The sequence below is a fragment of the Xiphophorus couchianus genome, chromosome 12 (assembly GCF_001444195.1).
Source record: "Xiphophorus couchianus chromosome 12, X_couchianus-1.0, whole genome shotgun sequence".
Taxonomy (NCBI): Eukaryota; Metazoa; Chordata; class Actinopteri; order Cyprinodontiformes; family Poeciliidae; genus Xiphophorus; species Xiphophorus couchianus.
Window position 1 is genome coordinate 30645168 of NC_040239.1, and position 245355 is coordinate 30890522.

At 40.6% G+C, this 245355-nt stretch overlaps 3 protein-coding genes and 1 long non-coding RNA gene across 14 annotated transcripts; 1 reads left to right on the forward strand and 3 right to left on the reverse strand.

Annotated features, from left to right (window-relative positions):
* Positions 1 to 97444: 97444 nt before the first annotated feature.
* tet3 (tet methylcytosine dioxygenase 3) lies at positions 97445 to 148023 on the reverse strand. Of its 5 annotated transcripts, XM_028032775.1 has the most exons (12): positions 147842 to 148023; positions 147210 to 147749; positions 134678 to 134737; positions 114136 to 117004; positions 112356 to 112446; positions 108822 to 108915; positions 107507 to 107715; positions 106463 to 106613; positions 106275 to 106364; positions 105899 to 106036; positions 103886 to 104231; positions 97445 to 103649 (listed from the first exon to the last, which is right to left on the reverse strand). In XM_028032775.1, the coding sequence occupies exons 2-12, from the start codon at positions 147573 to 147575 to the stop codon at positions 101764 to 101766; spliced, it is 6300 nt and encodes a 2099-aa protein (XP_027888576.1). In that variant the 5' UTR covers positions 147576 to 147749; positions 147842 to 148023; the 3' UTR covers positions 97445 to 101763. The 5 variants fall into 5 exon arrangements, with proteins under 5 accessions (XP_027888576.1, XP_027888577.1, XP_027888579.1 ...); XM_028032776.1 differs by lacking the exons at positions 147210 to 147749; positions 147842 to 148023 and adding an exon at positions 135366 to 135635; XM_028032778.1 differs by lacking the exons at positions 134678 to 134737; positions 147210 to 147749; positions 147842 to 148023 and adding an exon at positions 128418 to 128555.
* A 5131-nt stretch (positions 148024 to 153154) lies between these two features.
* ap3m2 (adaptor related protein complex 3 subunit mu 2) lies at positions 153155 to 161122 on the reverse strand. The gene is made up of 9 exons (XM_028034605.1): positions 160982 to 161122; positions 157825 to 158111; positions 157562 to 157733; positions 157005 to 157142; positions 156841 to 156926; positions 156599 to 156732; positions 155614 to 155821; positions 155290 to 155434; positions 153155 to 154070 (listed from the first exon to the last, which is right to left on the reverse strand). Exons 2-9 carry the CDS (start codon positions 158095 to 158097, stop codon positions 153970 to 153972), a joined length of 1257 nt encoding a protein of 418 aa, XP_027890406.1. The 5' UTR covers positions 158098 to 158111; positions 160982 to 161122; the 3' UTR covers positions 153155 to 153969.
* Positions 161123 to 183632: 22510 nt separating this feature from the next.
* Positions 183633 to 243501, forward strand: nsmfb (NMDA receptor synaptonuclear signaling and neuronal migration factor b). Of its 7 annotated transcripts, none has more exons than XM_028034421.1 (17): positions 183633 to 184065; positions 184182 to 184301; positions 200312 to 200373; positions 202627 to 203397; positions 204581 to 204653; positions 207473 to 207478; positions 210473 to 210541; positions 220424 to 220476; positions 222647 to 222736; positions 225246 to 225373; positions 226635 to 226718; positions 227554 to 227587; positions 227819 to 227889; positions 229137 to 229216; positions 230042 to 230144; positions 236188 to 236263; positions 238289 to 243501. In XM_028034421.1, exons 2-17 carry the CDS (start codon positions 184231 to 184233, stop codon positions 238384 to 238386), a joined length of 1869 nt encoding a protein of 622 aa, XP_027890222.1. In that variant the 5' UTR covers positions 183633 to 184065; positions 184182 to 184230; the 3' UTR covers positions 238387 to 243501. The 7 variants fall into 7 exon arrangements, with proteins under 7 accessions (XP_027890222.1, XP_027890221.1, XP_027890224.1 ...); XM_028034423.1 differs by having other exon boundaries at positions 183634 to 184065; positions 184230 to 184301; XM_028034420.1 differs by lacking the exon at positions 222647 to 222736 and having other exon boundaries at positions 183633 to 184301.
* LOC114154925 (uncharacterized) lies at positions 204947 to 207462 on the reverse strand. The gene is made up of 2 exons (XR_003597650.1): positions 206110 to 207462; positions 204947 to 206019 (listed from the first exon to the last, which is right to left on the reverse strand). It is a non-coding gene; the product is annotated as an uncharacterized LOC114154925 (long non-coding RNA).
* Positions 243502 to 245355: the final 1854 nt, after the last annotated feature.

A 245355-nucleotide genomic window follows, 5' to 3' on the forward strand; every position in this document is an offset into this window, starting at 1 on the left:
CCCCCCCTGACCCGGAGAAGGCACTCTACCCTTTTCCGGCTCAAGACCATGGCCTCGGATTTGGAGGCACTGATCCCCATCCCGGCCGCTTCACACTCGGCTGCGAACCGCTCCAGCGAGAGCTGCAGATCACGATCTGATGAAGCCAAAAGGACCACATCGTCTGCGAAAAGCAGAGATGAGATCCTAAGGCCACCAAATCGGATCCCCTCAACACCTTGGCTGCGCCTAGAAATTCTGTCCATAAAATTGATGAACAGAATCGGTGACAAAGGGCAGCCCTGGCGGAGTCCAACTCTCACCGGAAACGAGCCCGACTTACTGCCGGCAATGCGGACCAGACTCTGACACCGGTCATACAGGGACCTGACAGCCCGTATCAAAGGGCCCGGTACCCCATACTCCCGGAGAACCCCCCACAGGGCTCCCCGAGGGACACGGTCGAACGCCTTCTCCAAGTCCACAAAACACATGTAGACTGGTTGGGCGAACTCCCATGCACCCTCCAGGACCCTGCCGAGGGTGTAGAGCTGGTCCAGTGTTCCACGACCAGGACGAAAACCACACTGCTCTTCCTGAATCCGAGGTTCGACTATCCGACGGACCCTCCTCTCCAGGACCCCTGAATAGACCTTGCCAGGGAGGCTTAAGAGTGTGACCCCTCTATAATTGGAGCACACCCTCCGGTCCCCCTTTTTGAACAGAGGGACCACCACCCCAGTCTGCCAATCCAGGGGAACTGCCCCCGATGTCCATGCGATATTGCAGAGTCGCGTCAACCAACACAACCCTACAACATCCAGAGCCTTAAGGAACTCCGGGCGGATCTCATCCACCCCCGGGGCCTTGCCACCGAGGAGCTTTTTAACCACCTCGGCGACCTCGTCCCCAGAGATTGGAGAGCCCAACCCAGAGTCCCCAGGCTCCGCTTCCTCAGTGGAAGGCATGTTGGTGGGATTGAGGAGGTCTTCGAAGTACTCTGCCCACCGACCCACAACGTCCCGAGTAGAGGTCAGCAGCACACCATCCCCACTACAAACAGTGTTGGTGCTGCACCACTTCCCCCCCCTGAGACGCCGGATGGTGGACCAGAATCGCCTCGAAGCCGTGCGGAAGTCTTTCTCCATGTCCTCTCCAAACTCCTCCCACGCCCGAGGTTTTGCCTCAGCAACCGCCCGAGCCGCATGCCGCTTCGCCCGCCGGCACCCATCAGCTGCTTCCGGAGTCCCACAGGCCAAAAAGGCCCGATAGGACTCCTTCTTCAGCCTGACGGCATCCCTCACCGAAGGTGTCCACCAACGGGTTCGAGGGTTGCCGCCGCGACAGGCACCGACAACCTTGCGGCCACAGTTCCGATCGGCCGCCTCGACAATGGAGGCACGGAACACGGTCCACTCAGACTCCATGTCCCCCACCTCCCCCGGGACGTGTTCGAAGTTTTGCCGGAGATGGGAGTTAAAGCTCCGTCTCACAGGGGATTCCGCCAGACGTTCCCAGCAGACCCTCACAACACGTTTGGGCCTGCCAGGTCTGACCGGCAGACCTGTTAATATTTCTCATCCAAAAAAGATTTTAGGAGGAAAAAAAGGTTTTCTAACAGAGTGTATTAATTAAATGTTACAAACTTGGATTTCTGTCAATTGAATAATAAACACTGACAAGGGTAGTGAACATTATGTCTCTGTCTCTATTCTGTCCTGATGGAGTCTCTCCTCCTGCTCGTTGATCCAGATTCTCAGGAAACTGATCCAGATGTGAGAACAAGTCATGAGTTTTGATGCGCATGTTGCTCCATAGTTCAGAAAGTTGACCTGATCGAGCAAAACCAATGTGATTGTTGGATTCAGCTCATCAAAAAGACCCTAATATAGTTGAAAACCCCAGACAATGTTTTGGCTGTTCCCCAGTCTTATTACACTTATAACAATAGGATTTTCCTTGTTACAAGGGGAACAACCTGGCAGTGGAACTTTTTCAGCAAAATTAAGGAATTACTGACTTAAAAAGTGCTTTTATTTTTTATTTTTTTAGGCTAAAAGATTTCTTGTAAGTTTTGTCTTATTTCAAATGCACTAAGATATTTGCACTTGAAACTAGACCAGAAATAAGTGGTAAAAAAAAAAAAAAACGAATTGTGTTTTTCCAGTGTCTCTTCATCACAATTATAATATATAATAAAACAGTAAATGCCTGGAGTGCTGCATCGGTCGGCTGTAAGCCTGCAGGTTGAGGTCTCACTGCAGCAGCTGGGGTCATGGGGATCAAGATGCTAGAGGTCACACAGAAAGTTGGAAGCCAGGAAGGGAAAGACAGCAGAGATGAGAATGTGGATTCAATGCAGTGGATGTTCAAACTTTTTGAACCGTGTACCAAAATCAGTTAATTTAGAAGACAGATAAAAATTGTGGTCCTCTGCCTTCTCCCAGCACTAACTAGAAACAACCAATCACAGCAAGGAGGCGGGTCTTTGTGCTGTCAGTCATAATCTCGTGTGGTGTTGCCCATCCACCTCCCAGCTCTCTGCTACTGCTAAATCTTTTTCCCATCAGAAGATCCTATTGTGAATGCTAAAGCTAGTTAGCATAACCACTGACGATGTCAGATAAACGGTTTTCCTGTAACAGTACGTTGTTTCTCCAGCATTAGCACATTAAGTACATAAGTTTGATTGACAGCGCTAAGTCCCGCCTCCTGGCTCTGATTGGTTGTTTTTGGTCGGGAGCGGTGTCTTCCTTCAGGAAGAAGGTTGATCTTTTCACAGATTATCCATCTCATATTACAACATCATGACATGGTGACAGTTTTGACAAATATGCAAAAATCATATTCTTTACAAAAGTTGAATACTTTTATCAAGAATATTTTAATGAAACTGAGTTGGTCATAGTTTTTACCTGTAAGGTGTTACCGTGTGATAAATCACCAGAACTGCTACAGAGCTGACTGTTATTATGTTTAGCATTTCTTCCCACAGCATGTCACTGAACTTAGCTGTAGCTTTAGAGGAACTCGGCATTATAAGTCTGATAGTTTTGACACATGAGCCTCAAAATTTTGAATATGCTGTCATAGTGGTGACATCAGGATACATTTACTACAATGTCACATGCAAGGTGACTGTCACCCGTGGCTGGAGTTTGGTCAGTTGTCATGTTCTGCCTTCTTATTCACTGACAGAAATCAGCCACAGTTTCTGTCAGTCGCTTGTTTTTGTGATCACAGGAAACAAAGGTAAAGAAAGTTGTCGTGTAAATAAACTTGGTTCATCCTTTTAGATAAAGTTAAGCAATTGCAAGCTGACTTCCTGTTTTAATGTTTCTACTCGATGGTACAAGAAAATATAAAACACGGCAACTAACACGGCAGCAGGACGTGAGGAGTGTGACTGACAGACGGACCAGGGTTGGTAAACTGGACTAACAAATGGAGACAGAAAGACAGGAGCTATAAATACACAGAGGGGCTGACAAGGCTGGTGTAACCCAAGTGAAATGTTGAGTTCCATTTTTTGGTTCGCTACTATTGCCCTCCAAAATCTCGCGGTAGTTGCAATTCTCGCGAGATTTACTAAACAGCCAATCATTGTTGTGCGTCTGAGTCACATGTACCACCGTCAGCTCATTTGTTGGGTATATTAGCTGGAGCAAAAAAGCATGGAGGATTAGAACAAGTTTGGGAGAGCAGAGCTGCAGGTCGGTTAAGCACAACATTCTGTTTTTCTTTAATCTTGTATGATGCTGATAAAATTGTACTAACTTTAGGAGTCTCCGGTCGTAAGCTGAGGGATAAGGGAAACACAAAACCGCTTGTATGCCTTATGAACTGCGGAATTGGTGAGTCATTTTATGAAGACTTGGCGTTAATTGATATCAATTCGGATGCTCTATTGCGACTCTGAACAAACAAATTGAAGAACAATGAGATGCCTTAAATATTAAAAGTATTTGCTTATCTAGATGATTTTTGCATTGTTTGTTGTTTGTATGGAGCATATTTATTGACTTTTTATGAATAAGATTTATCTAGAAAATTTGTACTTGGAAATGCATTGATTAGGATTATTCATAGTGCAATGAGTGCCGATTATATTTTTTGTGTGCACACTGGAATGTTTATTATATATATATATATATTTGAGACTGGTCCTGCTTTATTGTACAGGCCAGGTTCGATGGCGAGCTGAAGAATCAGGTCCAAGAGCCTAAAGGATTTCACCTGTGGTGTTAAGATTTGGTTTCCCACCAGGCTGGTGGGAGGCTTCCTGCAGCCCATGAACAAAATTGTTTCCACTTTGATCTGACTTTTGTCAGCATATGAACTGTAACAGGCGCTTTAAACTCACCTGACCCTGTTGAACCGCCTCAGTTTTCAGGAGTTTTATGAACTGAATGGTGTGGCTTGTTACTGGAACTGTGGAACTGATTTGTTTTTTTTTGTTAATTTAATTTGTTTTCTTGTGTATTTTCTTTTATTTCAATATGGCCATTTAAATGTTTTTTTTTCCTTTCTTATTGTAATGTAAATAATTAATCACTGTGAATACAAGGCACTCATATCTGCAACTTCTAGTCTGTCTACTCTTTCCTGAGCCGTATCTAGACTTCTGAGAACTAGCCCATTGACTTTGTTGGTCATGATCTATTTTTAATTATCTAGAAATATACTATGGGTTACTATTGCACTTGGGTTAGATTAATGTAGCATATCTAGAAATATAGTATACTAGTTACACAGATATGCTACATTAATCTAACCCAAGTGCAATAGTAACCCATAGTATATTTCTAAATAATTAAAAATACATCATGACCAACAAAGTCAATGGGCTAGTTCTCAGAAGCCCATTGCCCATCTCGCGAGAATTGCAACTACCGCGAGATTTTGGAGGGCAATAGTAGCGAACCAAAAAATGGAACTCAACATTTCACTTGGGTTACACCCTCCCCCCTCAAATCCATGCAACACCGATGCATGTTAAATTATCTGAACATTAGAACATATAGGAGCATCAGAGACAGGTTCAGCAAAGGTCTCCCCATAAGCAGTAGCTAAGCTATGCAAAAGAGTTTGCACTACCGAAATTAATGGATTACCCAAAGAAGCATACTGAAAGCGCTTAATTGGTTTTGGTTGTCGACTAGTTCGACGAATGGGCTGTTCAACTTCTAACCCATTATTGGTTTCAGGAATAGCTATAGGTGATTCAGGGGAATTTGGTGATAACCTAATTGGCTTTGGTAATGTCTCTACTGGGCCATGGGACTCCAACACTTCAGATGACCTCAGCTCCGGAACCTGTACGGGCTTAAGTGAACTTCCTGGGTCCATCTGATCTTTTGGAGGAACTTTCTCCAGGGCCGGGAGTGGATCCACGTTATCAGACAGTAGAGACAACTTGTCAATATCAGATGAGGGAATCCGCCTCTCTGTGTCAGCTTCTAGAACCCTGCTCATGGACTGGGTAGGGATTGTTCCCTCAACACTGATCTTCACAGGTGACAAAACTGAGAACCGAGGCACACTCCACTCCTCATCTTCCTCATCCAGGTTCTCCTCTAGGTCCTCTATTGGTACCTGGAAACTGCGGGTATGAGGTCTACAGGCAGGTGTAGAAATTGGCTGGTCAACTTCTTTAATCTGGGGAAGAAACCCACAAGGGAGAAGAAGGTCACGGTGCAGGGTTCGGGTCCCACCAGAGGGATCCGCTTCTGGTCTTACAATATACACAGGAAGATCACCCATACGACCAACCACCACATAGATATTGGTCTCCCACTTATCCTCCAGTTTATGTTTTCCTCTGAGCCTCACATTTCTGACCAATACTCGATCACCTTCTTCAAGACTGGCTGGTTTCACTCTTTGATCAAAACGAGTCTTGTTTTTCCTTGCCATCTTCTCTGCATTTTTAGAAGCTAGCTGAAAACTCTCTTTTAGCCGAGAATGCAGATTCTGCACATATTGAGAATGTGATTGAGATGATGGACTTCTGACAGGTAAGTTGAAGGCTATGTCGACAGGAAGCCTTGGACAGCGACCGAACATCAATTCATATGGAGTAAAGCCTGTAACCTCATTTCGGGTGCAATTATATGCATGGACGAGTGGTTTGACATACTCTTTCCACCTAGTTTTCTGCTCTGGCTCCAATGTACCCAACATGCTGAGCAAAGTTCTATTGAACCTTTCAACAGGGTTCCCACGAGGATGGTATGGCGTGGTGTGTGACTTTTTAATGCCAGCAATGTTGCAGAGCTCTTTAATGAGGTGAGACTCGAAATCAGGCCCTTGGTCTGTGTGCAGGCGTTCAGGAAACCCATAATGCACAACAAAATTCTCCCATAGACATTTTGCAACAGTCTTTGCTTTTTGATTGGCTGTTGGAAAAGCCATAGCATACTTAGTAAAATGGTCCGTGAGGACAAGAATGTTTTTAGTGTTGCTTTTATCAGGTTCAATCGATAGAAAATCCATGCACAGAAGCTCAAGTGGCCGGCTGGTCTGGATACTCACTAATGGTGCAGCTCGTTCTGGCAAAGCCTTCCGGCGAATGCAGCGATTGCAGGTTTTAATCTTGTTTTCAACATCTACAGCCATGCGTGGCCAGAAAAATCGAGATCTTACCAGATCAAGTGTTCTTTCAATCCCCATGTGACCTATGTCATCATGAAGACTTAAAAGGACATCAGGACGACATTCCTCTGGCAGCACAAGCTGAAACGTTAAAACCTCACCATCCTGCCTTCTTCTATATAGAAGGTCATTTTTTATTTCAAGGCGATTCCATTCTCTCATCACCAGAGGGAGGTCAGGAAGCTCAGCCTTAGCAGTTGGAGGGATCTTTTCTCCTGTTTCAAGCTGATGAATAACTTCTCTCAAAACAGGATCAGCTCTCTGTTTCTCCCTGATGTCATGAAGGGACAGTGATGGAAGGACTGACAACCCTTGAAACTCATCAACATACAAATCAGGAAGAACTGTAGGGGTCATACTCATCGTTTCCACCAGAGTAATGTTTGAATATGCCATCGTTCTCTACGTGACTAGCATGTGCCGTGGGTTCACCAAAGGTCAGCCTATTCCCTATTATTATTATTTTTTATGTTTCTAATAGATTCATAGAGCTGCAGTGGCGTTGAAGAGGCCCAAGGCTTCCTGCTGATCACATATTCAAACGTTCACTCCTGCTAATTATCACTCAGGTGATAATTGCTCCACAATCCACAGATAATCACAGAACAATACAACAGTTTGGAAATGAAAAAAAATGGACAGTGCTAACAAATGAATGACTAAATACATTTGTGTTTCTGAAATAAAAAAACCAACTGAAACTACTTTCAAACTCGACCACTGAAGTATAGTTTAAACAGGTTTTAAGTGCTAAGAAATTGAAAAATGTTGCAACGATTCAGTGTTTAGACTTCATACAGAAATCAGTCACAATCACAACATATTATGTTATGATTGTAAATACAATCGCAACATAGTTAGTTGTAAATACAACTAAACAGTTGTATTTACTGTTTAGTTGCTCTGCAACATCTATGCTGATAACCAACAATATAACTTGTTGCTTTGTCTATATATTCATAGCATCAGACATGTTTCTGTATCGGATGTGTTTCTGGTTATAAGAACAATTTGAGGCTAAGAATATAATTATACTTATGTGTTTATGGAATCAAGAAGAGTAAACTTTGGTCCTTTGAAGAGATGATGCATACTGTATGTTGTTAATGAAAACACTGCTTCAGTTTTTCCTTTTTATTTATCATACATGCTAGTCATTTAGTCTTTGTGATTATTACCAGTAGGAATGTCGGAGTAACTTTTTTTTTTTGCAGACTGAGTATATATATAAAAATCAATTAAAAATAATAAAAGTAATTTTTTCTTTTTACAAGTACAGTTTTCCTAATCATGCTGCTTGCAAGCATTTCTATTGAAGTGTGAACTTTAGCACATCTCTATGATGGCAGATTTTCATACTGTTGTTCACTAAGTTCTTCTTGTTTCTGGATTATTTGCTGCAACGTTAGTTGTTCTCTTTGAATCCTGTGTTGTCAAATTCTTTATCAGTTCTCAAGTGTTGAATGATTCTTTTTTTCATCCCTCCTCTTCACAGCGTAGCTTACCAAAGCAGAGGAAACTTATTACTTTGAATTATCTCCAAACTACGGACATTTTTTGCTTTCTCCTAGTATCTAGCTTCTCTTTTCTTCTTCTTCTGTTTATTTTTTTGGAAGATCAGCAAATAATGCGTTGGTGTGTTACCACCACCAGCTGTTGTCTAGCCTTTAAATTGCAGTTCAACTCAGCCCAGAAGGAAAATCAAGCACAAAAGAGGCATCTGTTCGTGGTATTTCTCATTTTCTTTTAAACATATTGACATTCCTCTCATTTTCACTTAGATAAGTTTCAACTTAAGAGTTGAATTATCTTGTCGTGTCCCATGATTCAGTCTGCTGCTGTTGTTCTAGAGCCATGTGGTACCGCTGGTGATGGCTGCTGACGCGCTGAATTAAAAAGATTGTTTTTCTATCCTTTTTCGAGACAGTTTACATGGGCTGAGTCGAAGAAAATGCCGGCCCATGTGGAGCGAAAGATCCAGCCAGAAATATTCACAAGCATGTGTTAGCACGCGGATTGTCTGTTCTCATGGCAAAGCCTGCTTCACGCAGAGAGAAACCTCCTGTGCAAAATACCCCCTACTGCGGCTCTAAAGACCCAGGCAATGCAAATACAAAGAGCCGTCAGAAATGCTCCATCTCCAAAGGCCTGCGCTGTTTTGATCTAGTTTCTTTGTGGGGTGGATTTCTCACAGGCTTCCTAATCCTTGTAGCAATGCGACGGCCTATTCTGCAGTAATCTGCAAACGACTGCAGAATTAATTGTCTATTTCTGACAAAGACCTAAGACTCTCATGTTTTGTGGTCCTACAAAAGTGTCGAATGTTATATCTAAATAACAGGACGTCGTTCAAAGATGTTATCCAATCAGTGCTTTCTTATGACCAGCCATCTTGTCACTAGCAAAGCCTCTTTGACGTGGTTGTTGATTTTTTTTTTTCCTACGCCATTTTTAGGGAACAAAGTCCAACATCAAAGTACTTTGTATCGAGTTAAGTTCATATAAAAAGTAATATTTTTAGAAATGTTCTCATAAATTATAATAAACGTGTTTGAAAAATCGGTGCAAATATGTACATAAAACAGTATGGCATTAAAAGCTTAAAGAATGTACAAATATGTAGTTTAAAAACAGCATATACATCCATGGTTTATTATTCTCATTCAGAGCCATATTACTAGGTGGAAAGAATTTAAAGCGCTAGTGTCTTGTTACTCTCCTACATCAGATGGGTGTAGGTGAGCTACACTTAAGTTACTTAGGCTGTAATTTAAGTGTAGGATGTACTATATTGCCAAAACCAAATTGGCATTAGTAAATTCTATATCATGTTTAAGATGAGTATTTTAGATCAGCGGTCCGTGTTTCTTTCCTTGCAGCTGGCCTTCTCTCATTTTAATGCTGACATCTTTTCTGGAAATGTTGACACTAAAGATCTATTGGATCACTTCATAGCTCCACCGACTTCGCTCCTTTTATTAGGTCATAGATCAGTTAATATACATTTTATTTTCTCATGTCAATAATGTGCCAGTAGAAATAATCAATAATGTTTAAACAACAACAAAAAATTAGTCAATGAAGATGTGTGTGAAAAAGGTTAGCAGACAGAAAGAGTTAAGAGGAAAAATAGCAACATGGAGGTAATCAGAAGGGTTGGTGTTTTTAGTGATCATTTCCATAAAATGTGCTGAAATTTAACTCTTCATGTCGGTGTTACTAGAAAGAAGTTGGAGCCGATAGCAGGAGAACGCTTCACCTCAGTGGCGCATTTATGTTCGTTCTTAGATGTAAGTGGACAGATCATCTGATTACACATCACCATGGCGCTCTAGCAAAGACATTTAAACAAGTTTATCTCAGCCAAGTAACAAAAATGTATGTTTTACGACTCACCACAACCTGGCTGAACAAACGATTACCGTCTGAACAGCAAAATAACCGCAAACAAGTTGCTTTGTTTTTCTCGTAAATGCAGACCACAGCTCATTCGCTGCTCCCTCCTTTTTCACGCTGTACAGGCAGAACATCAGACACCTTGTCTGTGTCTGGTGTTTGACAAATTGTCTTCAGTGCTACCTTTTTTTTTTTGTAGCAGTACTAGTATTTACTGTTGGGTTTAAAAGCCCATTATTCATGACCTGCATTGCACCAAAACAGCTGACATCCAGGATTAATGACTGCCTGACAAAGTTACCAGCACATGTATTAGATAAAACCTTCCCAGAGGAGAAGCAAGCAGTAATTTAAAAGCATCTCAGAGGAGGGAGCCCTTGACATAACACACACGCCTTGCTTTAAACACGGCTTGGGTTGTTTTATATTATTCATTGTTGCTCATTTTCCAGACCTACTTGTGGTTATAATTAGGCCCTGCTGTGTTCAAAATGTCTCCTTAATACAGGACTCTCCACTCTTATTTACACCCAATGTAAAGATGTAAAAAAAAGAAGGAAAAAAAGCCTTTAAATAAAGACATTTTGTAGTGCAGCAACAACCTCACGTTTAAAAAAAAACAACTGAAAAATTGCGCCTTTAATTCCAATTCATTTATTTACTGAGGGTAAATAATAGATGACTTTTAAATTAAATCAATTGTAACAGACTTAATTTCTAATAATAATAATAATAATTTAAATATTCTTAGGTTTAGAATTTTGAGATGATCAAAAATAATTTTAAAAAAAGTTTTTTTAAATTGTGTTTAAAATTGTAATCCATTTCTTTGTGTTTCACTGGGGTACGTAAATGATGCGACACAAAGGCCCGTTTCTCGCAGTGACCCTTATGAACGACAAAGGCGATTCGTGCGTCGACGTTTACCCGTCAGAAAATGGCTGTAACATAATTACTCACATGTCCAAATCAACATTCTTCCCTTCCCTCTAGATTCTGTGAAGACGGAAAAGTCACATCATCAAAACATGGCGTCCCATGAATGTTAATGCACCTAAAAATGCAACTCACACAGGTGCACACACGAACACATGTTGTAAAACACCGAGTCCAGTCGTGACTTTGAAAACGCCGTTACGTTCAAAGTGTGGTGAAGGAGATCAAGTTCACAGTCTTCAGCTGTGTCAGGTTTGGTCAAATGTCATCATCTTTTTCCTAAAATAATGGATCTGGAAACGAAACTTCAAGCCTTTATACACGTCTGCCTCAATTGACGGCCAGTCCAATTAGTTGGAAAACAGCCCCGGCTGCTGTCAGCTGGAGCAGCTTCATGCTTCCGGTGTGCAGACAGAGGGTCGGCATAGCGTAGCACGTCACAAGTCACAGCTTCACGAAAGTCACCAGTCAGATTCCTCGGGAATAAAACAATCTCCTCTTATCTTCCTGATATCGTTGAAAGGGAAAACTGAGTGATGTACAGTCCTATTCATGAAATAATTTACTGTATATTAACACTTTATGTAAATACATAGTGTAAATAATACTTACATAGGTCAACTATGCAAATAGGGCCGATTCTTATATGAGAATGCTTCTTTGATTGACCTGCAACCAGATGGTTGATCATGGGAGAAAATTGTGGAGCTCGTTGAACCTGCACTGCACGCCGTAAATAAACCATAAAGGTTTTTTTGAAAGCATTTGCAGCTTGTTTAAAAACTTTCATCATGAATATAAAGCAGCTGGTAGAGCAGGACTTCAACCCCGCAGCACGGCTCCATTTTGGTGCAGGCGAAGTAAACTCTTCTGAGCAGATGATGGCCTTGTGAATGACGGAATGATTATGTGTGACAGGCATCACCCCAACATGTGCACAATAAAATAAATATACATGAAGTGGACCACATGCTACTCCAAAGCAGAACATAACTTCTCCCCTCAGGTAGATGCTTACAGGCTCCAGGCTGGGATACAGAAGCTCGAGCAGGAAACAAATGAATAAACAGCATGAGTTTGAACAAATATTGTTAGAGCCTAGTTTTATACATTCATATAAATGGGACATTGTTGTGAAATCAACTTTTTTGAGCTTTACATCATGTTATAATGTTCTTCACTCATCACAAATATGCCTGTGGTGTCGTCTTCTTTCATACATGTTTGAAAAATCCTTTAATCTCCCTTGGCAACCATTCAGCTGTGAAAAACGCCTGGGCGCACCAAGCCACTTTCTGTTTCACAGAGCAGCCCTCCTCCATGATTCCACCACGCGGCTCCTTCAGACTAGCCAGCAGCAATTAGCAAACAGCTGGTGGAACCGAGCACCTGCTGACCTCATTATAGGAGCTACTTCTCAGTAGCAGAAATGTTGTAGAGGAGCCATGTTGTGATGACTTCCTGAAAGCAGAGTTTGCAGAAAAAGGACGCAGACCTATTCTCAAGGTGTTAAATTATAAATAAAATGTCTTATAAGTCATATTTGATATATGTAGCACTTTTACAACAACCAAAGTTAATATGGTTTCCTGACTGTGCTGTGAAATGGCACCATGTGCCTGGAAAACACATAATGCTGTAACCTTTAATTTAAAACCTTCAGGCAAACCATTCCACCGCGTTACCCCAGCAACAGAGATACACACACTTCTTTAATGTGGCGTTTGTACTCGCTTGTTTTTAAGTTAAACCTCCACTGAACAGTGAAGACACGGAGAAAAACTTGCAGCTTCTCACACAGATGCTTCACAGCAGGAGAATTTCTGCTGGAGATGGAGGCTCGCATCCAAACACAGGGTAAAGTTTCAGCGTTGTTCCCTCTGAACATTCGCCGCTTGCTGCTTCCCTGACGCTCTGCTGCTTTCCACTTGGCCGCGGTTTGTCTGAACTGACAGGCCGTACTCCCTGATCACTGTTGCAGTGCAAATATCAACACCAGCCGCAGATTGATGAGCGAGTATAAAGCAGCGCGCAGGTCAAAATGATCGATCTAGAGCTTCGTGCATTTAGTTGACATTTCCAGTCAAGACACGAAGGAGGGCGGGAGGCTTTGGTTGCCAACAGAAGGCCTGCAGCTCCGTCCTCACTGCACCTGCATTCCTCCACTAACCAGGGCTATAATAGGAAAGGAGCCATGGGTGTTGATTATTATAATTGAGGCTTTGTAATAATACATTCACATCAATTATCAAGCTTTGTAATAACAATAAGAAAAAAGGTAATAGCAACGGACTAAACACAATGAGATTTTGGATTCTGTACACAGCAGTGGAGTATTATTGCAAATATCAAGAGATAAAGATTTACACCTTCCTCCAGTGTGATGCTAAAAGGCACACGTCTCTGAAATTGGTCAAATTTGTTTTGTTTTTAACCCTGCTAGTTTTGCTGAATATTTTTTACTTTGTTTTTAAAGTTTCACCAGGATTTTTCAGTCAGTCCTTGATGCCCCCCCCCCCCCCCCCTCTCCCCCAGACAAAGTGTGTTTCTAGTCACAAAACCGTTGTCCAGAAGATTTCACATCTCTCCGCATGCAGATGGTGCTCACAATCACCCTGCTGCCAATGTCGTCTGCGTCCTGGCAGCAACCGGACTCTGTAGCACCACGCTCTAAAGCAGAGGGTTTAGAGCTGGCTGGTCACTTTTCAACTTCAACTTTTTAGCACTGGGACTGAACCTCATGCTTCGAGATTCTTGTGAGTCTGTCATGCAGTAGCAATTTTCTTAGTGTTTCCCTTCAGACCATTCTGAACCAAAAATGGTGATGACTGAAGATATTTGCGTGGAGTCAAAGGGAACAATGTGTCTTTATGCACAATTTGTACGTTGATTTCAGTCTTTAGATCCAGTTAAAGCCATAAACACACACACACACACCAAGCTGCTTTTTGGCAATATGTTGTTATTGGTCTGGAAAACGAGCCATTTCAAAAACCTCCCGATTATTAAAGGGGCAGCATTATGTGCTTCTCAGGCACATAGTGTCATATTATAGCACAATCACTATGTATCACATATGATTATTTTATTTTGTAATTTAATTACTTGAAATTGGGCCTCTGTGTCTTTAAAATCGACAACTCTTTCTGAAACTCCGCCTTCAGGACGTTGTCACAGCATGGCTTCCCTATTAACCCTTTAACGACGTTTACCAGCATTTCACTGAGCAGTAGATTCTACCATCAGCGGTATGAGAATGGTTGCTACGGGAGATTCAGGGATTTCTCAAACATGCATGAAACAATCAAGGCAACGCTCCAGGAATGTTTTTAATAAGGGAATAACTTTATAACATGATATAGGTCGATTTTACATGACACTGCCCCTTTAAATCACCTCCGTTCCCTAGAAACCCACTCACCTTTCCTCAGCTAGTTTCACTGCTGTACAATTTCTTCTGGAAAATACGAGTGTTTTCTTGCTGACTGCCATAAACAGCATGTGGCCGTGTCACAAACTAATGTTACACCAGCATAATTATAAACATAATTATAGAGAAGCTGTTAGAACCTGTAAGACCAAACAAGATAAGCCTCAGTTTGACCCTCTTAACGCTGCGCTTTTTTCTGAAACACTTTAATCAGCTTAGACAAACAAAATAAAAGTGTTACAGAAAAACAATAAGGGAAGCCTAGATTAGAAAGATTAGTGGAGGTTCCTGGTTGAGCTTTATTCTGATTGTGATCCCTGCATCAAATCAAATCAAATTTTTTATTTGTATAGCACATTTCAGCAGCAAGGCATTTCAAAGTGCTTTACATCATATCAAACACAGAAACACAATGCAACATAGAATCAACAATCAAAACACGACATTAAGTCAAGTTCCATCAATAAATTTGTAATTGATTACATTTCAAATTCAATCCTAAACAGGTGGGTTTTTAGTCTAGATTTAAAGGAAGTCAGTGTTTCAGCTGTTTTACAGTTTTCTGGAAGTTTGTTCCAAATTTGTGGTGCATAGAAGCTGAAAGCTGCTTCTCCTCGTTTGGTTCTGGTTCTGGGGATGCAGAACAGAACCAGAACCAGAGGACCTGAGAGGTCTGGAAGGTTGATACAACAACAGCAGATCTTTAATGTATTGTGGTGCTAAGCCGTTCAGTGATTTATAAACTAACAACAGTATTTTAAAGTGTATTTGTTGAGCTACACGGAGCCAGTGGAGGGACTTTAAAACTGGTGTTATGTGCTCTATCTTCCTGGTTTTAGTGAGAACTCGAGCAGCAGCATTCTGGATCAGCTGCAGCTGTTTGATTGATTTGTTGGACAGACCTGTGAAGACGCTGTTGCAATAATCAATACGACTGAAGATGAAAGCATGGATGAGTTTCTAGATCTGGCTGAGACATTAGTCCTTTAATCCTGGAAATGTTCTTCAGGTGATAGAAGGCCGACTTTGTAACTGTCTTTATGTGGCTCTGGAGGTCAGAGTCCATCACTACTCCCAGGTTTCGGGGCTGATCGCTGGTTTTTAGTTGTAATAACTGAAGCTGTGCATTGACTCTAGATCTATAACTCTAGATCGTTCCTCTTTAGGTCCAAAAATAATAACTTCAGTTTTGTTTTTGTTCAGAAAGTTTTGGCACATTCACAAATTTTCTGTTCTAAGCATCAGATATGCTTAGAACATATGGCGCATCTTCCCCTTAGTTTGACAGGAAAGGAAAAGAACAATCCTCCATCACGGGGGGGGAATGGCTGTTCAAACAATACTCTAATCTACAAATCAGCTCACTGTGTTGTCTCACAATCAGCCCTCCTTCATGCCCATGGCATCTTCAAAAGGGACAAACGCTGTATCCTAATGTAATCTCTTGGATAATTAGCTGGGATCACTCTCTGAATCATTTTGGAAATTCTGCGCTTTGTCAAATCAATGCAGAATGAATAAATAAACAGAAAGCATCAACTGTGCAAAAAAGAAACATTCTAAAAATATAAATGTTCCACAATCTCCCGCTCCAAACCTCTCACCAGCGCCCCGTGATCAAAACTAATCAGTCGAATCCGTTTAGCAGCCGCAATTCATTATCCTCATGCGAACAAAACACATAGAGCGCCTGGAAAAAGTGTTTCTCCTGCCTTTCTGGCGTTGCCACGTTTCAGATCTGGAAACAAATTAGAAAAAGTTAACCTCATAAAATATCAAGAGTGGTTTTCAAATGATGATTTTATTTATTAAGGGAAATAAAACCCCATCCATACCAACCTGGACCAGTGAGAGAACCCATCAGGGCAGCTGGTGATTAATATTTTAGTAATCTTAGTATTCTATCAAATAATTCATCTGTTATCCAAGGAATGGGGTGAACAAGGCATTCCAAACCTTTTTTCTTCCCGAGACCCCCGGCTCTACACCAGCTGCATCCTGAGCAACTTTTCTGCATCCAAACTCAGCCAACCATCTAGAGCCCTCTTAGCCATTTATTATTCATATGTGAGCAATTGTATTCAAGACGTTTTCTTTCAATGAAAAGCTCACACTGGGGCATTCGGTGGCTCAGTTGGCAGAGTGTGCAGAGGCTGTAGTCTTTGTTTGGGTTCGACTCCTGATCTTGGGACATTTGTTGCATGTGTTCCCCTCTCTTTCTCTCTCCACCCTATTTTCCGTCTCTCTGGTGTTTAATAAACTCTACTAGTGCCTAAAAAAATAATTCCAATAAAAAGCTAACCATCACCGTGATCTTGGATGGCCAGGAAAGAGTTGTTAGCGTTTCCACTGACCATATGAATGCGCAATTTGGCATTTCCAAAATAAATGTACTTAATGGAAACTCTGCAACTTCGAGGAAGACCTCGTTTATTGATAAAACATTTTGGTGCTAGGTTTTTCTTCATCGCATCAAAATTGGTTTGTTTCGCAAATCTGCAATGGAAACACTTTTTTCCGCATCACATGAGACACATAAACAGGATGTTACCACTGGAGAAAACCACGAAGAAGAAGACGACAGGAAGTGGTTGGAGGATGACGGCTCAGCATGTTTTTTAATGACTTATCATGTGAACACACTCATTCACATGTCATTTTAATTTAATTTCTTATTTAACTGAAGCACAGTTATTGCGAAATTGTGTTTTTTTGGCATTAGCAGAATAACGTTTTGCGCTCATTTGTGTTGGAGACGCAGCAACTGTCATGCCACAAATGACTGTTTTGAGTTGCTGACTAAAATGGTAATGTAATACTTAGCCAGTTCCAGTGTTATGGCACCAGATGCTCACATCTGACAAATGTTACTGGTCAAAATACAGGTTTGACTATATTTGTGGGCAATTTTGTGATTATATTAACACGTCTTATTCTTTTCTGCACATATTTTCAAGTCTTCTTTCTTTTGGCTCAGATTGAGCCAAAAGAAAGATATATGTATATATGTATATAGCCTTCCCAACTACTGATTTTTTTTTATTTTAACAAGTATAACCCATATATGGTTGCTGGACAGACTTCAAATTATCTGGACAAAGATACTGTCATGAAGTGGGGGTGAAGATGGTGAGGATAAAGCGGAGGATTCAGGTGGCTGAATGGTGAAAAAAGGACAAAAATCCAGGCAGCACAGAGGAGCAAAAGCTAGGAGCTAGTCTCTGGTAGCAACTTATAACCAGTAATAAACCAACAGCAGACACGTGACAACTAGACAGTTTAGACAAGGACCTGACAGTGAACAAGAAACACAGGTGGGTATAAATACACAGGGGGTAATCAAGGGATCAATAAAGGGTAGACGGGACAACACAGAGACTCAACTGACACAGAATCCTAAATAAACACATAGAAAAACTCAAATCCTTACAGATGTCGATGTTTCCTAATAACTTGTTTATTTATGGCCAAATACACAGCTCTCTCAAAACAGTGAATTAATGATGCTGGCATCACTGATCCCTTTCCAGAACCTGCCAGCAGCATATGCCCCCTTTTTTTGGTCACTGTTGCAATTATGCAAAAACATGCTGTCCAATTAACTTTGTGTTAGCAGCTTCTTGAGTGAGGCAGAATCTACATACCTGAAATCTGGAAAGGAATCAAAAGAAAGTCTGGTCTCCATTCCTGCCCAGTGTCGCTTGTGAGTGCGTATGAAGCGTTAGTTATTTGTGTGCACATACAAACGTATTGGCACGGTTACTGATTTGCCTACAGGTTCACCAGAGAAATCCTCTGCATTTGGTTCCGAGACAAGAAAAGTGATGAGAAGTTTTAAGGTTGTGGAGTTTATTTTGATGGGTACAGTCTGTGAACTGGTAGTTGTGATTTCCAGTACAAATGTGCTCAAATCTTAGTCTACGTCCTGCTGATGTCGAAACCACAAAAATATCGCAGTTGCTGTGTTTTGGTGAAATATGAAATCACGTTCAAATAAGCCTCTCTTCAAAATGTCATTAAACGTCATGGCAGATGGAAACAGTTGCATGAGAAATATTCATAATGTAGCCATGAGGCTAGTGCTCATCATGTATCAGCCAATCAGAGGAGATGTTGACATCTTATTCAGGTGTTGGAGAGACAAGCCCATTATAGTTGGGAGTGGCTGCCTATGTGGTGTTTTGGGGAAACTGTAGTCGGCCATTTTACAGCACACTTTCAAATGATACATTTTTATGAAATGCGCGATGCTATGAACTGCACAGTCTGAAAGACCAACAAACCTTCATCTTCCTACTACGTCCTGTCGTCTTCTTCATCCTTGGGAGGTAAAAAAAAGTGTTTCTATTCCAGTTTGCAAAATACATCTACATCATCTTTTTTCCTTTTTTTTTTTTTTTTTTTTTTACCAAAATACGTGGTTGTTTTTGTTGGATTTTGTTCCCCAGAATTGTTGGGTAATTTCTCAAGACCCAGAACACACAGAAGAGACTATACATCCAGCCTGATGATACTTTGGGATCCACCAGGATAAGCCGGTAGATCTGGTCCAAACCCTTATGGACCTGCTGCTTCCTGATTTCTGGTGAGCAAAAGACAATGGATGGACATGTGCAGCGTCACACATCGCACTATTTCTCAGAAGCTTTTTCTTCCTCCTCCTTGTTTCTGAAGCACTCTGACTAGGCCTGTCGCGATAAACGATAAATCGATTAATCGTATGATAAATTAAAACTATCGACGTCATTTCAATTATCGGCATTATCGTCTCTTCCGACCTTTTTCTCTTTCTGTTGATGACACCGAATGAAAAAAAGGCTCAACTCCGGTGCTCTCCACTGACCCTCCTTCCTCATTTCCTTAGTGTAAAGCCCAGCGCACACTACACGACCTTAGAGCTGTCGGCCGATTGTCGGCCCATTTTCAAAACCTGACAGACCACACATTAGCCGACAGAAATCCTAGGTATAACGGTTCGATTGGGTTCGGTCCTGCCGTGTGGTGTCCAACAATGGGCACAAAATAATGGCTACAAGTTCAGTTAACTAATTTTAAAACCAGGCATTAATCAATGCTTTACTACAATCTACCTGCAATGCATGTGGCTAGTGTCAGCGTAAAGTCCTGACTGAATGAAAATCATTAGAACCTGTTTACGTCACGTTAACGAAGAACAGCTGAAAAGTTACCGGGTTTATCAACTGCGGTAGCAATTTCGCTCCAACTCCTCCCCTTGTCATTTCTATATTTTTTGCATGTTGAATAAACATTAATGTTGTTTTGTCCGCTGGACTTCGGGTTGCGCCGTATCAGCTGTTTGGGATTCCCCTCTGTAATTTCCCCTCAGAAAACACGGAGGAGAATCCGCGCTTTCTTATTGGCTACCTGTCACATTCAACAAACTGCATTAAGCTCCCAGTGGGGAAAAAACCACTGATTTGGATCGGAGCGGCAACAACGATCTACCGTAACACACCACATAATCTTAGAAAGACCAACGTTTTAAGATTGTTGTATGGGGAAAAATAGGAGCAAAAAATCATGTAGTGTGAACTATTGCATCAGGTAGTCGATGTGCCTATCTTCTCTATTTAAATCTAATTATTACTGAAGGGCAACATAATATACAGACTTCATAATCTGCACTCTTTTGGTTGAATGCAGTATTTATTTCCACTTTGGCTTTATGTTGTTTAGTTTTTATCAAGTACATTTTTTGTTAATGGAGACTGAGAATCCATTTTGTTTTTGGTTGTTTTGTTTATCAGTTCCAGTGTTAAATATTCTTTTGAAAATAAAGTGTATTTATCTTTGGCAGGAAATCACATGCATTATTACGTCATTTCTATTAAATCAATGTAAAAAGGTCTTCAGACAATATTATCGTTTATCGCAATAATTTTTTGAGACAATTAATCGCTCAGCAAAATTTGCTATCGTGACAGGCCTAACTCTGACCGTCCAACAAAAAGCCTGTTTTCTCCGTTCTTGTCACGAATGCAGCCAGCTGCTTTGCCAGGCAATCCGGAAAACAACTTGGCAAAAACCTTCAGTTCACATTTAACGCCAGACAATTGTTAATTATACAATTAACTGTTACATTTCTCTCTCTCTCCCTCCCCACTGACAGGAGTCCTTGGCAGTGATTCCAAATGTTTGCTGCAGATTGCAGACGGATTCAGGGGGGCACTTACTTTGTCACATGTTGTCAGTTTGGCTTGAATAGCCCCCCCCCCCGTGAAATAAAATCGTCACAGGAATAATTCCCGCCATTGAAAAGCAAAAAAGAAGAAATCTGAAGGGGCAAATACTTTTTGACATAACTGCATAGTGAAATATATTTTTCTAATGTATTCATTTATTTTCTATGCTTTGGTTTGTTTGACACCTATTTATAAGAGGTTTATCTAAAGTGAAATAAGTGGAGCTAGATGACAGTAGAATGATGTAAACACAAATCCAGTAAATTATATAAAGTGATTTTTTTTCTCTAAATAAAAAGTTAATCTTGCAGCGATTCTGTTTGCCTGCTATGTTTCCTCGTTCTTTTATTGAGTCTTTCCTATCCAGACAAGTCTAGTACTCATCGATGAAGTCTGACTTGTTAGTTGGGGATTAACACTTTGTCGTTACTGGGGGGCAGAGAAGTGGAACAGGTTCCGACAGGTTAGAAGATTATTTCTACCCCCCCCAAAAAAGTCCCTCCAACACTGGATGTGTTTGTATTTCTGATCAGCAGTTACTGCTGATGTTCTTGTTGCTCACGACCAGCTAGTAACAGAAAAGGCTTCCTTTCAATAAGAAATATTGTGATTTTTTTGTTCATAGCGCCAAGAGATACTATTACAGTCCTACATGGGTCTGTCACAATAACACATTTTTGCTGGATGATAAAGTGTCGCAGAAGTCAGTGCAATAAATGATGATATTGTTGTTTTGAGACCATTATTTGTCTAGTAATATGACGGTAATGGCATAATAATGCAAGGACACATTCTCAAAGATCAACAAACTTTAAATTTTAACGGATATTTAATCCTGGAACTGGAAGACATTTTAAATATTCAAAGTCAAAAAAACAAAACAACAGAAACAACAAACAAAATTAATTATAAATTCTTTGGAAACAAATTTGTCCTTCAAAAAAAAAAAAAAAAAAAAAAAGGGTCTAATTGAGACCAACGCACCAAACTGAAGACGTCTGTCATTCAGTTTTTTTGGTAGAAAGAGAAAATGAACGATTTATTGGATTTGTTTTAATTTCTCACGTGTTTTATTACATATTATGACAGGTCTACTCCTACACACCATGCATGTAGCAGCACTGCTGTCAAAAGTATTTACTCTTTGGATGAGGATTAGAGTTTTCTAATGAGATAGTTTTTGTTTTTTTTACTTTTATTTTTGATTAGTGACGTCAGTAAAGTGTTAGGAACATGTTAGTCTAATTTAACAACTATTTTCAGAGATGGGTATTCTGACGAGGTGCTATTTCCAGTCCAGTAATTAGATTTAAGATACTTATCCAAGTCGCTTTGCGTTACTATTTTTGCTATTTTTCTTAGCGAAACAATATATTGTTGCTCTCCTCTTGCATCTCGAGGAAACGCTGGTCACTCTGCCACTGCTGGTCGTGATGCTCTCCACAGGTGAGTGGAGTTCTTAACATGCTGCTGTTTGGCTGCTGACCTGCATCTTCCACAGAGACGGCAGCAATTCCTCCGAATGCATCGCTGCCTCCTGGCTCTATTTCTGATTGTATAATAAATAAACGCTCCTGATTTATATCCTCAATCATTCTCATTAGAAGGTTTTCTGACCAAATTGAGTTAGATTTATTTATGTTGTCAAATTATTCAGGAATCTCGGAGTCATTTTAATTTAACCGGGTTCACGCCGTGGGATTAATACGTGACGACCACTCGTTTGTTTACGCTGCGACGTCTTGGACAGAAAGACATGCGAGATTTATTGTACTTATCTATCCTCTGCTTATGAACTATTTAAATCACTGTTTGTGCTTTTCCTCTCACACTGACTGCTGTTATTTAAATCAGTAACGTAGTTCTGTACAGTTGGCAGCAAAATATCTGGTTATTATTATTGACAGCAGCAAACGATGCAACTCCCAGAATCATCCTATGTTTTCATATGGGTGTGAAACAATAGGTTTGATCACAAATAACTAATAATAAGTGTCAAATGCCATTCTTAAAGAAACGAGTAATTGAGATCAAAATTATACTGTACCAGCTGATTATCAGAAAATACAAGCCAAACAGGGTTTTTTTTGTTTTGTTTCTGTGAATTATTGTTTTATGAACATCTTCCTGGTGAGGTGTGATATTATAAACCAATAGATGGAGTGAATTCACATGGCGGACTTCACAATGCAAAGGAGGAAAAATAAAATGTTTTGATAAAATAATATTTCAAAAATCAGTTGCTGAATCAGAAATGCAAAAACCTTTTGCACAACTGGTTCTCAATGTTCTTTTTCATTAGCCATCACAGTGATTAAACAGAGTGATAGGCTATCAAGATGGCGGCTTAAAGCAGACACAGACTCACAATGGGTCCAAGTGGGAGGCGTTATTTTGTAGTAATTAGCTCTATAGTGGCTATTTAGCCATCTGTTTAAGTCCCACATGTACCACTAATAATAATTTATATAAATATTAATGAGCACTGGTGGAGGGTTAGTCACTGCACTAATAAAGAAAATTATGTTGTAATCAAAGTAGTGCTAGTTGCCGTCACAGCATCAAAACAGCTCTTAGCGTTAGCATGAGTAGCTCAGATAACAGGGACACATTTGACATGTTTACAAGAAAAGTGAGGACATGTTTGATATGAGTTAGTGACCTAATGCAGAATTTTACATCAGGATGTTGACACTTAAGCAGTTCAGCGAAGCAACACAAATTGAAATAAAAAAAACATTTAAATTGTTTTATTCTGAGTTAATTTTTTCTGCCTAAACCCAACTAACAGTGTTTTCGCCAGTGAAATTCTTTTGTGTCCCATTATATTTTTCATAGACTCTGAAATACCTAATAGAAGCATGTTTACTTTGTCTCCACCTCCAGAGGAGAAATGATTTTTTCCTCTGGTAAAGCTGGACGTTCTTGTTTCAGCAGTCTGTAACCTTCCACGTGACAAATGCGGCTCGTCCTTTTGTTGCTTCAGCTTGGAAAGCCTGAAGTTGGCACTGTTGTTTTGTTGTTTTTTTTTGACATTTGAAAAGGCCTTCTGTTCTCCAAATCTATAATCTAAATCTCTCCCTGAGACTGCTGGGCTCTCCTCTCCGTGTAAACTGGTGCGCACGGTTCTCCTTGTGCTGCAGCTCCGTCTTATGAGATTTCACAGCAGGACTTTCCCTTCAACAACATTTCAGTGGAGAGTGTTTCTATAATTATGCCGGGGAACATGTAATAATAATCTCAGCTGAAAGCGAAGTGGGGTGAAGGTGTGGAGTCAAACATTGATTGTGATTGGATGCAAGAGGTGAGCATTTATTTTCCCACTGTAAATAAAGAATAAATGCACAGGGAGGGCAACATTCAGACTGATGTTTGCGATTCTTGGTTTTGTATGAATAACGAGCCGCAGTTCTTCACAGGAGCTATCGATTCAACATGGAACGCTAAGATTTTGTTTCATAGCAGCTGAAAATCCCAGCGATCCTGCTTTTGGGAAAATAGACTCCAATCCGTTCAACAAACATCAAAGATAGTTGAAAAGTAAAAATAGTATGAAGAAGCCACTTTGGCATCTTCACACTATTTTTGTGTCGCGGCTCAACAGTCCATTAGTGACGCCTGGAATGGGACTCATTTTAACCAACACACACACCGACACACACTCACGTTTTCTATATTGACATGGACTTTATATGGACTTCCATTCATTTTCGTTAATTCCGAAATTTTGTGGAAGAAAGCTAGAATACCAGGTATATATATGTATTGGGGATAACATGCACATCTTTTTATAGAACAAAAGCATAGTCAAAGTCTCAATCCCTAAATAACTGACATAAATGACACTACAAGAAGGCAATGAACTGAAAGGTAAAGTATGCTTCCATGTCTTTATTCCTACAGGATCTGATTCAGCATTTCTTCTGCATGCCATTTCAGATTAAATGTAACATTCTACATAACACATTCCAGAAACAAAGCAATTTACAATAGAAAAAGATGAACCAGGCAAACACTCACACTACAAAACCTGGAGAGAAAAATATCTGAGGGCACATTTTCCTGATCGTCACTTCAGCTGAAAAGACTCTGCTGATTTCTTCCGCTGCATGTAACACAGGACTGATTCCTAGAGAGCCTAACATTGTCATTTTCTCACAGGAATGAACGCAGGCTGTCAGAAAAGAACGGAGAACCGGAGACTTTCCCTTCCTTAATGACCTATTCAGCCTGTCAGCAAGACCCACATCGCCGTGGAGACCAGCTAGCCATTAAACGGCGGCGTGACAATAGGAAAACTTCAGAGCCATGACGAAGCCTTGCAGGAAGTTCATTCTTCCAACTATACAAAGGATCCACTCCTGCCTCGTCCTCTTTCACCTCATGCTGCAGTTCCTTCACTTCTGACACGTGAGGGAAACTTTGCATGTCTCTGAACACAACAACGTGGATCTTCCACCGCAGGGCTGCGTTGTACGTTCAAAAGGAGGTCACACGTCAGTTTGAAAGAAAAACAAATGCGGATCATCACGAGGGCCAAAACACTATAGGCCTATAAAACACTGCTTTCACAAGTGTTCACCGTTAATGTAACTGGTTCACTGCCATGTTACAGCATAACGCAGAAAGAAATACATTTTCATAAATGATTATCTAAAGTAATTCTGTTAGTTCATTAAAAAGTATTCAATTTGTAATCAATGCTGAAAGATTTCAAGCTCCGTTTTTAATCAGGCTGTATTTTGTGTTGTCATGGTTGCTAGGAGACAGGGCCCGGTAGAAGCCGCTCACTTCCGTTCTCCACGGTCAACAATGAATGCCGACCTGGTGGGTGTAAGTTTATTTTATTTTATTTTTTTGCTGGGCTGTTCAGTTTGATTAGTTTGAAAAACATCAAACTTGTAAAGACGAAAGAGGAAACAAAGCGATCGATAAAACACCAGAGAATTGGCAGAATCCCATATTTCACTGAGTGAACGGTTCAGGTCTCCTTAACTGTTGAAGTTGTGTTGCATCTTTTGGCACCAGACGTTTGTTTTATTTCATTTATTTATTTATTTTTATCTTTAAAAGAAAAGCACTCTATTTATCAAGACATAAAAAGTTATTAAGTTCTAATATTTTAAGCTTAAATTTCTTAAAGACTTCATGGCCAAACATTAGAGCACGTCTCAGACAACAGAGAGCATTTTCTTTTGGCTGGAGGTCGATGAGAGACGTTACAATGACTACATGTTGTAGACGTGTTGTTCATGAAAACACGGCAATGCGCTCCGATGAGGTGGTTTTCCAGTTGTGTGTTTCAATGGAAACAGTTTTTTTTGCATCACACGAGTCATGTGACCAGCAACCGGATGTTACCACTGGCAAAAGCGTCAAATAAGACGGCAGGAAGTGGCAGGCGGATGATGGCGAGTCATGATTTTCACGACTTATCATATGAAGAAACTTATTCACATGATTTTAGCTGAATATCTTGTTCAATGAAATCACCGTAATTGTGAAATTGTGTTCTTTCTTTTTTTTTTTACATTAGCGGAATAGCGACAAAGTTTTGCGCACATTTGTAATGGGAACACAGCTAGCGTGAGACTCCTACCATCAGTTGGCCGGACCTCTGTTGAATTAGGTCAGTTAATCCACTTGGGTTTTTTTATATATGTTTTTTGTCATTATTTTGTAGAAACCCACTTTCACTTCGACATTACATCGTTTTTCTGTTTTTGTATTTTTGATCAAAAAAGTCAATTTTGTTGCTCATAACAGATTTGAAAAAGCAATGCAAAGTGTAAAACATCCAAGAAGGTGAGTACTTTTTATAGGCACAGGAAAAAGTTAGCTTACTGTTTTAAAGTTCAGAATACAACTTTTGTTATCACATGGGATTTGAATTGTGTTTTGGATTTGTTGAGGAAAAATGATTATTTTTAGTGCTTAATACAGTTAATCTTACGGCATGTGTAAAAGGTATATTGAACATTATTATTTTGAACAAATTTCTTAATTTTGAACAGGTTTGTGTTAAGGATTTAAAACTAAACTATTGATGGGTAAGTATTCAAAGTACAGTAACCAAATGCAGATCAAAGGGGATCTCTCAATGGGGCTCCTGCTGTGTTGTCAGAGAACAGGAGGCCATAAAATTAGCATCTCCTGCAGGGCACTATCACTTGAGCCTAGAGGAGAGAAGTCTGTTTGGTTCACAGAAGATCAAAAGTCTTCCAGAACCAACATCTGGGATGGTGTAAAACTGAATACAACATAGAATGTTGAAACCACTAACATTTAATTTCTAAGACATTTTTCTAAGTATTAATAGCATGTTTTTTAATGAAGATTGTATTATCTAATTGTAGAACTACTAATCTAGTAAATGATGAATGTATTTGAAAATTGTACTATCTGTGACAATATCAGAATCAAATGGAAATTGTTTGAATGAAAATGTTTTGTTTAGTATTAGAAAATTGCTCAGGATTTATGCTAAATGGGGTTTTGTGAAGATAACCTTTCCTTGAACCAAATTACTGGATTTAAGTTTCTCCTGAGAATTTATGTAAGGAGATAACGGGAGAGACTCCGGATTCCACAGGTATCTGTGAAATCTTATCTCATGTTTTTCTTTACCCAAATGACTGTAGAACCCAGGAGGCCAGGATGCAGCTGTTGGCTCTTTTGTTGAACCAGAGAGCAAATGGCCTTTGATCTTTGGCGTAAATTAGGGGGAGTTCTAAGTTTCTCTGAGTGTCCAAGGTAGCTTCCAGTTGGTCAACCAGAAGTACGCCTTAATTGAATATATTAAAAAGGAAAGACACACCTTCAGTATAAGAGTTCGTGCACAGGAGTAAAAATTCAGAGAGCTGCCACTATTTTGCTTTTTTTGCATCAGCTCTCTCCAAAGACGCGTCTTTGCCTTTTCTTTGTTTTTTCTTTCTCTATTTTTCTTGTCTCAGGTAATGAATGTATATCTCTGTTCCTCTGCAGTTTTGTTGTTAATTCATACGTTGCTTTGTCTGGGATTAAACTCTGTAATTCTGTGACGTCAACACGCATTGTTGTTTTTCTTTGTGGCCGCACGTCGCCCGCTGAGAGGACCTGGGAGTTTGAGGAAGAGAGCGAGCCAAACTTTTTTCCAAAGTTAATTTATAAATTATTCTTCCTTAATAGATTAAAACTGGCCATGGAGGATTTTATCACGGCGATCATGAAAAACTAACCTAAAAAAACTAAATTCCTAACCAGGAATGAATTTTGATTCAGAATTTAATTATCTGCCCATCAAATTTTCTCTGATGAAATATTCACAAGGACCCGCAGATGATTCAAAGCTGTATTTACACGAAGAAGAAATCTGTGTGTTTACTGCAAAATACATTCTTCCCAACGCGACGTCCGCACGGCTACGTCTGCGGTCTCTGGGCTGGTTGATATTCAGAGAAGTGGAGTTGAAGCAAGTGTCTGCCTGAAGGCACTCGAGAGCAGACAGACTAATACTGGCTCTGCCTCAGGGAATCAGAAATGTCAAAATCAGGAGGAAAAAAAAAAGTCAAGCGTGACCGAACTGTCTAATTTTCACTTTAAATATTGAAGTGAATCAAATAGATGTTGGATTTTTTTATATATATAAACAAAAAAGAGATTCTCAAAGCAATCCTGGTGTGCCAAAAACCCAGACATCAGTATGAGGAGTGTCTGTCTGAGTAATAACTGTTTGGTTTTATTTCATATTCATGATGGGCTGCCATCGCCTCTCGACAAATAGCTTATCCTAATCGGCACCGGATAAAGTGCAGAAACTGGCTAGGTGTCCGTACCGCTTGGAGTCGGCATGGACACATACCACGCACCCTGATAAAAATATTCATAACCCTGGAGCTTTTTGCATTTTGTCACGATACAACTACGAACTTCTGCTCCTTCCTTTAGTGTTCAAGCAACAAGAAGAACCAAGTACACATGAAGTTGGCTTTCACAGTTTTAAACAGTAAAAATAGTAAAAAAGTAGTAAAGATTTTAAAAGTCTGGAATGCATTTGTATTTACTTTCCATGAGCCTAAACGTTTGAGAACCACTTTCCTTCATTTGCAGCTAAAACTCCTTCATAATTCCCTTTGGCTCAGAATCATTCGTGCTCCCTGGCAGATATAGGCTTAGAGTCATCTTAGTAAAGTTACCAACACAAAGTTAATATTTCTGTTTTGTACTGGCCCAACTGAAGCCTGACAGAGTGGAGGGAGATAAACATTAGAGTGTTGGCAAGAAGGTCCTTCCAACTCCTAAGACGACACGATTTAGCTGTCATGTCGCAAGGAAAACATTGGGCAAAAATATGGTCAGTATTCATAAGATGTGTGTGATTGTGATGTACTGATTGCCGATAGAGCAGCCTCTCCCTGTGTTAATCGAGGAAAGCATAAAAATATGAACATTGATGGTTCTTTTGGTGCCTATTTTTTTCTTCAAATCACAAAGAAATTCATTGGTTAAACCAAAAGTAACTTTGAATCTACATCTAGCAGGGTTACAGAGATTTTGAGCCCAACAGTCAATCAAATTTATCTGTGAATTATTATTTCAGCAACAAGGCAGTTCAAAGTGTGTTACATCATGAACACACCGTACAGCAGTAGTTTGTCGAGTGTCAACATCAAAATCATCAATACTCTTCAAATATGCTGATCCATTAGTGATGAAATCAGCTCTAAACAGCTGGGATTCCAGCCGTGATTTAAAGGAAGTCAGTGTTTCGTGTTGTTTTGTGGTTTTCTGGAAGTTTGCTCTGGATTTGTGGAGTAAAACTCCAAAACAGTTGGGTCCTACCGTACTTTCTGATTTGGAAACGCACATTTTTGTCCAATTTTTTCTTTCTCCCTGGTGGAGAGTAGTATCCCCACATCATGATGCTGGTAGCATCATGATGTCATACTTCCATGTCTTTATTCCTCTACAGGATCTGATTCAGCATTTCTTCTGCATGTCATTTCAGATTAAATGTAACATTCTACATAACACATGGCAAGTCCTTGGCTTGCCCCAATTTTGTTTTTAGAAATAGGTTCAGTTATTCCACTGCTACTGTAACATCCTGATTTAATAGACTGATTATCTGATCTCACCCTCTTCCGAAAGCTTCTTGTTCTTTCCATTACGGCTGTGACAGCTCTGGGTATTGCTTCCTCACCTCATCCACTTTTCTGTCGTTTTCATCACCGTTGCTGAATTTCAGTCTCGTTAACCAACTTTTCTGCGTTTTCTATGTTGCTCCTTACCCAAACTATATTGTCCACTGTGTCATTTTTTTATTTTGTTGAATTCCACACAATTTCTCTATCAAAGCCATAACTTTCTATCCCAGATAACTTCGTAAATTATTAATTACAAGAATCAATAAACTCAGAATGAATATGACAATAAAGGGAATTAAACGTTGTGTAAAACTAGACATTTCAGAGTAAATTGCAATTGTTAAAGATAAAGCGAGATGCACGAGCTCAGCCAAAGATAATTACTGTTTTGGGATGCTCTTTTGTGCCTGTGATTCTGTGTTCTGTGAAAGCTACTCAAATATTTTCAATTGTCAAATAATAAAGAAACACCTGCTTTTCAAAAACTTTATAGACGCATTACAGTGTGACATCCCGGCCCCCAGCTTCCCTGCTGGAGGGCAAAAAGCTGCTTGCTGATGATGACCGCCATTTTCAGCTTTCAAGTTGTCAGCATAACTCTCTAAAGGGGTTACATATAAAAGAAAAAGGGACAGAGTGCTTTGCTAGTAGTTGTAAACACTATGACAAGTAGATGAGGTCAGGAAAGGTTTTTTTTTTTTTTTTAAGTAGCGAAGAAGGGGGGAATACTGTAGGTCAGCTATGCTAGCTTGACTTTGCCAACCTTAACATGTAGGTGTGCTGCAGAATTTGGTGTTTTTTGGTTTAGTTAAAAAAGAAATAGAAAAGCGACCCACACACCAACTCTGACAGATCGTCAGTAGAGCAGGTGTTTAAATTAGCTGATCATCCTCAGCGGTGTTAGATTAGCTGTACAGCGGTGGATAATCTACCAAAGCAATCACTTGCAAAATAAACATCAAGCCAGAAAACATAAAACTGTTGTGGACTGAATGTCCTGTTCTAAGTGTGGGAAATGTTTGAGTGTCTTTTGGGGTTGAAGCCTGATACATTTGTGGCCTTGTGGTCAGTTGCTATGGCAACGAGTCTGCGTGTAGCATAGCGGAGACAAAGCATGAGAAAAAGAAGAATACGAGTGGTTTTGAGATGTTTTTTTTCTGCATTGTTTTCCCTTTGCTGCGGCGCACTGCACTGAATTAAAAATACCTACATCTACTTAGCATAAAGCAGTTCATCTACTATATGCTAAAATATGCCTGTGAAGTGCTTACCCTCAGCAAGCAGAGTTTATCATACTCATATTTATGTTGCACTTTGGTTAAATGTAAATTATTCAACCACACCCAATGCGCATTGTGCCCTGAGTTACACTGTAAGAATTATGAGGGCAGCTCAGCTTAAAAACGTCAGATCAATTACTGTCTTAGTGAGTGAACTCAACTTCAAAATGAGCTTTGCTTCAACTTAGAAAGGAAAGTAATGAAAGTTTCCCAATTGATAATAATTTATTGCTTAAACTTGATACTATGAGTAGAAATGACTCACTATGGGACATTATTCCTTCAAAAAAAATAAATAAATAAAATACAAAGATTTCTCTCATCCAGCAAACTTGAAATTGTGTCTTTTGAACTCACATAGTTGCGTTATGCTAGCTGCCTGATTAATCAGTGTTTGTTGTTTGAACTTGATACTCAACTCAAAAATAATTGTGTAATTATTAATGGATATTGCATATTGCCATGCAAATGTGCAATACAGATAGACTTGACTTGAGCGGATACAGAATATGGATGGATGGACCATCAGAGTGTGTACATGCGTTGTTTGTCCTGTGTATCCTGTCCACAGTGTACCCCACCTCTCCTCCAACGAAAAGGTCCATCGTCTTTTTTTACCTGTCACGTTTTTCCTTGTAAATTTTACCAATTTTTCTTACTCTGCCCCCTGCTGGACACTTCTTGTATTTGTAAATTATTTTGCTGCCTCCGCAGTTGTAGACTACAGACTGCAATCTGGTTAACATTTTAGTGACTTGAAAGAGGAAAGGCCACTCTAGCATAAATACAGACTACTTAAGTTGCTGTGCCTCATATTATGTCTCCTTCAGCTCTTTTGTTGTTTCAAATTTTACAATGGCCGCCTGCCGAAGCCCCCTGACTGCCCCGTTGCTCTGAGATTGTTCTCAGAGCAATTTTAACACAGCTATGCTTTTCAGTTTACAACACTATTGTCTCTAATACAAGGAAAAAATTCATTTGATTTGTTTAGATTAGACATTTACAGCCTTAAGTACCTGTAGGCGCACACACACTAGGGATTTACCAATGTGGTGAAATAAACAAGCAGCAGTGTTTCACGGTGTGTTCACACCGCTTTAAACAAACCAGAGTTCATTTCTCCCAGTTGGTCTGTCTAACCCAGGGTAAAAAATGCCCTTAATCTCGCTTTTACCATTGGTTAGAGTGACAGTCAGTCACATAGTGCATCCAGCCAATCACTGCATCTGGAGTGGTTATTCAGGCCCAGTAAGGTGTGAGGGGGAGAGTTGGAGACAAAGGTCCTACAGGTTTGTGCTTCCAAACAATCAGTTCATCCCTTTGTTTGTTATGCACTTTTAAGACTCACAATATAAAAATCATTTATATCTGAATACCCAGTGAGCTTGGAGCCAGGACGTTATCATGCGCTGAACTATAAATGGAATTGGTGCGTAGTGAACACAATGTTGTTTTGTTTGTATAGCATGCTGGTGGTGGCAGCCAATGCTAATTGTTTGGCAGGCAGAGCTTGCGGCCATGGCCTGGAGATAGTGGACAGCCTGCCTGCTCCAACAGTCTGCTGCACAGCAGGGCATTCTTTGAAGATATTTCATTACACAGACATGCAGGGGGAAACAATGTTTTATGTTTTGTGCAAACTTGTACAGCAGTGGAAATTCTGCTGCATTCTTTGGCTAATGGTGGGTGAGCAAGGAGCTCAGTACCGCAGGAGGTTAAGAAACTAGGAGTTGTTTTGATTTTCTTTCAACCCTTCTCTCATCAAACATGTTGGGGAAATCCTGGTAGCCTGTCACTTGACAATCCAAACATGTCACCTGAAGCGAGTTGTTTTCACCACATGTCAAAGTGTGAATGGCTATAACACCGAGTTGAAGCTGCCCTGTTGCTATGAGGAAGACAGAACCAGAACCTCGTCTGTTTAGGGAGGGTCTCCGACGCTTAACGAACATCCACCCATCCATTTTCCCCTTGTCCCTTAGAGGGGTTGGAAGGACCTATCTCAAGCTAACATTCCTGTCGAGAGGCGGGGTGGACAGGTCGCCTGTCTGCCGCAGGGCTGCTTAACGAACACGGCTTCCTCTATTAAATCTCAAGTCTTTTCTGTTTTAAATGTGAACACTGCCATCTCTTGTTCTTGTGACGTACACAGATGAACTGCTGAGTCCAGAGCTAATGAGTTTGGCCTCCCATGTTGGGTCATCCTTTTGTGTAGCTGCTGTTTTTATCTGTAGTTCAGAGATCTGAACAGCATTGGGCTGCATAAGACGCGCTGTGTTTGTCCTCGGGGATGAACTCGTCTCTGTCTGAGAGCGATGCTAGCTTCAAAATGACATATTTTACTTCGAAAATTTCCCTCAATCTGGATGTCTTGTCAAATGTCCGGGTGGTCTTTACAGTTTCTAATTTTTGTCATTTTCCAAGCTCCCAAATGTCTTGGGGCTGATCGGATACAAAGTATACCCAATTCCTCCCTCCCTTCATTCCTTCTTTCCTTCCTTCCTTCGAGCTCGGAGAAAATTGACTTTAAAATACTGTTGTTAGTTTATAAGTCTCTAAACGTTCTGGCATCAAAATACATAAAAGATCTGATGTTGTGTCAACCTTTCGGAACCAAACATGGAGAAGCAGTGTTCAGCTTCTAGGCACCACAAATCTGGAACAAACTTCCAGAAAACAGCAAAACAGCCGAAACACTGAGATCTATTAAATCAAGGCTAAAAACCCAACTTGTAAAGCACATAAAACTCTTATTGCTGGGATGAGATTGTAAATAAACTTGATTTCCAATGACTTTTGATGTTAGACAATTAACCATTTTCCTGAATACCAGAGACTTCAACATAGCTGTTATTTATTTTTTTTCTAAGAATTTTTCATATAAACTATATTTGGATTTTAGACCACACTTTGATCATTTTAACATCCCTTTGTGCCTGTCAGCTTGGTTTTTTTTTTCATAGCTCTAGCATTAGCATTAACATGGATGACATCGGAATAAATGACCCATTTCTCCTTGAACATTGTAAAACCCTCCACGAAACACGATGAACTCCATGAAGGCGTTCCTGTTCTGCTTTGAATAGGCGGCCTGAACTCCCCGGCTGCTGCAAGCGGTGCTTGCTGTAATGGCGTCACACACGGCTACATCACAAGCAGTTTACTCCCATTTCCCGGCCGAGCCAAGCGAATCCCTGTCAACCGCTGCCTTACAAGAGTAATGTGTTACATCTGTGTGTGCGAGGTCGGACTTTTCTTCGCCTGCAGCAAATGCGAACCATGCAGGAAGCCATCCTCCACAGAGTAAAATGTTGTTATCCTTCATTTTAGCCACCTATTAATTTCAGCAGCAGTTAAAAATGTATGAAAATGTATGCAAAGCAAACAGCAGTGTAGGCCACGTGAATGTTACCTTTATGTTTGTGTTAAATCTGACTTTTCCCCCCCCACAGTAATTTGTATTTTATGTCAGTTGTGCAATGATAACAAAAAACAGCATTGTTAATATAAAATCTCTTCAACAAACCTTTTTTTTCCCCTCTGAAACATTTTTTATTCAACTTGCATCATTTTCTAAACTTGTGTCAAGCACAAGCCAAGAATATCTAAACACACTGGCATATTCAGGACGAGTAAAACACCAAGTATTTAACCCAACTCAAAGAAATGGATTTTAATTCAAAAATAAACACTACTCAGGATAAGTGCACTCTACATAATAGAGATCTTACAATATGAACATTGTGTGCCTGCATTGTTTTAGTCATTTAAAGATGTTTCATGAGTTCATCCTTCTCTCACCAACACATTGTGTTTTCTGTATTGCATTTCGACCTGAACATGCAATGTACCCAAATACGCAAGTCCAGACTGCATTTTGCATCAAGATTCTCTGGTAAAACGGTGGCAACAAGTTGAACAAACAAACCAGACCCTTCTGACGGATCAACCATCCAAAGGAATCTTTGCTGACGCTCGCTGCATTTATGCTCTTTGGTTGTTGGAATATCCCCTCTGCACTTGAATTGCCTTCTGCTGCCGTCTAATGCAATGACATTTTTATTGTCTCCACTGACTATGGTTTTAAATGTTAATGTCATTAAAAGTTTAACACTAATTAGATATTACTACACAGTAACAAAGTTAGTAGCAGGACCAAAAAGGTCCTGGGTTAAAATCACAACCTGAGGTCTTTCTGCATGGAGTTCTCCCGGTGCATGCTCAGGTTATCTCCAGGTACTCTAGCTTCCTCCCACAGTTTGAAAACATGAATGTTGGGTCTGCTGAACATGTTAAGCATTTTCAGCAGGTGTGGCTCACTTTCACACTGCACTGTGTTGAACAATCCAAACCCTTTAGCCCCCCACCTCCAGACGAGACACTGAGGCCACCTCCACCCAGAGACGATTCTAGGTGTATCCTCAAAAGTTTTTTTGTTGTTGAGACTGTCCGTCCGCACGGGTTCGGTTTGTTGAGAGTCCAGAAACGATCATTTTTGAAACCAGGTTCAAGAGTGAATGGTTTTCAGAACGCTGGTTTCATGTTTCTGTGTGGCCGTACGAGCAGCGCCATTTTTAAAAAAAGAGGATGTTGAAGCTCCGTCTCTCTCTCATGCGCCTCACTCTCAGAAATAACTAACATGGCGCAGGAAGGACGCTATACTCCACTTCCTGCTTTTGGAGCACTCTCCCGTCCCTTTAACATTCTCATGCGGGCTCGAACTGCGCCAGAGTTCACCTTAACTGATCAGAAACTCGGGTATTTAGGCGGACCAGAGTTCATTTTATTGATCTGCATCAGTTGGATTGTGTATTCACAAATCCCCAAATGAACCGGAATTTCTAGGCAAACAAACTGAAGTTTGATTAAAGTGGACTAAACAGGGCTGGTGTGCATGCAGTGCAGGGGTGTGCGTGGGTGTGTGGGGGCATGTGTGTGTGTATAGTTGTTTCCTCTGCATGTCCTTGTGATGCCCTGGTGATCTGTGCAGGGTGAACCCCGGATCTCGCCCAATGATCACCAGCGATAGGCACCGACCCCCTGAACCCTTGCAAGCTTAAGTGGGGTAGAGACCATAGATGGATGGGTGGATATTGCTACTACATTTTACCAAGGCAATCAGAAAAACAAGTAAGCATTTCCTCAGGGCATTATACATTCAATTACTGAAGATAAGGGAAAAGGAACAAAGCAAAACAAATGTGTCAAAGTTAGGACACAGAGCTGCAATGCATTGAATGTGTTCTATTGGCAATTCCACAGACTCCCTGCTTTCCTTCCCTGCTGGCAAGATGCAGAAGGTGTCCCACTAAAGAAAACTTAAAAACATTCATTTCCCATTAACCGGTTCAAGTGCTTAAAAAGAATCCTTGGAACAGCAAGAGATAATGAATGTCCTTCAAGAAGTTCTGCTGTCGCTGCTTCATTGCATGCATCTTTGTAGATGAAATGTGCACAAACCATTTTGAGCTTTCTCATCTGTGCTGGACGTGTTGTAACTTCGGTTTGGTAGGCGGGATCAGGTGATGTGCTTTTTTTATGCCACTGATGAGTGGCATAAAAAAGTAGATTCCTCTTTAACTTGGAGACAAGTTGAAGAGGAATGCGTTTGGTGTTCCCATATCCTTGATCTGGCCACACAGTGGCGCAGTTGGTAGCAACGAGAAGGTCCTGGGTTCGATTCCAGGCCCGGGGTCTTTCTGCACGGACTTTGCATAGTGGGATCAAAACTTCCTTTAACTCTGAAGAAGTCAAATGGATTGTTTGAGAAAAGCTCTTCAGATGTATTTTTTTTTAGATCCAAAGTCCAAACTACCCTCCACATGTAATGAATTAGCGAACCTGCAAGTGTAACTCATGAAGACAAATGATTGATTTCAGCTTGCCCTACTTTCCAATGCTGAGAAACTGAAACTTATTTTTCTTTGATCTCTTGAGGTCCTCAAAACATTATAAAATGTTAACAAAGGGGTAAAAAGTATTAAGAGATTATTTCTTCTCCACGCATCAATTAGGTCCATCTTTGCCAAAAATGAGACACGAAAATGAAGGACTGAAAATGTATGCATGACGTCTGATTTTACTTCCTGTGCTTTAAATAAATGTCCTCATTATGGACCATATTTTCATGAATGTGCATTAATGAATTTCTGGCCTTTCTTGTCAGTACGGCTGCACAATATTAGGAGAACCTATGATGTGCGATAACAGTTCTTAATATTGTGATGATGACGTATGTCTGGCAAGATATGAACTAGTCAGTATGCAGCGTTAATGTCTTTCTGCTCTGGGTTCATAACAAAATAAAATAAAATCGAATATGTCATTTGCTTTCCAACATAACAGTTTTATAATAATACTGTTATTATTATAAAACGGTATAATAATAACTGTTGTTATTATATATAATAATATATATCGTTATATATGATTAATAACAATATATATAATAATTATACTATTATATAATAATAATAACTATTATTATTATATAATTATTATAATATTATTATTAAGAAAAAGGAAGGAGAGGAGAGCAGGATTTTAACTAACCATCGTTTTATTATTTTTGTTGTGCAGGACCAGGAACCAGTGACTCCAGTGAGCAGCCTCCAGTATGGAGACGCCTCCACAGTTTGGCGCAACATGAGCCATCCCGTTCTTCCAAACAGACTCCAGGACCTGTCATGGATGGTGGCTCATGGGATCCTCCCGGTCAGAGCCGTTATTCACTCCCGCAGCATGTCGACAACGTTCATCTGCCCCCGACCCGGTTGTGGCGCGCCGGAGTCAGTGAGGCACCTGCTGTGGGAGAGCAGCGCTGCTGTGGACCTGTGGGCGAAGGCCGACTCCTTGCAATTCCCACACTTGCCAACAAGGGAGGTCCTCTATCCTCAGCTAGTGCTGAACGGGGTGAGCCACCGGAAAACAGTGAAAAAAGACTTCGCGGAGATGTGGCTCATCCTAGCCACCATCAACAACGTCATATGGACCTCCAGAAACTTGCTGGTAAGCAGGGGCAGGCAGATGCCCCCTGTGACTGTGATCCGAATGATGGCAGCAAGAAGAAGAACATCCAGCCACAAAGAAGAATCGCCTGGGCCTCCTTGGACGAAGGAGCCGGCGTTCCACGGACAGAGGACCCAGCAGCGGCGGCCTGGCTCTCCGGGTGAGGCAGGAGGTCAGGAGCTGCAGGGCGGGGATCCCCTCTGAGCAGCAGCGCTGCTTGGAAGAACGGGACGGCTCCGAACTTTGTAAGGAGTCACCCGGTCCTGCTCAATTTTTAAACATACAGAGATTTTGTTTTAAAATCCTTGTTCTTATCTTCTGTTAGTTTAATTTTATTGAGGAATTGTATTTATTAAAAGAAAAGCCAAAAACTTCTGTATAACTGTGCAATGCCATGTTTAAAAATGTTTTTTGTTTTTTTTAGGTGGACCAGGGTTCACTGTTTTGGTCCTCATCAGAGTTTGGTTACACATTCACACCTCCCTAAACGAACCGAACCGCCTCGACAAATGAACTGGAGTCGCATTAAAACAAACTAAGCAGGGCTGGCGTACACACATCCGCACAGACTGATTTTTGTGAGGAATTGAAAAACCTCTACAACAGCAGAAACTTAAACATGGACTCCAGCACAGGTCAGCACTACCTGTTTGAATACTAGCATTTTTGCCAATAGCCACATCACAGCTCTGTCCCCTGGAATACATATGTAATGTCCAACGGCAGACTGCTCTGTCTGCTTTCACTAACGAACATGTTATATGTGCTTCATATTTTGAATGAGTGAATGAATGAATGAATGAATGAACTGATGTCAATGTACAGTGAAACCATGCAACAGAATAAATGAGAGTTCCTCTCCTATGAGGATCAGTCGGCAAAAATAAAAACTATCAGACACATAATGGTGCTGATCAAATACATTAGGAATTTTTACCTTTTTGTAGTTTTTTCTGTTTTAAAACTCACAGACTAAAGCTGACCAAAGTCAACCTAAATCTAATAAATCATAAGGACGATTTTTAAGGAAAGTGGAATTTGTCAGAATGTTGTCAATATTATAGAGAGAAGATGTTAATATTTACAGTTCCCATCCTTTAAGACCTCCTTTGACCTGCTCAAACATTTATCCTGTAATCAGTCATTCCTGAATTGAAACTGAAACAGTTTCTTATTGTTGATTTCAACTGTAGTTCAAATCGATTTATTTATTTAGAGCAAATTCACAACAAATATAGTCAGCTTCCTAAAATATTATGTAACTTTTTGCCAAAAGTGATTGTTGTTTTTTTTGTTTGTTTGTCTTTTTCAAAAATCACTTTTGGCAACAACAAAAAAAGACTCAGGCCATTAATTTAGGAAAGTGATGAGATATTGAGTCTCAGTAAGGAGTAAAGTGCATTTGCTGAATATCAATGATCATGAAATGAAAAATGCTGACATTTCCATTTCTGTTTTAGTAGCAAAACAAAAACCTGAGTCTGATCCTAACCGCTGTGTTTTATTTAGACACAATCAAGGAAGAGCTGCTGCCATCTGGCAAGCCCGGAAGGTGAAAAGAAAGAAAGTGGCGAAGCAAATCGACCTGGCAGAAACCGTTTTAGCTTTGGGGCGCTACGGCCGAGCAGACTTTGGGCGCAGGCCCAGGTGAGAAACGAGCACCGCACATCGACGAGCAAGAAGCGGAGAAAGAGAAAAATCAAAGCAAAAGTTGTGTCTGCTCTCGTCACACACTGCCTGTCTGAGCGTAACCGAGTCACCAATGTGTCAAACTTGTCATTTTGTAAACAAAAAGTGCAGGATAAGACTCGCTGCCCCTGGAAATGTCAACGCCGCACCTGGCTCACATCCTGGGAATATCAGGAACATATTTCTAAACACGTTCCAGTTTTGCGATGCCAGCCAAGAAAATGGAGGATTGCAGGTGTTGAGGGTGGTGGTGGTGGTGGGGGTAAAATTGGGAGAGACTTTGTTACTGAGTGATCAAAGACAAAAGGAGTGGCAGACACCCACCGCAGTCGCAGCATGCACACTGCAGGTAACGGTGAACATGACAGGAACGATCCAAAATAGCAAAGTAGATAATACCTCGGTTGGCATTATCCAGAGAAGTTTAGCGAGGTTGGATCCCTCGGCGGAGGAGGTGGGAGAGGAGCTCCGGGGAGGCTTCAGAACGATTAAGAAGGCTAAACGGTTGCTGCTGTGAGCTCAGCTTGATGCAAGATTCCTGAATGAGTCGTCACATTCTGTGGCTTTTTACATTCTCTCCAAAGGGAGCATTGTACTTATAAAGCCGTGGCATCACAGGTATTCAGATTTTTGGCAGTGCAGCTATAAAACCTTTCTTACAGACTTCCTTAGAGTGCCGGAAAACAGCTGGATATTTCTTAAACATGACCACAGGTTTATGGTTTTATTTTCTTTTTTAAAACTGATGTTGACATCTCAAGGGGAAAACAAATATTTAAAAGCATCATAGCATCCAGCAAATGGGGGAAATACCTAAAAGTTTCGATTGGCAGCATTCCTCTTTTAGTTGAATAGTGTTAGTACACATATTTTTGTCCAATATTCAAACTTTTTATTCTTCGATTTCAAGGAAAGTATGTATAATACTGACTCTGTCCATGGTGCTGAAATCTGACCTTGAGTCAGAAGGGAGCCAAGCAGTTCCTCGTTTTTGTTATACGAGTTTTGGAACAAAGAATGTTTTAGATGACAGGCGCTTTTAAAAATGTGCAGGAAAACTTTGTTTCCTGTGTCATTTTTTATTCAGATGGAAGGGGAGAAAAGTTCTGGTTGTGTAGAGAAACTAGATAACGATTGAGATTTATAAATGAACGAAACAGAGGAGACTAAACCTAAACATATAATGTTCTGAATGTTTTTTTTTTGACAAGCTTTAGTCTTTCTGGTCATTAAAATTCAGACTGTAGCGTACTATAAGTAACTCAAAAAAAATATTTAAAAAACTATTCTTAAATTATGTTTCCATTTCTTCGGATCAAAACGTTTCCAAACCAAGCTGACACTATATGAAAAAATATAATGGCCTGCTAAAACTATCTGGTTGCTCCTGTCTTGGCAGTGACATCAACCATGAAGTGTTGGACAAACTTAGTCCCACAGTTTGTAGTAGGATTGCTTGAATTCAGCCATTTTTCTGCATACGGCAGCAAAGCAAGCATAGACAATGATAATGACTGATAGCTCCTCTGCTAAACTGATGCAACACAGCAGGCAAATTTCTGTTAGACGGGGAATTATGGGATGGTGAAAACCACATCACTTTTCTCCGCTCTACTGTTTCCTCTCTAATAAACACACAACATCAGAGCGAGTCATTCACTTGTTGAGGAGGAAACGATGAACTGACGTGAAAGATCCAGGTGAGAGAACCTTGTTAAATGCTTGAACCTAATAACCAACGATCAGGGGAAAAAAGTGCGATGCAGACATTTCTCTCCTCCTCCCTGCATTTGCATTCCAGCTCCACAGCCGCAGCCAGTTCAAACTTCCTCGTGATGTGGCGATGTTTAACGTTCCACTTCGACAATCAGCAGTTGCTCGTATGCAGTCCATAGAAATTGTTTAAGATGCAACGTTTGATCAGCGGCAGCTGCTTAAAAATATTTAATGATTCTCTGAAAGCTCTAAGCGTTTTTCACGCGTTTGTCCTGCATCCTGACACAAAGCAGACAGGCTTAAAATCCGTTCTTTTTTCGATGAAGTCACCCCTGATATAAAGGCTACAGGCAATACCGATAACCTATCCTCCAAATGCCAGAGCGGGCTCAGCGGACACAATCCAACATTAGAAGAAGGCAGCTTGTGTCCATTCAAAACGTCTTCCTTTTCCTTAGACTGTCTCAGTGACCTGTGGTGAGGTCAATGAATCGTGAAGCTTTCACTTCTCTGGAGTCGGATCTACAAATATATGAAATCCAAAGTGGCAGCCCATGTTTCAATTTTGACCAAAATTAAGACGCAGTTTGTTGTTTTAATCAAGTCAGTACTCAGGGTTTCCCCCGGTGTATTATAAACCTGGCGGGCCATCAGAGAGGACACAGTTAGGAGGGGAGGGCCAAAGTGGGTGGGACTTGCTGGGTGGGGAGAGGAACCCGTGATGACTGCTTACAATTCTATTTGTTTCTAGAAAAATCTAGATTTTACTAGATTGGTTGATGTTTTTAAGTTGATGTTTTTAGATCAACTTTAAAAACATTATTTTAAAGTTTTTACTTAAACTTTAAAGTCATGATCTTACGTATTTGTCTAAGCGCCTACACCAACACCTCTGTCACTTTGTTGTAAATTTGTCCTTCTTTGCCTTCATTTTTAAAAGCTTGGCAGCTTTAATGGAGTTGATCGCCATAAGAAGGAGAGTCAAACCTGGACTTGTATTATTTTTTGGTGTACTTTTGCAATTGTTTTCTGCTTTTTCAATGCGTAGAAGAACCCCTGTTGCCCAAAAAGAATATGGGGCTCAGTGGTGCCCCCTATCAGTGCTGTGTGATAGTTTTTGCCTCAACCTGCCAATTTCGACTGAACAGAAAGACAAATTACGTCACCTAAATTCATCATTTATATTAAACAGACTAGAACATCAACATACGTAGCACGTGTGTACTCAATCGTGTCATGTATCAACTGCCTAATTCATTCACTGCGTGCGAAACAGCGCCACCAGAGGCGAGGTACGGCACTGCACTGCTTCACCCTGGACTTCTTGGACGTATTTGAACAAATAATGCAAAAAAAGTCAGCGATTTTTACCCATACAAATGTTGAAATCATACAGAAAACAACATAGAACAGTCAAAGGGAGAAATTATTATTATTATTTTAGGTACTGCTTCACATAAACACATACAGACTAATAAACATTGGACATGGCTGACTACCAACACACTTGCATAAATCTACAAGAACGATCTGAGAGCTGCTGTTGGATCTGTCAGGATTTTACGCTCATGTCCAAATCGAGGCTTGTAGTAAGCATGAAAAATGATTATCGATCCGTCTTTCTGCCCAGTCCTTGTTTCAGAAACAGGAATCACTCCGTGGACTCACATTTACTGAGGTATTCAATATTCACTCAACTTTGGGAGCTGTTAGCTTACCTATAAAATCCTCCACGGCTCTTTTGGGGCAATTTATCCCAAACGGTTCTCTTTCTCCTCCAAAACAAGAAACTCTGAACAAGTCAAGTGGTCCCGATGTCTGAGAAGAAGCCTCTTTAAACGGAAACATGTGCTTGATTCTTTCCAAAAATAAAATCGTTAAGAATCCTGAAAATACTCAGGTGGACCGAAACCATTCAAACACAACAGTGCCACGCAATTACACGCCGACAGGCAGCTGAATGCAAACAGCTTACTGGTTAAAAAAATTACGATTCAGTCAGCAGTGCAAGAACCTGCAGCGTGTCGTCAAGTCCAACCTGTTGGAAATCATGGACCGAGTCCCGTGGATTTCTAAACATCTGTTATAAGAAAAAAATAAATCCCCGCTGTGCGTTAATCCTGCTTTGTTTGTCCTAAAGGGACATAACGCGATATTTGCCAGGCGGTAAAGTGTTTGTTAAATGTACAGAGGGAAAATCGCTGTTTAAAATAATAATAATAATAAAAGGGGGGGGGGGGGGGGGGGGGGGGGGCAGGACTGTGATTATTGTATAAAAGCGGCTATTTAGTCAACTCATAACTCATAAAACAAACCACTATAAAATAAAAACATAGAGAAAGTTGTGTTCCCAAAAGTTACAAAAATGTTTCCTGTTTTCGTTGTTATTCTCAGCTTAATTTAAATCAAATGACAGCCTCTTGTTGTTGTTGTTGTTACTTTTAAATTTAGAATAGTAAAGCATTTCCCTCCCCTTTTCTACTTCTAGTTCCACATTTTACTGGAAAATGTTTTTGCTAAAAAAATACATATATGTAACAATAACAAAAAATATATATAAACGGGTTTCGACTCAACAAAACAACAACAAAACCTGAGTGAGAGCAGACGCTAAAAACTACATTAATCTTCGTTAACCGCAGGTAAATTAGTGGGAACAGTTTACCTGTCCGGGGCTCCAGAGACGAACAAATACAGTGAGAAGAGCTTCACTCTGTCAGCAGGGGGCGGGAATAATCTGCCGAAAGAAAACCTTGACGAATGTCCTTTTAAGAAGCTGTTGGTTGGTAATTCATGAAGGAGTCTGGGATGCTGTGAGGCGGTGCGCCGCCTCGGAGAAACTCCTCTGAGACTGACTGAGAGCTGAGAGAGAGAGAGACAGAGAGAGAGAGAAAGAGAGAGAGAGAGAGAGAGAAAGAGAGAGAGAGAAAGAGAGAGAGAGAGAGAGAGAGAGAGAGAGAGAGCGAGAGAGAGAGAGAGAGAGAGAGAGGACAGCAGCGCTCACACAGAGAGCCGCGATTAAAGAACAGTTCCATTTCTCACAACGTAAATCCACCGATTCACCGAGCAAAAGGCAACAAGAGGCTATTTGAACCACTTGTGAAGGGCGGACTAACTTCGAACCTTTCTAATCGATTAATAAAAAACGAATCTTAGCTTTTGTTTTCTAATTAAATCGCTCATGTCGAACATTTTGAATCGATTTAACATTTTTCAGGGAACGGTTCCCTGGGTGGTGTTGTAATAATATTTTTTTTGCGCAAAATATTATCATAACAAGAATTATTAAGAAAAAGAGTAACAAACATTACATGTTGACCATCATCAAAATCATCAGTACATGTTGAATATGTTGGTCAATCATGGTTCAAGAGCAGCTCCAAACAGCTGTGGTTTAAGCCTCGATTTAAAGGAACTCAGTGTTTCGGCTGTTTTGCAGTTTTCTGGAAGTTTGCTCCAGATTTGTGGTGCATAGAAGCTGAATGCTGCTTCAGAACTTGTTTGGTTCAGGTTCTGAGGATGCACAGCAGACCCAGAATCAGAACCAGAGGACCCGAGAGGTCTGGAAAGTTGATTCAACAAGAACAACAGTAACAACATCTCTGTAATGTATTAGTCCTATGATGTGATTCATGATGCTTTGGATGAACTGGGTTATTGACTCCGGTCACTTGCTAAGTAAATATGGAATGAAACACTTAACAATATCAACTTTTACACTTTAAATGGGACAACACAATTATAGTTACATTTCATTAATCAAAGACTAAGAAGATAGTCTGAAAAAGTGATTATTGCGTATTTGGCTTCTTTGTCAACTGCACTGCTATTGACGAAGAACAGGGCTGAGAATATGATTTGCTTTCCAAGACTACATTAGTTGTTTCTCTATTTTAACACTGTGATGTTCCGATAATTGTTACCTGCAAAGCATCCACTGCATTCTGCACTTCACGCACCGCTGCTGGCAGATTGTGCCTGGTTCTTTTCAGCCCGTCCACCAGTCCAGGGTGGGCTCCGAGGTTAGAGACCTTTTCCTCATCTCCTGGTATGTGGAGGACGTGTTTTGGGGGGTTTAAACATGAGCTCATTACTCTGTAAAGGGTTGAGCAGCATGACCATGGAGCGCTGAGATCAGAACCGAAGACATCGAACTCAAACTTCCACCATGTTGGCTATAAAACAATGTTCTTAAACCCGTGAGCCGCATAGCTGAAATTAGATGTTAGTTTTGAGTTGTACATCTTTTTTATGAGTTTTATTTTTTTGTGCCTGATGTGGCTTTAAGGTCATCTGCTTCAGAACAGGATGAGTGACTTATTGTTCAAGCTCAGGGCTTTCTGTCTTTCTAAATCGTCAAACTTTCAGTCGTACTGCATCCCAAATGACTGTTGGTGTATGTTTAGCACCTACATGTAAAGCAACGCTAAGCAACGGGCCACTATTTCAATCACGAGTGTGAAAAACATCGTGTTGCACTTTCGTGACAGAAAAGGTTCGATGCTTTTCAAACTGAGGTTCTTTGCGGTTATTAACAGTTATAAAACACTTATGTGTAAAATTAAACAAACAAAACAAAACAAGATGCCATGTCACCATTATGATGTTCCAAATAAAAGCAAATTTTTGGGAGTGGTGTAAGTTAACAGTTCATCAGATGCGCTCCATCGGTTTTAGCTGACTTTAGCAGTTAAAATAGCTCAAAGGGAAAACGTCAATGTCTTCTGTCACATGTTTGATGGGGCTCAGGACAAGACCCTTAACATAAAGTTATGATATGATTTTAATTGACCTCCTGCTGGAGTCGCCTATAGCCTCATGTTCTGACAGCGGACCATCAAAGGGACACAGAAAACGACTTTAATCCTCAGATATTTGACCATTAGCCAAAAACCCACAAAATGAAGAAATGAAACTCCACCTCATAACCAGACAAGCTTCCTGAAAAGATAGCGATTAAAATGATCCATGTGGTGAAACAGACTCTTCTTTTTCCTCCTCTGAAGAAGTCTTACTCATTATTTATCGATGGATGCAGAAGTGCAGCACGCTTCATACTCTCCGACCTGCCATGTACCGTTCCTTTACCGTCATGTTCATAATGTAATATCTCCACCTGCACGACAGAATCGTTGCTTTGTAAATAATTGAATGCAAAGTGAACTTCAAACGGTCAGGACCGGTGCACTGAGGCTGAGATTAAAGTTTTGGTGTAACATCTGCATTGTCTCATGCAGTTTTGCTGAGGCAGACCAAGCCTCAATAGGAAAGACAAGAATGGGAAAAGCAAAATGGAGGCTAGGGGGTCACTGAGGATATTTGTGCACATTTCAAAGCAGCTTTCCAAGTCTTACAAGCCTTCAAGTTGGCTGAGGGGAACAATATTGGGAGATTTCGGCTGTGAGGATTTTACATGTAGAATCTGTGGAATGAGAATCTTTTGCACTGAGGTTGGAGTGGTTTAGAAATGGTGTTTTTTTTAACACAATGCTTATTATTTTATAATACCACAATAATGAAAATGTACTACTTCCCTTTCATCCTTTATTTTGTAACTTGAAACTTGTAACTGGCTTACTTCGTTCATCAGAGATGTTCCTGGTTCTGAAGGATGACTAAAGTAAGCGGTTGTGTCTGAGCACAGATAAGTTAGGTTGGGAGAAACAATGTGAATATTGTTTTGGATCATCTGTTTCACCGTCTTGTTGTGTTTTGCAGGAACGCTCCAACTTTCCAAAACATAGATTTTGTCTATTCGTGATGCAGTCGGTCAAACCACTGGCTCTCGTAAATGTATGAAATCATTTATGCTTCTTGAAGTACATGTTGGACTTGCCTCTGTCAGAGAGGGCTGCAGAGGCTACAATCCAGTTTCTTGCCACCATGAGCGTGTGAATGTGTGTGAATGACTCATGAATGTAGTGTGAAGCACTTTGGAGTCCTCTGGACTTGATAAAGCGTATCAAACCCCCTTTTTGAAATAAACAAACAATGCTTAGCCTGGTGGGAGGAGCAAGTAAAGCCTGGTGGCCCGCCAGGCTCATAATATGCTTGTGGAAACCCCACAAAACACCTAAAGGTTAAAAGTTTGATACATGTGAGACTTAAATAAAAAGTACCAGTATTGGTATTGTATCGGTATCGGTGATACTGCCCCTGTATTTACTTGGTAAAGCAGAATATGCAGTATCGCACACCTCTGTTACTAACAAGCCCTTTGAAAATCATTCATCACATTTAACAGCTAAGCACATTTTTGTCTTGGTTTATCACATGAAACCTCATTGACATTTGTAGTCTGAATCATTACAATTCTTCCATATTTGTACAATTAAAATACTTTTGGAAAGCAACTAAATGTGTCCAGAACGGCGAATTCATATGGTGATTTTATGACGTGCTCATGTGTTGATCCCTTTTCAAGTGTGGTTTGAAAACCAGTGATGTCATGATAACATCCCTTGTGTCGGAGCCTCGCTGCTTTGAAGGAGCTTTTGAAGGTAGCCGTCGGAAAACTGAAAATAGGGTTTTGGTTTATCTGAACGCTCAGTTTCAGCGTACTGGCGACAGATTCCTGTCAATTTCCTTTGTTGCCAGGATTTCTGATTACAGTAATCAAAAGCTCACAGAGAGTCTAATTATTGTGATAAGAAATTTAAATAAGAAAAGGAGCAATCAGGCAAAATTTGGAGAAAAAAAAATTGCAACAGGCCTGAAGCTGAAAAAACAAATGAAAATGATAAATGTAAAAGTCACCCCCACATAGTGATATTGCTGGCCTCTGTATAAATCAATCAATCAATCAATCAATCAATCAATCAATCAATCAATCAATGAACTTTATTTGTATCACTAGGCAACTTTGATTATAGTGAGGGAAGTCAGACGGACTCATAATGATTGAATGAAAGCAACCAATCAACCCTTAGTTTTCTTTATGCGGCCTCGCACCACTGGAAGAAAAACTGAAATACAAAATAGCCAGAAACATGGAAACTGTTCCTGCCGTCTATCCAGGGATAGTTTTCCTTGATGAAGAAGCAAACAATCAAGCATTACCAATGAGAGATCTTGAAGCAGTAATCTGCAGATCGTAGAAGCTCACCAAGTGAACATGATTACTGCTTATATGCTACAGTTTATATTTCCATATTCACACTTCTCCAAATGACAAAAATGTTCCAGCTTGGCTTTTGAATAGAGCACATTTTTAGCCTGTTTTGTCAAATTTGATCATGGTTGTTGATCATGTGACTCTTGTGACATCAAAAGTGGTTCCAATGAAGTTTTGCAAAATAAACCAATTTCAGTTTGTCCACAAAACCCCCCAAAAAACAACACATCCTAGCTGCAAACCTTTTTATTGAAAAATTGAGCGTTTCTTCAAAATTGTCGTTTCCATTTAGTTCATTTATTTTTGAAATGTCAAATCACACAATTATAAGGGCATTGGAAACGCAGGTGAAAACAACCAAAAGCTGATTTGGATCTTGAATAGAACTAATACCTGATAAAGAAAAACAAGGAATGGATAATGGCAGGAAAAGAAAACAACTATCAAGGCTTGGAAGAAAGTAGAGACCAGATATGAGTGGACCAGATGGAGGGTAAACAGACTTAAACCAGAACATGGCCAGGAGAGAAGTAAACCTCAATAATTGAAGAGAGCACAGCAATAACCATGGCAAGAAAGTAAACCTTCAAATAAGGCCTGGAAGAAGAACAGAGACACAAAACACGATCAGAACAAGCAGGAGAATATCCCAGAAAACAGACAGGAAAGAAATCCCAGATTAACAGAAAACTTGAAGAGCAAAATTATGAATAAAAACCGATAAAGCAGAGACAACACAATGCACTAGAACAAGACTATGAAAAATAAAACCCATAAGAAAATCACAAAACACCCCAACACCGCACCTTCTGCTCCGTGGTCCGGTTCTGATGCTCATGTTTACCACTGTCGGTATTGGATAGGGGTCAGCAGGGTCACACTAATTGGTCTGCATTGTTTCCTAATGGGCTGTGGCCATTATTGCCATGTCTGTGACCCATCACTTCTCCTTTTCACATGCCAAAAACACTCCCAGCAGTGCTAAATGCTAATGCTAAAGTCAAGTTTGAGGGAGTCGCTGCCTACGAGTCTTAAGTGTGTTCGTCGATTTTGAAAGTTGGTCTCTACTTGACCAAAAGGTTCTGCGTTTTGTTGCAGCTGTTGTCGTTCTTGCTTTAAAAACAGGTTGGTAATAATGTATTTAGGAATCTTTTAGCTGGGAAATTTACATAATTTCTCAGGTGACTGAATCTATGCAGGTAGTTAATTTTCAACCATTTATCAGCACCTGGAGAGAGTGATAATGCCACGACGGAGTGCCGTTGTTCCCGTTTCTCCCTTTCTTTGCGTTTGCTATTATCTCATTCAACAAACAGGAGCCGCTGGCTTAAGCCCATCTGCGGCATTGACCAGGAGAAACTGCTCACACCTCCGCGTCATCCCGCTCCTGTCTGAGCCTGGAAGAAATTCTCAGTTCAGCCTTTTCTGGTGCGTGAAAAGTACCTGGAAGCTGAGCTGTTTGCAGATTTCAGCTTCCCCCCCCCCCCCCCCCTTATTGTGCAGTTCACATTGATCCATCATCCACTCTGGTCTTCCTCTTTTCAGAGAGTTAATTCATGGCCTTTACCGACCGTCAAAGGACAGCGAGGGCTTCTTTGACTGTTTGTCGCAGAGCGACACGTTCCCAATTGGCACACGGCTGACGTTAGGAACAGAAGATGGAACTCTGGCTTCCGTTATTGCCGACCTATCAGAGAGGAGTAAACTGGTAGGAGGGGAGGGGATGTTGGTGAAATGACCAGTCCAGTACGTCGCCATTCATTCTCACTCCTTTTTGGAAACAACCCTGAACAAGCTGTCGTGGTGAGCTCAGATCGCTCAGTCCGTTACCTCCATCTTACCTCTTTACCGTCCTTTTGAGAGGAAACTGATTAGTCGGGTAATGAGGTTATTCAATAGCCTCAATGCCGCTTTATTCATTCGACGACCCCCCAGTCTCGCCCAAGTGGGAACACAGGTGCACGGAACAGCCACACTGACTCAATCAATTCAATTTCGCTTTGGGGGCCAATAAAGTTTTTTTTGACTATTTGAATTGAGAGGAAATGCAGTGCTGGATGAGAATATTGAAGAAAAATGTCCAGTTTTATAGTAAATTTATAAGAGAAACTTTATGGTAACCTCTGACCCCTTTCAGTCTTCAGGCCATCTCGCTCCTGAATGATAAAAATGATTTTTTGTTTTACTTTCTATGGAATAAGGAAAGCTTTAAAAAAAATCAATGCTTCCACCCAGAGACCAGCTATTGTTTTGACAGGAGGTTAAATAATAGTGAGGGTCTCGTAAGCCGACAAAGGAAAAGTGAAAGACCATCATCCACCAGCATCGCACAGATGACACAGCTGACATTTAATTTGCTCTAATGCTCTTGACATTAAACCCTCACCTGTTAATACATTTTTGGAGCGCCTTGAAGAGAAAATTATTTCTCCTGGGAAAAAAAAAGAGAAAAAAAATCCCCAACTTGAATCCTCGCCTGTGCGGCTCAAGAACAGAGAGCAAAGAGAAATGGAGATGCTGATGAAACTATCCCACAGGATTCTTGCTTTATTTTTTATTCATTTGATCTTTTTAAACAGGAAAAATTGTTATTCAGATTAATATTCTTTTTTTGCGTGTTTTATCGGTTTACAAACAGACATGGCATGCATTTACCCTGACAGATATGTTAAAATCCAGAGCAAAACATCTGCAAACAGATGCCTCCAATTCCAAGTAATTCATCATTTTCCTCCAATGAAAATGAGTTTTGAAGTTTTTGTAGTTTTTTTGTTTGTTTGTTTGTTTGTTTGTTCTTGCAGTTGGTTCAAGGCGAATGGAGGATACATATACATACGCATGTATACATATAAACTTAATTTTTCACCATCTCTGTTTGTAACCATGGAACTGAGAGTAATGAACAGTTCAGTGATGAAGGCTCTGAGGCCCTGGACTCTTCAGATAGAAGAAGTCTGAGAGGTACAGTAGCTAAAGGTCAGCTGTAGAAACGTGATGGTTGGAACTGAGAAGAAGAGATAACATTTTGAAAAGTGCTCACAGAATGAAGAGCATGGAGTTGGTAAGAGCTGGGAAGAAGCAGGTTGCATCAGGGGAACATCACCATTCCATTAGAAAGACAAACAAGACCTTAAAAAAAAACCCTACACCCACAAACCCAATCCTACAGTTCTAATAGAAAGTATGTACACCTTTGATATTTTTCCATGATCCATAAAAAATGTCTTGGCAAAAAGTTACACAAAATAATAAAAACACAACAGCAAAAATACTCTTCAATGTCAAAGCACATAACAGATTTCTACAAAAAAAAAAACAATGGCAATATGTCAGTTTAAATTCACTGAGCTAATTCCGCAGAGGTCCAGTCAATTGGTGTTATACGTTATGTTGTAATGTTTAAATGTTTAAAAAACGGGAGGGAGGATAGAGTAACATATATTCTCCAGTCATATAGTATCATTTTATAGCACAATCAAGTCAAATGTCGTTTGGGGATATAGGCGGTACTGAGTATGAGCCAGTGCTCACACATAGGTTGCTATGGGAGATTAAAGGATTTCTCAAAAATACATGAGAATCAAAGCAACACTGCAGGTATGTTTTTGATGAGGGAATAACATGTTAACATGATTTAAAGCTGAAAAAAGTTCGATTTTTACATAATACCACCTCGTTAAAATCGTTACCAGTGGGCCTGCCGTGGTGGCGTAGGGGTTAGCGCGACCCACACAATTATTTCCCACACAGAAAGCAGAACATTCAGTCTGATGTAGTAACATGGTTTTAGGCTTAATGTTTATTTTGTGATTATTAATACGTGATTGCTGTGGTAAGAGGAGAAAACTATAAATATATCGCTGCACTTTTCTGTATGGCTAGCTCCATGGCTAGCTCGCTGTTACTGTCTCTTACTCTGCAGTTGTGGAGTCACAATGTCTGGGATCATGAGCGCCCCCTGCCATGAGGGAAGAGAACTGCCTGCCTCACCTCGAATCTGTTCTCTGCCGTTTCTGATCGCTCCTCAGCACACGAATCATGTTACACACACAGTTGGTGACAAAAAAAAACACTGTACATTATATACATAAGATAAATTATGGAAAATCAGTTCATACATTAAATGTTTTTTAGCCATTTTATTGGCTACATACAGACAAGAGGAGCATGCTCCCATAGAATGGCAGATAGTGCAGTTAGCGAGAGGTTGATCAATCCCAGGAGAGGCTCAGCTCGCTGCTGCCTCAGCAGCTTTGCTTCCGAGCTGGAAAAATGCAAATGGGAAAATGCGAAAATCCAGCGATTTTGAAAAAACTAAAAAAATCAGAATTGGTTAAGCTAAATGAAAAATAAATACTTTATAATACAAACTACAGGGTGAAAATAGCAATACAAATTATTTTATCATATTTTTCCATGATGACAGGTGAGGCAGAGTCTCCCCTGACCACACGCCACTGTAACATACATGGAAAAGCCTTACGAAAACCTTATGTTATAGCAGAGAGTACGATGGTCACTGTAAGAAAGACTTTCAGTATTCAATCATGCTGCATGGACTGATCAGTACATTAGTGCGAGAGAACGCAAAAGAAAAAAATGTATACTCCATGTCCCCATGGCTCTGTAGTTTTCTAACCAAATGAACTGGGTCAGAACTTCATTTCAAACTAAGTATTTAGATGCAAGAAATAAAGTTTTTAGAGTGGAACTGAACAAAAAACTGTAGTGAATTGCTTCCTGCTGCAGGTCTTCTTGATAATTAGAAACTAAGGGACATTTTCATTTAGAAAAAACAAAATACATAAAAATGTATATGATGGCCTTCGCTTGCCTTTGGGTCTTCTTTTCACCAGTTATTGCATCGGATGGTCAAATAAGGTCGGTGGACGCCTCAGTCAGAAAACATCTCCTCAATATTTAGGAGGTTGTTCTGAACATTGCTGAAAGCGACTTGTTTCAATATCTAATGCTCTGCTTGCAGTGTGGCGGTGGGGCCCGTACCTTGAAGCCAGATTGTTGTACGTGACTCAGGAGAGAGCAGGCGTGTTTGCACAATTCATCAGCGAGCCTGCCACAATCAGCAGGAGCCGCGGCAGCAAAACACTCCTCACATTTTGTCTGACCGTAATGGAGCGCTGGAGTGATGGGCTGCCGGGGAAGAAGAAGAAGAAGTTTGATTTATGGAGCCCTTTTTCAGCAACAAGGCGGTTCAAAGTGCTTTCCAACGCAAAAATAAAAAAGTCATAAGACAACATGCTGTCGACAAACGTTACATTTTGACGAGTGCCATCATCAGAATCATCAATAAACATCCAATATATTGGTCATAGTTTCATTTATTATGGTTCAAAAGTAACTCCAAACAACTTGTATGTGGCGGAAATTTGGAATTGGGTGTTTCAAAACGTCTGGGATATTAAACCCATATCAAGACTGGTTTCAGTTTATTGATTTCAGTGAATTTATCATTTGTCTAACCAGGAATAATCCCGCTGAGAGTTCTGACCGAGGCAGCAGAATAATCCAGTGGTTCCACCTTGGAAACACAACAAGTTGAAGCAGAACACACAAAAGAAAACAAAGGAAACGTTTATTGAGAATTCGTATCAAAGCGCCATCATCACCAGAGCTTTCAGCAGCAGGACTCCGACACTCAGTACTCACTAGTTTGTGTTCCTTCTTTTAAAACGATCTACTACGCTAGTAATCTATTTATAGATTTCTCTGTAGCTCGCAGCAAAAGACGGTGCCAATAATGAGTTAACATCTCTTTCCTCTTTCACCACCAACACGTTTGTGTGTGGCGTACATAACCAACCAACAACGACAGCTCCTGGTGAGGAAGTAAAAGAGAAAATAGACGAAAAGGCAAATTAGCTAAACTGTAACATTATTCCAATTTATGATTACGCAGGAGAAAGCCGACCAGCGTCGGTCGGAAACGTTGAGTTCTGAACTAGTCAGATATAAATCTTAGTGCTTTCTAATACACTGAGTCTTTTTTTTTTCAAAAAGGAGAAACTGAAGCAGAATGAATTAAGGTCACTAAGGTTAAGCTTCTGGAAGTTTTTTTTTTTTTTCAAAGGTCTTTCCTTAAAAGATAAGTCTGTGACAAGAGACCAGACAATTTAAATTAAATCTACCGTTTCTGACCAGCTGAGCAGATGAAGATCCATCCAGGATGAAGTCAGAAGCCTGTTAAAAGTAATAAAAAGCTTGTGATCGTGCAAAGGGACTACGGATCAGATATTGAGCCTGCATTTGCATCCGTGAACCTGTGTAGATTTGAGAAAATCCGCCTTTATGTTTGAGAATGTGTTTAATTTTAACCATTAGTGGGTTAGTGAAAATCCAAAACAAACAAAAACTTTTGCAATTAGTACATTTTTAAATGAAAATTACTATAGGTGCACTTTAGTTGCCATATCACGCAATAAAAAGAAAGACTCCAGTCCATCATCACAATAATGTGACATGCAGGCTTATGAGGAGAGTCCATAGAAATGTCTGCCTGCGACTGACTCCTGGCCAAGCAGCCTAATGGACGTGACGTTTTCCCCCTTAATTACTGCATGTGGCATCAGCCAGAAATATGTTATGAATAGGAGGGAAATTAAATGAATTGTCCAGGAGCAGGTGAAAACATATTTGGCCATGGAAGTGCTCTATATAGGGAAGAGTGTAGATCATGTTTCAAATTATTATGGAAGTGATATTTTCTCAGATTTTCTTAAATGGTCAACACAAATGATGGTCCGTATAATTTTCAAGTCATGAACTATTACAGTGTAAATCAAATTTTACTGAACAAAGCTCCCCATGAGAACAGTATATTTTTCAAAAATAAAAAACCCAAAATGCAAAATGTTCCAAATTATTATGCACAGCAGATTTTTTAAACATTTTATGGATTATAAAGTCCATATACTTTGCTGAGGTCATTTTCACACCTTCAGGGACTCTGAAGGGCCGACAAATGATTCTCTCCCCGTGATTTCAGCCCACAGCATGACTCCACCACCTCCTTGCTGATGTCACAGCCGTGTTGCGACGTGGTGACCATCCACCACCAATCCACTACTGTGTCCATCTGGACAGTCCAGAGTTGCACAGCAGTCATCAGTGAACAAGTCTGTTTGAAAATGAATCTTCATGTTCAGCTGGGCCCACTGGTTAGGGGCCCAATAGTAGGTTGATGCACCACAGGCCTCTGGAGGATCCTCCACCTTGAGGTTCCAGAGGCTCCAGCAGCTTCAAATAACTGTTTGCTGCTTTGTAAGAGCATTTTAACAGCTGCTCTCTTAATCTGATGAATTTGTCTAACAGAAACCTTCCTCATTCTGCCTTTATCTGTACAAACCATCTTTGTTCTGAATCAGCCGCAAATCTCTTCACAGTACAATATCGCTTCAGTTTTCATTAAATATCTAATGTTTTCATACCTTGTCATACGGCACTACACTATCTGATGATTTTGGTCAGCAGACAGATCCTTTCTGTTTCCCATATTGCTTGAAACCTGTGGCCTGCTTAATAATGTGGAACATCCTTCTTCAGTAGATTTCCTTTAATTGAGCTCACCAGACAGTTCACTAACTGTCCTGTATTAGCCAAGATATTAAGGTGTCCGGTACAGTACATGCGTTCTCCCATATTTTGACTGCAGTCTGCAATTTGCATTCACAAACACAAGATGGCGCTCCTCTCCATACTTAATATGAGCTGCTAGATTAAGAATTCACATCTACAGACTGGCACAGCTTTCTGAAGCGGTCTTCCAGTCAGAAATCACAGCTAACAACAATTTGTTTTACAAACATATGGAGAAATCTGAAAAAAAGTCTTAAATCTACAAAAGAATCAGTGATGATGTCACTGAAGCTTTTTGCAGTTCATGCCGTTTGTAGATTTCAGTTGGACAACAATTTATCTCAGTTGTTTAAATCAAGTCTGATGGTAAAAATGCTCTTTAGAAAAAAAATACAAGTTGATATTGCATTAGTTTTGAATTCTATGTGAGAAAAAAATGGATTAAATCCATCATGTTTTATGAAAGTAGCAAAATCACGATCAAATCTTGTTGAGCTGGCTGTAACTCGTCCAACTCGTTGGACGATGCGACAGTCGACGCCTCCGGGAGAGCTGTCCTCTATTTCAGAGGTGTTGAGTTGACAAGCCTATTATCCGCTGTTATCGCTAGGCATGATAACTAGCCTGAGTGTACACTAGCTTGATTGACAGCACTACAACCCGCCTCCTCTCTTTGAGTGGTTGTTTCTAGGGAGAAGGCAGAGGAGCTGGATTTATTTATTTATTTTCAGATTATCTGTCTCATATTATTCTGTCTTGACAAGGTGACAGTTTCAGACAAATATGTAAACAGATATATATTTTTATAAAAGTTACAGAGCAGGCTTGACGGCGGCTGTCCTAGGCGGACAATGCTGTGATATCAGGCTTTTTTTTTAAAGAGCTTTATGTTCCGAGTGTTGTGAGTTTTCTCCGTCAACTCAGACATTCCCGGAACATGTTTTATTGGAGAAGTGCTCGTCCACTGAACAAGCTAGAATTTGTTGTTTTCATGTCTTACTGCCGTCGTCAGGCAGACAGCTGGAGGAGAGTCAAACTAGCAGGAATTGTGGCAAAGTGACAGGGAAGATGCTTCAGTCTTCAGCGCGACAGGAAAAAAAAGGTGTGCTTTCATTATTGTCAAGTCTCCAGAGGAACTATTTGTCACAGGAGGTTTTTAGGTTTGAAAGGCAGCAGAAAAAGATAAGAAAGCACATAGGGTATTTTCCACATTGCAAAATGTACACACATTATTTTGAAATCTGCAGCTGTTTGGGGGAACGTTAGAAAATGGCTTCTTATCCTAACCTGAAATAATATTTACTTTGCATCTTGCGGCTGTGGCTACGTTGAAGCGAAGCTCATTGTATTTTCACCTGCTGGAACTCGGTGGGGCAGGATCAACAACAAGGATGAAGCTCTGCTCCATTTTCAAAGTTTCTAAGGTTTTGTTTCTTTGTCCTGACCGATTTCAATGCTGGGCCAGAAATGTTGGTTTCCAGACAAAAACCTTCTCAAGTGAAAATAAATGAAAACCTTACTGCACGATTGTCATTTTTACATGTTTGTCAAGTATTCTATAAATTTAAAACATGATCCACTTAAGTCAATAAAATAGGAATTTGGATTGCGTACAGTTTTTCTTTGAAACAGGCAGCAGTGAAAACATGTCTGCTCTCTTAAAGATCCCTTCAGTTTTTCATTATGTTACTCCTAAATGTGGTTTGATTACACAGATTGTGAACATTTCATCCAATATGAACCATAAGTGAATAGAAAAATCTGTTTTCAAATGAAGATTACAATTTCATAAAAGGGGGGATAAAAAGCTATTCAAACCAATCAGGACCTATTTTATGTAATTATCCTCATAAAATCATACTGTGGAAGCAATTAATTTATTGGACAACTGAGTTCAATTTCATCCTGACTATAAGAAATCTCTTAAATAGACAATTTATCTATCCAACCTTTCTGTTCACCATACATATACATTTATACCTTTGGGTAACTCAGAGTAAAACAATCCGCCTAACAGACATGTTTTTGGACTGTGGGAGGAAGTGAGGAACTCTGGAGAGAGCCCAGACATGAACGGGGAGAGAACATGAACAAGGGCTCAAGCTTCACTCAAAACCTGAAAATCCTAACATGAGGGACAAATTACTTTCCAGGATAACATTGACCAATTACTGAAGACAGTCATATTCAATAAATCAGAAAGATTTTAAATGATCATTTAATTCAGGAACTAACTGACAGGCAGTTTTCAAGCATTTATTTTTGTTAGTTATGATGATTGGAGGTAATAATATTTATGATTAGAATATTACACCAGATCAATAAAAAAAAATGTATTTATATAAGTATGTTTAATGCCTGTTTAAAGCTGCAGTATTTAACTTTTTGAAAAATTTTTATGTTTTTTTTTCACATTCATTAAAGCTGTCACTTTGTTCTGACAGTGCAATATGAAGCTCCTTCTCTTTCTCCCTGAACTCCCTGATAAATGGATCGCTCCACGTCAAAAGCAGCCAGTCAGAGCCAGGGGGAGGGTCTTAATGCAGTTAATCAATAAGTTTGTGAGGCAGGATAAAGTTTATTGCTTCAGATGGGTAAATTGTGGGACATGCTGACAAAAATATTGTAAGGAAGGTTAAACTTTATTAGGCCTTAAGCTTGGTTTTGTATTTTTTATTTTAGTTTTCTGAGCCTAAGTTAGGTCAGGTCAGGTGCTGGTGGACAACGGGTTGATGGACACTCTGGGACGGCTGACAGGCCGCTGCAGCAACCTTTACATAATCCTGCCTACATTGCTAAACAACCAATCAGAGCCAGGAGGCGGGTCTTAGGAGCGTTGTCAATCATGTGTGTCAGCGCCCCTCTCCCAACCTCACCCTCCCTTTTCTCCCTGTTGTGAATGTGAAGGCTAGTTAGCATGGCCACTGATGATGGCAGTTAGATGGTTTCGCTGTAACGGCAAATTGTTTCTCCGTCATTAGCACATTTAGCAGTGCATTGACAAGCTTGATTGACAGCGCTAAACCCCCCCTCCTGCCTGGCTCTGATTGGCTGTTGTTGGTTGGGAGCGGTACACGTCTTCAGACAGCAATAATAGCTCAGGAAGGATGTGGAGGAGATTGACCCTTTCACAGATTCTCTGTCTCATATTAAACCGTCACAACATGGTGACAGTTTTAACAAATATGTAAAAAAAAAATAACAACATATAACTTACATTCTCCAGCTTTAACGCTGAGTTCCTTTTAATTTAAATCAAGATGTTTGCTACAAGTAATTGTTTGCGTCTTTAACACTTACCATCAGTCGTGCAGGTTTTAATGACTTGGTAAGGATTGAAGTGAAGTTTGAAGGTAATGTAGCAATTCACTCCAAGCATGTTATGTCTAACCACAAACCCAGCAACATGGTGCAGGTTCAGCAAGGTGCATGTGTAAGCTGCAGACGCACGGCAGCACACTCACCAGCTCTCAGTGTCTGAATTCAGCAGTTCACCTACATCTCAAGGACAAAACTTTATCCGTGTAGTTGATCACACACATTCTGCATGAAGTAGAAAGAAATAAAGAGGAAATCAACATGATGAATTGTTACATGCGTGCTGAGCAGGAGATGTGGCCTGTAGATGTCCCACATCCGACACTTAATGCAGCCTGGTGTCCCAACCTCACCAGGTGATTTAACAACTTGAAATGCGGGACCCTAGTACTCTCAGTCTGGTCCAATCCTGAAATTGTTCTGGAAAATTATTTAACTAATTGGTGATGTCACAAAATTGTTGCACGTTGTACATCTGCAACAAAGCTGTTACATATATTGGCTACTCCCAACTCAACAGAAGCCTTTTGTTTGACGTGTCAATGTATTATTTAAGTCATTTGAAATGTTAAATTAACAGTAACATCTGCCTTCCTTGTTATTCCAGACAGAAACAATCATCCAGTGACTTCTGAGCATCGTCTCAGCTGCTGGACACGGAGCTGAGAAACAACATCTCATCACTCAGGTGATTCTGCAGGAGGTGAGCTGAAACATGTGACAAAAAACCACAGTAATGCGTCATATCATGGGTTTCTAAGACGACACCGGCTACATGATGGAAAACCACAGCAAGTAGCTTTATGTGGTATTTCTATGTACAGTATATGGCTTTGACATAGTTGCTAAATGACACCAAATAGGCCTGTTGCAATAAAAATAATTAATAAGATCTCAATCATTTGTGATTTTTCATTTTTCTTTCTTCATAGTTTATTTGTTGCTTCTGTTGTTTTGTTTATGCATTTTTGATATTTCAAATGTCCAAAACACTGGAACATTTAACACAGTTCCAGTGTTAAATGCCCATCAGAATTTAAAGTTTATTGATTTTTGAGAACGAGTTCTTGTATTATTATGCCATTGCCATTATATTACTTGAAAATTTTCTCAAAAGAACAATAATATAGTTTATCGCCACAACTTCTGGGACAATGTATCGTCCAGCAAACCCCCGATAATGAAAAAGATGGTCTCTATTAGAGGTGGGTGATATGTTTTTTTTAATTATATTTTGTATTTAGTACTTCTTTTTTAGGTAACTGTATGACTGTTACTGTATGACAGCAATTGTAGCCCCACAAAACACAAATACTGCTCTTTAAAAACATTCCCTCTTGTAATTGGCTTCTTTAGGACACCAGTCACATTACAAGATCTGATTTATGTCACTAAACTTCACACAGTAACTGCATTTAATCACATTTTCAAATTTATTGATACTCTTATTGAACAGAGAGTGGAAAAAAATGCAAACAACAATAATAATAACAAACCCAACAATACAGGCAGTTGTGTTGTTGTTTTTTTTAAACATCATGATTTGGAATTTATCATGGCAAGAAATGTATCGCGTTAAATGGCAAACGATACGATAAATGTCTGAACAGTAAAACGTAACACAATAAGACCAGCACAAAGAAAAGGCAAATTGATGCTACAGTAGAGAAAATAATTCAAAGCCAACATCTAGTTGTCAGGAGTGACGTGGTTCTGTCCTTTCTTTTATTCTTAAGTGAATACATCGAACAAATCCACCTCCACATTGTGACCCTCTGACACTCGTTAGCGCTACTACATCTATGACCTGACCTCTGTGCCCTTATTTTGAGTTCTTTTTATGGAAATAGTGAAATGCTTTCATTGTTCCCATTGAAGAACTGTAGCATAATGTAATTACACCATGGAAGAACCTCTGTGGGTTTACAACTTGTAATTAGTTTGGTTCTCTGGGCGAATTTGACAGTTGATGGGATTTTGTTCTGTTCAGAGATCCAAAAGAACCATTACCTGACCTTTTTCTTACAGTATTGGGTCCATAACTCATATACACTATATTGTACTGCATACGGGAGGAAAATATTGGGAACTCATGTTTAGGTACCGCAATTCAGCACAAACTTGACATTTGAATATTTTTCTGCTTGGATATTTTTAAACCTTTATAATTAGTGGCCACATATATACGTATATATTCCACTAGCTACTCTACCATGAGATATACATTACGTTAAGCTGTATTTCATTCCAAACTATTTGAATGTGTGCTTTTATGCTGAACAAGTGCTCCTGGTTTATTGTTGTTTGTTTATAGATTAAAAACTGCCATTAACTCTTCCGTGGTCCTAGAAAAGAAAAAAAGATTTCACAATGGGACAGCGGGGAAAGAGGGGAATGGGTTGTCCCATCAGACCGTCAGTTTCCGAAACGACACACAACAAAATAAACCTCGCAAAAACCACACGTGACCAGATGGGGGACAGATTAAAAAGCTGTGGGGTCCAACTGACCTGGTTCCTTAAGATCACCGGACGGTTAAATAGCAACGTAAAAATAGTCTCAGTTCTTGTGAACACAGTACATCATGTACTGAACAAAAGCACAACACAACTTAACAATGGAACATTGAAAAAAAAAGAAGTAAAGACAGTAATTGCTCAATTATTTGTGGCTCATTTTTCTTCTTTAAATCTACCAAGTGAAGCTCCACTCACTTGCTTTCAATGTTTTTTTTTCCTTATGTTTTTTTTCTCCAGCACTTTCACAACAGACCAAAAAGGTCCCTTAAAAGGGAGCGTGGAGGGATTTCTTTTCCTCATCCATCCTACAAATAGCGCTTTATTGCAAAAGCTCCTGGTCAGACTCACAAAATAACGTTGCTTTTACCCCTTAGTAATTGAAGTTAATGTAAGGCAAGTTAGTTAGGCTCCCATTGCCTCTTAGTCTTAACTCTGTCTTATTTGTTTGTCCCAGCGACACATTTTTTGGTAAGATTTTTTGCCATTTATCAGGTTCTGCAGATATTAAATCTTCAGTTTAAAATTGATGTTGAGTGCAATCTCAGAGCAGAGTCGAGTATTAAACCTTAAACAGCTGAAAGGGGAAAAAGCTGCCAATCCGTGTGGCTTCAGAGTAAAGATTATCTGAAAGTGTGACGTTAGCTGTGTTTGTCTATTCACCAAATAATTGCGCAATTTGACATTTCAGAAATAAATTCCCCTAAATGGAAACACAGCAATTTAAAAAAAACCTCTGTTTTGTTGATGAAAAGTTTGGGCGTTAGGATGAGGCGTGTTTTTTTTGGGTTTTTTTTGGCCGTGTCGAGATTGGTTTACTTCGCAAAATTTTGACTGAAATATTTTTTTTCACATCACACAAGTGACATGATCAACAACCGAAGGCTGCCACGGGCGCAAACCAACAAAGAAGAAAACGACAGGAAGTGGTGGGAAGATCATGATGTAGCATGTTTTGTTTTCTTTTAAATGACTTATCAGGTGAACAAACTTATTCACACGATGTTAATTGCATTTCTTATTTAACGGAAACGCCACAGTGTTGACAGTTTTGTGCACATTTGTAATGTAACTGTATACCAGCAATAAGTATTAAATAAGGAAGAATCTATGAAATCTAGATTTATACAATAAATTAATACTGAAAATACACCAGAGCTCAGTCTGTTTGCTGTTTGCACATGTATAAAACCAATACGTCGTTATTGTATAACGCATGCAGAAAGTTAGAGTTCACAACTTTAATAAAAGACACATAACCTAGTTTAACAGGTACAGAGGGTAAATTAGGTTGTTTCAAACAACAAAACAACTGCAAAGTGATTTAGATGTGTTGTGTTCTCAAACAAGTATTATTCAATCATAAACATTATGTTTCCAATTGGCTCATGGACTTAGCTTTTTTTTGTTGATATTACACATGAGCTTAATGTAGTGAATAAGAAGCTGCAAGGCCAGGGGCAACTTGTCAGTGCTGCCTATGACATTGTGAGAGCATTCTCGGCAAAACGTATGTTATGGAAAGCCCAGCTTTCTCAGACAAACCATTGCCATTTCCCAGCATACAAGGCACTCCTGGATGCAGGCACACCATTCAGGGGTGAGAAGTATGTGGATGTCATTTTGAAGCTACAGGAGGAATTTGATCACAGATTTGCAGACTTCAAGACGCACAGAGCCACATTTCAAATTTTTTGCGGACCCCTTCTCCTTTGATGTGCAAGATGCCCCTCCTGTGCTTCAAGTGGAGCAAATTGACCTGCAGTGCAACTCTGAACTCAAAGCCAAGTTCAGGGAGTTGAGTGGAAAAGCAGACAAGCTTGGGCAATTTTTGAGAGAATTGCCGCCCAGCTTCCCTGATCTTTCCCGAATGTTCAAGCGGACCATGTGTCTTTTTGGGAGCACATACTTGTGCGAAAAGTTTCTCTCCACCTTGAACTTCAATAAGTCCAAGTACAGGTCCACACTTACTGACGAGCGTCTTCAAGCCCTACTTAGGGTCTCAACTGGCTCCTCCCTTAAGCCAAATGTTGCTCGGCAACGCGAGAGGAAGCGCTGCCAGACCTCTAGCAGTAAGAAGTAGGCAGAAGAAGCCATGTTCATGGTCAGAAAGTTAAAGGTTAAAGTTAAAGGTTAAAGAACTGTTAATACAGTCATTTGAATCTGAATTATGATAATTACATTTCTCTAGTCTTCTATATCTGCTGTATTATTATTAATATTATTTTCATTTTATTTATTTATTACTGATTTTTTTTTTCTTATGAATTGTTCATTTATTTATTTTTTCATCTTATTTTGTGTTAAAAAATAAAAATAAAGACATTTGATAACATTGGAATGTTTTTGTAAGAGCTTTTCTTGTGGAAAACTCGATGCGGCCCAGACTCCCCCAGACTCTACCTCCAGTGGCCCCCTGGTAAATTGAGTTTAAGACCCCTGCTGTACAGACTTATATTTTATGAATATATTTTATTGGTTGAGGCATTGTGTGTTTGCACATATCTGGGATATATCACTGTGGAATATTGTCTCTGTTTCCTGGATGTTGAGCCGTTTGCATGACAGGACAATCGTTGTACAGCAACAATCTTCACTCAGGAACTGCTTCAGATTCACTACAAGGCTTACTGTTACTCAACATTCTTCCTACCCACAACAACTCTGAACGTATTAGAGTCATCAGCTTTTGATTTGTCTTTGGGATAAGCAAGGTGTTTTTGAATTGAACTGAATTTGAACACAGGACTTGTCAGCAACACGTGTTGTGTTCTCTGCAGCAACGATATTGAACGCTTAGCAGAAAGTTCCCGACTCTAGAAAGAGAAAGCAAGATATTGGATTTGTTCTTTTCAAATGTCAAGGAATCGTACGTCTCCGAAGCAAGAACCTCCCTTAGAAAAATTCAATCACTGTTTTTCTCTCTTAGAATATAAACTCCTAGTACAGAGGCAGCTGAAGAAACCCTGCAGGTTTGTTTTGAGGCTACAGATAGGATTGCTCTGTGCCAGCCACATGGAGAGGACAGCAATGACATGACTGACCGTGACCGACTACATGAAGTCTTTTGTGAACAACCATCCCCATCAGAAGACTGAGATACTCGCCTTATAACAAAACTCTGGGTCAGCGGTGACCTGGAGGAACTGCTAAACAAAAAATAAAAAGAGCCGTGAGGGATGGAGAAAGGGAGTTATTGAGGGGTACAGAAGCAACTTGAAGGGAAAATTAGAGACAGCAGGGAGGCGTACAGGAAGAAGCTGGAGAACAAACTCCAACAGAGCAATAACCAGCAGGGTCGTGTGGTCAGGGATGAAGAAGATCACAGGCCTCAAGCAAAAGATAGGATCAGTCTGGATGGAGCAAATGAGCTGAACACACTCTCTAATAGGTTCAGTTCAGGAAGAACCTCAGCATGCTCCTTTCCTACTCCCAGCCATACAGACGTCCCATCCTCCTTTCCTCTTGTTTTTTCTTCCACCTCAGTCTTTTACTCTTCTGCCTCTACAAGTTGCTCTTCAACTGTGGAAGAATAATTATGTTTTGGAGCAAGAAATATGACATCTTTTTAGTAGAATAGCAACAGTCCTGTTTTGTTCAGACCATCCAAGTAAAACTAGCAAGTAAACTTAACGTGGCACAAATATGGAGAGATTTATTGATTGGTCTCTTTAAACAGTCACTTAGGCTGAGGATTTCCTGCAGATGTGGTTTCTGGGAAGCCAAAGCAGTAGAAGTCCAATGGTCTGATTGGTTAATAAATCCATATACACACAAATAATGTTACATACTTGAGATATATCTATCTGGACTGCTTTGTGTCCTAGGGTGAAAACAATCATCTTATCTAGAATGTGAGTGAAACAAAGGAGATGACCAGATTTAAAGAAAGAAAAAGTTTGCCCAATTCTTATTCCCATCAAGGGAGAAGAAGTGGACATGGTGAATTAACCATGGAGAATTAGCCTGGTGAAAACCAGCTGCTTGTTCTGTGCATTGCTTTGCATAGAAGATTTGGCATATTGAGAAATGACTGCTTGCTGGAGGCTTGGACTCTGTCGAAGTTTTGAATTTCACCCAATCGCTAAGGCTAACGAGACATTCATTCATTATTTTGAAGCTACAGCTAACTTGAACATACATTCATGAGTCATTAACATCCCATTATTCACCAACATCACTGGTTAGGAACCAATCACGTCCATTCGCGACGCAAAATGTGCAGCAGCTGCAGTCTGCAGCTCACATACCGACTTGATTCACGGGTCTTATTCAGGTCTTAAGTCTTTAAGGCGCAGGCGTTGGTCGACTCGGATGTTTCATTCTTGTGACTTAAATGCAACTTGAGACAAAGTCTCCAACTCAAGCCGCCGTCTCCGACGCTCATCTACCTTGTGCCGTTCCTGAGGCTCTGCACCAGAGGCCGCCTGAGTCAGATCATTTTCACAAACTACAGACCAATTCAATGAATTAGAATATTATTGAAAAGCACATTTATTTTATTACCTTTAGCACTAAGTGAAACATTATAAATCAAACACAGATGTTTGAAGGTCTTTTTATCTCTATATTATTGTGATTTTTATACTTTAAAACTTGAATATCACATCAGACCAATTTCAAAAACAGAAATTTGAACCTATTGAAATGTATGTTTTTACACCTGCTTAAAGGTTGTGATTTCAAAAAGCTACTTTTTATCTGACAAACGAGACTCACCGGGACGTTTTCTAATTTACTGAATGTGACTGTGCTCTTGAGACTCACTCTTGGACACGTCAAATCTGGTTTTTCTCAGAAGTGGAGCCTCTCTCTTTGAAGTTCTTGCTGATTGGATGAATGGCTGATTAGAGAGGAATCTTACCAACAGCAGTGTCCATGTCTGTGAAGCCCTGTTGATACGAAGCAATTATAAAATCACGTTTCCTGTAGGAGGTCACCATGGTGGAGGAAAGAACAATGCTGTGAAGGACCCTTATCTCCAGAGCTCCCGTTCTGCTCCTGTCATTTCTGTCAGAATGAAATCAGGCCCTTTTCTTCCTGATCTGCCCATCAGATCAGTGAAATGATTCTAACTTTTCTAATTAAGTCCATCTGTATTAACCTTCTCTTTATCTGTCACTTACATTTCATCAGACCACCTGATTCTCTGGAAACTAAACTTCATAAAATCTCCACTATAAAACCTTAAACTTACGACGTTTGTGTCAAACGTTTTTCCATCTGCTACTAAAATCCACTAAGAATAAATGCTACCTTTAATTGTATTTACTCAACCTAATTTCTCAACATACCTTTGGGAAAACAGAATTTACCTTACTTTTGTGTATAAAGCACACTTTGTATTTTTAAAAGTTGTTTAAAAATCTGTCTGAATCTGAAGTTCCTTATGAAATAGGCTGAAAAGTCACAAGGACGACCAGGTATTTGAGTGCAAGTATGTTTAAATACTTGACCTCCAAACGGTACAGACTTTTCTGTCAAGGTTCATTTTGGCAGCAAGGGGATGTTTATATTCAATAAGGGATTTCATAATGTGTTAATGGAGCTTTATGTAACAGTGTGGAGTGAAAGTCGAGGAAAAGGTGAAATTTAATAACGGTTTTCAGAAGCAGAGCAGGTTCGTGGATCAGAAGAAACACTCGGCCAGGAAGGAAAACCAAGGTCAAGAGTTGAGTTTGTTAGATCCAAGCAGGCACGTGCAGGGGGGGGGGTTCTGGGCTGTAAACAGAAGTTATTGCAGAACCTGAAGTCTTAAAGGAAGATTCGCCCAATTAGAGTCACAAAATAAACATCAGAGAAAATATTGTAGCAATAATTAGAACAGCAGCAAAAAGCCAAACATGCCACAATGAAATGAATCAAAATGTCTCCAAAGCATCGGAGGACTGACGGGGTCCACCGGGGGATTCCAGGTAGATTCCAGGTGGATTCCAGGTAGATTCCAGGTAGATTCCAGGTGGATTCCAGGTAGATTCCAGGTAGATTCCAGAGATGCGCATCGCAGCACCTGTTCCTCCAGGGCCGGCCCAAGGTAATATGGATAAGATTACACCATATTGTAGCCATGGTAACACAACAATCAAACTATCAGGATGATTCTTTAGACTTTTACAAAGTAAACTTCCTAATTAAATCTTAAATGTACAATTTATTTTTCTCAGCTGAATGCATTAAATAAAATGTAATAACATTGTTATTCTCTATAAATGATGCTACAGGTTTAGATCTATGGTCTGTGTTACAATTAAACCATTTCTAAGGGCCCCTGAGTGTCTGGAGGCCCTTGAATGGCCCCTACCAGCAGCTACTGAGTTTTCTTTGCCTTGATATTCCAGTCTTATATTTCTAGATCTAGAGGTTTAACATCAAACTATTATATAGAGTTAACCTCTTTGAGTTTTTGGATCTATAAATCAGTCTGCAGCCAGGTTGTTCTAGAGGTTAAATAGATATTATTAGGGCTTATTTAGTAAAATAGCAGCAATTTTGCTTATTTCATAACTTCATAACCTTTGACCTTCTCTCCTCTGATCTGTTTAACAGCTACAGTCTCAGATCAGCTCAGCGCTCCAGGACTGTCAGCAGCAGGAACAGAAACTTTATGCCTGTTGGGGAAAATATAGACTAGATTTGCTTTGCATTTCCCCGCATGATGGCAACGATACAGTAGGTACCAATTAAATTCTTGATTAATATGAGTTGTTGCTATGTTGTTCTATGGAGTTTTTGTGCCCCTTTTTTAAATTTGAGCCCCTGCCCCTCCACAGGTCTCTGCATGGCCCTGGATCCAAGGTCAGGCAGGCACCCAGGAGAGTAAGATGCTTGAAATGCACAAATACGTGTTGTTATGGAGTTCTGTTTAAAGAATCTGTACGGAAAGAAATTGAATTGCGCTGCCGCCTCACAAGGATTTGCAAGGCCTCTTTCAGGGTGGCAATCGTTGTCCTTTAAGAAGGATCAAAGAAGAACCTTTCCCCAGTGAATTTGGAGAGAGCGCTTTTGGTTTTACTTCCCATAGCTCTCTTTGAAAAATGTGGGTTTTACTTCCCATGTAAATCCTTTACTAAAAAAGCCCTCCATTTGATATCGGTGAATAAGAGCTGATTAGTACTTCTGGTTCAGAAAGATTGGATCTTATTTTCCACTGGGGTCGTTAGACTCACAATGCATGGCTTCAGAACATTTAACCTCAGAGAAATTAAAGCATACAATTCAAGAAAGTCGATATAGGAATTTAGCAGCTTTTGTGAAAAAAGTGTTGTTGATTTTAAGTAAATACAGTGAAGTATTATTGCATATGAAATGTAATGGTTTTACCTTAGCTCCTCACTATGAAACTCAGTAGATTTTTTAGTCTTTTATGTGGTTGGAGAGAAGGTTCTGTACGACATTTAAAAAACTAGACGTAGTTTGATAGAAATTCAATCCTCAAACTTTGCCACTATTTCAGTTTTACGAAGTTTTTGTGTTGTTTTGACTTTAACAGCTAATGAGGGGGGGAAAATCTGAACAATTTTAATGCCAAAAGTATCTTCTTCATAATTTTATGTTTAGCACAGACTCCTTGAATAGTATTTAATAGAGTTATTTACCTTCTCCAGTGGAATATGTGCAGCTCAGACAAGTTTACCTACTGTACACTCATCAATGCCATCTCTGTTTGGGGTTTTTAATTACTGAGCCTGATGATTATATAACAATCTACTTAAGCGTTTTTTGTTGTTGTTGTTGTTTTTAACAATTAGTTGTTAAAACTCCCTCTTTATCCACTGTGTGGTTGGATTGATGGACAGTTTTTGTATGTAAAGACTCATGATTTCTCAGCTGGGAAGGTTGTGAAGGCGGAGCTAGGTCCATCCAGGCGTTTTGCTCAGCTGAATGGTTGCCACAGGAGATTAAAGGATTTCTCAAACATGCATGAAAGAATCAAAACAAAGCTCCGGGTACATTTTTGACGAGGTAATGACATTATAACATGATGCAAAGCTCAAAAGTCAAATTTATATAATACTGCCCCTTTTTTGTCCCCTGTTCCCATTTCTTCTTCCTGGATGTTGAAGCTCTGATTACAGCCTAGTTAAATTATTTTGTGCCAAGACATCATATAATGCTTTCTGTTTCTTCAGCATCAGATTTCATTAGATTTTTTTTTATCAGCAATAGCACTGCCAATAATTTTCATTATTTTAACCTCACCTGCAGTTCAGTTCATTTTTAATGGGATTCGAGCATTCTTTCTTTTCTTTTTTTTTTATCAGCATGTCGGTTTTGCGTTTTTTGAGAATGTTATGCAATATGGACTCCAAAAATAAAGCAGTAAAAATCCAGGCACTAGCAGACATCATATGAAGGTGTGCCAAACATTATTTCCATACTGCACCAAAATTCTTTAAATAAATTCTAGCTTACATGCAGCATTTATGAAGTAGAAAATGAATCCATCTCTCACATGACTTACAAATGCACAACCTGCGATGTTCTGACATACGTAAAGATTCACCTCTCAGCATAACGTGCATGAGACTTCTCTGCCTCAAACTACCACTGACTTGGCGTTTTGTGAGAAACAGCTGTATGCACTGCATGCAATATCTTTGACCAGAAGAAATATGCGGTGGGAACACAAAAGAAAGCAGAGTTCAAGGTCACAAATCCATGGTATGTCAAAAAGCTTCAGTGGAAACTCTGCATCGGTCTTGGTTTTCACAGATGTTTCATCTGTGAGCCAAGCGGCTTCCCCAGTCAGGCCGAACCAGAAAGCCGCCTTTGGCCCACAAAACCTATGAGCTCAGCAGCAGCGTTACACTCTGCTTCTGCCATTTATGCTCCTGGTTGGTCTGTACAGTGTATAAAAGCATTTAAATGAACAGTTTCAACAACATGTTTATAGTTGTATTTTAGTCTTTGGTCTAATTAGGGCTGTCAATGTTAATACATGCATTTAATTGGAAACCTTTAAAGTGTTACTACTTCATGCCGATTAATCAAACTACCTATTTTGACCTAAAAGCCTCTCTTCCACTGAGGGTCACCTAGCTCACAGAAGTGCCCTATGAGCTCGACAGAGAAAGGTGAAAGATTTCACGAATGCAAATGGCAACAAAAGTTGAACATTTTTCAATTTTCTTGTGTTGCGTCGCTAGCCCGCGTGAGCACGTCTATGCTCTCAAACTCTAAATTTCCCACGCACAAATTACGCCGGTTGCTCGGCTGGATGAGGACAAGCGGCTGTCGCGTCATCGCACAAGTTCCAGAGGAAGTGATCGGAGACGGACTACAAAATGGAATAAAAAATGACTTCCTTTATACCTTCCTAGATGTAAAAACCTGGAAATCTGAGAATCTTCAGACATGTTGGTTTTAGACAATAAAACGTTTTTTTTTTTTTTCTTAAATGTTTTTTTGAAAATGTATATAAAGTGCCGCTCTTTGATATGGTTCATATGGGCAGTTGCCCAGGGCGGCATCAGAAAGGGGAGGAGCATCCAAGAACAAGAAACTTAAAACAAGTTTCTTACTACTTCCATATCTGTGTAGTGGACAGTTCAGATTTATTCTTTGACGTCCCTTTTTCCACCTGCGCACCTGTTGTTGTAAAGGAACGACAATAATCAGCAACAACAATTATTAGGCCCGAGCAGCAAAGCGCTGCGAAGGCCTATTGTATCTGTACTGTTTATTATTAGGCCCGAGCAGCAAAGCGCTGCGAAGGCCTATTGTATCTGTACTGTTTTATTATTATTCTGCCCCCCTCTTCGTGTGCCTTTTTGGGGGCTTTATCATATTCAAAAACTTACCAAACTTGGCGGTCGCGTCTAGGCGGTTTAAAAATTTTAAATTTTAAGGTTGCCGCAAAAATCGCAAAAAAAATTGCTCAACTAGCAATTTTCAACAGACCCATTGCTATTCACTTACTTCATCGTAGAGACTTGAAATTCGGTACAGTTGTAGAGCTCACTAAGACGCTCAGAATTTACAAGTAATGTCATAGTGCAAGTATCGCAAGAAGTCGGCCATGTTGGATTGAAGGTCCATTTTGGACCCTATTTTGGCCGTTTACAGCCTTCGTATTTGATCGAACTCCTCCTAGGGATTTCGATTGATCGGCTTCAAACTCGGTCAGTCTGATCATAAGGCATGTCTGATTTAAAGTTATCAAATTGGTGAGTTTTGGAGCATGTTGAAGGGGGGTTACCAGGGGTCAAAGTTCACCTACACGCCATGAAACAAAAACCTCTTATATTTCCTACACAAAAACACATAGAGGGACCAAACTTTCAGTGATTGATCGTCATCGGGTGTCCCATAATACCCTGCAGTGAAATTTGTTTTTTACGTAGGCCACGCCCCCTGAGAGCAGGAAGTGTCATGTTTTACTGTGAACGGTCGCTATCTTAGCCCTTTGACCTAATCAACATGAAACTGTGTCCAGAGACAGAAGACATGTTGGTGTGTTGTGGATTCCAACCCCGACCAGCTGCGATGAAGTAGGTGGGCGTGGCGGCGTTGCGAACGCCGTCGAATTTCGTTTGGCTCTGAATTCCACAGTTTCGGGGTGAGCTGCTCCAAACTCACTAGGATGGATCCTTATCCACCCGCCAACAGGAATCCATAGCGGAATTTGGTGGGCGTGGCCTAATTTCTCTATAGTGTCCCCTAGAATATTTTAAAAAATCAGCCCCAAGCCATGCTTTAACTTAGAATTACGAAACTTGGTACACATGTGTATCTTGTCAGGACGTACAAAAAAGTCTCTTGGAGCCATGCTCTAAACCCACCAGGAAGTCGGCCATTTTGGATTGAAGGTCCATTTTGGACCTCGATTTTGACGTTTACAGCCTTTGCATTTGATCAAACTCCTCCTAGGGATTTCGATTGATCGGCTTCAAACTCGGTGAGTCTGATCATAAGGCATGTCTGATTTAAAGTTATCAAATTGGTGACTGTATGAGCTTGCTGAAGGGGGGTTACCAGGGGTCAAAGTTCACCTACTCGCCATGAAACACGAAACTCTTATATATCCTGCACAGAAACTCACAGAGACACCAAACTTTCTGTTATTGATCATCAATAGGTGTCCTAAAATACCCTGTGGTGAAATTATGACATCGCTTAGGCCACGCCCCCTGAGAACAGGAAGTGTCATGTTTTACTGTAAATGGTCGTTATCTTAGCCATTTGACCTAATCAACATGAAACTGTGTCCAGAGACAGAAGACATGTTGGTGTGTTGTGGATTCAAGCCCTGACCGGCTGCGATGAAGCAGCTGGGTGTGGCGGCGTGGCGAAGTGACCTGTAACGCCGATGCCATACGTTTGCTTCTAGATTCCACATGTTTCGACCGAGCTGCACCAAACTTGGCCTGACTCATCCTGGTGGGATGCCTGACAATGCTATGTCATCATATTATGACGTCATATAAGCCCCGCCCCCTCAGAATGAATTAGAGATCTTCTGTGTAATTACATAATAAACAGTCCATGTTCGTCGTTTGTAGGGCAATGCTGCCCTCTGCTGGCCACTGAAATAGTTTCATTATTTCAGTAATTCGACACCAGAGGGCAGCATTGCCCTATGAATGACTAAGTTGAATTTTGTAATAAAGAGGAAACAATTAAAAATTTGTAATTCTAACACAAAAACTGACAGAGACACCAAACCTTCAGATATTGATCATCATCTTGTGTACAATAATATCCAATGGTTAAATGATGACATCACTTAGGCCACGCCCCCTGACAACAGGAAGTCTCGTATTTTACTGTGAACGGTCGATAGCTTCTGCACCAAACTTTGCCTGAGTGAATCTGGTGGGATGCTCGTCGATCCTATGTCATCATATTATGACGTCATCTAAGCCCCGCCCCCTCACAACAGGAAGTGCTATTTTTTTCCTTGGAAACTTTCATCTATGGCTCTCTTGACCTAATCAAGGTGATTCTGTGTTGGATGACAGATAGGAAGTTGGTCTCGCTTGCTTTAAAGTGCCAAGAGTTTTCAATGGCGGCAACGCCGTTCGTATACGTTTGCCTCTACATTCCACATATTTTGACCGAGCTGCATCAAACGTGGCCTGAGTGATCCTGGTGGGATGCCCGTCGATCCTACGTCATCATATTATGACGTCATCTAAGCCCCGCCCCCTCGGAACAGGAAGTGCCGTTTTTTTCCTTGGAAAGCTCTGTTTATGGCTCTTTTGACCTAATCAAGATGATTCGGATGATAAACTCTGTCAATGCTCGCTGCTGGCTGAACCGTGTGGGTGTGGCCAAATGGCGAATATCAGTCCCTCGCCATATACATACGTTTGGCTCTAATTCACACATGGATCATCCGATTGGCGCCAAACTGGATATGTATGACCTTTGTTCACCTCTAAAGAGCCCAACGGGTTTGAGATTTAATTTGACTCCACTGCGCCCCCTAAGTTAATACATCGGCTGTATCTCCTCGACGCATCGACCGATCTGCACCAGATTTTTCGACAGTCGTCGGGGAGCGCCGCCGAACGCATTCACGCATATCGCCCGGTGGACGGGCGGGGAAAATGCGCGACAGCTTCTGCGGCGGCTGGCGGGCGGCGGTGCTGGAAACTGCAGCAGAGCTTCTGCGGTGGGGAGCGGGCTGCGGCTCTGGAAACCGCGCGAGAGCTTCTGCGGTGGCCGGAACCCCCGCGGTGGCCAATAGGCCGGAGCGGCGCTTGCTGCGAGGGCCGCCCGAGGCTGCTTGCAGCTTTAATTAGGCCCGAGCAGCAAAGCGCTGCGAAGGCCTATTGTATATGTACTGTTTATTATTACGATTCTTCCCACCTCTTCGTGTGCCTTTTTGGGGGCTTTATCATACTCAAAAACTCACCAAACTTGGCGGTGGCGACGAGAAAATTTAAAAATTTTGAATTTTAAGGTTGTCGCAAAAATCGCAAAAAAAATTGCTCAACGCCAGCAACTAGCAATTTTCTGTTGACACAATGGTATGAACGTACTTCATCGTAGAGACATGAAATTTGGTACACTTGTAGAGCTCACCAAAAGACTCAGAACTTCCATTTAATGTTATAAGCCAACTATCACAGGAAGTCGGTTTTGAATTGAACGTCCATTTTTTACCTCGATTTTGACGTTTACAGCCTTCGTATTTGATCGTACTCCTCCTAGGGATTTCGATTGATCGACTTCAAACTCGGTCAGTCTGATCATAAGGCATGTTTGATTTAAAGTTATCAAATTGGTGAGTTTTGGAGCATGTTGAAGGGGGGTTAGCAGGGGTCAAAGTTCACCTACTCGCCATGAAACACGAAACTCTTATATTTCCTATATAAAAACACATAGAGGGACCAAACTTTCAGTGATTGATCGTAATCCGGTGTCCTAAAATACCCTGTGGTGAAATGATGACATCACTTAAGCCACGCCCCCTGAGAAGAGGAAGTGTCATGTTTTACTGTGAACGGTCGCTATCTTAGCCCTTTGACCTAATCAACATGAAACTGTGTCCAGAGACAGAAGACATGTTGGTGTGTTGAGTATTCCAGCCCTGACCGGCTGCGATGAAGTAGGTGGGCGTGGCGGTGTTGCGAACGCCGTCGAAATTCGTTTGGCTCTGAATTCCACAGTTTCGGGGTGAGCTGCTCCAAACTCACTAGGATGCTTCCTTATCCATCCCCGAACAGGAATCCATAGCGAAATTTTGAGGGCGTGGCCTCATTTCTCTACATCGCCCCCTAGAATATTTCAAAAAATCAGCCCCAAGCCATGCTTTAGCTTAGAATTACGAAACTTGGTACACATGTGTATCTTGTCAGGACGTACAAAAAAGTCTCTTGGAGCCATGCTCTAAACCCAACAGGAAGTCGGATTTTGGTTTGAAGTTCGAATTTTGACCCTGATTTTGACGTTTCCAGCCTTTGCATTTGATCGAACTCCTCCTAGAGATTTCGATTGATCGGCTTCAAACTCGGTCAGTCTGATCATAAGGCATGTCCAATTCAAAGTTCTCAAAATGGTGACATTTGAACAGGTGGAAGGGGGGTTAGCAAGGCTCAAAGTTACCCTGTGATCGACTGTGTAATATGTAATTACAAAGGGGATCCTTTGTCAAGTGTAGGGCAATGCTGCCCTCTGGTGTCGAATTACTGAAATAATGAAACTATTTCAGTAATTTCAGTAATTCGACACCAGAGGGCAGCATTGCCCTACGGAATGACAGAGTTCATTCCGTAGACAGAAGACATGTTGGTGTGTTGTGGATTGATTAGAGAATCAAGGTTCTCTAATCAAGAGAACCTTGGTTAGGCTCTCTTGACCTAATCAAGGTGATTCTGTGTTGGAAGACAGATAGGAAGTTGGTCTCGCTTGCTTTAAAGTGCCAAGAGTTTTCAATGGCGGCAACGCCGTTCGTATACGTTTGCCTCTACATTCCACATATTTTGACCGAGCTGCATCAAACTTGGCCTGAGTGATCCTGGTGGGATGCCCGTCGATCCTACGTCATCATATTATGACGTCATCTAAGCCCCGCCCCCTCAGAACAGGAAGTGCCGTTTTTTTCCTTGGAAAGCTCTGTTTATGGCTCTCTTGACCTAATCAAGGTGATTCTGTGTTGGATGACAGATAGGAAGTTGGTCTCGCTTGCTTTAAAGTGCCAAGAGTTTTCAATGGCGGCAACGCTGTTCGTATACGTTTGCCTCTACATTCCACATATTTTGACCGAGCTGCATCAAACGTGGCCTGAGTGATCCTGGTGGGATGCCCGTCGATCCTACGTCATCATATTATGACGTCATCTAAGCCCCGCCCCCTCGGAACAGGAAGTGCCGTTTTTTTCCTTGGAAAGCTCCGTTTATGGCTCTCTTGACCTAATCAAGATGATTCGGATGATAAACTCTGTCAATGCTCGCTGCTGGCTGAACCGTGTAGGCGTGGCCAAATGGCGAATATCAGTCCCTCGCCATATGCATACGTTTGGCTCTTATTCACGCATAGATCATCCGATTGGCGCCAAACTGGATATGTATGACCTTTGTTCACCTCTAAAGAGCCCAACGAGGTTGAAATGTAATTTGGCTCCACTGCGCCCCCTAAGTTAATACATCGGCTGTATCTCCTCGACGCATCGACCGATCTGCACCAGATTTTTCGACAGTCGTCGGGGAGCGCCGCCGAACGCATTCACGCATATCGCCCGGTGGACGGGCGGGGGAAAAGCGCGACAGCTTCTGCGGCAGCCGACGGGCGGCGGTGCTGGAAACTGCGGCGGAGCTTCCGCGGTGGCGAGCGGGCTGCGGCTCTGGAAACCACGCGAGAGCTTCTGCGGTGGCCGGAACCCCCGCGGTGGCCAATAGGCCGGAGCGGCGCTTGCTGCGAGGGCCGCCCGAGGCTGCTTGCAGCTTTAATTGTTGTTGTTGCAGCTCAGCTCACTGCAGCTGAGGTGTTGACACACTGTTCAATTGGTGCTTTAATTGAGCAGTGAAGGAGGACGTGGAGCATAGCAGAGCAGCTAGCATTATGCATACTGGAACAAAGGACCCAAAAACACCGGCTTAGAGGTTTTAAGGAGGGTCAAATAACAATAAAAGGGAATGTTTCAGCAGGGAAGCTGTTTTAACCGTACATATATGAGGAAGAAACTTACTACCAGGACACCCAAACATGAGCTCAGGCACTGAGCAATTAGATCTGACAGTAATGTGAAGGAGACCTGATTTAAAAAATGACCAAAGTCGAATAACGAGCAACAAGCGATCACAGGCAACGACCTTCAGTGGGCACTAGAGTAATCTGCGGACGAGTGGGAAGCCGCCGAGATGAAAGTTAGTTCTCTTAAGTTGGAGGTTTTTAACTAGAAGGAAATGTTCTGCACTCTTCAGAACAGGGGCCATTCTGCACCTCGAGCAGAGGAGTTTAAATCTAGTGTCTTAGGCTAATAGATAGGCTAATTAGGGCCTCGTCTGCAGTACTGCCGGCTTGCTCTGCTTTGTTGTGTTGGAAAGATTAGCCAAAAGCCACATCATATAGATGTGGATGTACTTTATGGGAACATGAGGCAGAACTAAGGAAGGAAGGAAACAGAATGAAATGTAGGAAAGAAAACTCCACAAAATTAGTAGCAACCCCAAGAAAACTTTAGCTCTGCTGCTAGTTTGTCTTTGACTAGTAGTTATGCACTTTGATTTTATATTTTATAAAACCCCGGGGCAATAAAAGTTTAGGTCATATGGATTTGTGCTTAAGACCTGATTTGAAAGCGACTGCGGTGTCGACTTGGTCTTAATAAGGTCGATTTCCAGTCAGGACTTCTTCCTCCCTCTAACAACTGAAAACATTCCCAAAAAATCTATTGCAGTCGAATCCTGATTAATTATACATAGGCACACAAACCGGAGGGGTGATTAACAAGGCAATGTTATGAGTCAGTGGACATGGAAATTCACCTCATGACGCCTGACACTTCAAACATTATCCATGAAAGCTATTTTTAAATGTGCGAGAAGATCTGTAAGGTGTGAAGTTTAATGGCACTCCCAACCTTCTTTGCGTTTTTGTCCCCTGCCAACCCTCCATCACTGAACATTTCAGTGTGAACAAACTGACTGTCGCCCGCTCTTTTTCTGTCGTTGTTCATAGCAACCTGTTGACGTCCCTTGACGTTTAAACGGTTGATTCTACCAATAAAAACTAGAAGTATAATAACAACAAACAAAAAAAAAACCCAGCTGTAAACATCGGTGTTAAAATGAGACACGCCGCACCTTCCTCACGCTCCTTTGTGACACCCAGGTGTGAATTTGTCTAGACTACAGTTTATTTTTTATCACAGAACAACATCACAAGTAACGTCACAAAAAGAGAAAGAGCTCTGTGGCAGAACACACACACACACACACACCCAAATCATAACTGACTAAACAACACCATTTGGAAACAGTAAAAAATGTCATTAGAGCGTTAAGCGAGAGAGACACTAATCAAACGCTGAACAACAGTCCTACAAGCTCTGTCGATGTAAATTTATACTTGTACTGCTATCTACAACGTTTTTAAATTGCAACCATGTGTCTTTTTTTCTTGCTTCAGAATTTTATGATATGGTGGACTATCTCATAAAATCACAGTAAATTGGGTTGCCGTTGGTGTTTTTAATGTGAGGAAGTTCAATGGATATGAATACTTTCTCCAAGGCAATGCATCTTACCAAACGGAGTTTTCTTGTGGTGGATAAATATTTGGCTTGAACAAACACACAGTGTATTTTCTCCCGGTGTTTTAGTGCAGGACTTCATCTTATTAGCTAATTGAAGGCTGAAGAGTTCTTAGCTGGAAAGTTCATCATGTTTTCAGGAGCTAAACCCCCAACCTTGGAGTCTGAAACTGTTTGAGTAGATGTATCTTTGCTTCAACATACTTGATTGGAAACAATTAGTCGGTAAAACGAAATAGAACGAATTTTTTGTTTGCTGCTCATTCACTTTATTAATTACTATACTAAGTATAATAAGACGTGTTTTTTTTCTGTGTGGAGTTATTATGGGCCGAAAGCAACTCTAAACCGGTGTGTTTTTAAGCTTGATTTAAATGAACTCAGTGTTTCAGATGTTTTGCAGTTTTCTGGAAGTTTGTTCTGGATAGAAGCTGAAAGCTCCTTCTCCATGTTTGGTTCTGGTTCTGGGGATGCAGACCAGAACCAGAAGACCTAAGCCGTTCAGTGATTTATAAATTATCAAAAATATTTTAATGTCTTAGTTCATATCTTACACTGGAACATTTCCTCAAACTTGAAGTCACTTCCTGGTTTTCTTCCTCACCTCTATGCTCATCTGGTGTCCCAACCACAGACCTTAATGGGTTTTATCAAGATTTTATGTATTATGTTTGTAAAAAAAATAATAAAATACAATACAAATACAAATCTGAAAAGTGTAGTACCAATATATTCTTGTAAAACATGTATGTGTTTTGTGTGGTATTGTTGAAAAAGACAATTTTCCACAGTCTTGAACAATAAATACTTCACATTTAAGTCTCCTTTACTGTGATGTCTCCAAACTAAACCCAATAACCACCAGAGATCAGCCAATTAGTAAATAGGATCCACTTGTGTGTAATTTACTGTAGGTATAAAATGCAACTGCTTTCTAAAGGCCTCAGAAGTTTGTTAGAGAACATTATAGAACAAACAACATCATCAAGACAACAATACACTGACAGGTCAGGGCAAGATGTGGAGAAGTGTGTGAATACTAAATATCTGGCACTAGGGCTCATGTTTAAAGCAATAGGTGAATTGATTCCTATGATTTGAAGAGTGTGATAGGTTTTCCTTTTTTGAATAGGGAACATGGAGTATATAACAGCTCCACTTATGGGTTGACATGACGTCTTCCCCCGCTGTCTGCGTCTGGCTCGTACTAATCTGTTCACTGCCACATCAGGGTCTGTGCAGTTCAGTGACTTGCTGATAACTCTGTGTGGCTCCATCCCCTGGCTAAGCTGGAGTGGATTATTAGAACTGTGTTTGGCTCAATCAGCCCGGCTTTGTGCAACCGCTTTTTGGAAAAGCCTTTATCTGCACCATGTGTTTTTCTGTTTGTGCAAACGCCTGAAAAGTCTTTGTGGGCTTCACCTTCCCCACTGTTGAGACTTTACTAACTAAGCTGAAACAAGCTGAACTGTTTTCATGAGGTCACTCTTGACATGCTCCACATATTATAAACATGAGCAAATCTTGGTCAATATCCCGCTAATGTTGAAAAAAAAAAATAAGATCATTTCACAGTTGCAGTGTTTCCATTAAATAAAAAATGCAGTTAAAATCACATGAGTTTGTGGATGTGATGTTATTTAAAAAACATCATCCTCCAACTACTTCCTGTCTTCTTCTTTGTGGTTTCAGCCAGAAGCGATATCTGGTTGTTGATCAAGTGTGAAAAACGTATTTCCATTGCAGTTTTGTAAAAATAAACCAATGAACACTGAAAACAATTTTTAGTAGTAAACCACATGGCCTAAAAACCACCATACTAACACCAAAACGTTTTGTTGATTTTTTTAAATCAAAATTGGCATGGTTCCATTGAGCAAATTTATTTTCAAAATGTCAAATCATATACATGTATATGGTTAATGTAAATGCAGCAAGTGTAATTCAGAAGAACAAAAATACCTGACACCTGTTCTAAGAGAGATTTCCTTTTTTCATCGTATCCAATTGAAAAACTTCTTCAGATGGAAGAAATCCCGTTTGTTCTCTGGTTACAAAAATTCATAACTCTGTTATGGTTCCTGGTCCATTTTTTGGACTCCGTCTGCTTTCTGGACGGGGGAAGATAAAGACAGTTTTGGGCGAAGTACACTCTCAAACATATATTACCCCATTATGGGTTGTTTTCCTGCCTTTTTGCTTTTAGCATTCATGTCTGAAACTGCCTTGTTTCGCCAAACAGCAGCTCTTGTTTCCTCCAGTCATTTTACTCTTTGTCTCAGAGTCGTCTGAGTCATTTGGTCATCGTGTTCATCCGTGACTATGTTTTTCTTTTGGTGATCATGTATTGCATACGGTACAATTGTACGACAAACAAAAGGCAACAGCATCATAATAAAATGGAGGAAGGGTTTGAGTATACAGCAGAATAATACTAGATAATAATAATAATAATAATAATAATACTCATACAAGATGTAGTCAGCTCTCTGACCCTTGACCCCGTGAATAAAGCAGCTGTTAGAACACACCCATGAATGCACATCCTGTGATGTGACCTCGCTCCTCTTCCATTCATTTCATTCTACATTTATGTGAATAAAGATTAAAAAGTTCTACATGCATATATTGAAGGAGAAGAAAAAAAAAACATGGTGAGTTGTTTAAAAGGAACATAGTGCAGTGAAAACGTCTACATCCATATCTCCTCTTATAAGTAGGAGTTATGCATAACTCCATATCCATGCAATACAACTAAATCTGATGCTTTTCAACCAGTCATGTCGTAATATCCTGTGCTGCAAAATGTAACAACATACATTGTATCACAGCAACACTATACAGATGTAGATATTCATATATGTCTTGGTCTGCAATTGAGGCATACAGATCAAAACAGGAGGTTCTATTTTTTTTATGTTTTTTTCCACCAATTTCTGTTCAGAACAGAATATTCCACTTCATGTTAGAACAGTCTTTTTTATTATTATTATTTTGAACTTGAAAAAAAAATCTTCTTTTCATTGAAGAACAGTTCAGGCATCTCAAGGTTTAGTGACCACATCTCATAGATGCAGATTTGAAGTTTTAAAGGCAATCATGTTTGATTATTTGAGCGCCAGGCTTTTTTTCCCCTCCCATGATTCACTTCTGCCTCTAATCAAGAGCACGTCAGTGTTTGATCAGACTTTTGATTCGCCACGGACTCGGTTTAAAACCGAGACACGGCGTCGCAGCACTTGTTTTGACACAGTGCTTGATGTGGAGACTTTATCTCCTTGACAACAACATGGATTATGTGTATCAGTGTCTCTGCATGTTTTTTCTCTCAGCTGAAGGTTATTTTTGTTGCTTGTTGGTAATTTTTCTTGGAAAACATTAGAATTTTTTTGTTTTGTTATTTGACTCCAGAGTAAGTGTGATGTACTTAACAGAAGAATATGAACAATGTTCCATACTAACTAGTTACATATACTTGAGGAATGTTTTGGAAAAAATGTACTTTTAGGAGTATTTTTCACTACACTGTACCTTTAAGTTTTACTTGAGTAATTTTACTATGAAGTTTGGCTAGTCTTATTTGCTCACCGTCCTGGTTGCATGTGACCAGAGGGCGTCGCATTTCTCAACCACCTGCAGGCCTGTCGCTGTTAGCAATAAATCAGTTAATCACATGATAAATTAAATCACACACAATCATTTCTATTTGCACGATTTACCGTTTTTCTTTTTTTTCTCTCTCTTTCTACCAGAAACTGGATGACTGAAAGTCTGATTCTTTGGTTTCAACTGGTCTTTTTTTTATTTTTTGAAGGATAATTTTGTTTACAGAAACTTCATAATTCATTTGATTTGTTTTTCTGTTGCTTTTTTTCATTTATTTATTTTGAATATTTAAAATGTCTTCCAGTTCCAGTGTTAAATGCTCAATATAATTTAATGTTTATTGATCTTTCATAATGTTTTCTTGCATCACTATTTCATTTCCATTATATTACTTGAAAATGGTCTCAAAACAACAATATTATCGTTTATCCTGATAACTTCTGGGACAATTTATCGTCCAGTGAAATTGGTTGTTGCGACAGACGTATCTAAAGACGTTTATGCCTTTGGGACAAAGGTGCGATAATTAAAGGTGCAGCGTCACACAACCCAGATTTGTCTTACAACGTGACAGGAAGATAGAGCACATAACACCAGTTTAAAAGTCCCTCCACTGGCTCCCTGTAGCTCAAAGAATAGACTTTAAAATACTGTTGTTAGTTTATAAATCACTGAACGGCTTAGCACCACAATATATTAAAGATCTGCTGTTGTTGTATCAACCTTCCAGACCTCTCAGGTCTGAGGTGTACGGAGCCCCATGCAGGAAGAAAAACGGCGAGTGACTGAGGGTCTTTGCGAGTAACAGAAACCCTGTAAATTCTAGACACTAACAGGTACCATAGAATTGCACAAAAATCCATGAGGGACGGCGGAGTCCCTGCTCAAAATTCCGTGAAAGAGATGTACGGAGCCTCGTGCCAGAAGCCCATTAAAATGCTGTTTACATCGTTTTAAACTGTGATTGTGAGCGTGAGTGGGAATAAAAATAGCAACAGGTATTTTGTTCTCTGTTTCAGACAACTAGAATAGTTTATCAAGGAAGATAGCTTCAAATACTCAGCTGGTTTAATATCATCAGCATAGGAATAATAAGACTCATCAGAAAACTGCACAAAACAAATAGAATAGGTCCCAACACTGAGCCCTGTGGGACCCCACACATAAAACAATATTGGGACAAATTCTAGAAATGCATAATTTCACTGAAATAAGAAGTAATTCTGAATGTGTATTCATCATTAGCAGAGTCCACTTAGTGTGATGTGATCAGATGATATGCATTGTAGATAAAAGTTGGAATTTATGTCTTAAATTAGGCTTTAGAGTCTCTCCTTCACCAATCACATTTCCTGGAGTTCAGTAGCTGACGCCTGACGTTTCATGAGGCTAAAATCAGACTTTTGTGTCGCTCTTGGCCTCTTGATCATTACACTTCTAGCTCTTTGTACAGATTAGAAAGACAACAGAAGGATAGCTGTTTATTTCACAAAATTTTCACTAAATGCCTTTTTTCATCGCAGTAATGCCCAGAGATGCCAGAAAGTTTAAGACACAGATGCAACCATTTTATTTTTCCTCCTTTGCTGGCTCCACAACACCAAACGCAAATGAAAGAGACTATTCCATAGTTTTAACTTGTTGTGCTGCTTATGTCAACTGAAATTTCCCCTTTGGGGGACAAATAAAACTGTATCTAATCTCATCTTATCTAGCATGTAGATATTAAAGAAAAGGGGCTCCAGGATGGAACCTAAGGGTTCCCCACATGTGACTGTTTTCAGCTCAGATGAAACGTTACCCACTGACACGAAGAAGTCTTTAGGTAAGATCAGATACAATGACAGGAAGAACGTCTTTAAAGAAAGCCGTGGTTTTGATATCAAGAAAGCAGGGGGAAGAGCTTCAATGTGCTTTACATATAAACTCGCTGCTTACTCACATCAGCTGTCAATATTCTGCTCAATCTGTGCTTGTGGTAACTGATGAGTGGTGGTCTGTCCTGGTGTTCGAGTCCTGCATGTAGTGCAGCATAGCCACTGGCACAGACGTTTTCAATTCTTCTGAAAACTGTCTGTGTTGCTGTAACGTTCTTAGCAAGAGTCTCGCTGCATCTACGACCGTTCCCATGCAAAGAAACGCGTCAGAGATCGTCTGCGCATTCATGCCTCCCCAAACCGACCGGACTTTATTGGCAGATTAGCTGGAGTCGGATTAAACAGAGGCAGTGTGAAGAGTGTAGATATTGGATTCCATATATCATATGGTACTCCCACGGGTTGTAGAATCTCATTTTCACAACTTGTGACTGCCTCCAATAGTGACACACTGCAAAGACACAAAATCTTACAAAGTATTTTCTAGTGCAAATATCTTAGTACACTTGAAATAAGACATCACCTACTTGCAAGTACATTTTTATCACGATATAGGAGCTTGTTTTAAGTCAAGTAATCCTCCATATTGATTTAAAAAGTATCATTTCTACTGGCAGGTTATTCCATGTATAACAAGACATTTTTCCCATGTTATAAGTGACATAATCTGCTAATGGAAGAACCACTTTTTCATCATTATAAAGGAATTATTTACTTAAAATATATCTGGTTATATCTTATATCTGGCTGAAAATGTACTTATAAGTTTTGTTGTGTTTCAAGTGTACTAAGATATTTGCACCAGAAACTAGAACAGAAAGTTTTGGTAATATCAGGTCTGAATCTAGAGCTCAGATCGGACCATAACTTCATCCCCTGGCTCACCCTGCAAATAAAGTTTTTGCAGTGCAGGTCTTGTTGTTTTTATTTTCCAGTGAGGAAGATTCTGCTCCACACAATCTCTCTGCCTCCGTCAGCATTTCCAGAATGGATTTGGCAAGTTTTTCTTGGGTGCCTTCCACAAAACATGGCACCATTTCAGAGAGAAGCATCCTTTTTTTTTTTGTAATATAGATGTTATTGGAAAGAACAATTGTCCCAACAAAGAAACAATCAATGAAGCGCAAATGTCCTTGCTTCTAAGAACGCCTGTTGCTGGTTTTCTGTTTAGTATTTTCCTTCCACTGCTAAACAAAAGCCAGCCACCAGCCAGTGGGATCCAAGGATCGACTGGTTCTGCTCTGTGGACACATGGGGCTGAGCACGTTCTCATCCTCTCCAATCTAGAGTTCAGACCGGACTTCATCCCCAGGCTCACCCTACGAATAAAGGCTGCTGACATCCAGGCTATTACACACACCCCTACAGCCCGCACACGCACACACAGCCAGACTCTTCCTGCATACTCAATTCTCACATTCTGCCTCCGTGTCATTCCGTCCGTCCGTTCTCTGTGACAAGACACCTATTAGCCTGAATAATAATAGAAATAATGAAAAAAACAGTCTGTAACCACTCCATGCAGAACCCAAAAACCAATGGTTCCCAAAACAGTATACTGACAAATGCAACGAGCCAAATTGCTTCCTGCATTTTCCACTTTGCAATAGATGGTTTGCATAGGCGGCAAACGCCGGAAGATTGGGTTTGGCTTTGATGGCTAAAAATCCCAAGAGGGGAAAGAGAAATCAAAACAGTAGTCAGTGTGTGTAGCAGTGAACCACAGTCTGGGCTCCCAGGTTGAGGTGCTATTTACTCACATATAATAACAGACTTCAGGGACAGGCACAGACTTCAATTTGAAACCGAGTTTAGGTTCCCAAGAAGGCTGAGTGGAACAGCTTCTTCCACCCTCAACAAGGTGTAAATTTATTGTGGAAAACAAAAATGTGGCTATGTTGGTCTTGTATTTATAGGTCGACGTATTCCATTTGCATTTGGAAAAAATATTTTTTTCTGCTCTGAAGTTAAGATTCACAGTACATCAACCTCAACATGCAAAATTGCTGCCACACATATAAAACAATGTGATATCTCTAGAGATGCATTGCTTATTTATACTTCTGATGGTGATTATAGGTCACACATGAAATGTGTGAGCTGTGTTAGAATGCACGGTTTCACAGTTTTAATTCAGAAAACAAAACTTCCTGAATATTGATAGACTAAACAAACAAACACAGTGGAAATTAGATGGGGATGTGTTCAAAAGTCTCAAAGACAGATTATGAGGTCAACACTCTCACCTGCCTACTGAATTAAACTGAACTCGGTCTGAGTTCACTGCGTTTCTATTATAAATGTGTGAAAAACCTTGTCAATATTCAGCTAATGTTGTAGAAGCACAATTTTGCAATTGTAGTGTTTCCATTCAATAAAAAAACTCAACATCACATGGTTTTGTTTGCGTGAAAAGTCATTAAAAAACATGCCACGCCATCATCCTTCTACCACTTCCTGTTGTCTTCTTCTTCGTGGTTTCTGCCAGTGGCAACATCTGATTGTTGATCATGTGACTCGTGTGATGTGAAAAAGAAGAATTTACATTGCAGTTTTGCGAAATAAACCAATTTTGATACAGCCAAACTGCGACAGACTGGCGACCTGTCCAGGGTGAACCCCGCCTCCCGCCTGGAATGTAGCTGGAGATAGGCACCAGCAACCCTCCCGACCCCATTAGGGACAAGGGTGAACAGAAAATGGATGGATGGATGGATGATACAGCCAAAAAAAAAAAAAAAAAAAAAACATCTCATCCTAGCGCCAAAACATCTTATTGAAAAACCAGGTTTTTCAAAATTGCTGTGTTTCCATGAAGCAAATTTCTGTTTTAAATGTCAAATTACACTATTGTATGGCCATTGGAACCCAGTTTTGTTCCTAATTAAAGATACATCTGACCTGCTTTTCATTGTGAAGTTCCTTAAACTTCAAAGAAATGTGCAAATTGGCTCTGACAACAGCTCCTGCATGGTGATGTTTCATGCACTGTTTGATAACTAGTTTTTTGTTAAGCAGTATAAGACAAGTAGTATTTCAAAAGAGCAGAAGAAATTTAATGTTTAATGATTTATATTTTTGCAAAATTTACCAACTGTAAATTTCTTCTGTCTTAGCAGATAAGCAGTATTTCAAAATAGTTTATGTTTTCTGAACAATAATATTACTTGCCATTAATTTGGTGTTAAGAGATGAGCGGGTTTTTTCTGGTAACGAACTTCCACGAAGTATAAATCAGATTTTTACTTTTGCATTGACTGTCTGTTTTATAATATATTTACCACCAATGGCAAAAAACATTTTAAAAAATCACTTTTCTGCAAAATTCCCCAACTGAACAATTCTTAAGTAGTATAAGATAAGCAGTATTTCAAAAGACCATAAGAGATCTTGTTTTTTGAACAATACCAATATATGTAGTTAATCTGAGGACGTTTTCTGGTTACGAAGTGCCACGAAGTAAACATCTGATTTTTATTTTGCTAAATTTACCAACTGTAAATTTCTTGTGTCTTAGTAGAGAAGCAGTATTTCAAAAGAGTTTATGTTTTCTAAACAATAATATTGCTTGTTATCAATTTGGTGTTAAAAGATGAGCGTTTTTTTTCCTGGTATCGAACTTCCTTCCACGAAGTATAAAACAATTTTTTATTTTTGTGTTGACTGTCTGTTTTATAATATATTTATCATTAATGACAAAAAAAACAAATCACTTTTCTGCAAAATTCACCAACTGGACAATTCCTGTTAAGTAGTAAGTAGTGTAAGATAAGTAGTATTTCAAAAGAGCATAAGAATTCTTATGTTTTTTGAACAATGACGTTGGGTTATGTAAAGGAAAATGATTAGTTAAGTGCTAAAATACTTACAACATGTGTAAAGGAATATTAAGCATTTTTATTGGAAAAACAGGCTTTGTGTGACCCTTTGAGATGGCCCAAGGAGACAAGCAGACGCCTTCCACTGTCTGCTTAAAGAGCACACAAGGGCCATAAAGTAGCATCTCCATGGAAACGGCAGCTGGAATATGGGACGTCAAAACTCCAGGGGAGTCTGCGAGATTTATCTCAGGACTTCGGTGCTGGGCACAGTCGTACCCAGTACCTCTGAGATTAAGTGTTCTTCCCCTTCTGGCTTGACGGAGACCAGACGCCCGTTCGAGTTGGGTGTAAAGGGGGAGACTTCTCAGGTTTCTCTGGGGGCCGAAACAGGTCTCTGATTGGTTGAATTACGGAACGCCTTCTTTGCATATATTAAAGTGAGGAAACGCCTAGTCAGTATAAAGTACAATGTAACGCTAATACAGGGAGAGAGTTTTTCCATTTTTCCTCTCCACGTTGGGCGCCGTTGTCTGTCTATATGTTCTGTGTTCGTTTGTCTATCCCTTGTGTGTCTGTTATTTTATGAGTTAATGCATATCTCTGTATCTCTGCAGCTTTGTTGTTCATCGCTTTCTATGAATTAAACTCTGTGATCTGTGACGTCAACACGCTGTGTTAGTTTCGTTTTAGCAGGACGCCGCCACTCGCCAAGGACTCGGGAGAGAAAAGAGGAAAGAGCCAAAACTTTTTGTCCAAAGCTAGCATTAAATGATCTTCTTCTTCAACAGTTACTTGACGTAATCCCTGGTTTTTAGATGACAGAGTGAGGCGTTTCACTATGGGAATCGCCTCAGCATGACCCAACTATGGAAGCTCCAATAACATCACGTCTGTCTGTGACAGACAGGTTGAGCCGTGACCGTGGCTCCACCCACCATCCAATATCACGGCCAACCTACCCCTCTCAACTCATTCTAAGCAGGTTTCTTTCTGTGCCCATGCAAGAAGGGATGTGTTGGTGGAACACCTCACTCTGTTATCAAAGAACCAGGGATTACGTTAAGTAACCCAATGTTCTTTTTCTAACTTCGTTTGATGTTTCATTATGGGAGATATGGCCAACTCCCGAATTGCATGCTGACCCTGAAGCAATGCTTGGCAGCAATTCTCACAATCCAGGACTCAGGTGGAGCCTGATGAGCCAACCCCAGGCACTGTGTGCGCCAATGATGACTGGGCCACATCCAGCCTGTAAAACCTCACAAACATGTGCGGTGTAGCCCAACTGGCTGCAGCACAGATGTCCTGGACAGATACTCAGCGGAACAAAGCCCAAGAGGTGGCCATGCTCCTGGTAGAATTCTGGATAGTGTCAATGACCTCTGGAGGGAAACCTGTTGCATTTAGGTTCCACCTTTCACAGGCCAGGCCCAGAGAGCCAGACGATCTGGATGTGGATGATGTAAAGGAAAATGATTATTTAAGTGCTAAAATACTTACAACATGTGTAAAGGTATAGCCAACACTTTTATTGGAACAGTTTTATGTTGAGCATGGGAGAGCTGACAATAGCAGACATTTAAACAAGCAGGGCTTTTTCCTCCCCCGCTGAAGACAGAGTAATAAATTTACATTCCGATAGGGGGCAAGAGACTTCTTGGCGCCTCTCCTCGTGCCAGACAGAGATGAGCACGAAGTGGTTCGCCCTCTTACTGAGATTAAGTGTTTTTCCCCTTCTGGCCGAAAACAGGTCTCTGATTGGTTGAACAACGGAACGCCTTCGTTGCATAGATTAAAATACGGAAACACCCCTTTTGTTTAAAACGGAGTGTAAAGAAAAAAGAGGGAGAGAGTTTTTCCATCTTTTTTCCCTCTCCACGTGGGCGCCGTTGTCTGTCTATGTGTTCTGTGTTCGTTTGTCTTCCCCTGGTGTGTCTTTATTTTATTTTTATGAGTTAATGCATATCTCTGTATCTCTGCAGCTTTGTTGTTCATTGCTTTGTTGATGAATTAAACTCTGTGATCTGTGACGTCAACACGCTGTGTTAGTTTCGTTTTAGCAGGACGCCGCCACTCGCCAAGGACTCGGGAGAGAAAAGAGGAAAGAGCCAAAACTTTTTGTCCAAAGCTAGCATTAAATGATCATCTTCCTCAATAATGATAAATCTCCTCCTGAGCTTGAGACAGAAGGTCCCTGCAAATGGGAAACAACTAACCATTACAGGAAAACGATTATTCTGCCTTCATCTGCTAGCTAGAATTAGCAATCACACCAGACTGGTGGCAAGGAGAAGATGTAGTGTGGGCATGATTGACAGCACTAAGGCCCGCCTCCTCGCTCTGATTGGTTATTTCCAGTTTGCACTGGGAGAAGGTAGAGAAGCTTAATTTCTTTCATAAATTATCTGTCACAATAGTGACAGTTTCAACAAATGTTACAAATATATATGTGTGTAGCAGCATAAATGGTACGCTGCCAATTTTGGCTGCTGCATATAAGCAGGTCTCCACCTGCCACGAGGCTGCTTGCGTCATGACGTCGAATCATTCTACTAAACTGTGCTGGGTAAGCGTGGCTGTTTGTTTGTTTGTCAGCTTTAATCGTAGCCATTAATGCAAACTGGTCTGATCTGTTTAGCCTCCTTTGCTGCTCCTCCAACATCTGGACCGATCTGTCCGTTTGTTTGTTTGCTGCCGGGAAGGTAAGGGCCAGCGTGGCTAGGTAACATCTACCCCATGTAAACAAAAAGCCTTTACATAGAATTTGTTACAGCTGCGCTGCATAGGCGGTAATTGTTGATCCGTTTATCTGGCAGTGTGGCAATTTATCAGGTCACAGGTAAGCAGCTGCTGCAAAGTTATAGTTTTTGTCAGCAGTTTATTAATAATCAGCTCTATTTTTTTTAGTTCCCTGATGAGTCTCTGACAACCAATATACTTGGAGTGACACTTCTTCTTCTGTTGCGTTTTATGCCTGTTTACACAATTTGCGTATTACCGCCATCAACTGGACGGAGATGTAACTTCAGACGTACTTTTTACTATACATCTTCAAATAAAAAAAATTAATTACTAAATTATATTCATACTTATACACTCATACACATACATACTAAATCCTCTCAGCTAATTTTGTATACTTTAAGTATTTAATAAGTGCTTGAATTATGTCATGTGATCGATGCTTCCCTAATAAATTATCCATAGTTACTAAACTCCCCATTACTCTTTCCAGTTCTTTCCTCTCTTTTGTATATTTCCTACAATAAATCAACACATGTTCTACTCCTTCTGTTTCCCCGCAATAAGAACAATCACCTGATGGATGTTTCCCTATTATTTTTAAACCACTATTTAAGCTAGTATGCCCAATTCTCAACCTGTTAATCCATATTTCCTCTCTCCTATTCATTATACTATTATTTCTTATAATTACCTCCTTCTGTATTTTATGTAAATGCCTTCCTCTTTCTTCTAAATTCCATCTCTCCTGTCATATATTATTTATTTGATCTTTAATAATTACTTTTATTTCTGCTCTACTTAGTGGGACATCATATTCAATTTCTCTTGCCTTAACTGCTTCTTTAGCCAACTGATCTACTTTTTAATTACCTACAATTCCTTTATGTGCTGGAACCCATGTGAATTGAATACTTATTTTTTGTTGCTTTATACCATATATCAAATAACTAACTTCTTCTAAAAGATCTTGATGGCTTTCAGATTTTCCACTTATAATACTGGTCAAGCAAGACATTGAATCTGAACAGATTTGGATCGACACTCGCTGCTGTTTTGCCTATAAAGAAATGTTTTAAAAGACCTACCTGAACTTTCTCCTGCTGCCGAGAACATTGATGGCACAACTAATGGGATAAAGTGCAATATTGTAGTGCTATTATATCACTGTTTTACTCAGATTGTTTCATTTTTGTCTTTCTTTTAGGGACCGAGGCTTCTGTGGTGGTGGTGGTGACCCCTGGTGGCGGTGTCTTGTCTTGTGTGTTTTGTTGGAGCACCTTTTTGTGTGTGTGTGTGTGTGTGTGTGTGTGTGTGTGTGTGTGTGTGTGTGTGTGTGCTTGCCGTGTTTTTGTAGTGTCCAGGGTGATCCCCTTTCCTCACTACTTCCCCCCCACTGGTAAGCCTCAGTTTCCTTTGAAATTTAAACATTTTATTATAATCAATTTCATTAAAAATGCATTCACTGTTTTAACCAACCACTGTTTTCAGGTTATTGCTAATATTTTTTTAAACAAAAGAAGCATATTGAAGTTTAATACATTTTTGTAGAACTTTCTGAATCTTGTCTCATTTCCAGTAGAACGTACCTGTGTCCTTATTACCATAATATTTTCCTGGACTTATTCCAGGTGGCGCTGTTGGTTTCCCATATTGTAAACTTTAACATCTTACATTTGGGTTTCATAATAAAGAAAATCCACCCCAGGTTGCCACATATGTTACATACTGCAGCTTTAAGGATTTTTTTTGCAAAAGTTCTTTACACCACTGTCAAGATCAACACCTGGAGACATAAACTTTATGTGAATGTAACCAAGGCAACACCACTGCTCTTTAGATTCCTTGGGATATTGGAAGCAAGTACAATGATCCATTTATATCACAGACACTAAAATCACAAAGTGCTTCACAATGACAGAAACACAAAAAAATATATATAATAAAAAACGTTAAAAAAATTGTGGCAGTCTAGTTAAAAGCCAGTCGGTGTAAGTCAGTGGAGTTCATGCAGGGACAGGGACAGACGGCTCCAGAGTCTCGGGGCCACAGCCTGAAAAACTTGATTTCCACCAGTTTTAAAATGACTTCTGCTCTGATGATCTTGAAGTCCAAAAGGAACAGAAAGGCTCAGACAAGTGCTGAATACATTCAGGAGCTCTGCCACGAAGTGCCCTGAACGTGACAATCGTTATATGTTATAGTATTTTTAAAAACTATAACATATAATGTTCAGGGAGCCAGAGCAAGGAGACCAGAACAGGACTGACGTGTCCTCTTCTGTTTGTCCTCATTAAGAGACTTGCTCCTGCATTATGTACAATCTGAAGGGAATTTCAATTTGATTCATTGACACAAGTAAAAATACTATTACAACAGCTCAAATGAGACAAAAGCGTGAAATACCATCTTGATTGTAATATCACCTCCTAATCTGTACCATAAACAGAAATCAGACTGGTAGAGGAATAGTCTAAGAATTGGATCCTTTTTTTCCCCGACAGTTTCTATTTCTGGATCCAAAGTTTCCCAATCATATGCAGACAAATGAGCCTAGACTTTTGACCTCAACAAACTTTTACAAACATAACCATCAAATCAGTACACACCAATACACCAGTACACCCTCCACCCCCGTCTAACATCCGTAGTCAGACTGCAGCCATTAAGGAAGAGGCAGCAACCAAACTGGACAAAGTCTGCAGGGCCAGAAAGCGTCAGTACCGGATCCTGAAACCAGGGGCGACGTGGGAACCTACCATGGATTTTCAATCTGAAACAAAGTTTTAAAAGGATTTAGTTATATCGAAGGCATAGTGCCTCGTTGTTGTTCCCCAAATAATTGAGTTGAAGACACCATTGTTCACCCGATTCATTGACCATGCTTGCGTCCGACCGACGAGGACGGGAGGATTACATTCTTTGACTCGTAAACATGACCAAAACGGGATCAGAGGCGTTCCAAGACTTCCATAAGATACAGATGGAAGTGTTCAGTGTTTCTCAGATGGAGGTCTGCAGCTCAGACATTTTTATGGGTGTTGGCCACAAGGCATCATGTATTTTGTCTGGATTTCCTGTTTCAGAAAACACATTACAATCTGATTGGACGCCGGAGACGACTATTGTCGCGTTCAAGTTGTGCTAAAATGGGCTAGCCTAGAGAGAAGCTATTCAAGCCTAAATTAGCATCTCAATGCTAAACATGTAGCAGCAGCACAGACGTCCCCCAACGCTAATGTCGGTGTCCACAATCCACATTTCTAAACTTTTTTTTTTTTCATATGAGTTATATGAATGATCAGAGGAAGTATGTAATGCAACTTCCTGTCGCCCAACTTTGAGAAGACGCCACCACACACAAACAAACACTAATCTGTAAGAGGGCAAAAGCCTTTTCTCTAAGCGCTCTGAGCCGAACTGAAATGGGTTTGAACTGAACATTTTCTCTGTATCACACACTGGGACGACTCCGGCTGTGAACTGCTGCTGTTTACATGAGCGAAACTGAATTGAAATCGATTATTATTATTTCACCAACATTGTTGGCGGCGCAAAGCTAAATGTTTATGACATGTAAACAAACTCCGTTTACTGAAATGGTCAACCTCGACCCACATGTCCTTCCCTCGCTCAGTCAGAGAACCTCGTGCAGTTGTTGGAGGAAACTTTTCAAGGACAGCGCTCCGTGTTATTGCCTCGTCAGTAAAGCTGAAAAATGTATCGTTGGACAATTTCTCGCCGCCGACGGAGCCGCGCTGAAGATTCGCCGAAAGGGAGAGGTCTTCTGACCGTACGGTTGCATAACAATTTTGTCAGTCAAGCTAATCTGCATCCAGCTCCACAACCCACTACTTTAACCTTCAACTTTATCCGCTTTCATCTGTTCAAATCCAAGATGCGGGCAAATACACAAAGTACTCCATGCATTTAAGCAAGCCTCGGGCTAGAATCACAGATGGAGTCGGTTTCTAACAGTACCACTGCAGAAAAGCGAGAAAAGGTCGATGAGCCCAGATCGCGGCCTGACCTGATGTTCAGTCAGTGTTAATGCTGAAAAAAATGTAAAAAAAATAAAAATTGGACACTGAGACTTAAAGGAACTGCTGCCAAACTTTACCCGAGAAAGAATGCTGCGCTTATGCAGAAACACTTGGAAAAAGAGTATTAAACCTTTTTATCCTTTCGAAGATACTTGTGCTGTGATATTTTCTGCAACCAGACAGTTGAGTGGCTCTTATCAATCTCACAGAATATTTTCTAACCGTCAAGCTAGATAAACTTATTTTTTTTAACCCAATTTTTTTTCATTTGTGTTTTGCTGAAAGAGGGGGTCTGAGGAGATTCTGAAGACTCAGGACACGGCAAACCCAAATATCAGTCCAGAAAAACAAAGTCCTTGATCTGACAACGTCTGTGTTTCAACGCAGCGCTCAGATGGATATTTTTTTGTTTTTTTTAAACAACCAAAAAGACATCTTTTGAATTTGTGCACACATTATGTCGCTCGCTTGCCTGAGTAATGGATTTATAAGAAAAGTTGACTCGGTCCTTGTGTTTATTGAAGAGGAGGCTCATTGTCAGAGTGGACCTTGAGTCTCGTTAAAAGGTTGAGTTCAGTTCTGAAAAATTTTGTTTATTGCCATGAAAGGAAGAGAAAGCGAAAAGGCACAAACCTTCTTCCCAGACCTCCATGGGTTTTCTTCATATTCATTTCCAGTGTAGCTTTTTTTCCTCACTCTCCTTCAATGTAAAAGTAAAGTTTTTCCCTACAACGTGTGCTAATTGGTTAATTACTTAAGTATTTGATACAATAGATTACCAGAACGTACAGTGTTGGCTATGGAAACGTTCCTTTACGTTTCCTGTCGTTCTCTTGACCAGGTTTGCTCTAAGGCACAACTTTTGATCCTCTCCTCCATACAGATCTCCAGCAGATCTGTCAGGTTTTGGGGCTGTTGCTAGGCTGTTGCTAGGCTGTTCTATTGGGTTCACTGAAATCTTCGTATGAAGCCACCTTTAGTTGTGGTGTTTTGGGTCGTAGTCATGCTAGAAGATGCAGCTTTGACCCATCTAAGAGCTCTTACTGATCTTGAGACAAATGGGTGGTCTTGCCTGTGCTACTGGGATTCTTCTTCTTCCAGTCGCGTCAAAAGTTCAGTTTTGGTCTCATCTGACCACGACCTCATCCAGATGGTCTTTGGCAAACGTCCTGCTGGCCTGGAAATGTAATGACTTGAGAAGAGGGACGTTGGGCGCTCAGTAGGAGTGGTGCGTTACTATGGTAACCTTTGAGCCTGTGATCCCAGCTCTCTTCAGGTCATTGACCAGTTATTGAGTGCTGGGCTGATCCTTCACCTTTCCCATCATCATCAAGGTGAGATCAAAGACGGCGCTCCAGTCTGGGGGAGATCAGGTGTTTTTTTCTGTTTTATGATGATTATGTCATGGTCAGGTGTCTTTTGAGCAGGTAACAGGTTCAAAGTGGCCCAAATTCACACAAGTAATGACTGGTAAGGCAGGGAGACTTCTTAAAAAGGAACAGATTTATTCCTGGTTGGAAGGTGATCAAATATTTATTCAATGACATAAAATGCAGATTATTTATTTAAAAATCATAGTGCGTTTTTCTGTTTGTTTTGTTAGATTTCTGGCTCCTACCATTGAGGTTCGTCTATGACGGAAATTCCTCTCCATCCTTCATCAGTGGGAATAAATTGAAAAGTTGGAAATGTCTCAAATACTTCTTTTCCCCATTGTATATTTATTTCTCTTCGCTCAACTGGTTTGTAATACTTTGGAATAGTTTTACTATTAAATAATATTTTTTGTTAGAATTATTTTATGAGATATATCAGACATCTAATTACTGAGCATTCTTTGTCACTAAACCATCCTATCTTGTTGTTTTGGATCATTAAAATGTATTTAATGCATTCATGTGTTTGTTTGTTTGTTTACCTATTTTCTTTGTCAAGTCAGGATTACTAGAGTAGAGCTTAATATGCCTCCAAACCCTGTTTGATATTTGGCAAAGTTTTTGTGTTGTGCTATTGTATTTTATTTTATGTTAATTGTCTTGATGCCTCCTATGTTTACAATAATAAAAAATTAGATCCTTATGTTCCTATGGTTACTCATCAGAGTGCAGGAACCAAATCAGTGAAATGATGCATGTTTGGCTCCAGCTGGAGCTAAACGCCCGTCGCTGTGATGCTCCGATTAAAACAGGAAAAAACCATTTCACTTTAATATTTTTTATTTATCGCGCAACATAAAACAATATTGTGGGGTTTTTAACCACGTACACTATGTATTCACATGATACACCATACAGCTACAAAGAGAGGGAAAGAGAGAGAGAGACTGAACAAAAACACTTCTTTTTTTTACATACTGCATCATTGACATAAAAATAAAGAACCAAGAACAATCCTACAAATCAAAAAAGGAATGTAGCTGCCACTTGTGTAGGTTCATTTTCATCTTTTCGTATGGGCCAGGGTTCAAGTCTCTGTTCCTACTTTGGAGAGTCTTCAGTAAATCAGGTGTTCATAATTTTTCAACGTTGGGCCATAGATAATGAGATGCATTTTTTTTATCTATATTTGCGTGGTTCAGAACATCAAACTATACAAGGTTTAGAAGTAAAAGATGGGCGTGAGTAAAAAGGAAGTGCATGACTAGGGAGTAAAAGAGTGAAGCAGTACACAATTCTGGGATTGTTCAAATACCTTAGCATTCATCTAACATGTACATTTACAACATCCTCAAAAAAGATTATTCTAAAAGCCTTTGGTACTCGCTGTACCAAATATAAATCCCCAGATAACAGTCCTTATATATTCTGATTCTACTTCTCATCCTAGTTTTACCAGCTTAAAGTATATTTATGGAATGAGTATTAATAAAGAAAGTGATCTGCTGTCGGAGAGCCCCTCGAGCCCGGCAGAGAAAGAGAGAGATGTAAAAAACGTGTAGCGTTGTAACAAGACTTATTCATAAAGTCAGCACCAGGGGGCAGCTTCGCGCACTTCGAAACTGCTTGGATTAAAAATACAGTTTTATTGACATTCGAGGAGCTCGGAAAACAAATATTCGTTTTGCTTCTTTTTTTTTCCTATGGTTTTTTGTTTTTTTACACAGTGAATTTTTAATGTGTTAACATCATAGCACCGCCTGTCTGACCTGCCCCTACACCCACCCGTGTTTTTTATTCCCCCCCTCACAACATCTCAGAGAACCCCCCAAACAGAACATTTAGAGATTTACAAAGTTAGATGATAAATGTTGGACACAACATCCTCAGCACCATTAAGAATGTATAAATGTGGGTTACGTAATATGAATATCAAAAACTGCACCAGTAGAACGCCTGCTAGCATCATGCTAACGCTGCCATGTGGATCCTTAAATAGTAAACGATACAATAAGGAATTATTTAGCGACACGTTTACACAAGCAGGGAGGCAGATGGTCTGCAACGCAAGTGGGAACGATTAGCAGGCGTTAGCTTATCTCACTGTCTTCCGATTTAGCCTAGCTTGACTCTAGAAGCTAAAGTAAGGCTTCCACTCGTCAATGTCGCTAATTTTCATGCGGAAATGTGGGCACAGAACTGCAACCCAGGGGTTCCAGTTTGTTGTGTAACCTCTTAGTGAAGTGACTGAGTGGAGTCGTGGGGGAGGAGGGGGTGACGGGGTGGCTCCACGGTGAGTAAGCTAGCTAGCCGTCACACCGCACACATCAGATACCCGGGCTCATGAATGAATTCTCTAAAAGCGACCGCGCTTTTGTCGTCGACAGGCTGACATGGGGTACAGTACTTCTGAAAGCGAAAAACAGCAGTGTAACTGAGCAAAAAAGATTACACACAACACACTGAGACCAAGTGTTGCTAAGGGCTTTCTGAGACTTCAACACCCCCCGCCCCAACCCCACCCGTCCCATGTCGTCCATGGTTTTAGTTTACTATCCTCACCAGTTAAATAATCTTACCTAAATAGTTTAATATTTACATTTTTTTTTACCTCTCTCTTGAGAAAATGAAAACAAACAAAAAAAACAACTAAGCTTCAAGTTGTCAATAATCGGCTCTTTCTTTTGTTGTTAAAATCAAGATTAAAAGTGCTTTTATAAATTTTTTCTTCTCTATTTACAATTTGTATTAGCTATATAAAAAAGATGAAAAAGAAAATAACATCAAAGACAATCATCATCATCACAATGTAGTAATAAATAAGAGTAAAAAAAAAAAAAAAGCTAAAATGAGTGTAGAAATCTTTTGCACACAAAGGGACATGCGGGATTTTCTGCCCTCAGTAGCAAGTTGGGATGGTTACCAGTGTCTCTACGGCGTGAGGTAGAGAGCTGGAGGCCTGGTGGGGCCCGGATCGCGGTCCTTCGCCCCGGGCCTTGACCCAAACAACCACTTCTATAGAGTTGTCAGTCGCTCGTTTTTCTCTTTTTCAACAAGCAAACTACAGGATTGTGAAGAAAGTAAAAAAAAAGAAGTGATTCAAATTACTGAAAATGCTCATCAATCAAGTAGTCTCTCTCTTTGGTTTTTGGGTGGAAATGTGTTCTTTCACACACACCTCCTCATCCACTTATAGTACACAAAGCGAGAGAGTATTTGATGTTTTGCATTTGGGCGCCTACTCCCTGAAACTATGGTAACGTCCGATGGTTTGCCTTTTACCTCTCACTATTGTTGGCCCTCAGTGGAAAGCGCTGCTGATGTGTTTACTAAGAGATGTCATGACTGACTGTGCTTTCTCTGCCCTGGACAGTGGACTCTGTTACCATCTGCCAGCATAAACACTAAAAACTCCTCAACAGGAACCTGTTTTTGAGCCCAGTGGCAAAGCTGTGACCCCCCAAAAAACAACCAATTTGATTGGCTGGCTCTGTGGTAGGACAGTGCCTGCAGTAGCACATGCCTTGCTCTGCCCGAAAGATGGCAGCACCATACAGAGGAAAGCACCGGGCCCTCTGTAGTAAATCAAGTTTAAAAGGACAGCACCAATGTGTGTGTAGGAGCACCAAGAGCACTGCAGTCCCAACACCGTTTCCTTCTGCTAGAGCTCAGGATGAACTTTCCAGATGCATCTCCAGACTTCAGCCTGATGAGCTGCTTTATTGAGTCTTACCAATGGCCACCAAACAGGGAGTGAGAGCCCCCTCTGCTGGCCTTGGGTGGGTTAGAGCCTGGCTTCTGAATGGATCTCAAGTGCTTGTTTGAATAGGCAGTCACGGCTGCCATCTAGAGTTCACTCTGGAAAGTTTTCATCCCTAATAAACAGACGTAGGAAGATAAAGAGCGTCGCCTGCTTCAAACCCATGTGGAAATTGCAGATCTGACTCGAAGAGCATTTGCAAGTTGTTTTCTTTTTTACTTCTGTGAAGAAATAAAGTGATATCTCAGTTTTAAGAGTGGGAAATTATGTCAAGCAAGAACCATTGTCATTAAACTTGCCTTCTGCGTGACATAATTATCGCCCCAGGGTCTATTAAGACAGTGAAAGCCTCTATTTTGGTTCCCCACCTGTGTCCAAATAACAATAGTTGCTCCTCCCGCCTCACCCCCTGCAAACACTACTCGAGCCACATTTGAGCACCAAAATACAGCATCAAGTGCCACGAACAGAAGCTGATGGAAAACCGATCGGAAAGAGAAGCTGAGCACCAGTTGAAAGTTGGAGGAGTGCAGATAAACAGGAGGAGCGCACCACCTAGCCGCAGACAGGCAGCCACAGAGTTTTTCACAATGCTCTCATTTCAAATGGATTACTTTCATGATTGGTTTCATTGTTCATGTTTGTCTTATTTCTGAAATGTTTCACTCTTAGGATTCAAAGAGTATTCTTGGAATTCTCGTTGAGGTATAAGTTTCTGATAAAAGTCTTAGATCAAATCTACTTTTTTTTTTTTTTTTTGCATGAAACCATAATTAAAATTTCTGTTACTTTTCTCTCTGATTGGGCAGATTACTGCTCCTCCTGCAAATAGAGTTGACACGGAGAAAGGAAATCAAACAGAAAAAAGGGGGTGCAATTTTTCCAGACTTGGAAAAACCAACGGTCTGAGTGACTCAGACTGATTGATTAAAAAATAAAATGTAAAAACAACAACAAAAAAACAATTATCCCATTAATAATAACATTAACGAAAACAGCAATAATAATAAAAAAAACAAGTGTTCATTATAATAATACCTGTAATAACATAATTGACAGTAACAATAGCAATCATAATAATAGCAATAATTAGAATCATTAAAATTTTATAAACAAGAAAAAGCAATGGAGTTCCTCTCCGGAAACAAGAGAGGAAGAGCACCACAGGCAGTGTGTCTGCAGCCCAAACCACTGCCTGACATGAGGTAAAAAACAATAAAAACGTCCCCCACTCACCCTCCTCCCTACAGACTACGGAGGAGGCTGGATGGAGAGATGCTAGACTGTGAAACAGCAAAGAGACATTTCTCTTGCTCATTGCCTTTTCTACCTGTCCACTGCACCACTTTGGTGCTTTCAGTCTTTCTTTGTCTGTCTGGCCTCAAACAAAGTGGCTGTAGGGCCCAGTGACGCGAGTGAAGGCATAGGGAGACACAGTAACCATAGAAGTGGTGTAGAATGTATGAGATAACCGTGTCACTGGCCCGTCTTTCTTGTCTTTCGACTGTCCAGGTCCTGGACTGGCGCCAGTTAACAAAGACCCCCATTTGCGTTTCTTGCCGAGTGCCTTGATGTCTTCCTGGGAGAGGCCAAGGAGAGCTGCTTCCTGCTGCCTCTGCAGTGCTCGCTCTGCCAGCAGCTTCATTTTGGCCTCCCACAGAGCCAGGCCATGCATTGGCTGATTGAGGTTCTTGTGCTGGTAGAAGACGAGGGAGATGCGGGTGGGATGAGAACGATCGGGCTTCTTAAGCGGAGTGGTGGCGTGTAGTTCCCGCCGGGCGCATTCGATCAGGACTGAGCCGTGAGCTGGTGCTACTGCTACGCCGCCAATTGCGGGATCCAAGAAGTTGTGTTCGCTGTCAGACCACACCTCATCCTCTTCTTCACGATGTTTGAAACTTTCAACATCGCTTTCAGCTCGGCAGGGATCGCAATGGGCTTGATCGGACTGTTGCAGCGCATCAGGGAACAGGCGACCCTCGGGAGCGGGAGAAGGGGTGCTGCCTGCCAATGAACCTCCACAAGACTTCCAGGCCTTTTCTTGGATCCCGAGGGGAGTGGAACACCGGTTCTCCCCAGTCTTGGACCAGATCTTGTCGGGATAGGCTCCTGCAGGATTGCTGTGCTTCAACCCAGGGCTAAATGCAGCAGGTCCGATGCCCCAAGGATTTGGTTGGGGGCTAGGAGCAGGACTCGCCCAGTGCCTGGGGGTAAGTTGCCCTGGAGTTAGTGGGCTTGGGGTGGCTGGGCCTGGGGTGGCTGGGCCTGGAGTGGCAGGACCTGGGGTGCCAGGACCAGGGGTGGGTGGACCTGGAATGCCAGTGACTGGGGTGCCTGGACGTGGGGTCCCAGGCCTTGGAGTTACTGAGCCTGAGTGAGAGGTAACAGGTTGTGGTGTACCAGGGTAAGAAGCACTGTGACGTATGGCGCCTCGATATAAGTTGCCCTGGTGCCCCGTGCCAAGGTGAGGGGATGGAGGTGGAGATGCAGGTACCTGGTGTGCTGGATTGGTGGAAGCAATTTGGGGGTTTGAGCATGGGTGGGAAGTCCACTGCTGAGGGTACGGAGAGGACTGGCGCTGCTGGGCATGCTGGTGAAGCTTGTGAAGCTGCAGCTTGTCTGAGTTTAAAGAAGAGACATCAGGACTTTGTCTACGGTTTAAGTGGCCATCCCAGTTATTTGAAATAATGCTCCCATTAATCTTATACCCAGGCCACTGCGCAGACTGCGGGGTGCTTCTTGATGTGTTGGCACAAGCCTGGCTTGGCAGTGCCCCTTCATAGACTGGTACATCCATAGGCTCTTGTTTGATGAGCGGAGTGCCTCTGTTGGATGGCTCAGAGGAGACCGAAGAAGGACGGGACAAGCTATAGTTGGCAGGCTGGGCGTAAGCGCTGTTGTTTGGTTGGTTGTTTTGCTCTGGGTGGCTGTTGGAAGGCAAGTGGCCCTGAGGGCTCTGAGCATCAGACTTTCTTTCTGCCTGGACAAGCTTACTTCGACCTTCATAGGTCTTCAACTTAGGACGGAAAAGAGCATTGGGAGGGTAGTTGAAGAAGCCGTAGGGCATTGCAGGCAGACTGGGATGGTAGCCATTTACTGTGTCTGCGGCAGAGGGCTGGCCGACTGGGGAATGGTCCCCCAATGCATAGTAGGCAGGATTTTGATAGATGTTATTGAATGGGTCTGTTGCCTGCACAGGGTATCCATCTATTGATCCATTAATGGGCTCCCGCTTGATGTCCGGCTTCATCTCCTGCTTTATAATTTCTGAAAAGCAGATTACAAATAAATGAAAGTCTTTCAACACCAGGATACATATTCAATTATTGCTATCCCTTTTACTCTACACTTTTGCTAATGTGTCATACTGATAGGTAATTACAAATAGGTCAAAACTTAAGTTCACATCAGGTCAGATGATAACCTTACTATTACATCTTCAGTTTTTTACAACCGAATTCAACTTTGTGTGACAATCAAAAAAATCAAAGAGCGTGACTAACCTTTAATGCCTGGGGTTTGGGGAGAGCTGCTGATGCAAAGTTCAGTCTTGACCACTGTTTTCTCTGGAGTCTGCTGTGTGAGTTTGCTTTTCTTCTTCTCTGAGGCGGCCTTCTTGGCCTCCAGTCGGCGTTGCCGGCAAGATTTAGCAGGCTCGGGCAACTTGCGTACCTCGCGACGGAAAGCTTGAAGTACCTGGATGGCTCCGTTTTGCATCTTGCGGCGCTGGGCCTCTGCACTGCCAAACTCATCTGTCAGTGAGACCGTGTACAGTGGCAGCACATGAAGCTGCTCATCTTCAGGGATTTCCCCCACTTTTCGGTTGTCCTCCTTAGTCAAGGTACACACCTACCAAAGCACAAAAGGTAAATGTGAGGTAGGCAAAAACTGCTTATGAAGTTTTATTAAGTACAACATATTTTTGGTACTTTGCAAAAGAATTGATAATCCTTAAAATTTTTCGCATTTTGTCATGTTGCCACCATAATTGTAAAGCAGGAGAAAATTTGAATATGATTTCTGAAAAGTGATATGGGCATTGTATTCAGTCCCTTTAACCATGATACCAATTACAAATTCGTCATTGCCTTTAGAGATCACAGGATAACTACATGAGGTTCACATGTGTACAATATAAATTCAGCATAAATACAAGTGTCAGGGATAAAGTTGTGGAGAACTTCAACGAGGGATAAGTTAAACCAAGCTTTGGACCATGAAATGAAAACTGAAAAATCTACCAAGACATAGACGTCCATCTGAACTAACAGGCCAGGCAAGGAGAGCATGAACGAGAAAATTACACCCTATACTGGTAGGGTAAACGGTGGGTGGGAAAACCTTTTGACAGGATCAGTGGTTGTGCACTCTACAAATCTAGATCTTGGCACAAGAAGACCAAAATAAGTGCCATTTACAATTTGCTGCAGGCCATGTAGAGGACACCGCAAATGTGTAAAAGAAGGCGTTTTAATTAGGCCAAAACTGAAACCTCTGGCTGACACTTAAGCCTAAAACTGTCAGCCAGATTGTTACAGGTTTTTCATTAATCCAAGAAGTGTTCAGCAAACAAAGCCCTTTTTCTAATTGTTGACCAGTGTTTTGCATGTTTCCACTGGCATTTTCAATTCATCTCAGATTTATCTGAATAGGATTTCATATTTATCCATAAGGGGCACATGAGTAATATAAATAGTCTCAGAAGTGAAAGCTCAGACAATAGAATTCATCCAATTCACACACGGTAATAGATATAAGTAGGCAGTAAAAAAGTGTGGTGTGATTTATGACTGTGTAGCGTGAAGTAATTATCTGGCCTAGGTGCTACTAAATGTTATTTAGGTGGAGAAATTCACCCAAATCTGCCAGGTGGGTTTAATTATACAGACAAAATGTTGTCGCACACAACATTAAGAACTGTAACAGTAACAGTAAGAACTGTTACTGCACATCGTTCTAAACACACTAACACAGTGAAACACGGTAACGTCATGCTAGCGAAAAAAAAAATCATCAGCAGGGAAAAGGAAGTTGGCTGTGAAAGAAGACGATCCTGGGAGGAAGTTGCAAAACACTTTTACCTTCAAGCAGGACAATGACCCTAAACATATCATTGTCCTCACTTACAATCACTTAAAATCCACTGTCCTGTAAATGTATCCCTTCTCTAGCATGCCTCACATAATTAACTGAATTACCTTCTCAGCATGTCATCAAGTTCTGCAGAGACCTGGTAGTGAGCCAATCAATTAATTCAGGTACATTTTAACAGAGATGCATCTAAAAATTGAGAGCAGGGACTTTTGAGGACTGGAGACAGAAAAGAAATCATACTGAGATGTAACAATTGTTTGCCACGTCATTTTTCTTCCACTTCACAATGATGCACTGCTTTGTATTGGTCAGTTGCATAAGATTCCAATATAACATATTAATGTTTGTAACGTGACAACCGTTGTGCTTTTTACAGCTTTGAAATGCACAATAGATTCCAGAAGAATGCTGAGTAGGTTTACCACTGTGCAGCCATTGTGCAGGTTATGCTGGTCCTTATGAGCGTGGGCACAGAAGTCCATGCAAGCTGTAATTCCAGAGAAGGGACGGCCTTCCTTCAAACCCAGCCTGCACTCCGGAGCTCGCTGCTCTGCCGCACACTGAAGTGGAGGGTGGAAAAAAAACAACTTATAAACTCATTAAAGAAAGGGACCATTTAATGAACTTAAGTTCCTTGCAGTATTGAGTTTGGGTCCTGGTTAGTTAGCGTTTTAGTTTTATAGGTTTGACAAAAAAATAAAAATCAACCAAAGTAGAATTGGATTAATACAGTACAAGCGAAACACTTGAAGAGTATGTGTTTGACATAAGTTGGTGATCTGCCCAGTGCAAACACACCTGGTTGCTGTACGCCTGTGGAGCCAGTCGCTTGTACAACGGAGCCACCTCAGTTGCCAGATTTTGGAAGTTGTCCCTGAGTTTTTCCTCCTGACAAGGAAAACGCATTAAAGACATCAGAAACTCCACAGATTTCCAGGTTTGGAATAGCATTGCTTCAAAATTGGTGGTTTTGATTCGATGTGCACCTCTTCGGGATGATCTCCTTGTAGCCGGAACTTGCGTGGCGTCTTGCTTCGGGCGTACTTACAGCCATTAAAGTACATGCTCCAGGAGCAGCCAAATGAGAAGGAAGCTCCACACTTTTCAGAGTCTTTTCCCTGACAGGCACAGGTACGACTGCAAGGGCGACAGAGACCACAAACTCTCAACTTCACTCACAACTGTTAGGTATCCAGTGAATTATAAACTTATTTTTCACACTTGATAAACATGTCAGTGGAGAACATTGGGCTGCTGCTGGTCAGTTTTACTGCAGCATTATAAAAATGTTTGCTGTAGAAGTCTTTTGCGTAATGAGGTGCCATTACGAAATACGCTGTGCAAACAATGCTGATTTAGAGAAGTATATTTTCTTTATTTTTTATGGTATGACAGTGAATGTTTCTATGTCGACTCTGTAATGGACGCCTGCCTATAGACTATAGTCTAGAGCCCAAGTTGATTCAATGTCAATAACAAACCTGACATACATGTCATTTCTGATTCAGATATCTGGCTAAGGTCACTGACCAAGATGTTGTTGTCCTGTATTGCTGAAAGGTTATGTGTTTTACCTTAAAGCTAAAACACACATAAACTAATGAAAACTATTCTTACAGTATTCATAGACGTGCCTTTTCAATTTGCCAGATGACTTAAAGTCTGCTGCCTTACATCACTTTCTGAGATCAGTTAGCAATGCTAATGATACCAACACCACAAATAAGTCTTTAAAATCAAAAATGTCACCAGAATGTGTTTTTGAATTTCTTTCACTGATATTGCAATCATAAACTGTATTTTTTTTTAAGTTATGCCAAACATTTACAGAAAATCTACTTGCTCAATTACTTTTGTTGCTGGGTATGGTAGCTTTTTACATCATTCTACCAGCATATTAAACCTCATTAGAGTCCAAAAGTTGAAGCTTTTTTAAACTCCCATAATAGTCAGAAGCACATTGAATCAAGCATTTGCGATGTTATAAAAATACAAAACCACAGTGTGGTGTTTTCCTTCGGCCTACTCACTCGTCATTGAGCCCGCAGCGCCGGCTGGTGGGGTTGCCATACTTAGTGAGGGTGTCTGTCACCTCGTGGTAAAGCTTGTCAGCCAGGGATTTTGGGATGCCTTCCCAGGCTAAAATAACAACGATGATGACTGCGTTGGCACAGTGGTGGCCGGCACGCTGACGCACCAGGCACAGGAGTTTTTCTTTGTTGCTGCCTCGACGAATCACCTGGCGAGAGATCGAATGAATTCGGCATAGCTTTCATTCCATGTTTAATCAAAAATAAAACACACAGTAACTACAAGTTAGTGTCAGTTTTGTAGTTGCTTTGTTTGTCCAGTAGATGTCCAGCACGCATAAATTATCTACTGAGGAAAGAGGAGATCACAATTACAAGAAAGCTTCTGCCCTAAATATATACAGTCATTTTACCCAAATATTTACATACAATGTGTACAAAAACATAGCCTTTTTTCACACTGTGCAACTTTAAATCAGATTAAACTGCACCTACTTCAGATCAGGTAGAAATACTAAAATTGTGTCAATTTGCAAAATGTCAGAATAAACAAGATAAGATTTTGGAGATTTTTTTCAGAGTGGCATGTGTGTAATGACAGTCTGTAAGGTCATTCAACATTTTCATGAAGTTTTTGGCTTTTTGTCTGTTCATACCAATATATTTTCACCCATTTCCTATGTTTTCTTATTTGTTGTCCTATGACTGGATATTCCTGTGGTGTCTGTGTTTGTAATGTAACTGATTTAATTGTTTGAACAAATGTCAGCGGGACCCTCAGGCATTTGGATGTTGTACCTAAAGGATGAACCAGACTTCTGCAGCTCCATAATTCTCTTCTTGAAAACTTCCTGGATTTCTTTAGATTTTTTCCCACCATGTCACACAAAGAAGCATGCAGCGTTTAAGATGTCCCCTTAAAATAAATCCATAGATGGGATTTGGCTCAGTTGTTGTGAGTTAACTAATCCACCTTTTATGAAGCTGCAACTTCATCTAGTGGGCTTTTCAGAACAGTTCACTTTATGTGAATTTCACACATAATGTGAATTTCCTCTGCATCCTCCAAAATATGCACAAATTACACATTCCTTTCACACAAATCACAAGTTAATTTCCTGTCACAGTTGCTAAGGGGGGTCAAACATTACAGAGCACCTCTGCTTTTTCAAATGTTCACTGGATTATAAGACTATCAGAGCAATATTCAAGAGTCTGAAGAAGATTTGAGTGTTTTATGAAACGTCAACGGTTATCCCACATAGATTGTGTCCTGGCTTCTACTACACAGCGGAAGTGATGTAGTTCTACTTACCCACTTGGCAATAGGACAACCATGGGAGCTCTTCCCCTCTTTGCCTGTGTACACCACCTTCTCAATTCGAACCGCTTCTCCCTTCTCTCCGTATCTGCAAAGACGAAAATAAACAGTTTAGCTATAGTTTGCAAATGACAGAACAATGGAAAAGTCAATGTTAAGTTTGGTAGAACTTCGTCACCTGCATTTGATTAGGGTTAGCCTAATGGACACCAATGTTTTGAAGTGTCATGTTTTTAAAACATTAACATTAGATTATAGTATTTCTTCAGTATGAAATCATTTTTATTCAAATATAAAGAAACTTTAAAATAAGAGTTTGTAACATTTTTAGATGGGTTGGAAAAAAAACATGAAATTTATTGTTTGCCTACAGGAGAACCAACCAGTAGTCTGCCAGGCTAATGCTATCTTGAAATGATTTATGACAGAAAAACTATGAGATTCAAGGAAGCAGTAAGTAGAAAGCATGCCGGATGTGATGCTACAAGGCACTGCTATAGACGAAGCTGACGTCAGCTTGTTCTGTGGTTGCATGGTTACTGTATCCTCTAGTGTCCTCTAGTATCATTTAATAAACATACTTTAAATAAATAGATTAAAAATGATAAATGTTTAATTAAGAAGAATCTGTATTCTTTTTTTATTTGCTATTCTAAACAATGGGTGAAATCTTATTGGCTAGCTCACGAGGTACGCCACATGTGATAGATAGTTCATCATACATAATTGTACAAAGAAGCAGTTTACAGAATGATTACCTTTTAAATTACTTGTATGTATTTTATATTATTTCACTTCAGAACTTTCTGCGCATCACATTGTATTACAGTCACGAAGCAATGCTTCCATGGGGATTATTGAATGATATGATAATAAATGAATATGTGTTGTGCAGTGTTCAAAAAAGAAGAGTGAATTTTGGGTAATGTGTTTTATGAATGTCTACAAATGTGATCTAAAGTGTTTTAACTCTGTCGACAAATTAGATAGATTGTCAAAACATATCAACCAAGGACAACTTAAATAACTTGACAGAACAAATATCACGGGTTGTTTCTTTCTTTAAATTTAACATAAAATCACCCTTTTAATGACTAATGCAGTCTCAAAGGTACCTCTCACCCTTACCTCCCTTATCTCTTTACAATACACAGGAAGCAAAGCTCCCACAGAGCTTCACTGACTCACCACCAGGCTTCACTGTAGATTTTGTGTTCTTTTTAGAGTATGCTTCATTCCTCCGCCTCCAGACCTGCCACTGATCTAAAGTCCCCAAGAATTCCTGTTTTTATTCACAATTCCACTACAAAATCTCAAAACACCTATTTGGCTCATTCAAACAGTTGTAATCTAATCTGAGCTGATTTTATTTTTGGCTCAGTTCTTGGGGTGCAGACATGGAGCCCTTCAGTCTTAAAAGGGAAACTGAAAACGTAGTGCCTGCTGCCGCCAAGCTGCAAGTCTGTAGTGTTCAGTCAAGGGTTTTTGACAACATGAGTGGCTTGGAATGTGTATTTAAGTCTCACCTCTGATGGCAGACATTGATGGCTTCCCGTTTACTGTCATGTCCACATGGTGTAGTCACAGTTCCTGGAAGTTTAGAACTTGCAAGTATTATGCTTCCCATGGGTTATTTTAGGCTATCTTTCCAGGAGATGGCTGCCTGGAATCTGTTTTTCAGATGTTGATTGGGGAAAAGTTCCACATTTGTCATCTGCTGTTGTCATGCCAGGCCACTAGATGGCACTGTGATTTTAGTATGTCATTGAAGGAGAAGTGCTTTTGTTAACAGTGACCCATCTCAAATTCCCATTGATGAAGTGCTCATGTAACACATACAGTATATTCCTAGTCAGGAATTGTGTTAAACTGATCACGTTAAGTTGCACACAGCACAATGCTAGCCATGATTGTTTCTGTTGTTATCTGCCAGATCTTATGTAGAATAAACCCTACAGCTGTGTGTTCTGTGCGCTTTAACACCTGCAGAGTAGTTCTCACCTCTGCAGTGGGTGTTACAGGAAAGTTTCACTGGTTTCTAAAAGTACCGGAGTGAGAGACTCCAGTCAGTGGTGTTGTGTAAAAGCGCGGCTGGATCGCAACAAAAATGTTACGGTTTAACTGCAGAGCGGCTCCGTGTCGACGGGTTCTCAGGGTCTTTTCTATCTTTTTGTTTCCTTTGTGCAACTCAACAATCACTTCTCTAAACTTTTTGAAGTTCAGAGAATATGACTAAGACTTCTGTCTTAGTCATATTTCTAACACGCAATGAAACACTACCATGACCACCACAAATATTAAAGATTTACCATAGTTTTCCAAAGTAGGATTTTAAAATGAATTTGAATAAAATATTAGCCAAATTAGTTTAATTTAACTATTCAAACACCTGAACAATTGTAAATTTTGTCAATAAACTTAACTTGCAGTGAGAAAATAAAACCCTGATGTTTCTTGCCCATGTCTGGAAAAGTGTGTAGAGGCATACAGCCACCATTACATGACTGAACTCTCCTACAGTAGCTGGGGTGAAGTGTGTGTTCACAGGACTCTGAGATATTCACACAAAAACGGCAGTTACCCAGAACCCACAGGTTTCTGCACAGCAGCCAGCATCAGGGATGACACATGGAGACATGACTGTGCTGATTTCAGTGTCACGTGAACGCATGAAGTATTGAGTACTGTACGGAGTATAATTTCCGGGGGAGGGTGGTGTTCTCCTGTTAGGTGCGCAGGAGGAGAAATGGAGGTCGGAGGTTTGTTCTGGGTAGGGGTCAGTTCATCAGAGCCTGTCACATGTCCGTTCACAGCTCATATCAGGTCGCCCCCCACTCCCACGCCACCCCCAGCTGGATACCTGCCATTGTGAAACCCGCAGCCCTGAGTAGATTTGGCGTGACAGTGAGGACAAGGGGCTCCTGCTGAATAGGAGTCACCCTGCAGTAGCTGAGAGGGCCTGGGGATTAATGGCCGTTACCACAGGGATGGGCCTGCTCGGTTCAGAGGTGGGTCAAAGGTCAAGGCAGGGACAATGGGGTCTGGGCATCTTGCGTCATTTCTGGAACAACAAAGAGTGGGCTCTGGTGTAAACCCCCCTTCCACCCAGTCCTGAAAGTTAAAGGCTGAAATGAACCTCTTAACCTTTTGAAAAGTTAAACTGTGTCATCATTTAGAAGCAAGACAACAGACTGTGTTCAATAATAATGCTATTCCTAACAACATAGAATAAGGTGAATATAGTGCATATGACACTAATGTCATGGTTTGTTTCAAAATTATGTAATAATCGCATCATTCAGTATCTATCCTTTCTCCCTTCTTGTTCTCATTCTCAGCTGTTCTGCTGCTATACGCAACACACTTCTTTCTAATGCTGATGATGCTTATATCTCTCGTTCCTCCAACGAGATTCTGGGTCACGGATTCCCCGGGGACAAAACAAGAGGAGGCGGAGGGAAAGAGGAGAGAGCGAGAGGGAGGCGAAAGCATGCAGGAGGAAGTGGTAGAAAGGGAGAAATGGCACACCTCATCTCCATCAAACTTCGTATGGAGGCTACTGTAGGTCCCGACCCCAGGTGATTGTAGTACGGCCCTTCATCTTTCTCCAGGATATGTTCTTGGGAGAGAGAAAGTACAGGATAAGGTTTACACACACACATAAATATATCTAATAATACAAGAAAATTTATTTAAATATAACAAAATATCCCCAAATGACAACAATTAGTTTTCTTACACTACTGTGAACAGCAGAGGGCATTGCGCTTTGCTTTATAGATTCTTTTCATTTCTTTTCAAATATGTTACTTGAAATAATGTTTTTGCATGAAAACCTTTATTTTTTCCAAAAACGTTTTTTTTCTAAACTTTGAGGGAATAATGTTTTTCCGCATAGACAGACTAGAGTTGATAAAAAGGTGGACTGAGGTACACAGGTACATCCTCAAAGAAAATCTGTTAGTAGTCTGCGACAGACTCTTCCAGCAGGACAACAACCCTCAACAAACAACCAGAGATAGAATGGAATAGTTTTATTAAAGCACAACCAATCTGACTAAAATTGAGCTTTTTGTTTCACAGCTGTAATAACTGAAATAGTTGTGTACTGTCTTTACAGTTCTGCAGCTGGTATGCCTTAAAAAAAACGAACTCAGTGGCATCATCTTTGAAGCTGAGGCAGAAATAGTATGCACATGATTACAACATCTAGTTCATACCAACACACAGGAGGATGTATATCTACTCCCCCATGCAAAGATAGTGGTGTGTGAATGTAGGGTGCGGCCTGCTGTTTGAAGCTTGCACTGTGTGAATGTGAATGACATGTATTGCTGTGTTTGATCCTAGATCATCCACCAGCCCGGTGAATTTCTACCTCAGACTGTACTGGACCGCTCTGAAACGGCGCTGCATGTGGGAACCACTACTTTGCTTTCACCAGTGCACAGAGTGCATAGCAGCTAACTCTATAATTTTGTCCAAATGTAAATTCTTTATCAGATCACTATCTGAGCAATGTGCAGTTCTCAGATATGTGTGAGTGTTTCTGGTTAAAAAGGCAAAGTGAGGTCACATTCTCCTGGCAGTACATGGAGGAAACAAGGTGTGGCTCATGGGAGGGAGTAGAGAAGTCATACCATATTCTTGTGTGAAAATACTAGAGGTGTGTGTGTGTGTGTGGGGGGGGAGATGCTCAAATTATGGTTTTTAAAGCTATAACTATGTCTCTAGAAGCTGTTTAATTCTGGTGTGGTTGCATCCTGCAGAGAGCTGATTAGATACTGGATCAGGAAACTACTGACACGCTTAAACTTTGATTATTGTCAATAAAATGCTGTAAATTTCTTTATAACTTTCCTGGGAATCCTCAACTGAATTGCTAAGTTATTCAGACAGCAGCTACGGTTACTGTCCTGATGAAGCGGCTGCATGATTTTAAGAAAACCTCAGAATGTGAAATCAGGAATTGGAATAACTCTATTCAACTGGGAAAATGTATTATTGGAGTGATGAGTGTCAATGCATGGCATTTTAAATCCAATAGCAAAACGTAGAATCCAAAGTAGTCTTTTGCAATTGCGATTCTGCTCTTACATTGTCATGATGACTGAGAATCAAAATATTTTAAATATGGTTAAGGTGGATCACTTATGCAGACCAAGAAGTAAAGGTGGCTACAAAAAATATGTATGCTCAGGTTACATTTCTAACTTAAATGTATCTCCGCACCTCGATGTCTCTCTGCAATACTTTAAAGTTTTCTGTCCACTGACAGAAATCTGTCAAAATTTGTGCACACACTTACCCACACAGGTACAGGTTGGGAACTCGGACTGTGGATCCTTGATCGGAGTATCCAGCAGGTTCTTGGTAGGGGTGTCTAGGTAGCGCAAGGGGGAGTCTAGAAAGCCTTTTAGAGATGGTGAGGAATTTAGGCCATCCTTTACTGGCGTGCTCTCCTCAGAGTAGCATGTGGTGGATAGTACCGCTAATTCTCCTGAAGCTTCAATTTTAATTCGCTTAGGCAGTGGAGAGTCTTGCATGCCCAGTGCTTCCTCTAACATTCCTTGCTGCAGCTGCTGCTTGTCCAAAATAGTCTCCTGGTTCTGAGAAACATTGACAGGCCTTGTATGTTCACGGCCCTCATTGGAAGGCTGACTAACTGTTAATTCACTTTGGGTATCAGAGTCACTCTTGCTAATTTCCATTTTCTGATCGTCTGATTGAGGTGTGTTGTTGGCTTGAGGAGTATGGATTGAGGAGACAGACTGGGTGGTGTTAGATGATGCTAGACTGAGGTCTTGAGGACTGATCAGGGATTGATTCGCTAGTGTAGGGGCCGGAGTGGTCTCCTCCTTGCGTGGACTTGCGGATGTGTCTGGGGCCAAGTTTCCAAATTCAGCCTCGAACTGGCGGATCAGCTCTTCGTACTTTGGATCTATGTTAATGAGTTTCTGCAGCGGCGAGGTGTTGGATGGAGTTGTGGAGGTCACAGGTGTGGCATTGCTGGTGTTGGTGGAGGTTAAATTGATGCTTGCTTCTTCTGATTTTGAGATGGCTGAAAGAACCACAGATGTGGACGAGGGGTCCGTGACAGCTGGAGCGTTTCCCGTTGTAACATTGGAAGAAGGAGTTAGAGAGGTGTTGGAAATGCATACCTGAGATTGTTCTGGGGCAGGGAGACCTGCTGCAGAAACCTGAGCGGAGTTACGGTGGAGGGCCAAAGGGTTGAGAGAGCATATTTGGGAATTGGTCAGGGATGGGGATGTGTCCTTCATGTGAACTGGTGGTTTTTGTATAGCGATTTGAGCCTGAGGGAGGAAGGTTGGCATGGAGGCTTTCTGCTTGTTCTTCTTGATGATTATCTGTTTGGGCTTGGGAAGAGCAGGACCTATAGCCATTAAACCCACTGATTTTATAACAGAAGACCCGTGGGTGTTTTTCCTCCTCTTGGGTTCCTGTTTGATTGGTAGAACTGACATACCTTCAGCATCTATCTGGGGCCACCATTTTTTCAAGTCTTGACATGTCATAGGTGCACGTGGGCTTGGTACTCCAAAGCCGGGTGGTTGGGTAGAGAACAGGTTCCTCCTGTGATGGAGGTGATGTTGTAGAGCTGCCTGAGTGGAGTGACGTATGGCTGCTTGGCCAGGAGACATAGGATTTCCAGGGTAATGCTGACCCTGCTGTTGACCATTAGACATTTCATAACGTCCAGTTGAGGAAGTGTGATGATAATGCTCACCAGAGTCTGGCTCTTGTTTTATTCTGCCCTGGACCTGAATGCCACCATTCTGATTCAAGCTAAGCTGCTGTGTGAGGGGAAGCTTAAAAGAAGCATTTTTCAACTTGGTGTCACCGAGCAGCTGTTTAAGCTCTGACATGGGGTCTGAGCTATTTGGAGAAGCAGTTGCAAAGTGAGCATGGGGCTCAGGCTTTCTGAACATCCATGGATTTCTCTGTTCAGGATCTCTGTCAGAGCCCTGCCTCCACTGCTGCGGATTTGGACTGAAACCTGGAGCTTTTCCCTGACCTGGAAATGGAGAGGTAGAGGATGGGAGAGGAGAAGCATGGCCTGGCTGGCCCTGGGACTGGGGCCTATGGTGTTCGTAAGATACTGCACCCTGCTGGTTGGGATGCAGCCCTGGAGGGACAGACTGGGATCGTGATGATGAGTTGTTGTTAAGAGAGGAAGGGATCAAACTAGGTGTGTTTTGGTGGTTATGAAAGTTGTTTCGGAAAACCTGACCTGGAGCACTGACTAGTTGAGGGCTGGATAGCTGTGTGAGTGCATCTATCGCAAGGGCAGTCTGAAGACTGATGTTTTTCTCCTTGGCTATGGAGAGCACCTGGGGGGAGCAAGGAATAGGGGGTTTGGAGGAGGGCACTTGGTCTTGGTGAGAGTACTGATTAACTTCCTGTTGCTGTTGCAAACATGAAGTGGACATACGGTGGGCACCATTCACTTGTTGGTATGTCTGATGTTGATGTGGTAAATGGGGTTGCTCCAAATGTGGGGCCTCATCACCCATTTTGTGAGATCCTTGATCCCTTCTAGTTGCTAATTTAATTTTCTTTTCCAACCACTCCAGGTAGTCTGGACAACCATGCCCATCACAGTTGCAATTAGGGGGCTTGTGCCCATGTTTAGCTTGGCTCAGTGCTGCCTGTAAGATGTCAAGGTCTTCCAAAGGTTCGCAGCTTGTTTCAGGAGCACCTGCAGAGACTCTAGAATGAGCACCATCAGCATGTGTCTCTTGGGTGAACTTCTCATATAACTTGGCTGTATTAGGTTGCAGGACAAGGCAAGATGAAGAGGAAGAAGGAGGCAAAGCGCTAGCCGTAGCAGAAAACGCTACCAGATTCTGGGCATCTTCTATATCTGCATAGTGGACTCCCTCAGCAGGGGTTGTACCACTACTGTTGCTCCAGCATGATTGCTGCTGTTGGGTCTCATTGACCTTGCTATGTCCTGGCACCCAGCGTTGCCTTTCAGGCACACCTCCTGCCCTCTGCTCGTCTGTTTCCATAGATGCCTCGTCATTGTTATGGTAGGGGTTCACCCCATTGGCCAAATCCAGGCTCAACGCGCCTTCCTGGAGGCGGTCGTGTGAACCAATTTCCATCTGGCCTCCGTTTGTGAGGCCATCCACTGTAGTGACTTTGTGAACAGTCTGAAAGACAAAAATGCAGAGTGGTAAGTAAAGCTGTGCAAAGCAAAGCAACATTATACACTCACAAAATAAGTGGTACAAATAAGAAGTATTGAGCTGATTGTGTTCAGTTGTTTATATCACAAATATGGATATGAAAATGTTTTAACACCTTGTACATCAGTAATAGAGAGACATCCAAGTAAAAGAGTAATTCCATTTTTTTAGGATCAATCCATTGGAGCTATTCCCTGACTTGATTTTACATATTCAGTACTTTCAGTATTACAGAGCATTCAAGATCAAATCAATGAAGACAGATATGAGCCAAATTATCCACCATAGAGTGGTTTTACATCAGGCACAAAACGAGTCCACACTCTCACATGTAGCACAACAGTATCACATTTGGACACTGTGCTTTAGATCAGTTGGGTTATGCAAAGCAGGCAGCTGAGCTAGATACACAATGATAAACGGCGAGGACTGAAAAGTAGACGGACACTACCTGCCTCATTTTTTATTTATAGGAAAAATATTTTCAGCCCAAATTTATTTGTACCCCTGGCAGATTAAGAACTAAAAATATTTTTACTCAACCAATAGATCTGTTTCAGCTAGGAAATGAGATGAGCATCTACAACAATGCTAGAAAAGTATTAATTTTTGAAAACCTATTTATACTCTTCTTAAGAATCAATAGGAAACTTTTACTTATTCTCACTCTCACAGCTATCAAAGTAGGACTGGACTTTATTAGAAAAATATGTAATTGCAATAACTATACCAGCTATGATCAAAGCTCATTTGTATGGGTATGGTCACGTATGGTCATTAAAGCCAGTTAAACTCTATTCAAATGCTGAAATACATAATGGTTATGCAGTGAGTGAATGCATGACATAAATTATAATGTCTGACTAAATATTGCATCCAATGAGTCTTTAGTGATTGCATTTCAAAATACTGTGGAGCTCTAAATCAAACTATTCTCCACTGAAATTTTTGATGTCTTATCTAGGGTTGCACCGATTTCAGTTTTCTGGCTGATCATTGATCACCGACCTGCTGATTTCAATTTTAGCCGATCCCGATTTTTTTAGTTTCCATCTCCCCTACAGTGCAAAAGTCGCAAAGTTGACAGGAGGAAGATGATCAGTTTTTCATGTATCTGCTGAACACCAATCTTCCAAAATTAAGGAAATTGAAGAAAATGTATTGGCACTAAGCTCCCTCCACTGATTCTCTATGAGTTTGGATTCTCTCTGCTTTCCTCCTAAACATTAATACTACCTTTAGTGATAAGAAACATGTCGTTAAAATAAGTAGATTGTTTTGAACTTAAACCAGCAGGGTATCAATGATTTTAGACTGTAGCCTATCAATAATAATGCATAGAACAAAAACAAACAATACAATTTTCTTTTTGAGCTCTTTATGTAAACATCATCACATTGGTTACGAAGCAGCAGTGATGGCAGTCTAACATACTTTTCAATCCGAGATGACAGGTTGTCTGTAAGAGAGTGGAACATTTTGTCCAAGCACAGCCTTGTGTTGAAATATTACTGTTACTCAGTCATGACAGTCACATTAAGGGATTATCCATTCGTTGAACAATTATCCATTCACTTGATTATCTCAGTTAATAAATATGTTACCTCAACTTACAAATTAACAGCGATAAAAAAATAAAATGAATTTCAGGTGTTACTAGCCTACTGGAGGTAATGATGACAAGAAATGTAAGAAGTTCACTTTAACAAAAAAAAAAAGCCTAAGAAAAAAAGTACTAGGCGAATCAGATAAAGTGAAAATGGTGAAGTACATGTTGTTGCATCACTTGACCTAGAAGACCTCCTCTTCATCAGTCAAACTTGACTGGGCCTGATTCTTTTAGGAATAACCTCCTTTAACAGCAGAGGGAATTCAAAGGGTTATTCAAACTATAAGATTTACAAGGATAAATAGTTGAGAGTTTTGTTCATGTAAAGCTTGTTTTTAACTACTGTAGTGATTGTCCAGGAAAAGATCTGCTCTGTGCATAAGCACTAAGAGAAATAGATGTGGAAAATCAATTCCTTTTTTTTCAAGCAACAGGTACAGTGACTTTTTACAGCTCAGAGGCAGGTTCAGCTGGTTTAAGGTCTTTCCAGGTGTGAGACTTATCATGAGCTGACAGTACAGCCACATATCCAACTTACCCTGCATTTGAAAACCAATAAGTTTTGTTGGGAGCTCCAAATTTCTAAGTATTTCATTTGTATCCTAGACGGTTTCTTGAAGTCTCACTTATTTTACATTATTATCTACAAGTCCCAAGAGCCAGCAAATAAATATAATTCAAGGACAAGTTCAGAAATCATTGACAGAGTTCATGTTGTGTCTAAACAGTGTATTCCAACATGCTCAATGGCCCTTGTGAAAAAGAAACACGGACAGAGTTACTAGTTACTTTAGCACTAACGCAGAAAGCCAACAGACAGGAGAGTTATTCAATGTTCTGGAAAATCTTGTGATCAACTTTTAGGTTTAACAGCTCTGGTGTCAGACCAGCCGGAGACTTAAACCTACGATGAATTAATGTACTGCCAGGTCATGGAAGCAAACACTCTATGGTGTGGAAGTTGGTATGGTGGGAAGAACACTCAACGTTAGCTGTTTTACATTTTACTGGGTTGTTTAAAAGAAATTTGTATCTTCTGCAGAGGCATGTGGGCAGTTCCTTCAGGTTGAAGAGATCTAGACTTTGGCAAACGTCAGCCATTTCACTCCTAAGCCACCTTGTTCTGTCATAGTTCTGTACAGACATCAGATTTTAGCTTTATCAGCTTATAAAGACCTGCTGTTGTCACAGTAAGTTGGTTTCTCCATCCAACTTGTTGGGGAACATACTTCTGGAAATTGTTTTCTCTCTTGCTGCTGGAAAATTCTTCTTCTGTACTGCACTTCATTAGAGAAGGAGTCTCAGTGGAAACTCAAAAAATAAGATTTGATTGTCTAAGTATGTGATTATTTTTAATGTGATCAATATATTTTGACTGATGTTGACAGTTTCCCTGTTAAACATATTTCTTTTGTGGTAAATGTACATTATAAAATTCCAAAAGTCCTAATCATTAGCTCTGTTTCCATCTTATTGTCACAAGAATTTTGAGCAATCAGTCATGTGAGATAAATATTTGCTACATCAGAACTGAACTTTTTTTTTTTGGGAAAGCTAAAAAAACTCTGACCTCAAGCAAGTGTGAAAACTGTTTTGCGAAATGGAGGAAGTTATTTTGACCTTTTCTAATGAGAAACTTCAAAATATGCATTGTACACAAAAAATTGATGGAAACGTCTTTGTTTTCAATTGCTATTGACATGTTTTACAGTGACCTCTGTCTCACACAGTGTGATGTTTTTCCTAATACAAATAAACAAGAATGTTAGAACGAACATTGTTTTAGAGCGCGTATACTGACCACAAATCTTTGATCAGTACACATATATCATCACTCCTAAAATATACTAGAAACTGCCAAGATACACTAGACAATCGTTCACTGCTTTACCAAAAGCAAGGAAACATTTTGCTTGTTCAAAGTTCTTTGCCAAAAAACATGTGGTAAATAAATCATAAACTAGACTCCTACTTCTCACTGAAGGTCTTACACTCAATACCAATGTGAAGTGATATGGAGCGAGGTGAATCCACTAGGATCCTTCCAAGTCCTAGCATTGCATGACGGTAGAAGTGAGTCTAACATTGAGCTTCCCCATCTTTGAATATTACTGAAATGAGTCTTTGAAGTGGGTAATTACTGGACAGGCAGTGTGCTTGTGTCTTTTGAATCCACCTTCTGTGCTGGGGGTTCCTGGGTGGGTGGAGGGGTGGCGTCAAACAGCCGGCATGTAATACGTGAGAGGCCCCATGTCTGTACTATCAGCGGCATCAGATGGGAAAGAGGAAGGCGGGGGGGAGGTAGTGTGCGGCAGTTATGAGAACTGCAGTGTGTTGAAACAGGCTGACTGCAGGGGTGCACAGTCTAACATCCCACAACCATGTACTGTCAGTCACACTGACACTCTCCTTTCCTGTTTTTCTGTTACACACACAAACCTGTGGGGGGTTTACTTCTCTTAAGTTGGAAGCTTAGAATGACTGTAATTTAGATAACCAATGTAGAGAAGGTTACACCTCACCAAATATTATTCAGTGCATGCATGCTGAATTCTCATAGCCTGAGCTTTAATTGTATTTGAAGGGACTTCTAATTGAAAAGTGCTGACATCTGCTCTAATTTTCACCTGTGATGCTCCCTAATGGACTGAACAGACCACATGAAAAATATTTATACCACGACAGAGCTGAGAGCCTTCGTCCTTTCCTAAACGCCTCCCTTTATTTTACTTGCAAACACACATAAACCATTGTGCCGACTTGACCCATGCCACAAAGTATCACACACATATATTTCCATCCAACCGGATCAAATCTAGTCAAACCTGGTACACCAGACAAACTGGCTTGCCAGGTTTGTTTGAGAGAGAAACAAGTGCAGTTTAACTGACTCTCCACAAAAAAATGGAGGGAGGAGACAAAGCACTGGAGAATACTAGTTGTGGCACTGAGGGGGTTAAGTTCAGTTTCTGAGCAGACAGCTGAACCCAAATCCCACATACACAACACCACCCCATCCCCCTGCCTTCCCCCCACCCCTTCCTCGGCTGGCGTGACGAGCAGGAACATGAAGCAGAGACCCTGACAAAATTAAGCCGGCTGCGAGCCTCGACGATCCACAGCGCATACTTACGCCGTCCGAGGTGTCCAGACGGGGCTGCCGGGAAAAAAGAAGAGACCAGAGGAGGAGACGGAGAGGGGCATGAGACTTGCTTGCCGGTACGGTGATCCCCAAGCAATCTGTCCTTGCAGGGTTGTATTCCCTATTTTTTGTTGTTGTTTTATTCCTTGTCGTCTGTGCAGCACACAGACATGGCGAGTACCAAAACACGCATACACGCAGTCACGCGCACGCACGCAGCCAGCAACGCACGCAACCCACACCTCCCCCCGGCACGGCACGCACGTTACTCATTCTCTTGGCTCGTCTTAAAGCCAAAGCTTTCTGTTCTGTCCTTTTTCCTTTCTCATTATCTATGTCTGCTCCTCCCTTCCCTTTTTCAATATCCTCTTTCTCTCACTTGACTACACATGCAGTCGGCTTCTCTTTGCAGCCCCCACCTTCCCCTCTCTTTGCTTCCCTCCCTCCATAACTCCCTCCCTCTTGTGCAGCCTCCCCCTCCATCTCCTCTCCTCTCTCTCTCGTCAGTGTGTGCTTAGTGAGAAGCCATTATCTGAGCCGCGGCAGGCACGTACGTACAATGCAATGGAGGAGTGTGCAGTAAGCAGAAACACAGAGAGCAGTGGTGGATAGTCGCTGGTAGCAGCAGCCTAGGAAACAGCTTGGTGCAGAGGAGCGCGTACCAATGAGAACATCTCTCTCTGACTATATCCACGCCCTCCAGCGCTGCTGCCTCTGTTGCATTCGATGGCGTTACATTGCAGGCTGTGTCTATCTCCAAAAAAATGACTATTTTGGTTTCGTTCCTGCACCTCTGCTTTCAATGGCGGAGGCGAAATGGTGGCCGCCGAGCGAACAGATGATCTCAATTAAGAGGCAAAAGGGAAAAGAAGCAAAGAAAAGCAACACTATTTTCTATACGCGCTGCAAACATCATCCGCTCTTCCTCACTGATTTTTTTCCATCCCTTGTTGGAGAGTTTAGTTTTGACAAAACTAGAAGTTGCCGGTAACGTCTTGATCATTCGGCGATCACATCAAATCACCATTTCTTGCAAACTCTTCAGTCTTCCACTTGTGGCTTTAAACAAATCCTACTAATTGACAATACCTGCACAAGAGGGCTGGTAGATAAAGAGCAGGTTGCCTTGCTGGCCCATCCTCAACAATCCAAAGGATGTGGCTACGGTGAATGGGTTCCTTGGAGCATCTGATGTTAAGACCATGCATCAAACTCAATGAGGTCAACTAGTCCATCTATGCTGGGGGCAGAAAACAAAAACCTGATGAGAATCATACAATCGGGTAAAAAAGTGAACGCAATGGAGAGGAAACCTTCAAAAGCACTCTGACAACAGCGAGTCGGGGAGAAGGATGATTCTGGAGAAAGACAGTGAGGGAAGTCTGTAGAGACAAACTGGTCAGCTATAATTTTGACTTTCCTTAACTAGAAAGAAGAGCTTTGCAGAAAGAGGACATATAGACAGGATCGTCAGCTTGCAGCCAAACGAAGATAGCTGTCTCCAATAATCAACCCACTGCATTCGCAAATAGAGACAACCTAGAGCTTCTGTCTTCGCCAGTCTCCCAGCCTACAATAACACACACACCTCATATCGCTCTGCCTTAGCTTCACTGCCATTATCATAAACAGCCTCGCCGTGATAGCAGATTGTTTCCTCTCGCTCACTTGCTGGCTGACAGGCCTCGTCGTCCTCTCCTCTCTCCAAAGTACTGTCAGAGTTTAGAGAACCGATTTAACCAGGTAGACGAGGTGGAGGAAAGAGAAGGGACATAGCTGTCTCCCCATGCAGATCGCTCAGACCCCTGCTTGGTGTTTCTCTTACATTACTCAGCGTGTCAGCCAGCCACACTCTGCTATGACTGGATTAACTTCAGTTGTCTACCCCTGCTTTACTTATTCTGCTTTTCCCCAGCTCTCTTGGTCTCCCCAAATTTCTCATTTTCTCGTGCTTTTTCAACAGCCTCCGACTCCCTTTCTCGCTCAGTTCTTCTGTTCAGTTTCCTGAGCCTGCTCTCCTCCTGGTATAGCTCATTGCATTACAGCTCCGACATTTTCTGAGGCACCCGATCTAGACCGAACACCGCCTGCCTCCGTCGTTAACTCAAATATTCGTACAAAACGCACGCAGATGAGCACCAAACCAAAAGAGAAACACGGCGCAGCCGAAACTGTCAAAGACAAGGGGAGAAGAGAAGTAGAGCGCTGGGTCATGTGATGGCTGTTCACCAATCAGCAAGAGGGAGAGCAGAGAGTAAGAGAGGTAGGAAACACAGACAGTGATGACGCAACCGCCTCATCATCGATGTCTCCCACCAGGATGTTGCCTCCACCACTGGGTGGGCAGCAATAATATTGGCTCAACTAACCCTTTCCGTGCTATCAACCAGCCCACACACCAACCGACACTTGAGTACACCCAACCAGTTCGTGCTCACTCGCTTCGCTCGCTCACTCCCTCAGCTGCGGTGACACAGCGTTTCTAGCTCAAGACTGAACCTCTGTACCACACGCTCTCCACCCACACCGTGCTGCGCACACTGAAAACAACAAGTCCATTTTACAGTCTTGGAATGCTGGCGTTCTTATCTCCCGTTTTGTTATTCTACAGTTTAATTGGGATGGGGAAAAAAAGGACTTCAGCTGAGATCAAAAGCAAATAAGAAAGCCATTAAAAGAGAATAATATCACGTGGCCGAGTAACATTAGAGGACTTTCAACAGCATGAACCCCAGAAAACCGGTCTCTGCCAATGCCTGGAGACAAAAATGCAGACCAAAAAATTAACATAAAGGGTGATGTCTCAATCAGCCCACAGAAAATCATGAAAGACTCACACAACAAACAAAAACATTGTTCTCCTTTAGCCGTCCAGCACCGCTGGACACTGGAGTTGTGTACCCAGCAAGAGTGTCTCAGGACATGACTTCATCTGATGTAGGTTGTTGTTGTGAACTACAGACATATAATTGCTTCACCCTTTACTGCCTGTTGCATTTATGCTTGAAACTCACTTTGAAGTAGGAAAGAAATTTCTCTGCTGTGCTGACAGACTTAGGAGTTCAGGAAAAATCATCAAACCACGTTTTCTTAGTTAACCTTGATAGTAAGGCTGCATATTATATTATCATTGACAAATATATAATCTCTGTAGTACTGTTTGTCTTTCTGCCATCCCCCTATTTTAATGATAATTAATAAAATGTTACAAAATAAACAATGAATAAATGAAGCACATTAACAGGTAATGTGAAATGTCGTGATTATGTGTCGTGATAATACTTTGTTCACATATGACGAGGACATATGTTCAATTTAATCCTTTTGACCACAATGAATATAAAACGCAAAATGTTAGGTTTTAGATACTCTAAAAATATTGAAAATGAAGTTCCTTCAAAGAATCAAAAAATTTTTTTTAATGCTACTGCTATTTTTATTTGCTTTACAATCTGATTATTAACTTGATGTAATTACAACTGGATTGAATTAAAGGAAACAGATAGTAAATGAATGCAACATTAAAGACTTGGAGAAAATCAAAGTGTTTCTCCTAAAGGGCCAAAAGAGTCAGGAGCTCCTATAAAAGCTACCAATCATCCTGGGTGTCAAGCTTCCACAGTAGTGTGAGCATTTTGGGTTCTTATCAGAAAGCGGTTTTAGTGACAGATTGACAGACAACACAGAAATGATTTAAAGGGAGTGTGTGAATACACTGACGAGTAAAACCATTAGCCGCTAATGACGTTACAATAGGCATCTGATTAGCAGCTCCCTGTCAGATAGAACTACAGGATGACTCGGGACCGCTTTTGATCCTCTGCTGTTCAGACTTTTAAATAGTCAGACTTATTAAACCATAACAGAATAACTCTGTTAGCAGAGATTCAGTAAAACAAACTTTCAAAATAAACTCAGTTGTAAAGCAAAAAAATAAGACAAAAGGATTAAAATTTTTTCAAAAAAATATAGTAAACATCTTACATCATTCTTGTGTTTAATTTGTGAGCTGTGTGTTGTCTCACCCAGAGTTAATGTCTAACTGTAACCTTGCCCTTTTTAATACCTAACTTAAGCAGTTAGAGGACTGTAACAATAATATACAGCTGCAGAGAGCAAACGCCAGACAAACCTGACTGAGATCTCTTCTAGTCGGTCCAGTAAGCCTTCCTGTCCATGCATGAACAAAGGTAACAGACGGTTTATGATCTAAAACTCAGATGTAGTTAATGTTTATGTATAGGGTTAGAGATAAGGGTTAGCTTTAGAGCATTATATAGGCACATTCTTCAACTGCAAAAGGCTCTAGAGGAAAGGTTTTAAAGTACATAAACAAAATGCGAGCTTACATATTAAAAAGGCAACAAGCAGAGAATACAATCTATAAAATTAGGGATTCCCATTACAAATTCTTCATATTACAAAGTAAAAAAAACCCAACTACGTTCTGAAATGTTTTAAACACATCTATATAGTCAACCCAAAACAGATGTGACCAAACTTTTAATTGGACTGCGTAAAGTTTTTCAGGATGATCTCCGGACTTCAGGAGATTATTAAAACAATAAATGTCACTTACATAAAACAAAAATGAGACAGGGAATCCAACCGCACTCTTTCAGGAGACATCTGGAAGAAATACTGTGGAGGATATATTATGATGTTTGTACTTTTGCAGAGCGTTTGGATGGAAGTTATCACCCCGGTTCAGTAAAGCCACCGTACGGGTTCTTCTTGCTGCTGGAGGCTGCGTCACTCCCAGGAAGTTATCATTTATTTTGGGAATGTCCAAAAATAATTATTTTCTGCCAGCATATCTGTGCAGAACTAGAGACTATATTTGGTTTATACACTCAAATACTGTAATGATAAAACTAAACATTTACTTGGAATACTGACGTTAGCAGGAAGAAAAGAAATTCCAAAGAAACGGCATAGTATACATGAATAATATAGCATCTATGATGTATTTGTGATGGAAAGAATCACTTTCTCAATGAGACTTTAGCAATCCACATTTGAAGGTGTCTGGAAAAATAGAAAATGTATTTTTCCCTCAGATGCTCTTCTTTTGTTTAGATCTCTTTTTTTCTTTTCTCTTTCTTTCTGTGGTACAGAACGGTCACTTTCCTAAAATAATGGCCAAAGTCTTTTTGGGTTTTTTTGTCTAAATCATCTTTTGGCAAAACATGACGTAGACCATTATTTTATGAAGGAGACGTTATGAGGTTTAAAAAGAAAAAGATTTCGGCATAAAGTAGCTAAAAACAATGAAGGAATGAGAAAAGGAAAAATGAGATTCTAGTTATTTCCTATGTTCATCTCCAGGTTGGAATTTTGTTCCATACTTTTCTGTAAAAAAACTTTTTGCAGAAAATGTTGAGGCACATTTAAAGCAAGAACGAGTAAATTACATATCATCACCTTCCTAAAATTAATTGCCTAGGTCATTTTCTGGCCCAAATTATCATTTGGGGGGGAAAAAAAGTGATGATATTTTTTCCAGAAATCACTTTTGTCAAATAATGACTTAAGCCTTTATTTTAGGAAGGTGACGGTATGTTAAAAAGTTAACAAAGGAAAGCTAGCAGAGCACACCAAGTGACTGACTGTCTGTTTAGTGGTTTCAAATCTTAAATTTTGCAAACAAAACACATAATTTGCACACCAATTAAAATGTTATTTCTTGTAGATGACTCCTGACTGTTTTAAGGTTTGGATAATCTGTATGCTGGTATTTTTCTTTCTTCCAATAAAAAAGAAAATTGACTAATAATAAATATTTCTGAAATGTCAAGCTTTAAATAACCACAGACTGAAAGCAAAGACAAATATACTTTAAGTGGACAGAATGATGATCAATTGGATAATGAAGTCTGGAAATACAGATATTATTCCAAAGACTCATTTCCTTTTTCATGCCTATACATATCTGGAATATACATAGATCAAATCCCAGATCTGGACAGACTAGCTAAGATCCCAGTAAAGTGGATACTTCTTCAATTTAAAAACTATGGCAAAATACTGAAAATGACTTCAAAGAATCAAAAAAATAATATTTTTTTAATGGTACTGGCATTTTATATTTGCTTTACAATCTGACTATTAACTAACAGATAACAGAATCGGAGCTGGAAATGTTTCTGCATGTTGTCCTGAAATGACTTTGTTTGTTGTGAACTTTAATAACCCAAAATGAACTGCTATGAGTGTGTGTGTTGGAAACAAAGTTTCCAAAGCACTGATAAGCGATCCGCAGACATCAGCATAAAGACGGGGTCATTTCACATAAACCACTACTCAACGTTTCTGGTTGGTCTCTCTACCACAATCAGGTCGGATTATCTTAAAAGCAAAAAAATAAAATAATAATTCATCAGCCAAATACGAATTTGTCTTCCAAGACAACTTTTCTTTAGGTTTCATTGTAGCAACAGTTGAGACAAATAAGTTTTCAACCAGCAGACTCTTGTGACTAATGTTTCAACTGAAAGCAGCCTGAAGCCTCATCTTCTAAACAGATTCAACTCTTCACTTCACATGAGAACCAAGCATTCGGTCTGTAGACGCTCAAATTAAACTGATCTTTTTCACTCATCGGGTGAAAATGAAAACACACTTACGTTGAAATGGCTGTAACCCGGCATTGAGAACGAGAGCAAGTGGAAAGAGCGAGACAAAGACTCCTAATCTTGCATCGATCACCTCGACTCACACAGAAGTCAAACTGTCATCCAAATGAGCTGTCTCCCGCCCTCGTCTCAGCCTCTTTTTCTCCATCTCTCTCTCTCTCGCTTCTCTGCCTCAGGCTCGGTGTTTCTCAGCAGCACAGAGGAAAGGTTCTGGTAGTAGGAGGGATGACTGAGAACAAAAGTCCATCCTCAGTGGTGTGTGCGAGTTGCTGTTTATGACTAAAGCCTGACTCATCTTTCTCTTCGAAGCTAAGCACTGAAACGAAAACTCTCATGGAAGGCAGCTTTTGAAACGTTACCAGCACCGCTGCAAATGCAGACAGAGAATTGAAAAGGAAAAAAAGCATAAAGAACAGATTGTTCTTTTCTTTTTATTAAAGTCATTTAAATATTAGATTTTCTTTGTAGGGGTGTGTGTGTGTGTGTGTGAGCGTGGGCTTTTTTTTATGACTCTTTAAATGCCGGCTCAGAACCATTAGTCAGGAGGGCTACCCTCTTCCTGTCAGCTGACGCTCTCCTCCTCTGTCGCTCTGACTCTGTACACTCCCCTCCCCAAGCACAATGTCCTGCAGTCAAACAGCATCAAGGTCATCTGATCCCACATCTCTTTATCTTTCTGTCGTGCCCGTTCACACACACACACACACACACACACACACACACACACACACACACACACACCCTCGCCCGCACACACACATCACACAAAAATATACATTTCACATGTGCATGTGAAGGGCTAGGTTCCTGTGGTGATTTTTCTCCATGCATTCAGCCGGCTCCTTCACACACACAGTACTGGATTGTTCACAGAGGGTCAGTGGGTTTATTGGTGGGAGGGACGTCAGGTTAAAAATAACAGTAACATGAAGTCTTTAGTGATGGTACTCTGATCCCCTACCATAACAATAACTGCTTTGTTATTGTTTACCATAAAGCTGCCTGTTTGTTGCCCCCCCTCCCCCCTTTTTTTGATACCCACATCTTCACAGACTTCCATACAAAACGGTGTTAAGCTCAAGGTGTGCACAGTCATATCTGCTGACATTCGGCACGTGCAAGCCAGCACGATTCAGCCAGCTGGGGCAAGCCCCGCCCCCTTTCCTCAAAGCCTTACACCTCTCCTCACAAAGGAAATGAGAGGAGGGGTTAGGGCGAGAGGAGGCAGGGAAAATGAACAAAAAGGTGGTGATAGGTGGAGTGGCCCGCTGGGGTGGAGCTACAAAAAATAATAAAAATAATTAATGAGTAGAAAAAGAAGAGGAGGAAACGGGGGAGGGGGAGGGAGGGTCGCTCTTTGTGCTTGAGGGTGAAATGAAAAGAAGGAGCGGGATACAGCCGCGATGCACGGATCAGCCGACGCAGGGGGAACCTTGGATGTGAGACAAAGAGCAGCGGCACAGGCAGGAGGGGAACAGGTGGGACAGATGGAGTCGAAACGCTTTCAAACAAAAACAGGCACGCCGTGTACCTGGATGGCAAATCGAACTGGGCAATGGTTCCCCCTGTCAACAAGGTTCAGTGGCAGCACTCGGTCTGCTGACATGTGGAGGTGAAATGTTTTGGGGAACAATACTTTGGACCCCAACCACAAGTTTGTCAGAGCGCAGAGAGAAAACAAGAGAGCCCTCCCTCAGGCGTCCACTGTGGCCTCCACCGTGGCTGGTTGCCAGTGTTGTCTCTCATGACTGGGGCTAAGATTAGCTTCCCATATGCTCTGGTCTGGCATTGCCGGACTTAAAGGGACCAGGACGCCACTTTGTCCTCTGCAACCCTGTACCCAAGGCCTTCAATTAACAATTATTTTCGTAATCGATTAATCTATCGATTATTTTTGAAGATTAATCAAATAACAATAATATGCTAATTCTACAGATTTTTCTTTTAACCACTTTTATGCAATATTAGCATACATTAAAAAGGAAGTATTATGAAAAGTCAACTTTTTTAGATTTATGTTATGTTATAATGTTATTCCCTCATCAAAAACACACCTGCAGTGTTGCTTTGATTCTTTCATGCATGTTTGAGAAATTCTTTAATCTCCATGGCAACCACTCAGCTGTGCAAAACACCTGGTTGGACCTAGCCTCGCCTTCGAGACACGGCTACTCCTCTGAGCTGCAGTTTCCTAGCTTCTGAGCTTTCACCTCACATAGCAGCCCTCCTCCACTCAGCTCCTTCAGACTAGTCAGCAGCAGTTAGCAAACAACTGGTGGAACTGACCATCTGCTGAGTTCATTATAGGAGCTACTTCTCAATGCAACGCTAGTAAAAATGTTGCTGAAGGGTTAATAGAGGAGCCATGTTGTGATGACTTCCTGAAGGCAGTTTCAAAAAGAGCAGAAGTTTCTTAAAGAGACATAGGTCCAATTTTAAATTACAAAGTAAAATTTCTTTTAAGTCATATTTGGTATCAATAGCATTTTTGTAACTGATGTAACATAGTTACTTGATTGTACTACAAAATGGCACCATGTGCCTGGAAAACACATAGTACTGCCCCTTTAAAAGATGCAAATAAACAAATAATTCAATTCCGTTTTTAAATAATAAACATTTTATTGCCCATAATGCAATATCACGGCATAACAGGTATGGCTAAAACTATGCCACTTTGACTAAAACATATTTACAGATACAAGTAAATACTAGTTTTTACAAGTTTTTTAAATCTCAAATGCCAAATGTATAAATTTGTAAAGCTTTGGCTTAGTTACTGCTCTGAATATGTTGGGGGTTTTTTCAACAAATGCCGGTGTATGAGTGTATATTCTAGTTAACAATTATTCAATTACTAAATCAGTGGACGATGATTTCGATAACTGATTAATCATTCCAGTCCTAGTGTACAGATCTCTTTATAACAGCTCTATGTTGACAGCAGATGATGGCTGGAGAAGATTTCTGAGAACTGATCCATTTCCAGCTTTCCACCATCTCTCACATCCTCCAATAAAGAGGTTCCCCCTGAATCCATTTAAACAGGCCTCGGCAATTACGATTTTCAAGTGTGTGTTTTCTATAGTAGGCACTGAAAGCTCCAACAGCTGTTGAACTGTATTACATAAAACCTGGCAGAGTGTGCCAGCCGAGGGATTCGGGACTGTGGTGAGCGCGCGCGCCCGGTGGGAGCAGCGGAGCAGGCGCCAGGGAAGTGAGAGTTAAAGAGCCAGAGCAACAGCTGAGGGCTCCGCCCCCTTGTCTTTCCATTCATTTTTTATTAACTGCGGCACCGGGCGGCCGGCAGCCGCCCTTCCAACACGAAGCCCAGGCACGACCAAAGACGCCAGTCACCAACTAGCCATTACTGATCTGCTGCCACACAGCGTATTGATCCAGCTGCAGGATTCAGGCCGGCATTGAGAAGGACATAACAGATTTCCTAAATGCTGTACTTTATAGGTTAGAGCGGCGTTAAATATTGATGATTAAAAATGAAACTGTTTGTACACGTTTAGGTGACATGTTGTACTGGAGCATGAGTAAGGGTGAGAACTTTCGTAATCATTTGATAAAAAGAGTTGTTGAAAATGAAAGAAAGAGAACAGGAGACGTTTTACAGCCTGAGAACAGCTGACAGATTCGTATCAGAGCAGGCTGCCAGTTAGATGTTTGTTTTTCACCAGCAGCTAACAGATAACCTTGACTTTAATCTTGACCTTCATGTTACTGCTGCCCTGCAAAAGTATTCATACGCCCTGAACTGTTTTCACATCTTTCAACCACAAACTCTAATGTGTTGTATTGGGATTTTATGTGAGACAAAAACAAAGTTGTGTAACTATGAATCTGATGGTTTTAAGAACTGTCTATGAATAAAAATCCAAAAAGCGTGTATTGTATTCATCTCTCTTGAGTTATTGTTTTGTACTGATGCTGTCTTCATTCTACTCAATACATCACCTCTGACCAGAACAGCTTCCCTGTTCCTGCTAAATAAAGGCATTCTTTCAACATGATGCTGCCACCACCATGTTGTAGTAATAGCATTTGCCAAACAAGTAAATTTTGGTTCCATCTGAACAGGGTGCCTTCTTCATGACTTGCATGTTGAAATGTGTGGTTGTAATGTGAAAACACATGGAAAATTTCAAGCGGTATGAATAATGAATCCAAAAACGACACATTTTGGATAAAACTCCAGTCAGAAACAACAATTTATGTGAATTAGAGATTAGTTTTGTTCTTGCCATTTGTATGTTTTTACAAATGGAAAGGGTTTTGATAAAGACCAAAAACCCTTTCAGATCAGAGGAAACGATTGAGATATTTGTTTGTCTGAGACTGAGACCATCAATTAGCTCACAAGGTTTGTCAATGCAGGTGGGGAAGCAGGCTGCGGTTCTTCACAGAAGAGTGGAAACCTTACAGAGCAGCAAATACATCAAAACCTGCCGCTCAATGGAAGAGCTGATGTCAAACCCTCCACTTCCTGAATCTGTACCTTATAGCGAATCGCTTACTACACACACACACACACCAACACGTGGGGCCTGGCTAGATTAGTCATGTGACCAGCCTTTTAATGCTTGGGCTAAAATTATAGCGATGATGTCACCAGACATTCAGTGTTGCCACGGAAACTAGGTCAGCGTTAACCCTTTGCGAGCGCGGCCGGGGATTCCACACATATCATTAGCGAGTATTCCAGGTGCCATCGCTGCTTCACTCCGTTCTACCTGAGCGACGTGTGAAGTTCATCACACGTATGAGGAGGAAATCCTGTGCATGGGCGTGGAAAGACAGGCAAATTCTTGCGAGCGTGTCTGCCTTGTAACCTGTTGTGGTAAACCCATTAAATACAGGTTGGTTTCCTGAACAGCGCAGAAACTGTGCTGAAAAACTGAAAAGAAGTCATAAAAAAACACCGACTGTCTGCAATGCAACCGCAGCTTCGTTTTTTCTTCTCACAAAGCTCAACTTGTTGAAGTTGTTGTGCAAGGGCGGAAAGCGCTTAATGATACCGTACGGGTGCTTATTTGGATCATCAAAATGAATGCTCTCTGCATGTGGGGTGTACGCTGTGTTTATCTTCGCGCGACCAAGGAAATGTTTGAGTAGGAAACGGATCTTAATGAGGTAAACATTCCACCCCCGGGCAAGCACGGCAACCTCTCCGAACAGGAGAGCCGGAGGAAAAAGGACGCTGACTTGTTAAACACAGGAAAGCACACAGAAGACTCTGTTCCCTGTAGGCCAGATGGCGATATATACTTTTAAGATAAAAGGGTTGGGTATATGTGGACAGAGATTAAAGCAGGCTTAGAGATAAGCTGGGTGTTCAAAGATCCGAGCAGGACTTATTTATGATGTTTAAAGGTGATGGACTAACCCAGATTTGATGTCACTGTAGAGACGAATGACAAATCTAAGATGTAGACAGTACCGACGGTCTTTCTCGCCAATGTCGTGTTTGTCTCCAGTTGTCTGTTTTCTCTTAGTGGCATCGCCACGCTTTCCCTCTTCACAAAAACACACTAGCATGTCCCGACATGGCGTGTTGTGGGGAATGCGTTTCTCAGCAACAGCGAGCCGCCGGTTTCCACGCACGGCAATCTGACATGTACGCTTGCATGACCCACTAACTTTTACTCCCTTTACCTCATTTGACTCCAGAACCCAGGAGAAGCAGGACGGCTTCCCCTCCCCGGTTCCCGAGCCAGCACGCAAGGTTCCGCCTCCTCACTCTTTCCCTCCCTCCCTCCTCTACTTTTTCCTGGTCTCTTGTAGTATCTGCACATGCCTGGCTCTGGCACCAATCAGCGGGCAGCGTGGGACGCTTTAAACTCAGGATGCTGCAGCGTCATCGCCAAGATGCTCAGACAGAATCGTGGTGACTTCTTTCAGTGACTTTGGAGTTCAGATGACTTAGTTGATCTAATCCACCTGTATTCGCTTTTGGAGGATGAGGTAATGAGCTTACGCATTCGCGGCGGAGTGCTGCAAACAGTTGAATACCAACACAACGCCACAGACTGTCGAAGCTGTCCTTCGTCAACTCGTTGTGTGCATAGACGCTCAAACTAAACCAATGATGTTCATATGGATAGACATGAGATACTGGTCACTGTGTTGGCTAAGCTCGATGTTAGCTCATGAGTTAAGCCAGCAGCAACATGAGACGAGATTATGCGCTTGGCACAGAGATGACAGACAGACACAAACACAAACCCAAGGTCTCGTCTTACCTCAGCTGCTTGTTCAGGGAGTCCAACACGGTCTTGACTGTTGTCTTCAAAATATCCCACCTTTACAGCCAGTCGAGGAGAAGAGGGACGGGAGGGGGGCAGAGAGAGAAAAATGGGAAGGGGTGGGGGGATGAAAGATTAACAATCAATAGAACAATGCGACATGGGACTGCTCTACGTAAAAGTACCAACAGCTGCATGACGCCAACCCGCAATCATTCCTGGCAATGATTGCGGCAACAAAAAAGCCTGCGCGGAAATCTTTTCTTTGACTTGTGCTCAACGTGAGCCGGCGTTTTCCCCCCTCCGCCGCCGCCACTGCCGCCGCTTATACAATTATGTAATGTCTCCATACAGACGCCGGTGTGAGGTTATGGACACACGTTGGCTTCGCAACAGGAAATATTACGGCAGCGAGTGCATGAGCGAATGGGATGGAAGAGGTGGTATGGACAGAAACACGAGCGTGTTTTTATTTTGCACAGCGTGTCTCTGTTGTTTTCATTTGCCCCGGTTGTCTCCATGGTAAATGATGTGTTTTGTCTTGAGCTTCTCCCCAGTCCAACTAGCCTGCACACACACACACAACCCAACACACACGCACACACTCCCCCCACCTCTCCATCCCCACCTCCTTTCCTCCACCCACCTATCAATCCTAAAATAGTCTGGAGAGAGAAATATTTACCCTCCAAGCCTCGGCGCTGCTTCGGTTCGTACTCCTCCGTCCGCTGACCGAATCCCCATAAGAGGATCTCTGGCTACCTCTCTCGTCCTCGCCCCCTGCCCCTCTGTCCCTTTCTTCTCTCTCCGTGTCTCCCCACTCTTCCTTCTCAGTCTGTCTTTCGTCTGCGTTCCAGCAGCCCATTCAGGAAGCCATCTTGTGTTTTTAATCGGGTTTTACATGAGCCCTCATACGCACGTTCTCTTTCTCTCTCTCTCTCGACGCGCTTGCTCTCTGTTGCACTTCCCCCTCCCTCCCGCCCCTGTCTCTCTTGCTCATATGCCAATAGGTCTACCTCGCAAACACATGAACATACACACACACATCTGAGGGATTTTTCTCTCTCTCTCTCTCTCTGTGACTGCTATCACTCCTTCCCCCCAATCATTCAAGGTTTTTTCATCTGTCCTCCCGCATATCTGATGTCCAAAAAAGCCGCCCACTCCCCTCCGACCCCCTAATCTATCTACAAACATATACACTCGTGAACTATAGCACACACGCACACCTCAGCGTGCAGAGCTCACCCCAAGAGACGTCACACTACAGATATCACACAAAGGCGGCCTGTCCACCAATCAGAGGCCGGGCGGGCTCTGCTGCTAGGGTGAAAATGAAGGAGAGCAGTCGAGGGTGCTGAGAGGAACAGTAGAAAGAGGAGGTTAAAAAAAAAAAGGCCGGGTGTGTGTGTGTGGGGGGGTGGGGGGGTGAGTGTGCAGTGCAATAAAAGAAAGGCTGACATAAAGAGATAAAGTGAAGGTAGGAGGGAGGTGTGTGTGTGTGTGTGTGTGAGTGTATCAGGGGGAGGGGAGATGGGACCTCTCTATGCTTGTCAATTATCTCCTCGAACTCGCCTTTCCTAAACAATGCCTCTGGTATGTGGTATCGCTGTGCACCATCTGTGTTAGGGTTGCCTGCAATAACTGGACTGGACTGGACTGCACAGTTGCAGCCTCACACGCACACAAACACGCACACACACACACCCACCCACACACACGCACACATTCACAGAGACCCCTCTCGCCGAGACCACCAGCACCGGTCTGACAGGCAAAAAAGCACAATTACGCAGCAAAAAGCCCTCTGTGTTGACTCAGAGCGAGCAAAGGCGACACGAACCACTGCAGATGCGCTTTTTTTTTCTACAAGCGCTCTTGGAAGCCGTCCCAACAGGTTGTCAGCTGGGACTGCGTATCTGCGATCTGCAAAGCAAACACGTGGAAAAACATGTCTCGATCCTTCACTTTAGGAGAAAATGCCGCCGGTGACTCACTTTTTTTTCTTGTACACTTTTTGTAATAGTGACATACCAGGCATATTTTAGGCGGCCTAGTTCCCTGATATTTACATTCTAAAGGTGAAAGACCTTCTCTTTTATTGGCATCCTATTTGTTTATTATGCTTGAGCGAAAGCCACAGAAAAGCACAGGGGCAAATTTAATTTCGTCTTGAGCGGCAATCAGGTGATGTGGCGAAGGCGAAGTTGATATTTTTTCCAAACCTCACGGAAAAAAAACACTGTTTCTGAAAGTGAAATGGGAAGTTTTACTCTAACAAACAAGAGCTTAGATTTAGAAGAACAGCATTGACGTGTGAAAGAGGAGGGGGGTCGCGGTGGGGGGGTCGACGACACTGTGACCGCACAGAGTCGGGCGAAAGTCAGCGAAAGTTCAGGGAGGCCGGCGAACACACAGCGGATCGAAGCGAGACGGACAGACGGCGAGAGGCTTGACAGATTATGTGTGAGAACCGAGAAGGAGGAGGGAGTGTGGCACGGTGAAGCAAGGCAGCAGCACAGTGACGCAGCATTTGTGGTGTCTGTCTGACGCTCTCGCATGGCACGGGAAATCCCCTCCTCTGACGTCAGGTGGACCACGTGCGTGTGTGTGTGTGATGTTTCTGTGTAAGAGAGGCGTGATTGTTGTGAGCTGGACAGCGAGAGCCTCTCTTTGCTGTCTTACAGGTGGACAGGAGTGGCTGTCGCGCCGCAGTCAGAGCTAACCGACGTCTTTGCAGTACAAATAGATTAAGGAGGTCAAATTAGCTCTGGTTAGATTCACACTCTTTGAACGTTCCAACATAAATGCCATAATTGCATGTAATTAACCCTTGAAAAGTAGATCAAAATTGCGAAGTGACAGTAAAACAATGCAACTGTGGAGTATAACTCCAATTCTTTTACCCAGTTTGCCGGCGATATCTGCCTACTCTGCTTTGCAATATAATTCAGACACGGTCAGATTAGATGGAGGCCGTATTTTCATGTCAGTTTTCAAGTCTTTACACATATTCTAAATTGAAAGGTGCTTTGATTGAAACTATTCCAATGCAGCTCTGACTGTATGAATAGTTTTATTGTCCTGCTGGAAGGTGAACCTCTGCCTGAATGCTCTCGCAAACGTCCACAAACATTTGTGAACTCTGAACTCTCCGTCCACACACGGACGGGATTTCATTGTCAAGGGTACTGATTGCCTACATTTCTTGTGACAAAATCCTTTATTTTCGCGAAATCCTAATGGATACAGATTTGTCAGATTTGTCTAAAGGCCCCTCTCATATTTGGGTGTACTTAACTCATCAAAGATCCCCACGTACTCAATGTGGATTCAAAGCAGACGTCCACCGGACATGTCTGTGCAAAGGTAAATTTATCGGACAGTGAACCGCTCAGTGGAAAACGGAGTTCACATTCAAACTGCTTGGTATGTAAAACCAGGCTGGTAGGCCTGAGAGTTGCCACAACCAGTCACAAAGACCCGTAGCCACTTCATGTGCAGGTGTGCCATCGCTGCCCTGGTGGAGAAGAAACAGGGCTGCGCGCCCCTCATGATTGTTCCCATCCATTTGAATTATGGGAAATGAAGTTATTTGTCATAAGAAATGTAGGCAATCAGTGCACATGACTATGAGATCTCATACGTGCACAGAGTCCGCACAACTTACAGAATGTGCACCGTATGCCTGAGTATGGAGGAGCCTTAACCGCTTTCTAGTCAAAAGATTCTTCCACCTGAGCTTCTGATCTGGAGCTCCTCCAGAGTTACGCACCGAGAGACGCTTAACTCCTAGCATTCCTTTGAACAGGGACCCATAGCTGCATTTCCATTGACCATAAAATTGCACAAACTGGAATCACAAAAAGAAATTTGCTCAATGGAAACACAGCAATTTAACACAAACTCAAGATTTTTGTTAAAACATTTTTGCGCCAGGATGAGATTGTTTTTTTTAGCCATATCAAAATTGGTGTATGTTGCAAAACTGCAATGGAAACACTTTCTTGGAGTCACACAAGTCATGGCACCTTGCATGTAGCAGCGTGCTTTTTTGTGGGCACTGGCCTCCTTGGACATTGTGCAGCACACTCCACAGCATCGCAAAGTTCATCAAAAGTTGAGTTTGCCATTCAAAAGTGAATCCATAGCTTTTCTGTAAAATCGCTGGCAACAATTTTCCAAAAGCGCTGCATATGTAGCCGCTCGCCAGGATAAAAGGTTTGTCACTTCAATGACTGAATCCGATGCCAACGTCTCCTCTGATGGTTGATGGGTAATGAGCGCATGTTTACATCAATTGCCTCAATTATTTACTGCATAAACAAAAATATTCGCATGTGATTTTATTTGTATTTCTTATTTAATGGAAACAACGCAATTCGTAATTTCGACATTAGCTGGATACTGAAAAGGTTTTGCGGAAACCACACCTTTTAGATATTTTATCTAAAAATTTGAAAACCATACATCATTACCTTTCCACTATACGATTGGGAACTGCTTTTTGTTTTTGTTGTATTACAGTAACACACCAATATTACATCCCAATGGAGTATTTCAATGTTTGAGGTTGTAGTGTTACAAAACGTTAAAGGAAATGTGAAAAAGTAAATATTTTTACAAATCAGAAAGGATACAGTCAGAGGAAATATTCCAACCTCTAGTTCATATTTTTATGTGTCTAATAGGTAAATTAAGATCATTATTTTTGTGTAATGCAGCAGGAACAAGAAAGAAAAGAAGTCGATCCCTGACTGGGGACAGTCATAATGGTCTTAGATATTCCTACAGACTCACAGATTCATTACACATTTTCATTACTATTCAGCTCATTGTTTTTGCTAGATAAAGAACCCACAAACATTTAACAACCAACTCGTCTCGGCAGATTGATAAACTCACGCAAACTCATTCACATCATGTTTAGAGTGTTGAAAAGAGCCTCAAGTACATTGTGCAGACATTTGAACCAATCTTTCACAGGCAAGTGCTTAAAACTGCTGCTGATACAGAGCAGTCTTCACAAAACAGAGAATGTGGGTGGCTAGCAGTGAAGAACTTAGCTGCTGAATGCACACAGATGTCAGAGGTGGAAGGACCATGGGGGAAGGGATACAGATGTAAGCAACAAAACGTGGCTTCAGCACAGTTTTATGAGGAAAACCTTCAATTTCTTAAACTCTCAACACTAGGCTTAACCCTTGCTTTCTGTGTCATGTAGTTTTTAAAGTCAATTCAATGTAAATTCTGTCCTCAGTGTCTTCCAGCAAGGTGTATTCAGTCTCGCTGTACAGTCACTAACAGTCATGAACCATGTGTGCTGACTGATAATGCGCATGGATCTTATTTGGAAAACCCGACGGATGAAGCATCAACAACTCTTCAGAGGTACAGAGAAAAAGCAGTTGCACCGCAGAATAATGGTGCATACATGCATGGGAAGCTTTAGCACATCCATCATTAAGCAACTGAGGAGTTTAAATGTCTTGGTGTTTTCTACGTAACTGAGCACAGGATGGGGCAATAAAAGTCCAAATCCATGGGATAGGGCTTGGTCAATGCTTTTTACGTTTTTTGTGACATAAAAAAGAGAGTAAGATAAAAAAATAAAAAATCACAACTTTTTCCGCCTGTGACCTATGACCTTTACATTGTAATTTAAGAACAGGCTGATGTATTTTAGGGGAGAAATAAAACATAAAAAAGACTAGAATAATGTGGTTGCATATCTGTGCATACACTCAACCTTTGTTGAAACCCCTTTTGATTTCACTTCAGCACTCTGTCTTTTTTTATAGGAGTATGTCAGCGTGACACATCTTGACAACATTTACTTACAAAAGTGTTTACAAAAGTGAACCAAATGTGCAAGGTTGTGAGGATGCCTCCTCTGGACAACGCTCTGCACTTCACCCCACAGATTGCTGACTGAGGTTTGGGTCTTAGCTAGACATTTTAAAAACTTCAATCTTCTTTTGTTGAAGCCTCTCTTGTTGATCTCTAGACTGATACTTTCTGTCACTGTAATGCTTAAAGATGAATTTCCTTTTCATCCTGTGCTTTCTAGTAGGGATTTGTGCTAATAACAGCAGTTCTTTCAAACTTTCCCTACATAATGACTAAGGATCCTGTTCCGGCTGAAGTAAAACAACCATTAACAGGACTGCTGTGCCGTACTGCAACTACCGGTTCAAGAGAACAGGAAAAAGATGCAATGCTAAGAAATCTACCTTTCATATTAGACTTTAGCTTTGCTCATTTATTATTTGCATCTTGAAAAAACTATAGTTATGAATGCATTTCTACTCTTTGGGTTGAGTCAGTCATGATACTGGTACCATGGTACTTCCCCTTTATTTCAGACATATTCAATTATCTCACTAAGGACTTACTGTATGTTGGGGGAATGCAGTCTTATCAAATGCATAAAAAACTGAGTCCAAACATAGCTTAGCATTATTTTTGAGTTAGCAAGTCACAAAAGAATAAGCCTTGTGAATGTGTAAATAAGTTAGTGTGTGTTAGATCAGGGTTAGATCAGGGCTGCACAGTGGCGCAGTTGGTAGCACTGTTGCCTTGCAGCAAGAAGGTCCTGGGTTCGATTCCCGGCCGGGGTCTTTCTGCATGGAGTTTGCATGTTCTCCCTGTGCATGCGTGGGTTCTCTCCGGGTACTCCGGCTTCCTCCCACAGTCCAAAAACATGACTGTTAGGTTAATTGGTCTATCTAAATTCTCCCTAGGTGTGTGTGAATGGTTGTTTGTCCTGTATGTCTTTGTGTTGCCCTGCGACAGACTGGCGACCTGTCCAGGGTGTACCCCGCCTCCCGCCTGGAACGTAGCTGGAGATGGGCACCAGCAACCCTCCCGACCCCATTAGGGACAAGGGTGCACAGAAAATGGATGGATGGATGGATGGTGTTAGATCAGAGGCTTTTTTCACAGCTAACAGAGCTGCGTGTTGGCGTGTGGGGGTGTGTGTTTGTATATATTGTGAGTGGGGGGAGATTTCCAGGTGACTTCCTCACTCCAAGGAAATTGTTTACTAAAGTAATGTGTAATAGAAATTAGACAATAAACAATTTGAGCATTACTTATTACACTAAGGCTTATTCATTTACATTCATGGGAAAAGGAAAGTACTCCTTCCACCGGCACACATTCTCTCATTTTTTACTAAAATTTATTTACTAAAATGTAATTCATCAAAATGAAGCCATAATGGAAAAGATGCTGCTTCTATTGGATTTATACACCGTGTTCCAAATTATTATGCAAGTGATATTTTCTCCGATTTTCTTAAATGGTCAATGCAAATGATGGTCAGTATAATTTTCAAGTCATGAACTATTACAGTATAAATCAAGTTTTACTGAACAAAGCTCCTAATGAGAACAGTATTTTTTTCAAAAATAAAATACTCAAAATGCAAAATGTTCCAAATTATTATGCACAGCAGATTTTCTAAACATTTTATGGATTATAAAGAACTGCAAACGGTCATTCTTTGAATGTGCAGCATTAAGTGGTCACATGTACTAAAATCAAAAGTTATTTCAATCAAAAACATCTTAACAGACAGAGTTACATGTTAACATAGAACCTTCTTTGATATCACAGCACAATTCTTGATCCATTGAACTTGTGAGTTTGTGGAAAGTTTCTGCTTGAATTTCTCTGCAGGATGTCAGAAAACCTTCCCAGAGCTGCTGTTTTGATATGAACTGCATCCCACCCTCAGATCTTCTGCTTCAGGAAACTCCAAAGGTTCTCAATAGGGTTGAGGTCAGAGGTCAGAGGATGGTGACCACACCATTACTTTCTGCCCTTTTATGCCCATAGCAACCAATGGCACAGTGGTATTCCTTACAGCATTCATTGTCATGCATAAAGATAATTTCGCTACAGAAGGTCCGGCTCTTCTTTTTGAACCATGAAAGAAAGTGAAAAAGTCAGAAAGTCCATATACTTTGCTGAGGTCATTTTCACACCTTCAGGGACTCTGAAGGGCCGACCAATGATTCTCTCCTCATGATTTCAGCCCACAGCATGACTCCACCACCTCCTTGCTGATGTCACAGCCGTGTTGTGACGTGGTGACCATCCACCACCAATCCACTACTGTGTCCATCTGGACCATCCAGAGTTGCACAGCAGTCATCAGTGAACAAGTCTGTTTGAAAATGAATCTTCATGTTCAGCTGGGCCCACTGGTTAGGGGCCCAATAGTAGGTTGATGCACCACAGGCCTCTGGAGGATCCTCCACCTTGAGGTTCCAGAGGCTCCAGCAGCTTCAAATAACTATTTGCTGCTTTGTAAGAGCATTTTAACAGCTGCTCTCTTAATCTGATGAATTTGTCTAACAGAAACCTTCCTCATTCTGCCTTTATCTGTACAAACCATCTTTGTTCTGAATCAGCCGCAAATCTCTTCACAGTACAATATCGCTTCAGTTTTCATTAAATATCTAATGTTTTCATACCTTGTCATACGGCACTACACTATCTGATGATTTTGGTCAGCAGAGATCCTTTCTGTTTCCCATATTGCTTGAAACCTGTGGCCTGCTTAATAATGTGGAACATCCTTCTTAAGTAGATTTCCTTTAATTGAGCTCACCAGACAAACTAATCAACCAGCTCTGAAATTAATTATAGTAATTCAAAGAGCCCTGATTTAATAGCACAACAAAAAATTTAATCTTTATGACACTTTAATCCAGTTTGCATAATAATTTGGAACACGGTGTAAAGGTGGGAAGCAGCCAGGTGATGCTGGTCAGATGCATTTGATTAACAGGGCATCAGTAAGTGACAAAGACAAGCAATTGTTATTCCCAATCAATGTTGGAAGGGTAATAGAGCCATTGTTGAACTGCTTAAAGTTCATCAATTCTATAAATGAGAAAAAAAAAACATACAAGTGGATGACCAGTGTCCAAGCAGTGGTCATCTCAACAAGTTTGACCCAAGGACAGGCCAGGAAATTATCAGAGATGTTCAGAGAAACCAAGAGCCTTATGTCAGTCTCCACAGGACTCTGATAGTAAGTGAAGTGTTAAAGTAACTGACAGGACAATTGGAGAAAGCCTGAACGAGTATGACTCAAAAGAGGTTGATCTCTCCCAAAAGGAAATGCCAGAACAACTTAGGTCTTCATATTTCCATTCTCCCTGAAGCACAAGCACATCTGGAACTACACCCTTCAAATAGGGAAGACCATAGTAGAACAAAAACACCTCATATGATGATGACGATGATGATGATGATGATAATGATTTTTAAAACTTGTTCTGCAGCCATGGCACCTGAGACAACCATGAACTCTTCTGTGTACTAAATTATTCTACAGTGAAATGTACAGTGATCTCCTCAGCAGCTAAAGCTTTGCCCAAAACGACTCGTTCAGCAGATCCCTCACAGCACCATCTCTAAAACAGAAAGCCTGAAAAAAAAACAGAGGTGTTGCAACGGATCAGTCAAAGTTCAGATTTCAACCTGATTAGTATGATGTGGTTGGACCTGAGACAGCTGGTAGAAACAAACCCTGATTAATTGATGCACTGTTGAGAAGAAGATTGGGCTGCAATTTTTGCACAATGACATCAGAGACTGGGAGCATGTAAGAGTAAAATGACATACAGTGAACCCTTGCCTATTTGTGGTTAAGTATTTGGAAATTCACCTCTTCATGGATTTTTTTCATATCTAAATTTTTTTTTAATGCAGGTCGGGAGGCTGAAATACTGCGCTGCAACTTGACTGTTGCTTGCACCATTTATTTTTGTTGCCGTTGATTAGTTGTACTCCCAAGAGCAGAGATAAGGAAGACCAAAGCTATCGGATGCTAAGATGGCTTCCACCAAGCATACTAATGCATTAATAGCAATGCATATTGATATATATTAGCTGTTTGAACAATTAAAATAGGCAGCTATAAGCATTTTTCTGAGGTATCTCAAGTAATCATATTTTCTAACTATTTGTGGTCCCTAACCCCAGGAAATACTTGGGGTTCATTGAATTGTCTTTGTCTATTAAATAAAGACATGACAAAATTTAGTGTTTAATTCTTAACATACATAAAACTTTGGAAGTTTGTAATTTTTTTTTTAACAAGGTATCTTTTTATTGTTTAGCAACAACAACTGATCTAATAATCAATCAAATACTGCACTGCATGTGTGAATATTAATCTCTATCAATCAAAAAGCTCAAATAACAGATTGGACAAATATGCAAGAAATACAAGAACGACTCAGTGGAGTGTTTTATAGAATATTCTTGGAACTCTACAACAATCAAGACAATACAATGCCGATAGAATAACCTGTTAAGGGTTAGTTGGTCTGACTGAAAATAAGGGAAAAGTTTCTATAATCTTAAGCTTCTCAAAAAATAAATAAATAAACAAGTGTATTGTCTCTTAAAATCATGAAGCAAAAGCATGATACTAAACTGTCAAGACACCGCCGCCTTACCAGTCAGTCAGTTACATACCTTGCTGCCACTCCTGAAGTCTCTACCCACGCAAGACGAGCCAAACTGGAAGAGCAATGACAGAAACTCTGAGTTTCTGTTTTAACAAACACCGTGTCCCATTTCAGCTTCTGTATGCACTCTGTTTAGGTATTAAATAGGTTCCCTAAAAAGTAACTTGATGCATTTGTGCCTCTACACATGCTAGTATTCCCTATGGCTGTCATTTTCAGTACCTGAAAAAGAGTAAAGTTTTCTTTACATCATGAAGGTTTAGTCCTGTAGTTGTCAAAATGTCTTACTTTTGTTAAGTTTAGTGATACTCTAAGAATCTTTTGGTATCACTATTTACAAAGCAAATACAAAGTAGATTAGCAACAACGCAAAGGTAAAAAAGGCAAAACACAATGATTAGGCACAATGATCTTTGTTTCAAACAGATACTACTCAAAAGGGAAGAACAATGAACCTAAGGAACCCGACTAACCCATGTTGTAAAGTCAGAAACCATCAGAACACTGGTCATCATACCTGGTGACCAAGAATATTACCACTGGATATTCAAGCTAATAGCAAAACAAGTCATATACTAAAGATACATGTATACTGGTAGATGATGTCCTTGTGAATATGTAAAGTATCACCATGTTATAAAGGCACAGCAGCCATGCTGAATTTTGAGGTGAAGTTTGGTGAGAAACTTTCATCTGTTCCAGTTGGATTTCAGTCTTCCAACACAAACTTTTTTCTTTGGGAACCAAAAGTTTAGATACTGTTTTCAGATCACACTCATTACATGTTTTTTGCTGTTAGGCTCTTCATTAGAAGCATGAGAATATTTTATAAGTCGAATAAACAAAATATGCTTGTTTTGCTATTTATCAGCCTGTGCGCTGTGTAGTATGTGTTTACTCCTCTGGTCATGCTTTTGTAGTCTATTCTAGATTTTCCTGCTATCCTCCATCCACCGGTGCTTAAGATGCTGCACATCCAAACACACACACACGCACCCCCCTCCCCCCCTCCCACACACACGTCCATTAAAGCACAAGAGAAACACTTTAGGAAACTGAACTCTCTCCCTCTTTCTTTACACCCCTCTAAAACACACACATTACACACGCACACCCCCTCACAAAACGGCCTAAGGTTAACCCCCACCCTCAGTGGAAGCTGCAGAGGTCAAAGGACAAAGCGCAGGCAACGGCAGGAATTCTCCGCCGTTGCTGTTCGGTAACCCTAACAGTCTCAGCCATCCAAACGCCGTTCCCTCGGTCTACCATTAAAAGAAAATAAATAAATAAAAAGACTCAAACACAAGCATTCACAACACTTCCCAAATTGGACAAATTATATTATTCATTAATCTGCTGTGCAAACTTCTAATTGATTTTTTTTTTTAAAAACCATTTCAAGCCATTTTAGCAATGCACACAGTGTTCTATTGCTGTGTAAATTGTGCGTGTGTATTTGTGTTGGCAGGACTACTACTTCCATCTGCTCTGGCACCATTAAATGGCAGCAGAAGCTGGTTCTGTATGTCTGCCACAAAGACGGGGGGGAAGGAACTACGATATTTTGCGAGTAGAAAACATTCAGTTGTAGGAGGCAACTTTTGGACCGACTGCCAGGTTTCGTCACATATGGGAGGACTTTTGCACTTGCACTCTCGCAGCTTTGGCTCAGTCTCTGCAGAGCCAGCCTGAGAAGAAGCAGGTCCTGATTCGCCGGTGGGAACACCAGCTGACATTTGTTGGTCTAAAATGAACATCCCTGAAAAGATGTGCTGGACGCCTGGAACAGTGTGTAATGGATCTATCCATTCCAAGTGGACAAGATGTTCTCTCCAGTCACTTTATGTCCCCAGAAACAGAACCATAGGCGTGGCATGAAAACGTCTCAAGGCCTCCAGCTCAAAGTTGAGAACGTACTAGTCGGTTAACTCGACGAATATTAAATGACATTATTTGTTTTTTGGGGGGTTTTTTAAACTCCAACGTTAACACAATATCCATACAGGCAGCTAGAAAGATCAGATCAGAGATCGTACCTCATTCACGTCGCCTTCGCTCCGTCTCTTCTTCAGCTGCTCACATTTGCGCTCCTTGCAGATCTGCTTGCCCGTCTTGCGGTTCAGACAGTTGGCGCAGGTACCGCAGTTCTTTTTACGAAGACAGGGAGCACAGGCGCCGCATTTCTTCCTCCTCTTCTTCTGGAGGTCGGCAGTGACGGCCCCCAACGGAGACAGGGAGAAGAGTCCAGCTTGCTGGTGTTCGGCCTCGATGTATTTGCTCAGAGGGGATGTCTTTTTGAAACATTTTCTTTGCAAAAAGAGAGACCGAGTTTCCTCTGCATCCACGGAGAGCTCATACGTGTCCTCAGTTGGCGGGCCTGTTCCTGCCCGCGGCCTGGGCATGGTGACTTGACTGTCGTAGTTTTTAATAGTGCTAAAAATAACAGAGACTAAAACACATGGATTAAAACAAACAGTTCAGTGTATTTTTAAAAAAGGCAGAATTTAAAATCCAAACTGTGTAAAATCCTAAATGGAGCTTTAGTATTTGACTGCAACAACTTCAAAATGTCGACCCTAACAACGAAAAAAAAAAGGACAGATGAAAGTCTAGATAATCAAAGGAAACTGGAGAAAGTCGCAGTCCTCCTAAATGTATGGGATGTTACCAGAAGAATTGGCTCAGTGTTCATGTCGCCTTCCAGAACGATATAAAAGCGTCGCGATGTTCCCAGTTGCCCGGGTGGCCCCGGATGATCCCAGTGCTAACTCTGAGTCTGGATACCATCACTTTGCTTTGAAGAAAGTTCTGGCAACCAACAACGTTGTTGGGCACACTGCTGGAGCTTCAAGGCATTGTCTACCCAGCCTGGGTACTGTCTGGAAGTGTGCGGAGACCAAAAAGAGAAACACAATAGTAAGGCATTTACTACTTAAATTAACCACAAAGTGGTAGCTTGTTCCATTTTTTCCATCACAAGATGTTAGGAATAAAAAAAAAAGCCTCTACTGATCACAGTCTTTTCATCTGCACTTTATTTGTCTTAGGAGTTCTAGTTTTAACCGCACACAAACAAACCCTCGTGACTCCTGTCTGGACATCGTCTGGTTTTAAAAACCAGCTGTCGGGGCTTTGAGTCGAGTTGGCTCTTAGCCACGCAGTGCTACGTGAACGGTTTGAGAAGATGTGTTTTCCTAGCAGAGCGCACATGGACAGGGCGGATATGTGTCCCTGAATGACGGAGGGGGACGACAGGCTAATGCCAGGAGAGGACTCCTTTGTTTGGAGGTCGCGCACTCCAGTCAAGCGTCAGTAAAGTGAATTGTGCAAAGAAAACCTAGTGTTTTATTCCTAAAGCCTGGGTTCAATGCTTGCAGTGGAGCCAGATTTCCTTGTTTGTTAAAGTTTTGGAATAATTTTAATGTTGCACTGTGGAACACCATGGGTAACTTATAATACGAAGGTTTTGGTGAATACAAGTCTTGTTTAATGATTTAAAAATATATATTTTTCATAGACATTATCTGTGGTTTCATTGCCATCACTGCCAGAGCTACAACAATTAAACGATTGACCAAATGAGTAATAACTAACTGCATTTCCCTTTTCTCATATGTCTGACTATCTGAAGGCTTTAGACAGCAACGTTGCAATCCGCAGTTCATTCTTTCCTCATCTAACTTGTCTCCAATGTGTGCTGTAGAGCAGTCCGCTAAATGCACGTCTCTCACTGGTTTCTCTGTGGAACTAGCCCAGCTTTTTTGTTAACAGGTAGAAGCAGGAACTTCAAACTTCCTCTTTTTCAAACAGTTCCACTCTGCTAAGTGTTTCATGTGTACATTTTACTTGAACTGATTGTGATACATTGCAAGTTTTACACCTGATTTAACTTAAGGGGTTCAATCAACGGTGGGTAGTGATAAAAGATATAATCTTAACTGAAAATGAGCAACGTCTCACTGGATTTTGATTTAACCAACTAACTTTGTCCCTATGTATGTTTTCACTGGTTCGCATCACATGACTTTATTCACCATATGCGAGTCATTTTGCTCCCTTACCACTTTTGATATTCAAGCTGTGACAACCAGTGATTCAAAGTAGTTACCATTATTCTGACCACGTCAACTAAATGGAATATATTGACTGTAAAAAATATTCAAGTTTTGGATTTGTAGATTTTTCAGTGGAACAAAACTCCAAATTATTTATGGAAAATTAGCCTATGCGTGGATTTTTCACAGAACTTATTAAAATATTCTAGAGAAAATGCAGCTTGTAAAGCTGAAATAGCTAGGTGCTATGCTACTTTGCATGCATAGCAAAGTAGCATATGATTGATATTTGCATAGCAACCAATCCATGAGCGCCATTCGCTTTTCTTGGTGCTGAAGGACGACTGAGGATGTTCTCTTCTGTGTTCACTGTATTAATGTGTATTAAGGTAAATTTGGTGTTCGAACTATTAAAATAGGCAGTAAAAAGTGTAAATTTATAAGGTCTCAAAGTGTTTGCAGATTTCAGCTGTTTGTGGTCTCTTGACCTTGTGAGTACCAGGTGTTCACTGTAAATGGAATGGATTTATGTCTGTCATTGTTTAAAAATATTTAACTACAAAGAAAAGTGAACACATGTAATGCTTTAAGTAGCTACACAGCTATACAACGGGCAGTTCATGGACAAAAACACATGTAGTAAGCCAGGGAAGAAACAGCATTGTATGGGTATGAAACTAGGGTGCCAATTGACGAAAAGGTAAACAGAGCATTACATGTAGGGCATTCTTTATTATGTGCTTGACAACCTGAAGGATGCCCTTCAACGCTGTACATGAAATAAGAATTTCATGAATGAGAAAGATTTCTCCATATTTGGAAGCCGCTTCCAAAAATATTCCCAAATCAACATAGCTATTATAACATTTGTACTACACAGATGAGGGATGTTTCATTGAATACTTTTCTTTTCATAGAAATGAATTCATTGGTTCATCAATCATTACCACAATGTTTGTTTTGCTCATGTATTTCAGAATGCCCAGCCAACATATGTTTGCGGGCTCCAAATTATTCTTGCTTCGGTTGGATTGGAACTAAATTGGTCCGGGTTTACACTGACCTTCTTGTGCGGGTTCCACTTTGGTTCATTAAAGAGTCTATGTCTGGTGGGCAGCTTATGCAGGTGTAGGGTAGGAATCAAATTGTGTAGGATATGTTGGAGCCATAGGGATCATATTATTTACCTGTAACTGTGCTCCATTTAGGCGGTTTAGGCCAATAACTCTGGGTCATTATGTAACCCCCAAAACAGTCGTAGCCATCATTTACTTCTTGTAAATGTTAGCTGTACCCATATGACTGCGGACTAACCTGAAAATGGGGCACATAGAGGCCGTATTTGTAAATACTGAGTGAGAAGTAAAAACTCAAAATAAAGTAATTTGTGTGAGTGTCAATTTTCAAAGCTAATGCAGCTAACTGAAAATTAAATGACAAATACCGGTGATAAACTCACGTCAACCGTTTTAGCACCAGGACTTAAAAGTTTGAGTGTCGAGATAAAGCCGTAAAATTTTACCTGCGTCTTCTTGTCTTATTTCTTCTTCTCCATTAAGGTCGTCGACCACATCTTAAGTTATCTACTATATACAATAACATTAACCTCCCTTGCAACATTGTCATAGAGACTAGTAAAATAAATATTCGACCAATTTTACGCAAAACTGTTATCTGGGTCAACATGTCGCAACTACGCTACCAGATAAACGCTGACTCAACGGGCCGGGGCATTTAACAACAACCACTAAATCACTGAGCACGTGGTTCTCATCTGCGAGCGCGTGGAAAAGTCAGTAATGAGCTCGCGACGCCACCTCCGTCACGTCAGTAATGAGCTCCCCTCCGCCGCTGTTATGATTACAGTAGGTCCACGTGCTTTCCGACAGAGATCCCTGCAGGGGGTCCAGGGCAACCAGTCCAGATCAAAGCAGTAAGATAAAGACTAACTCCCCCCCCTCAGATTTTACATTAGGATACCGCTTGTTATCTGCGCGCGGACACACAAACCCCAGTCAGAGCTGTGAGTGAGGGCACGCGGCTCATTACTTCAGGTGACAGAAATCGCACTTTCACCGTCAACACACGATGGGATTTCCATCAACTCGCGTCACACTGCAGCAGAGGTTCGGTTACTGTATCAAAACGCTGAAGCTTTCGCAATTACAAATCAGACTCCGTCCTTATATGAGGGTTTATATCAATATTATAATAATCTATTCCAAACTACTTACAAATGTTAATTGGTGCCATTCATGCTAACATGACAAATAAATATCGTGACCCCAAAATGTACATTTAAAATATATTTACCAAACTTACCTCAAAATATTTATATATTCCTCCTCAAGTTAAGAGTTTCAGGAATGCCTTTTCCTAATGAATAGTTGCTTTCTTAAACTAACAACAACAAACAAACAAAAAAAAAAACCTTACTCACGATGGGGGTAAAAACAAGAAGGATAAAGTTCCACCCTATATGACATAACTCTGCCTTTAGGCTCCTGACTGGTCGATGTTGTGGTCAAGAGAGTGAGAGCAAACGCAGGATCTTTTGGAAGGGGTTAAAGTCTCGAGGAAATTATGGAGTGGAGTCCAGCAGGAGCAAATTGGGGGAGGGCTGACGTCACAGGACGAGCTGATCGGGGTCCGAACGGCTGGAGGTGGTGAAGTCACCAGCGGATGATCTAAAATAGATTTTCAAGAGTTCTTGATGACAAAGTGAGCTGCGGTTTTCTCATGGGGGGGAAATGACCGGGTATGAACCAAGTGAACTGTGATGTCATGAGTGGGTTTCAAACCAGACGTCGTTGCACCGTGACGAGACGAATGTGGATCTTTTAGATCTGACGCCTCAGCAGACGTGTAATGACTGGCTGTGGTCAGGGGAGGGGGTGTAAGGGTTTAGATAGCGCAGCTTCTGAGTCAGCAAGAACTCAGGTTCGACAATGGGTGGATGTACATCTAAAGACTGTTGTCACTGCCAACTAATTATACTGTAGATGGTGTTATACAGATGTGGACAAATCAGTTCAATTCATACTTTTCTGTTTTGATTTGACTGGAATTTCTTGGGACGTCTACTTAAAGGGGCCGCATTATGTGTTTTCCAGACACACAGTGTCATTTCATAGAAATGATCAGCTAATAAATATCAAATATGGTTTAAAAAAAAAAAATTAAAGGCTTGAAAATCGGGCCTCTGTCCCTTTAAGAAGCTCCTGCTCTTTCTGAGACTCTGCCTTCAGGAAGTCATCACAACATGACTCCTCTATTAACCCTTTAACGTTTTTACCAATGTTGCTCTGAGAAGTAGCTCCTATAATGAGCTCACCAAACGCAAAGATCCATCAGATGTTTGCTAATTGCTGCTGGCTAGTCTGAAGAAGCTCGCTATATTATTCAAATGTTGTTTTTTTTTATTGCGGAACAATTTAATATTCAGCATTAAATTAGCTCCAACTCCAAATGTCTTTAAATACCAAGTCATTGCTCCTCTCCGGAGTATTCCACAGATGGCTACGCCACCTTCAGATGTGGTGTTAGGTGAAGATCTATGTTGCATGGTCAGATTTATTCTCAATTTTTTTTTTTTTTAACAAAATACAGACACCTTGTTTTATTTGCTTTATTCTATCGACATATGCTTTTTGGTTGTTGACATTTTATGCGCTGCAGGTCAACGGCTCAGTCCGAGCAATTGTCCACTGCCAACACATGCTCAGTAAGTTCATCACACAGGCTGTGAGATTATATCTCATGTTGAAATACACAACCTGTTCAGCGTCGTCTTCTTCTATTTGCTAAAACATGTCGCCATAGTTATTATGTTTGTACCAGCCCAGATAGAAGCTCCAGGGAAACTCCTCACTAAGCGACATGATGACATAACTCATAAAATAGAGGGGCAAAAAGATTTGCTAGTGTAATCATTCAGCTTTAAGACTTTTTATTTCTTTTATTCCACCATCACAACACTCCATTGGAGGCTGTATTTTCAACAGACAAAAAAAAAGAAAAAAGATACTGTAAACACAAAATGCAAACCATCAACATTTCCTTGGAGGTACTCATCGTATTACAGAAACGTATTACTTTTGATCGGTTAGCTACCGATCAGCATGCCAGCACGAAGTAGAGCAGAGTGAGGATGCAGAGGCATGAAACAATCGCCTCCCTCCCTATGCAAATATGTCTAAAAGCTCAGTTGCTGTGGCAACATTACGAATTGTATCTTAGCAAACACACGTTTTCCTGGCAGTGAGGAAATACGACAATAGGAAAACATTCAGTTCTTGAACGTGTAAATTCTTCAACATTGTGCGGTGAAATAAAACTGAAGGAAACGGTCTGAACTGTGAGATGGAGATTTTCCATGATAAACAATCAAACAGCTTTGGTCGCTCCAGTGTTCAAGACAAGCAAAACAATAAACAAATCTAAAGTTACCAATTGGATAAAAAGAACAAAACAAGGTTCAATAAAACAACAAAAGGGTAAAAAAAAAAAGACATGTAATTAGTTGTGAGGACACTTTGAAGACATGATGACTGAAGGACTTTTTTTCAAAGCAGCAGTGTGTGGACGGGTTCCCTCGTTACTGCTACAAGGAGCCCCCCTCTCCAATCCCCCGGTTTGAGTGGGTAAACCTCAGCAGGAACCCCAGGAATTTACCGGCTCCCCCTTTCACTACTTCCTCCCCCTCCCTGGACGACCTCCTGGTGGTTTGGACCAGCAGTCTTTATGTTCGCACCTGGAACTTTCCGGCCTTGGTCATGTACTTGATGCCTTTGAAGGGTTTATACTTCTCCCCATACATGTCCAGCCGGTTCACCTTCAGCCCTGTGCGGGGACACAAACCGGGTTAAATGCTGGCGGGTTCACACAACTGTACGCTTGTTCTTTTGACATCGGAGCGGCTCTGAAAACACTAAGAACAATAAATCATGTGAGCCACATTTGAAATACTTCTAAAGAACTTATCAGATAAATCCCCAGATTAGAATGTTTTAATTAACATTAAAAATGTTAATATTAAAAATGTCCTAAGAAGGTTTAAAATAAATTATTTTACAAAAAAAAAAAGTGTGAAGTTATCTTTTGATCTGAGCACATTTGCCACCGGATGCCACTTGATTCGTTGCATAACATATGGAATAACTAGAGACACACCAATCCAACATTAATATCTGTATGATAATATTGAAAAAAACTAGATCAGGTATTGGTGATAATGTATCCAATCCGTAACGGCAGATCTGATCTGTTCAGTCTAATTCTATGCTTTGTGTTTTACATTATATTACATCATATTTAGAATTCCTAATTGGACTTTCTGGACCATTTGAAAGAAGGTTTGTTGCTGTTTATTTGTTACAAGTTTGACCTGGATAGTCAATGTTATTTTTGTCATTGTTAGTTTATTTATTTTATATTGGTTGGTTTACTCCTAATTGCACTGGCTGAACAAATTAAAGTTGTGTTTCCATGTTTCGCCAAGATTGTGAAGGTTGTGGTGTACTCAAGTGTGCTGTTCTGCTGCAGAGTTATTTAGTAAAGTTGAGTCTGTGTTTAAAAAAAGATACTTTTTATTTTAAATGAATTCAGCACTGTTTTTATGTATCGGATTGGTATAGGCCAATATTAAACCTCAGATATCGATATCGGAAGTCAGAAAAGTGGATCGGTGAATCCCTAAATGCAGGGCCTAATGAGTAGAGTTGTAGAGTTGAAGGAAATATGAGCTCAAAAATATTAAATTCTAAAAGAAAATAATTTCTAAATTGGTAAGTTTAACTTTGCTGCTGAAAAAAAAAGTACTTTGTTCACATATTTATCAAGGACGGTGTCATTTGTTACCAATTCTATCCATGCAGTTGGAACATCTGTATTATTGTGTCAAGTGGGCGTATTTAGAGCATTTGGCACCCCCTAGTGGACATGGCTTAACATTAGTGAAAGAAATAAAAAAACAAATCAGGCGGTTGTCAGCTGAGAACTGCTTGACTGTGATTGGAGTTGAAGTGTGTGTGGGTGTGTGTGTGTGTGTGTAATTGTGTACCTGAGATAGCCATCTGTTGGATCTTGAACTGGATGTTGATGGTGGGGTTCTCGTCGGGTTTAGAGGCTCCGGCTTGCAGGTTCATGGTGCCTTTAAGACTGGGCAGCTTCTGTGGGTTGATCTTCCCAACATCCCACGTCAACAACTTCCATGGCAAGAAAAACGGGGGGGGGGAAATTTTTTAAATGGAAAAGAAAAAAAGAGTGTTGAGCAAATATATTGTAATATACATTTATTTACAATATTCCATCACTATGAAGTGAAAATCCAGAATAACAAAAAAAACAAAAACACAAAACACACACACATTGGGTCTGTCAGTACCTTTGTGACGGGGTCGAAGGTGTACGTTCCTTGGGAGGGGTTGAGGTTGGCGTTGAGGACGCCCCGCGGCAGCTGGCTGCTGACCAGGACCGACTCCACGGCTTTCCCCATGGTCTGCTTGGGGCCCAGGGTCAGGTCGAAGCGGCCCTGGGAGCTGCCCTCCCGAAAGGTGATGTTGTGTTTGACGTAAACGGGGATGGCCACCAGGCTGAGGAAGAAGAGGAAGGACAGGAGGTAAACCCACGGAATATTTTTCTGAAGCCAAACAGAGATGAAAACTACTGAGCAAAACCGAAACGTGTCTTATTCTTGTTTGATGACACAGACCAAAATAAAAGTAGAGAATACTTTTTTTTTTCTTTTTACAAATCAACATCAAAAAAAGTGCTGCATAGACATCTATTTAGACCGCTTTTTTTTTTCTGAAACCCCTAAACAGAAGCTGATAAAAAAAAAAAAAAAGTACACACTGTAGGATGAGTGAATGATCCACACTGTTTGGTTTCAGAAAACATTTCTCAGTTTAACTGTATTCACTATAAGCAATCATAAAAAAAACCTTAAAGCCTGCGAAAGATTTCAGATTACGCCCAGTCAAAATCCAAATCTAGATTCAATTAAAAGAAAAATCTAATAAGGAAAAAAAACTGGCAAGAATTGAGAATTGATGTTCAGTTCAAAACAAAAGGTGAAAAAGTTGCTATTACGGTAAAAAAAGAAGATTTTTTTAAAGTATTGACTAAGGTGGTGCTGGATGAAAATTCATCTACACACCTTTTAGATTCGTCTTGTCAAAAATATTATTAAATATATTATTTACTTTTTCCTTCTGCTTGGGCTGCTTAATAAAATCCTAACAGAATGCACTGAATTTGTGATTTTAACACAAAATGTAAAAAACCCCCAAAAAACTAAAACAAAAAGAATTCTAGAATTCTAGGATATGCTGTAAAAAAAGAAAAAATATTGCAACTAAACCACGAACTTCTGGGAGCTGACGTGGTAGGAGAGCAGCCGGAAGTTTCCGTCGGGCGGGATGAAGGAGAGGATCCGCTCGGCTTCCCAGCGCTTGAACCGAACGCACGGGTGGAAGCTGACGTCGTCCAGCAGCCGGGGATTCTGGGAAAGGACGACGGGAAACGGGAGTCTTTTACTTTCCATTTCTACGAATAGATTTATTTTCCTTATTTATTGTTTTTATTTATTTTTTTAAAGGACTAAACACACCATGAAGGAGAGCGTCAGGTCAGGCATGCCCGTCAGCTTCACGCAGGCATCAATAACTCCCTGGATCTCCGCTGTGATGGTGGAACCTGTCAAAAGACGCATCCTGACTGAACCTTTGTTTTTTTTTGTGTGTGTGTTTTTTTTAAAGCTCTCCGCGGCTTTACCTGACTTATCGATGATGGCGTCGATCTCCTCCACCACATCGAAATAGGCCTCGTTGTTGGTGTACTTGACCCCGGTGCGTCGCCACGGCACCACGGACAGCTGGCCGGTGGGGAGCTGCTCACCGACGTTGGTGCTGCCTGGAAAAACATGAACAAAAACAATGATAATCAAATAATGAAGTAATAGTCAGTTAGTCAGTGGCTGAAAATACATTAAAAGGGAGCTGAGAACCAAAGACAGGCCTTCAGAATTACTCATAAATACAACTTGTAAGCAATACAGGAAAAATGTGGCTTGTTATGTGTGAAATAATCTAATTTGAACTAGAACTTTGTCACTATTAAGGAATTATTGACTTAAAACAAGCTCCTATATGTAGCTGAAAAGTTACTTGTACGTTAATTTGTCTTAATCCAACTGTACAGAGACATTTACACTAGAAAGAAGACAAAAATTTCTTGGGAAGATTTTGGTTTTTTTATGGTGCAAAACCATGAAACTCTCTCATCCCTTTGTGTATTTTAACTGTAAGATGCGCTAAGACTTTCTGGAGGACCTGTGATGGTGTTGACCATGGTGCGGAGGATGGTGGGAGGCTTAATGAGCTCTTTGAGGATGTTGGACTCCGTTGCCAGGGGGAACCCATTGTCCAGCATCTCCTCCAGCAGCTCGTACACCACCACCACGTTGTCCTTGATGGCCGCCTCGGTGCACACGCTGAAATAATCCTGGAGGCCAGGAGAGAAGCCGGGAGGTGTGAGTCGACATGAAAGAAGCTGACCTAAAGTGGAGAAAAGCGACCCGAGAGCAACCCCTGACCTGGAACGTGTCGACGACTCTGTGCAGGAACTCGATGACGAAGAGCGGCGGCACCTCGCTCTGGATGACGGCCACGAAGTAGATGCGGTGGCGCAGCACGCTGATCAGGTAGTGGTGCGGCGTGGGGATCACCGGCGGGACGTTCTCTGGCTCGGTGGCACGCTCCTGCGCCTCGAAGAAGTAGTCGCAAACGGAGCGGCTCACCACGCTCTTCCAGTGCTTCTCCAGGAAGATGTCGCCGGACGCGTTTATCAGGAACAGGCTGTGGATCATCTTGGCTGGAGAGGCTGAGGGAGGAGGGGGAGGAGGAAAAAGGAAGATGGGGGTTGGTTTCGACGATCGCAAAATCGCTCTTTTCGTACGGCGAGGGAAATGAAGTTTGAGCAGGACTTCAGAAGGTTTTTAAAAACAGCAATGCAAATCAAAACGTCCGTGTTGTGAGTTTCTGGGTTAACGGCGTCAAAAAACCAACAAGAATCCAACTAGCATGAGTAAACAGCGTGACTTTTTACTGGCTTCCACATGGACTCTTTTAGCCGTTCTGTTGCATTTGAGCGAGAAACGTGTCTGAACAAACGTGGGGCTGGAACGATTAATCAAATTATCGTCAATCTAATTATTGTGATTAATCAAATTATCAAAATAATCGTCAACTAATTTAGTAATCGATTAATCGTTAATCGGAGTGTACAAACTCTAAAAATAGTCATTTACTGAAAGAATAACACAATAGAAGTAATTAAGCCAAAGCTGTATATTGACATTTTCGATATAGACAGACTTTGTCTTTCAACTGTACCTTTAAAATGCCCATATTGACCGAAATTTTGTTGCAAGACTCTGATAGTGATAAAATAAAGAAATTATTAATAATAATAATAATAATAAAGGGGGACCGGAGGGTGTGCTCCAATTATAGAGGGGTCACACTCTTAAGCCTCCCTGGCAAGGTCTATTCAGGGGTCCTGGAGGGGAGGGTCCGTCGGATAGTCGAACCTCGGCTTCAGGAAGAGCAGTGTGGTTTTCGTCCTGGTCGTGGAACACTGGACCAGCTCTACACCCTCGGTAGGGTCCTGGAGGGTGCATGGGAGTTCGCCCAACCAGTCTACATGTGTTTTGTGGACTTGGAGAAGGCGTTCGACCGTGTCCCTTGGGGAGCCCTGTGGGGGGTTCTCCGGGAGTATGGGGTAACAGGCCCTTTGATACGGGCTGTCAGGTCCCTGTATGACCGGTGTCAGAGTCTGGTCTGCATTGCCGGCAGTAAGTCGGGCTCGTTTCCGGTAAGAGTTGGACTCCGCCAGGGCTGCCCTTTGTCACCGATTCTGTTCATCACTTTTATGGATAGAATTTCTAGGTGCAGCCAAGGTGTTGAGGGGATCCGATTTGGTGGCCTTAGGATCTCATCTCTGCTTCTTGCGGATGATGTGGTCCTATTGGCTTCAACAAGACGTGATCCGCAGCTCTCGCTGGATCGGTTCGCAGCTTAGTGTGAAGCGGCCGGGATGGGGATCAGTGCCTCCAAATCCGAGGCCATGGTCTTGAGCCGGAAAAGGGTAGAGTGCCTTCTCCGGGTCAGGGGGGGTGTCCTGCCCCAAGTGGAGGAGTTCAAGTATCTCGGGATCTTGTTCCCGAATGGGGGAAGAAGGGAGCGGGAGATCGACAGGCGGATTGGCACAGCGTCTGCCGTCAAGCGGGCGCTGTGCCGGTCCGTCGTGGTGAAGAGAGAGCTGAGCCAAAAAGCGAAGCTCTCGATTTACCGGTCGATCTACGTTCCTACCCTCATCTATGGTCATGACCGAAAGAACGAGATCGCGGATACAAGCAGCCGAAATGGGTTTTCCCCATAGGGTGTCTGGGCTCTCCCTTAGAGATAGGGTGAGAAGCTCAGTCATCCGGGAGGGACTCAGAGTAGAGCCGCTGCTCCTTCACATCGAGGGGAGCCAGTTGAGGTAGCTCGGGCATCTGGTCAGGATGCCTCCTGGACGCCTCCCTGGTGAGGTGTTCCGGGCACGTCCCGCCGGGAGGAGGCCCCGGGGAAGACCCAGGACACGCTGGAAGGACTATGTCTCTCGGCTGGCCTGGGAACGCCTCGGGATTCTCTGGAAGCTGGAAGAAGTGGCCGGGGAGAGGGAAGTCTGGGCCTCCCTTCTGAAGCTGCTGCCCCTGCGACCCAATCCCGGATAAGCGGAAGAAGATGGATGGATGGATAATAATAATAATAATAATAAAAAGTATCTATGTAAATTTTGCGTTTAAGATGCAAACGCTGATTTGTCTGTAAATCTTTTCTACCCAGAACTCCTCAGGTGGCAGGTTTAGCTTCACCTGGTTCAAATTCTGTCTTTTAAAAAAAAAAATCATATTAAGCATCTTTTGCTGTCCAGTCATTAATCCCCCCAAAATAACCAACAGATTAGCGATCATTATTGTTTTTAGCTGCAGTCTGCAGATTAATCCTTTGCTCTGAACTTTTGATTGAACGATAAGCTTCCTTGTGACGTCACCAGAGGTATTTGTCTTGGGAATTGTTTATCGTTATTTAAAAAGGACTACATAGGACAAAAGACTAACAACGACAAACAGAAAAACATCTGACATTTTGCATGGTTGAATAATTATAAAGTGAGCCGGATTGTTTTAACTGAAAAATCTGGCGGGTGACTTTAAATATTAAAGTAAACAATAAGCGTGCTAGTAATATAGGAATTTCGGAGTTTCTAAAGTAAAATGAACTTTTCGAAAGAATATAAGAGGAGATCGTTTTTTTAATCGCGAGGAGAAAAGCCCTCCTCTCCTCACATGACACACTTCTGCTGCCTGGGGAATATGACTCCGGATTCATTCATTAAACATGCGGCAAAAGCTATCGAGTTCGGGGCGGATATGCGCGAAAGCAGCCAGAATGGCTACAATTCGCATACATTTTCATAAAAGCAATATAGTATGCAGCGAAGAAGGAGCTAGGTGTATCTGTAATGACTAAAAAAATGAAGGCCTCCATCCGCAAACATCAGGATGCTCTATCCGTCCCTCCTCCTGCTTCAGTCTCATGACAGCGGAGAAGCTCCGTCACTCGGGAACCCGCTCAAATAGAGCTTAGAGCTTAGAAAAGACACAAATTATCTGTCGAACCACTCAAAAGCTGGCACTGACTTACCGAAGTGATGTCTTTTCTCCCTCTCGAGTAGCCCTTCGCCTTTTCTGCCACAGAAAGACTAAACAGCCGTCGCTGCTTCCCGTTAGGTGGAGCAATAGATCCTTAAGCCATACAGGATGGAGGTGTTGAGCGAGCCAATCACAGCCAAGCTATAGCGAAAACTCCTGCCTACCTAATGCACTGGTTGGTCAATAATACGGAAGTGACTGATGAGAGATTTGGTATTGATTGGCCCGTGTCGGTAAACATTAGAAAAACTGCCCGCGGATTGGTTTAAGATGTAGCTGGTCTGACATTTTGTTTCCAGTATCAGATTTCATCTTGTGGAGTTTCTTTCCGTTCAAACAAACAGGAGTTGACCTTAAGGAGGCCGTTCAGGATGGCAGAGTAATGGCAGGAGTCTCTGTATCAAAATCGCATGGCCGAATTTTGATGTTGTTTTGGACCATATTTAGAATATTATAATACTTAACAGAAGGGAAAAGAAAGTTATACTCCAACATTAAGTGTGGTTTTTAAATGTACAGTTAAATGATAGCAACATTTGTCTGTCTAAGTCTAAAGCTGCAGTATATCAATTTAAAAAAAAAACGTTTTTACATATGTGTTGAAACTATATCTGACAGGGTGTTATAAGATAGGCAATTTGTGAATAGCTCCTCTTCCTCCTCCCACTGCTGAAACAACCAATCAGAGCCTGGAGGTGGATCTTAGCACGATCAAGCAGATCTTGTTGTGAATGCTAAGACTAGTTAGCATGATCAAATATGATGACAGATAAGCACTTTTCGATTACTGATAAGTCATTTCTCTCCATTGGCATATTAAGCAGCTAGTACATGAGGTTCCTTGTGATTGATTGACAGCTCTAAGACCCGCCTCCTGGCTCTAATTGGTTGTTTATGACCAGTAGGTGTGCATTGCTTCAGAGGGCAGCACAGGGAGGAAATCATCTTTTCACACATTATTTGACTCACAACATAACATACTGCATGCAGTATGTTATACACCCCCAACCCCCAACACACACACACATTTATATATATATAAGCTACATACTGCAGTTTTAGAGTTATTTTTAAATATTAAAGCAACTAATATTTAAAATAGAAATCTTGTCCAAAAAAAAATTGTTTTTCTCCATAAACCCTGACCTCACAATTAGATTAGTAAATTAAACAGAAAGGACCACGATTATAATAGAAATCACACATCCCCATTGTTAAAAAACAAACTCCTAAGAAGTCGGATTAAAGTTTCCCTGGAGTGGAGAGTAAGACAAACAGAAAACGTGGAAGAAGATTGAAAAAAATTTTTTATTTTTTTTTGGCTGATGTGCAAAATGCTACTTGTGGCAGTGAACTGCACACCTTCTTGAACAAACCATCTCTGGGGGGGAATGTTGTGGCAGCATCATAATCTGTGAGTACTTTTCTTCAGCAGATGATTATTCAGTTCAAATGTGTCAGAATGGGCCAGTGAAAGTCCAAACTTTATAGTACAGGTCCACCTTTTTTAAAAAAATTGTACCTAGTCAGAGACTCTGATCTTCACAAGAAGATAATGCTTCTTAAATGCTGACTATTTTTATATCACTCATAGATTTTTAGCTGTTAAAGGCTATAAATCAAACATGAGCAGAAATCTGCCCATGATTGATAACATGCACTCTAAAGGGGACATCTAGTGGCAGTACTTTGCCAAAGCAGCTCAGTTGGTTACTGAGAGATTTGCGAAGCTTTAGAAAGTCCGTTTCGTTTGTGGACTGAAAAAAAGCTAAACCTGGTCGCTTCAAAGGATTTGGTTGGTTTGACAGTGCAGAGTGAAAGTGGACCATAGCAGCTAAAAATGTTGCAATGTTGGTCCCCATTCAAACCGAGTCTTCTGGACTATCAGGAAGAAAAACTGCGAGTGACTGAGGGTCATTGCGCGTAACGGAAACCCTATAAATTCTAGACACTAACAGGTACCATAGAATTGCACAAAAATCCGTGAGGGACGGCGGAGTCCCTGCTCGAAATTCCGTGAAAGAGTTGTACGGAGCCTTGTGCCAGAAGCCCATTAAAATGCTGTCTACATTGTTTTAAACTGTGATTGTGAGCGTGAGTGGGAATAAAAATAGCAACAGGTATTTTGTTCCATATAACACAGTAGGAGTGTAACAGGTAAACCTTTATGGATGCAAACTCGACTAAAAACCCAGGATTGTATTTGAAACGTAATCAATTACAAATTTATTGATGGAACCTGATTTAATGTCGTGTTTTGATTGTTGATTCTATGTTGCATTGTGTTTCTGTGTTTGATATGATGTAAAGCACTTTGAAATGCCTTGCTGCTGAAATGTGCTATACAAATAAAAAATTTGATTGATTGATTGATTGATTGATTGATTGATTGATTGAAAACACTGTAAAACTAAAATTAATTTGTTTGGCCATAATGGCAATTGTTACATTAGGAAGAAAAAGGGGAAGAGCAGAACTGTGAAATACAGTAGTGAGTGTCATCTCATGTTGCTGCTTTCCGAGGGGAAAGAAATATGTTGAGATGACTGAGGCAAGTTGAGTTTTTTAAAGAAGATAGCCCAAAAATAAAGGACAGAATATAAAGCATTGACTTACTTGGATTTTTAGGCCCAGTCTAAACTCTAAAAGCAATTATTTAAAAGCTTCTGTACAGAGAGGGTGATTGAGAGAGCTAAGACCCGCTTCTTCTGAGCTGGATCACAAACAGATGTTCAGACAGTCTATGACTGTCTGGTGACTGTCTGCCAGTAATCTGCCAGTGTCTGCTGTACAGTCAGGTAATATTTTAACAAACACAGAAACAAAATACCTTAGTAGTTTTAAAGATGTTTGTAATGATGAATGTTTTGTTCATGGAACCCGTATGATGTTGGGACTCTTGTTTGTGTGAACAACGTGGTTAGCTAACAGCCTGTCGGTGACGGCGTCGGCGAACCCGCATGGGGCCCAACGGCAACAGCAGGTGATAGAAAGTCCTTCATGATGCGCATGAGACGTGACCAAAACAAATAAAGAAGTAAAAGTCTCTCACTGATTTCTTGCTTCACATCAGTCGGTTTGGTATCATGGCTCTCCTAACAGACACAATATTCTTGATTCGTCTTCAAATAAAGAACTGTTTTTATAGGAAATAAATTGTTGAAACCTGCAGACTTCTAAAGCCCTTCAATAAAGATGGACAAACAAGACGCAGGCAGGCAGAGGTGGACAAAAATAATGTGCACAAGTAAAAGTACAAAAAGTATATTTTCATCAAGACATGGGAGCTTGTTTTAAGTAAATAATTCCTTGATGCTGATGAAAAAGTACTAATTCTATTGGCAGATAAATTTACTTATAAGACTATTCCCCCATGTTATAAGTGAAATAATCAGCCAATGGGTCTAATACTTTTTCATCGATATTAAAGAATTATTTACTTAAAACAATCTTTTTTTATATAAGTTTCTCTTAAATCAGTTGTGTCTTAATTTAAGTTGACTAAGGTATTTGTGCTACTTCTCGATTTCACAAAAGAAATGAGAATTTATTTGGTGTGAAAACTGTTTTAAATCGATGCAGCACCCTGTAATCTGATCAGTTTTTTGGTTGGTCACTAATGGATATGATTTCAAATGTAGTGAAGTAAAATACTTTACTCAGAACACACTCAAGTAAAAGTAAATGTTTAGGTTTCGTAAACTACTTTAAAAAGTACAAAGTGCAGACAAATTGTGTTACAGTAAAATAAGTGAATGTAACCAGTCCACAGTTGACTGTAATTATCCATGGACAATTAAAGCTGACACATATGCTGTGTTTAAAAGTTTGACATTTCTCAATAATTTTGTCAAGTGAAACACTGAAATGCATCTGAATAGACAACTTAATGATGTCAGATTATGAATCACAGATATCAGGCTTCAACAAAAGAATAATATTTTATTTTTTGCCATGCATTAAGATTTATAAAGATATATTTAATTGGAAAGCTATTAAGCTTATCATCCAAATGTGCCCAAAATTCAGTTCTTTTGAACAACCACCAGGTGGCAGCAGAGGACGCCACATTCGAACACGGTTGCTCAGTGCAGAATAAGAGCGAGGGCCTGAGGAGGAACGCTTCAGGTGGAGAAGGCTTTGAGCTGCTGGCTGCTTCATTAGCATGTTGTTTGCTTTGTTACCAGAGAGCAGCTTAAAATCATTCACAACCAATTAAAAAAAAACGTAAAACAGCTGGGGATTAAATTGTATAATTAATATAAACTGTTCAAATTATTATGAAGGTTCACCTGCATGTAAATTATTGCAGCAGACCATATGACCAGTCAACATATCCATAAAGTAATTGATGGACTCTGAACAGCGTTTCCTTTCAAACTGACTCCATCCAGATATAATCCACTGGCTGCTGGATTTATTGCCCAGTTATGACAGATGGATGAAGCTGAGCAGCGTGAGCTGTTAGGTACCAAGAAAACAATCAGTGGTTTAATCTCACCTGTGGGGACAGGAACAGGAAAACACACACTGCACACTCTTAAGCCTGCTTGGTTTTTATAGGAAAAATAAACCACTCTAAAGAAAATAAAACTTTATTTAACTCAAATCCTTTAATAAAATCTGGAATCTGAAAATTGTGGAGGACACTTCACCTCTCATCTGGAATATTTTAAAATACATCTAATATTGATCAATTTTTTAAAAAATTCATGGTTGCCTTGAGTTGGTCTGAAGGAACAGAGAGGAACAGAGAGGCTCATCTCATCCTGTCTTTATGTCTTTGTTCATGTTTATATTGAAATGACTTCCTTCTAGATCTCTGCAGGGCTTTACTGTAAGGTTAACATCCTCTTTGAGAAACACGTTGTGATTTCTAGCTGAGAAATAGATCAACTTTACTTCTTTACTAACATGAAGTCATGGCTCCATGCTGCCTCCTGTAACGGTTCCAGACTGGAGGTGGCGGTATTATAGTGTTGTGAATATTTTCTTGAGGCCTTTTAGTACCAACTGAGCGTTTGTTGCACGCAACAACACTGTCCTGTTCACCTCTAGCAGGAGGCGACCATCTGATGACTGGTTTATCAGGAAGATAAACCAGTTCAAACTGGTGTATTGAACATGAAAATAAGTTCATCATTCTCCACAGTCATCAGATCTCCATCAGACAGAACCTTGTGCACTTGTAGCCGACAGTGTTACAGAATGTTGGGCCAAGATCTCAAAGGAACGTCTGATACCTTTTTGAGTCTATGCTTCTAAAACGGCACAGCCTCTCAGTATATAGTGTATGATAAATTTCAGATGTTTGTATAAACTGTAAATAATTTTTGTGGCAATACTTGACATTTTCCAAAACTCCTTTTTACACGGTGCAATCAAATAACACTGAAGACTTTAACTCCTCAACTGTCACCCAAAAAAACACCTGCATGCTAGTCAGAGGGTTCATGACTCACTGACTTAAGCAACAAGACTTCAGAACTGTAATGTAGTCTTCATTTGATGTTGTGGCGCATATGCAGTCAAAACTCACACTAATTTTCACACACTCTGTGCCGGCAGCTGTCCAGTAGATTCACAGGGTCACACACTTGTGAGTACAAGAAAAACACATAAAAGCCAAATAGGTCATGGTTAAGTTATTCTCTTCCTCCACTTGGGGAAATTATTGATTTGCTGTCATGTGTGTATTTGCCCTGTTGTCCTTCAAGCTGCAAATGTCGACTTCTCCTCCTTCCCCGCTCTCCTCCGTTCCTCTCGCTGTTCTGGGGCCTCTGGATCATCCGTTCCTTTTCGAAAACAAAGCAGGTTGCACAGGTAAGTGGGTCAGCGCACAGTTGAAATTGTGAATCCCTCTGGCTTTGGCACATGCTTGTGTTCCTTACGTGTTGCCACCCTGCCAACTGCTCCCCTAAGACATCAGACATGTGAAGGCAAGGCACATTTCTCCATAGGAAACTCAATCAGCGTGCCAAACGCTCTGTTCATTTTAAAACACCTTCCTTAGCTGACTTTCCTTTCTCTTGCTTGTTTGCTTTGTTATCTCTGTGGCTGTAGTTTTGTTCTGAACTTCCATCACAAAATGCTTCAGGAGCTGCATTTCTATTAACCATAGCACTGCGCAAATAAAAATTATGAACATAAATTAGCTTAATGGAAACTCTCTGATTTTGGAAAAAAATACCCCTTTTGCTTTGAGGTGGTTTTTCAGCCGTATCAAAATGTCAAAATGTCAAACACACGATCAACAGCCAGATGTTACTACTGGCTAAAATGACAAAGAAGACAACAAGAAGTGAGAGGAGGATGTTTGGGTTCTTTTTTTGTTGGACGAATACAGTTGGCTCCACCAAAACTCTTACAACATGGCACAGTTCATAAAAAGTTGTGTCATTCCACATTGTAAAATCACCAACTGTAATTTCCCCAAACCACCACATGTAGCCTCTTTCAGGTATAAACAGCTCGTCACTCTGATGCCTGGATAAGATACCATTATTTATTTTTTTACCCCTCCAGGGGGTCTTTTGTGGGCTCTAGTGTCCCTTATATGACAGTGGGCTGACAGGAAACGGGGAAGGAGAGGGGAGAAGACATGCGGCAAATGTCGTCGGGTCCGGGAGTCGAACCCGCGACGGCTGCGTCGAGGACTCAAGGCCTCCAAATACGGGTCACGCTAACCACTACGCCACCACGGCACGCCCCAAGATGCCATTATTTTAATGACTTATCTTGTGATCAAACTTACACACATGATTTTAATTTCATTTCTTATTTAATGCAAACACTGAAATAGCAATTTTCTTCTACATAATATAAACAAAGATTTGCCACATTTGCAATGGAAATGCAGTTTGTGTTTCTCAGAGTTACTGAAGGGTTTTCAAATGCAGATCAGTTAGATGGAGTCTCGTTTTTTTTAACATGCTCTGTGATGGACTGACCGTCTGCCCAGGGCGGACCCCGCCTCCTGCACAATTATGCTTTTAGTTGGGTTATCATATAAAGTCCTAATGAAATTATTCAAGTTTTTGATTCTACTACTGTTACATTAAATGGGGCTTGCGTTAATGCTGGATGCAGTTTTGATTTTAAAAAGTCATAATTGATTAGGATACCATCTTCAGAAATGGTTTATGTGGAAAAAAGTCGGAATGATACGCCTGAGATTCTGAAAGTAGAAAAAAAGCAAATCAAAACCTGGTTGTACCTTGACTAAATGTGAAAATGTGGAATATATTTGCAAGGGACAGCATATGTCACTATGTGTACACTGTAAAAAAAAAAAAAAAGCAAAATACCAGCAGCTGTGGTTGCCACAATTTTACCGTACTTGTATGGTCAAATTCCTTTTTTTTACAGTGTGCACCTAACACATGTATTAAACTGTATATGGAGAAGTCAGCTAATCAGACTTGATGTGATTAAAGGGATTAGAGACTGAGTGACTCATTGTAATCTACAGTATGTTTTATTCAGACTTCAGACTTTGATTAGGTCCTTACTCTGATGAAGTGTTTGAGGTATAAATGCAGTCAGTGTGTGTGACTGAGGCAGAGGGGCCAGCTCATTACTGGAGATTAGTTCTGATTCACTCTGTGTCTGTGACTAATCCAGTTTCAACAAACAACAGACATCATACAGTCAGAGGGAAGCTCTCAGCTGTGTGGAAGTTTTCACTGCTAATAGAATTTTTCCTTTTACTTTTATATTTCTTGGAATTAAATGTTCAACTAAATTCATTCTTTAATCTCGCCCGTCTTTGAAAACTAGAAGAATCTGTAATGTTTTCTGCTTTGGGATTTGGAAAAAAGTCAATTTTAAAATTCAGACATTTAATCTCACATTTTATCTGACATTTTTCATTTAATGTAAAATCCTGCAGTATTTTGGGGATTTTTAGTTTTTGCCCATCATCTGCACATCATGTTGAGCCAAAATTCATCTTTTTGTATATAATCATAATTAGAGAGAAATGCTACTAACTTGAATCAAAAACACTTTTCAAAAGCAGGATTAAATCAGCCAGATGTGAAAAATCACTGAATGGTTTGGAATGAAACTGACAGCTTTTTTGTGGTAGAAAATACATTTAAAAAAAAGATGACTTATGATGTCTGTTTGTTCCTTGTTTTAATTGGATTTGACGGTTGTTAGGGATGATGAAATAAGCTAATCAAACCTGACTCTTAACGTCTTTGTTTTGACGGTTGGGGAAATGACTCGCTCACCTAGAAAAGCTTCAACCCCAATTACACTAAAGCAATGGTGGCCAAACGTTTTGTCACATGGGCCAAAATCGTCAAGTCAGAATTACTTGCAGGTCAAAACAATATATTTTCTAAATAAACTAATAGTAAACAACTAAGCAAGCTATAATTTATCTAAACAAATAAACTAGAATGATGTGTGTATGTGCATCATTTTATATCCAAAAATTAAAAAATGTATTTTACACGTTTGGCAGCAAATTTTTGAATGTCTATGAAAAAAAAAGAAAAAGAAAGATACTAAAAGAAAAAAGTTTGAGCTATAGGAATCAAAATTTATGTCACTTTTTGGATCACATCTGGTTTAGTTAGCCAAGCTTAATTAATTAATTAATTAATTAGAAGCAGGTTTGGGTGAACCAAAGTCCACTTTAGAGTACATGTCACTATGTGAATGTGTTCCTATTTACTATAAAATTAAAGAGAGTGCAAAAGTTCATCCATCCATCATCCAACACGTTTATCCACAGTGGGGTCGTCTCCACCTGCTTCAAAATGTGCTGGCAGGTCAAGTTTATGTCCTTTTAGAATTATAGTGATGGACAGAACAAAATCAGTCCAGCACTGCAAGAAGTCGCCTTTCAAAAACAAGAGAGAAAAGTACATAAACATAAAACAAAAATACTCTAAAATATAAACCTCTTGGTGAGAAAAATTATCTTGTCAGAAAGAAAACAAGGATAAATCTCTGACTTAGATTTCAGTTTTTGCAGTGAGGGGCCACACATGGCCCCTGGGCCACTCTTTGGACACCCCTGCACTAAGATACGGTGTGAAAAAAAAGCTAAAATCATGCTAATAAATGCTCACATCCACATTATAAACCTCTCTGAGTCTCCAGTTATCTGCTGCCACAAAATGGTGAACAGAAACCATTTTTTCTGTTTAAAATAAATTATTCCTTATTACCAGCATCGGAAGCTATAAACTAGAATAATTCTCAGAAAAATAAATATTTGGCTGTTGCTATTGAGGTAATGTGCTGCAGTGTTAGAGGTGGAATAATATGAGTTTTTCTTTCTTTGGAGCAGTTTTCCCTCTGGACAGTACAGATGAGTGTTTATGCTAATTTGGTAGGATTTCCATTTTAATAGCCCAACTCAGCGCCGTGCCTCAGGAACACTTTGGCCAAATGATCAACTGACTGACAGGTGGATCATCAGGGAGGAACCAGTGCAGAGAGCCGGGCTCTGACACGACTCTGTCTGATGATGATGTTAAAGGAGCGATCAGGTGTGGCGGTCTGCAAACTCTGTCCATCCGTCCTAATTAAATCCTGATGAATTTGACTAAGTCATGTTGTCTTAACGACCCGCACACTGCTGGCCTTACAATCTGCTTGAGTCAACGAATGTTTTTCATGTCTGCAAATCCCTCAGGTGATTTTCTGCAGCTGCAGATGAGAGCGAGCGGAGCGGGAGGAGAAGGGCGCCAAGGTCAGAAACACGCTCAAGGAATCACCCACGAGACGCACGCAGTTTTCCCCGGCCATACAAAATATTAACACTCAAGACACTGCATTTAAACCACTGCACAGTCTATCCCAAAGCAAACCATGAAGGAAAACGGTTTAAATTTGTTTCTGTTTAACAAAACGCGACAGCAAATGAATATTATGCTAACTCGGGAGGCTTCTATTGGGTTCTTAGATTTATTAATGTCAGATACTTGCTAAAAGCTCAACAGTGAATGTTACTAAATCAGTACATTTAAAACAACAAAAAATCTGAGGCAATAAGTTTGCATACTGTGTAGTAAAAAAATGGTGGACAATCCAGCAAAGTGAGGAGTATTTGCATCAATATTAGCTACACGGATCTGAGCATGTCTATTGGGGCAAAGTGAGGCTCACAGGGTGATATGAAGGTTTTTTTGGGGGGCGGGGGGTCTCGGTGTACGTCAGACATCTAAAAACAGCATCCTGAGCGCCGCTCACACATGCCCTGATTTCACACCACATGGACTCCTGCAGGATTCACAGGAGTTCTTCGAGCTGACGCCCAACAGGCGGCCATGTTCTCAACCTTTCAGAGGACCCGAGCCTCAGAGCTCAGGGTTTGGTGTGTGTTTTAGGAGGTGAGTTTTGAGATCATCCGTCATGGCGGCAGTTGAAGGTCTGCTGGACTGTGAAAAGGAAAAGTCACAGCAAATTGATTTTGAGGTCTGCTCCGTGCTGTCCGGGTACTGAACCAGCTCCCTCTGAGTCTGAGGCTTGGTGAAGATCACAGCAGAAAAAACTTGTTGGAAAGGTTGAAAATTCATTGTCCACTAACAACACACTACATCTTGTAAGGTTGTTTAAATTCTCTGCTTGTGATAAAACAACAGATTACTTCTTCAGAGCTCTCGGATTAACAAAACTCATTTTATCTTATTGCTTTGGATCCAGGGGCCTCAGATGGGCCCCATGCGGAGCTCTCTGTGAGCCTCAACCTGCCTAAAAGGTAGAAAGACCCCTGGGCTGATGTAGCTGTCATTTTACCCATGAGATGATCTCATTTTAATATGCTGAGTAAGACAATCCAGACTTTGGGGTCAATATTTTGCATATCTGGTATGTAAAATTGAAATGTATCTCAGTATAGAAACAGTTTTCATCTGTTTTCTGTTAGACAGTTTTTACTCACTGCTGTGGTTGTAACGGACACATCAGACCAAACTGCTGTTTGACAAGAGAAAGAGTAAAAACACACGAAAACCTGCTATATTAAACCAAAAAAATCCCAACAGAAAACTTGACCCCAATTTTAAATCCTTCCTTCCGTTATGAAATGTTGGACGAAAGTTTGAAGAAATTGATGATTCTTTGAAAACTAGGGTTGTTTTCACTTCCAATACGATACCGATACTGAGGTTTTGAGGACTGACTGATACCAATATTCACACGATGCAATATCAGCACAAGAAAGAAAGAAAGAAAAACTTTTTAATACGTTTTTTCTCAAAACTTATTTAGTTAATAGTAATAATGTGTTTAATCCCAAATTTCCTAAATCTGGAAACCCTTCATCTAGATTATTATCAAGGTGAGGAAAAAACGGCTTGTGATCGTTTTTCATATAACACATGTGAACCTCTGGTTTCAGCTGTTTGCAGTCGGAGGATGAACTGTAGCCGTTCTCCCCTGCTGCAGTGTTCTACATTTAGCAGCTAACACAACGGATCTAAACAGGAGTCAGGTTCTATTATTAAACATGTAGCTGCTCTAGACCTCTATGGATAAATTTGGCATTTAACTGACATGAATAAAGATGTTTTTGGCACCTGTTCAGACTCCTGAAAGGTGCTAAGCAGTATATAGTCTCCAACAGTTCCGGTAAACTGGGCTTGGCAATCTGTCAGACTGAGGCAACACTATCTGCCACCTGGTCTCTGGCCTGTCAGCATCGTCCCTCTGGGTTTCTTGTCATACTGAGGTGAGGAAGGTAGGCCAGAAAGGAATGGATGAAGGAACACATGTGTATCAGTCTAACAAGTTTTTGGCTGACTGGTCTTAGAAAGTTGTCAAGGCATACATACATATCTGAGCTGCTTGTCTGCATGAAGCACATTAATGAATAAAGATGAAGTTTAAATGTTGGAATGTTTCCCAGTTCAAAGTGTTCCCAGGCTACAAGTGTTTTATTGGATCACTTTTCATTCCACTCCGCTCTGAACAGGAATTAAAAATATATTTGTTCAGAAAATTAGGCACTCAAAAATCTACTCAGTTATTTTTCTCTTCTGACACAAAATCCGCATGAATCTCTCTTTGATGAGATCAAATATCCTAAAAACAAACATCCAAAAACAACAGTACAAACAACACTGTATTCCTTGGTCAAAGACCTCACAACACTATTATAATATCTAGTTTAAATTCATTTTAATTATTGGGTGAAGCAGTTTGCAAAATCCACAGTTCACCATGACTCAGGGTTTCTTGCTAATAAGCCGTATTCATGCAGGATGGGCATCATGAACCACATGTAATAAATAAATGACTCTCCAATGTTTGATTTTCATGTGCCGCATTCACACAGGATAACCAAAGCCTGAGATTTACAGACATAATGCAGAAATGACGTGAGCAGTTTTCACATCAATTCATACAGCTTTACTGTCATACATATAGCTACTGTTAGCGCTAGCTAGCTGTATGACAAAAAGGCTATAAACCACAAAATGATTCCTACTGCACAGTGCATTGCATGATGTAAACATTTGGACCTGACTTTGCTCCTTCTATTCAACGTTTTCTTTGTGATGCTGCATGTTACAGGTCGATGGGGTTTTGATGGCCCAGAACCTGAAAGGTTTTCAACTCACACTAATGCAGCCTCTATTCTTAGCCAGAAATAAATGAAAATGAGCCAATTTCTGTCCACATCACATAGATGCCTTATCCCACCCACTAGATTCAGTCTCTCCATTTTGTTTCTCTCTACATTACTGGATACAACATGTCAGAATGACACACAACGTTTTATGAGCTGTGTGACGCTGTGAGAGCTCTGATGGAGCCCAGGGTGCATTGTTTGGAAAAAAGCAAAAACAAACCATCGTCCTCCTTCTACTTCCTGTTGTCTTCTTTATTGTTTCGGCCAGCTGATTTGACTGTTGTTGCTCATTTGAGTCGCGTGACGTGAAAAAAGTGTTTCTGTTGCAGTTTCATGCAATGCATCTATTTTGATATGGCAGAAAAACCACCTCATCCTACCACAAAACCTCTCTATCGAAACAGGGGAGTTTTTTTCTGAAATTGCTGTCTTTCCATTAAGCAAATTTATTTTCATAATTTCAGTTTGCGCATTTCTACGGTTAATGGAAACGCAGCTAGTGAAAGATAGAGAAGGATCCACGTGTCCTCTGTTCTCACGTCTTTCCATCTGCACAGTGAAAGTGCTTTCATTTTCAGCGTCGTTGTGATTCTGACCTTCCTAAAGGACGTCCTGTGAAATCCCTCCTCCATAAGTCAGTTGCTTGGGCATCATGAGCATCCATTGAAATACAACCGCCCCCCACCTCCACCTTCCCTCATCCATCGGGTTGAGCCAACATCCCCAGCCAATAGATTGGGCCTCCCTGACCTTCAGGACGTTCCTGACCACTTTACAGCAGTAGGAAGGGATGGCATTGGAGGACAGGATGATGTAGGAGGAAGGAGGGCAGTGTGATAGAGAACACATTCATAGAGTAATAGACCACAGACGGCCCGTGTAGTCAGGGAAACGGGAGAAGCCTAGTGGCAGCAACCTGAGGCTCCTGATGTCCCTAAACTCATCCTGTCTTTATTACTCTGTCTGTCTTTTATTGTAACTTTGGATCCAGACCCACATTTTACATTCAAGTGCCGATGGTGGGGGAGTTGCTTTAAACATTTAACTGGCAACGCTTTGAAGTACTCCTTCTGAAACTATTTTCTTTAGTTTAAAACTGTGACATCTTGTTTTTTTTTTGTTTTTTTTTTAAACCTATTTTGTTAATTCTGTCACCATGTTGTGACAGCAAAATATGAAACAGACAGTCTGTGAAAAGATGGATCTCTTCCAGCTCCTCCATGTGCTGCTGTTACCATGTGAGGAAATGCACCGCTCCCGACCAAATACAACCAATCAGAACCCGGAGGAGGGACTTAGCGCTGTCAATCAACTGTCTTAATGTGCTGCTAAATGGTGGAAAAATAACTTACTATTGCAAGAAACAATTTATCTGCCGTCATCAGTGGTCAACAAACATGTTATATAAAAGATACTTACTGTAGCTTTAACAAGTCAATGTAGCTTCTTACATTGAGTTACTTTCTATTTATTTTTAATTCAGCTTCAGTTAAATTCAGTTTAGTGACAATCGCTTGCATTGTGTCGTTGACTTCATAGCAATCCAAGCATCCAAGCATGAATATGGCAACAGTGGAGAGGAAACAGTTCCCTTTAACAGGAAGAAACCTCCAGCAGAACCAGGACAGCGCTCAGTACGAGTGGCCGTCAGCCATGACCGACTTCTCCATCTCAAGGACGTGAGGTGCTGATTCTCATTGCTTCGCATTCGGCTGGGAAGCGCTCTAGTGAAAGCCGTGGATCACAATCGCATGAAGCCGATGGAACTACATCACCTGCAAAAAGCAGACACCCAATCCTGAAGCACCCAAACAGACACTTTGGCTCCACCTTGAAATTTTACCCATGAAAGTTTTGAACAGAATTAGAAACACAAGGCAACTTTGATGGAGTCCAGCTCTCACCTGTTTCTGTGTCATTCTATACTGACCAAAAGTTTGGACACACCTTCTAATTCAATGGGTTTTCTTTATTTTCATGACTATTTATAAGGCAATAAATCCCACTTATTAACCTGACAGGGCAGGTTGACCTATGAAGTGAAAACCATTTCAGGTGACGACCTCTGGAAGCTCACCAATAAAATGCAGAGTGTGTGCAAAGCAGTAATCACAGCAAAAGGTTGTTACTTTGAAGAAACTAGAATATAAGGGGTATTTTCAGTTTTACTCTTTTTTGTTTAGTGCATATTTCCACATGTGTTATTCATAGTTTTGATGCCTTCAATGTGAATCTACAATGTCAATAGTCATAAAAATAAAGGAAACTCATTGAATTAAAAGGTGTGTCCAAACTTTTGGTCTGTACTGTGTATATATATATATATATATCCAGAACAATTATTAAACAAGCTGCATTGCATAAATGAACACATTGAAAGAAAGAAATGATCATAACATTAATTTCCAAAAATCTAAGTCAAGCACCTTCGGATGTAAAACTTACTGAAATCACTCCAACTTGGATTAAATGAGTAAAACATAAAAATCTGTTCTTCATGGTTAATTCATGAGGTATCGTTTTGTTGCTGTGGGTTAGATGTGATATTTAGACTAAATTTGCAGTTATTCCCAGGCTGCTGCCTGCGATGTGCCTCCGTCTCTATTTCTCTCTCAGACGAAGGTTTGCCAACAGAAATGGCCAGGCTTGCTATCAGTCAGTACTTACAGTCCCCTGGTTTGTCTCAGGAGATGCAGTCCAGATCATCCTGACCCAAATTCCCTCTTAAGCAACAAAAACACAAGCAATGCAACGTCTCTCTAACGTCGAGTGACCAGACAGAACTGGACCAGAACTAGGCCCCAGAAGTCACATTGTTCTCTGTTTTTTTTAATATATAATTTTTATTTTTTATTTTTTGGATTGTCAGGCATTAGGACCTGGAGGTGGATGACTTTGACTGGAATGAAGATCCTTGAAACCAAAGGACATAAACCCACTGAAATAAAACTAACTAGGATTCCCTTGTACTGCTACTGAGACATTAATTCAGAACAATTGATGCATTAATCCTATCGTGGAGTAAGATCCGTTCGGTTCGGACCACTAAAAGCATGCATGTGGGGATGTGACAGTCAGGTGAAGTGAATGAGTAACGGCGGGAAGAATAGCCAGCCTCTAACAGCACATGTCCTAGTTTAAGTGCAGCTTGTTTAATAAAAGTTAAGTGCAATAGGAGAAGGACTGAGTGGAGCAGGCAGGACCAGTAAAATGTGCCGCGCCCTCAATTACCAGCTGTGGTCAATTAGCACTGGAGTGCTGCAATCTACTTTAAACGTCGTCCCTCAGAGATTCAAATGGGAAATTCTAACCTTGGCTCCTCCTGCTCTAATGCACTGATAAATCTTCTGGCACTGTGCCGGGAGTGACTGATATAGGGTTTCAATTTATGCTTTTTGCTGGCGCATCATTGAACTTGTTCCTACATTTCATGTGTTCCTCAGAAGGACTTTGAACAAGCTCTTAAAACTGTCCTGTCCTTGAATTTGTTAGAGCTACATTACACGTTTTGGTTTGTCAACTAATGTCTGCTGAAACGAAATGCATGGCGGTGCTGTTGTGGCGCAGGGGTTAACCCTTCTGATGAGTCCAGAAATAACATCTTTCTGGGCAAAAAAGATCATCTTGTGTTATACAAGCAAATGAAGGGCAATAAGTAAAAACATGGCTTTAATGAAACTCAATATTTATCAGTCTGAAATATCATAGACTCTTCAACTATCCATCCATCCTGGCTGAAGGTGTGTGAACTGTTACACCTGGTGGTGACAAAATCATGCTGCCATGACTTTTCGTGGCAGCATGAAAAATCATGAGGAGGATATGAATCCTGGAAGAGAATTATCAGCCGTCATGGGTTAGGGTTATGCAGCAGGACAATCACACAACACACACTAGCATATCCCCCTCTAAATGGCATTTACAAAATGTCCAGGATTTGAAGTGGCCTAGTCAAAGTCTGGACATTTGTAATCCATGACAGCACACACTCCTTCAAATCCCACATTGATAACATTACCAGGTCTACCTGCAGTTTTTACATTAATGTAGCTGCAACTGTAACTGTACTTTACATTATTTTACATTAATGTAAAAACTGGTTTCCAGTCATTGAATGATGGACTGCAGCCGCTGGTGACATAATCAGGTATTAGTTTGATTCATACAGATCCAAGCTCGTTTGTATTGATTTGTTTTATTTCTTAATAATTGAAATCACATCCTAAAGGTACTTTTAATATTTTCTTAAGCTATTTTTGTCTGATTTTATAATGGAGTTGTCCCAAAATCTTCCTAATGCTCACTCTGAGCCAAAGTTAATTTAATACAAAAACAATAGATTCAGATTTAATTTAATATTAAATCTGAATCTGAACAATTCAGATTTAAATTGTTCCAAACAATTTAAATTTGATGAATGAACCTCATTGGAACTTGTATTGTTTAATGAATTTGTATACATTTAAAACAACCTTTTAAAATGCACAAAACATCAGATCTGGTCATTTGACCCCCTTTCTTTATAAATATTAATTGATATGAATGATTCTATATTTTGCTTTTAATAAACCTGCCTTATTATCAGCGGGAAAAACAATTCAAGAAATAAAAACAAGTTGTGATATGAAATCATCCAGGGTGAAAGAAAAATATTGCTATTTTTACAATAAATACGAAAGAGACTCAAGGAAAAAACAAATCCTATTTTTGATGAAAAGCTGAATAAACTTATTTATATTGGTTCGTAATGTCAGTCACAGAGATCTATCCAAGGCCGACTGAGCAGAGCAGACACTAATTACATCGTAACGTCTGCTACTGTCTGTGTGCACTGAGGCTGAACTGCATGCAGAAGAAATGCAGTTTGATTTTTTCCAGGTTGACATCTAAGAATAATGAACAAAATTGAATTCAGGTGCAGATTCAAGCCATTTTCTGCCTGTTGGCAGCTGTCAGAACCAATCACGTCTTGCACACTCATTTCTTATAATCTGAGTTCTGTTTTTTTTTTTTTGTTTGTTTTTTTTATGATAAAACAAAACAAGTACAAGATTTAGACATGGATATCAGAATGAAAGGTCAGTTTTATTCTAGTCTCCTGAGAGTGTGTAAAGTGACTTGGTGTGATTTAGTGATGGATCTGCAGCCATGTTCCTGGCTTCGGTTTCCCAGCATCCCTCACATTGCTCCCTCAGCCAAACCATCTGTTAATAAAAACTTATTTAATTAATTTATTTTTTAAAGGAACTTTTGGTTCTAGGGGCCTTTATTTGACAGTGAGTGGACAGGAAAGCAGCTTTTGAGTTAAGGGGAAGACATTCAGCAGAGGTCAACCTGTGACATACATGGGTCATGTGCTTTACCCCGCCGCGCCCTAAAACCTTATTTTGAATGGTGTACGGATGTCCTGGTAAGTGTTGAGTGTTAATGGTTGACTCTGAAGTTAAACCCAGTAAATCCACAAAATCTTGCTGTGGAGGGTCCTGATAATGAGGCAGACAGAAGAATGATTTAATTCATTCAAATTTACAAGATAAAAATGTGGTGAAATACAGAAGGACACTCTTGCTGACTTGGTTTGATGCAAACATGAAATGTGAACAAACAGGAAAATCATGTCTTGGGTCAGAGGTTTGCAACCCGTGGCACTGGGGCCGAAAGTGGCTCTTCGAACCTTCCACAATGGCTCTTAACTGTGGCCAAAAAATGTAAAATAGCCAGTTAATGTTTCAAATGTAGATATATTAACAAATGCAGGTTTTTGTATTTATTTTTTTCCTGCATTATTTGAATTGAATTTCCACAAAGAATGACACTAAAAGTAGCAATAAAGTGTTTTTAGATTCTTTTTTTTATCATTTTCCATCCCACATAACAAAACCTTTTCATCCTCTCTTTGCTACATTTTATGATTATCTTTATTTTCAAATCTAAAAATAGACCGTAAGATGGTGGTTCTTTAAAAATGACTACATATTTCATACAGTAGAGACAAGTTTGTCTTTTTGCAAAAAGTGGTGACATTTGCAGCTCTAAGCAAAACTTTTGTTTGGATGGTTTGGCAGCAAAATGGTTCTTAGAGTGATAAAGATGTACTGTGGTTCACAATTAGCTTATTTGTCAAAAATTTGACCTTATTTCAGTTTATCATCAGTTCACGAAAATCTGTGAAAGAGTCCAGCCGCAGACTGGTGGCTATGAAAGAGGAAACCATTAAACTGGACATCATTGTCTTTGTGGGCCAGCAATGGTTTCCTCAAAGAGAAGTGTGCAGGTAGCGGTTCTTCCAGTCCTGCCAGAGGGCCCATCACTGCTGCAGGTTCTCCTGAGGCGTCTCAGTGTCAACTAGTAAATAGAAACTGCTTTGTGCAAACAGTGAAGTTCTTTGTTTTTTAGTTAGCTGGAAAATTTGTCATTTTTAGTGTGAGAGGTTTATTGTTGCCTGGAAGGTCTAGATTATTTGATACGGCAAAAAAAATCTGAACTTCACTGGAGCTTCACCGTGGGAACCTCCAGTGGGCAAAAACGAGAGCGTTGCAAATAAAAGCATCATTTCATTTACTAAGATTGTTTGATTCATCCATATTTGGCTGGACAGCTGGTGACTTTTTATTTCTATGATGATTTCAGAACGCGGTTGAATTAATTTCTCGCTCATATTATAATGGGTTTAAGATCTCAAACAGCAGTTTCACATTTTGCTCTCACACTTTCCATTATGTGAATAATGGATGCTGTATGATCCATAATGGAGCTGGATATGCATGAGGGAAAAACCACTTTGTGATTCATTACCTTCACCCTCTGGTACTCCATAACATCTGCAATTTTCCGTTAGATATTTTCTTACACTGAAAAAAATGAGGACTCCAAACAGTCAGCCACACAGCAGTCTGTGTGTTTCTAACATATTTAGACATAAGTGGGCTTATTTAACAGTTATCAGGCAGGAAAAAGAGGAGGAGGAGGAAGACACGTGACAAAGGAACCAAGGACGCGAGTCCAGCTCAGGTCAGCCGTGTCCAGGTCTGCAGCCTCTGTAAGGGGCATCTACTGCAACCACCACGCCATGCCACACCCCATAGGTATTTCTTTTAAAGGGCAAAAGTGTCAGCAGAGTTTGCCACAAGGTTATGTAATAAATGAAACTATGCTTCTGAAATACTTGTTGCTCCATTGTAATGGATAGGGTTAACTTTTGTTTGTCTGGAAAACAGCAGAAGCTTTAATAGAGAGAAATTACCATCACCTCACATAAAACGTAGTGCAGGAAGTCAGGCAGGTGTGATGCATAAGGCTGTGGTGGATGCATGCATACCCATCTCTATCCAGAACCTTTCCTGTAACTGCTGCAGTGTGATAAGGGTAGTTGGCAGGAATCTATGCTTTTAATTTAACCATCAAATATGTGTTATGTTTGGCATGGCATAGTTATCTATGAAACTGACAACAAGTTGAACCCAATAATAGTTGGACTTGTTGATTGGCCATCGGTGTCAAACTGTAGCAGTTCCGCAGTAATGAGTGTCAGCTTTGTTCTGGTAATTATGCTGCAATAGCAACCTCTCAAGATGAGACAAGACCAGATGCTAAGATCAGAGCTACGATTCCAGTGAAGAGCAGAATGAGTTGCCTGGCATTAGCATGTAGGATTTTACAAGTTCCTCATGGGTGCACCCTCACAAACGTAGCCTGGGGAAAAAACGCAGCCTCTTGTTCTACGCTTCATCCGGAGGGTCTGGACTCTCAACTATTGGATAATGATTACTTCAAGGAGGCACAGACTGTGTTGATTTTTAAAATTTGACCCAATAGCTGACATTTGTCTGTGACGTATGCAATTCCCCAGTTCAACATTATGGAGCTTACTGGAAACTGCCAGCACTGTAAACAACCATCCTCCACTGGGAATGGATGGAGACTCTCTGAATGGCTAACTAATGCTAATGGCTAGCTAATGGTGGCAGTTAATGTCACTTTCACATTTGAAAGTGTGGCCAACATGGCCTGAACGACTTTGTTCACTTCCGCAACTACAATTCTAAAACAGTGCAAGAAAATCAACATCATCGTTCACAACTTCTCCTTCTGTTTGCTGATTGGCCCGGTTGAAATTCTACAGGGCCAAAAGGAATCCAAGTGAAAAGGAGAAATCTCAGACTGTCTGTGAATTTAAAATGAGCCTAACAGTGCAGGAAGGCAGTGGCCAGGCTACCACAAACTCAACTCTGCTGCTCAGCTCATTCACCTTCTTCAGACATTTGGCACCAATGGGAAAAATAAATAAGCATACATTTTTTTTGCAAAGAAACATTATCACAACAAACACAAACTTCTATACATTTTAATGATAAGTATATGTACATCATTCTGCTGACCTGCAGGTGTGCAGGTAGACATAATGACTGTGAATGGAACCAGCTGTTTTCAGCTGAGCTCTCCGTTCCTTCACATCTGACTTTTGATTAGCGATGACAGCATGGTTCTGCACCTCAGCATGTCTCTGTGCTGTCCGCCCGTCCCTGCTCTGACATGTGGACACACACTCAGCAGAAACCCATGAGGACGCTGCACACTGTCATCTGAAACGTATGTATTTCAAATGCTTTCACAAAAAACGACGGAAGATGCTGCCCCTCTCTTGCTCTTATTATTACAGTGTCTGAATATTGATATGGAATTGATTTGGTTTCCGCTGAAGGGAAAATATATTCTCCTTGGCTTTCTGGTCAGTAGACGCCTTGATGGGACTGGTAATGAAAGTCAAATGAGCTGCTCTTGTTTTCTGGGCTCTGCCTCTGTTGATCCACAGAGTGGTCGTCAGGGTCTGCTGCATCATAGAGGCCAGTCAGAAAGCTGGGCAGGTTTTCATCTCTGTATGAGAAATTAAAATGGGCTCATAGTTAAAAAACCCCCCCAAAAAAACATTGATTGAATTTGTTTAAATATTGGTTCTGTGCCGACATGTAGCCGCATTTTGTCCCATTCTGCTACATCTTTGTACCACATACCATGTCGTATTTTGTTTTCACTTTGGATGCATATTTTTAAACTGTATGGAAATAAACAATTATAAAAAATGTTCCAAATCATTTAATGTATTGGTTTATATATTCTGAAAACTTTGATCTGTTTTGCCAATTCATTTTTAGAGTATGAAAGATTGTCACTCCTAAAGAAAGCAAAGTATCTCCAGCTGTTACATTTATCAAGATATTTTCATCATCTCCAGAACATTTTGGGAACATTTGTGGGCTGATGAAGAACAATGTGAATATGCACATACACATGTGGACAACAATATTATTAAGCTTCTGTTAATGACTAATAAGCCCACAGTGGTCACTGCAATTACTTGAACCTGACAAAAGTAATGATAAATGAAAATTTACAGAAAGTTAACCAGTGAAAATCAAGTGTTGCTGTTGAACTGTGGTTCAACAGAATTATTTAAAAAAAAATAAACTAATGAAATAGTAAATTAATGAAACTATGTGAACATTGTTGGTTTTTCAGAGGGGTGGCAATAATTTTGTTCTCATGTGTAAGCAGGAAAATAAAGAAAAAAGATTTTGCAAAATGGGTTTGTGTAAAGATATTAATTTTTGTGCAAATTTTATTTGGCTCCAAATATTCTGGACTGACTGCAGCAAAAATGTTCAACTTTACATTTTGCGACTTGTAGAATGGAATTTGGTCCTAGACTGAAGAATTTGTGAAGGTGCTTTTTTTTTCTTTGCATGTGCAAAAGAAACGTGCTTTTTTTTCTCTCGCACACACAGATATGTGGATGTGTTGTGCAACATTTGGATCGATAGGGGCAAAAGTGTAAATATAAGATTTTTTAAATTTGACTCAAAAAGATTTCCTTTTGTTTTTGTACAACGGAGGTGTAACTGTTGTCTTTACATTTGTTAAAAGAAATAAGTATCTCCATTTCACTATTACAAGGCACAAATACATTTGCACCAGATGTACCTCCAGACTTATCCATCGCTAGGCAACACAGAAGCAAACAGGACAAACAAGCAAACAGCTTAGAGGCAAATTAACCCGTGGAACTGAAACCACACAGACTGGTCAGGATGGACTGAAATACTCTGCATTTGCTGTTTTTTTAACAAAGTGTTTTTTTGGTGGGACATTTATTTGTGAAAACAAAAGGGGGTCCTAGGAGAACAGGGAAACCATCCGTGCAAGAACCGCCACTGCATCGCATCACACCAGCGGGAAGAAGCTGCGTGTTTGCTCCGCAGTAGCTGCCCACCCCGCACCTTCTCGCGGCACGCAGCGTGCGTGCAGGCGGCTTCTCTTTATATGGTGTCGCTTCCTTCCTGGAAGCTTCAGATGCATCAGAGGAGAGGAGAGCAAACCTCCCAGCTTCACCCCCAGCTGCTGCGCTGTGCGCCAAACCCGCAGTTGCCTGACCCTGTCTGCGCCCCCCGCGGCCCCACAGGCGCACTCAGTTCAAACATGTGAAGGTAAAAATCGTGATTCGCTGGATGCACTGGGATTTTATTCATTTATTTATTTTATTTTTTATTTTTTTACCTTCCCGCTATCTCGTGGTTTCTCCTTTTTGCCTGCCGCCGATCAGTTTGTGGAATGCTCTGCATTTTCTTCTCTGGGTACGTTTCCACTTCAGGATGGGAACTGCGGTGTCCAAAAGGAAGAACCTGAGGAGTGACGCGATTTCTTCCGTGGCCGCAAAAGTTCGGTGAGTGTCGGAGCTGAACACCCGCACAGACACCGGGCTGCGGGGAGCTGCGGGGCGTCCTCCCCTAACGCCGGAACTTTGACATGCATGCTTGTCAGTTGAAAAGTCTCAGCTAGTGAAGACGCGGTCGCCTCCTCTAGATAATTTGCTGCTGATGTTTTACACCTGCAGGACACCAGCTGCCGTGACGAGCACCAGTCAAACCAGTAAGCCCTGCCATGTCGCTAAAAAAATAGCTTTGGAGAAACACAGCAGTTCCAGAGCTTACAGGCAGCATCCTCACCAAAGATTTGTGTAAAACAACAACAAACATATTTCTGCTGTTGTTGTTTTGTGGTTGCTGGTGGTTCAGTGCTGTCCTGCTTCATTCCGTTTCTGTTAAATTCCTGTTCCCTTTCATTCAGATTTGCTCTGTCCAGTACAAAATACACACTTACATTTGCAAACAGTTGTTATGCAATTCAGATCCAGCAGGCCATGAAAGTAAAATTAGGGAAAAATATTTCTTTCTGTGGACGCCAACAGATTGGATCAAATCTTCAAACTTCAGTGCAAAATTCCCTCCCAGAGGTGAGAGAAGAAGCACTTTTTCCACTCTTAGTGAGATATGCACTGGTCAGAATGTGTTTGGTCAATTTCTGAGTTCTGGGTTTGTAGGACTCTAAGACTCCAAACCCATCGTCACTTTTAGAACCATGAACGGCAACTAAAGTATTTTTCTGCCCTTCCTGTTTGAAACAGTTATTTTCATTGTGAGCAGAAGCAACATAATATCTTGGTGTAAAAGAGCAGTCACAGTGCAACAGACTTTTACTATGATTTTAAAAACAAAACAAAACAAAAATTAGTGAGTTGACGTGATTCTTGTAAGTGCGGTCAGTGTAAACTGAGTGTTATTGTTGAGAGGCTGTTCCTAGAAAATCCTGCCTCAGCAGAAGTGTTTATTTGGTCTGAATATTTAAGCATATATATATATATATATATATAGGCAGGACTTCATTGTTTTGATCATTCACAAGTGAGTCCAGTTTCTGTGAGTGATCCACATGGACCCAATCTACCGCCTGATGCAGTTCAGTTCTGTGGTGTTAGAGAGCACCAAGTAAAGAAACTGATTGTTGTGCTACACGACCACATAAGTGAATGTTTTAATGCACGGTGTTCACGCTTCTTTCTTTTAAGACAGACTTAGACTTAGACTGACTTTATTGTCATTTTGCATGCACAGGGTGAATACAGAACGAAATTTCGTTGCATACGGCTCAGGACAATGTTTTGAGCTTCCAATGTTGTGAGGTTACTCCAGAATAAAATAAAATACAGTATAAAATATGAATATAAATATAGAATATAAAGTGCAGGAATGACAGTAAAATAGAAGTTATTTAGCTCTGTACATGTGCAAGGTATAAAGTGGAGGCCAGATTTTAAGTGCAGTCCAGTTAAGAGTTCAGCAGTCTGATGGCAAGTGGGGAAAAAGCTGTTTCGGAACCTGGTGGACCTGCACCGGATGCTGCGGAACCTCTTTCCAGAGGGCAGCAGGGAGAACAGTCCATGGTGGGGGTGAGGGGTCACTGACGATGTTTCGGCCTCGGGACACGCAGCGCTGGGATGAAATGTCCAGAATGGAGGGAAGGGGGGCCCCGATGATCCTTTCTGCTGTCCACACCACTCTCCTCACGTTCTTCCAGTCGGAGGCGCTGCAGCTTCCACACCACACAGAGAGGCAGCTGGTCAGAATGCTCTCTATGGTGCTTCTGTAGAACGTCTTGAGGATGGGCGGGGGCAGGTGTGCTCTTCTCATCCTCCGCAGGAAATACAAACGTTTCAGAATGGGCTTAAAAGAAAGAAACGCCATATGTATGTATTACATATGGTGGCCATATGTAGTAAATACATGTGGCCACCATAAGTTTTCATTAAAGCTAAGCTACATTCACATTACAGTCTGTAGTGACCCACATCAGATTTATTTTTGCCTTCATGCGACCTGTATCTGATCTATTCATGACAGTCTGAACAAGACAGATCTGATTTTCACAAATGTTCACCAGGCCACTTAGAAATGTGGCTCTTAATCAGACACATTTCTGATCTTTTCTAATGTGACCTGAGTCTGTATGGCCAGGTCGTATTCATCCGACCTGAACATCACTGATACCCAATAAATGTCACTATTCTGCATCCTGATTCAAGGAGGCAAAAAAAAAAAAAAAGAGAATGTGGTGGGCGTTAATGCAGAGAAAAGTTTGAAAACTAGTCAGCAATGCTGAAATCACAAACACTGAGAATGCGCTACGTGTGATGTTGAGGCCTCTACTGTTCATGAGGGACACTTTCAGTTCACACAGGGCTTCTTATCACATGTATTTGGAAATGTGAACGACTATGCAAAAAAGAAAAAGAAAAAAGAATTTCACAAAAAATCTGAATTGAGCATTAAGGCCTATGGTGTGAAGGTAACCTTAGAGAAATTTGACCCTGTTGTCACTTCTATACACATTTTCTTCCCTGGACCACCTGTGGCTGCTAACAGGCCCCAACTGGGCTAATTCCTGGGGTCTGAATTTGGGCCACAGGGGCCATTTTTTTGCTCTGAGCCCTGTATGGCAGGCCATTTTAACATAAAATCAGTTTCATTCCAGATATCTATAAATAAGGTTTGACTAAACAGCTACGTTTTGACTGCCCTGAATGATAATTTATTATAATTAGAGGTATCTCAATTAACTAATATATCTAGTCATAAACCCATAAATGTGTTGAAGCTGATTTTTTTTAAACACCCTGCCATTGGCCACAGGCAACTATGGTTTTGCTTTGTTTTGTTTTCGGAGATGCAACCTGACGTAACTCTCTGTGGAAAGTTGAAAGAGCAAGTCTGGTGCAGAGAAGGCTACAATTAAACATTATTTCTGTAAACAGATTGTTGGTAATTTTTTCACAGAAATGAGCTTGCAATGAGTAGCATCAAATGAGGACGATGAAACGGGCACGACAGTCCTCTGCTCAATTAAGTCAGTGTGTTGTGTAGCGTATAGCGTAATGTTGCATAATTTATATATTTCTATGGCAAAACGCCCCCTACCTTGGAAACCTAAATGACTACTTAGCATAGGATTTCCATTTTATGATTTTAATAACAATAGCTCATTGTCTAAAGTGGGCCAGTCTAAACCAGGAAACTCCCACTGCGGTCCTGGTTGGTGCTGACCGCAGACTACAGAGATCCTTGGTGTTTTTACAATCCAGCTGTTGAGCCCTTATAAAGTGACTCTCATTAGTGGTTCATTTTTGTTTTTACTTGCAGCCTGATGTATCACACCCCCTCTCAGGTGCTGTTGTAAAAAGGAAAACCATTGTATCTCCCTTCACCTGTTAGCATTCCTGTTGCCATGGCTAATTGGGGAAAAGCTTATTCAGCCAGTTCTTTTCCTGCACAGTTCAAATGGCATTTACCTTATTGATATGAGTCATTCTACAAAAGGCCTTCATGTCACTGGTGTCAGATCAGTCTGAGGGCATCCAGATGACTAATGTGGTGTTGGATGAGATCTGCTCTGCTGCTCCTAACTAAGCTGAGTTCAGAAGGCGAGATGCAAATCCAGTTTTTCTTCTTCCAGTCCTGTGTACATCTCTGTCTCCAATTCTTTGTTTGAGAGCCACTGACCGCTCCAAGTCACTACCTTTTGATGTCTGATCCCACACTTTGTTTTGCTCATGTTTTTTTTTTCTACACCCTGTGCACTTACAGCTCGGCAAATCATGCTGATTGCTACAGCTATTGAACGACGCCTGTGGGCCGCAGCTGAGACTCTTGCAACACACACTCGTGACTCTGTCAGCGGTCGTGAGCCACAATTCAGATCTGGAGAGTGGCTCCCCCGCCCCCATCTCACTGAATCCCTCTGAATCCCACCTGAACAGGGATTAACAGTGTTGAGTCTGCTGGATTATCTGACGTGTGAGGACTCAGCAGGGCAAAGCTGTTTTTCCTGTCTGTCTGACACATCCAGACCATGTTTCTGTCAGTGGTTGTGAACGAAACGTAAAGCAGTGGAAGGTCTAGAAGAAAGATTTGTTTCTCTTTTTCTCTCTCGTTTTTGTGTTTTGCAAAACGACGTTGCAAGAACCGAGTGATGGACAAAAAATATGCTTGTTTAACCTCCAAGTACTGAACAGACCTGCTGTTGTAACTGTAGGTATTAGTAATGCTAATTTGGACATCAGCAGCTGCAACTCATTACTTTAGGAATAGATTATTCTGATGATAAATCGATGAATCGGATGAAGAAAATGTGTACACTCTAAAGATTTTTCATGTAACCACTTCAGCCATTTTTATGCAATATTAGAAAAACATAAAACATGCAAATAAACCAATAATTAAATTCCTTTTCTAAATCATAAACATTTTATTGCCTGGAATGCAATAGCATGGCATCTTTTCAGTTTTGGGTTACACATTTACAGACAAAGTTGTTTTTATCTTGTGTGTGAAGTGTGTGTACTGTTCTTAATATATTTTTTCAGCAAATGGCATTTTATGAGTCTGTGGTCAGTCAGTGATTAATCATTTACTAAGTATATTGACAGTTATTTCAATAATAGATTCATAACAATTAATCCTTTTAACTGCTTCATCCCTACTTCTACCATAGATATTATGTTCAAATTTAAAATGATTGTTATGCTAATTATTAATACAAATACTAATAGTCATTCTCCAGTTTTTAAACTTGGGTCAGTGCTAACATCATGACTGTTGCTTCCACCATCCTTTTTAAAAGCCCTTGTTGTGAGAACAATAGTCACAATGAGTCAAATAGTGTATAACTATTTTTTTAAGTAAATTTAAGTAAATGTAACCAAACAAACCAACAAATGAGTGGTTGTCATGGTAACACCATGCACCGAGCCTGTGGCCTCTCAAATATTTTCACCTCAGTAACTTTTCAGGTCCAAATTCAAACTCCAGGGGACATTCTTGTTGCGTTTCCATCAGAAAACTCTTAAAAGTCAACTTTCAAGATTTTAACAAGTTGAGCAGGTGAACCGGAGCATCTGACCAAAAGTGATCATATTCAGGGAGGTGAAACGCGTGTAAAGATTTGGTCATTTACACCAAAACCTGATATTTTCAGTAGCTTCTATGTTGATGGTTTGGATGAAAACACCAAAGACACTTTATACTCAGCCTTTTACCACCTTAGAGTTACATTTTTTTCTACATGGAAAAACACAGAGTTTTGTGAGACCTTTATTCTTTTAGTGAAAATAAAAAGTGTTGACTCTTGAGTTTTGCTGAAACAAAAACACTTCCTTCTCTTGAGTCCGGTATCGTGTCTTGTCTTGTGTGCTGCACATATCTTTACACCATTATGTCTTTACCATTATGTATTTAACAGGACAGGCATATTTGGTCTTGTTGTGCTGAAAATGGTGTAGCAGTAAGAGTTATTGGTTACAACTCTCGCTATACAAAGTGGATTGGGGACAGACAGAGCCAAAAGGCTGAGAGCTTGATTTAAGTGTGGGAGCACAGGTCTTTTGTTATGCATAGAGCCTGGAAGCGCTTTGTGAAGAGCCCTGCTGCCTCTGTCCCATATAATGACAAACCTTTTGTAGTGCGTCTCAGCAAAAGCCACTTTATCCGCTACTGTCTGCCTCTCGAGTGGAAAAGATTACAAGCGATCGAAAGATGGTACCCTCTTTAATAATTCAAAAATGTTTGAGTCACTTCTGGGAGAAATTTGCACAGCACAACAGTTTTCAGACCTTAATAGTTTCCACTTTGGCGAATTTGTGATTTCATGGCCGTTTTCCCCCACAGGACGGTGTGACCAGCAGAAGCCCTGTCCTCATCGCTGCACAGATTAGTTCCAGCCACGGTCCAGTTTGGTCATTAGCAGTAAAACATCCAGCAGCTCGCTCGAAAACATAAACCTGTCAGATTCTCTGACTGAAAGTCACATAAGAGGTCAAAAATACTGAGTTTCTCAACCAGCAGGGGCAACTGATTATTTTTAACATTTAAATCCTAGTCATGAGCTGCGTTTCCATTGACCATATAATTGCACAATTTGACATTTTCAAAAACAAAATTGTTTAATGGAAACATGTCACTTAAAAAAAAAAACTAACTTTTTTTGATACAAAGTTTTTGTGCTGGGATGAGGCTTTTTTTAATTTTCATTTTTCTTTGGTCGTAACAAAATTGATTTATTTTGTAAAACTGCCATGAAAACACATCTTTTCGCATCAGACGAATCACATGATCAACAGGCGGCGGATGTTGCCACGGGTGCAAACCATGAAGAAGATGACAAGGAAGTAGTTGGAGGATGAAAGGGCAGCAAGTTTTTTATTGACATATTGTGCAAGCAAACTTATTTATGTGTGATTTTGATTGCAATTCTTATTTAATGGAAACACTGTAATTGCAAAGTTGTGCTTTTTTTGGCATTAGTAGAATATTGACCAAGTTTTGTGCACATTTGTAATAAAACACAGTTATAAAGGCTTTTTCAACATGGGACCATTTTTTTCAAATGTCTTGCTCATTTTGGGTTTTGGTTGGGATCTACTTTATTCATAAAACATTCACATTTTCTAAAACTCACCTTTTAGAAAATGTATCATGTTTTCTAAGTCAGGTAGAATACTTAGTCCCTCCTCAGGTTAAATAGATTTCTGGGAAACTGAAACTGAAAATGATTTTAGTAAAAACAGAAGTTCATGTTTGCCATTTCTTTATAATAAGATAAGTATATTTACCTTCAAACATGAGTACAGTTCATGTTTTGAGTAAGGTTTCTAATTAGGTATCCTTTTACAATCTACTCAACTTGAACAGCTGATATTACTTCCTAAAAATTGCTGGTTTTCTAAAAAAAATAAATAAATCTGCATATCTAGCTTAGCTTGAACTCTTTCCAGGTTAGGTTTAGTGAAAGTTTCTCCTGTTTACTCCGCACAGAGCAGGAAAACCTATTTCTCAGTTGGATGGACAGTTTTCCACCCTCCTGCCACTTCAGTGGCCAAACAACACCAGTGACAAGAAAGTAGCATTTGAGGTCAGCGCTTCCGTTTATTGACAGAGAACATGTTCCATCGGCTCTAACATGCTGCTGATGTCTTTTGCTTTACTGAGGATCCAGATGACGAATGTGTTCCTTCAGGGCAGTGTGTGTGTGTGTCTGCACTGCGGCTTGTATCTGTCCAAGAGACTCACTAGTTAAGCATTCAGCTCACACTGACCATACATACTGTATTGTTTTAGAACATACAGCGTTAAACATTAGATTGCTAGAAAGACCATTCTAACCACCATTCTCAATCTGCTTGAGAAATACTTTGCTTTAACTTTTCAAAAAGCCACATTTAAATGCAATAGCTTCAAAATATCTCTTCATGTTACAGTTTAGCATCTTGATTAATGATGTTACTCTTAATCTTAAAGAGACAGTATTGCTTTCCAGAAACAGTGCCATCTCATAGCACAACCAAGTAACTTTGTTACCCTCAGTGTTTTTAAAAATGCTATCAAATGTTTGATAGCATTTTTGATAGAAATCTGACGTTGCAGTTTAACACTTTGAAATTGGGATACTGTCTCTTTAAAAACTCCTGCTCTTTCAGAAGCTCCGCCTTCAGGAAGCCATCACAACATGGCTCCTTTGTTAACCCTTTCAACAATGTTTTTACCAGTGTTGCACAGAGAAGTAGCTGCTATAATGAGCTCAGCTGATGTTCCGTTCCACCAGGTGTTTGCTAATTGCTGCTGGCTAGTCTGAAGGAGCCGAGCTGTTCGGCTGAGGACTGCAGCCCCCAGGGGGAGCTGTGTGTAAACGGCGGTGCTTGGTGAGCATTTCTGTAACCCAGAACGGTTGCTATGGGAGATTTTAGGATTTCTCAAACATGCATGGAAGAAGAAGGCAAAGCTCCAAGTATGTTTTTGATGGCATGAAGGCATTGTGACTTGATGTAGAGCTCAGAAACAAACAGTGACTGTGAGAAGCACAAACAACTAAAAGTTGTAAAGAAACTGGACTGTGAAAACATCACTTAGTCATTTGACACATTTGAAGCATCTTTGAACCAACATGATCGCTGAATGTTACCATACTGGCCTGTAATTTTAAAAATATATTCATTCCATTGGTTTACTTAGGATATTTTTTTCCTGAGATTCTAACTATATGAATAATGCCCACAGATATGTATTTGGATGCATTATTTCTTTTGGGGTTGTGGTAAGGTCATTCTTGGTAAGGTCATTCTGACTTGAACTAAATGTGTTCTGCAGCCTCCATCTACGTAGGCTCTGAAGTTTTGCAGAAGGCCATCCTTGACCTTTATAAGCCTTCAGCAACATGACATCACAGTATCAGTGAATATGCAGTCTGTCTCCATGTGCTACATCACTGTTCAGTGACCTGTAACGGCTGTAGTGTTGATCACATTTTATGACTCTACGTAAGTAGACGTTAAACAGGAGTCGCTGTGAAAGAAAGACACATGGTGTTTTAGTTTAGCTTAACAGAAAGCTTTTCAAGAGCCGTGATTTGTGTGCTCACTTTTGTGGATTCAAAATCAGACTGAGGCTGTTGCCCTGAAAACTGAACAGGTGATGAAGGGTTGCACATTTCAATAGGAAGCCATAAAAATCATAAACTTCCCACTCCCCAGAGGAATATAATATGGTCAATTTGTCCTTCAGGGGAATAAACCTCCTATCATAACCCCCCAGCCTCCCCCCCCGAAAAAACAACAACACACAAAACAAAATATTACCTACCCAACATTAAGAGACTCCTCAACTGATATATAGAGATTGATGTGAGGCAGAATGGGAACCTGCAATCTATTATCTGAGAACTGTGAGCTCTACTGGGCAGAGATCATTTCCTGACTCATGAGCTTTGTTGTCAGTGGAGTGAAAGGAACAAGGTTTCCTTAATGAAGTCATTTGGATTTTACAAGCCAGCCTTCCTGAGGTGTGCTGTGAGGAGAGATGGGCAGAAATGGGGGAGAGAGCAGCAGACACTGGTCATATCACAAAACATTGACCCTCATTGTGTGTCTGCACTCACAGTACAGAAAGAATGAAGGTGTGAAGCTAAGCTGCAATCTCCACATCCTACACAACCTACTGCAATATTTATGGGCCTCTGCAAGTTTGGGAAACCACCATCAGTAGTAAGTGGGCGGCGTTCAGGATGACAGTCAAACCTTTTATCAGAATCAGCTTCAATCCAGACTTCATGTACCGTTTCACAAACCGGGAATTTGACTTCAGTCTCCAAGGACTCACAGGCATAGAGTACATACTGGTGCTGTCAATCAACTTAAAAATGTAATATGATTAATCACACTCTAGCGCTGTGATTAATCATGATTAATCACTTTGCCTAACTTTCTAAGGTTGAAATGTAAAAATGCAGGTTTTCAAAGAATGTTTAAGAAAGTGTTTCATCGTCTCAAACCAAACATCTCAGATTTCCAGGTTTTCATTTTTAGGAAGGTCTAAAAGAAGTCATTTTGTTTCAGATATTAATTTAGACATGCTAACTACAAACTGGTTTTGCGTTGGTGGGAGGATAATTCAGAGCTGCAATAGACTGCATAATCCCTTTGTTTTATCCAAACGTCCATCAGTGTGGTTTTTTTTTTGTAAAGAATTTCTTTCGCCACTAGTTGCCTTAATATGAAAGTAATCTGACAGGAAGGAGGCAGAGAGAACCAAGGACAAGAGTAGAACTCGGGACAGCAAACCACCCAACAAACCCGACTGCACAGAGCACTGTGAGAAGTTTGAACGTTTGGAGGCAAATCCACCAAATACCAAGGAACGGTATGAAACTTCTGACTCTGCGGAAAATCTAAAAGTATCTCTGTCTCTCTCATCTCAAGCAGATAAACTTAATGGCAGTGACTCAGAGAAAACTAAAGCTGCTTCTCTCCTTTTCAATTGTTTCCTGGTTGGATTCAGACAGAAACATCAACAGTAGCAGAAGTGATCGACTCTGATGGATTCATATTCAATAATAAGACAATGGAAGCCAAAAGGCATCATCGATGTGTTAGAAACTAAAGCAGCGTCGTGCCATCCTACACTGTGTCACCACATGTTGCATTGTGAGATACAGTAAGTGTGTATCTCACCCACAGCAGCAGATGGAGGAGGGCCCCTGCACTGGGTCCTCAGCCTGGCCCTCCACTCTCCATCTGTTCACTGGGGGGTGATTACTGATACAGATCATGGTTAGTCCGGTCAATGTGAACACTGAGGGCCGATCTGCTGCTCACCTATCTCTCTGTGTCATTATCAGAGCATTAAATCAGCCCAGTGTTCTTCAACACAATTAAACACAAAGAGAAATGATTCGTCTTTAGAACATAGGAGAGTGAAAAATGGAAAAGTATAAAGTGTAAATTCAAAAAATATTTACAGCACAGAGTGGTTTTTCACCTCTGGAAAAGATACATGGATAAATTTATACGGGATAAATTCATCTTTCACTATAGCAGCACAAAATCACACATTCAACCTCTATTTAGAATACATTCTGAACGCTTCTAATCTCTAGGTAAAGGCAAGGCAGAAATTATGAATATGTATATCAGATTTAAGTTTAATTTATTCAACCAAGAAGTTAATTTTAGACTTAGATTATAAAACAGGATTATCTGAAAATACAATTAAGGATCGTAATATGGATGTCAGTTTGGTCAGAAATCACTTCTGGCATTTTTTATACGTTTTATTAAGAAAATGTCATTTTAAAAATAATTTATAACCGTTTTCAATAGTTGGAATTTGGAATTACAATTGGAAAACATGTTGTGACGTTGGAGTAACAAAACTCTTCATGGAATTATTGAGCAGCTTTTTGCAAGTTTCTGCTGGTATTTTGTAATTTCTGTTTGGTGTTGAGCTCTGAGGCTTCAGGTTGGAAAGCCTCTTTGCCATCACCCTAATCTTGAGATTCTCTGATTCTAAATGTCCGACTCCAGTATCTCAGACGCCAGACTCGCTGCAGTGCTGCAAGAGGCACAGATAGAATTGATCTGAAGTTTATTTTAAGTCTTTAGAGTTTAGATTTCGTTCAACAAAGACTTGAGAGAGAAAATGAACTTTCTTCAGACACTTGAGGCTTGACTTGGATGTTTGGAGTTTGATTTCTGAACATGTCTGATCACATGGATTAAACATTTAACCATTTACAAGTATTTTTTCAGAGTTACAGCAGCAGCCGTTCAGTAGGTTTCCCTGCTTACATTTTACTGCTTGAGCACCAACAGTAGTTTTAAGCATCAATGATTTTACTATACATAAACATAAAGCATTTGAGGAACATAAAGAACATGAGAAACAGGTAGTAGATATAACCAGATAACGGGAAAAAACTGAAGATCGACCTCAAAAAAGAATCCGTACTGCAAATGTCAAAGATAAAAAAGAGGTTTGTGGAAAGTGCGTGGTGGTAGGAGGTGGGGGAGCAGTGGGAGGTCAGCATGAGAGGATCTGAGCTGTTCTAGATGGCTGAAGATCAGAGAACACAGCTTCAGGCTGGAGACAGCAGCAAGTCGGAGAACAACGTTACTGCCAGGCCTAGCTGAACAGTAATCTGGTTTGGTCTGTTGTGCTGCTTCCATCGTCCTCTGCCTGGTTTGGAGATGGAGTCTGAGAGCAGATTTCAATGTGAAATATGTTTGTATGGATCCAAACAGCATCTCAGCTCCCTTTGCTTTCAACAGACCCCTGGATTGACTTAATCAGTCCAGTAACTCAATGACAGCAGATCTATGTACATCAAGAAGAAGACCCTGCTAGATGGACTGTCATGGTTAGCCTGAAACCAGTGCTTGTAGCTTTAAGGAGACAGTGGTTTTATTGTTCACAGTGCAGGAGCCTCCTGGTGAGACCTCAGAACCAGGAGCCTCCTGGGACTGCAGCATCGGTATGGTGAAGGTGACTCCTGGTCAAACTCAGAAACAACCGGCCAGGTGACCAGAGCCTTCTGTCATAATGCCACAAATCAAATGACCCAAAATGCAGGAAGAATGCAGGCAGATGAAAGTCAGTTGTTTACTTAAAGTGGCAGTAGTATATTTTTAATGTGTAATGTAATGTTTCAGTTGTTGACTGTGTGTTCTATGACTTTGCATTTTTGTGTTTTTATAATGTAAAGCACTTTGAACAGCCTTGTTGATGAAATGTGCTTTACAAATAAGCTTGATTGATTGATTGGTAGTATATAAAATTAACTTTTTTTTTTAGCTTAACATCATGTTATAATTTTATTTCCTCAACAAAAACATACAAGGAATGTCACCTTGATTCTTTCGTTCGTGAAACCCCCAAATCTCCCATGGCAACTATTCCAGGGTGTCTAAACACTTGTTCTCACCAAACACCGCCTTTTACACACATCTCTTCTTTCGAGCCAAACTTCCACCTTAGAGAGCACCACCCTACCCCAGACTAGTGGCAGCAGCAATCAGCAAACACCTGCTGAGCTCATCATACAAATTACTTCTCAGTCCAACGCTCATAAAAACGTTGTCGGAAAAAGTAGGAGCTTCTTTAAAAGACAGAGGGTCAACATCAAGGAGTTAAATTGTTTGATATATTCTGCATTTTTATAACTGAAGTTAACATAGTTCCTTGATTGCACTAAACAATTTCACTATTTGCCTGGAAAACACATAATACTGTCCCTTTACAAATGATTAAAATCAAAAACGTTAAAATTCTGAAGCCCAGGGCTGAGTTCAGGATAAACAGCACAAGAGGAATACGGGTTGGTAGCATAACATGAGAATCAAGTTCCAGGAGCAGAACCAGGAGCAGGTGGCTGATTAGAGACAGCTGTGATTTAATTTCCACTTAAGATCAATAAAGCATTTTTTAATTTTAATTGAATTAGAGGGAAAGGAAGTAAGAGAAGTTGAACTGAGGAGATGGGGGGGGGGGGGATGTCAGAATATACAGGCAACATGGAGACAATGTGAATAAACACACATTCAACCCAAAACCCAAACACCTGAGATTCAAGACACATGTTTCCAGAATCACATCCTATCATTCATAATAGAGAGAACAAAATGCACAAGGAGAACATGCAAACTCCATGCAGAAAGACCCCGGGCCAGGAATCGAACCCAGGACCTTCTAGCTGCAAGTAGGTACCATTGGTAATGCTACCTACTGCACCACTGTGCAGCCCAATATAAAACAACTGAACTGTTTTCTTTGAAGCGTTCTACTGAAGCTCTTCTGTCTCCTCACTACGCTGCTACATCCTGCATTATTCTAGAAAGTTCTTCCATCCTTCGTGTGCTGTCCTGCTGTTCCTTCACTCACACAGCGAGTCACACAAACATATCATCTCATTTCTGAATCATCTGTCTGCTGCTCTCCTCCATCCGAGCTCCTTACTGAATACTCCTTTTCTGACTATTACATCTCCATTCCTCATCTTGCTTCCCACTCCCCCAATTTTCTATTTTGGTCTCGCATAAATAGATCTCCCACTTGTCACGGTGTGTGATCTCCTACCCCGTCCCCTGTGTGTCCCAAGGCTAAAAACAGCAGAATCAGGGTACGGATAAAAGACATGATGGAATTCTTAACTTGTTTGAATTTCCAAAATAAAATGCTGTCTGAAGCTTTTGTATTCCTGAGGAGTTCAGTTCATTTCTGCAGTTTTTCCTCTGTCATCATCGGCTTGTTCCAGTATTTATTTTATGCACGATGAGGATTTTTTTCTCTCTTTGATGGGAGCTGTGCAGAAAATCCTGCAGGCAGATCAGAGATTACTGCAGGTATCTTTTTTCTCCAGATCTCGTTTTTTTTTCTTTGTACTTGCATGAGACGGGGAGGGGCTTGGAGAGTGAGAGCGCCTTCACATGCCACCTGATATTTAATTACTGAGGGCTTTTTTTCTTGTGTGTGGATTAAAACAAACACCACAGTTCCCTCAGGGAGTTTTAACCATGTGCTGATGTAAATCAGGTGCAGAGAATGTTCTGTTCCACGGTCCAACCTGAGGATGTCTGCGCAGGTCCGTGTGCTGGTGGCAGGAAGGCGTTAGTGGAGTGGGTGGGCAGGTGGAGAACCATTAGCTCTGACTGCTGCTCTGTATTGGGATCTGACTACAGCTGCTCCAGCTGTTGTTGGTATTTAAATCCCACTAAACAGTTAACAATCTGTCTATTTATCAAAGGAAAGATTGAGTAAGTTTTAAATAAATGTGGTAGAAAGTACACCTTCTTTATGTTTTTAACATTTTGTTTTATCTTTTGTGTGTGAACCTACAATTTTTTATCTGGGGAAATGAAAGATCAGTTCTACTCTACATTCTCTACATTCTCCAGATTACAACATGATCTGACTTATTTCAGTTTCCACTAGGGGTGCACTGATTGCAGTTTTTCTGGCCAATCACCGATTATGGATCTTTAAGAAAACTTACCTGCTGATTCCGATTGTTTTTGTCTGAAATGTTGTGAATTATAGTAAGAAAGTTGCTGACGTGACCTGGTGGGTCAAACTTTGCATTTTCTTTTTTGGACTTTCTTAAAGCTTATTTATCTATTACTGTTGACCAGCACTTTGTTTCAGCTGTGTCTGGTATTAAAGGGCTTTATAAATAAAGTTGATGATGATGTTGATAAAATTTCTCTCACAGCTCTGTGGTTTTGGAACTCCGATCCAAAACCACAGAGCGTTCGAGGGGATGTAGGCAAAGGAAAGGCATTAGCTGCTTGACCTATAGAGACCAGCTAACCATGGTTGGTGGACTTAGCCAACTCTGTCTTTCTTTGGTTACCTAGCAACAACTTGTCCAGTAACTTGTGCCACAGCAGTTTCGGGTTTCGACGCTGCGCCTCGACAGTGTAGAGTGAAAACAGATAAAACAGGAAAGGAAACGCCACCAGTTTGACAGTGTTTCAGATACTTAAAACGTAAAAATAGTCAATTATTGATACCGACTGATATGATACGCTTTTATGATGATAAGTTTATCAGCCATATCATCCATGATTTATATTGACCTATTTCATGAACAAGCTTATTCATGTATTTAATTTTCTTTCTTATTTAATAGAGACATCGCAATCATGAAATTGTTTTTTTTAATTTTTATGTATTTTACATTAGCAGAATAAATGCAAAGATTTGTGCACATTGGTAGTGGGAAGCTCTTATGGAGCGTTTATGTGTACAAAGAATGTGGTTCACCTTTTCCCCTCCACAGGAATACGGAGGGGAAGTAGGAACATGTTCAGGTAATTCAGTGAACTTTATTACTGATGATCAGCAACTGTGAACACCTCTATAAGTCCAGGTGTCTTTTAACACAATGTCAGGGTGGAAAGACATCAGTAATGAATCATGGCTCATCAATCCGGAAAAGTTGAATATAGCATTTCCTGTCAATTTCAAACTTTCCTTCTTCAAAGGCTATAATGCCCAGAGTTATGTTCATGCATAAAATCAACGCAAGTCTACCAACAATCAGGATTTGGGCTTGTTTTGCAGCAGACCTTTGACACCTTGCATATGAAATGATGTGGACCTGAACAGAGCCATGCAGGAATATCAATGAACTGAAGAAGAAATGTTGTAAAGAAAAGTGGGCCAAGATGTTTCCAGTGGGAGACAGACAATGTTAGACAGAAAACATCTTTAAAAAGTATTAAATTATATATTGGATTCAGTTTTTTTCTACACAGTTATTCCATTTTTGCCTCATCATTAATTAATGACAGCCTGGTGGAATCCTGGTGGAAAAAAACAACCATTTATATTTTGTGTTTTAGTGCAGAAAATGCCACACTGCTTTCCTTACTAATTCTGCACTCAAATGTCATGGTAATGTCTGTTTAGGTTGTGTAATCTGGTTGAAGGAGAACCCTGTTTGAGAGGAAAAGCTCAGGCAGACTCTGCATGCAGTGAAACCTGCAGGTTAACTGTTGCCTGTGTTTTGTGTCCACAGAGCAGCCAGAGCATTTGGAGAATATCTGTCCAACACAAACCCAGAGAACCGCAACGGAGCAGGTAGGGAACACACAGTAAGAGTTATAGCTGCTGTGACCTATTTCAGGATTGGTTTTGTTTGTTTCCACATCTTGATGCGGTCTGGTCCTAGATCAAATTTTAAAGGGGCAATATTATGTTAAATAAACTCTTATGAGCTTTACATTATGCTATAATGTTATTCACGCTTGAAAAACATACCTGGAGTGTTTCATGCATGTTTGAGAAATCATTTAATCTCTGCTGGCGACCATCCAGATGTGTAAATCGCCTGGGTGACCATCCAGACGCAGCTTCTCCTCTGAGCTGCCATTTCAGAGTTTCTGCCTCACAGTTCACCTCTCCTCAGCAAATCCCTCACTCAGCTCCTTCTGACTAGACAGCAGAAATGAGCAAACACCTGGTGGAACTGAACATCTGCTGAGCTCATAATAGGAGCTACTTCTCAGAGCAAGGCTGGTAAAAATGTTGTTAAAGGGTTAATAGAGGAGCCATGTTGTGAAAGGGTTAATAGAGGGGCCATGTTGTGATGACTTCCTGAAGGTTTAGTTTCAGAAAGAGCAGGAGATTTTAAAGAGACAGACCCCCAATTTCAAGGGATTAATTTGCTAGGTCAAATTTCTTTTACATCATATTTGATCTATACAGCATTTTTATGACAACTGAAGGTAACTTTGTTATGTGATTGTGCTATAAAATGGCACTATGCGCCTGTAAAACACAATACTGCACCTTAAAAAAAGTGCTAAAAAGGGGGGAAAAACTTAACAGGAGTTTAGTATTTATTCACCAAAACCAGATGCAAAACATCTAACCAGGAAGTGAAAAAGTTCACCCTTCCTACTTACATGGGAATGTAGAGGGTAGGCAACATTCAGATACTCTCAGTAATATTACCTTGTCTAATTTACCCTATATATTAGTTAATAAAAGTTCTTCCTGGTAAAGTTTCAAGATAATTCAATTTTAGTGAATCTCGTGAAACTTAAATACTGCACACTTTTTCGTCACACTGAACATTTAAATTCAGCACAGAAGAAGTTGAAATGAAATCAGCAAAGCTTGTGCAGCAGTGGCTGTCTTCCAGTTCCAGAGTTTCATCAGGACAAAAACTGATAGAAATTTACTCTTAACTGGTTGCTGGTAATTTTCCACTCTGTTGAACAAGCAGGGTCTGCTACTCAAATCTCTCTATTTACAAAGCACTGCACCGCTTCTACTGTCGGCCATTTTGTGCCGGTGTAATCCGAATGCGAAACCTTTTGGATTATGTAAGGAGTAATGAGTGACTCAACAAAGTGTGTTTTCAAATCGAGCCGTTCGGGTAAATATAGGGACCAAATCCACTCAAACGGTGTAATCATCAAAACACTTCAACATTTGAAATCCCAAACACAGCAGCTGCATGTCGCTCTGCTGGATCAGAAACATATTAATACTTATTATTCTCTTAAGTACACTTTATAGCCTTATTCATTTCAGCTTGTTTTAGACGGTAAGGTGCAACACTCACCAATTAAATCTCCTTGTTTGAGAATTCAGACCCTTTATTGATTTTCTACCTTCTAGCTTGACACTAGAAACACTTGGATTTACAGGAACTTGGCTTTATTACCACTGTAGAATTTGAGCAGCAAAATCCCCCAATGGACTATGCTATAATATTCTATACTGATTTAGATTCTATGCGACACGGTTATCGGTGACACCTACCGAAATGTATGTAAACTTTTTTAACTCATTGAAAGTTTTAAAAAGTATCTCTAAAAAAAGTTTTTAGAGCGTTTTCTGGCATTTAGCAACTAGAAATAATTTTGGTAATTCCAAATACGCTAAAGCAAGAAAGGTTTGGTCTGGTTTAACTTCAGACAGTGAGAAAAAACGTATTTGTGTCTTTTTATTTGGTCTTTGTAAATCTCTCATTTCAGCTGTACATCCAGACGCCTAGAAGCTGAGGATGTGTGAAATGACAATTTCTCCTTGAGCTTTCAGTGTTTAAGCTTCTTGTGTTCCTTGTTCTGGATGTTGCTGTGTGTATGGCATTTACCTGCCTGTCCACTTTACCACCACTTTAAAAAACTGATTCTCAGAGCCATCGAATAAATAGGTAGGGATCTTCAAACCTCACAAGAGCTTAGCCCTTCTTTGTTTTCAAGGAGGAACAAACAGTCTCATCTAAATTCACCTTTTTTGATTGTTACCTTCTCTTAACGGTGAGTTCCTGTTACTGTGTGTAAAAGTCTCTCCTTCTGCTTTGCTTCTCCTCATCCCCAGATCATCTTCTGTCTGAAACTTTCCCCGGTCAGGACTGTGACTCTCCGGACGTCGGCCGTTTGCATAACAACAATCTGCCGCCGCGAAGCAACACGTTGCCTATAACTAAATCCAGTCGATCCCACCAGCCCCATCCCAGGACAAATCTGCAGTCGCCCCCTCAGGTTGACACCCTCAAAGCTCAAGGACCCTCGGGCCCCTCAAAACGTAGACTATCTGTCGAGCGAAGCCTCTCCTCAGAGGACCCACCAAGTGCCAGAGGCTCCGAGGGGAGCGCTGCTCTGAAGCCACCCAGGGTGTACACAATAACCAGAGAAGGCGGGATGACTCTTGGGGGTCCCGGAAGCGAGGAGACCGTAGAGTTGGAGGTACTGAAGGGCCCCAGGGAGCACCCGGGCTCCCAACCCTCCAACCCCGCCATCTACAGCCTGTCCTGCACCAGCCAGCCAGCAGCTACAGCCGCCCGAGGCAGCCACCACCGCGGTAGCCATCATCGCGCTAGCCATCACCATGCCAACCAGCAACAGGGGGGGCCCTCATCATCCTCAGAACCTCTGCAGAGCTCAAGGAGTGCCAGCAACATTGGTGACTGGGGGATAAGGAGAGGCGGCTCCAGGGAGGAGTACAGCCCAGACTGCGTGGCCTGTATCCGAGCCCCGTGCCAAAGCCAGAGGTCACTGGACCTGGACACCTCACCACGGGACGGAGGGAAGCCCCGCAAGAAGCTGGAGAGGGTGTACAGCGAGGACAGGACGTCCACTGACGACAGGGGTAGAGAAACATTGTTAAATGATTGAGTAGAAACGAAGTGGGCAAAAGAAAAAACTTTGGCACAGACTCTTTTCGTCTCATTTAGTTCTGAACAATTTGTGCTAAATTTAGACGAGAGTTGCCCAAGAAGTTTAGTTATTCATAAATATTAATTATTTTAATGATTTAAATCAACTTCAGTTTGTAAATCATCCTCAAAGTCAGGAAGCAAGCACTAACAGCTACTTACAAAGATGGCTTTACGGTCTGAAAGTTTAGGAATTTTTCAGATTTTGATTTAAATCCAGGTACAAAACACGACCCGATTCAATTCAGTGAAGAAACAACACTGTGGCAGTACTCTCTTTTTCTCCTTTCTTTCTTTTCTTTTTTCAAGCAGTTCAGATTTCAACAAAACAAAACAAAAAATTTTGAACAAAATATTCTGTAAAAACAAAAGAAAAGATGCTTGAAGTAGAAGCAGTGCTTTAACTAGTCCAGCCTCAGAGTTTACATACAAATTCTCAAAATGATAAATCTATGATTGCATAAACACACATACGTGCATAAACATACACACATACTGTATCAGTATATGCACAGATACAGATACATATGTATACCTGCACCAGTTTATGTAAGAATTTAGTATTTGTAATGCGTAAAGTCCTGTATAAATGAGACAGCTGCAACAGCAAAAGCATTTTAAACTTTGAAAAATGAAGCTGTGCTAACCCGCTAAAGCTACTGCTTACGTTGTCATCTGAGCTTCTGTCACATCAGTTGGAAATAAAACGAACTACCTAAAAAAAAAAAAGGGTTGGCAGTGTGTTAACACACACCAAATTGACGTTGAATCGTCCAGCAGCGTCCGAAAGCAAGTGCTTATCCAGAGGTGCACCAACCTACTGATGATTCATTCAACAATGCATCTGATTAGCAGGATGAGAGCGCTGCCTACTCACCTCTGGATGGAGGGTCCAGAGGTTCAGTTTTAACACGCGGCTTCAACAAAGTACTGGTGTTGTGTGCAGGCGTGCATCGCCGTAATGTCTGGTGTTCTTCTTGTGCTTTCTCACTATTCTATAGAGGCATACATGAAAGTTTCACTTTTCACTGCCATCCTCAGCTGACTGTAAGGCTTGTGTTAAAAATAAACCTCCTCTCTGACTCATCCCCTTCCTTTTGTTCTCCGTCTCCACAGAGGACGGCTCTAATAGCTGGTTCCCCAAGGAGAACATGTTCAGCTTCCAGACAGCCACCACCACCATGCAGGCGTGAGTATGGCCAGGAGTCCGCCTCGACCCGCACTCCGTGCCAGGGCCGGGCGACAGGAACGTGAAGTTTAAGCATGTTTTATGGCACTTTAGTGATAACGATAAAAGTGATAAGAACTATTTATTATCTCTTGTTTCAGGTAACTGTGAGGCTGTGACCGCATGGCACAGCAATCATAGTCTCAGAAACATAAATAATACTCTTGAAAAAAATCCAAGCAAAAAAATCTAATAAATAAACGAAATAGATACTGTTCCATCCCCAAGGCAGTCTAGGGGTTTTGGAGGGGGGGCTGTAACAATAGATAAACCAGGGAAAAAATGAAGAGACAAAACCAGGAGGGTAAAGTTAAAGGTTTATTCTTTAAGTGGGATCGGAAGAAGTCTCAAAGGTGAAAATGAGAACCTAAAAGAAAAGAAAGGGGAGAGAATAACAACAAAAACCAGGGTTTCTAGCAGACAAATCCTCCATCACAGCACCACAAAGCTGCAGCACACATGCTGCCCAAAGGGCCAAGAGGCCCTGAAAGTCAGTTTCGAAAGTCTAGATTTATATTCTGCTCATCAGGAGGCAGAGTGAAACCAGCTGGGCCTGCTTAACCCGCCGGAGCTCAGCAGCAACCTGAGTTTGGGGGGAAATCCTACATGCAGAAACCACTGCATGTAACAGATACAAAAAAATTTATAAGGTTTTGATTTATAAGAATAAATGATAAATGACACAATAAATACCCACCCTTACTGCTGTGCCTCACAGGGCCTTACTGTCTTTTCTGCACATTTGTGTTCAAAACTCATCACTGTCATACATTTTATAGCAATTTTGAGCTTTGAATTGTTTATTTGAGCTACGTTTCTGTTTTAGTTAAGGTGGATTTTTTAAAAGTACGAATTGGGTGAACAGATTTGAGGTTTTGGGGGGGTGGGGGGCTCTACACCGAGTCCAAATTCTGAATCACACTGAAATATACATCAACTAAGCCTTATACAAAGTGGGACTGAACGTCCTTTAATGTCTAATATAGGACTGACTTTTCTGAAGCCATTCTTAACAACAGCTTATTCCTAGATCATAAGTTTATAGATATAAAGAATTTAGATGGATATGTTACAACTCTGCCAAATACAGACAGAAAACTTTCATGGAACAGAGGATAAAAATAACAACTCTGGCAATATGAAGAGTTTCAGGGATTTTTAAACATCATCAATCGGAAGTTGTCATGACAATGATGAAACAAAGTTTCATTGTAATGGTTCACTAGAGGGACCCAGAAAATTAGCCACGACACAGGAGTGAGCAGAAAACTCTGATATTTATTAAAAGGCAGCTTAAACCGGGCACGCAGGATCGTCCGCTGCAGCACTGCGAAGGGGGGCGGAGAGGAGAGATCGGTGACTGGACAAATAGCAACAAAAGGATCTGTTACTGCGTGTGTGTGAAGGGAACACTAACCTGGCTTGGCGATCAGTAACTGAAGTGATCGGCTGAGGAACGAGGAGGAGCGCAGATGCTGCGCTGACGCAGAGCTCGGCAGGAAGAGCCTGGGGAGGGAAGCGCTGATGCAGGGCAGCGTACAAACTAGTTAGGCAGCAGAAGAACCAAATCCGAATCCTTAGTCAGACGGGCCGAGGTCATGCACGATCGGGGCTAAGGGTAGAATCCGTGGGAGTGGGCGAGAGCGGTGTAACTGAAACAGGCGTGGGTCGAGATCCAGAAGGGCGATAGTAACAGTCCGACAAGGGCAAGGCAAAAGGGGCAGGTCCGAGGAACAAAGCGTGGTCGTGGCTATGAGGGCGAGGTAAAAGTGCTGGAAAACTACTTGCTGAAAGCGTTCGATAATCTGGCAGCGTGGTTGCGACTGAGAGAAGCTTAAGAAGGGAGACAATCAGGAAGCAACACAAGTGCGAGGAATAACGGAAATGAGGGGCGTGACTAGGATTGGCACAAACAGAAAACAGTACAATGTGAACATCACACTCATTGTGATAAGACATTTATCATGATGAATGACAAATGACGATAAATTCCGAGTCCTGTTTCGACTTTGAGTAAATTGGGGAAAGTCGACAATAAATTTAAACGTCTCCAACGTGGAAAAAAAGTTTTAAAATCCTGAATATATATTTTATTAACGCTGACTGAAAACCTGTCCAGAGCTATAAAATAGGAAATTTGTTTTTGTTGTTTTAGAAAGAAACTTGATCAAATAAAAAAAAATGTATTCAAAATTACATTCTATGCTATACATTTACAGACGAATAAAGAGACTCACACGTTCACACATGCCCTGTAGTTAGTGGATAATCATCGCCTCTCATTCTGATCTAATTATCACTTACAAACACCCTCAATCACCCCCCTCTCTCTCACGCCCTCATTTTCTCTGTCCCTATGTCAGTGTCTCTCTGTCCTTTTTCTGTCTGCCTCCATCTGCTTGTCTCCCTATTTGGGTCAGATTGATGAATGGTTCTGACATGGCCCCTGATTAAAGTGGCTCGGCCCTGTCTCTCATCTCCACATGACGGGTGTGTCGCCGTTTTATTGACCACATCGTCATCGATCAAAGTGTTAGTCATAACGGCCGGCCCCCTAATGTGAGCTGACAGTAAGGAAGTTTCTGCTGCTCCTAACTTCTTCCAGTCTACATTGGCGATCGGTTATTTGTAATACGGTGAGAACTGAAGCGTATATCAGTCCTTGAAATGTGTGTGGAATATTTTAGTTGACCCTGTTACTTACTTCTCCTATATTTCTTTTTTCTTCATCTCTCTTTTCTTCTCCCTCTGTCTGGCGGCCTTCCAAACCTCGACTCTAGCATATCGTGAGTAACCCTTCCAAACGCCTCCACTGTTTTCTTCTGCTCCTCTGCCTTTTTCCTCTTATGTGCTTTAGGTTAACGTCTTGAACCCTTTTTTCCTCTTGTGGTTTTTGTGCTATGCTGTCTGCTGTGTCCTCAACTCCCACCACCGTTAGCGTCTGCAGGACTGAGCCCGTGATGTCATAGATTCAGTAATCAGGATCGGCTGCAGTGCAGGGAAGGTGCAGTGCAGTGGGAGTGATGGGAGAAGCCCTGAGCATTCAGCTGCACCCAGCAGAGCCTGGCAGTAGAACAGGCACGAGTCACAATGCAGACATGTTTGACAGCAAGTGTCACTAAGCTTACAGACCATGAACTAGTTTAGCTAACCCCATTGGCTTATCCAGTCATCATAAAAAAAAAATCAACTTGATAATCAAATCTCTTCATCTGCTTTCGCTGAATCTGACCGGGCGATGTTTCCTTGGATTAAACATTTGTAAACAAAAACGAAAGAATTGGAGCGATACCGAAAATGGTTAGAAAAAAAACCGTCGCTCTCATTTATTTGACTTTGCATTGTTGTAAGCAGAACAATGCAGCTGCATCAGTGATGCTGAGCAGCACCAGCTCACAACTGGATGAAGGTTGGAGGAAAAACATCACAGTTGTGAGCAGATTTCAGGCTGACAGACTTTAGCCTCTGGGAATGACTAATCTAAAAACAATGACTAACAGTTCTACCCGGTTTGGGTTACTGATCACAAACCCTTTTGTTAAATTAGAATATTATTGAAAGATTTTTTTATTTCAGTAACTCCAACACCAAGTGAAGCATTTTTTATTGGTTCCATACACACTGATATTTTCCAGACTTTATTTCTGTTATTTAGAATTATTTTCTACTTAAAATAAAACCATGATATTTAAGATAAGAATATTGCACTTGTGAAACAAAGTATTTTTAATACAGTAATATATGTTGAAGGCTAGTGTCTTCAGTGACTGTCATAAAAAAGATTTTACTTGGTTAGCACTTCAGTAGGGCTTCAACTAGCAGAATTCAACTATTCCATCAATTATTCTGATGATTAATCTATTTATTGGCTAAAATTAATTGGCACATTCTGCTGATTTTTCATTAAACCACTTTTTAATCCAATATTAGAATTACACAAAAAGATACAAGTAAACAAATGATTTATATTCAATTCCTACTTTAACTAAGAAAACATTTTATTTCCCTAAAATGCAGCCACATTCCTTTAGAGTGGTTTGATAGGAAAGGATGCAACTGCAGGTAAAAAAAAAAAAAATCCTTCTAACATCAACATGTGAAAAGCTCAGACTGAACATCAATACAGTTTAGGGTTCATGTGCTGACTAATTTTTGGATTAACTGATGTATACTTTGATTAGTATAGGAATTTTTTGATGGATTTTGAAACAGGCTAAAACTAACCTGAGGCGTTCTGGGTAGAATATAATTACAGACAAATAAGGTTGTTTATATGTTAAATACCAAATGTACTGTATATACACTGCTCAAAAAAATAAAGGGAACACTTAAACAGGTGTTTAACACTTAAAGTGTTCCCTTTATTTTTTTGAGCAGTATATATTTTTGTAACTTCGGCTTCATTACTTCTCTAACTATATTGTTCTTTCAGCAAATGGCCTTTTTTGAGTCTTTATAATTGGGTTAATTATTAATCGACCATTGTTTCAATAACTGATTAAGATTAATCATTTCAGCTCTACACTTCACACCGTAGAACTTAATTCTTTTTTTGATTATAACTTTTTATCTTTATATGATGTAATGTTGGCTAACACATTCCTTCTTGTCTTTCATGCCTGATACAATATGACTTATCACTGCCAAACATGTAGCCTACCGTCTAGGTTTAAGTTAAAAACGTTTCAGAAAACTCACCAACAGTTTTACTGCAGAGTCTAGCTGCAAATAAAAAAAAAGTAGCAGCTTCCAGCCTTTAGGATGGAGGATCTCCAGCCAAAGGTTTAATCAGTCTGCATTAGAACGTTTTACATTCCAAGTGTCTGGTTTTGGCGGGTGGAGGAGGGAACAGGGAATGAGTTCATGTGCTAAAGAAAAGTGATGTAACAGCAATGAACAGGCGGAGCTATGGAGGATTACAGATAATAGGTGGCATACAGAGCTATGTGACTTTTTTTTCCTTTCATTTCTCATCAGCTGTCTGTCTGTCAGTCAGTCTGAACCAGGCCCATAGGACACGGGTGTTTTTCTAACGCAGGCTGTCACAGCCCATTCCCTCGATGGCTGCCGTGAGCCGTTATTGTCCCTCCGCCTCTCCCACGTCGTCCAACGCTTTAAATAATATGAAATAATGGTCATTAAAATTGAGCTCAGAAAAAAGGTGATTTATTACAAAGGAATATTTGATAACTCAACACCTGTGGTGGGTAATTATTACCAGATATGAAGTGTTTCATACAGAGCGAATGAATCTGAACAGCCAGTAGGAAGGATGTGCAGCTTCCGTAGTTTTTCCTTCACTGTCTCTACTTGTAGATTCCCGTGGTGCATTGTGGTCCCTGCGTGTCTGTGGTTAGTCTATGGTCTGTACAAGAGAGTATCCGTGGTGATGAAACATTCCTCTTTTGCTCAACTCTTGTGAAAAGTTAACCAAACCCTTACCGACTTCGAACCTCTCCCACTAAACACATTTTCTGCTTTCCCATCCCACCTCGGTAGCTCTTCATGCCCGAACCCAACTGGACTCAAAGGGTCACGTTTTTACATTTCTGTGACTGTATTTCAGCCAGATCGATCAAAAACATGCACCAGCTTAAGAACCAAAAATGTATCATAGGTATATCGGTTAAAGATTCTCTGCGGTAAAGCAGATGATTTCTATAAACACTCCAACCCCTTGGGTCAGTCTGGGTTCAGACAAAAATTCTCGTGGGTAGCTACAAAAAAAATCTAACTTGGTTTCCCCAACGAACCGTCTTAACCCTTTGACGTCCTGGCAGGGCTTTTCGTGGCATTGCTGAGCGAAAGAGACAGAAAAGAGAGCAGGAGACAGCCACCGTGATGGAGAGGTACTGTGTCTCGGCTGTCCTGTCCTGTCTGGTGCTGTACCGTACCTGTGAAAGTCCCCCTATGTTACAACAACTTAATACCTTGTTGAGTTAGCTTCAAGCACCGTCGACGAGGAGAAGAATAACAATTGAACGGATAAGATGGTAATGATTTACACTACTAGGCAGTAATAGAAATGGACTCCAAGGTCCAGGATGTTGATAATTTGCTACGGCCAGAAAAGTTTGGGGTTTATGATTTTCAACAAAATATCGGGACAATGCACATCACAGCAATGTAAGAGAAAGTACTGCAACAGGTTTAAAGTAAAGACAACTGGTCTCTCAGTCAGTTTTTCTGAAGATGTTTCGTCACCTACCTAGGAGTCTTTGTCAGTTCTGGAGGCTCATTGCTGAGTAACTTGGAGTTGGGAGCTGCTGTGTCTTAACCACCTGGATGCACGTCCTCCTTTGAGCATTTCAAGTCAGATGTAAACTAATGACATGTTGCGTCATGCGTAGGTGCAGTTGGTCACCAAACAACTAATGGACCATTGCACGGCAAAACACAGAAGATCCAGCAACTTGAGGCGGAGAGTCAGCCGTACATTTACACCTCAAGAGCAAAAGACACACTTTTGACGACAAAAACAACCAATAAGAGCCAGAAGAAAAGTCATAGCACTCTCAGTCAACCTTGTGTATGTGCTGCTCAATGTTCTAATAGTGGAAAAACAACTTACTGTTACAGGAAAACCATTTCGCCATCATCGGTGACCAGGCTGACTAGCTTAAGCATTCATGGCAGGTTATGTTGTGGTGAATCAGCTGTAGCACAGCAGAGAGGAAAGAGACACAGGAGTGATTGACAGCCTAAAAACCCTCTTTCTCTCAGTAGTTGTTTCTGGCTGAGTGGTGTATTTCTGCAGTTAGTATTGGGAGCACTGGGAGAAGGCAGTGGAGCTTTTCACAGATTATTTGTCTCATTACAAACTGTCACAACATGATGGCAACTTATATATATACTTATATACTATATATATATATATATATATATATATATATATATATATAACGTATTGCCTCTTTAAGCATCCTATCACAGTACAAGTTGCTCAACTGTGAGTCTCCAGAATTGTCAAAAACTCCTGATATGTGTAAAAACATCTTTAGAAAAACTGAGTGGAAGTCTGGTTGTAGTAGAAATGACCCAGATGACTGAGAATAAAAACAGAAAGTAGACATTAGAAGGCATTGTCTGGTTTCCAGTAAGAAAGGATACCGTAATTTAAAAAAGTCCTTTAGCTTAAAAGATCTGAGACTGAGACTGGTTCCATTCAGAAAAGAGATAAGGTCAGTGTTCAGAGTAAAGTTTCTGCCACAATGTTTCCTGTCTTGCCTTATGCAGTATCTGGGCATTTTAAAGTGGTAGATAGGTCTAAATGTCAAGAAATAATGGAGTTCATGAGGTACGTGGAGTTCTGTCATATTTGTTCAATCAAAATCAGCTTTAGTTGCCAACATTGTGTACAACAAAATAATGAATTTGACTTTGGTTGTCAAAGACAGAGTATAAACAGATACAGTGGCTCCCTTGAAGCGCAAACAGCCTGGAGCTGAACCTGAATCCTGGTGTAAGGAAAGGCCTGGAGCCGTCAGACAGGAATGTCATGGAGCCGAACGCAGACTGAGAAAAGACAAGCTGTCACTTCAGATCTTAAGGCTGCTGGCGCTTTTACTAGGACAGTTAAAGAGGCCCAATAGGAAAACTTTTCGAATGTAATTTTCTCTCACAGTCACACCCGTTTTGTGCCTTTTAGTGCTGTTGATTCTTTTCTTAATGCTCCACAGTTGCGCAATAATTTGATGCTGCTTTTCATTGTTAAGGTTACCTCCATAAGGCCTCTCATCTTCTGCCCAGACTCTGCCTACATCTCCCAGAATGCTGTGTAGTTTTGGATAATAGTTCAGTGAATATTCTATGTATTATACCTTCCTACAGTAATAGCCTGTGTCATTTTGTGCCATAAGTGATTTGCCCCTTGCCCCTCAAAAAATGTCTCAGGCCAATACTTTAGGAAGGTGATATGTTGAATATTCTATTAAATGCATTATATATTGATTTTTATCAGGTCTTTGATGATATATATTGTTATTGATTTATTGTTCAGATGTTTTTGTTGTGATCTGTGTTTTTCTGTGTATTTATTTCGAGTTTCTGTGTCTTGAGTCTTTGTGTTGTCCTGTCTCCCCTTGATTAGTTCCCAGGTGTGTCTCGTTCTCTGATTACCTCCTGTGTATTTAATGTCACCTGTGTGTCTTTGTCGGGTCCTCGTCTCATTTGGCTGCTAGTCTGTCGTCTCGTCCATTGTGTAGACGGTTGCTACCGGCGTCGAGCCCTGGCTTCCGCTCGGCCGTGCTGCCCGTTGTTTTGCCCATGTTGGACTGTGTTATTCTGGACATTCATCATTAAATCATTTATTTATCGCATCCTGGGTCTACAGCGTCTGCCTCACCACCTCTACACCGCACTTCATGACAGTTTTATTCTCAAAGCCTTCCCTTGGTGAACATAACATCATGAATGTGTTTCAGTCTGGGTTTAAAACTCTTCACTGACAGTTTATAATGACGTTCTCCTGGCTTGTGCCTCTAGCGACCCCAGAATCATGATTCAGTGAACAGAAGCCAAAGTCCTGTATCTTATTTATGCTGTGAGGTGCTAAGAATGGGTACAGCAGGTTTTAATCATTGTTTCTCACCAAACACCGATCTGCCACAGCAGTCTGTCAGCATGTTGCTGCGGCTGGCACTCTGAGGGAACAAATCTGCCAATGTTTGGCTGGAGATTCCACATCCACCAAGGCCTGAGACACACAGCGCAGCCTTTACTTTAGTACGAGGTTCATTTGCTTTTCCTGAGTGTGTGCTGTCACTCAGAATTCAGGGGTTTTTGTGAGAAAAGGTACATGTCAAAGAGTTTTCATAATGTGGGAGAGGCAACAGTTGGATAAGAAAGAAAGTAGAGATGTGGGTGCAGATTTATTTGGATTGGGATTATTGTTTGGAATCCTCTGTACTGGCGGGTGTGATGCTAAGCATTGTTGTCACTCAGCATGAAAATACAGTTGCAGCAGACTGATGGATCCCCTCTCCTGTGAGTCATCTCTCTATTTTAGGACCTGCCTTCACGACCCCTGCAGTCAGCCCTGACATCTCAACGTCTCTTCATTTTTTTGTTTGGAGCCTAAATTACAGCTCTGTAGTGAGGAGAGTCCTGGCTGGCTTCAAATTCCACATGTTATGGCAAACCCATGTTCATTTTAACCTGCACACATTTAGGCTAGCGTTTTTGCATTATTAAAAGGGAATATAGTGTATTATCTAAACAGGCAGTGACATTTTTACCACAATCAAATAACTGTCACTTTCTCTTATTTCCTTTTATAAATAAATGCTGTTTGTGAAAGAAATTTGGCGCTTTGAAATTTGGCATCCTGCTCTTTCCAACACTTTGCCTTCATCGTGCCGTCACAACAGTGCTCCTACATTTTGTCGTTTACTACTGTTCTTTGGAGTGTTGGACTGAGAAGTAGTTCCTATGTTGACCTCACAGACTTGCAGTTCCACCCGGTGTTTGTCACTGCTGCTGCCTCTAGTTTGAAGGAGCTGAGTTAGGGAGTTATGAGGGAAGGGGGCTCTGAGGAGCAGAAGCTCCAAGAAAGAGCTTTGTGGAAAAGCCAGCGCTTCGTAGGTGCAAGCGTTTAGGCACCCCAGAAAGGTTGCCATGGGATATTAAATGATTTCTCAAACACGCATGAAGGAACAGCGATGTCAGTAACGTACGGAGCCCTCTAGGGGACATGGGGAATTTTTTTTCTTTTGCGTTCCCTCGCAAAACTTTTGCGTTACCTCGCAATACTTTTGCGTTCCCTCGCAAAACCTTTTGCGTTCCCTCGCAAAACTTTTGCGTTACCTCGCAATACTGTACTGGTCAGTTATGCAGCATAATTGAATACTGCCAGCCTTTCTTACGGTGGGCGCCGTACTTTATGCTTTAATATAAGGTTATGTGAGGTTTTTCCATGAATTTTATCTTTTTGTGAAATATCTGAAGTTTTATATCTTTCTTTAGGATAGAAAGGCACCACAAACCTACGATATAAACAGAAACCTTCCGTAAGTAGGAAAGAAATAAAAATACATTATAATTTGGACTATTTCTGAGTTATTATCGCGGGTAATAAATCATCTGACAGTTTTGATTGTGTCTCTGTTGTTCGTAGTCTGAATGGTTTAAAGAGCTGCTTTCAGTGCCGCTCCATCTTAGCCTTAACAGACATAAACATGCAGTAATAAATCGATTTTCAATCAGTGTTTTGCACTAAACAGTTAATAATAATAAACAAGTTTTCACTGAGGCTCTGTAAGAGCCATATGAATGAAATAAGTAATTATTGATATGACAGGAGCAGCGACTTTGACACTTGTGTGGTGGGTGTGTCGATGTGGGCGTGACGTCACCAGGTATGAATGGGAAGGATACTGGCTTTGTGTGTATTAGGAAGCGGTGAGCGGGGCGGTCAGTCCTTGCAAAGTTTGGAGCCTGATCATCAAAATGGAATAAATCGATAATTGTGACAGAACAAAGAAATGATCTGGACTTGATTGATAAACGGACAGATGAGATTCCCCGAGTTAACCCAGTGCGGCCCTTTACCATCATTAGTTTGTCGTGTTTTTAATAATAAAAACTTGTTAACAGTAAAAACTGTTTGGTGCAAAACACTGATTGAAAATCGATTTATTACTGCATGTTTATGTCTGTTAAGGCTAAGATGGAGCGGCACTGAAAGCAGCTCTTTAAACCATTCAGACTAGAACACAACAGAGACACAATCAAAACTGTCAGATGATTTATTACCCGCGATAATAACTCAGAAATAGTCCAAATTATAATGTATTTTTATTTCTTTCCTACTTACGGAAGGTTTCTGTTTATATCGTAGGTTTGTGGTGCCTTTCTATCCTAAAGAAAGATATAAAACTTCAGATATTTCACAAAAAGATACTAACATTCATGGAAAAACCTCACATAACCTTATATTAAAGCATAAAGTACGGCGCCCACCGTAAGAAAGGCTGGCAGTGTTCAATTATGCTGCATAACTGACCAGTACAGTATTGCGAGGGAACGCAAAAGTTTTGCGAGGGAACGCAAAAGTTTTGCAAGGTAACGCAAAAGTATTGCGAGGTAACGCAAAAGAAAAAAAATTCCCCATGTCCCCTAGAGGGCTCCGTAGTAACGCGTTACTGACATCGGACCAATTTTTTATTTTTTAACCCTCCAGATGGTCTTTTGTGGGCTCTAGTGTCCCTTATATGATAGTAGGTTGACAGGAAACGGGGAAGACGTGCGGCAAATGTCGTCGGGTCCGGGAGTCGAACACGCGACGGCCGCGTCGAGGACTCGAGGCTTCCAAATATGGGTCGCGCTAACCACTACGCCACCACGGCACGTCCATATCGGACCAATTTGTCTTAGTAACGAGTAATCTAACGCGTTGCTATTTCAAATCCAGAAGTCAGACTACAGTTACTTATCGAAATCACTTTGCGTTATTATTATCTTTTGTAATTTAATTTTATTTCCTCTACGCGTCTTGGGGCGTGACCGACGTTTCTGTTGCGACATCAGCAGCAGCGACAGAAATGTAAACAATGGAGGGAGACATACGGTGGCCGACAGGTGCAAATGCGCAGCAAAAGAGAAAACATGCAAACAAAAAAAAAAAAACACGCGCACAAATTAAATGCGGCAAGCAAAAAGCGAACAAAATGCAGTAAACAAAAAAGAAAACACCCCCGAATGAAATGCAGCAAACAAAAAGAGAGACGCAAACAAAAAAAGAAGACACCCCCGAATGAAATGCAGTAAACAAAAAAGAAAACACCCCCGAATGAAATGCAGCAAACAAAAAAGAAAACACCCCCGAATGAAATGCAGCAAACAAAATGTGTTGAAAACGGAAGTGCTCCAGACCACTAGGGGGAGTCAAAGAAAATCGAGACCGAGCCCAGAACGGTATGACTGACACAAAGTCTATCACGCTACCCATAAATTATTCTGTTATTCTATAATATTATAAAAGACGGCGTATCTTTTTATAATATAAGTACGTATAGTATTTATACGTACTAAATATAGTTATATAGTACGTATAACTATATTTCTGAAAAGAAATATAGTTATACGTACCTTTACTTTCTTTCAAATTTCTTTCTCTGAATCTTGCATCTGGTCCCATAGAAATGAATACTATTTTCTTTGACTCCCCCTAGTGGTCTGGAGCACTTCCGTTTTCAACACTTTGTTTGCTGCATTTCATTCGGGGGTGTTTTCTTTTTTGTTTGCTGCATTTCATTCGCTTTTTGCTTGCCGCATTTAATTTATGCGCGTGTTTTTTGTTTGTTTGCATGTTTTCTCTTTTGCTGCGCATTTGCACCTGTCGGCCACCGTAGAGACACGCATTTTGTTGCTGGAAAAACAGGAACTAATTTGAGTTTCGGTCGCCAAGTCTGATTGTTATAAGCGGCTTTGGGCTTGCAAATTTAATGAGTCGAGGGCCGCCGTTTTTGGCTAGGAAATAAGCAGACATAAACGCCAGCATTCTCCTGTCCATCATTTCCCGGATGAGCAGTCCTGCTGTGTCTTTGTTAATGTCAAGGTAATATGACATCGACCTTCGCGTTGCGCTACAACAAACTGCAAACGAGACTAATCTGAACAGCGCAACAAACGTGAAAGCAACCATGACTGAACGTGTCCGTAAAGTTGCGCAACTAAACGCCATTGTAATTATTAATAATAAGATAAGTGTCACAAATCTGTGCAGCAGCCATCTGAATTGTGGAGCCGCAGGAGGAGCGCTGCGCTCTGACACCAAACGCAGGGCCGTAACGCACAACCTGGAGGTTGGGGAGTGGAGGGCTCTATTTATAGTTTTCCAGACAATAGTGGAACACACTACGGAGCCCTCTAGGGGACATGGGGAATTTTTTTTCTTTTGCGTTCCCTCGCAAAACTTTTGCGTTACCTCGCAATACTTTTGCGTTACTTCGCAAAACTTTTGCGTTCCCTCGCAAAACTTTTGCGTTACCTCGCAATACTTTTGCGTTCCCTCGCAAAACTTTTGCGTTACCTCGCAATACTTTTGCGTTACCTCGCAAAACTTTTGCGTTCCCTCGCAAAACTTTTGCGTTACCTCGCAATACTTTTGCGTTCCCTCGCAATACTGTACTGGTCAGTTATGCAGCATAATTGAACACTGCCAGCCTTTCTTAAGGTGGGCGCCGTACTTTATGCTTTAATATAAGGTTATGTGAGGTTTTTCCATGAATGTTAGTATCTTTTTGTGAAATATCTGAAGTTTTATATCTTTCTTTAGGATAGAAAGGCACCACAAACCTACGATATAAACAGAAACCTTCCGTAAGTAGGAAAGAAATAAAAATACATTATAATTTGGACGATTTCTGAGTTATTATCGCGGGTAATAAATCATCTGACAGTTTTGATTGTGTCTCTGTTGTGTTCTAGTCTGAATGGTTTAAAGAGCTGCTTTCAGTGCCGCTCCATCTTAGCCTTAACAGACATAAACATGCAGTAATAAATCGATTTTCAATCAGTGTTTTGCACCAAACAGTTTTTACTGTTAACAAGTTTTTATTATTAAAAACACGACAAACTAATGATGGTAAAGGGCCGCACTGGGTTAACTCGGGGAATCTCATCTGTCCGTTTATCAATCAAGTCCAGATCATTTCTTTGTTCTGTCACAATTATCGATTTATTCCATTTTGATGATCAGGTTCCAAACTTTGCCAGGACTGACCGCCCCGCTCACCGCTTCCTAATACACACAAAGCCAGTATCCTTCCCATTCATACCTGGTGACGTCACGCCCACATCGACACACCCACCACACAAGTGTCAAAGCCGCTGCTCCTGTCATATCAATAATTACTTATTTCATTCATATGGCTCTTACAGAGCCTCAGTGAAAACTTGTTTATTATTATTAACTGTTTGGTGCAAAACACTGATTGAAAATCGATTTATTACTGCATGTTTATGTCTGTTAAGGCTAAGATGGAGCGGCACTGAAAGCAGCTCTTTAAACCATTCAGACTACGAACACAACAGAGACACAATCAAAACTGTCAGATGATTTATTACCGGCGATAATAACTCAGAAATAGTCCAAATTATAATGTATTTTTATTTCTTTCCTACTTACGGAAGGTTTCTGTTTATATCGTAGGTTTGTGGTGCCTTTCTATCCTAAAGAAAGATATAAAACTTCAGATATTTCACAAAAAGATACTAAAATTCATGGAAAAACCTCACATAACCTTATATTAAAGCATAAAGTACGGCGCCCACCGTAAGAAAGGCTGGTAGTGTTCAATTATGCTGCATAACTGACCAGTACAGTATTGCGAGGTAACGCAAAAGGTTTTGCGAGGGAACGCAAAAGTTTTGCGAGGTAACGCAAAAGGTTTTGCGAGGGAACGCAAAAGTATTGCGAGGTAACGCAAAAGTTTTGCGAGGTAACGCAAAAGAAAAAAAATTCCCCATGTCCCTTAGAGGGCTCCGTAACACACAATAATGCGCACAAATTACTAAAGTTTTTTTTGTACTGTTGTAACCATTAAACAATTTCCCTTTCAGTTCAACCTTATATGGGGAGACACATTGTTGATGTTACCATTATAAAATAACTTGCAATTAAGTATTGGCAAAGCTCAATGTCATTTTCACAGGTGGCGAAGCGTTGTTGTTAGCAACTGCTGAAAGTAACTTAAAAAGTTAATTTTAATGTAACTTAGTAATCAGTAAGTAATCATAACTAAGTAATCAGTAATCTAAGTTATTTTTCAAGGAGTAATCGGTAATCAAATTAAAGTTACTTTTTCAAAGTAACTATACCATCACTGTGAACGAATAAAGGCAACACTCCACGTGCGTTTTTAATGAGGAAATAACATAATGTAAAGCTCATAAATGTTGATTTTACATAACACTGCCCCTTTAAGTTAAAAAACCAACACGCCTGTTTTGCAAAAGCTCAAGTCAGCAGGGTGCAGAGGTGGGGCTCATTAAACATAACGAGCTGTGGGACTGGGACCTGCCAGGTCAAGTGTCACACACCTCATCACAGCAGCAGATGCTTCACCTGAAGACAGACCATCTCCTTTAATAACCTGCCTTCACAAAAGAGTTTATTTGCTTCTATTTTCTAGACGTTAATGAAATTATTTCACTAAGAAAATCATAGCAGGGTAAGAAGATATATGAAACGGTACATATATCAGTGTCTAAATAAAAAAGAAATAAATGAAAAACAACAAATATGCTTCAGATATGCAATGTTGTTTCTTTATGTTGAGCTTACTTTGCTGTGAGTTCATCCATGAAGGTTCCTCAGCTGACTAACCACACGTTAGCACACTAGCTGGGGCAGCAGCGGCTAACGCCGCTGGACGTACGTGGCGAGGACTCGCGTCTTCTCTTCTCTTCACAAGAGGTTCATAGCATTAAACCACAAACTGTGTTACAATCACTGTTTTCCATGCACATTTTGAAGTATCTGAAATACTCTGACTACTCTGCTGTAGTCAGAGTTCACCCTGACTTACTTTGTCCATGATATGTACTGGTGTACTAGCATGTAAATGGACAGCTGGGGAGTAAGAGAAGGTCATGTTAGAAACAAGAGTTCTGCTGAGCCTCTCTTACCTCAAGTCTTTTCATCCTCTTGTTTTTAAGAATATTCTCATTTTCAGTTTCTTTCGCACATTTGTGACATTTCTCCTTTGTTCTTTTTCTTACACTTGTAGAAATTTCCGTAAACACCTCAGGATGGTTGGCAGTCGCAGGGTGAAGGTCCAAAGTAAGTCATTGAGTCTGTTTGCAAGAACGTCTGTTGTCAGTTTGTTTGTGTCCGTTTTCGCTGTGATTTACACCATAACGTCAGAACAGATGCTCATCACACTTAATTCATGCTTTCTGCATCGTACAGCACAGTCATGGCCTGAAGGCGTAGGCAGAGGCAAAAGCGTTGTTTTATTTTGTGGCTAAAACCTTTTTAGCTTGTGATATGCAACTCCATCTATGCTTAAACATATATCTTCACCAAACCGCTTCTGGACTGTTGAAGGAAGTTTGCTCACTGCAGAGTTCTTTGACAGAATATGGAAGCTTCTGTCTGGACAACACAACATTTGTGTCACTGCAAAAACGTCTGGCCATGACTTTTACTTCAGCATGTTGGGACAGATCGTATTGTAATTAGGAGCTTAGTCCTTCCTAATGATGACTGTTAGGCATCAGACAACATTAAAGTGTCTTGATTGGTCTGGCGTCTTTCTGTGTGTGGCTCTTGTGTCATTAATATTGTTTATGTATTCCAACTTCAAGTCCCTTTTATTTGGCAGCATGTAAGACATGTCAGAGCAGTTTAAATATAGTCTTTTTGTTGTTTTTTCTTTTACTCTGGTTTATGTGTATTTTTTAGTTGCTATGAGGTATTCATATCAAGAACACTATGCTATTTAAAAACTAATGCTTATTTAGAAACTTTATGTTTGAATTTAGCGTGAAACTAACCCATTACAACCTACTCAAAAAGCCTCTAACTGCAGCTTGCATGTTTGGGCTGAGTGAGTCAAACATTTGCCTGTCCCTGATTTCTTTTACATAACCAATGGTGTATTTTTTATTTTGATTTCCTATATCAGTGTCCTGCCATTAAAAAAGTGTGTGACAAGTTTGCTGCCAACGGGGCTTGGCGTAGAGGAAAAACGGGTGCTAACAGAGACTATTAATCCTCTATGCAGTTGAATTCCTGACCTTAAGACCTTTGCAGCATGAATTCTCCTGTCTCACTGTCTTCATCTATTTCCCGTTGAATGCTGCAATTAAAGGCCATTTGTGCCAAAAAAATCTTTAAAAAAAGAGTGTCAAGTTAGGCACTTTGAGGGACGTCTTGATTTGATTATGTAGATGTATGCTGTTATTTAGGTTGACCAAGCCCTTGCTGTATGGTGCATTCATATATTTCGTAGAAAACACAACATCTGTTATACCTTTTTTCCAAGTTCAAATCATTAGTAGAAGTGCTAAACAATTTTATTCCTTTTTGGTAACTTAGTGAACGGAAAACCTTTCTAATAACTGGAAAGTTTTCCTAAGACAGCTTGAAGTCTTATAAAGAGCAAAACATTTATTTCTATTCAACTTCTGCCAGTAGGAGGCACATTAAAATCTAGATTGTGGGCGGAGTCAAATGTGTGAATCAGGGGCAGAGTGAAATGTTTGGGTCTGCCCATGTTTTACTTCACACCAACTGTCACAGACAGGGTCTACGGACCTGACTCACTACGTTCAATGGATGTGAGGCACATAAATGAAAATTGAAGTAGTTTTCCTAGAAGGTTACATTTTCCTAAAGTGATTGAAAAAGGAAAATCAATGCCCTTTGAGTATTGGAGAACAGGTCAAAGCCATTCTACAGTATCACTATAAGATATCAGATACAAATGAGGAAATAGGGAAAACTCTGGTAAGAGAAAAATTCAAATAAATCTATAAATAATTTATTTGAATGTTTTGATTTTTAATGTTTTCCACAACAGCTCTTTGGCGACAAGATAATTTCACTTTGGAATCAGTTAAAGTATTTTTTTAATTTCATCTGAATTAAATTGAGTCTGTCAGTCTAAAACAAATTTGTAAAATAATCTAGTGAAAATAAATTATACATTTACACAGATTTCTTAAATCAATTAACTGAGGCTCCTTTTGTGATGGTAGTTTTGTCTTCAGAATACAAAAATACAACAGTTTTTGCATAAATGAAGAAATAAATAATACCTCGGCTCTCTCCCACTATAGCCTTGTGGTAATGCAGCTAACTGGTGGCTGGTGGGATGAGCCCATAGTGGCAGGAGGAACTCTTAAATCACTTTGAAGCTCCCGTTGTTCTGAAAGCAGGACCAGTAAGCCTGCAGTCATCACTGATAATCATGTGTAAGTGACTCTCTTCCCCCTAATCCTGTCAGCCTTCGTCGACCGCCGAGCCAAGAGCTTCAGCCGTTCATGGAGTGATCCCACCCCCGTCAAGCCCGAGTCTATTCATGACTCCAGAGACAGTGAGTCCATGCTCTCTCAGTCACTCCCGTTAACGAGAAGTACTTAGCTATGCACTCTACGTGGTACACACACTCTGTTTTTTAGTGTTCATTTACACGTGGTGCAGTATGGCTGTACAAAATCATTTGTGCCCCTTGAACTCTTTCAATTCTATCCAATTCAGTTGAGTTTATTTATATAGTGTCAATGGACCTTACCAGAGGAGCCGTTTTCATTGGCTGATGCCCATTCTACGTGGTCACGTGCGTGGACGTCTCACAAACACACTTAGCTTCCCGTTAGCTAAGTACAGCATAATGGCAGAACTGATACAACTTCTACACCTTGAAGCCTGTCTGCTACACAGTCTTACGTTAGCTAAACAGATCAATATGCAATGTGTCTGTATCTGTCATACACTAAAGATTTTATTTTAGCAGAAAAGGCTTCGGACTAAACTGTTACTCATGTTAGCCACGCTAGCACCAAGTACAGCTAGTCAATCAACCATCGCTGTGTTCAGGGAAGCGCTGATTAATAATCGAGAAATAAATATCAAGCCTGGAAACTTGATATCGTAACGGACTGAATGTTTTGTTTTTAACGTAATCTTTGCCCGTCTAGCAGGGTGCAGGCGGTTGCCGCGGTAACAGTTGTGTTTAAACTACAAAGAGAGAGAGAGAGTAAAAAGGTAGGAGTGGTTTTGAGTTGATCACCTGTTCAGGTCATTTTACCTTTGTTTCCCTTTGCTGTGGCTCATTACAGCCGCTGTAGTTTCTAAACGTTGGACTAATTACCTCGTTCGTTTGTGAGTTTACGTCATTCACAACAAACATCAAATAGAACAAATACATTTCATAAAATTTTAACAAACAAATGGCTTCTACCGCGGTAATTATGTGAAATTAAATGAATTATATCCCAACTTCAGTAGATTTGCCTTTACCTTTCCAGAGCTCTTTGGTTCCTCCTATCAGTCTGTAGCTTCTCATATTGACGTCATCAAACCAAATTTCAGATCTACCATAACTGACTGACACCTGCTGGCCTCAGGTTTGCAACCAGCTTGTGACTGAGAAACCAGTAACCTCCTCCCAGATGATGGCATGAACTTGTTAGTTCCTCTGTCCATTTAGTAGCTGATATATTGTGAAAATCACAGCCTTTCACGGGTGGTGGGCCCATGGGAGGGGGGGCCTATGTTTCCTCTTCGGGCTAAGCCCGGCCAGGCTCCATGGGAAAAAGCCCGGCCACCAGGCACTCGCCATCGTGCCCCCCCTCCAGGCCTGGCTCCAGAGTGGGGCCCCGGTGACCCGCATCCGGGCGAGGGAACACCAAGTCCAATGGTGCCGTTCATCATTGGGGTCTTCGGGCTGCGTTTTGTCTGGTCCCTCACCTAGGACCTGTCTGCCTTGGGTGACCCTACCAGGGGCATGAAGCCCCAGACAGCATAGCTCCTAGGATCATTGGGGCATTCAAATCCCTCCACCATGATAAGGTGGCAGCCCAAGGAGAACTCCCGTTCAAAAACAACCAATCAGAACCAAGAGGAGGGGCTTAAATCAGCCAATCAACCTTATGTACTCACTGCTCAATGTGCAGTGAGTACATTCACTGCACATTGTGAGTACAAACCGGTAAGGCGTTTTCCAGCCTTACTGGTTTGCAGGAAAACCATTAATCTGCCATCATCAGTGGCCGAGCTAACTAGCCACCGATGCTATATCACTGTAGAGAGTAAAGGATCAGGTGCAAAGACCTTCCTCCTGGCTCTGATTGGTTGGTTCTAGTGTTGCACTGGGAGTACTGGGATAAATCAGATTTTTTTTTCACAGACTATCAATCTCATACCATGCTGTCACAACATGGTGACAGTTACAATAAATATGCAAAAAATATAATTTTATAAAAGTTACTTACATATTGCAGCTTTAAGATGGAGATCTTGTATTGTTATGCCCTTATCAATATTTGAAAATAGTCTCAAAACAACAATATCATCATTTATCACAATAATTAGCAGGACAAATTAATGTCCAGCAAAACTGTGACAGGCCTATATGCAACACCAGTAAATAAATACATTTAATAAAACTTAAGAGTTGAAGGGGCATCAATGCTTTTGCAGGCCGCCGTATTCTGCAAACTGACCGACACGCACACAGGTCAGCATGAGCTCCCACAGAGCAGCAGAAGCAGTGTAAACAGAGGAACTGACCAACACGCAGCGTCCTGTAGCTCTGTCTGTCCGTGCAGTCTGCCGCCCTCATCCACAGAGACATCTCCGCCCTGCAGCCTGCCGACCGTCTGCCTGTTGCTTGGTGTCACGTCTGTTTGCGTGTGGCAGGGTGCGGAAGGAGACGGCAGCCTTGTTGCTTTGCGTTGTCTGCCGTCTCGTTCCTCCCCGACTGTGCTGGATAAATCAAGTAACAGGTGCAACGCTTTTAAAGGGTTTACCCTTATCTCTCTCTGTGTGCGTGTGTGTGTGTTGTTCTTTGAACTCGCCCTTTGTTCCCGTGTGCGAGTCAGGTGGCGAGCTTCAGACCTCCTCAGGGACTCTAGATGAAGGGCTTGATGAGGATGCTGACTGGGAGCAGGAGAGGGGTCTGGAGAGGGCGGCCTGCGAAGGAGACTATTTCATCCCGCCAAAAATCATGGTCAATAACCTTCCAGGTTTTCCTAAATATTCCTCATGTTTTCCATTCAAAGTCCTGAATCAGGTTTTAGGTTAGCAAACAGAGTGATTCAGAAAAAGTTACTCTTAACTTTACTTTGACCCAAAATAGTATTTAGATTTATGGAATGAATATAAAGTATTTGCCCCAGTTAAAAAATCCCATCAATTTTTGTATTTTGTCATGCCCAAATGTTTAAGATCATCAAATCAGTATTAGTAGAATGTAGAAGTTTGTGCTACTGCATATTTTGGTATTGATGCAGATCATGACCAGTGTCACTGATATCAATACTTTTTATTTGGACATATATTAATATAAAAAGTGGTCAGAACTTTGATATACCACCAAACTTTTGACTTTTAGGTGTTTTTGTAATTTTTGGGGGGGTTTAAAACCAGGAACAATTTAGATAAAGTTGATCAGTGTTTATAAAATACTTATTAACATATTAACATGATAAAACGGAGATGACAGAAAAACAATGTGAAAAACAATTTGTGTGCATTTTCTCCTATATTAGGTGCAAAACATTTGAGGGACTGGATCCGTGAATTTTCCTCAGGAAAAACTCCCCACAATGAGTTCTTGACCTTAAGTTCACATGAACTTTAAAAAAGCCAAAGTGTTTGTTTTGGAGAGGTCTAGTCAAAGTACTGTCTCAAAATCTATCGATATCTAAAGTGCATGACTTGATCACGTTCAAAAACTTTTCAAAAGTTTCCCACATGGTGGAAAAACCAGCTGCAATGTTGACGAGGCAACTTACATTTTCACATGTGGTCGGGTTTCCTGCTTTTGTATTTATCCTGGTTTTAATTGTCTGATTTTAAAATATATCTAATAACATGAAACTGTTAAGTATGACAACAAAATGTAAGGGGTCAAAGATCTAGTCAGGACTCTGTTCACATCAGGCACTAAACACATTCAATAGCTTCAAATAATTCCCATCAGTTATTTATTATACAGGCCTACATGGTTTTTATGTATCCTTATTCACAGAATTTGCTCATATCAGCAAATAGGGAGAGATATTTATAGTATTTTCTGAAGTATTTTGGCCGCTGCAACACTTTTGAATTTTAACAAATCACATGCAACGGGAAAGCATGGATTACCTTTTTATTATCTAATTCTTTGAAATATACATATCATAGTTCTTTTGGTTTTTTTCCCCATCTCAGCTTTGTGTCTGTATGTGACGCTACAGTTAATGAAAGTGTTTTGTATGAATCCACAGCTCATTTCCTCCAAGGTACCGAAGGCCGAGTATGTTCCCGACATCATCCGCAGGGACGACCCCTCCATCATCCCTATTCTATATGTGAGTTTCAACTGTAGATGACAAATATGATATATTTAAAAATTAATCACATCATCGGTGTGACATTGATCATTTTTAAATAACTTACACCCTTTTCCAATGATGCAGTGTTTACAGTTACTTGATTGTGCTATAAAATGGCACTAAATGCCTGAAAAATACACACTGACCCTTAAATAGTGTTTTGAAAATCTTGAGATGAGGAAAGATTCAAAATATATATATATTTTTTAAAACTACAGTTGCTTATGCTAAAACGGGATGTTAAAGATAGTTGTACATTTTAACAGCATATCTTAATATTAGTAATAAAGAGTGATGAACACAGCAGGAAAGAAATATTGAACGCTGTTTTTGTTTAACAGAGAGATTGTCTAAAATCAGTACTGCAGGATCAAAGCGTTACAAAAACCAGTCTGAAAATATCAGATTAATCTGAAAATGAGTTTAAAATCAAAGGAATACATTTCAATGAGACAATGATAAGCAAAAACCAACAGGAACTCAGCCAATTGTAGTATTGCCTGGTCCTTAAACTTATTATTTATTGAGTAAAAACTGGTCTATCCACTTTTCTTTTAGTAAATCATTTTCAGCTGTTTTCATTATTTTTTTTGTAGATTTTTTTATAAGTAATTCAAACTTCAAAGTTCAAAGTTCAAACTCAAGCCATTCTAGTGTTAAACCTTATGTTTTCTGTTCTTCAAAAGCATGCTTGGTTGTATTTCTTATCTTTTGTTTTTCAATGAACCAACATTTAAAAATCTACGAGTTGCTTAATTTTTCGTTCCTTGTTGAACTCAATAGTAATACGGTGTGAATGTTCTATTTACAGGACCATGAGCACGCCACCTTCGATGACATCCTTGGTAAGCGCTAATCTTTCCCTCTTTGGATAATAATAGTGTTGAGGTGAAAATGGCTCATGCTGTGAAGGTGGGGCTGGAATAAGTTTCAGCTGGCCGGAGTGCAGAGATGACTCACTGTTTTCTTGTGCTCTCGTGTTTGTGTGAGTCTCTTGAGGCACGGCCAATTTCTGTTTCTCACCGTGAAACGCTGAGTGGGAAAAGTGACACCTCTCTTTCTCCTTCCCTCCCCAGAAGAGATAGAGAAGAAGCTGACAGCCTACAGGAAGGGCTGCCGGATCTGGAACATGCTGATTTTCTGCCAGGTGAGCGACAGATTGGAGGTACATGCTTCCATAATAATAATTATACATCATATTATACTTTATGGGGAGCCGACCCAGCATGCAGTGTAACCGATACCTCTCATGTAATTATATTTTCAATTTCAAATTAACATTAATATATTTAAGCTGCATTTAATTTGTAGGTCAAAATCTACAGAGAAACTTATTTTAGGTACAATTGTATTCTGGTAAGAACAAAAAGTATAGAACAAACAAACTGTAGAATAGGAAAAAAATCAAACGTTTACTTTATCAATCAATCAACCGAACAAGTTTATTTGTACGGCATGTTTAAGCAGGGCTTTACATCATAAAAACACACAAAAATAAAAAAGTAATTTGTCACCAGTTTGAGAAACTAGTAACAAACATTGCATTCTGTCGAGGCCCATCATGAAAAACATCAATACGCATCATATATGTTGTTCACTGTTTCAAAGGCGACTCTAAACAGGTGGGTGTTTAGTCTTGACTCAAAGGAACTCAGTGTTTCAGCTGTTTTGCAGTTTTCTGGAAGTTTGTTACCTTCACTTTAATTAGTGAAGCTAACTTCTTCTAAGCTAGTACATCTATGATATGATAATATCGTTCCCCAAGGCTCTATTTTAGGCCCCCTACTTTTTATCTTATTGCCGCTTGGTGGATCATCAGGAAACATGGACTAACGCTGATGACTCTCAGCTACAACCTCTTTGTCTTGTGATCAGCCCCCAGCCAATCGCTGCATCGCAGTTAAAATGTGCCGCTCAACCAGGACAAAACAGAAGTTTTAATTACTGGAACGGAGGATCAGAAAGAAAGTACAATTCAGAAATTACAAACTTTACCTTCTAATCCTTTCAAAGAAATCAGAAGCCTGGTGGTTCTTTTTGACTCTGAGCTTATTTTTATTCCACATATCAAACATACAAACATACGTTTGATGCTTGATTTTATTTCCAGCCGTTTAGACTCTTGTAATGCCCTGCTTTCTGGTCTCCATGAGAAAAATCTGTCCAGCCTTCAACTGTTACAAAACTCTGCTGCTCTGCTGCAAATATGTAAAAAAAAGAAACAAACCTTGTTAATAAAAGTTACAGACTGTAGCTTTTAGCCTTCTGTGATTAATGTGTGCCTTTATTCTTCTGCTTGTGTCAAACAACAGCAGTAGGTTACATGCAGAACTCTGACCCCAGCTGTCAAAGCTGTGTGTTTTTCATTTGGTAAGTGGTGTGTTTCCTCCCCAGGGGGGTCCGGGTCATCTCTACCTGCTGAAGAATAAAGTGGCCACCTTCGCCAAGGTGGAGAAGGAGGACGACATGGTGCAGTAAGTTGTCTTCCCAGCTTCTGACATCAGTAGTTACAGGATTAAAACATTCATGGAAGAAAAATATACTGTCAACGTGATTAGATTAATTTAAAAAGTTTAGCACGTTGATATCGTTACATAATGCAGATCAGTCGCATTACATATTTTGACCCAAACTGATTCTGTTTTCGGTGGCTGGCGTTCAGACCGGTCAGCTGAGTGGAAAATTTCACTTTAAAAAACACAGCAATGGACTTCTGGATAAAACCCATTAAGTATGTGCTTATTGTAATGATGAATTATCTTTCCACCAAAACACAGCCAGTTTATAATTCATATTTCCAAATTACATTTGAAACAAAATGACTTCTTTTTAACCATCCTGAATGTAAAGACCTGGAGAGCTGAGAGGTTTGGTTTGAGACTATGAAGGATTTTCTTTAACATTTTTAAGATGTGCATTTTTTTTTACATTTTGTGATTATTCATAGTTCTATAATGTGATTAATCTGAATACATTTTTTGACAGCCCTACTTAGAATCTTAACATTGTGATGCAGAGAAGAAGAAAATAAAAGTTTGTGTTCACTCAAAGTTAAATATTGTTTCCCCTGAAAAAGACTAAGAGTCTTATTGCTAGTCATCAGTCACACAGTTGGAGCTTCGGGTTTCAGTTTTAGTTTTGTCTATCACAGACAACCCCAAAAATAATAAATCTGATGGGCATCAATACTTTTGGAAGAAACTGGAAATATTAAAACTGAAGAAATAAGAACAAGTGTGATGTTTTGCTGGTTTTTGTAACGGACTGCTCCCGTCGTCTTGTCTGTGTCGTGTGATCAGGTTCTGGCGGCGCCTCAGCAGGCTGATGAGCAAACTGAACCCAGAGCCCAACCTGATCCACATCATGGGTTGTTATGTGCTGGGAAGCGCTAATGGAGAGAAGGTGAGTCTGAAGCCAGACGTCCACATCTTGTTATGCTTCCTCTGAACGTCCACAGAGTGAGATGCTTCCTGCTGCTGTGTACAGATCAATCATTCAGGCCTTCAGCTCATGTCGTCCTTTCAAAACACTTTTTTCTACTTGCATGGTATTAACAGCAGCTTGTAGTCCTGCTGTCAGGGCGGGGGGTCAGGGGTCAGGTGATGGGGAGTTTGCTAGTTTGTTAGGGAGCGTCAACTTCTCCACAGCTGCTATATTAAGTTGCATGCACATGCTAGCTCTCGCTTTAATTACATGTTCACACATTTACTTTCACACTCGCGCTCCTTCTGCAACTCTTCCTCCCCCACAGAGACTGACACACTAACCATACAGAGACACTCATAATAACATGTGCCTGAAATATGCCCAATATATCGCATTTAGACATGCTGCCCCATCCAGACTTGCTACCCTGCTGACACTGCAGGCTCAAACACATGTTGCTCTTCTGCCACCATCCAGAGTTGTAAATCAGGAGCGATAACGAGTAGATGAAGAGTAAAGGCCACTGGATGAATAACTGCATGTTTGTGTGTGTCTTAGAAATGTTGTGATTGAGCATCTGAGGGTGGAGGAATACGACAGTAGAGCTCTGAGCTGTTTAACTCGTTTCTCAAGCCAGGTTGGTTAATGTTTAAGTAGTTGGCCATTTTACAGAAGAGTTATTAATTCACCATGTTGGAATCCAAAATATTTTATGAAGTGTGTGATGCTGTGAGAGCTCTGCTGGAGCCAGCTGTACATTGTCTGAACAAAACAAAACAAAAGCAAAGCAAACTGTCGTCTTCATGACGTGCCGTGGTGGCGTAGTGGTTAGCGCGACCCATATTTGGAGGCCTTGAGTCCTCGACGCGGCCGTCGCGGGTTCGACTCCCGGACCCGACGATATTTGCCGCATGTCTTCCCCCCTCTCCTTCCCAGTTTCCTGTCAGCCCACTGTCATATAAGGGACACTAGAGCCCACAAAAAACACCCCCTGGACAACTGTGGTCTTCATCTTTTTCGCCAGCAGTAACATCGGGTTGTTCACCTGTGTGAAACAGGTGTTTCCATTGCAGTTACTTGAAATACATCTATTTCGGCAAAAATCCACCTCATTCCAGCGCAAAAGCATTTTACTACAAAACGTGAATTTTCATTAAACAAATTTATTTCCATCATTTCAACTTTTAGACTCATTTCATTACCATGTCCACCAAAAATTCTCTCCTTTTTGCTTATTATTGACAAACAGCCAATTTCTTTCTTTAAAAACATTTGTGATTTGTGGTTTTTAAGTTTGGGGTTTCATCCCATTCCTTTTTGTTTATTTTAATTTCCTAGAACTTTTCGTTCATCCTTCTATGCTAATTTATTATTTTTTTTACTTCTGTTCTTTCTGCTTTAGGATTTCATTCTCCTTGATCAGTTCGATGGTTTTCATTTGATTGGTAACTTCTCTCGTCATAGTTCAGCTCTCTCTCAGCCTGTCAGTCTGCTCTCCTTCACAGCTGTTATCTATCTCCTTCCCTCTCATTAGTCCTTCTGGTTGCTTCGTCAGCTCCACCTCTCCCTCTGTATATAAGTTAATTCGTTCCTATTCTTCATTGGCTCCTCGCATTATCATTACCATCTTCATGCCCATTTATTTCCCCATTGTTCATTGATCTTCCCGTTCTCGATCTTCACTTCATGTCCTGTGTTCCCTGCGATCTACGTTGCAAGTGTCCTTTTGTCTGTTCCTATTAAAGAAATCTCTACTCTTCTCTAAAGTTAGATCCTGCACTTTAATAAAAGTCCTTTGTGTGTTCAACTTGTTCAGCCACTCTGCAAAGAACGCAGGGCAGCCGCTCGCCACTCTTGCAGTCACTGTGACATTTAGCATTTCCTCCGCTGTGGTTCGAAACAAGTTGCGCAAGCAGGGCCACGGACAGGGAAGGGCTTATTCGCTGCATTTAACAATTTGTCCCCCCGCTGCTGCCTGTGTGTGTTCCTGGAGCCTCACCTGGAGTGTTGCTAAGAATAGATTGACTGGCTGGGCTACCTGCAGAAGGTACCGCATTATGTGTTGGTTCTACTCCAGTGACAGGCTTCAGACTTAGATGTTGTGATGAAATAAAAATCACACAAAGACAAGACGAGGAATCTTGAGAGAGCGATACGAGGACATCTGATAACCACTGGCTCGGAAGGCCAAGAATGCACTTTACCATAATGATTGCAATCAATTCAAGCAACCTCTGAAACCTCTGAAAGTGGCCCATGATATCAGATATTATCAAGAGATTCTTTGAATCCTGTTAAAGCTGGAGTCAGTCTTGTTCTGGCGTTTCCTGCTGGCCTCTCCCTCCCCAGACCATTGTTACAGGAACATTCCCCACCTCCCAACACGGCATGACATTTAGGTGCCAGTCTACGTCTGGCCCCTGTCAACGTCCCCCAAGTCTCACACCTGCCCATTTATCAGTAGAGGTTGAATTCTGCGGAGATAATCGATGTCAGCTGTTGCAGCTGTCAGGGTTCATTTATTAGATTTTTATGTATTAGAGGTGTGGTAAAACTTAGAGGAAACAAACTTTCTGAACAAACGACACAATCATCTAGAAACCTCGACGAATTAAATCACTCAGTAAAAATGACAAAGTTTAGCGTTCAGCCTACGTGAATAAAAGTAACACATTAAGGTTCTTTAAAAAAAACAAAAAAAAACACCATTCATGCCTACATTTATCAACATGTATTTTTGTTTTATTGCACCAAAAAAAGCCAAGAAAATCAAGATTTAAAAGGGGGGAAATAAAAAAAACAAGTTTATCACACCAGCAGTTATGTGGAAACCAATATTTGACTCTAAAACATGAGAGAAGCCGTGTTAGGAGCAGTGAGGGTCGGATGAAGAAAAAGTTTGACAGACCACAGGAAGTGATTTTTTTATTAGTGTAAGCAGAGCATCAGCAAAACATTAGACGGTAAAGTGTTGTTTCAATTTAAAATCATGCTGGTGAGGAAAACAAACATTCGAGCTGTCAACGTTAAAGCATTAGCCAGAAGATTGTAATGCATTAGTATTACATAATGCAGATGAACTGCATCACCTACTTTAATCAAAATCGACAGCAGCAAAATTTGAAAGTTTTTCACAACAGCAGACAGCAAGAAACGTTGAACATTTTTCATCTTTCCTGCGTTGTGTTGCTGGACTTCATCTGCACATCCAGGTGCAAGAGCTCAAAATTTCACAGGCACAACTCACACAGCGGGATGAGGACCAGAGACTGTCACCTCATCGCACAAGTTCCAATGGAGAGGAATGGTTCTAAACGAACATTTAAAACGAAATGACTTCTTTTAAGCCTTCCTGAATATAAAACAAACTTCATGCATATTTGGTTTGAAACAATAAAATATTTTCTTAAACATTTTTTTGAAAACATGCACACAGTGGCAGTTGCCCAGGGCAGCATCAGAAGAGGGTGGGCCACCCAAGAACTAGAAAATAAAGTCAGTTGTTCCCTGAACAAGTTTTCTACTTGTATGCATATTTAGTGGAGCAAGTTTCTCTTAGTTCCTGTTGACTGCTGGGAGACAACGTTACCTGCTTTCTGCTGAAAAAATAAATCAGATAATTGCCTGGACTGTGATTGGTTAGAACCACGACTGCATGCATATTTCTACTTCAAATGTCCAAAGTTAGGTAAAGTGATTAATCATGATTAATTGCAGAACTAGAATGGGATCAATTGAAAATTTAGCACGAAAAGTGATTACAAAATATAAACCATGTTTTTTTTCTGTTTTCTCATAAAAAAATCAAGTAATGACGTTTTCACCATTTTTCAAATGTAAAGTTAGCACAGGTCATTTTTACCCTACTCCAGTCTTACTAATCTAACCTGACAAAGCATAAGCCTCTTGAGATGAAACCTGCAACGTCATTTTGCTACTTGGTCCTAACCGTGCAAACCGGTAGCAGACCCGAGGGAACACAGGGGAAGACGGAGGGGAGGAAGTGGAGCAAGAGGCGGAGGACAAGTGGAGACGGGGCCGAAGGCTGAAGCATCATCAGATGTGACATGCTTCCAGATTCAAAGGCATTCACATGCAAAGTGTGAGACATGCAGCAGATGAAATATTCTGCAGTATTCCTGGATTTAAATGTGGAATACATGATTTCTATGGATTTATGTCAAATCCAATTGTAAGACTTGTGGTGCATCAAATTGTTTCATAAGGTGTTTCAGTTTGTCCTCAGATGGTCATTAAAAACTCCTTGAGTCAAAAATGCGATTCATGATGACATGCTTTATGGTTCTGATGCAGCTCCTCTGTAGAGTCATGCCCACAAATCTTTAGGAGTTGGGACAGAGCAAAAATATTTATGATTCACAATTTATGTTGGGCCAAATACCCAGCAGTCTTTAAATATTAAAAACAACAATAATATTGACAATAAAAACCTGGACATAGCATGCAAGAATTTCAAATAAAGCCTCAGATCCAGTGTCAGCAGCATCTGTCTTACTAGCTTTATTAATCCACAATTCAGTACATAACTAACCTGATGCTGCATAAAGTTACATGAGGTCACACACTTCCTTCCCTGATATCTGATGCTGATCAGAAAGCAAAGGCAGATAGGAACAATTTAGAAACATTTAGTAGTCAGCCTCGCTATCTGCATTTCCTGTTTGACGTGTATAAACAAGATATGCAGATATAAAGATATGTTGTTTATATCTTCATATCGAACAAGATATGTACTTACACTGTGTTAAAAGATTACTTTCCCCCACTGACAAAACATTTTTGTAAGTCAGTTTTTTAATCATCAAACATATTTCTATGTCCTAAATGAGAAGAGAAGACAGATCATTATTTAGTTTAAGGTTGCCATTTTTCAACATAGTAATGAGCATGTTATAATTCCCTTACTTATTGTTTGACACAAAAATAGAAATCATTTTAATAAAATAACTGAGCTAAAATAAAAAATATATATATAAAAACATCATTAAGAAATATTAACACACACAGGTACCAAACCTGTGTGTGTCTGCACGTTGTGCTCTATGGCCCCCTTCTGTCACTATTGAAAAACACATTGAGTCCAGATGAGGGTTATGAAAGTTAAGAGTCCTTTAGTAACAACTAATAATGTCAGTGACCCCATCAGCATCTTCAAATTTGTATATAGGAGCAGATGAGACATACAGATGCAAACTTTATTTTGTTAAACTGAATTATGATAACAGAGAAATAAATCTACTGGAGTCAAAATCATCCCATTTTGAAGTTTGATTGCCAGATTTCCAGATTTCCATCCCGACTGGCAATCAATCAGTTAAAACAAAAAAAATGACATCTTATTCCTATCAGTGATAAGACTGACCAGTGTGCAGTGTGACAACAACAGCCTTTAGAGTTGAGGACATCATCGAGAGAAGATGGCGTAAAGTTACTTATTCATCATATGTAAGGTGTTTAAATACCTTCATACAAATTTGAGCTTCTTGCTTTGGCCATGTTGACTGGGCTGCTGCAACAGGGGGCCTGACTGTGGTGTGTGCTGGTCATTAGATATGAGGCAACTTCATTCCAGATTCCTCCTGCCACCTGCCAGTGTGCCCCTGGGCAAGGTACTTAAGCCCAAGTTGTCAACAAACCTGTGTATCCATGTGTGTGTGTCCATGGGTGAATGGAGTAAAGTGGTTTTGAGTGGTTGTTACAACTGGAAAAGCATCATAAGTTCAGTTCATTTCCATTTATTACTTATTCAGTTTTGGTCATTTCACATTCAGCTTTTCTGGTAACAAAGAGAGCCGCCAGCCGTCCATTAGTGGGGACATTTCTTTAAATAAAGAACCACGCTTATTGGGCTAATTGGTAATACGGCAAGTTGAGGTTCAAAATGTCTCCATAATCATTTTTGTCTTTGGTTTTAATGTGTTTTATGAATAATAATGACTAATAAAAGGGAGAGACAAAAGTATTCCACTCATCTTCTGCCTCTTTGTGCTTCTTGCAGCTTATCCAGACTTTGAAGAGGCTGATGAGGCCGTTGTCTGTTGAATTCAAGTCTCCACTAGAGCTGTCAGCCCAAGGTGAGAGAACCACATGCACATTTGGAACTTTACAAATTTACAAACGAAATATACATAGTACTGCTTAGTAAACTTCATCTTTATAGGAGGTGTACACAGTAAAAAAAAAAACTCATTAAAACCAAACTTGAATTGCTGGAGTGCTATGGACTTCAGTTAGATTACGTGTTTCAGTGGTTATAGTGAGCATGAATCACTGCCAGTAAGCTACTTGGTGACTAAAAGAGTGCCGTGCTACACTCCTCATGAATCCCCTGTCAGTTATTTTCCTGACAACTATTGATGCCATGCTAATTCTTTAGCTCATAAAACATCATTATCTCAGCTGTGCATGCCGCCGTCTTCCATTGAGCCGCTACGCTCTGCTTCCTCTCCTGCTTTTGTCTTTTTCCTCTTCCTGCACATTGCCTGCACTGCTATGACCAATCACTTACCTTTTTCCACTGAAAGACAGGGAGCAATAATCAAGAGCTAAAAAACAGAACAGGAACAGAATTATAGGAGCAGAAATGATTGAAACATTAAAATCAAATACATTTTAAATGCCAGAGGAAACAATGTAAGCATTGCATTTGATTTAAATGCAGGTTTAAAATAAATAATTGGCTAAAACATGCTAAAATGATAAAGTAATAAGATAATCTAATAAATACGCCATCTACACTGATACATAATCACTCAGCTCAGCATGCTAGATGCTTGAAAATAAAAGGGAAACAAAGAGCTCTTCACACTTTCTGATTAATCTGGTTAATGACTATCTGAACACTTGGGACCCTCCTAGAGTATCATAATTAATTCTCAGGCAATCTTTTCATCATTAATAAATAAAACAAAATGACAAAAAATGACATGCAACTAACTATTAATAATCAGAAGCATCAAAAGTTTGCTTCATTTGTGTATTTAAGTTTATTTTTATTTACCCTCAGTAGCTTATTTCAAACTGGGTTTTTTGTTGCCCAAAATTAGTTGACATTTATATTTATCTATTTTATATATTTGTTTTTGATAAATGCAAGCTTATTGTGTGATTTTTGGGTATATTTGTATTTGATTAGATTTTGTATTCTAATAACTGTTTATAAAGAAAAGCAAAAAACAAAAAAGCATGAAAAACAGCTTTGTTTTTAAGGTACATATTGATTTGTCCAAATGAAAAGAAACTGAAAAAGCAGCAAATGTGGAATATCATCTGTGATAACATTATGGAGGTGTTTAAAAGTTTTTATATTGTGATATCATTTTTTGGCAAGATCTCCCAGCCCTAGTGTGTTGAAAATTTCCAGGCTCATAAAAAATGACACCACAGCAGAAAGTCAAAGACTGCAGTTCGCTGACCCACTTCTTGCCTGCAACAATCAAATTACTGCCAGCAAATCTGATGACATCTCGGTCATTCATCAATGGACTGACAGTCATTAAATAAGCTTCCATCGACTCCAACCCATGTGCATCACGGCGTTCACTTTCCTATACGGGTACGGTAGTTATCTAGTCAGCTTCTATAGCGAGAAGGAAACCAGAAGACTTGTGCTGCAGTCAAGATTTCCATTAAATTATGTGGCAAATACTGTATTTCTTTATCTCAGAAAAAATTTAAATAAGCTAATTATGTATAGATTTGGAAATCAGTCTTGTTGCTCTTATTGGTCAGAATTTGTCTTTTTGATAAGTCATTAAAAAAATTACCACCTCCTACTTTCCAATACATGTTTTTAGGAAGTTGATGATATGGAAGCTCTACTATACTTTGGTAACAAGACATATTTTCTGCATTTGTGATACAAAAACATGAACTCATCAATGTCATTATGAAATAAAGTCACTAAACCGGCTTGTCACCAGCAGTTCCACAATAGAAGATCAATCAGTTTGGAGAAAATGGGGTTTATTTTTGCTAAATGACCTGAACGGTCGCTGGGTTTGTGAACGCAGCAGGAAGCTGGTGCTGGTGACATCCGGCTTTCCTGAGTTGAGTGTCGTCGTAAGCCGACCTTCTGTTTCCCATGTGTCGCCCTGCAGGCAAAGAGATGATCGAGATGTACTTCGACTTCCGCCTGTACCGCCTTTGGAAAAGCCGTCAGCACTCCAAGCTGCTGGACTACGATGACCTCTTGTGACCTCACCGACTCAACTTCGGGCTTGTCAGCCGGCTATAGCGAGTCTGAGCCTACTGTTGCACGGTGACAGGGCGTTTGGATCCCGGGGGGGCCCTGCCCTCTTGGTTGGCCCGCGGGCCTCTGGCTCTGCAGCAGAGCTGGAGCAGCAGTGGCGCAGTAGGGTGTCTTTTTTGTTTTCCTCTCTAGAACCTTCAGAAAAGGCAGAATGTGGCCTGGTAGAAACACCCAGCAGGTCGGGTTTTTTTTAACTCTTACCTATTTTCACTGTCTGGCTGACTCTGGGGGATCAGAGGAGGAAGCGGACAGGAAGCAGGAGGAGCAGCGAACCTAAATGTGTCAGTGATGCTGAAGGACTGACAGCAGACAACAGAGAGATCTCCATGTACACTTTAGAGCAAAGCTTTTTTTTCCCCTTGCCTTGCCTTTAGTAAAACTACTCGGCTCTTTTAAGACTGAGACTTTTAAGAAAAAGGTTTAGTCGTTCTTTTTCATGTGATAAAGCTTTTTACTAAAGGAAGCAGAGCTTATATGTAAATAAGTCATCAAAGCATCTTAGGAATAGGTTTTCAACCTCTCTGTCTGTGGCATTGCATTAAGAAACAGCTTTTATTCATACAATACATTTAGATTTACAAATTGAATAAGCTGAAGCTTGTTTTTTTTTTTTGGAGATAAAACTTCCAGGTAAACGTGTTAGTATTTCGTACAGACTGTTGTATGAACTCAGGTGAAATCTCTTAGACTTACTGTACAGCTAACTGTAGATCAGAAGTTGAAGGCCTTTTATAAGCCACACATCCTCAGTGGGACGTCGCGTCATTTCTGCAGCGCAGAGACTTTTTGTTTGGCATTCTCACCGAGTCGGCAGCAGCTGAACGCGTAGATGCACCCGCGCGTGTTTGTCTGCCTGGCGGCGGTGTGCGGTAGTCAGAACCACTGAGGCGGTTTTAGCTGCTCTTTCTTGAAATGCTGGCGCACAGGTGCCTTTTCTTACCACCTGTGTGTGTTTTAGCTGCATGTGTTGTGCTCAAAGCGTGTTTCCCTTGGTAGCCTGTGAAGATCTGCAGGTAGACAACCTTCATATGAAGTAGGTGATGCATAGACTTATTAGTATATTTAGTTTATTTTCAATATTTTTAGTAGTTTTTCAAATTATTATTATTATTATTATGTTAAGATTTAACTGAAATCTTACAAAGTAGCAATGATTAGTAAAGGCAATACTTAGTTTCTTCCTTTTCTTGTTTTTTGATTGAAGTGTTCTGAGCTGTTTGACAGGAACACAGTAGGATTTAAAAGGCGCCCTCTGGTGGTTCAGTGTTGCTCCCCCAGAGTTGGACTTTAACATTCATTGTATTTCTTGGTGTCTTATGATGAGACTGGAGATTTATTGTTGTATCATATCTTTTGAGCAGAAATGCCACTTTTTCTGGCATTTTTTCAAACAAATACATGAAAACTAAAATGTATAAAATTTAAAAAATTAGCTTATAACTTTCATTTGAAAGCAAGCATCAGCCATTATTATTGCTGCTTCAATGACTTCACATATTAATACATTACTGCAACTATAAGGTCTGCTATCTGTAATTATTTCTAGGCGTTTTAATTTTTGCTACACAGACACTCATGTAAAGAATGCTAAACACTCTGGTTAAATCAGTTAGAGATCTGGGCATGTCAAGGATGAAGATTCAATTCAGTCTTGTTGGCTGAGAATAAAAGTGACCCAGCAGGCTATTTGAAAGGATTTTGTGATTCTTATAAAAATATCTTTTTAACTCTGCTCTGCTGGTGTCTTTGCTCTAGCTCAGGGGTCTGCAACCTACGGCTCCGGAGCCACAAGTGGCTCTTTGCACTAGGAATGCACCGATGGTAAAGTTTGGGATGATACTGACATCTGATATTAATATCGCTGTTTTGGCTGATAACCGATATTTACCGATATTTTACATCTATATAAATATATGTATTTCACTATCCCTTCAACACTTTGAAAGAAATGACCACAGCGCTGACTTAACTTCAGCTTAACTCTCCACAATCCTTCACTGCATGACTGTCTCTGTCACATGTCCAAATAAATACTACATGATCAGCCTCCAGAAAAGAGCAGCAAAAAGATGGAAACAAACATGGGTTGTTAATATCCCATGTTTATATCGGTACAGTTTTACATATCAGAACCATGTCAATATGTAAAAGAAATATATAAAAAAACATATATTTTTCATCCCTACTTTGGACCTTCCACAGTGGCTCTTAATAACTTTGGCTATGGCAGACTACAGTGGAGTCCCGCCTATTAGCAGTTTAGCATTCGCCAATTTTTCTTTGGAATATAACTGCAAATTATTTGCATAAAAATTAATATATTCATGGATTTTTTTTCATCGAGCATATCTGAAATGTTCTAAAGAAAATGCAGCTTGGGAAGCCTGAAGACCTCGGCTACTTGACACGCTATTGGCTGGAATTTGCAAAGCAGCCAATCCCAAAGCACCATTCATTTTCCTTGGTCTTGATTGGCCGAACCCCCAAGATGGTAGAGGAGGAATGGTAAATAAATGGTAAATGGACTGAACTTATATAGCGCTTTTCCAGTCATTTTGACCACTCAAAGCTCTTTACACTAGAGTCACATCCACCCAGTCGCACTCACAAACACACACACATTTATACACCGATAGGCAGATCGGTAGGCAAAAAGGAAGACTGTAGATATTAACTTTTGCAGTTGTGCTAAGATGGTTTCTACTGTTCATATTTATGCATATGCATATTAAGGTATGTCTGGTGTTTTAACTATTATGTTATCCAGTTACATTCGCGCTTAGAGGGGCAATAATGTATTTGTGATTTTTATCTATTCCTGGGTAGCCGTGGCCCTTAACCCACACAAATACTGGGGGTCCATTGTTGTGTTTTTAACTATAGACATAATAACAAATGGAGATGTTGGCAGTTTTTCTGTTTTTTCATTGAAAAATGTTGAATTTTCACAACAGAATGATAAAAACATAATTTATCTTCAGATCTAATTTTCTCGTCATTAGGTTTCTACAATTATTACCACTTTGAAGAAAATTTATTTGTTCTCTATTCCCAAAGGATTGTGTTTTTTTTTATTATTATTTTATTTAATTTTAAAGCTCAAAAACAGAAATAAATGGGTGGTTCTTCAAAAATTAGAGTTTCCTTTAGGGAGCTGTTTCGTGGTTCTCAATTGGTTTACGTCAATGGACTGAAGACTTTTCTCCAGACCTTATGAGGCCTTCAGATGTCTTTAGAACGGCTCCAGATATTTAGAGTGTTCTGCTGCGATTTACCCATAGGAAGTTATGTCATTCAAATAAAACTAAATACCTCCCACTGTCAATTTGATCAGAAATCATAATCAATCACATGCTGGATTTGAACCACAATAAGTAGAAATAAGATGTGACATAAAACCTTAAAGGAAGAAATAGTTGTAATAAATAGAAAGTAGTAGGAACAAACTGGTGAAAGAGTGACTCTGAAACAAAACACTTCAACATTATATTTTGTTGTGATTCTAAATGTGTTGAAATGTGCTTCGTGCACCGAGTATTTACTATTGTCAGCTGTTCTCCTCTTTACAAACAAACTTTTTTGAGTCAAATAAGTAGTCGATGTTATGCCTGCTGTAGTTCCTGGTTTGTTTTCAGTTTTTTATGATGGCACACTTATGAGGACGTTTTTTGAAAATTAGAAATAAAAAGATTGTTTTTCTAGAAAACAAAAAAAGATGTTCATAAGAAAACAGCCTGATGGGAAATAGAATGAAAATATAAAAGTTTGTCTTTCTTTCATACCGAAGCCCTTCCTGTGCCTTCCTCTGACGACTATATAACATCGTGAAAAAGCAGAGAACAGCTTGATTTCGTCCTATCAGGGCTTTTAGTTCATACATAGCTGCACAACTCATCAGATCGGTAGCAAAAAGTGCAAAAAGTCATTTGTGTACTTTGTTTACCAAAACCACAATAAAGATGACATCTTTAAAAACACACTGCTGTGTGAAACAATGTTGCTGGGCTCCCTGAATCAGCAGCGTTGGCAGTTCAACCTCCGACTAAACAACAAGCTGCCTCAGTGTTGCAGAGTGCTGATTTGAAACTTCTACTTACTTGGAGAATTTTAAAGCTGCTGGTGCCGGTACTGAATAACCATGGAGTCATGCAGGATGATTGACATTTACATTGCTTTGTATGAAGGTTCTGCTGAGCTGGCTTTGTCCTCCATTATATTTACCCTCCACTTCCCCTCTGAAATTCTGCAGCTTCACACCAAATATATCCTCACACAGATACGAAAGGAAGGGCAGCAGCTTGAGACGTTTTCTGAGATCTTTTAAAAAAATTATTTTTACTTCCTTCTCTGCTCTGTCAGAGAGTTGAGAAATGCAGAGTATTTCAGATTGTTTCGGAGGAAGGGGAGTGATTCCTCCTGACTTCACATCCATCCTTCTCAGCGCTCAATAATAGTGTCAGCGTCACGGTCGTGGATGACCGGGTCCGATCACACTTAGTCAAGTCGTTGCCTCTTTCTGATCTGTGCTGGTCGACTGAGCTGGAAGTGTTCATGGCAGCACATCAGGGACGTTTCCAGCTCCGCCTGCAGCTCACAGATAACAGGCTCGGATGCTAACACTCTTCGTCTCAATGCGTCCACGATAGCGTTATCTCACACATGTTTTCATAAGGCCAATAGTTTCAGTGAGGGCAATAATCGCAGCTGACAGCAGGAAGTTTTGCACTTTCCCCCAACATGGTGGAGAATTTCCTCCACCATTTCCTCCACACACTGAAGCCCTTTAAGTGGATATACTGATGGGGTGTTTTTGAATTTTGTCCTCAACATTGTCCTCAGTTGTGAAACTTGATTCATATTTTTATATTTTTTCTTTGATGTAAAGGAGGCACTGCATTCACATGGAAAAATAAAGACCATTTTACATCGAAATGTTAAGAAAAACGACACAGGATGTCACTGCAGTGAGGAAACGTCATGGATGGAATATTTATGCTGTAACAGGATTTATTTTCTCATTGGCTCAACAACATGGCAGATAAATTCATACACTGAAGTGTTCATTTATGTTCAGATCCATATTTTTCATTTTGAAAGTGTTTGTATTGGTCCATCTGATCGAGTTAAAATAACACTTTTTTTTTACTCCTCCCCCCCTGGAGGAGTAAAAAAGACCCCCTTCTTTTTGTGGGCTCTAGTGTCCCTTATATGAAAGTAGGCTGACAGGAAAGGGGAAGACATGCGGCAAATGTTGCCGGGTCCGGGAGTTGAACCCACGCTGGCTGCGTCGAGGACTCAAGGCCTCCAAATATGGGTCGCTCTATCCCCTACGCCACGCCCTTAAAATAACACTTTTATTAACACCTCCTGGATAGGCAGCCACCAAACTATCCAGGACCAGGATATGTTGCCACGCCAATAGTGAGCCACTCTGACACGATGGGAACCCCTGATGTACCGTCACATGTTTCATAGTGTTTCCATAAAACACCCATAAAGACATCAGGAAGAGCCCGATCTGTAACATGTGTGGCGTGTGCTTCAGTTACTTCATCACACATGACGGCGCCTTAAGAGAATCGCTGAGACAAGATCTTAGGAGGCTTTTTTTCTGGGTGAATGCATGTCTCATGTTATTTTATTGCTCATTATCTGCTTAAACTTGCACACTGTTGTTAAAAGGGTAGCCTAACTCAACAGATTTGTTAAACCCTGAGAACAGACTGTAACAGTTCCAATAAATAAGAAAATGATCTATCTGTGGTTTGTTACTAAATCAGTAAAATATACTGAAACTGTTTCACAGAACAAACTTTTTTTTCCATGTTAAGAGTTGCTGTTCGCAGTTATTATAAACCTTATTAGTTTTATCTATAGTCATGAAAAATGTTGTGATTGCTTTGTGTTTATCTCTTTGTGTTCAGTGAAACGGATCTAGGTGTAGATCTCTGGTTGTGATCCTTCAAGTGTTTTCTGTGTTGTTCTCCTTTGAGGCAATACGCTGTCTGACGATATTTCTGTGTGAATTTGTCCACTTCTTTATTTGTATGCGTAAGACAAGGACCTCTGTTTGCAGTATTGTGTTATTCTGTGATATCTTCGGAGGATTTTGTTTTTGTAAACACGGCGCTGTCATCGCAGAGCAGAAACAGCCCAGGGACACCACAGAGAGCGCCGCGCTCACTGCATGGCTCCTTTACGTTCTGCAGCAGTTCACCACTGCACCAAACGCTGCACGAGCCAGGCTGCTTTCTCTCTTTTTTTATTTTTTATTTTTTTAATGTTCTCTTTGACTAAAGGTCAGATCCTGGCAAATAGTTGCACACTTTCTCAGATCTCTGACCGTCGAAAAGAAAAGTTGTTGTTTGTGACCCGGTGATCTGAGCTGCAGCTCAGCAACAGCTTTATGTGAGTCAAATGACATTTTATTCATGTGTATTTATTCTAGTCTGTGCTCTTGTTATCACAAGCATCCGCACACTATTCTGTTGTCCACGTATGATGTAAACCACTTGCAAACATTAATTTGAAAGCAGGTTTCTATTAAACAATAGTCCATTCTTGGATCCAGTTTGATATTTTTTAAATTTTACGGATGTTTAGAACAGCCAGAAACTGTAGGGTAGGACGTTTGTTACAAGCACACATTGGTAATTGATATCAAAATTTGTAAGTTATCGTATGAAATATTTAGGAGCATAGCTCTCAGGTTCAAATATTGTGATACAAACAGTGCTGCGTGACGTATTTGCTCCCATACAGATTTTTACTGCTTTTGCTATTTTTCCCTTACTTAAATGTTTCTGATCATTGAACAAATTTTAATATCAGACAGAGATTACCTGAATAAATACAAAAAGTTGTTTCCAAATGATTATTTTTGATGTTAAAGAAAACAACCTGTATTACCCAACC

Bases quoted from the DNA above. Each gene is read 5' to 3' on its own strand.
- nsmfb (XM_028034418.1), top strand. From the start codon at position 184,087: ATGCACTGGGATTTTATTCATTTATTTATTTTATTTTTTATTTTTTTA. The intron at 220,477-222,646 runs GTAAGTCATTGA...TAATCCTGTCAG, and splicing joins TCGCAGGGTGAAGGTCCAAA to CCTTCGTCGACCGCCGAGCC. The intron at 227,588-227,818 runs GTAAGCGCTAAT...TTCCCTCCCCAG, and splicing joins CACCTTCGATGACATCCTTG to AAGAGATAGAGAAGAAGCTG.
- tet3 (XM_028032775.1), bottom strand. From the start codon at position 147,575: ATGCCCAGGCCGCGGGCAGGAACAGGCCCGCCAACTGAGGACACGTAT. The intron at 112,447-114,135 runs GTAAGTGTGTGC...CTCTCTCCCAAG, and splicing joins CCCAACCTGTACCTGTGTGG to AACATATCCTGGAGAAAGAT. The intron at 107,716-108,821 runs GTAAGTAGAACT...ATCTCTCGCCAG, and splicing joins GTTGTCCTATTGCCAAGTGG to GTGATTCGTCGAGGCAGCAA.
- ap3m2 (XM_028034605.1), bottom strand. From the start codon at position 158,097: ATGATCCACAGCCTGTTCCTGATAAACGCGTCCGGCGACATCTTCCTG. The intron at 156,733-156,840 runs GTGTGTTTAGTC...GTCCTTTCCCAG, and splicing joins ACCTGACGCTCTCCTTCATG to AATCCCCGGCTGCTGGACGA. The intron at 154,071-155,289 runs GTACACAATTAC...GTCCCCGCACAG, and splicing joins CCAACAGATGGCTATCTCAG to GGCTGAAGGTGAACCGGCTG.